Source organism: Hippopotamus amphibius, chromosome 15 (genome assembly GCF_030028045.1).
Source record: "Hippopotamus amphibius kiboko isolate mHipAmp2 chromosome 15, mHipAmp2.hap2, whole genome shotgun sequence".
Lineage (NCBI taxonomy): Eukaryota > Metazoa > Chordata > Mammalia > Artiodactyla > Hippopotamidae > Hippopotamus > Hippopotamus amphibius.
The window spans coordinates 525,181-790,008 of NC_080200.1; the positions used below are offsets into that span (position 1 = coordinate 525,181).

At 65.7% G+C, this 264,828-nt stretch overlaps 16 protein-coding genes and 2 long non-coding RNA genes across 70 annotated transcripts; 12 read left to right on the forward strand and 6 right to left on the reverse strand.

Moving 5' to 3' along the window:
• The first annotated feature begins 5,888 nt into the window (after positions 1 to 5,888).
• WDR18 (WD repeat domain 18) lies at positions 5,889 to 11,509 on the forward strand. 2 transcript variants are annotated; one of them, XM_057710362.1, is made up of 10 exons: positions 5,889 to 6,145; positions 7,248 to 7,358; positions 8,617 to 8,750; positions 8,888 to 9,029; positions 9,492 to 9,635; positions 9,724 to 9,788; positions 9,888 to 10,012; positions 10,171 to 10,337; positions 10,865 to 10,933; positions 11,168 to 11,509. In XM_057710362.1, the coding sequence occupies exons 1-10, from the start codon at positions 5,936 to 5,938 to the stop codon at positions 11,297 to 11,299; spliced, it is 1,299 nt and encodes a 432-aa protein (XP_057566345.1). In that variant the 5' UTR covers positions 5,889 to 5,935; the 3' UTR covers positions 11,300 to 11,509. The 2 variants fall into 2 exon arrangements, with proteins under 2 accessions (XP_057566345.1, XP_057566346.1); XM_057710363.1 differs by having other exon boundaries at positions 10,262 to 10,337; positions 11,168 to 11,305.
• Positions 11,510 to 15,711: 4,202 nt separating this feature from the next.
• GRIN3B (glutamate ionotropic receptor NMDA type subunit 3B) lies at positions 15,712 to 24,099 on the forward strand. Its single transcript, XM_057709302.1, is given in 11 exon segments — positions 15,712 to 16,137; positions 17,776 to 18,033; positions 18,035 to 18,369; positions 18,774 to 19,080; positions 19,082 to 19,795; positions 22,317 to 22,462; positions 22,570 to 22,646; positions 22,752 to 22,903; positions 23,171 to 23,335; positions 23,419 to 23,477; positions 23,645 to 24,099. Coding segments are annotated over 11 exon segments (2,997 nt in total). The 3' UTR covers positions 24,003 to 24,099.
• TMEM259 (transmembrane protein 259) lies at positions 24,090 to 32,317 on the reverse strand. 4 transcript variants are annotated; one of them, XM_057709308.1, is made up of 11 exons: positions 31,906 to 32,317; positions 27,475 to 27,597; positions 26,863 to 27,037; positions 26,638 to 26,748; positions 26,279 to 26,401; positions 26,095 to 26,195; positions 25,951 to 26,008; positions 25,779 to 25,862; positions 25,561 to 25,693; positions 25,386 to 25,485; positions 24,090 to 25,289 (listed from the first exon to the last, which is right to left on the reverse strand). In XM_057709308.1, the coding sequence occupies exons 1-11, from the start codon at positions 32,131 to 32,133 to the stop codon at positions 24,744 to 24,746; spliced, it is 1,782 nt and encodes a 593-aa protein (XP_057565291.1). In that variant the 5' UTR covers positions 32,134 to 32,317; the 3' UTR covers positions 24,090 to 24,743. The 4 variants fall into 4 exon arrangements, with proteins under 4 accessions (XP_057565291.1, XP_057565289.1, XP_057565288.1 ...); XM_057709306.1 differs by having other exon boundaries at positions 25,779 to 25,859; positions 27,475 to 27,753; XM_057709305.1 differs by having other exon boundaries at positions 27,475 to 27,753; positions 31,906 to 32,316.
• Positions 32,318 to 38,241: 5,924 nt separating this feature from the next.
• Positions 38,242 to 46,245, forward strand: CNN2 (calponin 2). The gene is made up of 7 exons (XM_057709508.1): positions 38,242 to 38,404; positions 42,155 to 42,276; positions 42,958 to 43,024; positions 43,126 to 43,263; positions 44,197 to 44,313; positions 44,443 to 44,589; positions 45,245 to 46,245. The coding sequence occupies exons 1-7, from the start codon at positions 38,342 to 38,344 to the stop codon at positions 45,518 to 45,520; spliced, it is 930 nt and encodes a 309-aa protein (XP_057565491.1). The 5' UTR covers positions 38,242 to 38,341; the 3' UTR covers positions 45,521 to 46,245.
• Positions 46,246 to 47,155: 910 nt separating this feature from the next.
• On the forward strand, positions 47,156 to 64,700 carry ABCA7 (ATP binding cassette subfamily A member 7). 14 transcript variants are annotated; one of them, XM_057708836.1, is made up of 47 exons: positions 47,156 to 47,250; positions 48,193 to 48,382; positions 48,469 to 48,562; positions 48,755 to 48,896; positions 48,996 to 49,114; positions 49,250 to 49,326; positions 49,629 to 49,709; positions 49,940 to 50,150; positions 50,233 to 50,372; positions 50,622 to 50,738; positions 50,925 to 51,092; positions 51,233 to 51,450; positions 51,741 to 51,917; positions 52,265 to 52,487; positions 52,575 to 52,796; positions 52,875 to 53,076; positions 53,427 to 53,537; positions 53,770 to 53,941; positions 54,303 to 54,434; positions 54,534 to 54,673; positions 54,880 to 55,017; positions 55,196 to 55,380; positions 55,470 to 55,542; positions 55,829 to 56,031; positions 56,276 to 56,324; positions 56,538 to 56,642; positions 56,719 to 56,873; positions 57,096 to 57,220; positions 57,303 to 57,401; positions 57,579 to 57,866; positions 58,043 to 58,141; positions 58,258 to 58,435; positions 58,523 to 58,692; positions 59,061 to 59,238; positions 59,448 to 59,563; positions 59,843 to 59,987; positions 60,078 to 60,201; positions 60,562 to 60,691; positions 60,763 to 60,883; positions 60,956 to 61,018; positions 61,856 to 62,127; positions 62,357 to 62,498; positions 63,017 to 63,151; positions 63,227 to 63,330; positions 63,650 to 63,742; positions 64,212 to 64,452; positions 64,554 to 64,700. In XM_057708836.1, the coding sequence occupies exons 2-47, from the start codon at positions 48,317 to 48,319 to the stop codon at positions 64,698 to 64,700; spliced, it is 6,690 nt and encodes a 2,229-aa protein (XP_057564819.1). In that variant the 5' UTR covers positions 47,156 to 47,250; positions 48,193 to 48,316. The 14 variants fall into 14 exon arrangements, with proteins under 14 accessions (XP_057564819.1, XP_057564830.1, XP_057564826.1 ...); XM_057708847.1 differs by having other exon boundaries at positions 62,021 to 62,127; XM_057708843.1 differs by having other exon boundaries at positions 58,109 to 58,141; positions 62,021 to 62,127.
• Positions 57,174 to 62,076, reverse strand: LOC130836577 (uncharacterized). 2 transcript variants are annotated; one of them, XR_009049180.1, is made up of 6 exons: positions 62,015 to 62,076; positions 60,560 to 60,662; positions 59,918 to 60,197; positions 58,666 to 58,936; positions 58,034 to 58,109; positions 57,174 to 57,241 (listed from the first exon to the last, which is right to left on the reverse strand). It is a non-coding gene; the product is annotated as an uncharacterized LOC130836577 (long non-coding RNA). The 2 variants fall into 2 exon arrangements; XR_009049179.1 differs by lacking the exons at positions 60,560 to 60,662; positions 62,015 to 62,076 and having other exon boundaries at positions 57,214 to 57,381; positions 59,918 to 60,519.
• Positions 63,709 to 66,157, reverse strand: LOC130836578 (uncharacterized). The gene is made up of 3 exons (XR_009049181.1): positions 65,587 to 66,157; positions 64,236 to 64,800; positions 63,709 to 63,836 (listed from the first exon to the last, which is right to left on the reverse strand). It is a non-coding gene; the product is annotated as an uncharacterized LOC130836578 (long non-coding RNA).
• Positions 66,158 to 66,284: 127 nt separating this feature from the next.
• Positions 66,285 to 79,100, forward strand: ARHGAP45 (Rho GTPase activating protein 45). Of its 6 annotated transcripts, none has more exons than XM_057708851.1 (23): positions 66,285 to 66,444; positions 67,337 to 67,667; positions 70,673 to 70,816; positions 71,014 to 71,098; positions 71,181 to 71,253; positions 71,436 to 71,502; positions 71,601 to 71,738; positions 71,821 to 71,885; positions 72,074 to 72,184; positions 72,255 to 72,335; positions 73,976 to 74,164; positions 74,391 to 74,528; positions 74,644 to 74,834; positions 74,941 to 75,065; positions 75,144 to 75,227; positions 75,380 to 75,484; positions 75,582 to 75,754; positions 76,037 to 76,225; positions 76,308 to 76,445; positions 76,709 to 76,935; positions 77,019 to 77,226; positions 77,939 to 78,035; positions 78,398 to 79,100. In XM_057708851.1, exons 1-23 carry the CDS (start codon positions 66,355 to 66,357, stop codon positions 78,712 to 78,714), a joined length of 3,366 nt encoding a protein of 1,121 aa, XP_057564834.1. In that variant the 5' UTR covers positions 66,285 to 66,354; the 3' UTR covers positions 78,715 to 79,100. The 6 variants fall into 6 exon arrangements, with proteins under 6 accessions (XP_057564834.1, XP_057564832.1, XP_057564833.1 ...); XM_057708850.1 differs by lacking the exon at positions 66,285 to 66,444 and adding an exon at positions 66,541 to 66,670; XM_057708849.1 differs by having other exon boundaries at positions 74,941 to 75,227.
• An 800-nt stretch (positions 79,101 to 79,900) lies between these two features.
• On the reverse strand, positions 79,901 to 91,003 carry POLR2E (RNA polymerase II, I and III subunit E). Its single transcript, XM_057709812.1, has 7 exons — positions 90,824 to 91,003; positions 89,107 to 89,281; positions 84,566 to 84,681; positions 84,182 to 84,262; positions 83,853 to 83,911; positions 83,679 to 83,757; positions 79,901 to 83,535 (listed from the first exon to the last, which is right to left on the reverse strand). The coding sequence occupies exons 1-7, from the start codon at positions 90,878 to 90,880 to the stop codon at positions 83,470 to 83,472; spliced, it is 633 nt and encodes a 210-aa protein (XP_057565795.1). The 5' UTR covers positions 90,881 to 91,003; the 3' UTR covers positions 79,901 to 83,469.
• A 5,141-nt stretch (positions 91,004 to 96,144) lies between these two features.
• Positions 96,145 to 98,520, forward strand: GPX4 (glutathione peroxidase 4). Of its 2 annotated transcripts, none has more exons than XM_057709131.1 (7): positions 96,145 to 96,266; positions 97,244 to 97,338; positions 97,414 to 97,558; positions 97,683 to 97,834; positions 97,933 to 97,997; positions 98,116 to 98,175; positions 98,267 to 98,520. In XM_057709131.1, the coding sequence occupies exons 1-7, from the start codon at positions 96,183 to 96,185 to the stop codon at positions 98,500 to 98,502; spliced, it is 837 nt and encodes a 278-aa protein (XP_057565114.1). In that variant the 5' UTR covers positions 96,145 to 96,182; the 3' UTR covers positions 98,503 to 98,520. The 2 variants fall into 2 exon arrangements, with proteins under 2 accessions (XP_057565114.1, XP_057565113.1); XM_057709130.1 differs by having other exon boundaries at positions 97,933 to 97,957.
• Positions 98,521 to 99,112: 592 nt separating this feature from the next.
• On the reverse strand, positions 99,113 to 144,116 carry SBNO2 (strawberry notch homolog 2). Of its 11 annotated transcripts, XM_057709018.1 has the most exons (34): positions 143,982 to 144,103; positions 142,293 to 142,398; positions 134,118 to 134,476; positions 129,013 to 129,204; positions 125,039 to 125,112; positions 124,292 to 124,400; positions 112,950 to 113,111; positions 111,656 to 111,739; positions 111,272 to 111,368; positions 110,760 to 110,914; positions 110,521 to 110,654; positions 110,351 to 110,441; positions 110,105 to 110,248; positions 108,471 to 108,588; positions 108,129 to 108,234; positions 107,548 to 107,701; positions 106,671 to 106,847; positions 106,084 to 106,181; positions 105,311 to 105,393; positions 104,333 to 104,524; positions 103,947 to 104,116; positions 103,339 to 103,470; positions 102,745 to 102,880; positions 102,560 to 102,672; positions 102,397 to 102,468; positions 102,184 to 102,292; positions 101,997 to 102,071; positions 101,764 to 101,907; positions 101,586 to 101,680; positions 101,426 to 101,518; positions 101,109 to 101,240; positions 100,834 to 100,910; positions 100,559 to 100,749; positions 99,113 to 100,316 (listed from the first exon to the last, which is right to left on the reverse strand). In XM_057709018.1, exons 4-34 carry the CDS (start codon positions 129,163 to 129,165, stop codon positions 99,835 to 99,837), a joined length of 4,152 nt encoding a protein of 1,383 aa, XP_057565001.1. In that variant the 5' UTR covers positions 129,166 to 129,204; positions 134,118 to 134,476; positions 142,293 to 142,398; positions 143,982 to 144,103; the 3' UTR covers positions 99,113 to 99,834. The 11 variants fall into 11 exon arrangements, with proteins under 11 accessions (XP_057565001.1, XP_057564999.1, XP_057565003.1 ...); XM_057709016.1 differs by lacking the exon at positions 134,118 to 134,476; XM_057709020.1 differs by lacking the exons at positions 142,293 to 142,398; positions 143,982 to 144,103 and adding an exon at positions 140,413 to 140,512.
• Positions 144,117 to 159,039: 14,923 nt separating this feature from the next.
• STK11 (serine/threonine kinase 11) lies at positions 159,040 to 176,642 on the forward strand. Of its 10 annotated transcripts, XR_009049291.1 has the most exons (12): positions 159,043 to 159,922; positions 167,758 to 167,841; positions 168,592 to 168,681; positions 169,053 to 169,185; positions 169,262 to 169,398; positions 170,002 to 170,034; positions 170,128 to 170,255; positions 172,182 to 172,239; positions 172,439 to 172,632; positions 174,578 to 174,791; positions 175,572 to 176,071; positions 176,362 to 176,642. XR_009049291.1 is itself a non-coding variant. In XM_057710479.1 (11 exons), exons 1-11 carry the CDS (start codon positions 159,633 to 159,635, stop codon positions 175,936 to 175,938), a joined length of 1,728 nt encoding a protein of 575 aa, XP_057566462.1. In that variant the 5' UTR covers positions 159,043 to 159,632; the 3' UTR covers positions 175,939 to 176,136. The 10 variants fall into 10 exon arrangements, 4 of the variants coding, with proteins under 4 accessions (XP_057566462.1, XP_057566465.1, XP_057566463.1 ...); XR_009049292.1 differs by lacking the exons at positions 175,572 to 176,071; positions 176,362 to 176,642 and adding an exon at positions 172,747 to 174,280 and having other exon boundaries at positions 159,042 to 159,922; positions 174,573 to 174,702; XM_057710479.1 differs by lacking the exon at positions 176,362 to 176,642 and having other exon boundaries at positions 175,572 to 176,136.
• Positions 176,643 to 177,371: 729 nt separating this feature from the next.
• CBARP (CACN subunit beta associated regulatory protein) lies at positions 177,372 to 186,612 on the reverse strand. 4 transcript variants are annotated; one of them, XM_057710474.1, is made up of 10 exons: positions 185,095 to 186,612; positions 183,243 to 183,356; positions 182,988 to 183,127; positions 182,681 to 182,745; positions 182,176 to 182,320; positions 181,829 to 182,000; positions 181,473 to 181,610; positions 180,883 to 181,093; positions 179,432 to 179,612; positions 177,372 to 178,466 (listed from the first exon to the last, which is right to left on the reverse strand). In XM_057710474.1, the coding sequence occupies exons 2-10, from the start codon at positions 183,333 to 183,335 to the stop codon at positions 177,413 to 177,415; spliced, it is 2,199 nt and encodes a 732-aa protein (XP_057566457.1). In that variant the 5' UTR covers positions 183,336 to 183,356; positions 185,095 to 186,612; the 3' UTR covers positions 177,372 to 177,412. The 4 variants fall into 4 exon arrangements, with proteins under 4 accessions (XP_057566457.1, XP_057566458.1, XP_057566460.1 ...); XM_057710475.1 differs by lacking the exon at positions 185,095 to 186,612 and adding an exon at positions 183,452 to 185,061; XM_057710477.1 differs by lacking the exon at positions 185,095 to 186,612 and having other exon boundaries at positions 181,473 to 181,569; positions 181,829 to 181,924; positions 183,243 to 185,066.
• Positions 186,613 to 187,866: 1,254 nt separating this feature from the next.
• ATP5F1D (ATP synthase F1 subunit delta) lies at positions 187,867 to 189,812 on the forward strand. Its single transcript, XM_057710488.1, has 4 exons — positions 187,867 to 188,214; positions 188,650 to 188,803; positions 189,252 to 189,340; positions 189,460 to 189,812. Exons 1-4 carry the CDS (start codon positions 188,074 to 188,076, stop codon positions 189,580 to 189,582), a joined length of 507 nt encoding a protein of 168 aa, XP_057566471.1. The 5' UTR covers positions 187,867 to 188,073; the 3' UTR covers positions 189,583 to 189,812.
• Positions 189,813 to 192,490: 2,678 nt separating this feature from the next.
• On the forward strand, positions 192,491 to 202,428 carry MIDN (midnolin). Of its 3 annotated transcripts, none has more exons than XM_057710486.1 (9): positions 192,491 to 192,629; positions 194,279 to 194,917; positions 195,951 to 196,038; positions 196,228 to 196,290; positions 198,336 to 198,464; positions 198,548 to 198,853; positions 199,028 to 199,172; positions 199,355 to 199,600; positions 200,328 to 202,428. In XM_057710486.1, exons 2-9 carry the CDS (start codon positions 194,685 to 194,687, stop codon positions 200,597 to 200,599), a joined length of 1,482 nt encoding a protein of 493 aa, XP_057566469.1. In that variant the 5' UTR covers positions 192,491 to 192,629; positions 194,279 to 194,684; the 3' UTR covers positions 200,600 to 202,428. The 3 variants fall into 3 exon arrangements, with proteins under 3 accessions (XP_057566469.1, XP_057566468.1, XP_057566470.1); XM_057710485.1 differs by lacking the exon at positions 192,491 to 192,629 and adding an exon at positions 192,982 to 193,122; XM_057710487.1 differs by lacking the exons at positions 192,491 to 192,629; positions 198,336 to 198,464 and adding an exon at positions 192,982 to 193,122.
• Positions 202,429 to 211,717: 9,289 nt separating this feature from the next.
• On the forward strand, positions 211,718 to 216,565 carry CIRBP (cold inducible RNA binding protein). 4 transcript variants are annotated; one of them, XM_057709938.1, is made up of 7 exons: positions 211,718 to 211,835; positions 212,907 to 213,014; positions 213,098 to 213,204; positions 213,307 to 213,445; positions 213,526 to 213,607; positions 213,723 to 213,793; positions 216,129 to 216,565. In XM_057709938.1, the coding sequence occupies exons 2-7, from the start codon at positions 212,912 to 212,914 to the stop codon at positions 216,131 to 216,133; spliced, it is 507 nt and encodes a 168-aa protein (XP_057565921.1). In that variant the 5' UTR covers positions 211,718 to 211,835; positions 212,907 to 212,911; the 3' UTR covers positions 216,134 to 216,565. The 4 variants fall into 4 exon arrangements, with proteins under 4 accessions (XP_057565921.1, XP_057565922.1, XP_057565919.1 ...); XM_057709939.1 differs by having other exon boundaries at positions 213,726 to 213,793; XM_057709936.1 differs by lacking the exon at positions 216,129 to 216,565 and adding an exon at positions 214,175 to 214,937.
• Positions 216,566 to 217,405: 840 nt separating this feature from the next.
• On the forward strand, positions 217,406 to 220,033 carry FAM174C (family with sequence similarity 174 member C). The gene is made up of 3 exons (XM_057709444.1): positions 217,406 to 217,669; positions 218,761 to 218,877; positions 219,664 to 220,033. Coding segments are annotated over exons 1-3 (375 nt in total). The 5' UTR covers positions 217,406 to 217,412; the 3' UTR covers positions 219,665 to 220,033.
• A 6,464-nt stretch (positions 220,034 to 226,497) lies between these two features.
• On the forward strand, positions 226,498 to 239,917 carry EFNA2 (ephrin A2). Of its 2 annotated transcripts, XM_057708058.1 has the most exons (4): positions 226,498 to 226,634; positions 235,367 to 235,680; positions 237,756 to 237,821; positions 238,485 to 239,917. In XM_057708058.1, the coding sequence occupies exons 1-4, from the start codon at positions 226,498 to 226,500 to the stop codon at positions 238,604 to 238,606; spliced, it is 639 nt and encodes a 212-aa protein (XP_057564041.1). In that variant the 3' UTR covers positions 238,607 to 239,917. The 2 variants fall into 2 exon arrangements, with proteins under 2 accessions (XP_057564041.1, XP_057564040.1); XM_057708057.1 differs by lacking the exon at positions 226,498 to 226,634 and having other exon boundaries at positions 234,577 to 235,680.
• Positions 239,918 to 264,828: the final 24,911 nt, after the last annotated feature.

Genomic DNA, 264,828 nt, shown 5'->3' on the forward strand with positions numbered 1-264,828 from the left:
ATGGTGGGGGGACAGGGGTGAGCCGGCCTTAGCTCAGGGTGAGGTTTCCGGGGCAGCGGGCACCCTGAAACACTCCCCCGTTCTCGTCTCAACGTTGTCCCTTCATACGTGCTGGGGGTCCTGCAGTAACTAAAGGATCTACATAGAGGCAGACAAGGCGCTGCGCCCTTGGCCCCCAGGTGGGAAGGCTGGCATCGGGGTGCAGCTGGCGGCGGGGGGGGGGGGGGGGTGCATTTAGTTTAGGGCTGGTGAAGGTCTCCGCCAGCCACGCGAGCTGCACATCCGTCCTAAGCCCAGGCGCGGTTTGGAGTCCCGGTTTGGGGACCAGGTGGTGTGGGGGTGGGGTTCGTGGCTCCCACAGGTAGAGCGTTCACGTTCCTCTGGGGGAGGGGCTGGGTGAACTCAGCTGTGCCCAGGGTGAGCCTGGAACCTCTAATTGGGCGCAGGGAGCCCGGCCTAACGAGCCCGGAGGGGGAGGGCCGGCAGCCTTCCCGCCTCCCCACCCAGGCGTCCTCTTGTTGTTGCCTTGGAGACCGTGGGGGTGGTCCTGGGCCCCCTCTCCCCGAATCCCTCTGGGTTTGGGCTTGCCTTCCTGTGGGGCGGAGGTGTGTCTTCGGGAGGGAGCCCCTTTCTTCGGTATATCTCAGGGTCGCTGCCGCCCCCCACTCTTCCAGAAGGGGGTGGCGCTGGGCGAGGGGCTTTCCTCCTGCTTTTCCTTCTAGAAGGTTCTCCCCTCCCGTCTCTGGCTGCAGAGGCACAATCATGGAGGGAGGGGGATCCTTCTGGCTCCAGACACACTCTGCCCCCCCTTGCTTGCGGTCCCCCTCCCCCACCCCCACCCCCCGCCTAACCGCGGGAACCGGGGCGGCTGCCCTCTGCGCCCCGCGCCCCGTTCCCCAGCCTTGGGGGGCGGCGCGGGGTGTGTGCTGCGAGTTTCTTTCTACCTCAGGTCTGACTCTTGATGCCAAAGCCCCCGTCCCCCGCTCAGGGTCGCCCCTCCCGTGCGTCCTGCTGCGCGCCCACGTTGGGGGGGGGGCCAGGTGCCCGCCACGTGCCCGCTGCCCGTCTGACTCCGGGTGAGCCTGCGGTGGTGCGCGGCGGCCCAGGAGGTGGGGAGCCCACCGGCCCTGGAAACGCCAGGGGGTCCCGGGGCCAGGCGGGGGCTCGGCCTCCGGGGGGCCCCGCCTCTGCCTGGGGCGCCCCTATCAGCCCCCCCCCACTCCCAACCCCGCCGCTGCCTGTCGGTGGGGGTTTCTGGGGTGCCGCTCAACACCCCTTATGCAAACCGGGATGGGGGGGCCGAGTCCTGTTCATTCCAGAGCAGGCGGGGCTTAGCAGCATGCCGAGGGTGGGGACCCCCAAACTCAGGGTGGAGAGGGGCTCCCTGGTCTGGAGATGCTTGTCGACGGGCTGCTTCTAGAACCTTCCTTGTGACCTCCCAACCGGCCGTAGGGCTATAGCTGTCCGGCTTGGGGGGGCGGGCGGGGGCGGGGCGGGCACGGGTGGCGCGGGGGTTTGTAATAGTCGTGCGTTTGTACAGTCACTTTTCTCACTGTTAGCATTTTTTGTCCACCACCATCCTTTTTTTTTTTTTCCCCTTGATTTTGCTTCTGCATTTTTTCTTGGCAAAGACGACTTCAGCCTTTCATTCCTGACATGTGAAATTTCAGTTGCTCTGGGGTTTGTCAGATGGCGTGGAGACCACGCCTGAACTCAGGTTAAAGGGAAAAAAAACAAAAACTTCCAATAAAAAGATGTAAAACTACTCTCTACCTCTGGCCGGGCCCAACCTGTCGCACACTGGCTGCGGCAGGGCAGCCTGTGACAATTTATTTCAGTTTTTGCAGTACATTCAGGTATTAAAAGGGAGGGAAAAAAAGACCAAAAAAATAAAAAAAAAAAAAGGTGTGATTTTGAAATTTAAAAGAACACTGAAAGTTTACATTTTATAACATTATTATGCAGATTGTATTTAAACTTCAGAAATATTTAAGACAATTGTAACCCTGTAAAGCTGATGAAATATTAAAACAAGACAAAACACTTCTGACTTCTAACGGAAAACGGCTCCTATGGTGGTTTTTTGGGTGTCGTCCCACCCCTACCCTGGGTCCTGGTGGGCGAAGGCACGGGGCCTGAGCCAGAGTCCATCCAGCAGGGACTGTGACCCCCGGGGGACACGAGGCCACGTCCAGGGACGTCTGTGCTCCTGGCACTGAGTGGGTGGAGAGGGGGGCCCCCCCAGAGGCCAACCCACCCCCATTTCAGCCGTGCTGGGCCCTGTCGCCCTGGCCGCCTGTGGGTGAAATGCAGGGAGCTCCTCCACACCCACTGGAAGCAGCCGGGCAGTCTGGGCTGTGACAGGGGTCCACTCCACCCCCGCCGCCTGCAGCCTTCCCGCCGTGGTTCAGTCCACATTTCTACACTTGACTTGCGGCCCCAAAGAAAGCAGACCAAGGGGTGGACTTAGGCTCAGCGCACATAGAGGCGAAACCCCATACAGAGGTGCCAGCACGGCAGGATTTCCTGGGCATCTGTTCCACATCCACCTCTCGCCCCCACCCCATGCCCAGGAGACATGCCGGGCTCAAGGTCAGTGTGACCCGATGGTGGGCAGGGCCGGCCTTCTGCCAGCTGGCTCCCCTGCCACCTGCTGCGGCCACGGCTGGCCTGGGCCGGTCCCTCCCGCCCAGGTCAGCCCCTAAGTCTGCGTGGTGTGAGGAAAAACAACTCACTTCTGTTGCAGACACCTCCCCGTGGCCCATCTACGTGGTCCCAGCCTCTGCGGGCCCGCCTGGGGGACCTGGAGAGGTCAGAGGACAGGGGTCAACCCACCTGCCTCTCAAAGCCCCCTGCCCCCCCAGGGAGGTAAGGGAAAAATGTTTTAAACATTTTTTTTAAAAAAGGCCCTTTTGGCAAACTGGATCTGCCAGTCTAGCATCTTCATTCCTCCTCTGAAGAGGCCCAGAGAGGGGGCAAGAGGCCCGGAGGTCATACAGCCCTGGGGGGGGGGGGGGAGTAGGGAAGGGCTCAGGCCCCACCACCTGCCCAGCCTCCGAGATCCCTGAGGAGCCTCTCACCTCCCCGGGCCTCCCGTGCTTGTGCGGAGGCCTAGGGAGCCTCCCAGGAGGTGAAACTCAAAACGACGTCTGCAGAGCAGCAGGAGCTGAAGGTTTGGAAGAAAAGAAGAGGGTTTTGGCTTGAGTCACCGCCTTCCCCACCACCATTAGTGCACTTAAGGGACGGCCCCTGAGTTTGTTCCTCTGCCCCCCTCCCCCCCCAGGTGGGCAGGATGTGAGATGCAGCAGTGTGTACCCTGGGCCTGCAAACAGGCGGCACTCAATATGTGTACGCAAAGAAGGCAGGGCTTAGACCCGGAGGGGATGTGCAGACCTCTGTGCCTCGGTTTCCCCGTCCTGCTCCCACTGCCACCCGCATGCCCTCCAGGCCTAGGATTTAGTGCATCTGGGACCAGGCGCCATGCTGGCACCAAGGAGGTCTGGTGACTGGGTGGTCCGAGAGGCCCCCAATGTGTGGCTTTTGTCCTGCCCTTCTGACACAACTGGTCTTTCCTCATTCCGGAACCAGGCTGGGGGTGGGGTGACCTCTGACCTCACAGCAGCCTGGCCCAGCTGGGTCCCCTGGGAGAGGAGGAGGGGAAAGGGAGGAGAGGAGGGAGGGGCCTGGGAGGGGGCCAGGCCTGCACTCCAGCTGCCCCACCTGCCAGCGGAGCCTGGGCCTGCCCCTGCCTGAGTGACCACAGCACAACTGGGCCCCCTGCAGCCTGCACCTGCAGGGCCCACCCCACATCCTGGAACCGGGGTGCTTGGCGCCTTCCAGGCCAGACCTCTCCAGATGAGGACGCACACCCAGGGCTCAAATCAGCATCCCCGATTTGCACGTGGGGAAACTGAGGCCCAGAGGTGTGCAGGGACCCGCCCCTGCTGCTCAGAAGGACCAGGTTCAAGCCCTGAGTTGGTCCACCTCCCCCCGGGGGCTACAGAGTGTGCCCATTCTCAAATGGGGTTCCCCAGAGGGCCCGGGATTCAGGATTCAAAGAAAGATGTGGTTTTGGGAAAACAATATCTGAAAAATGTACACTAGCATTCAAGGTGTTTCATTTTTTTTTTTAAGAACTTTCATTGAGATACAATTGACATACAATACAGTGCATATATTTGAAATGTACAATTTATTTTTTTCTTATTAGTAATGTATATATGGCAATCCCTAAGGTGTTTCATTTTTCTTATTCACACTAAGAAAAAAAAAAAAAGTTTGAGGAACCGAGGAGGGAGCATCAGCCCATTCTGGGGGTGGAGATCAGGAACAGTTGGTTCTAGCTCCAACCTGGCTTTGGACTGGGTAGTCCTTGTCTCAGTCTCCCCTTTTGGCAGCTTCTGGAGATTTGGACACTCAGCTCTCCCCGATTTACAAAAGTTCTTCAGTTTCACACACACCCCGCCCCCCCCCACCCGGGGCAATAAAATAAAACCCAGGTCCCCATGTCCAGCTCCTCCCTCCACGGTCGGCCTCAGGGCCTCGGCACGCACCTCTTCAGGTTGTTAGCTCCCGCTCTAAGGTCACCGGCTCTGGGGAGCCCCTCCTCCAGATCGGGCAGGTCTCCCCACCCACCCCGCGGCCCTCCCTCCGGGTTGCTGCTTCTGGCGGTGGCACCCCGCACCCCCGTCGGCGGCTCGAGCCCGCCCCCTGGCGGCCCCCCTCCCCGCTCCTGCCCAGCCTCCCCTCCCGCAAAGGTTGGCAACGGACGCCACACTTTGAAACGCCCTGCGCGGGGCTCGCGACTTGCTCCCCCTGCACCAAGATGCTGACACAAAGATGCGGGTGCTGCGGCCCCCGAGGAAGACAGGTCCGCGGGGCGGGGGGGCGGTGGATCCGCACCTGCCACGTTCTGCAGGCCAGCCACCTCCTGCTTTACGTGCCACGTGTCCTTCGGGCCTGTGAGGTCGGTACTCACTGTGTCTGCACGTTAGTAATAATAGTTAATAACAACAGGCTGAGTGCTGGCCCAAGCGCGCGCAGAGGAAACGGCCAGGCCAGACCTCCGGGCTCGGGAGCGGTTCGCTGCTCTCAGGAGACCCTGCGCCTCGGTTTCCCCATCTCTCTCTCTCTTTTTTTTTTTTTTTTAACTTCTTTCGGCCTGCAGCTTTACTGGGGTTTAACGGACAGATAACACTGTGTGAGCTTCAAGTGTACCACATGTTGCTTCCACGCATTTATATACTGCAAAATGATCACACCACGGCTGTAGCTAAAACCTCCAGACATCACACACCCAGCATGTCCCGTCTGCGGTGAGAACATTTAAGATGTACTCTCAGCAGCTTTCAAGTATATAAAACCGTATTACTGACGATAATCACCATGCTGTACACTAGATCCCCAGAACTTATTTTTTATTTATTTATTTATTTATTTATTGGGGGGTACACCAAGTTCAATCATGTTTTTTTTTTTTGGCACACGGGCTTAGCTGCTCCGCGGCATGTTGGATCTTCCTGGAGCAGGGATCGAACTCATGTCCTCCGCATTGGCGGGCAGACTCGCAACCACTGCGCCACCTAGGAAGCCCTCAATCATGTTTTTATACACATATCCCCAGAACTTATTTATCTTAAACCCGGAAATCTGTACTGTTTGACCCATATCTCCCCACGTCCCCCCACCACTTCTGGCAAGAAACCCCCTCGCAAGACCTTCACCGGGCGGCGCGCCCCTCCATCCTCCGGGCAGCGGGCGAGCGCCTGCCCGACTCGCGGGGCCGCCCCGCCCCGCCCCGAGGCCCGTGCGCATGCGCCCCCCCCCCCCCGCCCTCCCGCCGCCGAGCAACGCGGGCGCCGCTCTAGCCGGCACGGCGCAGTCGCTGGCGTCTCGCTGGCGAGGACGCACGCCCCGCGGCGGCGGACGAGGCAAGATGGCGGCGCCCACGGAGGTGGCCGTGTGTACGGACTCGGCCGCCCCGCTGTGGAGCTGCGTCGTGTGGGAGCTGCACTCGGGCGCCAATCTGCTCACGTACCGCGGCGGCCAGGCCGGGCCTCGCGGCCTGGCGCTGCTCAACGGCGAGTACCTGCTGGCGGCGCAGCTGGGCAAGAACTACATCAGCGCCTGGGAGCTGCAGAGGAAGGTCCGGCGGCGCGCGGGGGGCCCAGGCCTGTGCCCGGGCAGGCGGGGAGCGGGGGCCGCGGCGGCCCAGACCCCGGGTGGGAGTGGGGCGTCCCGTCGGGGGGCCTGGGGGCTCTGGGGGGCGGGAGGGCGCCGCGCGCCCCGCGTGGGTGGGCACGGTTGGGGCGCTGCGCGCACGCGCGGAGCCGAGGCTGCGGGGGGCGGGCCTCTGCGCAGCCCGCGCTGCGCACGCGCACCAGGAGGCTGGGGGTGGGGCCCTGCGCGGGAGCCCGCGCCGTGGGGCGGGAAGCGCGATTGATGGAGGTGTCCGCTGGCGCCTCGGTGGCTGCCGTGGGCTTGGAGGGCGAAGGTCCGGGGAGACTCGTGCATGTACACCCCCCCCCCGACCCCGAAAAGGCGCTTACGCTCTGCCATTAGTGCCCACGGTGTTTCTTACAGAAACTTAAACACGCAGCCCCCGAAGCTGCTCGCCTCTTGTTTTTCCCAGCTGGCGTCTCTCTGGGCAAGCTCCGGGTTCTGGCTCCGCCTGACGTGGTCCACACGCGAACTCGAGAAGCCGTTCCCTTTGAGAGATTTGGAAACTGACGCTCAGGGCCCTAGGCGAGACCTCAGGGGATGCAGGACTAGGGCAGAAGCCGAGTGGCCCCTGGGTCCTCCTGGATCCTCTGCGCCTTCCCCACCCCAGCACCCAGAGGGTGCCTCTGATCCCCAGTCCAGAGAGGCGCCGTCTTGCTTTTCTTTTCTTCTTTTAAATATGTATGTATTAGGCTGAGCCAGGTCTTCGTTTCAGCACGCAGGGTCTGGTTCTCTGGGGATGGAACCCGGGTGCCCTGCACTGCGAGTGCGGAGTCTTAGCCGCTGGACCGCGGGGAAGGCCCGGCACCGGCGCCGTCTTGCTGTGAAGGAGAATCCGCAGGCCTCCATCTCCGCCCCCCTGCAGCCTCAGCTGGAGAAAATGCCCCGGTGCCGAACCGTGGATTTGCTCAAATCACCTCCGTGCCCAGCTCTCTTTCTGATTCTCTGGGACTTACCAGCTGTCCAGGTGCCCCTCCCACTTGGCTCCCTCATCCCGGGTGAAACTCAGAGGCTTCTTCTGTCTCTAGGACCAGCTTCAACAGAAGATCATGTGTCCTGGGCCGGTCACCTGTCTCACCACATCGCCCACTGGTCTCTACGTCCTGGCAGGGATCGCAGAGAGCATATACCTGTGGGAGGTGAGTGTAGGAGCACAGAACCAGTGTGGTGGGGTCCAGCCTGCGGGCCACTGAGTTAGACCACCGACCAGGTTGTCACTGGCACTCTGTTATGTTTGGGGGGAAACTCACCTCACTCCCTACATAGAAAGCACAGGATCTGAGGCCACAGGAGGAAACCTTTCCTGACCTCAGCCACACCTCCAAAACAGCCTTCCTGGCTCCCCCAGAGGTCAGCAGAGAGAACCGGGTGTTCTCTGTCGACTGTCAGAGGCCCGCAGAGACGGGGGAGCTGGTAATCTCACCCCAGGGCTCTCAGACCTCAGTGTGTGATTCTGAAAGTAGGAGGCTCTGCGCGGGTGCAGGGAGAGAAACTGAGGCAGGTCGCCCTGGGGTAGAAGTCCCCCCCCCCCCCCAACCTGCGCTCAGGCTGGCCCAGGGGGTGTGGGCAGAAGTCCGTGGCCCGTCCACCGTCAGCAGATGTCGCAGGTGGTCGGCCCCCCTTGGTGTGGGACACCCAGCGGTCCGTCTCCTGGGGTGGGGGCCGCGGGGTCCTCCTCCCCAGCCCTTGGAGAATTCTTGGCCAGCCTGCGCGGTGACCACCAGGGGGCGCCCCGCGGGCGCGGAGGCTGCGGGCTTTCCGCCGGGCCTCCGGGTCCGCCTCTGTGCGTGGCCTCCGCCTCGTCCCTCTGCGGGGCGCGCGGCTGTGTGTCCGTGTCCAGGTGTCCGTCTCACAGGGGCAGCGGTCAGGACACTCCTGGGTCATTTCACCTGAATTGGTCACATCTTCAAAGAGTCTATTCAAATGAGGTCCCAGGTTGCAGAGGTTGGGGTGTGGAGACGTGTATCCGGGGACACAGTTCAACGCACGGCAGCATCTGTGCCCCCCAGCCCTTCCCTGGTGTCCCTGCCACCAAATGTCCCCCCTCCTGGAGCCCGAGGCCCCCTCCCCCGCGGTTCCCCGCCTGCCCCGCCCCCCCACCCGCTCGGAAGACGGTGACGGGCTGTGACCGAGCTGTCACAAGGAGCGGCCTGCGGGTCCTGGGTCCGGCCAGTCCTGGAGCGACCCCTCCCTCACCCGTCTCCCCCCGACCTCGTCCCCCTCGCCGCACCTTCCCGGGGGCTGCGTCACCGGACTGGGGACAAGGGGGGAGTAGGTGTGGGGAGGCCCGTAGGGGGCACAGCCCCCCTTCAGAGCCAGCAGCCCCAGCCCTGGTGCGGAGAGCGTGGGGCGGGCTGTCCCCCAGGGCTCCCCGACCGGTGCCCGTCCGCTCCCCAGGTGTCCACGGGGAACCTGCTGGTCATCCTGAGCCGCCACTACCAGGACGTGTCGTGCATACAGTTCACGGGGGACGGCAGCCACTTCGTCTCGGGGGGCAGGGACTGCCTGGCGCTGGCCTGGAGCCTCTGCAGGTAGAGCCCCGCCCCAGCGGCGCCCCGTCTGCCCGCGGCCTCTGGCTGGCCGAGGCCTGGACCCTGAGGGTGGGGAGCCTGCCCTGCGGAGAGGCCGGGCCGCCCTCTCTGCTGAGGGCTGGCTACTCCCCCTCAAGTGTGCTGCAGGCAGACCCCTCCCGGACACCCACCCCCCGGCACGTCTGGTCTCGCCACACTCTCCCCATCACAGACCTGCACTGCGGCTTTGGGGGGCCCCTGGCCCGGGTGGCCACCGCCTCGCTGGACCAGACAGTGAAGGTAGGACCCCACCCCGCGGGGGGTCTGTGAGCCGAGCCCGGGGCTGGGGGGGTCCTGGCCCACGGGAGCCAGAGCCTCAGCTCCCCCCCGGCTGGTGGCTGCAGACGGCTCTCAGTCCCCCTGACGCTTCTGGCGTCAAGGATGTCCAGAGGGTGGACGGTCCGGGCCTGCGTCGGCTTGGAAATGCGCACTTGGCCGCCACGCCCGGTGGCTGCCGGCCAAGCCGCAGGGGACTTGAGGGTGTCTTCAGGTCTTTGTCCCTGGCGGGGGGTGCCCAGGGCGGACCCGTGGTGGCCTGGGGGCTGACAGCACCTGCAGCCGGCGGTGGCGAGGGGTCCCAGCGTGAGAACCGGGTCCCTCAGCCCCTGAGACCCCCATGGCGGAGGCTCCATCTGAGGTTCCCACGGGGTCCGGAGCCTCCCAGCCGCTGGGCGCTCAGACCCGCGTGCGCCCCGCCCCCAGCTATGGGAGGTGTCTTCGGGCGAGCTGCTTCTGTCTGTGCTCTTTGACGTGGGCATCATGGCTGTGACCATGGACTTGGCTGAGCATCGCATGTTCTGCGGCGGCAGCGACGGCTCCATCTTCCAGGTCGACCTCTGCACTTGGGTGAGTGGCCGCGGTGGGGGCCCGGGGGTGCGGCTTGGGGCCAAGGCGCCGCCGAGCCCTCCGCTCACCCGCCCTCCCGCCTCCGCAGCCCGGGCAGAGAGAGGCGAGCTTCCAGCCGGAGCAGGACCACGGGAAGGTCTTCAGGGGGCACAGGTGCGGGGCCGGGTCCACGGGGCTGGGGGGAGGGGTCATCGTGCCGCCCTGCCCGCGGCCCACGCGTCCCCGGGAGCCAGGTGACCCATGTGTCCCCAGGAACCAGGTGACCTGCCTGTCGGTGTCCACGGACGGCAGCGTGCTGCTCTCGGGCTCGCACGACGAGACAGTGCGCCTGTGGGACGTGCAGAGCCAGCAGTGCCTGCGGACGGTGACCCTCAGAGGTGGGCGGGGCAGCCCCGGGGGCTGCAGGAAGGGCCAGGGCGCCCTCCCTCCTGGAGGGCGGGGGGGGCGGGGGGGGGGGCGCCGGGGCCACCGGCCGGGCCGTGGGCAGGAGCCTGGGCCGGCCAGGGTGGGTCCCGACGGCCGCCCGCCGCCCCAGGCCCCGTGACCAACGCGAGCATCGTGCTGGCGCCCGTGGGCATGCTGAGCTCGGACTTCAGGCCCAGCCTGCCCCTGCCGCGCTTCAACAGGCACCTGCTGGGCGCCGAGCTCGGGGACGAGCCGCAGCGCGGGGGCCTCACGCTGCGCCTGGGCCTCCACCAGCAGGTGCGTCGCAGCCCCGCGCCGGCCCTCGGCCGCGGCCCCCGCCCTGTGTTTCTCGGTGCCCTCGGGGGGGTCGGGGTCCTGGAGGGGACCCTCCGCGTCCTCGTTCGTTGAGGAGGTTTCTCTGCGCCTGCTGTGGGGGCCAGCGCGGTTCCCGGCCCCTGACCTTAGGGAACCCCGAAGGTCCCAGAGAGGGAGCGGGCGGGGCCCAGGGGCGGGCGCGTGCGGCCACCTTCTGCAGCGGGCGGCAGAGCGCCCCCGGCCCTGCGCCCACGGGGTCCCTCCGCAGTGGCCCGCCAGCGTCGGCGGGGCGGCCTGGTGGGCGGCGGGGCCGGACCCCCAGCTGCTGGCCCGGGCAGGGCGCCCGCACGGCCTCTAGCAGAAGAGGGAGGTCCTTTGGGCGGCAGCAGGCTCCGGCCTCGGGCTGGGCGGGTGGGCCCTCCGCACGGCCGTCTGCCCTGGAGGACGTGTCTGCACGTCCGGAGAGGCTTGCTGGGAGGGGCCGGCTGACCCCGCCCCTTCTGTTTCAGGGGTCTGAGCCCAGCTACCTGGAGCGGGCGGAGCAGCTGCACGGCGTGATGTGCAGCACGTTGGAGAAGGTGGGGGGGAGGGGCCCAGTGAGGGAGAGGGGCGGCCCCAAGGTGGGGGAGGGGAGGGGCGGCCCAAGATGGGGGTGGTCTCAGGAGGCCGCGGGGGGCTGGGCTGCTGGTTGGAGAGGACGTACCCCCCCGCTCTCCATCATGGAGCGGGCCCGTGGCCGGCAGTGCCAGCCTTGCTCCGCCTCCCGGCAGCGGGGTGTCCAGGGACCCGCTGAGCAACCCCCCCTCCCCCAGAGCGTGCTGGGCGGCCAGGACCAGCTGCGGGTCCGCGTGACGGAGCTGGAGGACGAGGTGCGCAACCTGCGCAAGATCAACCGCGACCTCTTCGACTTCTCCACGCGCATCATCACGCGGCCGGCGAAGTGAGCGCCGCCCGGCCCTGCCCGCCCGCCCCCGGCTCCCACCGCAGAGCCCGCAGCCCGGGCCGCGCCCCTCTTCTGCCGGGTCCTGTCCGCGGGGTGTGCATTCCCACCGGGCGTCGTGGACCCATGGGGACCTGCTGTCCTGCCGTGTCACGTGGGTGCTGTGCTGTTTCCAATAAGAGACCTGAAATCCTGCCTCTCGGCCTCCTTGTGCCCGCACCGGCCTCTGGCGGCGGGCCTTGCCTCAGGTCCCGCGCTGCAGCCATCGCGGGTCTGCATTTCAGACCTAGTGTCGGGAAGCCTGGGTTCTCCTGTTCTCCCCTCTGCAGCCCCAGTGTGTTGGCTCGACCCAGAGGCCAGGGCGCCCGTGGGAGGGGGCGGGGCAGCCTGGGAGCTGCAGGACGAGCCCCCCCCAACCCCGGCAGGAGTGACTCAGGGACAGCGGTGCAGGCACACCGGCCCTGTCCCCCGGGCAGCTGGCTCTGGGGTGGCTGCCAGCTCTGGGCCAGGGTTCTCTTGACCAGAACCTTCTTGGTGTCGAGGGCTGGAGAGAGGCCAGTGCTCCCACCCCCACGCCTCACTGCCTGCGGGAGTTGGGACACTGCTAGCGGCCAGCTGGAACCTGGAACTTGGCCCAGGTGGCCCTGAGGCTGCCCGTGGAACCTTCCAGAAAGCTGCTCCCAAATGACAGTCTGCTTAATGGTCCAGAAAATCCCCGTGACTTAGGTGCTGTAATGACCACCGCTGAGGGTCAGCGCCAAGTGCATGCCTTTAGCTGGTGGGCATTCCCCCGCCCCCTGGGGCTCTGCACCCACCCTCACGGCCCGCCTGGCCTGGGGAGCTGCTGGGTGAGGCGGCCTCCTTCGTGCCTCCCCCCGCAACACACACACACGGTGAGGTTGCAGCAGGCCCTGGGCCCCTGGTGGGTCTCTGGCAGTGGGGGGTGGGCGGCCAGGGCAGCTTGTCAGCAAAGAGCTGGGGCTCAGCGTCGCGCCATCCTCCCCAGAGCACTGCTTGTCTGCCGTCTGGGCCGTCTGTGCTCGCTCCTTGGTTTCCCAAGGGTCCATGAGATCAGGAAGGGTGTCGGGTCGCTGAGACTCCCCCAGGGCCAAGGGCCCCCTCAGCTGCCCTGCATCCCCAGGCCCCGCGCCTGGGGAGGGTCCCCGACAGCTCCGGTGTGCGCGGGGGGCCTGCTGCTCCCTGCCTGGCACACGGCTTCACAGCCCCAGCCCCGTGATGCGGCGGCTTGGAAGGAGATGCCCGTTCCGGAGGCCACGGTGCTACACGCTGCGTCTGGTTGAGTCCCAGCCAGGAGCTGGCAGGCGGCCAGGAGGCGGGCTGGGGGGGGGCCGATATCTGGCGGCCGCTTCCCGGGGCGGGGTGCTGTTCTCATCGTCCTAGGTCCTCAGCTGCTGCCTCAGGTCCTGGGGCTCCTCCTAGCTCTTCCAGCAAACCCATGGCTGGTGGTGAGGGTGGGATCCCCACCCCTGGGGCTGTCGCTGTGACGACTCAGGCCGGAGGGGTGGCCTGTGGTTGGGCCTGGGAAGAGCCTCCAATTGTTCAACAGTTCTTGCCCGTGCCGTCCCCAGCACCTGTCCGTGCAGGCCCGCAAGGTCTCCTGTCCCGACCCCACCGGCCACACCGAGAGTTCAGAGGTCGGTCAGTGGGAACTGGCTGCAGAGCGGGGTCTCTGGTGGGCCGGGAGGGCTAGAGCCTGCTGACGTTTCCCCCTAAAATCCCCACGTGGCCCCAGACAAGTGACACCTGGCCCCAAGACTCAGGGCCACCTATAAAAGGGGACACGCTTCCTGGTCCTGTGAGGAGCCTTCAGGAGCAGGTGTGCCTCGGAGCAAGCCCCTGGCACACCGCCGACAATGTTGTTGTTACTGTCCTGTCTGTAAGAGTCCATAGAAGTACAGTTTGACCTTGAATCCTGGGCCATCACTGCCAAAGGGGCAGCTGCAGAGCACACCCGTCATTCGCAGCTGACTCCTTGTGTGGAATGAGTGTAGGTAAAACCACGGTGAGATACTGCCTCCCACCCACCAGGGCAGCTGTCACCTTAAAAACAAAGCGTGTCCGGAGGCGGTGGAGAGAGACTTCCGGAGCCCTTGAGCGCTGTTGGCGGGAAGATGAAGTGGCACAGCCACTGTGGCAAGTAGTCTGGGGGGGTCATCAAAACAGTAAACCTGGAGTCCCCGTGTGCTCCAGCAATCCCACCCCTGGGTGCGTCCCCCAAAGAAATGAAAGCAAGAGACTCGAAGGGAGGCTTGCACGCCTGTGTTCACGGCAACGTGATTCACAACAGCCTTAAAGTGGAGACAACCCAGGTGTCCAGACAGGTGATGGATACACACGATGTGGTCCGTCCACACACTAAAATACTAGTCTTAAAAAGGAGACTGGGGCTTCCTAGGTGGCGCAGTGGTTAAGAATCCGCCTGCCAATGCAGAGGTCACGGGTTCGATCCCAGCTCTAGGAAGATCCCACATGCGGCGGTGCAACTAAGCCCGTGTGCCAAAAAATAAATACATAATGGTTAAAATGGTAACTGTTACATTATATCTAGTTTACCACAATTAAGGAAGAAACCTTGCCTGTGTCCACGTGTCTGACGTGCACAGTAGCTGGGAGATCAGAACTACTACTACCGTTGCCCTTGTAAAGATGGGCACAGAGGCCAGGCGCCCGGCCCAGGTCCCGCAGCTGGGGGCAGTTCCTTGGTCACTGGCCCGCATGATGGGGAGGTAGTGGCCCCGTGGGCCTCGGGGGAAAAGCGAGGTATAGCAGCAGAACTGGAACCGGAGGTGTGGTGGCTTCAGGGGGTCCCCCATGTGAGTCCAGGGAGGGCCCAGGGTGCCCACGGGTGCTCGCCCGCCTGGCAGCAATGTTTGTTGACTGCCTGCCAAGGACCCTATTAGCGATGAGTCTCTCTTTGTGAGGACTCTGCCCACCCTACCCCAGGATGGGGTGGAGGCCTGGGTGGTCCCTGAGGACACGTCTTACCTGGCGCCTCACCCAGGACAGTGGGGGTGGCGGCGGCTCCCTGGCATGACCCTTCCTGCGCAGGGATGCCTGGCCAGGTAGCTGTCACCTGGAAGCCAGCCACCCTAGCCCGCATGAGTCATCTCAAAATCCCCTGTATGCTGCTGGCCAGCACTTGGCATTTTTACTCATCTAATGGAGTTTGTTCCCTGCCTCTGTAACACTGGCTCCAAAAGGAGATGGGTTTTTCTGTGTGTGAAAAAAACCAACCGAGTGTAGACTCATCCATTACCTGCAGGGTCTCGGGGGGAGCCTGCCTTCCTCTGCTCCCCCACCTGGGATTGGAGAATTCCGTGCAGGGTGCCGCTGGGCCCTTACTTGACTGGTGTTTACTGAGTGCCTGCTGCATGTCAGCGCCGGAAGAAAGACCCATGGCGTCTGTCGTGGGGAGACCCAGAGAATGTAGGAGGAGGCTGGGGGATTGGTAGGTGGTGGGGAGCTATGGGAACGTTCTGGAGCAGTGGAGAGTGACATAACCAAGTGCCCTTGTCTGAGCAGTTGCTCCAGCAACAAGGAATTATAGAGTGCCTACTGTGTGCAAGCGCTGAAGACAGCAGTTAACAAGCCAGACCCACCCCTGAGTCCCAGATTTGGCCACTAAATGAAGCAAAGAAACAAAAAGATGACAGTGTGGGATGGAGTTAGTGTAGGCGGGGCAAGGGGGGTGTTCTGCATCTTCCTGGGTGAGAAGCCAGGGATGTTTTTCAAGCAGGGGCATTTGGCACTGGATCTTGAAAGGTGAAGAGGAGTTCTGCAGCTGAAGTTGCCTGTGCACAGCTGGAAGGCAAGAGATCTGCCCTATAGGTTCTCAGACAAGTCTGCTTCAGTTTCCCTGAGGTGCCCCCCATGGTAGAGCACACTCAGACGAGTTGGTCTGGGTAGACACTGCTTCCTGGCGGAGGAAGGTGCTGCTGTGTGACTGTGGAGGCCAACTGACCCCTTCTGGGCCTTAGTTTCCCTAACTGAGCAATGGGAAATGTTCCCCGGCTGGAGCGGGGATGAGGGATCCTGGGGTGAGCGTGGGGACTGATTTGGATGCAAACTCCCTGCCTGCCGCTAACCTCGCTTTTCTCATCTGTAGAGTGGGCACACAGCCAGGAAAAGCAGTGGTTCAATCCCACACCCCACCCAACCCCGTCTGCAGTGGCCACCTGAGCCTCAGGTTCCCGCCCTGTGCAGTGGGTCCCACTCCTCGCTAGTGGGTTGGCTGGCACGGGGGGACGGCGAGGGGCGAGGGCGGGCGCAGGTGGGCGGACTCGGGCAGGGAGGGAGGTGCCGGCCCGGCGGGGGCGGCCGAGGTCCCGCCTCCGCCTCCACCTCCCGCGGCGCCACCCGCGACTGCGCCCCGCGGCGCCCGCCCGCAACTCTGGGATGGAGTTTGTGCGGGCGCTGTGGCTCGGCCTGGCCCTGGCGCTGGGGCCTGGGCCCGCCGGCGGGCACCCGCACCCGTGCGGCGTCCCGGCGCGCCTGGGAGGCTCGGTGCGCCTGGGCGCCCTCCTGCCCCGCGCGCCCGCCGCCCGCGCCCGCGCCGCCCTGGCCCGGGCCGCCCTGGCGCCGCGGCTGCCGCACAACCTGAGCCTGGAGCTGGTGGCCGCCGCGCCCCCCGCCCGCGACCCCGCCTCGCTGGCCCGCGGCCTGTGCCGGGCGCTGGCGGCCCCGGGCGTGGCGGCCGTGCTCGCCTTCCCCGAGGCGCGGCCCGAGCGGCTGCAGCTGCACTTCCTGGCGGCCGCCACGGAGACCCCCGTGCTCAGCGTGCTGCGGCGGGGGGCGCGCGCGCCCCTCGGCTCCCCGGGACGCGCCGCGCCGGGGTCAGGACGCGCGGGGCCCCGGGCTCCGGATGGGGAAGGCCCCGGCACGCTCCCGGGGCGCGGGGTCCGGCTCCTTGAGGCCTTGGGGCCCACGGGACTGAGAGTTGCCGACTCTACCTGCACGAGTCCGGGTGCACGGAGGCTCCGAGTCCGGATGACAGAGGCCGGGGGACGGCCCTCGGGCTCGCGGCACCTGGACCCCCGGACCGCGGATGCTCAGGGATCCGGCATGGGAGGCGGGGAGCCCAGGGACCTAGAGCCACGAGCCCGCGGCCCGGGATCCCCGCCGGACGCCTCTGGACACCAAACAGCGAGTCCCACGGGACGCTTCCCTGGGCCTTGGCGGTGGAGTCCCCCCGTAGCGAGACCCCCTTCCCGGGTCCGAGGGCGCCTCCGGATTCCCACCGCGCCGGGCCGCGGGGCTGGCATGGGGAAGCCAGTCTCCCTGCTCGCTCTCCAGGGGCTGTAGTTTCAGGGGCTGCGGGCTCCAGACTTTCCTCCCGCCAGGACCCTCCCAGGGGCCCTCAGGGCCGAGGCGGCCCCCACCCCACAGCCTTCTGGACGGCCTTCCCAGGTCCCCAGGGCCACCCTGTCGCTACAAACCCCTCCATCCTCCTCCACCCCCTCCTCGTCCTTGGAGTTTACTCTCTCTTCTTAATTCCACCCCCGGGCTGGAATTTGGGTCTCAATAAGTAGAAAATGGGACAAGAAGGAGAGAAGGGTGACTGGCAGAGCTCTGGGGACCCTGTTGTGCCCCAGAGAAAGACCCCCCCCAGGGCCAGCAAGGAGGGGCCCAACGCCGGGACATGGGGTCTGGTAGGGGGCCTCCCTCCCTCCAAACCCACCTTGAAGCCCCCCTCAGGCCTTCCTTCTCCTGAGGCCAGGGAGACCCTGACCCTAGAGGAGGCCCCAGGTCTCATTAACCCCCGCTGTCCCTGACCCCTCCCGGTGGGAGAGATGCAGGACCCAAACCCAGGCCTGTGGCGCCCTCTGCAGCCGGATTCAGGAACTGCATCCTCTGCAGTTGGCCCTGCCAGGCGGGGGGGGGGGGGGGGGGGGGTACTAGCTTGTCCCGCCGCCCCACCCCCTTCTATGCCGGAGACAGAGCAGCGCCCCCGCCCTTCCCCCTGTGCTCAGCACGCTGTCCCCACCCGGACAACACCCTACCTACATTAGGTGTCTGGCAAAGCTCTCTCATCCTTCTCACGCTCAAAGCAAATTCACAAGAACTTCCTGGGTGCCCCGGGGCACGGGGTAGGGGGGCTCTCAGTCTCTAGCTTGCCTGGGAAGTCTGAATAGAGGCAGTGTAGTGGAGCTGGGTTTTGAAGGATGTGTAGGAGTTGGCTGACATAGATGGGAAAAGGTATTCCAGCTGGGGAATGGAAAGAGCCTCAGGGTGACTGGAGCCAAGACAGCAGGCCCTGAACGTCAGGGCACGGCCGACCTTTGTGCTGATGGCGACGGGGAGCCCCAGAAGGGGTTAGAGCAGGGGTGGGTCTGCAAAGAAGCAGGCACGGGGTCCAGTTATCAAGGTCATGTGCGTTGACTGAACGTGTACTGATGGGGTGGGAAGAGTGTGGTGGGACACTGAGGTCGCCAGCCCTAACTGTGACTACCCCCTTGCCAGAACCTCTTCCACCTGCAGCTGGACTGGGCCAGCCCCTTGGAGACGCTGCTGGAAGTGCTGGTGTCCGTGCTGCAGGCGCACACCTGGGAGGACGTCGGCTTGGTGCTCTGCCGCGTGCGGGACCCTGGCGGCCTGGTGGCCCTCTGGACAAGCCATGCAGGCCGGGCCCTGAAGCTCGTGTTGCACCTGAGCCGGCCGGACCCGGGCGATGCAGGGCTGCGGGCCTGCCTGGCCCCACTGGGGGCGCCCACGGAGGCGCACAGGCCCAGTGCCCGTGGCAGTCCTCCTGGGCTGTGACACGGCCCGTGCGCGGCAGGTGCTACAGGCTGCACCCCCCGGGCCCCACTGGCTGCTGGGCACACCGCTGCCCGCCGAGGCACTGCCCGCCGAGGGCCTGCCGCCCAGGCTGCTGGCGCTGGGCGAGGTCGCTCGGCCCCCGCTGGAGGCCGCCATCCATGACGCGGTGGAACTAGTGGCCCGCGCACTGGGCAGCGCAGCCCGCGTGCAGCTGGAGCGCGCCCTGCTCCCCTCGACGGTCGACTGCAATGACCTGCCGCCAACCAGGCCCAAGTCCTCGGGCCGCCTGTTGGCACGGTGAGCGGGGACCCCACTGCAGGAAGCCACCTCTGCCGGTGGGGCGTGAGAGGCGACGGTATCGGGCATTTGCTGCACGCCAAACCCTGTGTCCAGGGCCGAAGAAGGGGCTTCTGCTGGAGAGGGAGGGGGCTTTGGGAGAAACGGCAAAGGAGGGGAAGGGACGCATGAGGCTGCGGGAGTGCGTCTCCGCCGGACTGGGGGGGAGCTGGGGGTGGGGAGCACGCCGGCTGGGCCCTTGTCCTGGGTGCCCCGGCTGGGAAGGGGATCTGAGTGGGGGACCCACCAGCGCGCCCCGTGGCCCCCGGTGTGTCTGAGGCGAGGCGAGGGGGTCTCACCGCGGGCGGTGGCGGGATCCCTCCGCCGTCCTGATGCCGCCCGCCCCTTCCCCCTCCCCCAACCAGGTTCCTGGCCAACACGTCCTTCCAGGGCCGCACGGGGCCGGTGTGGGTGACGGGCTCCGCGCAGGTGCGCATCTCCCGGCGCTTCCGTGTGTGGAGCCTCCGCCGGGACCCGCGGGGCGCCCCGGCCTGGACCACGCTGGGCCGCTGGAGGGCCGGGTGGCTGGCGTCGGAGGCCTGGGGCGTGGCCGGGGGGCCCCCACCCCCGCCGGGTGCCCGCGCGCGGCCCAGGCTGCGCGTGGTGACGCTGGTGGAGCACCCGTTCGTGTTCTCCCGCGAGGCGGACGAGGACGGGCGGTGCCCGGCGGGGCGGCTGTGCCTGGCGGCTGTGCCTGGCGCCCGGCGCCAACGACTCGGCCGCCCTGGACGCGCTCTTCGCCGCCCTGGCCGACGGCTCGGCGCTGCGCGTGCTGCGCAGGTGCTGCTACGGCTACTGCATGGACCTGCTGGAGCGCCTGGCGGAGGACGTGCCCTTCGACTTCGAGCTGTACATCGTGGGCGACGGCAAGTACGGCGCGCTGCGCCACGGCCGCTGGACCGGCCTGGTGGGCGACCTGCTGACCGGCCGGGCGCACATGGCCGTCACCAGCTTCAGCATCAACTCGGCCCGCTCGCGGGTGGTGGACTTCACCAGCCCCTTCTTCTCCACCAGCCTGGGCATCCTGGTGCGCGCGCGGGACGCGGCGTCGCCCATCGGCGCCTTCACGTGGCCGCTGCACTGGTGCATGTGGCTGGGCGTCTTCGCGGCGCTGCACCTCACGGCGCTCTTCCTCACCGTCTCCGAGTGGCGCGGCCGCGACTGGGCCACGGTGTTCTCCTACTCCTCCGCCCTCAACCTCTGCTACGCCATGCTCTTCGGCCGCACGGTGTCCAGCAAGACGCCCAAGTGCCCCACGGGCCGCCTCCTTGTGAACCTGCGGACCATCTTCTGTCTGCTCGTCCTGTCCAGCTACACCGCCAACCTGGCTGCCGTCATGGTTGGCGACAAGACGTTTGAGGAGCTGTTGGGAATCCACGACCCCAAGGTGGGCAGCCGCGGGGGGATTCAGGGGTCAGAGCCCCGAGGCCCCCCCACCCCGACCCACATACACACACACCCGTCCACACCCAGTGGAGGGCAGCCGCCGGCTCTGGCAGACTCATGCTGCTCCCAGCTGGGACAGAACAGGCGCGGCTGCTGGTGAGAATCGAGAGAGAGAGAAGCAAAACAGATGGTGGGTGAAGTGCTGATAACGTCCTAGGAAGGAACGTTAGGTGGGTTGGAGATACAGGGAGCGCTAGGGAGGGGTGATTTCTCAAATGGGGGTCAGGCGTTCCTCTGGGAGGGGCGATTTTTATGTAGGTATCAGGGACGAATGTGGTAAGAAGAGGCAGCCTGTGCAAAGGCCCTGGGGCAGGACTGTGCTTGGCATGTTGGAGGAACAGCAAGGAGGCCTTGTGGCTGGAGCAGAGTGAGTGGGGGGGGGGAGAGGGAGGAGGGGAAGGGGGGCAGGGAGGGGACCGGGCAGGTTGTGCAGGGCCTGTGGGTGTGGGAAGACCTGGGCCTGGACAGCAGCTCCATTTAGACAGAACTTTCACCAGGAGTCCTGGAGGGCTGTGGGCAGGGTGGGGCATGCCCCAGCCTACACATTTTCCTCTTTTAATGAAAAATTTTAATATTCTGGAGTAGGAAGCAAGGACCACCATGAATGACCCCACTGCTCAGCTCCAGAATCCGCTCCTGGCCGCTTTCATCCACGCGCCAGACCAAGCCGCTGGGTTTTCCTGAAGCAGGTCCCAGGCCTCCTGTCATTTCATCATGAATATTCTGGGAACTTAAACATCAAGGATCCATTTTCTCAGTTGTCTTCCCTGTGCCGCCCCCCCCACCATTTGTTCAAATCTGGATCCCAAATGTGCAGACCTTGAGGATGGTAGAAACCTCTTTGTTACCAAACCAAAGTTGGGTCCCCTCACCTGCCAGCAGCACAGCTAATCTACCGACTTGGGTTGTGCTGAAGGAAAGCGCAGTGTTTATTGCAGGTGTTTAGCAAGGAGTCTGGACAGCTAGTGCTTAAGACCTGAACTCCTGGAGGGCTTTCAGGGAAAGTTGCTTTTGTATGTTGTTTTAATATTGGGGAAAGGTTTTTAGAGCCGGGGTGAGGGAGGGGGATTGTGGGGGTGTGACCGGCCTGTGGACACGCTCCTGGTTAGTTGGTGGTGAGGTAACTGGCAGTCACATCATCAACCTTCCGGTTCCAACTGGTTTAGGGCCTACATGCTTGCGGGCAGCAAGCAGTTAACTTCTTCCAGCTGATGGGCGGTTCAGTATCTGCAAACCAGCTCAAAGGGCAGGGCTCAGAATACTATCTATAGCCCTTGAGGAGGAACTAAAAGTCCTTGACTTTAATAGCTAAACTATTAGTATTTTGTCTTGCTTGACTGTTTTGTTTCTGCATTTTCTCACTTCTCTGATCACATTTATTCTTTGGAACTCAGGGAGGGCAGAGGATGGGGGTGAGTTGGGGGGTGGGGTCTGTTCTGGAAAGGCCCCATGGGGTCATCTTGCTATTAATCTTTCTCACTAGCGATTTGTTTGTTGGAGTTTTGTTTCTCCCCATAGCCTCTCCCCGTGTTTGGATCTAGGCGATCTAGTCCTGTGTGGTGTCCAGCCTCGTCTGCTACCCCACCTGTGTCCTCCGTAAACCAGTAATGAGACCTTGATGCTTGCGGTCCCTTGGGCCAGCCGCTCTCCACATGTGGCTACTTTTGAAATTGATTTAATTGAAAGCACTCAACAGCCCCTTGAGAACACAGGTGTAGAGCCTTTCCTTCCCCCAAAAGTTCTAGATGGCCCTGCTTGCCTCAAGTCTGGCTTTTTGGAGGTGCTGTAGCGCCACCAAGGAGGCCCTGCTCAGGGTGGTCTCAGCAGCCACTCACTCATGCTGTGCTTTAAGAGTTTGCACAGGTGGTGGGTGGCCCGAGAGCCCAGGGCTGAGGGGCCGGCGCTGGTGCAGGAGGAGTGGAGGATGTGGGCTCTGGGTGGTGGCTGCAGAGGGGCAAGCAGAGGGCAGGTGCAGGGTGCCTGCGGGATCTGCAGGTGGACGGGACGTGGGGATGAGATGCAGAGAGGGGCAGAGGAGAGAGAGTGACTGCCGTAGGACCGTGCAGGGTGCTGATCAGGATGGGGGCCTCGGACGGGACGTGGTGAGCCTGGGACTCACGTGGGACACCAAGGGGAGGTGCGGCGGGAGGAGGAGGTATAGCTTTCAGGGCCTGGAGATGGATGTGCGGTTTTCAGCTGGGTGGTCTGCTGCCAGGGGACACTGGGTCATGTCTTGGGACATCTGTGGTTGTCAGACCGGGGCAAGGGGGCTCTTGGCACCTAGGGGGTGGGGCCAGGTCTGCTGCTCTACACCCCACAGGGCCCAGGACGCCCCTCAGATGACGTGGCCCACATGAGCTGAGCGAGGGCAGCCGCTGGTCGAGAGCCCCAGGCCTGGGCGCACGGGGGTGGGGGAGAGCCGGGCGGGGGTCCCCGGGCGCTGACCGGGCGCTGGCCCGCAGCTGCACCACCCGTCCCAGAGCTTCCGCTTCGGCACCGTGTGGGAGAGCAGCGCCGAGGCCTACATCAAGACGAGCTTCCTGGAGATGGACGCGCCCATGCGGCGCCACAGCGCGCCCACCACGCCCCACGGCGTCGCCATGCTCACGTGAGGGGGGTGCGTGGGGCGGGGCGGGGCCAGGCGGGCGAGGACGCTCACTCTGCCCCCCCCCCGCAGAAGCGACCCCCTAAGCTCAACGCCTTCATCATGGACAAATCGCTCCTGGACGACGAGGTGTCCATCCACGCCGACTGCAGACTGCTCACCGTGGGCAAGCCTTTCGTCATCGAGGGTGAGGGGCCCCCGGGGCAGGTGATCTGCGGGCTCCACACGGAGGGGCACAGCTCCCCGGGTCTGCGTCCAGCCTGGTCCCAGCCCCGTGCCTGGCCTCCCCCAGGCTATGGCATCGGACTCCCCCGGAATTCGCCGCTCACCTCCAACCTGTCCGAGTTCATCAGCCGCTACAAGTCCTCCGGCTTCATCGACCTGCTGCACGACAAGTGGTACAAGATGGTGCCTTGCGGGAAGAGGGTCTTCGCCGTTACAGAGGTGACGCAGGGCGGGGGGCGGCCCTTCACCACGGTGACCAAGCCCTGCTCACTCCCAAGACCGTGTATTTGCCGGCTTCCCCGCACCCTGCGCAGCCTGCAAAGCCCCAGCTCCAGTGTCCTCTCTTCCGCGACACTTCCAGTCCAGCTGCGCAGCCCCGGGCCCTTCTCTCTGGCCCGACCTCTGTCCCCACTCCCGCCCGAGGCCAGGGCCCCCCAGGGGTCTTCCGTGATCAGGAGGAGTGTTGTGTCTGCATCCTGCCCGCAGACCCTCCAGATGGGCATCTACCACTTCTCGGGGCTCTTCGTGCTGCTGTGCCTGGGCCTGGGCAGTTCTCTGCTCAGCTCACTCGGGGAGCACGTCTTCTACCGCCTGGCGCTGCCGCGCATCCGAAGGGGCAACAAGCTGCAGTACTGGCTGCACACGAGTCAGGTGAGGAGACAGCCGCACCAGAGGGGACTTGGGGACGGGCTCCCGCTGATCCGACTCCACGAGGCTTCTGGCTTGGCTCCTAGAGGATCCACCGCGCCCTCAACACCGAGCCACCCGAGGAACAGGAAGAGCCCGAGCCAAGGTAAGGGGCCCCACCCGCGCTCCTCCCCAGCAAGTCCCGTCCCCGCTCTCCAGCCGGCCACTGGGTCCACACCTCCTGGCCCTCGCGGCCTCCTCAGGTACCCTGATCCTAAAGGGTATAGAGGGGCAGTGGGGAGGACGCGACTGCCCAAACCCACCCGCCCCCAGGAGTCCCGAAGAGCCGCCGCAGGACACGCCGGCCGCACCCGCGGGCCCACGGCGCTGGACACGGTTGCGCTGGGCAGCGGTGAGGGGGCGTCGCGTGCGCTTCCTGCTGGAGCCGGCCGTGGCTGCCGCCGCCCCGGACGCGGACGGGACGCGGCCCCGGCCGTCCGCCCACCGAGCCGCTCTCGGGTGCCCCGGGGAGCTGGAGGAGCTGGAGCGGCGCATCGCGGGTGTGTGCGCGCAGCTCCGGCGGGCGCTGGTGCGGCGCGCGGAGCTCCTGTTCCAGCTCGGGGACGGCGCCCGCGACCCGCCGCGCAGCGGGCTCCAGGCCCACGAGGAGGCCCCCAGGGCCGCCCGGTGACGCGGGACCAGGCCCTCCGCCCCCTGCTGCGCGGGCTCCGCCGGGCCACACGGCGGCCCCGGCCCTCCCCGCACACAGAGCCGGCCGGCCGCTGTCCACAGACAGTTTATTCTATATACAAACACCACTTTGTACACTGCAATTAAATAGTGGAATGAGCGCTCTCCTGCCTTCCTCACGGGAGTGACGGGGCTGGGCCGCCGGCCGTCGCCCCGCCCCGTGCAGGGTGGGACCCGGGCGCCCCGTGGCTGTCTTCGATGCGGGCGCCCCGAGCACCGTCCTGGGCCTCGCTCCACCTTCCTGGGACCCCAGCCCAGGTGCGTGGGGTGGCCGTGGAAAGGCACTGTGCACGGCAGAGCACCAGCTGAGCCGGCCCCACCTGTTTCACCTTGCTCAGGGACTTGCCTGCTTTGCCCTGGGGCAGCTTGCTCCAGACCTTTCACCAACCCCTTCCAGAACCTTCCATGGAGCCCCTGCCCCTTCTCCCACTCTGGCTCCTCGGCCATCTTGACTCACGGGCTGAGGACGGTCACCATAAGCAGGGACGGGTCGCAGGCAGGCCCCACACCCTGGGGAGAGAAGCCTGCCTCCAAGCGAACCTGATGGACCCGACACCGCCCACGGCAGGCTGGGCAGTCCCAGAGCCGCTGGGTCCAGCCTCCCTGACCTCGGAGGGCTCCAGCCAGGTCACCCCCGGCTGGCCTGGACGGCCAGGGACAGAGGCGGTCAGCGGCCCAGGGCTCAGGAGCCGCCCTCCGAGGGCGCACCCACTGGAGCTGGGGACGCCAGGCCGCGCCCGCTCTCCACGGCGGCCTGAGGGTCTGCGTCTGACCCCGGGGAGTCGCCTGGGGGGGTCCTGTCCCGGGGGGTCCGGGGAAGTGCCCCGCTGGGGCTCAGGGAGCTGGCCGGCCGCCGGTCCAGGAGAGAGGCACTCAGGCCCGACAGGAAGGAGGCGTCTGTGATGATGGCAGCCGTCTCCGCCATCCAGCCCAGGTCCCCACTGGCTGCTGCAGCCACCGAGGCCGCCGCGGCCACCAGGGAGCTGGGCGCCTCAGCCACAGGCCCGGGAACCCCGCCAGCACCCTGCAAGCCAGGGCCCAGGGCGGGGGGCTGGCCGGCAGCGTCGGGGCCGGCGGCCAGGGCGCCCCCGTTGTTGTTGAGGTCGTCGGGCAGGGCCGTGGGGGCGCCGGGGCCCAGCGGCGGGGCCTGCAGCAGCATCTCCTGGACGCGGATCTGCTGCAGGATGGCGGGCAGCTCGTAGTGGTGGAAGAAGTAGATCATGGAATGCTGGGGGGGGCAGGCAGCAGGTCAGGCGAGGCCGGGGCCAGAGCCCAGCCTCCGCAGTGCCGCCGCCAGGCTGGACCCCAGGGCAGCCCGCCTCACCTGGATGAAGAGCCAGGAGGTGACGAGGGCCAGACTGCTGTACTGCCCGTTGAAGCGGTAGTGGTAGGCGTAGAAGGCGAAGTGGTACAGGTAGAAGAACCTACGAGACCAACAGTGAGGCGCTGCCCCTGGCGCCCCCCCCCCCCACCCCCGACCACAGGCCCCCGGTGCCCACCGGAGCCAGTGCCGCTTGCTGGTGCCCGTGTGACAGCAGATGGCGTCATACTGGTCGGCCAGCCACACGATGAGGATGATGTAGAAGGCCGTGGTGGTGTCGTTGAAGAACTCGGACATGATGGCCTCCATCCCTACGGGGAGAAGGGAGCCGGCTGGTTGGGGTGGGCCGGCGATGGGCCGGGGAGGGGGGCGGGCGTGGGGGCGCGGCGTCCTCACCCACGAGGGCCAGGATGACGGTCAACAGAGGCGCTGCGGGGAAGGCGATGGCCATGTTCATCTCCAGCATCTGCAGCAGGTCCACTGCGGGCAGAGGGCAGCGGGCGGGCAGACCGGGTGAGGCGCCCGGCGGGGGGGAGGGGGGAGGGAGGTGGCCGGCGGGGACACTCACCAATGAAGACGAAGATCTGGTGGTGGGAGTAGCGCAGCAGCATGGACACGCTCAGGGTCTGAAAGCGGGGCGCGTGAGGGCTGGGGGCCGCCTCCCCCCCCCCCCCCGCCCCGCCCCGGCCCCCCGCCTCGCGGCGGCACTCACGAAGATGACCATGATGACGAAGGCGGCCAGGTAGGACGTGCGGGCCATCCACATGCTCACGAACCGGTAGTGCTCCCCGGACACCACGTTCCGCAGGAAGCCTGCGCGGGCGGCAGGGCGGGGCAGTGAGCACGCGCCCCGCCCCCGGCCCCGCCCCCTGGCCCCCGCCCCGCCCCGCCCGCACCCTTGTTCTCCTCGTTCTCCGCCAGGCCCTTCACGCTGGACATGAGGATGTCGTCGTAGCCCAGGAACTCGGCCAGCAGCAGGCGGCTGAAGCGATCCCCGAAGCACTGGTCCCGCGTGGGGTCTGTGGGTGGGACTGTGACAGGGAAGGGCGCCCACCAGCCCCAGGCCTGCCCGAGGCCCAGGGGAGCCCAGACCTCTTCTGGGAGTGGAGGAGCCCCGAGCAGTGCTGTGCCCGGAGGAACGCAAGGCTCCCGGCCCCAGGAAGCCTCCCACCGCTGCGGCGCAGGTGCTCTGGGCCACCCCTCCCCCAGTCCCCCAGTCCCTCTGCCAGAGCCTCGCTGTGCGGGTGACACTTACCCAGGGTGACCACCATGACGGGGATGCTGAGCCGCTGCCGCGTCGCCTGCGACAGCCGCAGGAAGCCGTACTCCAGCGAGTACTCCACGATGTACTCGTCCTGTGGCCACGCTGCGGGCGGGACAGCCCTGCTCAGCCCGCAGGCCCCTCTCCCCGGGGCCAGGCCGGAGTGACCGCAGGCCCACCCCGGGCACCGGACTTTTAGCCCCAGCGACCAGCGCGTACCTTTCGTGGGCGTCTCAGGGAAGGGGAACTCCTGGCTGTCGTTGAGGGCCTCGGGGCCACCTGGCGGCTTGAACACCTTGGGCTCGATGTCCAGCTCAAACTGTGGAGCGGGAGGCAGGGGTCGGCAGGCCCACCGTGCCGAAGGGTTGGGCCCGGAGGCCTCTTTCCCCACCGACTGGAAGGAGACCTGGCCCTGTCCTATCAAAGCCGCGACCCCAAAGCTGAGCTCCCCCAGAGCCTGTCTCCAGGCGAAGGTCTGGGAGGGACAGGATGGGGGGGAGGGGTCCCCTCCCGGGGTCCCCTCCCCACACTGACCCCTGTCCGCTGGGGCCCTCCCCCCAGGCTGTGGGCCGCACGCGTCCACAGGCACGTGTCCCGCGACAAGGCGCTCACCGCCCCCCAAAAACAGCCGCACCGCTGGGACGGCCGGGCCCCGCCTAGAGCGCTCGGCCCGGAGCCGCCTTCTCGGCTCTGCATGCCCTTGGCACCCCTAGAACTAGGCCAGTCCCTTTCAAGTGACAGCTGGGAAACAGCCGGGAGCCCCAGCGTGCCCCGCGGCCACAGCCGCAAGAGCAGCAGGGGGGCCTGTGGCCCCGCCCCGCCCCCACGCACCTTGACGGAGCTGTTCCCGAACATCTCCATGGTCAGCTCCTCCTCCTCCTCCTCCTCCTCCAGCTCCAGGGCGCCAGGCTCCACCGCCAGGCCGGGGAAGCCGCCGCGGCCGCCGTCACAGAACTGCAGGAAGACGGGCGCGCGGCTCGAGTTGTGCTGCACCTCCACGCGCAGGATGCCCTCTCGCGGCCACTTGTCTCGCACGTGCTCCAGGCAGTTGATGGGCGAGCGGGAGAAGGCGATGTGGATGTAGGCCAGGACGAAAAGCACGAACAGGGCCTGGGGGCGGGGGGCAGTCAGCGGGGAAGCCGCCCGCGACCCCACCCCCCAGCCCGCAGCACCCCCCACACACCCTGGGGCGCAGGCAGCGTGGCTGAGCTTCCTGCGGGAGGGATGGCTGCCGGACCCTCCGGGCAGCCCGCAGCCTGTGACCGCCTCAGTGAGCCAGGATGGGCCCCACCGGACGCCTGCAGGACCCCCACCCAGACGGGCTTAGGCCCACCTGACGGGGGCCCAAGCAGACCCTATGGCACTGTCCCCCAGCTGCCCGGCCCTGTCCTCACACACCTCCTGGCCCCGCCAGCCGAGAAGAGCCTCCCTCACCGGCCGCGTGCCCTCGGCACCCCTCGCGGGCCAGCCTGAGCCGCTGAACACAGCCAGCGGCCCCGCAGCAGGGCTGGCTCTGTCCCGAGGGGTTTCCCCAGCATTAGACGGCACAGCCCCGCTGCCCACGGGGGTCCTGCCCTCGCGGCCACAGGGACACGTGCTGCTATCACGGCCGGGGGGCTCCTGGCGTCGCGTGGGCGGGGCCAGGGAGGCTGCTCCACGCCCACCGCGCCCAGGACGGCCCCCCCAGAGGATGCCCCAGCCCTGATGTCCACAGAGCCGAGGAGAGACCCTGCTCGACGTCACCCCAACCCCTACCCCAGGAGCCCCCATCTGACCACCATGTTCCTCACAGGGTCCCAGGCGGCCAACTGTCACCCTCCGGCCTGCCTGCCCTGTCGAGGGCATCACTCCTGTGCGTCTCACCCGTGGCTCAGGGAAAGGGCCTGGTAGCCTGATGGAACGCCCCCGCCACCACAAGAAAGCTCGGAGCCAGTGAGCCCAGCAGCTGCGCAGCCTGAGACGGGGTGGGGCTCAGGCTCTCACTCGCCCCCACCACACGCGCTCCCACCCCAAACTCCTGCTCTGGGGGGGGGGGCTCCTTGTGTGGTACAAACCCACAGCGGGGAAAAGCAGAGCACAAGGCCACTCTGTCCTCTGCCAGAACGCGGAGGCTGGGGTGTGGTACCCTGCCCGTGGCCACGCAGCCACCAGCACCTCGTCCTTGCTGTGCCACGAGCGCCACAGGGTGCTGCCAGCACCGGCCACAGACCACCCGGCCTCCCCTCTGGAGCCTGCCCTGCAGACTGGGCACAGGCTGGGTCAGCAGAACCCCCCCGTCCAATCCTGGCCTGGGCACAGTGGCTGTGACCCCAGGGGCACCCGGGGAGGGCCCACTTCGGAGCGTGCCGCTGCCGTCCTGTCCAGCCATCCCCAAGACGCAGGCAGCCCACCCGAGGCTCTTCGGCTGCGTGAGTCCCCAGACCTCCTTCTTTTGGGCCCACGTGAACTGCGGGCAGCCACCGTGCTGCAGGGGGACAGGAATGGGAGCACCGCTGGGGTCCAAGCAGAGACGGCACACACCAAGCCCCGGGCACTCAGGTCCCGGCAGACGGACGCTGAGCTGAGAACAGAGCTGGGACCCTGCCTGGGACGGAGGGGCCGGGGAGGCACTGTGCAAGGCCGGCTGAGGGCCTCACGCCTGCAGAGCCTCCTACAGCCCAGCCTGCACCGCGGCCCTCAGACGGGGCCACAGGCTAAGCACCCCGAGCGACCCTCAGCGCCTCTCCCCAGCGCTGTGTCTGGGACCTGGGAGCTGGTGACGGCAGTCGTGACAGCGTGGGGCCCACGGCACAGCGGGATGCGGTCCGACGGCTGACCCACGGCCCCGGCTGCGTCCTCTGGGCCCAGATGCGCAGCAGCAGCTGTGTCTAGGACACCACCCGCCCCGGGCCATAAAGTCCACGCTGCGCAACGTGCCGAGACATCCCAGAGATCACGGGCCTGCAGGCGGCCCGGTGCCAGGGGCTACCCGAGCACTGCCCGCGGGGATGCGCGCGCCTGCCTTCACCCCCAGCTTGTGGACGAGGAAACCAAGGCACAGAGGCCACGCGGCCAGGAAGGGTCGAGCCAAGAGTTCAACGTGGAGGACACGGCAGGCAGGGACAGGTAGGTCCGGAGAAGAGGGGAGCTTGAAAGGATGGGGGCTGCTGGCACCAACGCCTCTGACTTTGCTGAGTGGCCCCCGAGCCCCAACTGTCTCCCTGGCGCCCCTCACAGGGGTGTGCCCCATGCCTGTCCTTCTCCCCGACCCGAAACCCCGGGGGGGTCCACTGCTCTTGACCGAGTGGGTGGGTCCCTGAGGTGAGCCAGGAGTCTCTCGCCCCACTTAACAAGGTCCGCCCCAGATCTGCACCGGTTTCCTCACCCTGTGAACAGGCTGGCCGAACAGGCTTCCGTCCGGTCCCCACAACCTATCATCAGACACGCAGGCAGCCCCGCCCATGCGTCCCTCTCAGGCTCTCAGGAGTCTGGTCCAGGGCCTTTGCCGCCCTCTGCCTGGCAGCTGGCCCGGCCACCTCACAGACTCTGGGTGCTCCAGCGCCTCACCCCTGGCACCCCATGCCCCCGTGCTTCCCCTGAGCAGCCATGCTGCCGCGCCAACCCACCCGCTCCAGGGCCCCTGCACAGGCCGTCCCTGCCACCCACCTCCCTCCTGGCAGCCTCAGGCTGCCTGACCTGACACAGACCCTGCCCCACCAGCTATGCCTCGCGCCCTTCCTCCTGGTCCACCCGCTCATCGCTGGGCCCGGACACTGGCACGAGGGGGGCCGGCTCCCACCAGCACTGAGTGGGGGGAACAGGTGCCACGGGAAGAGGCTGGGGAGCAGGGCCGGGAGAGGAACTCCATCTCTGCAGTAAGAGCCCAGAAGACGGGCGGCAAGGGAAGCAAAGGAGAGGACCTTTCTGGAACCTGAGGCGGCCTCAGAGACCAGCCAGACCAGCCCTCCCTTTGCAAAGGAGGGAAACCAAAGGCGCCAGGGGTCAGGCAGGCTCCGGGGGCATGAGGGGCCTCCTGGCCGCAGCCCCATGGAGAGACGAGGTGCAGGGGGCAGAGGGCGGCCCAGCCACCCGGCCCCTCACTCCAGGGACACGGCCCAGACGTGCAGCCGGCCTGCCTGGCTGGCCCAACCCTTGCCGACCAGGAAGCGGCGGGACAAAGCCAAGGTCCCGGGCCGGGCTCTCAGGGGAGGCTGGGTTCCGCCGGGGCCCACCTCACACAGGGCACCCCTCCCTCAAGGGACAGGGGCACCTCCTGAACGTGTCGGGAGGCCAGTCCTTCCTTCCTCGCCCAATCACACCCCCACTCAGCCTCCTGCACGCATCCAAGCCGCCCATGGGGCCCAGGAGCCGAGAAGAGGAAGCCCGACAGAGGACTCCTCCGGAGCCCGAGCCCCGCCCCGGGACTGGGGGGTCCGCCTGGGGCCCACACCCAGGTCTGCGGGACGGCCCCGCTCCCCACCCCGGCCGCACGACGCCGAAGAGCTGCCGGCGCCCGTGCAGGCGGGCCCGGCCTGACCCCCCCCCCCCCCCGCCCCCGGCCCGCCAGCTCCAGCCCCTTCCTGCAGACGAGGAGCCCAAGCTCCCCGGGACCTCAGGGCCCCCGCCCCCGCCAGGCCTTCCGGGCCAGCACGGGACACGACACGCGACAGCCACCCCTCCACTTCTCAGACCCGCCGGGCAGCCCCTTGGAGGGGCCCGCGCCCGCCGCACGGCGGAGAGCTGGGCCACCCGGGGCAGGACGGGGGGCCGCTAGCCCCGGCGACGGGACCTCAGCTAGGGCACCTTCCCCTCGGAGCTTCAGAGCGGGGAGGACCCGGGCGGGGGGAACACGGGGGCCCGAGGAGGCGGCGGGAAGCGGCGCGCAGCTTCCGGGGCAGGTGGGCGGGCCGGGGGTCTGTCCGGGGAGGCGGCGGCGGGGCCCGGGATCCCCCGAGTCTGGGGCTCGGGGCCAGGCCAGGCTCGGAGAGCGGGGAGGGGGTCATCCCGGGCTGAGGACCCCGGGCGGCAGGGCCGGGGGTCACGGGGCCGGGCTCCGACCTCCGAAGATGGGGGCCGCGGGGAGGCGGGAGGCGGGGAGGCTCGGGCCTGCCCGGGTGACGTTCCCGGGCGGGGGGCGGGGGCCGGCTTAAGGAAGGGGTCCCACAGGGTCGGGCCGGGGCCACGCCGCCGGGGGGAGGGGCGCGCTGCCCCGGGCGGGGTCAGAGGTCGCAGGTCCGGGGGAAAGGTCCGGCCGCCGGGGCGACGGGTCGGGGCCGCGGTCACCTTGAGCAACACGAAGAACTCGAAGAGACGGCGGAAGGCGGGAGGGAAGAGGCGCGAGTAGGTGACAGCCATCTTGAAGAAGAGCGCGTGGAAGAGCCGGTCGCGCACGTTGATGAGCGGGTTCGGGTTGAGGTTGGGGGTGCGCGGCCCGCGCGCGGGGGCCGGGCCGCCGCCGCCGCCGCCGTTGGGTCCGGGCCCCGGGGCCCCGGGCGCCGCGTGCTCCGACATGCCGCCCGGCGTCGCGCCCTAACGGCCCGCGGGTCCCCGAGGGCGCCCCCCGACCGCCATCGGCCGTCCTGGCCGCCGCCTCGCTCCTCAGGGCCGCCCGGCCGCCGCCGCCGCCATCTTCCGCCTCCGCGCCCCGGCTGACGCCAGCGAGTCGCCGCGCCGGCAAGAGCGGCCGCCCTGGGACCGCGGGGAACGCTGGGATGCCAGCGGCCGGCCCGCGGAGGCCCCGCCCTCTGGCCTGGCGCCCGGCTCGGGAACTCCGAGGGGCGGGGCTGCGTCGGGCCTGGGTGTTTTGCATGTCGCCCCCACAAGCCTCCGCGGCTGCAAGGGTTTGGGTGGGAGAACGGTAAAATTAGTCAACATCTGAGGATTTTAGAGGTGAAAAAATACGCTGAAAGGAATTGAGACTATTAGAGATGTTTTCTCCTTGGCGTTCTAGGAAATTATGCCGATGGTTACGCTTGCGTTAGGGTGGTCGAACTGAGAAGTGATTTAGTTTCTGGCCTTTAAATAGCGTCGCTAGAGAGGGTGCTGTGGAGAGCGTTTTGCCGGGAGCGCATGCGCAGCCAGGGCAGGCCGTGGAACGCCGGTAGGGTGTGGTTGACTAGATACCTGCATCTCCCGCTGTGCTCCTGTTTGGGTGTATGCAGGAAGAGGGAGTTTTCTTTAGCTCTCCTACGCCGCAGCTGCGGTCCCTGTCCCTTCCTCCCCCGAGCGCCAGCATCCCTATCGTGCGGGGACGACGGAGTGGCCCCGGAGCGACTGTACCTGGCCGTGCCCCCCTTTGAGCTGTCGGTGGTGTCTCGATTGCACACGCTCACAGACTCATCATTCTCTTTTTTGGGGGGGGGCCTCTTTTTAAAAATATATTTATTTATTTATTTATTTTAAAATTTTCTTTTTTGGTTGCGTTGGGTCTTCGTTGCGGCGCGTGGGGGCTACTCTTCCTTGCGGTGCACGGGCCTCTCAGTGCGGTGGCTTCCCTATTGCGGAGCACCGGCTTTAGGTGCGCGGGCTTCACTAGTTGTGGCGCACGGGCTCGTAGCTGTAGTTCGCGGGCTTAGTTGCTCCGCCGCCCGTAGAGTCTTCCCGGACCAGGGCTCGAACCACTGTGCCTCCTGGGAAGTCCCACTCACTAACCTTTGAAACGCCTCCGTGCCTCCTAGCAGCCACGGTAGTAATACGACCCAGCATTCATTGAGCACCTACTGTATGCCAGGTACTTCCTCCCCCTGCTGCAAAGTAAGGCTGGTGGGCTGCGGCAGGGAGGCGGAAGGGCAGGAGGAGCCGGAGATTGGGGGGCGGGGGGGGGGGGGGCGGTTCGGGGCAGGGAGAGGATGCCTGACCCCGGGGAAGGACACTCAAGGCCTGCAGCAAACCGGTTCCGGGGCAATGGTTTACAGCGCCCCAGGGCCTGCGCTGGGTGCTGGGGACCGCGGTGGCCACTGCAGTCCCACTCCTGCCCTTGTAGAGCTCAGGGCCCAGCAGGAGACAGGCAGAGTACCAAGTGGATATCTGGTCTTGTTCCAGATGGTGAGCTTCCCACAGTGAAGGGCACAATCGGGGCCTCTGAGAGAGACCAGGGCATGGGGGGGCAGGGGCGGGTCTGTTCTGAGTTGTGCTGGGTGGTCAGGGAGGGAGGAGACTTTTCAGCTGTGACCTGGAGCCTCAGAGAACCTTCCAGACCTACCTGCCGGGTTTCCTAATCCTGGGAGCCCCACTCCCTGGAGGTGGACAACCTACCACAACCAGGAAGCTGGAGTCATTCTCTTCCTTTTTCATAGAGTGCCCTGCACAGGGCCTGGCATACAGTAGGCGCTCAATCAATGCACTTTCTCCACACCGTTATGGATCACCCCCAGATCTCTTGTTAGCTGCAAAGGGAGAGCACAAACTCCTCTTTCCCAATGGAGTCCATGTCCCCTTGACCTGGGGAGTAAACCCAGCCACGCGGTGGGAGGGGTTGTGGGTCCCTGATATGTCCCGTGAGGTCCACATGCGGCTCCTGAGCTCTGGAAACGTGGCCAGTGCAGCTGAGGAAAGGGACTTTGAACTTTATTTTTATTGATGTAATTTGTGTTGAAATAGGCCCGTGTGGCAAGTGGCTGCTGTATTGTGCCCCAGGGTCTGGCCCTCACTCCCATGTCTAGGAAACACTTGGCCCAGGAGAGCCAGTGAAAGTCATTGTCACAAAAAGAGGAAAACGGTGGGGGCGGGGTGGTGGGTGGCAGTTCTAAATCTAAGCCAGTGGCGCAGGGCAGGACCAGATGCCGGCCCGCCCTTCTGGAGAATTTAGAAGATGGGCTGGATCTCGGAGGATGCCATGGGCATGGCTGTTACCTGTCTGGGGTGTGTGGGTGGCATTGGGCCAGGAGCCTGGGCTGGCGCTCCCTGCTGGAAGGTAGACAGTAAACAAGCCAGGTGGAAAGAATGTCTGATCATTTGGTCACTGGAGGCAGAGTGGGGAGAAACCCCGCGTGTCTGCAGCAAGGGAGAGCATGGGGCCTGGAGGACACCTTTGTTGAGAGGGTGATGGGGAGCCATGGCAGATTGCAAGCAAGAGAGGCTCCTGACCTGAGTTAACAGGCTTGGGATTTTATTGCTACTTTTTTTTTTTTTCTTTTTCTGTGCCGGGTCTTAGTTGTGGCATGCAGGAGCTTTAGTTGTGGCATGCATGCGGGGATCTAGTTCCCTGAGCAGGGATCGAACCCTGGCCCCCTGCATTGGAAGGGCAGAGTCTTACCCCGAGTCCCTATCGTTACCATGAATGTTCTGTTGTGGCCACATCGTTTGGCGGGAAGGGGCGAGGACGGCTGCAGAGGCCCCAGACCTCCCTGCCGGGTTCTGAGTCTGAGCCAAAATTCCTAAGATTTTGACACATATATTGACCCACATGCCCTTCCCTCAGCTGACCTGGGGATTTGAACCCAGGCCCAGATGGGGGCCACTGAGGTCACAGGATTATATAGAACCACGTCATTCTGTATGTCTTACGTCCTGGGGGGGAGTTTCTCAAATTAGGATATTCTAAGCTTTGGAACCCTAGTGTTTTGAATTCCAGGATGCCTGATCTGAATTTCTCAAGTTCCAGGAGGCTGAGAATCTAGACCATGGGTCAATAAGCTTTTTTCTTTCCCTGTTTTCTTTCTTTCTCTTTCTTTTTCTTCCTTCCTTCCTTTCTTTCTTTCTTTCTTTCTTTCTTTCTTTCTTTCTTTCTTTCTTTCTTTCTTTCTTTCTCTTTCTTTCTTTCTTTCCTTTCTTTCTCTCTCTCTTTCTTTCTTTCTTTCTTTCCTCCCTCCTTCCTTCCTTCCTTCTTCTTCCTTTCTTCCTTTCTTTCCTCCTTCCTTTCTTCCTTTTTCTCTTTCTTTCTTTCTTTTCTTTTTTAAGTTTTTTTCTGTAAAAGGTCAAAAAGCTAGTATTTTCAGCTTTGTAGCGCAGAGACTACTCAGCCACAAGTGGTCAGCACAGAAATATCTGGGTGCCCATAAAACTCTGTCCAAACATGGAAATTTGGATATTATATGATCTCCATGTGTTGTGGAATAGTATTCTTATTTTGATTCTTTAAAACCTCTTAAAAATGTAAAAACCATTCTTAGCTCAGGGACCATATCGGGAAAAAAAAGTGTCTGAATTTGGCCCAGTGGCCAAAACAGAGCTGGGCAGTAGAAAAATAAGACAAACCACACACACAATTGTAAACTTCAGGTCATGTTAAAAGAGAGTAGTTTTGATCATATTTCACTTCACTTGATATCTGGGAAATATGATCATTGCAACAGGTAATCGACATGAAAAACGATGAATGGGGTATTTCACACCTGTTTCTGTCCAGAGTCTTTAAAATCTGGCGTGTTTCCCACGCACCGCACATCTCAGCCCGACGCTGAGGTTTCCTCAGAGACACTCATCTGTAGTCGGACTGCATAAAACTAACACGCACGCCCAAGTCATTTCAAATATGCTAAGACATTTTCCAAAAACTGGATCCAGTGTTGGTTTGTACTTTTAAATTGGAATTAATTAAAATCAAGTAAAGCAAAGCCTTCCCTTCCTTGGCCCCGCCAGCCACACTCCAGGACACAGGAGCCGCGTAGCTGGCAGAACGGTGCCCAGGATGGCATTCTCGCCATCTTGGTCCCGTCCGTCAGCATTGGTCTGAATGCCGAGATTCGAGTCACCGAGCACTTCTGTGGTGCCTACAGTGTCCCAGGCATTTTTCTGGGCGCCTGGTGAATGTCAGTCCCTGGGAGGCAAACCCACTTCTCAGGTGGGAGACTGAAGCCTGGTTGTGCTGGGGGACTTGTCCAGTTCACCAGTGGGAAGGCAGGTGGTCCTAAAGTTTGGAACCATCTGGGTCGGTCGTCTGTGGTTTAGTTCCTGTCCTGCCCTGCGCAGGCCCCACAGCCTGCCTGGCGCCCCAGACACGGGCTGGCCACCATCCTCGGGTATGCCTGCTTGGGTGGCACTGGCAGGTGTCACATGCAACCTCTGTGTCCAGAGCCCCCCTGTTCAGGATGGTGTCCCTAGACAGTCACTGGCAGGCCCCTGGAGAAGCACAGGGGTTGGCGCATGACCGGAGGCCCATGGGCATGTTGCTGGCAGCCACTGACCACCCGGGGCTGGAGCAGGTGCTCGGGGAATGGCTCTGGCCTCCTTCCCACCACTGGTGCCAGTGGTGCCCTGGGTCCCACCCATCCCAGTGTCCTAGTGGGACCTGCAAGGGGTCCACCTGAACCACCCCCTGCTCCTACAGCTCCCCACCTAGACACTGACATTGAGACAGTGTCTCATTGTTGACCACAGGTTCCCATTTCACACATGAGGAAGCAGACCCAGAAGGGAAGGGACTTGCTCAAGACCACCTGGCTAGGACTTGAACCCTGGAGAAAGGAGCCTTCAGATAGATGGAATGGGAGACATACAGTCAGGGAAAGTCAGTAGATATCCAGGGAGTGGGACACTAGGGAGCAGAGCTCCCAAGGAAGGGCAGGGTGAATCATCTCAAAGCCTTCACAGAGCCCGACCAGGCACTTGTCAAATGTGTCAAACTCCTACTCATGCTTCAAAACCCTACGTCCTGTGTCCCCTCTTACATGCCTCTTTCCTTCACTCCTCCAGTGGAGCACCCACTCCCTCCCCAAGTTCCTCCACCCCACATCCCTCTTTCTGTTCTGTACCTGCTCACACGGGGCAGGGGTGTCTATGCCAGGGATGGGCAGGACCAGAGCCAAGGTCTCCAGAGAGCCAGGACTGCTAGCAAGGGACTGGCCCAGAGGTCCTGTCAGGGAGCTTTTGATGAATGAATGAATAGGTGTGTGAATAAATGAGTGAGTTACTGAAGAAGTGAACTTATTTATTCCATTATTAATTTATTGATGTATCTGTACAAGCAGGCAGCACCTATTGAGTGCCAAGTGTGTGTCTGGCCTTGTTTCCGTGGCAGCCTCAGCCCTACCCCCAAGGCATCTCCTGACTTCAACTCTCTGCTGTTTCACCCATCTCCCCATTCCCCACCATCCCTCAGCCCAGAATTGAAGGCCCCTTCTCTATTCCCCCTCTCCCCAACCTATCCAAATGATCTCTACAACGCTTTCAACCACGGTCGGTCTCTCCAGGTCTTTCCATCTTCTGCCCTTTTTGACTGGCGAACTCCTACTCATCCACCAAAGCCCCAGCACTCATGGCCCCTCCTCTGAAGAGCCTGCCCTAGTTCCCTCCCTTACCACCCAGATAGGCGGGTTCCCAGAAGGGGACCTAGGCTGGGAGGCGCCTCTAAGTGGCGGAAAGGGTGGGGGGGTTCCTCAGTGTCCCAAGAGAATTGGGGTCCCACGCAACCATCGCCCCCCTCCCACCATCGTGCGAAAGCGTGACCTGAGACCCGGACAGGGTGAGAGAGCGGCCTGGGGGCTCCCAGCGCGGGGAGGGCAGGCTGCGGGGTCTCGGCGGCGCGGGGCCGCGGGCTCAGAGGGGACGGGGCGCCGCGCCGGGGCGGGGGGCGGGCGGCCGCGGGGCTCCGGAAGCCGACGGCCGCAGGAATCCGGCGCCGCGCGGCCTTATAAGGACACGGGCGCCGGGCGCCAATCAGCGGCGGGGGCGGGGCGCCCGGCCCGCCTCCCCCGCCAGCCCCGCCGTCCGTGCGTCCGTCCGTCCATCCGTCCGTCCGTCCGTCCGTCCGTCCCGGCCCGCGGCGCCGCGCCCGCCGGCCATGAGCTCCACGCAGTTCAACAAGGGACCCTCGTACGGGCTCTCGGCCGAGGTCAAGAACCGGGTGAGTGAGGGGCGCGCCCCCGCCCCGCCAGCCCAGCCCGCCGCACCCTGCGCGGCTGCAGGGCGGGCGGCCCTCCTCCTCCCCGGCTTCTGGGGGTGCCCCCGACGCCCCCCCGGCGCGGCGGGAGCGGGGAGGCCTGTGCTCTGGCATCCCCCCCCCCCCCCCGACACCTGGGAGCGGTCGGGTCTCATCCCTGCCCCAGCCGCGCTCCCCCAGCCCTCCCCGTCTGAAGCCCCCCGCCCGCCGCTCTCAGCCCCCCAGCCCCGGGCCCCTCCGGCACTTCAAGGCCTGAGACGGCCCGAGGGGACCCCAGCAGCCCCCTTCCCACCCCCTCCCCCACTTCTGCTTTTGGGGCCCCTTAAGCTCCGGGAGGGGCGGGGGAGGGGCGGGGGTTTTTGAGAAGGGTGTGGCCCCCCCACAGGAATTTCCCGACCTCTTACACCTGGGCGGTGCGGCCCCCCCGGGGAAGTCGGACTTGAAGGGGCTCCCCCCACGCTGTTCCCCTCCACGTTCTCTTTGTCCCCATCTGACGAAGGGATAGCAGAGGCGTCCACGGGGCCCGTGGGTTCTCCTGAGTGTGGCCCTAAGATATCGGTTTGGTAACTTGGAAACGCGGACTGGGACCGGGGGACGCACGTTTAAAGAAAGCACTTGTGGCTCTGGCCCAGAGAGGGCAGACCCCTCTGCAAGGCCAGACGGCAGGGTTCGTGCATGGAGGGAAAGAGAAGCAGAGGGTGAGCGCAGCCCCGAGAGAGGTCCTCAGCCTGACCCGCCAGCGTGGGTCTTCCCTGTCCACCCCCCGCGCACACGCTGCCCCAGGCCCCTGGGAACGCGGCCCCACAGTGGCAGCCGCCCCGCCGGGAGCCTGCCCGGGCACGCTGGGGACACGCCCCTGCCAGCCCCCGGGCCCCTGCCAGGTCGGCACTCCGAGACCTGCAGACACGTTGGACGGTTTCCGCATCCCCTCTGAGAGCCCGCAGGAGCCTCCCTCCGGCCCGTGGGGGAAGCCAGGGGACTGAGCATGGTCCCTGCGCAACCTCCTCAGCATACAATCCCCACTCCAGCCATAATGCCACGGGCGGGCAGGGGCGTTGGTGGGCCCCACCCAGCACCACGACGCTTTCAGAGCCCTGGTTTGCACGTGGGGCTCAGAGGCATCGCTCACACTGCCCAGGACCCCACCGCTGGCGAGGGGCAGAGTCCGGACTCCATCCCAGACCTGCCGCGGGCAGTGCCCGATGGCCACCGGTGCTCCTGGCAGCCCCGGCTCCTCCCCTGGGGCAGCAGGAAGTGGGTGAGGGCGCAGCACCCCAGTGGGGCGGGGAGGGCTTCCCGCGAAGTTAATACCTGCCCCGTCAGGGATGAGGCCAGGAGGCTCCCTGTGACCAGCCCTCCGTCTGCAGGGCTGGAGCGTGGGCAGGGGCACCCACCGGCTCGCCAGGGTCACCCCGGGGCCACGCCCGAATTGGAAACCAGGTTCCTGTGGCTTCGAGGCCACGCCCCGCCCCCTCTACCAGCTGCTTGAGGGGGGGAGACCTGGGACCCTCTCTGCCCCGCCCCCCCCCAGCCCTGTGCCTCAGTGCCCCCGCTGGATGGCCTGGAGGCAGGCTGAGGTCCCCTGTATCCCTCGGAGACCTCCGGCTGGCTGGGGACCCTGGACCGCTGGGAACAGCTGGTCCGCATTTAGTAGGGAGGCAGCGGCTGCATTCCAGGCAGTTTGCGGTGGGGAGGAATGTGCTGAAGGCCGGCTGGGCAGTGGGGAGGGAGGCGGGCTGTGGGGAGGGAGGCGGCCGCTGGGGCGGGGCCGAGTCAGGCGCCTCTGCTGGGACCCCGGCCCCCTGGCCCCTGCGAGCCGTCGGGGATGGGGCCCAGCTGGGCGGACGGGACAGGCGTCCGGACCAGCCTGCCTGCTTCAAGCTTGGCTCTCCTGACAACACACCATCCCTGTCTCCCCCAACCCTGCTGCTCCCCGGGGCGTGGGAACCAGAGGCCCAGGAGGCCGAGGGATGGGCCAGGCAGGTCGGGTTAGCGGGCCAGCCTCCGGCCTTTGTCTCCCCTGTGCTCTGGGCTGCTCAGCCCCCCTGATCCTGTGTCTGGGGGTTTGTATGCGGGAACCAGGAAGCAGGAAGTGGGGCCCAGGTTTGGAAAGCCTTATGAAAACTGTAAAGACATAGATGGGGAAACGGAAGCAGGCGGTGAAGACTGTCCATGGTCCTCAGGGAGTTGGGGACAGAGCTGGGAGGAGGACTTGGGGCTGCTAGGGCAGCTCTGGGTCCTGGTTCCCCTGCGGGGGGGGGGGGGCGTGTGGAGGAGAGGGAGAGGGAGGGGCGGGGATGGCGTGAGTAAAGGTGGCCAGGGGTCTGGGGCAGAAGCCCACCCAGCTGGGCAGCCAGGTCCTCAGCTTCTTACTGCCCCTTCAGGGAGCCATCCTGGGGCTGCCCACACACCTGTCCTGGGTCTCCCTGGTGCTGGGAGATGCTGCCGTGGGGAGCGGGGAGTGTTGGGTCTGTGGGCAGCAGTGAGCGCTGGTCTGGGGCCGTGAGCATCTTTTTCCAGAGACAGGCTGAGCTGGACGGTGCAGCTTGTAGTGAGGATGGACCATGAGCTAGGAGACAGATCATGTTGCAGAAGGTAGAGAAAAGCTAGAAAGAAAATAAAGCAGGGCTGGCGGTGGGGATGAGGATGGCCGTCATAGCCAGGTGGTCAGGGAAGTCCTCTCCAGGCTACAACTGGATTGAAGAGAGGGATCCAGCTGTGCAGACATCTGAGTCCGAAGTGACAGCATGTGCAAAGGTCCTGAGGCAGTAACTAGTGTGGCCAGTTCAAGGAGCACAGAAAGTTTTGGTGGTTCCTTAGTAAGTTACACATAGGAGTATCGTGTGATCCAGCAATTCTGTTCTCTGATACATACCTGACAGAGTTGAAAACAGGTGTTCAAATAAAACATGTAAATAGATGTCTGTAGCAGCTTGATTCACAAAAGCCAAAAGGTGGAAGCAACCCAAATACCCATCAGTAGGTTAATGGATAAACACAACGTGGTCCCTCCGCACCCGGGAGCATCCCTCAGCCATGAAAAGGGGAGAAGCCCTGACGCACGCTACCACGTGGAGGGACCCTGAGGACACGAGGCTCAGGGAGAGACGCAGACACAGGAGGACACACAGGGTGTGACTCCACTGATGGGAAACGTCCAGAACAGGCAGATCCCCAGACGCAGAGAGTGGGTTCCTGGTTGTCAGGGGCTGGGGAGGGGATGGGGGGGGGGTGACTGCTCACGGGGGCGGGCTTCCTTTTGAGGTGATGGAATGTTTTGGAACTAGACAGAGGTGATGGTTGCACAACCTTGTGAATGTACAAAATGCCACTGATTTATGAGCTTTACAGTGGTACATGTTATGTATTTCTCAACACAATTGAAAAACAACAGAGAAAGGCCAGGGTTTCTAGTGCCGGGAGCCCAGGGAGGTGGCGGGTGGGCACGGGGGCAGATCCTTGGGGGCTCTGTTGGCTGCCCTGGGGTGTTTGACATTCTTGAAAGCAGATTGGCCCCGATGTGTATCAGTGAGAGATGCAGATGGTTTATCTGTGCTGATGGGAAAAGGGGAGGGTCTGCTCCGGTGGTGTGGGGACCTCCAGGCCCCTCTGTCTCTTCTTCCCCTGGAGCCCTGGGCCCTGCCCCAGCAGGAGCTTCCCTGGGCTCCTGCTGGGTGTGTGCTCACCGCCACCCTCTGCCCTCTGCCCCTCCAGCTCCTGTCCAAATATGACCCTCAGAAGGAGGCGGAGCTACGGAGCTGGATCGAGGGGCTCACTGGCCTCTCCATCGGCCCCGACTTTCAGAAGGGCCTGAAGGACGGGGTCATCCTGTGCACGTGAGTGTGTGTGTCCGCGTGCGCTCATCACCCGGACTGTTCTGGACGAGGCGGTCACGCTCCACGCGCTGGGTGGCGGCTGCAGGCTTTGCCTTGATGAGTCCCTGGGCTTTCTCTCACTCGTCTTCCTCTTTCTTGCGTTACTGCTTTGTCTGGGATCTCTCATGGGGTCACTTCCCTGGCGACCCAGCGGTTAGGACTCTGCACGTTCACTGCCTCGGGCGCAGGTTCAGTCCCTGATTGGGGAACGAAGATCCCTCAAGCTGTGTGGTATGGGCAAAAAAATAAACAAATACTTAAAAATTTAAAAAACATAGGCTCTCTGATGGGGAACATCCTCTCGAAGAGCCTCTAAGGTTTCTGGAGACCTTTCTTTGCTGCACCCTGTCCAGCTGTGGCTCAAACATTGCATGGTTTGCGCCTTAAAAATGTGAATGGAAATTCCCAGATGCACCCCCGAAACTCGGTGCTTCTGGGTTAGACTCCTAGCGCTGCTTATCGTCACTCTTTGGCACCTTTGCTTCTTTGGTGGGTGAAGACAGGGTTGCAAGAGGGACACTGAGGCCCGGAGAGAGGCAGTGAGGTCGGCCAGGAAGGCATGGGATAGCCTCTCGGGTCTCTGAGGTTCCGCCACGCTAACGGAGGTTCCCGCGTCCCCGCCGCCCCACGTGCCCCCCGCAGGCTCATGAATAAGCTGCAGCCGGGCTCGGTCCCCAAGATCAACCGCTCCATGCAGAACTGGCACCAGGTGAGGGACTGGGGGGAGGAACGAGGATGGGGCGGGGGGGGCCCCATCTGACGGGCGGGGAGACCGAGACCCCTCACCATCCTTTTCCTGCCTCCTCCCAGCTCGAAAACCTCTCCAACTTCATCAAGGCCATGGTCAGCTACGGCATGAACCCCGTGGACCTGTTTGAGGCCAATGACCTGTTTGAGAGTGGGAACTTGACGCAGGTGCAGGTGTCTCTTCTCGCCCTGGCCGGGAAGGTGAGGCCCAGAGAGGGGCGGCAGCCTGCCCAGAGTCACACAGCGAGCCAGGCGGAGATGTTCAGATGCTGCCCGTTCATTGCTTGGCAAAGGTTTCTGAGCACCCATGAGGCACCGGGCACTGTGGATTCAAGGGTGACTGAGGCAGACACAGTCAGCCCCTTTACGGGCAGACAACGAACGCATCTTTTTTTTGATTAAAACCAGTTTATACGTTAGAGCATTTTTCACTTCACAGCAGCGGAGCGGAAGGTACGGGCGCCTCCCATCTACCCCCGCCCCCACTCACGCGCAGCCCGTCCACATTTCGTGCAGTTGCTGAGTCTGCATGGACACCCTTATCACCCAGGGTTCACGTTCGGGTCTGCTCTTCACATCGCTGTTTTACAAATTATAAATTGTGAGACGTGCCTTGAAGGAGCAGGAAGCGTTAGGCTGACGTCTAGGGGGTAATGCTGCGACCAGGGCGGGCTGGGCCACTGTCTCGGGAGGAGGAGGTCTTCTTGTCAGGGAATTGTGTTCCGGACGGCATCTTCAGGGACCCCCTGTGGCTTCCACGGGGGCAGTGAGGGGGCAACAGCAGGGAGGAGTGGGGGGACGGGCGTCCAGGGGGGAGACTGTGGCCGTGGCCTGGCCGGGTAGCTAGTGCTGGGCGGAAGGAGGTGATTGAAGGTGGGAAAGATGGGAGGTGATGACCTCCCACCCCCGCAGTATCCTTGGCCTGCACCCCTGGAAGGCTAGGGCCGCTGTTGCCTCGGGAGGGAAGGCTGGGGGCCGCAGGGCTGCTGAGTCCGAGGTGCTGGGCGGCTGGCGCCGGGGGCAGGTTGCAGCTGGATCCCCGGGCCTCCCCTGGGCTCACGTCCCCCCGGGCCTGGCTGGAGGGACCCGGCGCGTCTCCCTGATACACCCCCCCCGCCCCCCCCCCCCCCCCAGGCCAAGACGAAGGGGCTGCAGAGCGGCGTGGACATCGGCGTCAAGTACTCGGAGAGGCAGGAGCGGAACTTCGATGACGCCACCATGAAGGCGGGCCAGTGCGTCATCGGGCTCCAGGTGGGCGCCCCGGGGGGCGGGCTCCTGATGCGACCCGGGCCCTGTCCAGCCCGGTGGCCCCTCAAGCTTGGGGCATGGTCCGGAGGCCAGGCGGGGGCAGCCTGACCTCTCCCACCTGCCTCTCTGCAGATGGGCACCAACAAATGTGCTAGCCAGTCGGGCATGACCGCTTACGGCACCAGAAGGCATCTGTACGACCCCAAGAACCATATCCTGCCCCCCATGGACCACTCAACCATCAGCCTGCAGATGGGCACAAACAAGTGTGCCAGCCAGGTGGGTCCGCCCCCCAGACCCCCAGACTCCCGCCAGATGGGTCCCCGCCCTCCAGCTCCCACCAGGTGGGCCCCCAGACACCCACCAGGTGGGCCCCTTGCCCCCCAGCTCCTGCCAGGTGGGCCCCTGCCCCCCCCAGTCCCCCTGCCCCCAGACCCCCGCCTGCCCCGCCAGTCCCAGGGGTCATCTCTGTGGCCAAGGACACTCCTGCGGGAAAGGCCGCTCTGCCTCAGTCTCAGTGTGCTGTGTGTCCCTGGGGAACTTAACTACCCAGTTCTGGGCCTCAACTGCCCTCAAAGTTTTGCCCAGAAGCCCATCCAACTCTGATATTTTTAGATCCCACAACTGGCACTTTTCCTGCTGCGTGGGTGTATCAGGGTGATGCTTTTGGAGTATTTGGGTCCCGGCAGGCCTGAGCCCCAGCCTGGGGAGCTTCCTGGTGGGCAGGGAGAGCTGGACCCAGACACCAGCTCGACGCAGCACAGAGTCAAAAAAGAGAAGGTTCTGAGCAGGGCTTGGAAGGATCTGTAGGAGTTTGCACTGTGAGCGCAAAGATAGGGAGACGGGAAGAGGTGTGGGAACCTGGGGCCGGTTCTCCTCTGGGACCTCTGTTTCCTCTCTTCTTCCCTCCCTGACGCCTCTCCTCTCTCTCCAGGTGGGCATGACAGCTCCCGGGACCCGGCGGCACATCTACGACACCAAACTGGGGACGGACAAGTGTGACAATTCCTCCATGTCCCTGCAGATGGGCTACACGCAGGGCGCCAACCAGAGTGGCCAGGTCTTTGGCCTGGGCCGGCAGATATACGACCCCAAGTACTGCCCGCAAGGCCCAGCGGCCGATGGGGCTCAAGTGGCTGCCGGAGACAGCCCAGGCCCGGGGGAGGCCCCAGAGTACCCCCCCTACTACCAGGAGGAGGCAGGCTACTGAGACGCCCGTGCGGGCTGTCTCCCCAGCGCCCCATCTGGGTTTTCGGGGTTTTCTGTGTTTTTGTCTTGTCTTTCTTCATGTCTGAGTGCTGCCAGCTGAGGGTCTGGGGGAAGGGGTGAAGGCCATATCCAGATGCATGTGGGGTGGGGGGGTGTCCGCCAGGGCACCTCCAGGCATCCCATCACGTTCCCCAGCAGGCCAGACTGCAGCAGGAGAGGGAGAAACCTGGGCAGGGAGAGGGACCAGCCCCAAGTGGTTTCCGGTTGCTTCTTTCCCTCTTCTCTTTTTTCTGCCGCTCACTCTGTGGTTTCTGTACCCACAGAAGTTTCAGGCAGTTTCAGTGAAATGAAAATACTTTTTTTTCAGGGGAGTGGTGGGCGGACGGTGGCGGGGGGTTGCTGGGAGACGGTCAGGCCACAGTCCCAAAATATTTTAGGCATCATGAGGTACTGGATTTCCCTGGGATCCTCAGACCACCACCCCTGGCCTCTCCCAGGGGCCCAGTGGGGACACTGAGGCCCAGGCAGGACAGTGGAGTTCTGAGTGGTTGAGGCAAAGCCAGACCCCTGCATCCCTGTCCCGACACCCCCACCAAGTGCTGCACAGGGACCCCCACCCAGAGGCCGTCCTGGGGACCAGCCCCTGCCCAGGAGCCATGGGACCAAGAAATAATGTGAAATAACCAACTGTGGACCAAAGAAAATAAAAACTTTTTTGGAAACGAAGGTGCTTGACTTGGTGTCCACGGCAGCCTGGCGGGGGCGTTGCCTGGCGTGGATCCCTTTCGGGGCCCTGGGATCTGGGGGTGGGGGGGCCAGGAGGTGGGGCAAAGAGCAAACCTTTAAGTAGGTCTTCAGGACTGCAGTTTCATCCAGCCTCCAGGCCCTCGTGCACTTACACCTCCTGGAGTTCCCTGCTGGCAAACTCTCCTGTTCATCCTCAAAACCCCAACAGCAGCAGCAAGAAACTCCCCTTGCATGGAACCCTTCCCACACTTCGCAGCCTTCCCAGCACCTCCGCAGGCTTGTTTCATGTCTTGTGAAATATACCCAATTTTCTGGAGCGGGGGAACATCCGGAAGTTTTCTTCAAAATCGGGGTGACCATTATGACCCAAGATTCTAATCTTAGAATGCTCCCCCTGCCCCTTCTGCCACCGCCCGGCCCACCGTAGGGACCAAGGAATGTTTGTGGAATGAATGACCGAATGAAGCCTAGTCGAACCCCTGTTTTCTGGATGGACAGATGGAGTCCCAGGGCGAGTTTGGCTAGGACTGGCGTCCCCCTGGGGAGCGTGGGGAGAAAGGGGCCTCCTGAGACCGGGAACTGCGGTATTGCAGGCGGCTATGCAACGTGGGAAGACAGCCTGGCCGGTGTGTCCGGAGGCCAACCCGCCTGGGGTGACCCGGGCGCCCCTCCTCCTCGCGGTGATGCAGCAAGAGGCGAGCGATCCCTTTAAGAAACCCGGCTCGGCACCTCCCGGCTGCGACCCCGCCTCCTCCGTCGGCGCGCGCGGCTCCGGATGGCCCGGTCTCTGAGTGGCGGGCATGGAAGCCAATGGGAACGGACGGGGCGGGGCTGGGCAGGGCCTGGGCGCGGTCGCCGGCGCCGGACGCCAGGTACGGTTCGCTGCGGGGGCGCCGCGCCCGCTGCGAGGGCTCCCCTTAAAGGAGCCGCTCTCCCGGCCGCTGTGGGCCGGAGGGAAGGCGGCAAGAGCTGGGGGCTGCAACGGTGAGAGGGTCCCAGAGAGAGAGGAAGGCCCTGAGACTCGAGGATGTGGGGGTGCGGATGGGTGGCGCGGCAAATTCAGTAGGAATTAAGGGGTGCGGCCCAAGTCCAGACTTGCACGCACCTTCACTCCCTGCCGGGGGTCGTTGGGGGCGGCAGAATTGACCGCTAATTCTCCGCGGGGGGGTGGGGGTGGGCATGCAGCCGCTCTCCCCGTTACGTCGCCGCTAAGCTCTCTGCCCCGTTTTCCCAATGGAGACATTGAGGCTGCTCCCCGCAGGTCCCGCTTGTAAAGGAGAGTCCTGGAGTGGGGGTGAGCGGTCCTGGGTCCGCTCCCTGCCCCTCTGGCGGCCTCAGTTTCCCCATCTGTACAATGATGAAGCAGGCCAGGCTGGACAGTTCCAAGCATGGACCGGATCAGGAATCGCTGGTTCCAGGAGCCTCCCTCGCCGCCCCTGCTCCTTACTCATTTTCTGGATCTTGTGGTTCTTCTGAGTGATAAATGCTACGGGGGGTGGGTAGGCGTGTGAGCAGAGCTGGGGCCCCGCCTCCAGCTGGGTGACTTGCCGGTCTCCCTGGGGGCCTGGGGTCGCCCCTCTTCCAGCCAGTCGTGTAAAATACTCGTTCTTTTCATTGGAGAAGAGCGGGGCGGCGGGGGGAAGGGAATGCTTCCCCGGGTTAGGGAAGAGGCCGGGGACAGGACCTGGAGGCCCCCCAGGGAAGCTTAGGGTGGAGCCTGGCGAGGAAAGAGTTAAGCTTAGGCTCCGCCCCCCGCAGGATTAATTGATCACCTTTGGGAACCCCCAGCTGCAGCCCTGGCCCCCGCAACCAATCAGATGCTAGGACGGCTTCGGGCAGGGCTCCCATTGGCTTACTTACTCCGCCCCTCCGAGGAGACAAGAGCCCCTTTTAATAAGCGCCTACTGTTTTCTTGGCTCTAAGCAGAGCTTCCAGGAACTCTGCGCAATGGAATAGACGATGAGGTTCAGAGAGGGACAGGGAGTCGCCCGCAGCCACACAGGGCGTCCTCAGCCTGACCCCTCCGTCCTGTCTCCTGTCCGTTCCCACCATGGCCTTCGGGACGCAGCTGCTGCTGCTGCTTTGGAAGAATTTCCTGTATCGCAGGAGGCAGCCGGTAATGTCCGGTCAGGTGGGCCAGGGCGGGGCAGCCCGGGCGCCCCCCGCAGCCCCCCACTCCCTCCGCCTGTTCTGCCTCCGCAGATCCAGCTCTTGGTGGAGTTGATGTGGCCGCTCTTTCTCTTCTGCATCCTGGTGGCCGTACGCCATTCCCACCCCCCACTCGAGCAGCATGAATGTAAGCCCGCAGCGTCCAGCACTTTGGGGTTAAGCTTAGGGTCAGCAATGGCCACCCGATGCACCGGGGCCCAGACCGGGCACCCGAATCACGGCTGAGAGGGGGCACTCTGCTGTCGCCGGGGGTGTGATCGCGGTGGGGACTCAGGCAAGAACCCCACGCCCGGCGTCCACCCCTCCCCCGCTCCCGCAGGCCATTTCCCCAACAAGCCGCTGCCGTCAGCGGGCACCGTCCCCTGGCTGCAGGGCCTCATCTGCAATGCGAACAACACCTGCTTCCCGCGGCCCACGCCCGCAGAGGAGCCCGGCGTCCTCAGCAACTTCAAGGACTCCCTGTAAGCCTGCAGCCGCGGCGGGAGCGGCCGGGTGCGGGGGGGCCCCGCCCAGCTCCGCCGCCCCGCCCAGCTCCGCCGCCCCGCCCTCTCTGTCCCCAGGGTCTCCCGGCTCCTGGCAGATGCCCGCACTGTGCTGGGGGGCCCCAGGGCCCGCAGGCTGCTGGCCAGCCTGAGGAAGCTGATGCCCGCGCTCAGTACTGCCGGCGGAGCGGGGGCAGGTGAGAAGGCCGGGCGCGGGCAGGCGGGGCTGGGCTCTGCGCCCCCACCTGCTGGGCGCTGAAAGCAGCACGGGGTGGGGCGTGTCTCCGGTTAAGGTTTGCCTGATCCTGGGCTTCCGTGCTTTACTCCCTCAGCCTGGCCTCGGCTGAATCACCAGCCCAAGGAGGGATCGTCCCTGGCCACTGAGCTGCTGGGGACACTGCTGCAAGGGGTGAGGTGGGGGCGGGGCAAGACCAGGCGGAGCCCGGGACGCTGGTCTCACGGAGTCCCGCCCTGTCCCTCGTGGGCCAGCCGCCAGGCCTTTGCCTGGACCGTCCCTAGTGCCCCGAGTCAGATTCCTCAGATGCCAACCCTGAGACCTTGAACAAGCCCACGTGCTTCTGGGAGCCTCAGTTTCCCCGTTTGTGAAATGGGGCCTGTGATAGTATGGACCCCCTGGGAACTTGGCCAAGTGCTAGACCCCCAGCGAGACATCACTGAACGTCAGTGTCACCTTGTCATCTTTCTGGCCAGGAATCCCTCGGGTCTGTGCTGGGCCAGACCCAGGAGTCCGTGGTCAGCCTTGTGGAGGCAGCAGAGGACCTGGCCCAGGAGGTAAGAGGCTTGTGCAGCCTCCGCCCCAGCCTGGACACTAGAAGGGTGGGCTTCCTGGAGGGGGAGGTGACGGGGCAGCCCCAGGCACCTATCCTCGTAAGTTTCGGGGGGCACTGGGGCAGAAAGAGGGAGAGGGTGCTGCTGGCGGAGTCCCCTGCCCTGGTTAAGGCTGGGGGCGGGGGGCACGTGGAAGGGAAGCCTGCCCGGACCCTCTGGTGACCCCTCTGCAGCTCCTGGAGCTGCCCAGCCTGGCGGAGCTGTGGGCGCTGCTGCGGAGGCCCCCGGGGCCAGGCGGCCCCCTGGAGGCCCTGGCAGAAGCCCTCTGCAGTACCAGGGGGCCCAGGAAGCCCGGTGGGCCCTCCCTCAACTGGTATGAGGCCAGTGACCTGAAGGAGCTGGTGGGGCCGGAGCCGGCGCGGGCCCTGCCGAACGACAGCCTGAGTGAGTGACTGGTGTCCCAGCCCGGGACGTGGGCCCGCGACGTGGCACAGGCCCTCATGGCGCGCCTCTCCCCTGACTCTAGGCCCCACCTGCGCTGAGCTTATGGGGGCCCTGGACACCCAGCCCCTGTCCCGCCTGCTCTGGAGGCGCCTGAAGCCACTGGTCTTGGGGAAGATACTCTTCGCCCCGGACACGCCCTTCACCCAGCAGCTCATGGCCCAGGTGATGGTGGACGGGGTCCTGGGTCTCAGCCTCAGCCCCGGGGGAGAGAGCCCGGCCAGAGTGGGAGGGCCCTGGCCAGGAGACCGGCTGCCTCTGGGCTGGGTCGGGAAGCGGTGGCTAGAGGAAGTAGCAGTTTGCCAGGTGGCCGGCAGCACTCAGAGGCTCGGGAAGGAGCAGAGCGGAGGCGGCAGGAGGGGAGGGTGGTGAACAGGCAAGGCTGGCATAGACCTGGGTGCCCACCTCCTGCAGGTGAACCGAACCTTCCAGCAGCTGGCCCTGTTGAAGGACATCCAGGAGGTGTGGGGGCTGCTGGGACCCCGGCTCTTCAGCTTCGTGAACGACAGCGCAGATGTCGCCATGCTGCAGGTGAGCCCAGCACGCGGGGCAGCAGGGTCACCCCCTGCTGAGGATTTGGGCAAAGGGCAGGGCCTTCTGGGCCAGCCTGTGGAGGTGGGAGGTGGTATCCATGGTGAGCTCTGGCCGCAGGGAGGGGAGGAGGGGTGACGGGCCCTGCATGCTGATGTAGACCCCGCCTTCCCCGACCCCCTGCAGAGGCTCCTGCAGATCCAGCACAAAGGAAGGAGGCAGCCGGGAGCCGGGAGCCGGGCCCAGGGGGACGCCCTCCTTGCCTTCCTGAACCCCCGCAGTGGTGGCTACAGCTGGCGGGAGGCGCACGCTGATGTGGGGCACCTGGTGGGCACGCTGGGCCGCGTGATGGAGGTGAGGGGCCGTCCCCCCGGGGAAACCTCTCTGAGGGGAGAGGCAGCCCTGCGGTGGGACTCCTAGGAGGTAGCACGGCTCGGCCCTCAGTCCAGGGGAGGACCCTGGGACCTCGGACCCACGCCCAGGCCCCTCCGCAGTGCGTGACCCTGGACAAGCTGGAGGCGGCGCCCTCGGAGGCCGCCCTGGTGGAGCGGGCCCTGCAGCTGCTCCCTGAGCACCGCTTCTGGGCCGGCATCGTCTTCCTGGGGCCCGAGGACTCCCCGGAGGCCGCGCAGTCCCCAGGCCCTGGCCACGTGCGCATCAAGATCCGCATGGACATCGATGACGTCACAAGAACCAATAAGATCAGGGACAGGTGGGGGCCTTGTGGGTCGGGGCCAAGAGAACGGGGAGGCCAGGGAGCCTCCCACCTGCCGGAGACCTTGGCAGCTGGAGCGCAAGACTCCTGAGACCAATTGGGGCCCTGTGGGCGTGGCCGATGGCGTGAGGGGCGTGGCCGATGGCTTGGTGGGCGGGGTCTACGCCTTCTGCGAGGAGATTAGAGCGCTCGGCAGGTGGGGCTAGGTCGGCGTAATTGAGGAGCCAGGTGAGGACGGAGCTAAAATTGTGATGGGCAGGCCCCAGCCACGCCCACCCTCCCCTCAGGTTTTGGGACCCCGGTCCGGCCGCTGACCCGCTGATGGACCTGCGCTATGTGTGGGGCGGCTTCGTGTACCTGCAGGACCTGCTGGAGCGCGCGGCCGTGCGCGTGCTCACCGGCGCCGCCCCCCGCGCCGGCCTCTACCTGCAGCAGATGCCCTACCCGTGCTACGTGGACGACGCGTGAGCGCCCCTCGCCCGTCCACCCCGATGCTAGGTCCCGGGTCTCGGGTGGGGCCTGGGTTCCGCTGGGAATACTCATGCAGTCAAGGCCGAGAGCTCCGGTTTAGAGGGACCGCTCCGCGTGACTCGTGGCGGGGGAAGCAGGGATTCCTAAGGGTCCGCGGTCTCCGGGAGCAGGGAGAACGTGGCCTGACAGCCGGAGCCCCAGGCGCCATCGGGGGTCCGAGGACAAGGGAGGGCGAATGTCCTGGTCTTGGCCGCACCTTGGGATCCCAGGGCGCGGAGCGTCGTGCCCGGTGGGGGCGGCGCGGGGTCTCGGCCTCCACCTCAGCTGCCCACTGCCCCAGGTTCCTGCGCGTGCTGGGCCGCTCCCTGCCGCTCTTCCTGACCCTGGCCTGGATCTACTCGGTGGCGCTGACCGTGAAGGCTGTGGTGCGGGAGAAGGAGACGCGGCTGCGCTCCACGATGCGCGCCATGGGGCTCAGCGGCGCGGTGCTGTGGCTGGGCTGGTTCCTCAGCTGCCTCGGGCCCTTCCTGCTCAGCGCCGCGCTGCTGGTCCTGCTGCTCAAGGTGGGCGCCCTCCCCGCTCCAGATGGGTGCGCGGGGCGTCCCTGGGCGAACCCGCGCGCCACCTCCAGCGGCCTCTGCCTCCCGCAGGTCGGGGACATCCTCCCCTACAGCCACCCGGCGGTGCTCTTCCTGTTCTTGGCGGCTTTCGCCGTGGCCACGGTGGTCCAGGGCTTCTTGCTGAGCGCCTTTTTCTCCCGCGCCAACCTGGCGGCCGCCTGCGGGGGCCTCGCCTACTTCGTGCTCTATCTGCCCTACGTGCTGTGCGTCGCCTGGCGGGACCAGCTGCCTGTGGGCGGCCGCCTGGCCGCGGTGAGAGCCGGGCCTCCTGGGGGGCGGGAGTGGCGGGGGTTGGGGGGCTCGCTGACCCACCCGCCCACCCACCCGCAGAGCCTTCTGTCGCCCGTGGCCTTCGGCTTCGGCTGCGAGAGCCTGGCCCTGTTGGAGGAGCAGGGCGAGGGCGCGCAGTGGCACAATGTGGGCACCGGGCCTACAGCCGATGTCTTCAGCCTGGCCCAGGTCTCGGGCCTTCTGCTGCTCGATGCCTTGCTCTACGGCCTCGCCACTTGGTACCTGGAGGCCGTGTGCCCAGGTGGGCCCTAAGAGGCGCGCAGGCGCAAGGGAGGCTGGGCTGAGGGGCGGGGCCCGGGATGGGGCGGGGCCCGGGATGGGGCGGGGCCCGGGATGGGGCGGGGCCCGGGATGGGGCGGGGCCCGGGATGGGGCGGGGCCCGGGATGGGGCGGGGCCCGGGATGGGGCGGGGCCCGGGATGGGGCGGGGCCCGGGATGGGGCGGGGCTGAGGGGCCTGGAAGCCTCGGTGAGAGGGTGGGGATTCTTGGCACCTGCGCACAAGCGCACAGGTGGCTGCGATTAAGGGACGGCCTGGGGCGGGCGGGGCCTCCTGGTGGGTTCAAGGGGTAACTGAGCACCGCTCCCCACAGGCCAGTACGGGATCCCCGAACCGTGGACCTTTCCCTTTCGGAGGAGCTACTGGTTTGGGCCTGGAACCCCCAAGGGTCCCGCCCCGCCCCCTGCCCCACAGGACCCCAAGGGTGAGGCCCGAGAAAGCTCAGCACCCACTTGCTGTCTGGATCCCCAGGCCCCGCCCCAAACCCAGATTCCCGCGGATCCTGTCCTCTGGACCCCACTGTGTTCCCCAAGCCCCCTGCGGCTCCCCTAACCCCTACAGACCCCAGCCCCGCAAGTCCCTCACTCCACAGACCAGCTTGAACGGTCCCCAGGCCCCCGAGGGCCCCCGTGGCTGAGTGCGCCCTCCTTCCCCAGTGTTGGTGGAAGACGCGCCCCCTGGCCTGATACCGGGGGTCTCCATACGGGGCCTGGAAAAGCGCTTTCCTGGCAAACCGCAGCCGGCCCTGCGCGGGCTCAGCCTGGACTTCTACCAGGGCCACATCACTGCCTTCCTGGGCCACAATGGGGCTGGCAAGACGACCACGCTGTGAGCACCCATTGGTCCCCTGCTCCCCCGCTCCTCCCCCCAGCTCCTCCCCTGCCGGCTCCCCTCCCCAGGCCTCAGCTTGCACACCTGTTCAAGGGGAAAGACATCTGGGGCCGGAAGGTGCCTGTCTGTTCAGTGACAGTAGGACACCCCCACCCCCACAAGTGCACTTTGGACACACAATAGGCAGGTGATAAGAATTTTCTCTGAGCCTCGTTTTCCCTCCCCTGTAAAATGGGAACATAATACCCCTTCAGTCTGGGCATGCAGTAGGTGCTCTATACCTGCTGGTGCCTCTTCTCCGGGAGCCTCCGTCTCCCACGCTGAAGAAACAGCTGCTCTGAGACCCCCGCACCCCCAGGTCCATCCTGAGTGGCCTCTTTCCACCCACTGCTGGCTCCGCCTGTGTCCTGGGCCACGATGTCCGGTCCAGCATGGCAGCCATCCGGCCTCACCTGGGCGTCTGCCCGCAGTACAACGTGCTGTTTGACATGTGCGTCTCCGTGGGCCTGGGACATCGCAGTGGGGGCTGGGTGTGCTCTGGGACTCTGCCCGCCATGGTAGCCACCCTGTCTTTCGCCCGTGGCCACAGGCTGACTGTGGATGAGCACGTCTGGTTCTACGGGCGGTTAAAGGGTCTGAGTGCAGCTGCCGTGGGCTCCGAGCAGAAGCGTCTGCTGCAGGACGTGGGGCTGGTCCCCAAGCGGCAGGCACAGGCCCGCCACCTCTCCGGTGAGCCCAGCCGGGGACAGCCTCTGGATCTGCGGAGATGAGGCTGGGGAGGGGGCCAGGGCTTTATCCGAGGATGGTGGGATACCAGAGGAGACGGGCACTGAGGTGCAGATGGCTAGGGAAAGGCACAGGGAGAAGGTGGGCAGCCCTGCCCACGTGTGGGGGCTGGGGGTCCTGCTGAGATCCCAACCCCTGTCCCAACCCAGGCGGTATGCAGCGGAAGCTTTCAGTGGCCATTGCCTTTGTGGGTGGCTCCCAAGTGGTCATCCTGGACGAGCCCACAGCTGGTGTGGACCCCGCTTCCCGTCGAGGCATTTGGGAACTGCTGCTCAAATACCGTGAAGGTAAGAATTGGGGGTAGCCTGAGGTTCCCCTGGATGCTGCTGGAGGGGCCAGAAGATTTTTCTGATGAAGAGGTTTTGAGGGGTGGGGTTTTGAGGGATGAGTAGGAGTTCAACGCATGGGGCAGAGACCACAGCTTGGGCAGCCTGATGGCACGTGTGGGTTGGGTCCCACATCCAGGTCGCACACTGATCCTCTCCACCCACCACCTGGACGAGGCGGAGCTCCTGGGAGACCGGGTAGCAGTGGTGGCGGGCGGTCGCTTGTGCTGCTGTGGCTCCCCGCTCTTCCTTAGGCGTCACTTGGGCTCCGGATACTACCTGACGCTCGTGAAGGGTCCCCAGGCCCTGGCTGCCAGCAAAACGGTGAGGGCTGGAGCTGACCTCTGACCCCTGGCCCTCAAGGCTCTGTCCAGCCCTGATGGCCATGGCTGTTGGTGCCCCTCTGCTCGCAGGGCGACACTGACTTGAAGGACAGCGTGGATGGAGGACAGAAAAGGGAGGCGGGCAGCCAGGCCAGCACCGCCGGTGAGGGCGGGGGTGGGAGAGCCAGGGGCCGGTGGATGTTCAGGGCAACACGGCTTCACAGCCCTGGGCTGGACCCCGACCCCGACCTCTGGTCCTGAGCGGACTCTGGCTCTGACCCCAGGTCAAGTCCTGCCCTTGGGTACTTAATCCTGACCTCCTCTGCCCTCAGGGACAGGTCCCCCATGGGGTACCCAAGCCCCTTCCCCAGGGGGGCCGGGAGGGGTGCGGCAGGAGCCAGGGCTGCCCACGCGTCCAGGGCCCCTGACGTGCTTGGCTGCTCACTCAGGTGCGGCCCGGCTGCTGGCCCTGGTGCAGAGCCACGTGCCCGGGGCCCGGCTGGTCGAGGAGCTGCCACACGAGCTGGCGCTGGCGCTGCCCTACAAGGGCGCCGTGGACGGCAGCTTCGCCAAGCTCTTCTGCGAGCTGGACCAGCGGCTGGGGGAGCTGGGGCTGGCCAGCTACGGGATCTCAGACACCAGCCTGGAGGAGGTGTGGCTGCTGGGTGGGGTGGGAGGAGGGCTGCCTGGAGGAGGGGGTGCCTGGAAGGATGAGGGGGCGGCTGCCTGTGGACAGCTGGGCGGCCCAGGCCGGAGGCAGCGCACACGCAGGGGCCTTGGGGCTCTGAGGCCCTCGGGGAGGTCTGGGGACCCCCAGTATACGCGGGTGGTGGCTCTCGAGTCCCCCTCACTCCTGTGTGTCCCCAGGCTCTGAGCCCCCTCCTTTGTCTCCCCAGATCTTCCTGAAGGTGGTGGAGGACTGTGCTGTGGACACAGGCCCAGAGGGTGCGGCCGCAGGTCCCTGTCCTGACCCCTCACCCTGGTCCAGAGTCGGACCTGACTTGAGATCCGGTCCCCATCCCTGGCTGCTGTGGCCCAAGGCATAGCCCTGACCTCCATCCCTGGTTCCCGACCCCTCCGTCGCGAGCCCTGACGTCCGCCCAGACCCCAGGCTGAACACTGACCCTGCCCCTGACCCCGACGCCGGTGACTCTGCAGGTGGTGCGCCTAGACAGCACCCGTGCGCGGGCACGGCTCACCCGAACAGGATGACGCAGCTCCAGATCCTGCCCGAGGAGTCAGCCCTGGAGAATGGGGGGCTGGGTGAGTTGTCCCCACCTGGCCCTGCGGCCCCTCCTGGTCCCCAGGGCATGAGCACTGACCCCCCCACCCCCCACAGCTGGGTCTGCCCCCGAGACACAGGCCCTGCAGGGCTCCGGGCCAGACGCCGTAGGCCGCGTGCAGGGCTGGGCACTGACCCGCCAGCAGCTCCGGGCCCTGCTTCTCAAGCGCTTCCTGCTTGCCCGCCGCAGCCGCCGTGGCCTGTTCGCACAGGTGAGGGGGGCTAGGCGGCAGGGAGGCGTGGGGGGGACCCTGGGTTCCTGAGCTCCATTCTGTGACCTAATTCCAACGCCTGACCCCAGGAGTGTCTCCCATCCTGAACACTTTTATTGAGAACGCTGGGGAGCCATGGATGGTTCTAGAGTGGGAGCGGGGAAGGGTGCAGGCAAACTTGAAGCGCAGACCAGCAGAGCAGCTGATGGGCGGGTCCTTCAGATCCTGCTGCCTGCCCTCTTCGTGGGCCTGGCGCTAGTCTTCAGCCTCATTGTGCCTCCTTTCGGATACTACCCGGCTCTGCGGCTCAGTCCCAGCATGTACGGTGCCCAAGTGTCCTTCTTCAGGTGGGTGCAGAGGAGAGGGGCCTGGCGGTGGGAGGGCCAGGGGCCTGTGAGTACAGCTCTGATCCTGCGCCCCTACATGCAGCGAGGATGCCCCGGGGGACCCTGAACGTGCCCGCCTGCTCGAGGCGCTGCTAGAGGAGGCCGGACTGGAGGAGCCTTACCTGAAAAATAACGCCAGCAGGTGAGGGCCCGCCAGCCTGGACCTCGCTCCTCTCTGGCCTCGGTTTCCCTGTCTGGGCTCTGGCCAGTGGACCTCAGGGTCCCTGGGGCATCCCCCGTGCTGACGTGGGAGCTGGGCACCTCCATGTTCTGGGGGCCTTGAGAGCAGGGTGCCCTAGCCCCTGCATCCACCCTGCAGGGCACCTGCGCGGGCACAGCCTGCCACCTGCCAGTTCTCGGTGCCTGAGGTTCCTGCAGACGTGGCTGAGGTCTTGGCCAGCGGCAACTGGACCCCGGAGTCTCCATCCCCCGCCTGCCAGTGCAGCCGGCCTGGTGCCCGCCGCCTGCTGCCCAACTGTCCCGCTGCGGCCGGAGGCCCCCCGCCGCCCCAGGCAGCAACCAGCTCTGGTGAAGTGGTCCAGAACCTAACAGGCCGGAACTTGTCTGACTTCCTGGTCAAGACCTACCCGCGCCTGGTGCGCCAGGGGTGAGCACGGCCCTGGACTCGGCGTGCCTGGCCGCAGCGTGGCTCCTCGGGGGGTGGGGGACGTGGTCCGCTCCTGGCGGAGGGCGGGGAGGGGCGATGCGCAGCCTGGGGCCCCTGACTGGGACCTGCTGGGGGCCCCCACGCCTCACCCTGTTTACATATCTCACCCGGCACAGCTCCCCAGCATCCCTCGCCGTCTCTGTCCGCTCACCTCTCAGGCTGTGTGTCTGTCTCTCCCACAGCCTGAAGACCAAGAAATGGGTGAACGAGGTCAGGTGAGGAGCGCCGCCCGCCTGGGTTCCTTTCCTGTGCCCTCTGCCTGCCCGCTAGGGGACCCGCCGGCCCATCCGCCCTGCCCCTCAGCCGCCCCCCTGCCTCCACTGCCCCGCAGGTACGGGGGCTTCTCCCTGGGGGGCCGAGACCCGGGCCTGCCCTCGGGGCTTGAGGTGGCCCGCTCCGTGCAGGAGCTGAGGGCACTGCTGAGCCCTCAGCCGGGCGGGGCCCTCGACCGCGTCCTGAACAACCTCACAGCGTGGGCTCTCGGTCTGGACACGCGGGACGGCCTCAAGGTGGGAACGGGGAGGGTGGCGGGCTGGCGCCGCTGGGGGCAGGTCCGACCCCCGCACGCTGACCCCTCGGCCCTGACCCCACCCCAGATCTGGTTCAACAACAAGGGCTGGCACGCCATGGTGGCCTTTGTCAACCGAGCCAACAACGCACTCGTCCGCGCCCGCCTGCCGCCGGGCCCCGCCCGCCGTGCCCACAGCATCACCACGCTCAATCACCCCCTGAACCTCACCAAGGAGCAGCTGTCCGAGGCCGCGCTGTGAGTCCCCTGGCCCCCGTCCCCGTGCCTCCGTGGGTTTCCCCGTCGTCTGGGGTGGGGGGCGCTGGCCTTATGCTCCGCCGTGCTCTCGCTGTGTGAGCGGAGAACGGGAACCGCCCCTCTCCGCGCCCCACGCCAGGGTGAGGGGGCGTCGTCAGGCTCCGCAGGCTCCAGTCTCCCCCAGCTGCCCGCACCTCCTCGTCACATCCGCTGTCCTCCTACTAGAGATCAGGACCACCTCTCCCTGCGGAAGGACCCGCGGTGGCTCAGGCCATCTCCCGCATCCGTGCCCAGCCCCGGGGACGTCCCCCATCGGCGGGGTGTGTGCGCGTCTCCGCCCTGAGCAGCTCCCGTGCCCTCGCCCCCAGGATGGCCTCCTCGGTGGACGTGCTCGTCTCCATCTGCGTGGTCTTCGCCATGTCCTTCGTCCCGGCCAGCTTCATCCTCGTGCTCATTGACGAGCGTGTCACCCGAGCCAAACACCTGCAGTGCGTGGGGGGCCTGCCTCCGACTCTCTACTGGCTCGGCAACTTTCTCTGGGACATGGTGCGGGGGCTGCCTGGAGGGGTGGGGGCCCCGCCCCCACCGGCCGCGGCCCCTCCCGGCCCTTTCTGGCCGGCGTGACGTCTCGGGGATCGTGGGAGACCTCACGTCCCGCTCCCCGAAGCACAGGGAGGTCAGGGTGGGGCACGGTGCTGAGGCTGCCAGTTCCTGCTCCTGCACCCTGAGGGGGGTCCCTGCTGCCTCCGATGCAGTGTAACTACTTGGTGGCGGCGTGCATCGTGGCGCTCATCTTTCTGGCCTTCCAGCAGAGGGCGTACGTGGCGCCCGCCAACCTGCCTGCCCTGCTGCTGTTGCTACTGCTGTACGGGTGAGGCCCCCAGCCCCGCAGCGCTCGTTCCCACTGACCCCCAAGACGGCTGAGGGAGATGGGGCTCTGTAGTGGCTGCTGAGGAGAGGGTACGGAAGCCTTGGGTGACCCCACGTGGGATCTGATTCCGCGGTGTGCCGAGGCGGCCTTAAAAGCTCATCTTGGCCTGCCCCTCGTTACAGAGGCCTGCAGCACAGACTCTGGGAGGGGAGCTCTGCGTTCCTCTCAGGGCTGCTCAGCCCCTGCCTGGCAGTCACCACAGCCCCTGTCACCCCTCAGCTGGTCCGTCACGCCGCTCATGTACCCAGCCTCCTTCGTCTTCTCCGTGCCCAGCACGGCCTACGTGGTGCTCACCTGCGTCAACCTCTTCATCGGCATCAACGGCAGCATGGCCACCTTCGTGCTCGAGCTCTTCTCTGATCAGGTGGGCCCCACGGGGCTGGGCCTCGGGCTGGGGCTGCACTGGGGGTCCGCCTCGGCCGCTGACCCGCCTCCTCCTCCTGCCCCTGAGCAGAAGCTGCAGGAGGTGAGCCGCATCCTGAAACGGGTGTTCCTTGTCTTCCCTCACTTCTGCCTGGGCCGGGGGCTCATCGACATGGTGCGCAACCAGGCCATGGCCGACGCCTTTGAGCGCCTAGGTGAGAACGTCCCTCCAGATGGGGAAGTGCCAGGCGAGAGTCAATTCTATAGAGTAGGGACACACAGCAGCCCCCAAGAAGAGAACTGGGGGTCTTAGGTGGCCCCCAAGGGCTGGTAGGCCAAGCTAGAGGGGTAGCAAAGCAGCCATGAAAGCCAATTCCATTTGGTCACATTGCAAGAGGTCTAAGCCCCTAAATAAGGGAGGTGGTGATGCCACTGTTTTCCATGCCAATTAGATCCCAGCTGAGTGGTGTATTCAGCTTGGTGCTTTCCCTTAAGGACCCAAGCTGATCTAAATGGGGAGAGGCCCAGAAACCAAGCCCCCCAAATGACCCAGTCCCTCCTTCGTGCCCTCACAGGAGATGGGCAGTTCCAGTCACCCCTGCGCTGGGAGGTGGTCGGCAAGAACCTCTTGGCCATGTTGATACAGGGGCCCGTCTTCCTCCTCTTTACGCTCCTGCTGCAACACCGCAACCGCCTTCTGCCACAGTCAGTGGGGACCGGGTGGGGGGGCAGGGGCTGGGGTCTGGCTTTGGGCCCACTCACGTCTCTGTCCTCAGACCCAAACTGAGGCCACTGCCCCCCCCGGGAGAGGAAGATGAGGACGTGGCACGTGAGCGGGAACGGGTGTTGCGAGGAGCCACCCAGGGGGACGTGCTGGTGTTGAGGGACCTGACCAAGGTGGGTGCAGAGCGCTGGGTGGTGGGCTCCCCTGGCCCACCCGCCTTTCTCATGGACCCGCATCCCTCCCAGGTGTACCCTGGGCAGAGGACGCCGGCTGTTGACCACCTGTGCCTGGGGATCCCCCCTGGCGAGGTAAGTCCAGGGTGGAAGTGCTGGGGCAGGGGTGAGAGGCTGCCCTACTGTGTGCCTGTTGCCCTTTACCGAGCACCTACTGTGCATTGGCTGACTTTTATTGAGCACCTACTGGCTGCCAATATTTGAGCTCCTATTTTGAGCCAACAAATCTCATTAAGCACCTACTGCGTGCTTACATTTATTAACCCTACTGTGTGCAATAAGGTATTAATAATAAGACCCCAGGGAGGACAGATGTATCACTGAGCTCCTGTCGGGCTCCCATACATGTGCAGTTACCTTAATCAAGCACCTACTATGTGGCAGCACTTATCGAGTACCAGTTATATACACTGAAGTGTTGTCGAGCCCTCTGTGTACTAAAACATGTTGGCCATCACCTTTGTGAGGATCAACTTTTATCAAGCACCAATGGCATTTATGGAGCCTCTACTGTATACATACTGTATACATATCAAGCACTTGCTAACAACCAAAATTAAGTGGACACCTGCTTTGTACCAATTCACATTCAAGCAATTACTTCCTGCAAACTTGTCTGCTGTGGGCCACCTACCCAGGGCTGGCACACGCCTGTGGACACACGTGTGTGTTAGTGTCAGTTGCAGTCAGTCTTTAGCAAGTGCCCACTGTGTGCAGCCGGCCTCTGCACCGTGGGCTGACTGTGCACGCAGCATGAATTTCACCGGGTGCCGTTGCCATCGGGTACCCACCGCATGGCAGGAGACGTTCAGAAATCTGCCCCAGTATTTACAGAGCACTGGCTGCGTGTGACCCTTATAGGACACCTACTGAGTACCGGGGTTGATTAAACCCATGCTGTGTGCCCACCAGCACTCCCGCTACCTGACAGCTTCACGCCTGCCCACACACCCTAGTATCTGCCCCAGGGGTCCCCTCGCCCACAGCCTTCCAAGTGGAAACAGAGAAACCCACCCCAGAAATCAGAAATGCTGGGACAAGGGTCCGGGCCTCTGTGGGTGCTGTCTGTACCTGCAGTGTTTCGGGCTGCTGGGCGTGAACGGAGCGGGGAAAACGTCCACGTTCCGCATGGTGACCGGGGACACGCTGCCCAGCGGGGGCGAGGCGGTGCTGTCAGGCCACAGGTGAGGGGCTCCAGAGCCCTGTCCCTCCCATCCTCCCGCTCTCGCGGGCATGGACCGGGTCTGGCTGGCCTGGAGTCCCTGACGCCCACACCCCGCATGGTGAACCTGGCCCGGGGACACCTCCTCTCCCTTACCAGGGAGGGTGAGCCCTGAGACCCCTGCTTGCCCCCAGCGTGGCCGCGGCCCAGCCAGTTCCCTGAGCTTCCCGTCCCCCACCCGCCATCCCCAGCGTGGCCCGGGAACCGGCCGAAGCTCACCGCCGCATGGGCTACTGCCCTCAGTCCGACGCCATCTTCGAGCTGCTGACCGGCCGCGAGCACCTGGAGCTGTTCGCACGCCTGAGAGGCGTCCCCGAGGCCCAGGTTGCCCAGGTGACCCCTCTCCCACCAAACCCTCCGGTCCCCGTCTGCAGCCTCTGCAGCCTCACCCCTGGACCACAGCCTGCCCTGCTTCTCCCCGGACCCGGCCTGACTCCGGGGCCCCCACGCCTGGTCCTCCGGCCCCGCCCCCGCCCGCCCCCGGCTCCTGCACACTCCCTTGGGTCCGCCTCCCCTCCCCAGTGTCCTCCCTGCTTCGGGACCCGCCCCTCCCCTCCTTGACCCGCCCGTGGCCCCGCCCACTCTCATGTCCAGCTTGGGCTTCCCTGTGGCCCCCGGCCAGGTCCAGCCTCTTCCTTACCCTGGCCCCGCCCCCAGGTAGCGGCCCCGCCCAGCCCTCGCCCCGCCTCCTCCTCTTCAGTTAGCTTCTACCTCCACCCTCGCCCCCCCACTCACCTCCCCCGTGCTCACCCTGCCCCCCCCACTCCGGCCCTCCTGCTCACTCTGGTCCCCCCACTCGCACCCTGCCCTCCCCATCCTCGCTCCGCCCCTCCCACCCGGTCCGGCCCCAGACGGCGAGCTCGGGCCTGGGGCGCCTGGGCCTCCCTCAGTATGCGGACCGGCCCGCGGGCACCTACAGCGGTGGCAACAAGCGGAAGCTGGCGACAGCCGTGGCTCTGGTGGGGGACCCAGCCGTGGTCTTTCTGGTGTGTGTGCTGGGGATGGGGGGGTGGAGCGGGGGCGAGGGGTGGGGCCGCGTTTGAGCATCTCCGCGCTCCCAGGACGAGCCGACCACCGGCATGGACCCCAGCGCCCGGCGCTTCCTCTGGAACAGCCTTCTGTCCGTGGTGCGGGAGGGCCGCTCCGTGGTGCTCACCTCGCACAGGTGCGCCCCGAACCGGACGCCCGGGCCTGCGGGCCCAGGTGCTCCAGCCTGGGGAGAAAGGTGGACCGGGCCCGAGCGAGAGGCTGTCGGAGCCCGGGGTCACACGGGATGGGGTGGTCCGGCCTTTGGGGGAGGATGCCAGGCCCCAGTGGGAGAACACACGGAGGTGGTGGTGGTGGCACCCGGCCCGGGGAACAGAGCAGCCTGGGCCCGACAGGGAGTGTCCAGAGCCGGAGGGTGAGGGTCCCCAGCAGGGGCAGCCCCGCACCGGCCGCGCTGGTCCAGGCCTGGCCTGAGCTCGCGGTGCTGCGCTCCACAGCATGGAAGAGTGCGAGGCGCTCTGCACGCGTCTGGCCGTCATGGTGAACGGGCGGTTCCGCTGCCTGGGCAGCGCGCAGCACCTCAAGGGCAGGTGAGCGGGGTGAGGCCTCGCGGCCTGGGTGCAGGCAGCTCGCGGTGGGCTGTGGGTGGGGCCGGAGGGGAGATCAAGCGCCGCCGCGTTGGCTCTAAGCGGGGAGGAGACAGGCTCATGGACCGTCGGGGTTGCGGGGGATGAGGGCTGATGGGGGAGAGTGGGTCCATGGGCGGAGACACAAGAGGGTCCGGCAAGTGGGCGTGGCCCGGAGATTAGACTGGGGCGTGGCGTTGCGTGGGCGGGGCCTGGGAGACGCAGGGTTAGAGCAGGGGTGCGCCTGTAGGCGGGGCGAGGGCCAGCGGCGGTTGGGGACAGCTGTAGTGGGTAGGGGGTCAAGAGGAGCCAGGTGAAAGGGTGAGGCTAGAGGGGAGCTGGAGGGTGGTGTGGGCGGGCGGTAGGGACAGGCGGGCCCCGTGCAGGTGCAGTAGCTCTGGCCCCGCCCACCCACCCACCCACCCACCCCCAGATTCGGGGCTGGCCACACGCTGACCCTGCGGGTGCCCTTGTCGCGGTCCAAGTCTGCGGCAGCCTTCGTGGCAGCGGCGTTCCCGGGGGCCGAGCTGCGGGAGGCGCACGGTGGCCGCCTGCGCTTCCAGCTGCCACCGGGAGGGTGCTGTGCCCTGGCACTCGTCTTTGGAGAGCTGGCGGCGCGAGGCCCGGAGCACGGCGTGGAGGACTTCTCTGTGAGCCAGACCACGCTGGAGGAGGTGACTGCAGCCCCAGGATGGGGCTGGGGGTAAAGGTGGGGCTGGGGGCCAAGCCCTCAAGCTGACCTCCCCTCCTGCTTCCTTGGGCCGCCCACCGCTAGGTATTCCTGTACTTCTCCAAGGATCAGGGGGAGGAGGAAGACGAGCCGGTGGGAGAAGCGGGTGCGGACCCTGTGCCAGGCCCGCAGTCCCCCAGACTCATCACCCAGTTCCTGGACGACCACAGCGTGGCCGAGACGGTGCTCTGAGCCTCCTCCTTCTCCGGGGAGCTGTTGGGAGGCCCCGGGAGTGACCAAGGCAGGGCAGAGGGGCTGGAGCTGGACCCAGACTTCCCGAGGGGTCGCTGCCCTGGAGGAAATAAAGAGAAGCCGTGGTGTGAAGCTCTGTGCACATGTGTCCGTGCTCCAGGCTGCATGCTTGTCCAAAAATGGTTCTCTGTGTACGAGTCTGGATACCGGGCCTGGCCTGGGGTGTGTGCACGAGTGGGTTTGTGGACACAGATGCCACCTGTAGGGTGCAGGTGAGAAGCCGGCTACAGCCGACTGGACTCCCAGCTGTGAAGGTCTCTGGGGGGCTGGGGCGTGTCTCCCATGCAGGCTTGCCTTTCCTGAGAGCCTGGACGCTGGTCCTTGGGCCCCCAAGTGCCCACGTGGTTCTGGTCCCTGAGGGCGGTACCTGGGAGTACATGGCCATGAAGTGGACGTGAGATCAGGGCTCAGGAATGTCTGGGGCAGGTGCAGGAGCCCAGCAGGGGTGGCCCAGACCTCAGGCTGCCTGACCAGGCCAGAAGACTACCACCCCGCCCCCGCCCCCTGATCCCGGCCTCCAGGGCAATGAGTGGTGGGCAGACAACCCTCAAGGGGCTTCTGGGCTGGGTTTGTGGATGGACCCGGGTCTGGAGAGCCGGGTTTGCCGTGAAGGGCTGTGGCCTGCGTGCCTTGTGCCCTGGGGATCCTCCCATCCCTGCTGAGGTCAGTGGGGGCCCGTGTTGGGGGGGGGTGGAGGGGCTGGGGTTTGGGGGTGGGGGGTGGGGCTCCGGAAGGGGAGGGGAGGAAGATCCGGGGAGGGGAGAGGGCTCCGACTGGGGGGCTCAAAGAGAAGATGTGGTCGGCGGGCGGGGGGAGCTGTACCCACCACTGACGCCCCAGATCTGGGGGCCACGCCACCGAAGGGGGGAGGCGGTGTGGTGGCCTCGGAAGTGTTAGCAGTCCGGCTGCGGGCCAGCTATCCCGCCGTCGTGGTCGTGTTGTGGTCCGTGCGTGTCCCTGGAATGTGGAATGGGGGGGAGGACACCCGCTATGCCCTGCGCCGCCCAGGCCCTGGGGTCTGCAGGCGGGTCGCCACAGGACGTAGGGTGGGAGGACTGGAGGGCAGGTGTCTGCATCCGGGGTATCTGTTGCATCTGCGGAGCTGGGTGGCTCCTGAGCACGTGTCCAGGTCTGCGTCCCCGCGTGTCATCGAGCTCCGCGTCTGCACTCCTGGGGGCATCTGGGTGCGGCCGAGTGGGGTTCAGGGTCCCTGCAGTCGCCGTGTGCCTGCCGGGGGCTTGCCCGGGGCGCCAGGACCCGGTGGGGGCACCTCCGGCAACGTGCGCGCGCGCAGAGCTCCTGCAGGCGGAAGCGGGGGGCGGGGCCCGGGACCCCACCTTCAAGCCCACTGTGCGGAGGGGCAGGCTGAGGCTGGGGCTGGGAGGGTCCGGGGCGGGCCCGAGCCACCGCCTCCGGAGGCCTTTTCCTGTGGGGGGAAGCGCCCGCCAATGAGGGCTGGGCCTGTCACGTGGGCCTGGCCGCCGGGGAGGGGAGCGGCAATGTGGCCCCGAGGACACCGACGCCCGGAGCTGCGGTGCTGAGACCCCCGGCCCGCCCCCCTCGGGCCCCTCCGGCCGCTCGGCCCGGCCCCACCATGTTCTCCAGGAAGAAGCGAGAGCTCATGAAAACCCCTTCCATCTCAAAAAAGAACCGGGCGGGAAGCCCCTGCCCGCAGCCCGCGGGGGTGAGTGAGCCTCTACCGGGAGCTCGGAGCGGGCGGGGACCTTGGGGCGACACCCGGGCCGCAGGGGGACAGGGGCACACCCCGTGCTCGGGCCCGGCGGGGCAGGGCAGGGCCGGGCAAGGCCATGCTGGGCCGCCGGCTGGGGGCTCGAGCCGCCTACAGCCCCCACCGGGTTGGACGGCGGGGGCCGCGCAGGACGGGCTCGGAGCCCCGCGTTCAGCTCACGGTAGGAGCCCTCGGGACGGCTGCCGCACCCCCCAGCCCGTCCAGGGCCGGCTCGGGGGTCCAGGGAGTGGGTGGGCGGGTGTGTGGGGGTGCAGGTGCATTGGGTCCGGGACTCCCTGGGGGGGGGTCTCCGGGACCTTGGGGCCTCCAGGCCCCGTGAGATGTGCGAGCTACCGCCTGGCCCCTGGGCGGAAGGTTTATAGGAGCAGAGTGTGGAACGAGATCTGTGGGGGTGGGCCTGCCACAAAGTCAGGGTCACCTGCACAGCCTGCCCTGTCCGCGGGCCGCAGGGGCCTGCCGGACCCTCCCAGTGTAGGAATCCGGGTGGCGTCTTTACCGATGAGCAGGTGTGTCTGCGGTGGCCTCCCCTGAGGGGAGCTAAGGAGACCCCGGCCCTCCCTGCTCCACCCCAGGAAGTGGGGTGCCCCTCCCCCACACCCCAGCTGTGGTTTCAGCAGAGACCGTTGTTTGTGAAAGCTCCGGGGAAGAGGATGTTGGGTAACAGGTATGGGAGGGGCGCGACACCAAATCTCAGCCCCCTGACCTGTGGCTTTTGACCCCTGTGGGGTCAGCTGAAGACCCTCCAGAGCCCCTCTTCACTTCTGGGGAAACCGAGGCAGGGCCCCAGTGGGAGCACCCGCCTTACCAGCTGCCCCCACCCGCCCAGGAACTGCCCAGGAGAGATGGGGCTGACACAGTGTCCCTGGGGCCCAGCCTAGAACCACCGGGTGTGGCCTCGAACGCCAAGGCCATGGGCACCCTGAAGAGGCCCACCAGCCTGAGCCGCCACGCCAGCGCCGCTGGCTTCCCGCTGTCTGGAGCCAGCACCTGGACACTGGGCCGCGGCCACCGCAGCCCCCTGTCCACGGCCAGCCCGGCCGACGGGCCCATCCAGGGGCCCTGCCCTGACACCGTGGAGGACATCTCCCACCTGCTGGCTGATGTGGCCCGCTTTGCCGAGGGCCTTGAGAAGCTGAAGGAGTGTGTTCTGCGTGAGGGTGAGAAGTGGCAGGGACACCGTGGCCTGGGTGGAAGGCAGAGTTGGACACAGATATCCCAAACCCTGTGGGGTCAAGGCAGGGTGGAGGAGGGACTTGGGGAGTCTCCGACGGGGGATGTAGGGAGAGCTTGGAAAAAGCCATTGCACCTAGGGTTCTGAGGGATGCATAGGAGTTTGGTGGCAACTAACAAGCCAAGGCATTGAGGCAGAGGGACTGTCATGTGCACGGGCTCAGAAACATGGAGTGGAGGTGCATTTGGGGAACAAGGTCCAGGTGTAGGAAGTGTGCGAGACTGGAGGCATTGAGAATGGCAAGCAGAGGGACCCTGGACGTTATCCTGAGGGCAGTGGGGAGCCATAGACGGTGTTAGAGCAGAGGTGGAGCAAGGTCAGATCGACATGTTGGACTGAAACGGACTGGAGGCAGGCTTAAGTCTGGACACAGAGACGTCTGGGAAGGATGAGGGGCAGGACTGGCACGTAAGCTGCAGGAGTCAGTGGCCTGTGGGATGGCAGTTCCGTTTTCTCCACGCGTCCGCTGACAGCCCAGCTTCCTGCCGAGTTATTTTCATCTGCTTCCTGTTTGTCCCTGGCAGCCGAGGAGGGCACTATGATCCCTCCTGCCGGAAACTGCAGTGCCAGGGCCATGCTAAACACTCTGGCCTGCGTCCCGCAGGTGCCCATTTTACAGGTGAGGAAAGTGAGGCCCAGAGTGGGGCCCTGACTCCTGGCTCACCCCGCCAAGGAGGGGCCAGAGCCCAGATTCACCGTCAGCCTGGAGAGACGTTAGTTTTGCAGGCTCTCATGGGGGGCGGTGCTGGCCGAGCCTCTGCTGGGTGGGGGGTGTCAGCCCCTGGGGTTATCTGGTCCTGGGGTGCGGCTGGAGTTGTTTCCTGGGGAAACCCTCTAATCTCAGTTCCTTTCCGATCCTGGTGCTTCCTTGGAGGCCAGGCCTGGGCGGGGCTGAGCCAGGAGGCGTCCTGCAGGAGGATGGGCCAGGGCAGGGGCACCCTTCTTTGCACCTTGGGGCAGCCCTGGGCCGAGAAAGGGCCTGGAGCCCAGAGGATGTGGGTCCACATCCCCGTGCTGCCCCTGCTGGCCTGTGAGACTGGGAGAGCTGTCCCTTCTCTAAGCCTCTGGCATCTCATCTGTGACATGGGGCCGTGATACACCCTGAGGGGGCTGCTGACTGTAACCAGATGTCCTCAGCGCACAGTGGTTGCCGTGGGGACAGTGGGACGGCTCGGGGACTCCTGTACTGTCAGCCTAGGAGGCAGTGGGCGCTGGGATCCCCGGGGGCGGCGTCTCCCCGAACCTCCCCACGCCCTGTACCTGGGCCGCTTTCCCTGCCCGCCCTTGGCCTGGCCGCATCCCGGGCAGAGTCGCGCCCTCTGATCCTAGACTCCAGCTCCTCGAGTCCCGGGTGCTGAGAATCCCGGAGGGCTGGCCAGACGCCGGGGGCGGGGCGGGACGTGGGGCGGAGCTTTCCTCGGAGGGGGCGGGGCCTTTGGACCGGCCAGAGCCGGTTTGGTAGCTGAGGACCGACCCGAAGACCCCCACGCCACCCAGTCGCCTGGTCCGTCCCGCGCACTCACGGTCCCCACGCGCTGACGGCCGCGCCATGTGTATCTGCGGGACGGTGCATCCCGCGCTGGACCAGGGGCCGCTGCGCTGCCAGGCGGGGCCCCGAGGTGAGGGGACCGTGCGGGGTGCGGGCTGCGGGCTGCAGCGTCTGGCCAGGAGCACGTGGCCCTCGGGGCGTTTGCGGCCGGCGCCCTGGGGACGCAGGGCTGCCGGGAGCTTGCCTGGGCTGGTGCCGGGCTGGGCACGGCCACGCTTCGCCAGAGTCCCACCTGCGCAGGCGGGCGTGCCGCGGGGACCCAGGTAGCCGAGGCCCAGGCGACACGACGGGCGGGGTGACGGGCGGGGTGCGAGGGAGGACGGTCCTGGGAAGGGGCGTGGCCCGGCCTCCCCGGATTCCTGAAGCTCCTTCCGGCCTCCTTGAGGTGGCCTCGGATTCAGGCAGCAAATCGAGCCTGGGTTTGAGGGACGGGGGTGCACTTGGAGGAATTTGAGGCCAGGGACTCCGTGGGGGTCTCCCCGTCCGTGGCATTCAGTGGGGGTCCTGCATGCTGAAGAGGGGTCAGACACCTATTTTCAGATTCCTTTGTATTTTGTGTTATTTTGAGCACCACCTACCCAGCACAGAGCCAGAGGCACACGGGGGCCGCAGCTGTCCTCCCACCCCGCGGCCAGGCTCCTCCTGGGTCTTAGGGTCTGCTCATTCCTTCCCCATCCACAAGTCCCTTCAGTTTTGCTTCCACTAGATGGTGTGTGTTCTGCCTGCACACACCACTGTTTTCCAATTAAGAACATCTGAGGAGGGCATGTAAAGCCACCTTCGAAAATGCGGATCTGACCTTGACTCTCCTTTGCTCTAACACCTTCTATGGCTCCCCATTGCCCACGCAGTAGAGCCAGGCAGGGTCTTTCTGCCATGAGAAATGACCTCTGTGTGCCTCAGTTTCCTCGTCTGCAAAATGGGGGTGATGACAGCGCCTGCCTCAAGCGGTGGCTGTCGGGAGACAGTGAGATAACAGGGCGTTTAAGCCCCAGTGCCCAGGCAGGCAGGGCTGGGAGAGAGCTGGACAGAGCGCTGAGGGTTTGGGGCAGGGAAGGGGACAGGTGGGCTGCCTGGAGGAGGAGGCACCAGGACTGCAACCTGAAGGTCGGTGGCAGATTGTTTTCTGCAGGGACGAGGAAAGGGTGTTCTGAGCAGGACTGTCTGGACTGACACCTGGCCTTTGTCAACCTGGCCAGAGAGGGACAGCCACCCCCCACCCGCCGCCCGCCAAGGTCACACACTGAGCCTCAGGCAGTCACCCTCTTCCACCTCAGCCTCCATTTTCCCACCTGGGGCCTGGAGCTCTGAGGAGAGCTAGGGTTAGGGTTAGGTGGGCAGGCTTTCCCTGCCTCCCTGCTCATACCCACTCTGCCTGGCAGACCTCCTCGAGGCCCGCCGGCCACTGGCCAATGAATTCCTGGGTGAGGCCCTCCGTGTGATGCACCAGGTCATCTCCAAGTACCCACTGCTGAACACTGTGGAGTCGCTCACGGCTGCCGGCACCCTCATTGCCAAGGTCAAAGGTCAGCTGGCCAGGACAGGGCAGCAAGGGCTTTCTGTCTGGGAGGGCATCCTGAAGGAGGGGATGTTCGAAGTGGGTTTTGAAGGATGCATAGGAGTTTGATGGACACAACAACTCCCGTGCTCCCCCCTTCAGTTAGTTGCATGGGTGGTCACCACACAGACTGGGCCAACCCCTCTCGTCTTTGTCTGCCTCCAGCCTTCCATTACGAGTGCAGCAATGAGTCGGACAAGCAGGAGTTTGAGAAGGCCTTGGAGACCATTGCTGTCTCCTTCAGCAGCACGTGAGCATGGGGGTGGGGGATGGGGTGGGGGATGGGGGGTGGGGAGCCATGTACCCCCTGACACTTGGCCCCTGCCCTGCAGTGTGTCTGAGTTCCTCATGGGCGAAGTGGACAGCAGCATCCTCCTGTCTGTGCCCCCCACGGACCCGGGCCAGGTGAGCAGGGGTGGCCTGGGCGCTGCAGGGGGTCAGGATGGCAGAGCGGGTGAGTCCCCCCCTGCTCCCTCTGCGGACCGTGGTCTCGCGCTCTGTCCAGGGTGGTGGTGACCGTCTCCTGCAGGGTGGGCACTACACGGGGCCCAGCCCACGCTGGACTCACCTGTCTGCCTCTGGTACAGTCCATGGAGAACCTGTACGGACAGGGGAGCGAGGGCGCCCCCGGCAGCGGCGAGGACTGTGATCCCGGTGAGTCTCAGAGCCCAGCGGCTGGGGGCTGGGGGGTGGGGGGCGGAAGCAAGGGGGGGCCGGGGGGGAGCCCGGGCTGAGGGGTGTCTCCCCCACAGGCTGCCTGTCCCCGGAGGCGGTGGACACGCTGCTGCAGCGCTGCGAGGGGGGCGTGGACGCGGCGCTACAGTACGCCAAGAGCATGGCCAAGTACATGAAGGACCTCATCGGCTACCTGGAGAAGCGGAGCGCGCTGGGTGCGGGCTGGGTCCTGCGGGATGGGGTCTGGCGGGAGGGCCCCTCTCCTCCCCCTGCACTCACAGCGCTCCCCGCCTGCAGAGATGGACTTCGCCAAAGGCCTGCAGAAGATCGTGCAGAACTGCAGACAGAGCGTCACGCAGGAGGTGGGCGACTCCCGGGAACCGGGGTGGGGGGGCCCCTCAGGCCTGGGTGCGAGTCTCGGCGCCTCCAGGATGGGCTGAGGGCGAGCGCTGTCCCGTCTCGACCAGGGCAGCGGAGGGAACTGGGGAGGCGGCAGGGCCACCACGAGGGCGCCCGTCCCACCCCGTGACTGCCCGCCCCACCCCCACAGCCGCACATGCCCCTCCTGTCCATCTACGCGCTGGCCATGGAGCAGGACCTGGAGTTCGGCCACGGCCTGGTGCAGGCGGTGGGCACCCTGCAAACGCAGACCTTCATGCAGGTGGGCTGCGCCCCGGAGGGCGGGCGGGTGGAGGGTGCCCGGGTCCCCACTCACGCCCGTCTCCCCCCAGCCCCTGAGCCTGCGGCGGCTCGAGCATGAGAAGCGCAGGAAGGAGATCAAGGAGTCCTGGCACCGGGCCCAGAGGAAGCTGGTACCGTGGGGGGGGGGGGGCCGGGAGGGGGCGAGGCGGGCCGGCTCGCGCATGCGCCGTTCCTGGTGCGCGCCGGGGTGGTCCTTTCCCGAGTTGTGCGGACAGCTGGCAGAATGCCCTGTGCCCGCGTGGGGCTGGCTCTGGTGTCACAGGTTGGCGCAGGCCCGGCCTCCAAGCTGCTCCAGCCCCGTTACCCCCAGCTGCTGCAGGAGAGGCCCTGGCCCAGGGCACCCCCATCACTGTCATGGCTCAGACGCCTGGAGGAACGGGTCACCCGTGGCTGCCAGGGGCATGTCTGGGCTGGAGGGAAACTGAGGCTCTCTCAGGTCTGGCGGATGCTCCAGGTTCCTGGGATGTTGTTCTTTTCCCACCTCTCTTTTGGGCTGTTCCAAAGGCACTGGTATCTTTTGCGTTGCTTTTTAGGCCTGTTAACAGGGCCTGTGGTGAAAAGAGCCCCCACGGCCCCAGCTCCAGCTAGTGGTGTCCCGTGGCACGTCTGGCACATCGCCTCTCCACCCTTTTCTGCACCTGATGACAGCTTGCCGGGTACCCCGTTCTGCTTCTGGCCTTTTGCACTCACATCCAGGCAATCGCCCCATCTCGGTCCACGTGAAACTCCACCTCCCTCTTCCTCCGCTACCAGCGCTTAGCTACGGAGCCACAGGGCTTATTGTACTAAATCCCTGTTGGTGGACAGTGTGGTGGTCGTTGAGCTGTTGTTATTGCAAACACCACTGCTGTGGTGAGCTTGTACCCCTGTGGCTCTGACGTGTGACCCAGCACTGATCTCAGATCCGTGCCTGCAAGGTAACGGCCGGGTCACAGGTGGCAGGAGTGTAGGAGCTGACCTCCCGAGCCACCGCCATGCTTTTCCTCTCCTGTGGGCTCCCGCTTCATTCCCTTTGCTCACCTTGGATTGGAGAGTACCGTTTCTTATTGACTTGCCAGAGCTCTTTACATAGTAGAGAACCCAGCGCTTGATGACGTGTCACAGTGTATTCTTGTGACTCTTAATATCGTGTCTGTCTTCCCAGTTGAAACCCATGACTGTTAGTAGCGGTCTTGTCTTTTGTGGGCTCTGGGCTCTGTGTCACGCATGGAAAGGCCTTCTCTGCGCTATGTTTACTTTAAAAACTTCTCCCGTGGTTTCTGTGAGTCCTCCTGTGAGTTCCTTTCTTTATGTTTAAGCTTCTGGTGGTGTAGGCTGTGAGGTGTGGCCCCCAGAAGCCCTCCTGGGTTTTGACTAAGTGCTCTTCCTGCCAACCGCAAGGGTGCCTGACTTCCTGTCTGAGCGGCCTCACTGTTCTCATCTGTAAGGAGGGAAGTGAAAGAGACAGAAGCGCAAGTCGCTCTGGCGGGCGTGGGCGGATCTGTGAAGAGGATGATGCAGTTGGTGTCTCCTTCAGAGCTTAGCTGGGTCTCAGCTTCCCCAGCTGTAAAATGGGCATGCCAGATGCAGGCTCCACCCCCAGGGTCCCACTGTAGGTTGTCACCTCCTGTTCTTCTGCCATTGGTTCTTGGGCGGGGGCCTCTGTTTGCTTGAGTGGCCGTGGGATTTGGGGACAAAAGATGTGGGTGGCAGAGGTCCCTAACACGGTCTCTGGCTGACGGGGCTGGTCTGCTCCCTCCCACGCCCGCAGCAAGAGGCAGAGTCCAATCTGCGCAAGGCCAGGCAGGCCTATGTGCAGCGCTGCGAGGACCACGACAAGGCCCGCTTCCTGGCGGCCAGAGCGGAGGAGGAGCAGGCGGGCGCTGGGCCCGGTGCGGGGGGCACGGCCTCCAAAACCCTGGACAAGCGGCGGCGCCTGGAGGAGGAGGCCAAGAACAAGGTGAGGGCCGCCCGGGGGGCAGGCGGTGGGGAGCAAGACACCCGCTGGCAGGCCCCGGCCCCCGTGTGCAAGTGCCCACCTCCAGGCCGCCGTCCGGGCTGTGCCTCCTGCCAGGGGTGCCTCCCCAGCCTCTTGTGCCTGCTTGATTTCCCCCTTGGGCCTGAAGCTGTCCTGAGGGCTGCACCCCGGGCTGAGGCCTCTCTGGGCACCCTCGCCCCCACCCCAGGCGGAGGAAGCCATGGCCACGTACCGCACGTGCGTGGCGGATGCGAAGACCCAGAAGCAGGAGCTGGAGGACACCAAGGTGACAGCCCTCCGGCAGATCCAGGAGGTCATCCGGCAGAGCGACCAGACCATCAAGTCGGTGCGCCGGGGCGCCCGCGCCTGCGGGGTGGGGGGGGGGGGCGGGGGGGGGCGGAAGCAGGGCGGCTGCGGGCGCAGCTCCGGGAGCTCTGTGCTTACGGCCCGCCTGCCCGCAGGCCACCATCGCCTACTACCAGGGGATGCACATGCAGACGGCCCCGCTGCCCGTGCACTTCCACATGCTGTGCGAGAGCAGCAAGCTGTACGACCCGGGCCAGCAGTACGCCTCCCACGTGCGCCAGCTGCAGCGTGGGGAGGAGCCCGACGTGCACTACGACTTCGAGCCCCACGTCTCTGCCAACGCCTGGTGCGCCGCTGTCTGCGCATGCCCGGGGGCGGGGGCGGGGGCGGGGCGGGGGCGTGTCTCTGGGACCCCCATCACGGCCCCTCCTCGTGGCTCTTGGTCCCACCAGGTCCCCGGTCTTGCGTGCCCGGAAAAGCAGCTTCAACGTCAGCGATGCCACGCTGGCAGAGGCCACGGGCAGCCCCCCGGAGGAACGTGGGCCCAGCGAGGGGGAGCTTGCCAAGGAGCGCAGGGGTGAGGGTCTGGCAGGAGCGGGCGGGGGTCCCTCTGCAGCCCCCCTGCAGCCCTTCACGGGGGACACCTCTTTCCCAGGTGGGCGCGGACACCAGGTGCACAAGTCGTGGCCCATCGCCATCTCCGACGCCGAGGCCGGTCTGGATCCCAGCCCGGGCTCAGGTGAGGCGCCTGCGTGGCGGGCGGTGGGTCGGGGAGGGTGGAGAGCCGCCGCCCCTCCCAGGCTTCCGTGGGGTCATCGTGCAGCCGGGGTGCTGGAGGGGTGCCTGCCAGGGCCCTTGGGAGAGTGTCTGACACCCCGGTTTCCTGCTCAGGGGACTTTAAGAAGTTCGAGCGCACGTCTTCCAGCGGCACCATGTCGTCCAGCGAGGAGCTGGCTGACCAGGAGGGTGGCACAGGGGCGTCAGCCTTTGACCAGGGTGAGGGGGCCCCTGGCAGGGCAGTGGGGGGAGGGGGGGTTGGACTCCCTCTGTGCACCTGGCCCTGACCTGCCTCCGTGACACTGACTCCCCCCAGCTGACCTCAACGGCATGGCCCCGGAGCTACCTGTGGCCATGCCCAGCGGGCCCTTCCGCCACGTGGGGCTGTCCAAGGCGGCCCGTACCCACCGGCTCAGGAAGCTCCGCACGCCGGCCAAGTGCCGAGAGTGCAACAGCTACGTGTACTTCCAGGGCGCGGAGTGCGAGGAGGTGAGCGGTGGTCCTGGGAGAGCCCGGCGTCCACACGTGCGTCCTCAGGGCCGGCCGGGAGCCAGGAGCACGTATAGGCTCTTGGGGGAAGGGCATCCCAGGCCCCGGGTTCAGCCTGTGCCGCAGCCTGGAGGCGGGGCCCGAGGGCCGTGGGAGGAGCCCAGGCCCGCACTGCAGGCAGGGGCGGGTCTCCCAGCCAGGAGGCGTGATGAGGGCGGGGGAGGCGGGGGATGGGGGTGGGGTGGTGGCCGGGAAGGGCTGCTCACTCCGGGCCTGCCCCAGTGCTGCCTGGCCTGCCACAAGAAGTGCCTGGAGACCTTGGCCATCCAGTGCGGCCACAAGAAGCTGCAGGGCCGCCTGCAGCTCTTCGGCCAGGACTTCGGCCAGGCCGCCCGCAGCACCCCCGACGGCGTGCCTTTCATCATCAAGAAGTGCGTCTTCGAGATTGAGCAGCGGGCCCTGCGCACCAAGGTGACCCCCGCAGGGGATCCGGCCGAGGGGCCGCGCAGGGTGGGGAGGGGTGTGGGCCCGGGCTGACGGCGGGCTCCCGCAGGGCATCTACCGGGTCAATGGGGTGAAGACGCGTGTGGAGAAGCTGTGCCAGGCCTTCGAGAACGGCAAGGAGCTGGTGGAGCTGTCGCAGGCCTCACCCCACGACATCAGCAACGTCCTGAAACTCTACCTGCGCCAGGTGAGACGGAGGGACCTGAGCCTGGTGGAGGCGGGGCTGCTAGGGCGGGGCGTGGTCAGCACAGGGTGGGGCGTGGTCAGCACAGAGTGGGTGGGGCCGGTGCCTGGTGGGGGCGGGGCTGCTAGGGCGGGGCGTGGTCAGCACAGGGTGGGTGGGGCCGGTGCCTGGTGGGGGCGGGGCTGCTGTCCAGGGCGGGGGCGGCGCAGGACGCGCAGCATCCGCGCCAGGCCCACGGAGCCCACACCTCCGCCGTCACCCTGCAGCTGCCCGAGCCGCTCATCTCCTTCCGCTTCTACCACGAGCTCGTGGGGCTGGCCAAGGACAGTCTGAAGGCGGAGGCCGAGGCCAAGGCGGCGTCCCGGGGCCGGCTGGACGCCACCGAGAAGGAGGCTGTGGCCGTGGCCATGGCGGGCCGGCTGCGCGAGCTGCTGCGGGACCTGCCGCGGGAGAACTGCGCCACGCTGCGGTACCTGGTGCGGCACCTGCGCAGGTGAGCGCTGGCCAGGCCGGGACGAGGGCGGCGGGTGTCCTGGGAGCCGCTCACACCTGCCCCCGCACGCCCCGGCCCCCCAGGATCGTGGAGGTGGAGCAGGACAACAAGATGACGCCGGGAAACCTGGGCATCGTGTTCGGGCCCACGCTGCTGCGGCCGCGGCCCACGGAGGCCACCGTGTCCCTCTCCTCCCTGGTGGACTACCCCCACCAGGCCTGCGTCGTCGAGACCCTCATCACCCACTACGGCCTGGTCTTTGAGGAGGAGCCCGAGGCGCCTGGGGGCCAGGTGAGGGCTCTCCACCCTGGGCAGGGGCTGCCGGGCCCCGGGAGCGCCGTGGGGCCCGGAATCTCGCTCACCCTTGGGGGGATCAGCTGGGAGTAACAGCTAGGAGATGCGGGGCTCGGCGGCAGCCGTTGGGGGCACCCAAGGCGCCTTTTAAGCAAAGAACCGGGTGAAGGGTGGGCTCGGATCTGCCGACGGGGCGCCGGGGGTGCAGAGGCCCTGCGGCCTTCCCCCGCCTTCCCTGGGGCTCACGTCAGGCTGCACTCTGGCGTGGTCCCGGGCCGCCTCCTGTTTCCCACCTCTGCGCCGCCCACCGCACGTCCTCGGGTCCCGCCTGCTGCTCTCTCCTCGGCCGCAGGGTCTCGTTTCTTCACGTCTGCTCATTTTGTTTCCGGGCGGCTTCAGCTTCCGGACGCAGTCCTCTGTGCGTCTTTAAGCCCTTGTCCGGCGTCTCCGTGTTTAGGGGAGGCAGGCTGAGGAGGCGACATCCCTGGCTGTGGCCTTGGGACGGTGGCTCCGGTACCGACGTCCATGCGGGGCCTCGGCCTTCCTGGTCAGGGCGTCTCCTCCCTTCGGACAAGCTCAGCCTGCTCATGACGTGAGGTCGGGGGCCTCACGTGCTCAGCTGCAGCCCGTGTGAACAGTTTTCCGGGTTTTTAGACAGAAAATGGAATGTGGGATGGCCAGCGCCTCCCTGACCTCCGTTCCTCTGCAGGATGGGATGTCCAGCCAGCGGGCCGAGGAGCCGTACCCGGAGGCCAGCGGGGGTGCAGCCTGCCCCCTGCCGGAGGAGGCTGAGGATGGCGGCCTGGGTGAGTGGTGTGGCCCTGGGGGCGCGCGCAGGCGGTGGGTGGCAGATGGGTCCACGTCAAGGGCGGCCCCCCGAGAACACGACAGTCTGTTCACTGTCAGTGTGTTACCAGCTCTTGCTGAGCTACACCTTTTCAAAGGGTTTTGCCAACGTGGAGAAATGGGCACCTTGAAGTGGAAACGACCCCAAGTGTCTGAGACCCTGCCCCTCGCCTGAGCTGGGAGGGTTCTGAGCGGGTAGCCGGGCCTGCTGGGAGGGCGCCGCCGGATGTCACGGGAGGCGGACGCCCGGCGCCCCCCACGGCTCACAGCCTGTCCATCTGTTCCTCTCTCTGTGTCTGTGCCTCTCCCTTGGAATTCCCAGAACCCCACGTCGCCTCTAACGACTCTGACTCAGAACTGGAGGAGGCCTCGGACCTGCCGTCCCCGGCGGGCGCGGAGGGCCACCGGGACAGCCGCAGCGGCAGCGAGGAGCGGCTGGGCGGCGCCGCTGGGGAGGGGGAGGACGGGCCTGGGCCGGGGGTCTGGGAGGACCTCGGGGAGGAGCCGGCCCGGCGGCTCTCCGAGTACAACACCAACCAGTGCAACAACACGGCCCTGGCGCGGCTGCCGGCCGTGAGGCTTCGCGGTGGGCGGCTCGCGCGGGATGCGGGCCAGGAGAGGAGGCCAGAGTTCGTGTAGCTGGGGTGGCGGGCAGGCCCGCTCTGGGCCCCTATCCCTGCGGACGTGTCCCCGAGAGGCCTCACCTTCCGCCCACAGCAGCGAGGGCGTCACTGGCCACGTATTCCAGAAGCTTCTGCCTGCGCTGCGCTCCCGCCAGGCCCCACTGCCCAGAGCTGGGGATTCTGCTGGGAGTTGCCCTGGGCTGTGATGGAGGGCCCTGCCGCCCTGGCGCCGCATGGCGGCCACGGGGAGGGCCGGACGCCTCTGTGGATGGCGGGCCGAGTGGCCTCGGGATGCCCCAGCTCTTTCGGACAAGTGGGTCTGGATGCCCAGGGCGGAGGGTGCAGGGAGGCCCCGTGATGGAGCCCGCAGACAGGCACATTCCTTTTGCATAAAATAAAGTCTTTCCCCTGAGCCCGCCTCCTCTGCCAGCAGCGGCCTAGCGACCGGGACACACAGGCCCTGAGCGCCGTCCGCAGCTCCGTGCTGGGCTTGGGGGTGGGGAGCTGGGAAGAAGAGAGACTGCACCACCAGGCAGCCCCGGCAGGCTCGCGAGCCCAGGTGGCCGTGGAGACCCCCTCGCATCCACTCCTGACGCAGGCCACCCCCCGCCCCGCCCGCCCGCCCTCCGGGGCTGCGAGCACTGACGTGCGGCTCGTGTGCCCCCGGAGCTGGAGCTGGACTCTCCTTGGGCTGAAGAGCCTCAAGAAGACCGTGGCCACCGCCTGGGACAGCGCAGCGAGGAGGAGGCCAGGACCGCTCCGCTAGCTCAGGGGCCGCAGTCGGGTTTATGCCTGCGGGCTGGGGCCGGCTCTGCAGAGACCAACGGGTCGTGTAATGAATTAGAATTCACCCTCAGCCATGGTGAAAGCTGCTAGGCTCCCTTCCTGATACAGAACAGCCCCCCAGACTGAGAAACCCCCCACCCCCAACCAAGCTTAGACACGACCCGGCTGTGGCAGTCAGGACCCTTTGGCCCCACAGACGCTTCCTAAGATTGAAGAGTGAGCCGGACTATTTACAACAGCCAGGACATGGAAGCAACCCAAATGTCCGTCAACAGATGAATGGATAAAGATGTGGTGTGTATATATATATATAAAATGGAATATTACTCAGCTTGTAAAGAGGGACGAAATTGGGGCATTTGTAGAGACATGGACGGACCTAAAGACTGTCACACAGTGAAGTGAGTCAGAAAAACAAATATCATGTATTAACACATATGTGGACTATAGAAAAATGGTGCCAATCCACAGGTCTGCAAGGCAGAAGTAGAGACAGATGCAGAGAACAAACATGGACACCCAGTGGGGAAAGCGGGGGGGGGGGGTGAACTGGGAGACTGGGGTTGCCATATACACATGACTAATAAGAAAAAATATCAAATTGTACACTTTAAATATACACAGTTTCTTGTATGTCAAAAAGTAATTTAAAGAGCGTGAGCCGGAAAGGCGGCCAGCACACTACCAATGTGTCTGCAAACAGAGATAGCGGCCTGGGGCCACGGCCCCTCTTACGGGCAGCCTCTGGCCGCTTCTGCCCTGCCGTCCGGGGCAGCAGAGCGGACCAGCTATGGCTGGGCCACCTGCCAGCAACACCAGCGCACTGACTGGGGGGCCCTTTACGGGAAAAGTCTGCTGAGCCGACCTACACGTCTCCAGACGGTCAGAAGAATGAGCAAATGCAACTATTAACACTCCAGTGCGCTCGGCAGGACGGCAGCCTTCTCCACGTCAGACGGTAAAGGCGAGAAGAGCGCCCACTCCCAGGTGCCAGTGAGTCTCTGAGGAGCCTGGCCAGGCCCGCAGACACAGGGCTCTGAACGCCGCTCACGCCACAGGACCTCACCGGCTGCGCCACCTTCAGGCACAGTCTCACCCAGGCTCACAGCATGTCCCGGTGGCTGGGGGTGCTGCGGGGAAGCCAGCCCTGCCCCCAGCCCCAGGAGACGGGGCCCCACTTCCTGAAGCCCCAAGACAGGTGTCAGGACCCATCTCGGGGACTCGGAACAGGCTGTGCGTGGTGGTGCAGGCAGGCAGGACCCGTCCCCAAGCAGCAGGCGTGTCGGTGCCTCACACCCGAGACCCCGCCCCCGGGGACAGGGCTGCGCCCAGGCTGGAGACCAGGCACCCCAGCCAGAAGCAAAAGGAATTTTCAGGGAATCCATGAGTGGCTTCATTTGCAAGGGGAAATACTCAAGAACAGCCAAGACAATTTTTTTAAACTGTACATCACACACCTTTACCATTTTCGCCACTTTGAACAGCACACGTCACAGGCACGAATCGCACTCACTGTCCTGCCACCACCCCCAGCCTCCACCTGCAGGACGTTCGCATCTTCCCAAAGGGCCACTCTGTCCCCCCGAGACACTGACCTCCCTCCCCCAGCGCCGCCGTCCTGTCTCTGTGGGTCTGCTCCTCTAGGGACCTCCTGGGAGTGGAGGCAGGCAGGGTCTGCCCTTCTGTGTCTGGCTCCTTTGGGCCAAGACGGTTTTATAAAATGATGTATGTCTGTCTGGGGGAAAGGGGAGACCCATTTTCCCGGCAGATGTACTGTAAACCTACATTTATCCATGGAGGGACTTCCCTGGTGGCACAGTGGTTAAGAATCCGCCTGCAATGCAGGGGACACGGGTTTGGGAAGATCCCTGGTCCGGGAAGATTCCACATGCCACGGAGCAATGAAGCCCGTGAGCCACACCTTGAGCCTGTGTGCTGCAACGACTGAAGCCCTCGAGCCTAGAGCCCGTGCTCTTTGACAAGAGAAGCCACCACCATGAGAAGCCTGCGCACCGCAACAAAGAGTAGCCCCCGCCGCAGGTAGAGAATGCCCGCACTCAGCAGCAAAGACCCAACAGCCAAAAAAAAAACCTTTATCAATGGAAAAGGACCTCCCCACAGGCCCCCACGGGCCTGTGCACTCACTACGAGAGCGTGACCCACGGCAGCGAGGAACGCACCTCTGCTTCTTCACTGAACAGCGTCACGACCACCGTCTGGGGGCAAGTGACAGCCCCCGGTCACATGATGCCCAAAAGTAAACCCCAGGATCTGAGTCCTGTGTATAAAGGCTGCAGGAGAATAGCTGAGAAAGACAAAAAGTGGGAGAACGTTTTTGTAATTTGTATAAGCAAAGAGGAACTTGTGCCTAGAACATATAAAGAATTCCTGAAACTCAGTCACAGAGACAAATAACCCACTTCAACGCGGGCGAAGGACCTGTGTGAGGACGCGTCTCCGAGACGACCTGCAGGCGGCGGGCGAGCGCGGGCAAGGTGCTCGCCGGCTCAGCAGCAGCTCAGCGCCTGCAGGCGCAGCCCAACCACAGCGACAGCCCTCGCCCCTCCCCCGGCCGCAGGAACCGGTGCCGGCGAGGAGGTGGGAGACAGCGGACAGGAAACAGGGCAGGCGTGGGGGAGACAGTGTGACCCTTTCTCCAAAGGGCAACAAGAGCTTCTGCGGGACCCCGCGATTCTACTGCAGGTCCACACCCACAAGCAGAGACACGACCGCAGCTACACCAACCTCTACCAGGACGCGCACAGCAACGTTACCATCGCCAAGTGCAAACAATGTGCCCATCCACCGAAGGACACAGCGCCCTCCACACACGGGAACACCCTCAGCCACAAACGGGGGAAGCCCGGACACGCACCACCACATGGAGAGACCCTGAGAACACGAGGCTCAGGGAGAGACGCAGACACAGGACACACAGGGTGTGACTCCAAGGATGGGAAACGTCCAGAACAGGCAGGTGCACAGACACAGAGCGTGGGCTCCTGGCTGTCGGGGGCTGGGGAGACTGCTGATGGGGACGGGGCTTCTTTTCGGGGGGTGAATGTTCCAAGACGGACTGTGGTGCGCGGTGCACGACTGTGCGACGTACTGAAGCTCCTGGAACCGTGCACTTTTAATGGACACGCTGTAAGGTACGTAAGGCCTATCTCAATGAAGCTATTAAACAAAACACAACAGCCGTGCTCAGCCTGGATCGGGAGTCCCCCGAAGTCAGCAAAGGAAGGGAGGTAGGTGGTTTGATCCAAAACATCTACGCAAGAAAAGCACCGAGAGGCACGGCTGAAGGCAGCGCTGCAGCCCCACCCCCGCTGCGGGGGGCAGCGGGCAGAGACCCCACGAGGGGCCGAGCAAGGCTGCTCACAGCACACCCGCGGGATCGCCCGCCTTGGCCTTTCAGACGCGTGAACTTATTTACTCAAAACATCTTTAATTTTTTAAGACATCCAGCATTCCACAGCAATCAAAATCCATTTCAGTCTCCATGTCCGCTGCCCTCCAAGCAGGCAGGCAGCACCAGGGCCACCGTGGGGGTGACACGGGGACGGGAGGCTGGAGGAACGGGGGGCTGCCCTGGGTATCCTGTCCCTTCCTGAGGCACCCTCAGGTGGGATCCAGGGTGGGGCTCAGCGTCCGGGAGACCAGGAGAGACCACGGGGACCCTCAGCCCAGGAGAGGCAGGCCCGAGGCGGGCCGCCCTGGGGTCCCAGGAGGAGCTGAGTCCCCCAGAACAGCCAGCGCCTGCACTCCTGGCCTGGGGGGCGGTCACAGCCCACCATTCCATCCCCCGGGGGACACGCGCGAGAGAAGGGGGCAGACAGTCGCGTGATCCATCTGCCCGGGAGCCAGGCACACGCAGACTGGATGTGGGGCGGTCTCCAGAGCGGGGAACGGGCGGGGCTCACTCACAGGACGCGCGCGCCGTCCTGCCCGGCCCCTCCGCTCGGCGCCCTCTCCTGTCCGGCGGCTACTGCACCAGCCGGTAGGTGATGTACCTGCCCGCGGTCTCGCTGGGCCGGATGATCTTGACCACCTGCAGGGGCCGGAAAGCAGGGGCTGGGGGCAGGGCAGGCGGGCCGGCTCCCGCGACGCGGGGCTCCCTCCTCCCTGGCCCAGAAGCCCTGGCTCTGAGGAGGGCTGGAGGCGGCCAGCTCCGCCCTGGGAAAGACTCCTCACCTGTCCTCGCTTTATCCCAAAGTAACGCGCCACGGGGTCCCCCGCCTGTATCCTGGGCAGCTGATTCTCTCGCAGTTTACTGGGCAGCAGGTCAGGGAAAAGGCCAAGCGGACGGACCGGGGCGCCGGGGGGAGGGGAGGGGAGGGGAGGCGGGCCCGGGGCCAGCAAGGATACTATCGCGCCAGGAGCTCCGTCACCTCCTCCTTGGTCATGACGACGTGCTCCGGGACAAGCTGCGAGGAGACAACCCGTCTCTACGGGGCCCCCAGAGGAGGGGTGCGGCAGGGGCCCCGGCGTCTGCGCGCGTCCTGACTCCACGGTGGGACGGGGGCCCCGGGGCTCCTGGGGAGACGCGGACCCCACCCACCCCGAGCTCCTCACTCTGCAGGCCGGGTGGGCCTGGGACCCCGCCCCACCCTCTCCCCACGCCGGAGGGGCCCCGGCGCGTCTCCCGCGGCCCGCCCCCCAGGAGAGAGCTTGGGGGGCAGGAGGCGGGTCCCCACCTCGTGCTCCGTGATGTTGATGAGCAGCTCCTGCTGCAGGAACTGCTCCAGGATGTACTTGGGGGCCATGTCGACCAGCGACTGCAAGGGACGACGCCCGCCCTGAGGCTCGGCCCCCCGCGCGGGCCCGGCCTCGTCCTGGCTGGCAGCGGGCGCCCAGGCAGCGGCGCGGTCCCGGCGGGCAGGGTTTCCCTGCGGGGAGGAGCCCACCCCGCGGCGCCCGGGCCCTCCGCACGTCACCGAGGCCTCGGTCTCGGGGCAGGAAGGGTGAGAGCCCGTCTGTCGAAAGGCTCCCAGGGTCGCCAGTGGGCAGCCCCGCCCCGGACCCCACAGCCGGGGCGCCCCGGGTCCCCCCGTCCCGACAGCAGCGCGCGGAGGGCCCACCTGCTTGGCGGAGGGCGTCATGCCCTGCTGCACCACGATGAGGGCGCGCGTGATGTTCTCCTCCTGCATGCGCTGGCAGTACACCTTGATGGTCTTGATGCCCACCTTGGGCTCCTCTGCAGACAGAGGGCGCGCTGCTTCAGGCGGCAGGGGCCCGCCCACCCGGGCTCGAGCCCGGCTCTGCCGGGGCCCACGTCCCCGCCAGCGAAGCGAGAAGCGGGCTGCGGGCTCCCAGGACGCGCGGCTGGCTGCCTGCACGTCACATGGGAGCTGAAAGGGGCCCCGGGGCCCCGGACCCAAGGGACCTCTTTCTGGAAGTGGGGTCTGGGCGTGCGCGGTGCCTTGGCGGGGCTGAGGTTCGGGAAGCCCCAGACGAGGCGGTGCGTTCCGCCTGGTGGGCCCACGAGACGTGGGCTGGGGTGCGGGGAGGTGAGCGGAGAGCGCCGGCCTGCCACGGAGACAGCCCAGCCGCCTCTGCGCGGCCGGCACTGGGGGTGCTCACGGGCCAGGCAGCGCAGGGCCTGGGGCCTGGCTCCTGAGGACGGCTGGACTCCGGGAGCCCAGCAGGTTGGCGGCTGGAGCAGCCCCGGGTCCTCGCACACGTCTCACACCCCACTGCACTGACGGGCAGGCGCCTGCCTCCAAAGTCCCTCCGCTGGAGTCCTGAACCCCAGAACCTCAGAATGAGACTCTGCTTGGAAACAGGGTCTTTAAAAAAGTAATTACAGCAACACAAGACCATGAGGCTGGGGTCCTTAAGAAGAGAGATCGGGTCACAGACACACAGGGAGGGACACACACGCAAGGACACGCACGCGAGGACACGGAGAAGACGGCTGTCTACACAGCGAGACAGCAGCCCTGGCTGTTTATGCCCCTGGTCTGTGCGGCTCTGTTACAGCAGCCCCTGCAAACGGACACAGGCAGGCACCTCCACCCTGTGCCGGGGCCCGTCTGAGAGCGCAGGGACACCCCCGCTGTCACGGAAGACCAGGAAGTGCAGTGAGACCGCCAGCACCAGGGATGGCCCCGACCCCGGGCCGCTGCTGGCGAGGCCAGGACAGCTCCGCGGGGGGGCCTGCGCTCAGGCACCAAAGTCGCCAATAAATGTGGTCCACACGCGGGGGACACGTTTCTTAAAAGTGCCACCTGGATTCACCCCAGGGTCACAAGGGTGCTTCAACACACGCGAAGCTATCGATGTGATTCACCACGTCACCAAAAGACAAAGCCACAAGGTCACCTCAACAGACGCAGAAAAAGCGTCTGATAAAACTCAACATCCGTTCATGATAAAAATTCTTATGAAAGTGGATATAGAAGGAATAGATCTCAACATAAAAAGGCAATTTATGGGACTTCCCTGGTGCTCCAGTGGTCAGGACTCTGATTCCACTGCAGAGGGCCCAGGTTCAACCCCTGGTCAGCAAAATAAGATCCCACAAGCCGTGCGATGCAGCCAAAAACAAACACCTATTTATGACAAACCCACAGCCAACTTAACACTCCACAGTGAAAACCTGAGAGCCTTCCGCTAAAATCTGGAGCAAGACAAGGATGCCCACTCTCACCACCTCTACTCAACACAGCACTGGGAGTCCTCGCCACACAATCAGACAAGAAAAAGAAATAAAAGGTATTCACATTGGAAGGGATGAGGTAAAACTGTCCTTATATGCATATGACATGATACTATACATATAGAAAACCCTAGACTCCACACAAAATCTACTAGAACTAATAAATTCAGCAAGGTAGCAAGATACACGACTAATATGCAGAAATCAACTGTATTTCTTTACACTAACAATGAAATCTCAGAAAAGGAAAGTAAACAAACAACACCTTTTAAAATCACGTCAAAAAATAAAATACTTAGGAATAAACCTCACCAAGGAGGCGAAACACTGATTTGCTGAGAATTACAGAACGTTAATAAAAAAAATGGAAGATGATTCAAAGAAATGGAAAGATCTCTCACACTCCTGGACTGGAAGAATTATTACTGTGAAAATGGCCACACTGTGCAAAGCAATCTACAGATTCAATGCGATCCCTACCTGACCCATGACACCTTCCACAGAACTGGAACAAGTCACCCTGAACCTTACACGGAGCCATAGAAGATCCAGAATTGTCAAAGCAATCCTGAGGAAAACGAACAAAGCTGGAGGCACAGCCCTCCCAGACTTCCGACAACACTGCAAAGCTACAGTGATCAAAACAGCCTGGTGTTGGCACAAAAACAGACACATGGACCAATGGAACAGAACAGGGAGCCCAGGAACAAACCTGCACACCCACAGTCAATTAACCTTCATAAAGGAGGCAAGAACACACAATGGGGAAAAGACAGTCTCTTCAGCAAGTGGGGCTGGGAAACTGGACAGCTGCCCTGTAAATCAGTGAAGTTAGAACACTCCCTCACACCATACACAAAAATCAACTCAAAATGGCTCAGAGGCTTAAATATAAGACATGACACCATAAAACTTCCAAAGGAGAACATATGGAAAACATCCTGTGACATAAATCTCACCAACGTTTCCTGACATCAGTCTCCAAAGGCAATAGAAGTAAAAGCAAAAGTAAACAAATGGGACGTAATCAAACACATAAGCTTTTGCACAGCAAAGGAAACCATAAACAAAACGAAAAACCCACAGAATGGGAAAAATTATTTACAAGTGACACAACCAACAGCAGCTTAATTTCTGAAATATACAAACAGTTCATACAACTCAATAACAAAAAACACAACCCAATCAAAAAACGGGCACAAGACCCAAACAGACATTTCTCCAAAGACAATACAGATGGCCAACGGGCACGTGAAAAGATGCTCAACGTCGCTGATTATTAAAGAAGCGCAAGTCACAACTACGATGAGGTACCACCTCACACCAGTCAGCAAGGCCATCATCAAAACGTCTACGTGGACCTCCCTGGGGGCGCACTGGTGGAGAATCCGCCTGCCAATGCAGGGGACACAGGTTCCATCCCTGATCTGGGAAGATCTCACATGCCACGGAGCAACGAAGCCCATGTGCCACAAGCACCGAGCCTGCGCTCTAGAGCCTGTGAGCCACAGCTACGGAAGCCTGCGCGCTCTAGGGCCCGTGCTCTGCAACAAGAGAAGCCACCACAATGAGAACCCTGTGCACCACCACAAAGAGTAGCCCCTGCTCGTAGCAACTAGAGAAAGGCTGCCCAAAAAAAAGCAGGGGCTTTCCCTGGCGGCCCAGTGGTTACAACTGCACGTTCCCATCGCAGGCTGCGCAGCTTTCATCCCTGGCTGGGAAACTAAGATCCTGCAAGCCACGCAGTGCCAGTGAAGCCAGAAGCAGAAAAAAAAAACACAGCCCCCAATGTTCACACCAGCACTATTTACAACAGCCGAAACATGCAAACAACCTAAACGCCTATGACAGATGAACAGATAAAGATGTGGTACATACACACAGTGGGATATGACTCAGCCATAAAAAAAATGAAACGATGCCGTCTGTAGCAGCATGGATGGACCTGGAGATTATCGTACTAAGTCAGACACAGGAAGACAAATATCGTGTATCACTTGCATGTGAAGTCTAAAAAAACGACAAAATGAACTTATTTACAAACAGAAACAGACTCACAGATTCAGAGAACAGACCTGTGGTTACCAAGGGGGCGGGGGGTGGGGGAAGGAAGGACTGGGAGTTTGGGATTATATTGGGTTGGCCAAAAAGTTTGTTGGTGGGATGTGACAGGAAATCCCGAACGAACTTTTTGGCCAACCCAATACACAGGAAGGATACACAAGGCCCTCCTGTAGAGCGCAGGGAACCACAGCCAATATCCTGTGATAAAGCACAGTGGGAAAGAATATGAAAAAGGATGTATATACAGCTGAGTCACTTTGCTGCATACCAGAAATTAACACGGCATTGTGAATCAACTATACTGTAATAAAAAAAAAAAAAAGTGCCACCTGGGTCTCTTGAGCAAGCATTTGCAGCCCACCCCCTTGCTTCAAGGCACTGGGGTGGGTGGCCCCCTAACCTTTGGGGTTTTAGAGCCAAGCCTCCTCAGTGTTGGAGGTTCAAAGCCAGAGGAACACAGGGGTCCTGGGACACCACTGCGGGGGTGGGGGTAGGGTATTCCCTCAGCCCAGGGCTCAGAGGGTGTCCTAGAAGAGGAGGCACTTGAGCCCAGCCACCAGGGCGGATGCACAGACACTGACCAGGCGGGCAAGGGGGCACCGGCAGGGACGAGACAGGGCAGGAGTCCTGCAGCAGCACAGGAAGGGCCCGTGCTGGGAGCAGAAGCTGGGCTGACACTGGGGACAGGGAGGATGCAGGGGCCCAGCTGGGAGGCCTGGGCAGAGGACAGGGCTGAGGAACAGAGAACTGGGGGTGGGGGTGGGGGGGCGACCGAGGAGGGAATCTGGAAAAGGCAACCCCACAGCAAGGAGGGCAAGGAGGCAGGAGGCAAGGGCGGGCGCAGGCCCTGGGTGGCGCAGCAGGGGGCCGCCTGAGCTGGCCCTGAGCGGCCCGCACCTGGGAAGAAGACGAACATCTGGTCGGTGGGGTCGTCGTTGTGGGCCACCAGCACCGTGAGGTCCGTGCGCCGCGGCCGCCCTTCACTGGGCTTGTCCCCGAACTGGGCCTTGAACTCCTCCAGCGTCTGGTCCAGCTCGTCCTGGGTCACCAGGTAGCCACGGTCGTGGCACAGCTGCAGAGAGAACAGGCCAGGTGACCGCAGGGTGGAGGGGGAAGGGCAGCAGGCGTGCACGTCGGGCCAGGCCACTGCGGAGGAGGCCGGGGCAGAGCTGGGACGTGAGGAGGGCTGTCACGTCCCAGGCCAGGCCCCGGGCTCTGGGGCAGACAGGGACGGCTGGCTGGGAGGGGTGCGGCTGGACAGATGCTGGCTGGAAAAGCACGCAGAGGCCGAGCGACAGCAGTTCCAGATCCTGTCACAGACACTGGGGCTCTGTGAGAGCAGGGACTAGATGAGGACCCAGACAAGAAGGCTGCAACCGCTACCCAGCCCTGCCTGCACCCCCTTTCCTCCACCAAGTGTTCCCCACCCCGGAGTCCTGGGTCTCCTCTCCCAGGGGCCCCACCACTGTCAGCCAGAAGCACAGCTGCTCCAGCCCTGTATCTAGGTAGCCCTGCAAAGCGGGGGAGGGGTGTGGCGTGGGGGAGGCGGCAGGATGGCCCAGAGGGTGGCTGCTCAGCTGAGGCCCCAGGCCTTCGTGGCAGCACAGTGGTCCCCTCCCACGGGGTGGCTTAAAGCAGGTGGCACACAGAGAACGCTGGTAGGACTCGGAGCTGGCCCGACTAACGCAAAGGCGGTGACACCTAGGCAGCCACCAGACAGCGCTCAGACCCGCTGACCAGAGCTCCTTTCACTCCCACGATCCTGAGATTCTCCATCAGGCCCTGGAGGCGCTGCCGTTTTGCACAGGCTGGGACCTGGGACCCTTTGCTGTAGTGCCAGCACCTGGACAGACGTGTCGTCCTGCAACAGGACACCCAGAAACTACGGCACTATAAATACCTGCACACACGCGCAGCTGGGTCAAACTACGAACAAGATACAAAAAGGCTAAAAACCCGGCTGCCACTTCTTAGGGACCGGGGACAAAAGCCGGGTGGTGGGCGTGACCCCTGCACACAGCACCACCAAGGGGGTGGACAGGCCACCCAAGCCACCCCTCCGGCCTGACCCCCGGGCCCTCACCCTCACCCCATTTACGGGGCGAGCAAAAGCATTGGTGCTGGCTTTCCCTCCCTCGTGCTCGGCACAAGCGTCTACGGAGCCTCACCTGGCCTGTTACCCATTTCTATCGATAAAGCAGTTCAAGGACCGGGATAGGTAACGCCAGCAACCTCCAGGGACGCAAAACACGCGGCGGCCCAGCGTCTGACTCCTCCCTCCCGCCAGCTCCAGCGAGACGCTGACCCCCGCCCCGGGAGCTCCCGGACCCGCGACCCCGTCCCCGCGGACCCCCGCCAGGGAGACTCCCGGACTCGCGACCCCGTCCCCGCGGACCCCCGCCCGTGGGACTCCCGGACTCGCGACCCCGTCCCCGTCGGGCCCGACCCTCCGCTCCCGCCGCGCGGCCGGGGGTGGGGAGGCGCGTTCCCACCTCCGGGCCTCGCGCCCACCGTCCGCGCGCCGGCCGCTGCGTGCCCGGCTGGCCCGGCGCAGCGAGGCCCGGCCTCACCGAGCAGCGCGTCTGCCAAGAAGGGAGGCCCGCGCGCTGCTCACCTGCATGATGGTCTTGCGAATCTTCCACAGCCGGTACGTCTCCTCCTCGTCGTCCATGGCTGCCGCCGCTCGCACGCACTGCGCCTGCGCCGGGCAGGACCCGCGCCCTCTGCGCCTGCGCCGAGACCCGGTCAGGCCCCCTCCCCGCGCCCTCCCCGCGCAGGGCTGCCGCCGGCGAACGCCTGAACGCAGCGACCTTCGCGAACGGCAGCGCCCAGGGCCGCCCGAGCCTTACTAAAGCGGCGGTTGGCTGCGCGAGGAGCGTGCCAACAGCACCGCCCACCCGCGCCTGGGAAGTTCTCGCGTGGCTTGGCCGCAAGGCATCTCGGGAGTTGTAGTTTCCTCTCAACGCCCGCCTGGGGTGGCCGTTTAGAATCCAGAGAGACAGAGGCGAGGTGTGGGCGGGGAAACTGAGGCCCTGGCCGGGTTAGGGGGTCTGCTCAGCTCCCGGGGACCCTCGGGCGGCCTAAGAGGCGCCCCATAAGTATTTGTGCATCGCACTGTACGGCGTTCTCTCCGTTGGCTCTGGGCCACTCCCCTCTGTAAAATGGAAATAATAAAGTGTCTCCATTTTATTATTATTATATTTTTGTTGGCCGTGCTGCTTGGCATGGGGGAGCTTAGTTCCCCGAGCAGGGATTGAATCCGCGCCCCCTGCAATGGGAGCGCCGAGGGACCACTGAACCAGTAGGGAAGTCCCTAAAATGTCCCCAGTTTAGAGGGTGAGCTGAGGATCTGAAAAGATGCTCGTACTTGGGAGGACCTTGGCATAGTTCCTGGTGCTTATGGAACGCTCCCACCGCTGTCTTCCCCCTTTCCTGTCCCCTGAGCCCCAGCCCAGCCCCTGCCTGGATACCCCACAGCCCCCAAAACTGTGCATGTCTTTGCAACCTCTGCCCGAGCTCACAGACGAGGTTTGCTCTGCCCAGCCCAGCGGCCCTGCGTCAGTAACTTTTCATTCAGCAAGGCCTTCATTCAACTCAATATTTAATGCGCAACCAGAGGGACAGTGAACAAAACAGGCCAAGCGTCCTCACAAGCCAGGGAGAGACAGGACAGAAGCAGTGAACATCATAGGTAAATGATAAAGTATGTCAGAAGGTGACAATGCTATGGAAGACCTAGAGCAGGCTGAGAGAGCTGGGAGGTTTGCCGTCTCCAGTGTGGTCAGGGAAGGGAATTCCCTGGCGGTCCAGTGGTTAGGACTCCGTGCTTTCAGTGCCGAGGGACCAGGTTCAATCCCTGGTCGGGAACTAAGATCCCACGAGCCACTTGGACAGAGATAAAAAAAAATGTAGTCAAGGGAGGTTCCAGCAAAAACCCAAAGGGCGAGAGGGTAGGAGCCATGGAGATGTCTGGAGGAAGGTGTATCAGGCAGACGGTGCAGCGTGTGCAAAGGCCGTACGGCAGGACTATGTCTGGTGTGTTGGCGGCAAGGAGGCCTGTGTGGGGGAGGGGTAGGAGAGGAGGTCAGGGGGCAGGTGGGGCAGATGGGGCAGATCCTGGGAAGCCTTGCTGGTTGGGTTGAAAAGTTCAGGTCTGCAGCCATTTTCAGCATCTCTGCAGGGCAGAAGCTGGGATACCAGGGAGAGGGCTGGGGAGGACCGTCCAGGCCAGAGATAGGTGTGGCTCCAAGGGAGGGGCGAGCAGTGGGCAGGTCCAGGGTGTCCGCAGGGCAGCACCCACAGGATCTGCAGGTGGTTGGGATGTAGAGATGAGAGACAGAGAGGAGCAGAGGAGAGAGAGTGACTGCGGTGGGACGGTAGGGGGCCAATTGGGAGAAGGTCTTGGATGTGGTGAGCTTGGGGCCCCTGGGAGACCCTAAGGGGAAACATCCAGGGGGCAGTGGCATACGAGTCTGGAACCCAGGGTGAGCTTGATGTGGAGAAAACAGCAGAAGGCAGAGAGGTGTGGCCACCTGGACTCTACTCCTGACGGTGTGACCAGGGCACATTACTTACTCTCTCTGTGCCTCTAAGCCCCCCTGCCCCTTGTAGAACAGGGCTCTGGTGCTACCTAAGTGCTCCTTAAGTAGAATAGAGGGTGGGCGGAAGCCAGGTGTCCCAGAGCCAGGTGAAGGAGCTGTCAGGAGGAGGAGGGACAGAGCAACCGTCCAAGCAGGTCTGAGGACTGAACAGGGGATTGGCCAGGGGAAGGGACATTGTGACCACAGAGGGCAGATCCAAGGAAGGGGCCTGGCTGGGGGGTGGTGTTTATGGGAGGAAAGGAATTGGAGATGTGGATGTAGCAGGGGGGAGAAACAGAGAGTCTGGAGTGGGCTTTTTTTTTGTAAAGAACACTTTTCTTTTTATTTTAAAATACCTATTAATTTGGCTGTGCCACGTCTGAGCTGCAGCAGGCGGGATCTTTTAATTGCGGCATGCATGTGGGATCTAGTTCCCTGACCAGGTATTGAACCATGCGTTGGGAGCGCGGAGTTTTAGCTACTGGACCACCAGTACTGTGCTACCAGGGAAGTCCCCAGAGGGGGCTTTAAGACAGGAGTAAGGGTGTCTGTCTAGGTGACGGGCAAATCTGGGTGGAGGAGGAGGCAGAACTGCTGGAGGCTCCCGAGGGCGCCCTGGACAGTAAGGGGGAGGGGCCCAGGTGTGGGTGACAGGAGAAGTTAGGTAGCCTTGCGGTTCCTGGGGGCAGGGGAGAGGAGAAAGGGCTCACAGGAGCAGGTGGGCCCAACGCCCATGACTCAGAATCCTGCCTGTGACTGTGTGGGCTCAGCAACGGCACACAGAGTGGCAACTTTCTCCCTGGAAGCTCACCACCTTGCCGCGCCAACTGGCAGAGCCCAAAGTTCAGAAATCAGGCCACCACCCTCACACTCCTGGGTGGGGGTGTGAAACGGGGCAGAGGTTGTGGGAAAGTCTGGCCGCTGCTTAAACAGTTACACAGAGTTGCCATGTAACCCAGCAGTTGCACTCTGAGGTGCCTACCCAGGAGAAATGAAAACATACGCCCACACAAAAACTTGTACAGCCTAAAACCAAAAGGTGGAACAACCCAAATGCCCATCCATGGATAAATGGATAAACACAATATGGTCCATTCAGATAATAGGATATAGGGGCTTCCCTGGTGGCACAGTACTTAAGAATCTGCCTGCCAATACAGGGGACACGGGTTCGATCCCTGGTCTGGGAAGATCCCACATGCCGTGGAGCAAATAAGCCCATGTGCCACAACTACTGAGCCTGCGCTCTGGAGCCCACGTGCCACAACTACTGAAGTCTAGAGCCCATGCTCTGCAACGAGAGAAGCTACCACACTGAGAAGCCCATGCACCACAACAAAGTAGCCCCTGCTCTCTGCAACTACAGAAAGCCCATAAGCAGCAAAGAAGACCCAACACAGCCAATAAATATAAATAAATAAATTTATTAAAAAAAAGATAATAGGATATTATGCTGCCACAAAAAGTAGAGAAACACTGACACACACTACAACGTGGATGAACCCCCAGAACACGATGCTTGAGAGACGCCAGACACCAGAGGCCACAAGGTATAAGACTCCATTGATGTGAAACTTCCAGAACGGGTAAATGCACAGAAACAAACAGTGGATTCATGACCGTCAGGGGCTGGGGGAGGGGAGTGGAAGAGGCTGGGGATGGGGACACGGGGTGTCTGTTTCGGGGGGCTGAGTGACATAAGCCAGACACAGAAAGCAAAGTACTGTTTGATTCCACTCACAGGAGGTCCCTAGAGGAGTCAAATTCATAGAGACAGAGAATAGGCGGTGGGGGCCAGGGGCTGGGGGAGGGGGAGGGGGTGACTGCACATGGGGACAGGGCTTCTTTCTCGGGTGATCAGAATGTTCTGGAATTAGATAGCTGTGATGGTTCCACAACATTGTGAATATACTGAAAATCACTTCATTGTACATTTTGGTTAAAACGGTGAATTTTACCTCAATTAAAAACATTGGGGGGCGGGCCTCCCTGGCGGTCCAGTGGTTAAGACTTCGCCTTCCGCAGGGGGTGCAGGTTCCATCCCTGGTCAGGGAGCTAAGATAGCCTGACACCCAGTGCTGCCAGGCAGGGGGCGGAGGGGGCGGTCCTGAGAAGCGAGGCGCCCGGTTGAGACAATGGGGGCTCCGCGCCAAGACGCGACTTCAGACCTCGCCAGTCCCTCGCGACCAGGCGGAGGGGAAGATGCACGTGAAGACTGCTGTGGGAGGCAGGAAGGTGGCCACCTGGCCTGGGGGGTCCTGTCCCCGCTGCCACCACATGTGGCCGTCTAAGCCCCGGGTTGGCCTGCTGGGGCCGAGGGAGGGGGCTCCCTGGCGTTCCCAAATGAGCCCAGGGCAGAACGTGCTGCCCCCGAGGCCTCCGCAGAAAGCTTGGCGGGGAGGGTCCGCGGGGGAGGAGAGAGAAGTTCCCGGGCAGCACAGCAAGCTGTGAAAGCGCCCTCCTGGCCGCAGGTCAACGTCCAGGCGCGGCTGGGGGGGTGGGCAGCCAGGCGGGCTGTGCCATTCCGTGACTCAGGTCCCGAGAATGGGGCGGGCCTGCTCTCCGGGCGGTGGCCGAGCGCCGGAGCCTTCAGGGGAAAGGCGCCTGCAGCCAGGCCAGCGGGGGCCCCGCCGCGGGCACGCGCGCCGGGTCACGTGCGCAGTGACAAGGGGTCCCTCCGGGCTTGCGTCCTCCCTCCCGATGACACACCTGCGCGTCCTCTGGGAGGAGGGGGGCGGGCCCCCAGGGTACCTGCTCAGGGCCCGCCCCCCCCCCCCCGGGCTCACGGGTCACCTACATCAGCAGCTAAGGTGGCCGAGGGCAAGGGCGGCGACACTCGGCCCCGCGCTGATGGTGCACCCTGCGGCAGGGAGGCCGCCGTCGGGGCTGTCGCCGCAGGTGACCCCGGGCCCTCGCAGCCCGAGTGGGGGGACCCCGACCTCCAGCGTGCTTTTATTTACATTCAAAACGACAACAACAGTTTTCGATGAGCCGGGGCGAGTTTTCTGACAGTTCGACTCACGCCCCAACCCCCCGACCTCCCGCCACGAGTTTCCCGCAGTATCTCAAGCTGTCGGGCATCCTTCAGCGCGGATAACTGTCGGCAATCCAGCCCCGCGCCGCCTGCCGGGACACGGCCGCCTGGCCGCCGATGAGCATGCGCAGTCACAGCTAGCGGCAACACCGCAGCCAGGCCCCGGCCCCGCCCCACCAGCCCCTCACCCCTGCCTCCCATTGGCGGGCGCAGGCACGCGTCTGCAGCTCCGACAATCCGACCAATGAGGGCCATGGGGGGCGTGGCCTAGGGCGGGGAGGCGAGGCGCTCCCGCGCGCGTCCATTGGTCCGCTGGGCGAGGGGAGGAGCACTGCCTCTCTGGCGCCCCCGCCGCCGCGATGAGCTTCAGCCGCCTGTGTCGTGTGCTGAAGCCGGCGCTGCTCTGCGGGGCCCTGGCCGCGCCCGGCCTGGCCGGCACCATGGTGAGCGCGGCGCCGCCGGCCGGCCAACGGGCCGTTGGGCGGGCGGTTGCCGGCCTCGGGCGCGCGGGCAGCGCCCGGCCGCCCCCTCCGCGGCCGTCGGGGCCGTGGCCAGCGCGCGGGCCGGGGTCACGGTCCGAGTCTGGGTCGGGGACGGGGGGCGGCGTCCGGGGCGCCAGGAACAGGGTTGGGCGGTCGGGGCCCCCGGGTGGGCGCCCCTGACGCGCAGAGGCTGCTGCGTCGGGGCAGCCGGGGCTGGCGCCGTGGGCCCCTGGCACGCCGCCTGCGGCCCGGAGAGCCGGGGCCTCCGACGGGGCGGTAATCCGGGATCACGCGCCGCGGGGCGTCACTGCCCCTCCCCCGCCCTGCGCGCCCCGGGGCCCCGCGCGGTGGCGTCACAGACGAGCGGCCCGGCGCCCTTGGCTACCAGCCCTCTGTGCCCCGGGCGCGGCGCTCGGTGGGCGCAGGTGCGGCCGGAGACGGGCGGGCATGGGCCGCGCAGCCGCCGGCTCCCCGGGTCGTCGGGGGCAGCGGCGCCGGTTGCCGGCCGGGCGGCGGCGCCGGGCCCCCCGGAGGCGGAGGGCGAGGGCCGGGCGGGTGTGCCGTCGCAGGAGGACGCGCCCCCGGCGGAAGAGGCGGACTCCGGAGAGCCCTGGGCAGGCGGGGCCCACTGCCGGGGGCAGCGGCTGCAGCGCCGAGTCCCAAGAGCCGGTGCGCGCGGAGCCCGCACACCAGCCGGCGGCGTCCCCCCCCGCCCCCCGCTGGGATACCTGGCGGGCTCCCGCGCCCTCCCTGGGTCTCAGTGTCTCCAGCCTAATGAGCCCTGCTGTGCAGGGAAGCGTGCGCCCTCGCGGAGGAAAAGCAGCCGCACCTTCTACTTGCCCCAGGGCCCCGTTTCCTCCCTCGGCACCCCGGGCTGTGCGAGTGGGCCGGGCGGCCGCGGGATCCTGGCTCCCGTTCAGCGTGCCCTTGCTTTGCAGTGCGCTTCCCGCGACGACTGGCGCAGTGCTCACTCCATGTACGACTTCTCAGCCAAGGACATCGACGGGCACATGGTGAACCTGGACAAGTACCGGTGGGTACCTGCCCACTTGGTGGGGGTAGGCGGGGGAAGGTCGGCCCTGACCTGACCGCCTCATCCCGCCTCCAGGGGCTACGTGTGCATCGTCACCAACGTGGCCTCGCAATGAGGCAAGACGGATGTAAACTACACTCAGCTGGTCGACCTGCACGCGCGATACGCCGAGTGTGGTTTACGGATCCTGGCCTTCCCTTGCAACCAGTTCGGAAAGCAGGTGCGTTGTGTCTGGCCGGCCCCGGATGTCCCTGTGTGCGGGCGTGGGGAGAGGGTCTGTCTGTGGAAGCGGGGACCAAGGGGGGTCCAGCCCTCCGCACTCAGCCCCGCCCCCATCTGCACAGGAGCCAGGGAGTAACGCAGAGATCAAAGAGTTCGCCGCTGGCTACAACGTCAAGTTCGACATGTTCAGCAAGATCTGTGTGAACGGGGACGATGCCCACCCGCTGTGGAAGTGGATGAAAGCCCAGCCCAAGGGGAGGGGCATGCTGGGAAAGTGAGCTGGGGGGCTGAGGGGGGCAAGATGGCTCCCCCGGGGCCGTGGGGGCTCAGCAGCCGACACGGGTTCCTCACGGCCTCTCGCTTCTCTCGTAGCGCCATCAAATGGAACTTCACCAAGGTAAGGGGGCTGGGGGGCTGGGGGGCAGACCCGAGCACCGGCCGCAGCTGTGCCGCTTCGAGGGTCCGTGGCCCGGACCTGCGTGGGGCGGCGGGTGGGGGCTGCCGGCTCGTCCCACCCCACGGCGGCCTCCTGGCCCTGACACGGCCTCCCTGCAGTTCCTCATCGACAAGAACGGCTGTGTGGTGAAGCGGTACGGTCCCATGGAAGAGCCCGTGGTAGGTGCCGGTCCGCGGAACCCAGGAACCCACGGGGGGTGGGGGTGGGGAGGGGCTGGGAAGAGGCGCCCCTGACCCCTCTCCCCCACAGACCATAGAGAAGGACCTGCCGTGCTACCTCTAGCTCCACAAGTGTGCTCCCCCGACCCGAGCCTGTCGCCCGTGCCCCTCGGAGCCTTCCACCCGGCGCCCATGACGGTCTGCCTGAAAACCAGCCCCTGGTGGGGCAGGCCCGAGAACCCGCGTGCACCCCTGCCGGAGGAAGGCCCCTCGGCGCGGCCCGCAGCTCGGCGCCCCCACCCACCCCTGGCTGCCTTGTGGGAATAAAACATACAGTACAAGCTGGCTTGCTGTTGCTTTTGCTTACGGGGGGTGGGGGGGGTGGGGGTCCCAGGCCCCTCCTGGCTCAGCTCCCCAGACTGCTGGGAGGCCGTGTGGCTGCCCCGGGCAGGCGGGCTGCTGGCTGATCTCCTCGCTGATCTCCTCAGCGCGGCCGGGCAGAGCGGGCAGAGCTGATCCGGGCAGAGATGCTGCCTCCTGACTGGCTCCTGCTCCAGGCAGGTGGCCGCCTGGGGCCCGGGTCTCCGCCAGCGCGCCCAGTGGGGAGGCTCCAGCGACCTGGGCCTCGTGGCCGGGCCTGCTGGAGGCCCGCTGCACCCCAGCTGGGCGTTGGGCCAAGCCGGTCTGGGCACCAAGCCACGCCGCGCAGGGCCTGCTCACCAAGCCAGCCATGCGGGGAGGACGTGGAGCCCGGGTGCCAGGCCTGCCCACGGGCATCACCTGGCAGAGGCAGGCCCCCAGCATGCAGAAGGCCAGGCGCTGAGGGTGGGCCAACAGCCCCCCCCCCCGACCTCACCCCCCACCTGGAAGCAAAATGCAGGGCACCGCTCCACCCCCACCCCCGCCGTCCCTGCAGACCACAGCCGCAGACAGCCTGGAAAGTAGTGAAAAGGCACATATATTTAAAAAAGATCTCTTTACATATATACACTTGAATTCATTATAAATACATGTAGAAACTGGGGGGCCAACCACCAGCGCCACAGGAGGTCCTGGCCCCAGGGAGGGGTGGCTGGACAATAACTTAGGGCACAGAGAGCAGGGAGGGGGTTGCATATATTAATAAGGGATCTGCCCCACGGAGCCCCCCAGAGGCGGTGGGGCCCTGAGCACCTGGGGTTTCCTGAGTTTCCAGCTCTCGGGGCCACCCAGTTTTGTGGATTTCAGGGATCCAGGCTTGACCAGGCCCTGTAAGGTGTGTGTGTGTGTGTGTGTGCGTGTGTGTGTGTGTCTGTGGTGGGTGGGAGCCCCAACCCAGGTCTGGAGACGGGCAGTAGACAGAGGCACAGAGAAGGCAGGCCCCCCATCCCCAGGCCCTGCCTGGGCCCTGGCTAGTCTCCTGAGTGGGGCCTGTGCACGGCCACTGCCCACCAGGCAGGGCCTTGAAGGGCCCCCAGGGCCGGCAGTATCTCGGGGGTCTGCCCAGGCACCAGCGGGAAGGCACTGCAGTGGAGGCCTCGGGAGGCCTGACGAGGGGCCCCTGCCTCGCCCCTCTCAGTAGTCGGCAGGGGTCTTGGCCCTGCTCACCACCCAGCTTCCCCGGTGTAGACGGGCACCTATTACAGATAAATAACTTTCATCCAGGAAGGATACCCGGACCTAGGAGTTGGGGAAGGGGGGGCTGAATTGGATGACGCTCTGCCGCTCGGGGCCCCCGCCGCCCCCCGGAGCGCCCGCCGGCCCCGCGCCCAGCGGGCCAGGGGGCTCGGGGGGCGGCGCAGCGTTGAGGGAGCGCAGCATATCCTCCAGCACCTCCTTGAAGTTGATGTCGCAGCCCTGGTGCAAGAGCGCCGCGGGGTCAGCCGGCGCGTCGGGGACGTCGGGGGCGCCCAGCAGCAGGCTGCCGGGGCCGGGGACCGGGGCCGGGAAGGAGAAGGGCGAGGGCGGCGGGAAGGCCTGGGCCGGCGGGCTGTACGTGAGGTCCAGGACCTCGCCGGGACCGCAGGGCAGCGCGAGCGGGCGCGGGGCGGGCGGCAGCGCGGGCAAACCCCGGGCGCGCGCCTGCTTGCGCTTCACGTCGGCGTCCATGAGCTGCAGTTCCTGCAGAACGCGGCGCACGCAGGCCTCGGGGATCTTGATGCCTGCCGGGGGGGCGGGGGGCTGTCAGGGCTGGCGGGGCGGGGCCAGGGCCGGGGCGGGGCCAGCGGGCGAGGCGGGGCCCGGGCCGGGGGCGGGGCGGGACGAGGGGCCGAGGCGGGGCACGGTGGGGGCGGTCAGGGCGGGGCGGGGCGCTCAGGGCCGGGGGGCGGGGCGGAGAGGGTGGTCAAGGGCGGCGGGGCGCGCGGAGAGGGGGGCCCACCTCCCCCTCCCCGCCCGCGCTCACCAACTTGCTTCTTCTTGTCCTTGGTCTTGAGCCGCACGATCTGCAGGTAGCTGCTGCTGGTGACGTCGGCCATGACGGCGGCGATGCGGCCCCACACGCGCAGCAGCGCCCCGCACAGCATGTAGTGGTGTCGCAGCCGCAGGCCCTGCGCGCAGTCCTTGCCCTCCTGCACCAGCCGGCAGTGGCGGTTCCTGCGCGGGGGCGCGGCTCAGCCTGCTGCTGCGCGTGCCCCCAGCCCCCGCCCCGTCCCCTCGCCCGGGCCGCCCGGGCCTCACCACGTGGTGTGGCTGCAGTGCGTCAGCGAGAAGGTGTAGCTGCTCTCCCAGTGCTCCCGGGCCTCCTCCGCCGACACCTGCGGACACAGCCGGTTGAGCCCCCGGACGGGCGGCCTGGGGGCGCTCCCCAGCGCGCGGGCGGGAGACGGGAGGCCCGGAGGCCTGCTCACCCCGCACCCGGCGGCCAGGGCTGCGGAGCATGCAGGCGGAGGGCCGGCCTGGGGCTGCTGGGGAGGGGAGCGCGAGGGGCGCAGTGCGGGGCCTCCGGGGCCTACCGGATGGAACCTCCGGCACAGGCTGTCCAAGGTCTCCAGCTGGCTCTGCCGCCCGATGTTGGGCTTGTACACGGTGAAGAGCTTGCCTCGGTTCTGCTGCGCCAGCAGGCAGCTCGGCTTGTTGCCGCGGACCTGGGCGGGGGCGCGCGTGAGGGCGGGGGTGCACACACGTCCCACGTGGGGGTCCCCACGCCGTGCACACCCGAGAGGCTGCGAAGGTGGCCGCTGGTCGCTGGCTGCCGCCCTCCCCCTCCCAGGCCACCAGCCGGGGTCGACCCCGTGGGGGCGGGCGCTGGGGGCTCGCGGGCGGGGCCCACCTTATAGGAGAGGTAGAAGCCGTCGTGGGTGCCTGTCAGCTCCAGCGACCGCGCGTAGGCCTCCTCCCACTTCAGCCCGCGGTCCACGCTGATCTGCGGGCACGGGGTGTTAGGGGGGTCGGGGCAGGGGCGGGGCGGGGGCAGGGCACGGGCCGCTCACCTTGTAGAAGACCACCTGCCCGGCCTGCGGGTGCCCGGGGGCCAGAAACACCTGCTGGCTCTCCTCGTAGATCTCATCGATGCCGGGGGCCAGGTCTGTGGAGGGCGAGCGCGCTCAGCCAGGAGAGCGGCTGGCATGGGGGCCCAGGCCGGAGGGAGGGCGTCCCCGGGGGACTCACCCAGGATGCCCATGTCGTATTTGCCCTCCTTCTTGTCGGCGGCGATGAGGTGGTCGAAGGTCTCGGAGAAGTACTGGAAGAGCGCGTTCTGCTTGTGCACCTCCAGCCCCAGGATGCGGTTGAGGAACTTGCTGATGGAGCAATCTGCGGGCGGCAGGGGGCCTCAGCTGCGTCCGGCCAGCCCGCCCTGTCTGCCTACCGGGGAGGCGCGGGGCCAGGGCCTGGGGACTCACCCTTCTCCACATCCAGGCAGCCAGACCGGGACTCGCGCCCGCCGATGCCAACCGACAGCAGCCCCTGCTTCATGTCTGCGGGGAGGGAGAGCCTCACATGCCTGCCCGCTGGCCAGGCTCTCGACTTGGCCCACCAGGGCTCCCCGCGCCCCCCCAACATGTGCGTGGGGAGGGTCCGCCAGCTCACCACGGAAGAAGGCGGCATCCCCTCCGGGGTAGCCCCGGGGCAGGGGCACCTTGCTCTCCGTCTGGCTGAGGATGGTGGTGAGGACGCAGCCGAGCGCCCGGGCGCCATACTGCGGGGAGAGGCCAGAGCCGCGTCAGAGGCCGGGGCGCCCCAGGTCCCGGGGGTCTAGGCATCCGGGGGCCCCTCCTCTCCTGGGCCCGACCCCTCGGCTACCTTGTTCTCAAAGTTGTACTTGCTCAGGTCGCGGGACTCGGTGGCGCGGCGGTCTCCGTGGGTCAGAGCCCCCTGCCCGGGACAGGGGAGGCTGTCACACGTGGCCCAGGTGTTGCCCCGCCGCCCCGCCCCGCCCCGCCCCGCCCCCCGCCCGCAAGCTCACCAGGCTCTCCAGCCGCTTGGCCACGATGGAGGCAAACCTGCGCTCCCCGGCCAGCTCCGAGATGAGGAAGATGTACTCGGGCGCGGACACCTGGTTGGAGCGGTGGGTCCGGCCTGGAGGCAGAGGGGGCTTTTAGGGACCAGGCAGGCCCCTGGGGGGAGGCCTGGGGTGGGGGCGGGGCTCACCAAACTGCTGGATGGCCCGGTCTGCGCTCCACGGCAGCTCCAGCGTCATGTGCACCCGGCGCCGCTGGTTCTGGACCCGGCGGTCGGCTTGGAGGGAGACGCCCGAGCTGGAGGCCTCTGAGATGATGGCCACAAGCTGGGGGGGTGGGTGGAGGGGGACAGGTCAGCAGGGCGGGCAGCCTGCTCCTCCTCGCCCGGCATCCCGTGTGCCCTGGGTCACCCGGACACATTTAGGGACCCACACAGGCAGTGCAGGTGCATGTCTGTGAAGATGCCTCCAAGGGCGCAGGGAGGATGGGGTCTGGACCACCCCGGGCACCCCTGGAGGGCCTGCCTGCCCTGCGGACACCAGCTCCCCCAGGGCAGCTCAGAGCAGCCGCGGGCCAGGCACTGACACAGGCACGCGAGACTCAGACTGAAGGTGGGGCCGGCCGGGGTGGGGCTGTGGGGACCCCCTCAGGCACACACACCTGCACGTGGCAGGTGGCCCCCCAGCCAGCCCCTCGGGGACCCCCACACCTCCCGGCCCACGCCCGGGCCGCACACGGCATGCCCTGCAGGCAGCCCTGCAGCACCCACGCGCCACGGCCCCACCTTCTCCCCACTCATGAAGCGCTCCTTCTCCCTGAGGTTCACGTGGTCGATGGAGAGACCCTGTTCCGCCCGGGACTCGAAGGCCACCGTCCCATCGGGCCTGGACACCACACGGCCCTTCCTGCCGGTCATCTGTGGCCATGTGGGGGTGAGGGGACAGGCCATCAGCCGGTGTGGCCACCAGGGGGCTGGTCCCCGTGAGCTTCAGTTTCCCTGTCTCCCCACCCGGGACCCTGGGGCTCCTGGGAGTGTGTGGCGGGGGGCTGCCAAGACCCAGCCTCTCCCCAGGCTTGGGTGCCCACGGGGCCACCAGCAGGAACATTCGCTACATCGTCCTAAGTCTTTTTACGGTAACCCAGCCACCTGGGGCCAGGACACATCTGAGGTGGCACGAAAGTGGCATCCCAGGAAACAGCACAGGAGCCCAGGGGAAGAGGGACAGGGTGGGGAACGGCCAGGGGGCACATGGAGGCATGCAGGGGAGGAGAGTGCAGGGCGGGGCCAGGGCTGGGTGGCCGTGGATGGGGGGAAGGGTGGATGGACATTGAACCTGGACCCGGCAGCTGCCCCACCCGCTGCGCCGGCCACCAGGGGGCAGCAGAGCTCACCTCGGCCACGCGCTCCGGGCCCCCCAGCTGGTCGATGAGCTCGTCCAGGGTGTTGACCGGCAGCTCGCGGCCCAGCGCCCGCACCTTGGCCAGCAAGTCCTGCTTCAGCCGCTCGACCCGCTCCAGGATGCCGGGGCCGTGCAGGTCCCGCTGTGGGGGGCACAGGGGGCCTGTGGGGCCAGAGGGTCAGGGGGCACCGGCCAGGCCGCCTGCCCACAGCCCCGCTCCCAGCCCTGGACCCTCGAGGGTGACGGGGTCCATGGAGAGTGGGGTGGGCCAGGTGCCCGGAACCCCCAGCTGCCCCTGCCCAGCCGCGTACCCCCCGCCGCCCCGAGCCTGAGAAGCGGCACCGTGGGGGGAGGGGTGGGGGCAGCCGCGGGCCTCACCGCGGTCGTCGGCCAGGAGCCCGACCGCGTCCACGATGACCACGTCGTCGTCCATCAGGGACTCGGGGGAGGAGTGGAAGTCGCTGTCCAGGCCGCCGTCCGACTCGGTGCTGCTGTCGTCGCTGATGCGTATCACGCCTGCCGCCTCGCACGCCAGCCTGGGCGCCTTGGCGCCGCGGCCCCGCAGCCGCCCTGCGGGGCAGCAGCAGGGTCACCGTGCTGGCCCCGCGCCTCTGCCCTTGGGGCCTCCAGCGGTGCGGGTGCAGGTCCTCGTGCCAGGACCATCAGGGCTCAGGCCCCAGGCCCTTGCTCCACCCAGCTCTGGTGGGGCTGGGTCCTGCTAGGGATCAGGTGTGGCATAAAAGGGACGTTCTAACGCCCCACCCCGCACGGCAGTGTGTCCTTGGCTGGTGCCTGGGGAGGCCACACGCCCAACCCTACGAGGCTGCCCAAGGGGTGTGCCCAGGCCCTGAGGGGGTGGCGGTCTGGCAGGACACCCTGAAGGTCGGTCCCAGGAAGCGGGAGGGGCAGGACTGGGTCCCGGCTGGCTATGCGCCCTCAGGAGAGTGGCTTGGCCTCCCTGAACCTCACTTTCCCCCAGGAGCAGACGCTCAACCTTTGCCTAGAAGAACGGGGGCGGTGCGGGCCAGCGGGTGCTACGAGGCCACTCCCCCACCCCCAGGTGCTTTCTAAGGGCTCCATCCTGGTCCCTGGACCAGTGTGGTTTTGGCATCAGGCTCACTTTCACCAGGGGGGCCCCAGGCCCCGCCTTCTGGGGGAGAGGCTGGAGGCCCTGGGATGGAGCTAGCCACACCCCATGCTGCAGCGCTGGGGTTTTCTGTCCTGGAGGGTTGGGGCTGTGCAGCCAGCAGCAGAGAAGGCAGCAGGGAGTGACGGTGACCCGGCCAAGGCTCCGGAAGGAGGGCGGCCGGAGGGAGGCGGCCACAGGGTCCCACGGGGCAGGCGGCAGGAGCTTACGTTTTCGCTTACTGCCAGGTCCTCTCTCGCGCTTTCTCTTGGTGGAAGGAAAGTGCTTCTGAATGAGTGACAGAAAGACACCTCTGAAAGTGAGACGCAGGATTTGTTTTCAGCAGGAGGCCTGGAGGGGTTGGGTCCCACGTATGGGTTTGCTCAGGGGGACACCCAGCGCCAGGGGGCCCCGCGGGTGGGGCTGGGCGCTGGGGCTCAGAGAAGACCGGTGGGGGGAATGGGGTGCAGGCACGGGGGAGGGGGCCCCACCTGCACCTGGTGGGCGATGGGCAGAGTGCGGGTGGGGGGCTGGGTGGGGATCCCGCCATCAGAGGGCCCACAGCTCTGGGCGCGTGCGTGGACAGCCCCTGTGGGCCAGGGGGTGGCTCCCAGGATGGGGCACCCAAGGGAAGGGGAGCCGGGCAGGGGGCCTCGTGCTGGGACCCTCGTGCAGGGTGGGAAGGGAGACCAGAGGCTTCGGGGACCACCAAAGCCAGTCCCTCAAATCAGCACAGTCCTTGAAACGGCACGCTTCCCTCGTGGTGCTGGGCGCTGGGACATCTCATTCCGAAGTCCCGGGACCCCCGGCCAGTGCCTTGAGCCTGGGGTCCCCGCGGTTACCCTTGCTCGCTCTAGGGCGCAAGCTGGGCCGAAGGTCTCTGAGGGTCAGGGCCAGCTCCCTCGGGTGGGGTCACAGGCAGAGTCAGGCCCCAGGGAGGGATCCCCAAGGCACCACCCCTACCCACCCCCACCCACCCCCGCGACCCGCGGGCATCACTCACTCGGCGGCGGACACGAAGCCATCGAGCTGTCCCTCCTTCTCGCCCAGCACCTCCCGGGTCCGCGCCTCCCCCGTGGACTGCAGCCCGATGACCACACACTGCGGGGATGGGTGGGGGTGAGTGGAGCCTTGGCCGCCAGCCCCGCGGCATGGCCCCACGGCAGCCCCGCCCCGGCAGCTGGAAACCTGGGGTGGCCTCAGGTCCTCCCGCACCCCTCCCGTGTCCCTCAGGCTGCGGGGCCCCGACGAGGCCAGGTCCCCCCGGCAGCCCAGAGCCGCCTCAGCTCCTGGGCCCCCCATGCTCCGCCCCGGCCCCTGCCCCGCTCTTTCCGGAGACTGGCCAGCCCAGCCTGGACGCGCGGAGCCTGCGCCAAGGCCCTGCCTGCCACCCGCAGCAGGGAGCTGGGGCTGGGCAGGACCAGAACCCTCCAGGCCTCAGCATCGCGGTTCCCAGCCCCACCCTCTTGGGTCCACTGCCCCCCCGCCACCACGCTAGGGCTCCTTTGCGATCGTGGGACGGACATCGGGTGCCCGGTTCTGCCCACCTGCCTGACAGACACGCAGGGGTCCTGGCGTAGCCCGGCTCACCTTGTCCCGGGCCAGCTCCTCCCGGGCCAACTCCACCAGCCGGCGCACCTTGGCGGCGACACACAGGTACTTGAAGAAGCGCTGGTGGGCCGACCAGAACTGGCCCCACAGAGACTTGCGGGACTCCAGGCCGATCCAGTCGGCTGCCTGCTGGAACGCGCCCAGGGCCTCGGCCCACTGCAACGACAGGCCCGCCCGCTCAGCGGCCGCGGCCCCCGCCCCCGCCCACGCCCGCGGACGTGGGGGGCCTGGGCCAGGGCCGCGGGGTCGTGTGCAGAGCAACACGGAGGCCCTGGCGATCGCTGCACAGTGGGGAACGTCAAAAACCCAAACGTGATGCCGGCCAGGTCGCCCGAGGGTGAGTGGACGACCCGCCCGGAGGGGAGGGGACGCCGCCCTGCTGCCTCCTGCCAGCGGCCACTCGACCCCCACGTTTTAGCCCAGGGCTTCCCGTCAGGGCGGTCGTGCGCCCAGGAGACGCAAGGCCATGTCTGGGGCATCTGTGCTGCTCCCGCTGGGGGGCTCCTGGCACCGGGCGAGTGGGGCCCAGGAGGCCGCTCACACCTCCCAGCGCCCAGGACAGCCCTGCAGGGAGAGACTGAAACCAGCCACCGGCTCTGGGTCACGTCCCGGGGCGACGTGCTCGCGACGTCGTGGGGAGGGGTGGCGGGGACGCCCTCGGACAGTCTGTACAGCGTCCCCGACTAGAAAAGGAGGCAGACGCTGGGCTCCTGCCGAAGCCGAGGCAGGCAGGGCCGGCTGCCCCCTCCCGTCCACAGTCTGACTGATCCCTGTGGCGTCCTCGAGGGCAGATGCTGCAGGTGACAAGGGTGTGACTCCAGGCGAAACGAGGCTGTGCCCTCGGTCAGAGGCTCACCAGCAGGGCCGCCCGGTTGTAGACGTGCTCGAAGGCCGGGGGCAGCGGGATCTCCTCGATGTGGAAGGTGACGCCGGAGAAGCTGAGCTGGCGCGCGATGTACATGCCGCTGACCTTCATGTCCATGGCGACGATCTCCATGGCACCCACGCCCCTGCGGGCGAACACAGGCTGCCTGGGCCCGGGCCGGGGACGGGGCGACCCAGGGAGGGGCTCTCACCCGGCACCAAGCCTGGAGAGAGAGGAAGGGCCAGGTGCGGGGAGCACCTGCAAAGGCCCTGTGGCCACGAGGGGTCTGCTGGGCCTTGGAAACAGACAGAAGGTGGAGGTGGTCTGCCTGGGCCAAGGGGGGGCCCGCACAGGAGCAGGAAAAGCAGGGGGCGGGGGGAGCTCTCCCCTAAGACACGAGAGGTGTCACAGTAGGCGCAGAAAGCACGGGTCTGTTTCCGGGCTCCTCTAGCAGCCACAGGAGCATAAGTGGGGGTGGGGGTGGTCCCACCTGACACCAGGCCTCCGCATAGGACACGTGGGGCCCTCTGTGGTCCCCGCTCGCTCCCACCACGCGGGGGTAAAGAGCGCACCTCTTCTCGATGGCGTGCAGAAACTCCTCGAAGGTCCGGAAGGGCGTGCCCTCGCCCCAGATGCCCAGGCGGCTCATGTAGATCATGTTCCGGGGTTCGGAGGCACCTGGCGGGGGGAGCCGCGGTCAGCTCCCCTGGGCTGGCAAGGCTGGCGGCCTCGGATGTGGCCCCAGGAAGGGCACAAGGGCCTGGCTCCCAGGGGGAAAGCACCCACGACCAGCTGGCAGAGGCGAGGCCCCCGACGGGGCCTGGTGTCTGAGCACAGACTGTGAGGTGCCTGCCAGGAGCTGGGCTGCAGACGGGACCCCCCACCCCCGCGCTCACGGATGCCCGGGCCCTCACCCGTGGCGCTGGCATAGACCACCCTGGCCAGGGGCAGCTTGTTCTGCAGGTCCAGCACGGCCTTGCCCATCTTGGTGGAGCTGGCGTTCTTGGCTTTGTGGCACTCGTCAAACACGATCTGGGGTGGGCGTGCGTTAAGGACTGTGCTGGAAGGCGGGTCTGACCCCAGGAGGGGCGCCTCGGGGTGTGCGAGGCCACCCGGGAAAGTGGGAAACAGCCTCGAGGCCCCCAGCGATGTGGACACAAATCGGAAGACACAAACAGTTCTTAACGTTTTTGGGAAAAAGAGCAAGATACAGACAAGCGTGTCTGTCACGAACCTATCTGAAAGGCAACATGTGAGTGCCGCACGCGTGCGCACACGTGTCCACACGTATGTACAGGGGGTTGCCGGAGGATGTGTGAAACGGAACGTGAGCCTGATGCCCACAGGCGGCCCCTGGCTGTGGGGTCACCCTCGCTGTTTCCTCTGTGGCTGCCGCTGCACTGAGGCGCCACCTGACGCGGGCGCCCAGGAGCGTCGGGATGCCCGCTGCTGCTGGCGGCGGGCGCTCTCAGCAGACCACGCCTCGTCAGCAGAGGACCCTCGGGGACAGCGCAGTCACCCCCCGTCTGGGGATAAGGGCAACCCCCTGCAGAAGTCCCCGGGGAAGCTGTGGCCGCTCACCCGGTGTGTGGGGGGGAGCGGCTGGGGGGAGGCCGAGGGGGGCTGGCCTGAGGCTGCTACCGGGAAGAGGGGAGTGTGAAACAAGGGGATGCTGACACCACGCACGCATCAGACTCTGCCTCAGAGTCCCCTGCACTCTTTCCTGCAGTTTGATGGACTTTTTCTTTTTTTTTTTTCCCCAGCCTCACCAGGCAGCTTGCGGGATCTTAGTTCCCTGGCCAGGTACTAAACCCACGCCCCCTGCATTGGAAGTGGGGAGTCCTAAGCCCTGCACGGCCAGGGAAGTCCCTGCTGGACTTTCCTATACGTCGCTTCCTACAATTTGCTGGGAGCAAATAGAAAGTGATCTCAGCCTTAAGGGCGAAGGAGGAAGAGGCCTGGGGCTTCGGCCCAGGCAGGAAGGGCCCGGGACCCACGGCCCGCGGAGCTGCAGCAGCGGGGCTCCGGGGTCCAGCTGTGCTCTCCCTCTCCTGGCCTGGCCGGCCCGCCCCGCCCCACGGAGGCTGGGACCAACTTGGGAGCCAGACAAGGAGGAAGCGCTCACGCCCCCAGGCCTCCGGCCCTGCCACCCGCGGTGTCACAGCAAACACCACCCCGACCCTGTGGTCACGGGTCCCGCCCGGACCCGCTGGAGCCAGGAGGCCAAGCCAGACCGCCAGGAACGGGTACAGAGGTCCCTGCGGGAGAGCCTGCGCCACCAGGCCCTCCCTGCCGGGAATCCCCCCCCCCCCCCCGCGCTCCCGCGCCCCCCCCCCGCCCCCGCCCCATGCTCGGCCTGCCATCCTCAGCTCTCCCCGCCCCCGGCCCCGCCCATCCGAGCTCGGCCCGCCCCTGCCCCACTGAGCTCGCCCTGCCCCCGCCCCTCTGAGCTCTCCCCGCCCCCGGCCCCGCCCCTCTGAGCTCGGCCCGGCCCCGCCCACTGAGCTCGCCTCGCCCCCGGCCCGCCCCAACGCCCGCGCCAGGATACCACGCCGTCGAAGCGCTCGCCGCACCACTCCAGGATCTGCCGGATGCGCGTGCGGTGCTGCCCGCCCGCCTGGCTCTCCCCGATCAAGGCGGAGTAGGTGGCGAAGAGGACGCCCTCTGAGGTAGTGTTGTCGCCGTACTTGGTCTGGGGAGAGCGGCGGGCACCGGCTGTGGCACCCGCACAGCCACACCCGGGCTCCGGGACCCGCCCCCCCCCCCCCCCCCAGGCGAGGGGCCGCCTACCCACCTTGCTCAGCGCGTGCACCGCGATGCCAGGGGCGGCGATGTCCCGCAGGTCACGCTCCGCGTCGTACTTGAGATCGTTGGAAACGCTGAACCTGGGGGTGCGGGCCAGCAGGCTTCAGCAGCCCCCTCCCCCGCTGCCGCCCGCCCCGCGCCCAGGGAGGGACCGCTCACCACAGGGCCTTCTTCCTGCCCCGCAGGTAGTTCTCCAGGATGATGCCGGCCACCGTGCGGCCCTTGCCCACGCCGGCGCCGTCGCCGATGAGGAAGCCCGCGCGCTGCCCGCCGGGGAGCAGGACCTCGTGTTGCTGCGGGGGTGCGCGATCAGGCGGGGGTCAGCATGCGTACGGGGGCGGGGCACGGAGACCCCTCCCGCGCCGGACGCAGACCTGCTGGGAGACCCCTGGGATCACCTGGCAGGCGTAGGTGATGGCCTCCAGCTGCAGCGCAGAGAGGGCCCCGCTGTCCGAGGAGGGCAGGGCGAGGGTGTAGGTGATGTCCGGCGGCGGGACGCTGGAGAGCGTGCTGGTCTCCACCACGCGGTCCGGATGCTGCTTTCCGATCCTGGCTGCAGGGGCGTGGCGAGGGGCGGGTCAGGGGGCGTGGCCGGGGCCAGGAGAAGGGGAGGCGCCCCTCTGCGGCCAAGGCGGCGGATCCCCCCGCCCGGGCCGGGAGGAAGGCCGCCGGCCTCAACACCGCACCTTCCGCCTGTCCCCGGTTTTGTGCCAAGGGAGAATCACACCCCCGGTTACAGAACGGCCCCTCCGGAGCCCGCCCACAGCTCCCACACCTGCCTCAGCAGTTTAAGGGACCCTGGGACCTGCAGGGACCCCGGCAACGGGCGCCCCTGGCTGGAGGACGCAGGCCCTGTGGGGCCGTCCAGCCCGGTGGTCGCTGCTGCGGCCTCCTGGGACAGGACACTCACACTTGGACGGCACGTAGTCGGCGTAGGTCTCCGCGTGGCCCAGCTCCTCCGCCTCATCCTCCTCCGCCTCGTCGTCCTCCTCGGGCTGACTCTGAGACTGAGGGCCGGGCGCTGTCAGGCTGGGGACGGTCCTGTCCCCTGCAGCACGCCAGCCTTCCCGCCGGGGGCAGGAGCCTGGTCCACCAGCCAGCCCCGTGGCCCGGGGTGATGGGGAGAGGACCCCCCAGCATGGCGCCTCCCTGGGACCTCAGTTTTCCCGTCTGTATAATGGTCAGACCGTGCTTCTAAGCCGGCCCAGGGCCCCGCACACAGCAGGTGCCTGAGTGAGTGGCCCTCCCTGGTCCCCAGGAGGCGGGGCAGGGGTAGGGAAGGGGCCTGGCTCACCTGGTAGCTGACAAGAAGTGGGGTGCTGGGGAGGGAGGACACGGGGTCCTCAAGGCCTGTAAATGGCCTGCTGGGCAGGAACAGCTGGAGGGGAGAGGCAGGGAGAGTGGACATGAGCCTGCAGGCCGGAGCTGGGGAGGGAGTGCCCCGATGGGCCCCCCGCTGCCAGGGGGCTCACTTGGCTGTCCTCACGCCTTTCAGCTGGCCACTGACCTCCTTCCTGCTGCCTGGCCCCCTCGATCTGGTGGATAAATGAGTACTAGGGATATGTAAAGTACTAGATAAGTAAGTACTAGGAATGCAACGTACAACATGAGTAGAATTAACACTGCTGTACATTATATATGAAAGGTGCTGAGAGTGAATCCTAGGAGTTCTTGGCACAAGTTAAAAAATACGTGTTTCTACTTCTTTAATTTTTTTTTTTGGCTGCGCCACACAGCTTGTGGGATCTTAGTTCCCCGACCAGGGATGGAACCCGGGCCCGCGGCAGTGAAAGCGCGGAGTCCTAACCACTGGGCCACCAGGGAAGTCCCTCTCTTTTTTAACGTTGTGTCTGTGAGATGATGGCTGTCCACTGACATATGTGGTCCTCACGTCATGATGTCCGCACGTCAAGTTATCACGTGTACACCTTACACCAGGTGCCACGTGTCACTTACATCTCGATAAAAGTGGAAGAAAAAAAAAACACAAAGTTTTTTTAAAACAAAAATAAAATGGAAGTGAGGTACAGGGAAGTCAGAAACCTACTCTCAATTCCCTCTCCCTTTTTTTTTTTGGATTAACAAAAACAAACAAACAGCCGCGGGCACAGGTTCCTGGAAGGCTGAGTCAGGTTCCCGCAAGCCGGGCTGGCCACAGGGGCAGTGGGCGTGGGGTTTCAGCTGCCTGCCTGGGCCTCAGGCTCCCCGAGAGGCGGGGAGCTGGCGGGAGGGCCCAGCCGGGTGAGCCCCTGCCCTCAGAGGCGGGGACGGGCCTGCGTCACCTGCTGCACCTGCTCTGGGCTCTTCGCATCCCCCCTGCCAGCCCCACACGGGGCCTTAGACCCTTCCCGAGGGTCTGGGGGTTTCATGGGCACTGGACCCACCAGAGCAGCTGGACACACACCCACCAGCATCCACAGGCGGGTGCTGGGCTCCCCGGGGCCCCCTTTCCAACTGGGGAGCCCCTATATCTTCTGGCCAGCATGGGAGACCTGAGCACCCCTGAGCGACACCACCCTCCTCCATGTCTGAACGGCCAAAGACAGGCCCCGGCGCGGCTGCCAGCTCGGAGGCCGGGGCGCGCTGACCTTGTCATGGGCGGAGGGACCGGTGCTCACGTCCCAGATGGTGGGCACCTGGCTGAGGCTGTCAGCGGGCAGGAAGTCAGGCGTGTCTGCGATGTCCGAGAGGGAGTCCACGGACGAGGAGAAGATGGAGGCGTTGGAGAGGTCATCGAGGTACGAGGAGTCCTGCAAGACAGGCCGGGTGAGCGCAGCCATGAGGCCATGCAGACGGAGCCACGGGCCCAGCCACACAGGGGACGCCACTCAGCCACAGAAAGGGGTGAAGCCCTGACGCGTGCGACCACGTGGAGGGGCCCTGAGGACACGAGGCTCAGGGAGAGACGCAGACACAGGAGGACACACAGGGTGTGACTCCACGGATGGGAAACGACCAGAACGGGTAGATCCACAGGGACAGAGTGGGTTCCTGATTGTCAGGGGCTGGGGGGGGGGGGGTGACTGCTGATGGCGGCGGGCTTCTTTTGGGGGCCATGAGAATGTTCTGGAACTAAACAGGGGTGATGGTTGGCCGACTGTAAATGCAATGGAAACACTGAATTATGCATTTCAAATAGGCCAATTTTGCACTATGAATTATATCAATAAAGCTGTTAAAAAAAAAAAGGAGCAAAGCAAGTGGAGGCGAGAGAAACCAGACTCCACAGTCCCTGTGCTAGACTGCACTTAGGAGGTCACGAACACCCCGTGCCTTCCCTGCCCGTCCCCATGGAAGAGGCTACACCAGTGCAGGAACACTACGCCTTCGGCAGACGTCTGCTGCGCAGGTTACAGCTTCTAAACCTAAATTTAAAGGGAGTCGGGTGCAGTGCCAGGGCCTCCTGTGCCGGCCTCCCTCCCTCCCAGCCCTGGTCACGGGCACAGAACCCCTGAGCGTGCCTGGCCTGTGCTGGACGTGGCGACACGTGGAGCCAGCCCCTTGGGGCTCCTGGACCCGAGACCCCCGCAGCGCCCTGCTGGGTCACGGTGCCCACGCCACATGCCAGCTGGGACGGGAAGTGCAGCAAGGATCTCCCAACCTCTCTGAGCCCCTCCAGACCCAGACGCAGGGCAGCCCTCTGCTGACCTCCCCCCCGCCAGGGAGGGAGCCCCCCAGCCTGCCTGCCATGGGTGGAGTCAGGTGGGTTGTGGCCGCAGAAGGCCCTTCAGTGGGAGGATTTCCGGAGCAGGGCAGGGCCGAGGAGGAGGGAGAGTGGCCCCCTGGGAGCCCCCAGCCCTGTGCACTATTCAGGCGTCTCTGCCCACCGGGACGGTCGGAAGGCCGCGGCGGCCGGGCTGGGACAGAGGGTGTGTGTGTCCCGCTAACCAGCGGGGGAAGGCGAGGAGGCTGGGGGGGGGGGGGGGGGGCTGACTGCTGGGGGCCTGGGGGCCCTGGGGGCTCAGATCAGTGGACTCTGGGGAAGAAGGGTGGGCCTCGGCCTGGGGCCCACGGATGCGCCCGACGCGGGCCTGGAGGTCACAGGTGAGCTGGCTTCTGGGGGTGGAGGCAGGTCCCCGCAGCCCCAGGTCACCGAGAACAGGTCCCTGGTCTCAGCCAGCGCCCAGCCCTGCCCCACACCCGCTGCGAGAGCCCTGTTTCTGGGGCTCCCCTCCCACTGATCTGCATGAGAATCAGCCCCCCACGGCCTGGGATGTGGGGACCTCCAGGCAACGCTGTCTGGCTTCCCCGGACCCCGTGCTTAGGGGCTGGCTCACAGGCAACCCCCAGACAGGCAGGCTAGAGCCCACTGTGCCCCGAAGATAGTGGGCCTGGCAGGAAGGGGTGGGGCCGGGTCAGCTGGTAGGAGGCTGGGGGCCTGTGTGGGCGCCCTGGCTCCCGCGGTGCGCAAGGAGAGCACGCTGCCCGCCAGGCCCCTCCTGGCCCCTGCCCCCTGGCCATGCGCAGCCTGGCCCCACAAGGGGGGAGGCAGACTCCAGCCTCCCCCGACCCCCTGCGGCGGCGGGACCCAGTGGCCTGGGCAAGTCCAGGCGAGGCGATGGGGCCGTGGCAGACAGTGTCTAGCAGGACCAGCTCAAGCCCGGGCAGCGGCCTGGGAAGGCTGGTAAAATCCCCGAGCTTGGGGCAGAAGCAGGAAGGGAACGCCAACCCCAGAGCGGGAACAGGTGCTCCCCGGCGCTCCCTGCGGCGCCCCGCACCCCCCCAGAGAGAGAGCCCAGAGACTCAACAGGCCAGAGCACCCAGCTGGGGGCACCGAGGAGGCGGCGGTGGGTGTGGCTGCGCGGAGGCGAGGCCTGCTCCCCGCCCCACCCCCGTCAGCTGGGGCCACAGGTGGTCCATCCTGAGTCTGGCACACGAGGCCAGGGAAGGCGGGGCTCCCGACGCTGGCCACCCGGACCCCGTGAAGCGACAGGGGGCAGAGACCCCCGGAGACTCCGCAGGCTGGCTGCGGTGCGGTCTGGGTACAAGTGGGGACGGCTGCCTTTTCTAAAAATCCCTCTGGGACCACATCTGAGTGTGGCCCTCCCAGCAAGCACCAACGAGCCTGGTCAGGTGACGACGGCACCCTCGGAGCCCTGAGAGGTGGCCCTGCTTCCGGAACGCAGAGGAATCACTGAGCAGGGACCTCCCTGCTGGCCCAGGGGTTAAGACTTTGCCTTCCCACACAGGGGGTGTGCGTTCCATCCCTGGGGACCTAGGATCCCACATGCCTCGGGGCCAAAAAAGAAAAACAGCATAACCGAGCAGCGGGCAGGGAGCTGGCGGGGAGGACCCTGGGGGCTCGCCCCAATGTGGGCAGAGGCACTGGGATGAAGGGGGGCGCTGAGGAGACCCCCACGCTGTGTGGGGGCTGCACACACGGTGCCCCTTCCCAGGAGGACAGCATGCAAAGGAGGAAGCCCCACCGTGCAGGAGCCAGGAGGTCAGGTCAAGGTCGGCCGCAGGGACCCCTGGGGTGACGGGTGAGAAGGGCACGTCCCCTCTGTGGTCTCCCCCTGGGAACCCATGGCCCCAGTGTGACCACGAAAATACACGGGACACACCGACACTGGGGACGTCCTGCAGGACTCCCAGCCTGGGCAGCCCGTGAATACCCAGGGCCCCCCCACCAGCAGAGCCGGGGAGACCGGCACAGCCCGGGGGTCCTGGGGCAGGGAGGACGTGCGGAGGCGTGGCGTCTGGCTGTGGACAATGTACCAACACCAGCCCCTCAGCAGAGAGGCGCGGCCGGGAGGTGAGGTGTGACCGGCGGGGAACCTCTGAACGGCTTCACGGCCACTCTGTCACTAAAACTGTTCTTAAAGATGTAATTCATGAAAAAAGTGGGCGCGCTCTCCCCCGTCTGTGGACGCTGTCTCCACCAGACGCCCTGAAGGGCAGCCAGCGTGGTCTGGGGGCTCCTGGATGCTTTGGGGGGAGGGAGGTGGGGGTGGGGCTCCTAGGGTCCCTCCCCCACCTCCTTGTGCAGGGCGGGTGCCGGGTGGGAGAGAGCGTGGACCCCCGGCTGGGCGGCCCGCCTGGGTCGGGACCTGACGCCCAGCAGCCACAGCATTTGTCCAAGACGACCCAAACCCAGAATCATTCTCCCCGGCTCCCAGGGACAGCCCAGGCCAGGGCCGCGGCGCCCAGGCCCTCACCAGAGCCCCCAGCCCAGCAGCCTGTGTCCACCCCTCCCCGGACGCATCTCCCGACCTGCATCCCCACCGGGAGTTCCTCCCGGACCCCAGGAGCCTGCCCTGCGCCTGCCACTGCAGCCACCGGGGTGGGGAGCTGGCCGGCTCCCCCCTCAGCTCCGGGGGAACAGGGAGGGCACCGGGTCGCCTGCTGTGCTTCCTGGCTCTCGGCATGTCGGGGACCCTGGACCAGCGAGGGGCTCCCCACGCAGTGCCACCCCCACCTCACCTCTGCCACCACCCAGCGGGCCGGGACGGGACGGCCCCCACGCTGGACCCGGCTCTGGGTCCGCTCAGCACCCCCTCCCGGCCGAGGAAGCGACCCCCAGGAACGCCCTTCAGACAGAAATCATCTCACCGGCCCTGGACAGGGGCCCCGGTGAGGGACAGAGGGACAGAGAGACGGCGGGATGAACAGACAGGGACCGATCCTACCTGCCCAATCAGAGCCCGTCTCAAGCCGTGCCCCACCCCGGCCCGCGGAGCCACCGTCCCGGGACACCGAGCCCCCACGAGACTCCGGGTGGGACGGCTCTGGCCCCCCGTGGCCCCCCAGCCCCCCGCCTGCCCTCCCTGGCGGTCCCCGCATCCCACGTGGCTCTGCTCGGAAGCCTCCAGCAGATCCACCCTCGGTGCCAGAAAAAGCCGGACGCGCGCCCCCCCCCCCCCCCCCCCCGCCCCAGCCCGGCTGTTCCCGGCGGTTCCCACGGGCCAGTCCCGCCGCGCCCCGCGCCCCCGCCGGCTGGGCGCCCAGGGTTACCTTGCCGAGGGCTGCAAACTGCAGCCAGAAGCGCAGCTGGGACATGGTGGCCGCCGGGTCCCGGGAAGACGGCGGGAGCCGCTGCCTCATGACCGCGGGCGCCGCAGCCCGGCCGGCCCTCGGCCCTCAGCCCTCGCCCGCCCGCCCGGCCGGCCGCATTTGCATGTTGGTTTAGTCACCGCCGGCGCCCACTTCCCCGAAGGCCGGCTGACTTTCAGGAAATGATGCCTGCCTGCTAAGTCAGGACGATTACTGGCAGCGCAGAGAATTACTGAGCGGGGCGGAATCTACCGCAGCCGGCTGTCAACAAGGCCCGCCCGCCACCGCCCCGCCGGCCCCGGGCGCCCTCCCGGCCCCGGCCTCAGCTCCCCCCAACCGCCGACCCCCCAGAGCCCCCGCCCTGCTGGGCCGGGGAGGGGCCACGGCGGCCCCCGGGCTGCCCACAGCAGGGTCCCCATGGCCACAGGTCCCCGCGCGCAGGGAGGAAACCGAGGCCGCCCGGCCCCTCCACGCCCCCCCCACCTGCCCCGGGCCCCTCCGCGTGGACCCTCACTGCCCCAGAGCCCGTCGTGTCCGGCGCCCCACCAGCTCGCGCCAGGGCCCCACCTCTGAAGGGCCACACCCTCCCCACCCCGGGGTCCCGGGCCCGCCCTGCTCCTCCTCCTCCAGCCTTGGCGGGGTCCGGCTCTCCCTGAAACCCCGCTCTTCCCGCCTCCATCCCCCCCGCAACCCGCAGCCCAGCAGAGGCCAGGACACAGACAGGGCCGGCTGGTGGTGGGACACAGCCCCGAGGCCGGGCGCCCTGTGCCGCTGCTTCTGTTCCGTCACCCTCGTCCCTGGACGGTTCTGTGCCGACCCACGGCCACGAGGAGCCAGCGGGCTGCGGGCCTCCCTGCAGCCGCCCCCCACCCCAGAGCTCCGACGGGGAGCGTCCCTGGGCTCAGGGGGACCTCCGCCCAAGGCTACAGCCCTGCCCACCTCCAGCCCACAGCCTGGATGGCCACTGCTGCAGGTGAGGGACGCGTACAAGCGGCAGACAGGGGAGGTCGGACGTGCACGTGGTCACGCAACAGGGAGATGCAAACCCAAACCAGCGGGCACAGGTTACACCCGCCTGGACGGCTGGCCCCACGAAGCCGGCAGGGACCAGTGTGGGGAGCAGGCGGAGAAATCGGAGCCCCACACGGCCGGTGGGGCTGTGAAAGGGGACGGCGTCCTCGGAAAACAGCCACCGTCACCCCACCACCCTGCGATTCCATAGCCGGGCGCCCACCAGGGGCAATGCAGACACAGGCCCACACGGAACCCGCACGTGCACGTCCACAGCAGCCAAAAGTGGACACGACCCAAGTGATCCCCAGGGGATGAGAGATAAACACCACACGGTCCCGCCACACACAGGAGCATCCCTCAGCCATGACGAGAAGCAAAGCCCTGACGGGCTACCACGTGGACGGACCCTGAGGACACGAGGCTCAGGGAGAGACGCAGACACAGGAGGACACACAGGGGGTGACTCCACGGATGGGAAACGTCCAGAACAGGCAGATCCACAGACACAGAGAGTGGGCTCCTGGCTGTCAGGGGCTGGGGAGGGGGTGGGGTGACTGCTGATGGGGACGGGCTTCCTGCTGGAGGGATGGAGTGTTGTGGAATTACATAAAGCTTGCGATTGTACAACTCTGTGAATATACTTTACAAGGACAAAATTTAAGCTGTGTGAATTTTGTCTCAATTTTAAAAAGAACCACCAGGAAACTGACGTGAAAAGAAGACCCACGAAAGGCAAGCACAAACTTTAGCGACTAGACTCAAGCGGCAAAAACCTGGTCAGGCTGCCAGCGGTTTCTAAACCTGCCCTCTCCGCCCCCTGAATCTCGTCACCAGATGGCTAGTCATCCCCACCCGGCCAGTGTGTCCGAGCCGTGGGGCTGCCCGGCCGGCAGGACGCTCCCGGGTCCCCAGGCTGCCCCAAGCGGGGCGTAGAGGGGCGGGTGCCTGCGGCCCATGTAGGGCCTCCCTTGGGAACGGGGTCGCTGCGGATGTCGTCCACTAAGATGTGGCCGCACTGGAGCAGGGCGGGCCCTAAGCCGATGGCCAGCGCCCCTACGAGAGGGAGGTCTGGATGTGGACAGGGACGAGGACACGGTGTGAGGACAGAGGCAGAGGTGGGGTGACGCGGCCACAAGCCCGGACGCCTGGGGCTCCAGGAGCTGCGCGAGGCAGGACGGAGCCTCCCCGGCACCTCCGGAGGGGGCACAGCCCCGCCCCGCCGGGACCTCGGCGCGGACCCGGGGCGGGGGGCTTCGGCCAAGGCCCCCCCCCGCCCCCGCCCCGTCACCCAAGCGCTTCCTGTAGGCAGCAGCCCCGGCCGCGCCCACCAGCGCCAGGAAAGGGGAGCCTGCCGGCGGGGCGGGCCGAGGCCTCCGACCCCCCGAACCCCACTCACGGAGCCGTCGATACCGCCCGCCCGCCCCTCTCCCCGCGGGCCGCTGCCGAGAGTCCGCGAAGCACTTTTCCGAGCTGTGACCTCATCCCGCTTCCCAGAAGCCTGGGCCGCCAGACGGAACGTGTGCTGACCGGGTGGACGCAGGGCCCACCGGAGACGCCCACCCCGCCAACTGCGGGAGGGGGTCAGCCCGCGGGACGTGAGGGTCCAGGGGGCCGTGGGAGGAGGGGTCAGGACAGCACCTGCTCCCGGGGGTGCGGGCGGCTGGGCACTGGGGGCAGCAGAGGCGGGCAGGGCGGCCTCCCCTGCGGCCCGGACCCCAGGGAGACGCGGGCGGGGAGAGCCCGCGGCGGGCCTGGGGGGGCAGGGGTGGCGAGAGCCCGCGGCACAGGCCGTGTGGGGGGGGGGTCTAGAAGGCTGAGCACCTCCCACCCCCCCCACACGGCCCCAACGATCCCCCCAGCGAGGCTCCGCCACGTCTGGGACACGCGCTCACATCTACCGACGGGCAAACACGCCCGCTGGGTCCCTGCACACCCGGGGACGTCCCGCAGCCACGCAACGGGGCGACGCCCCGACGCACTGCCGCGTGGACGGGCCCTGAGCACACGCGGCTCGGGGAGAGACGCAGACACGGGAGGACACGCGGGGGGTGACTCCACGGACGGGAAACGTCCAGGACAGGCAGCGCCCCAGGCACGGAGAGCGGGCTCCTGGTTGTCAGGGGCTGGGGAGGGAGGGGGTGACTGCTGACGGGGACGGGGCTTCTTTTCAGGAATGGTCTCGGCTTGGACAGAGGTGACGGCTGCACGACACTGCGAACGCACTACAAGTGCGGGATTGTGTGAAACGCAAATATTTCAATTAAAAAATAAAGTGACACATCCACACCCCCGACACACAGGACACTCTGGGGTGGGAGACCCCAGGCGCGGCCCCTCGAGGGGTAAGGGGTGCAGGGGCCTGACCGGCTCTAGGCCAACCTGAAGGCAGAAGGGGCGCTGGGCAGTGGGGGGGCCGGCGGACGCCGCCCTGCCGGGGGTCAAGGTCAACCCGTCAGCAACAAGACACATCCACGTGCGGCCTTGGGAGACGACGTGACGTGTTTGTGGGCCTCCCGCCAGGGACGCAGACCCCCTCCCGGCGTGAGGCCCCCTACAGACGCTCGGCCGGCTCTCTTCGGGGCCTCAGCGCACCCGCGGGAGCACCCGCGCGTGGTCACCCCGTCGCACCAGGGCTGCTTTCTGCCGTGATGCTGGCCTCGGCCACGTAAGATGCCGTGCGGAGCAGCTGGGGAGGAGCGCCAGGCCTGCCGTTTCCAGGGAACCCCTGCGTACACGTCCCCTCCCACGACGGAAGCCGGGCCCCGGCCCTGGGGGCTCAGGGCTGCCCGGACTGACGGCCAGCGCTGTCCAGAGAGCCAGAGCCGCCTCAGAGCGCGGACCGGACGGGCCTCCCGCCCTCCCCAGGGCAGAGTCCCTCCGGCCGGAGACCCTTCCCAGGCACCTGGGAAGTGGGGACCTCCCGCGGCGGCAGGCTCACCAAAGGGCCTGGCCCGGGCCGGCGTGTGTGCGGCCCCCACGGAACTGCTCCCGGCCCCAAACGGAAGTCGGGCAGAAGCTTTCTCCTCGGCGGCAGCAGGAACCACGCAACCCGTTTCCTTGCTCTGCTCGCTTCGGCTGCCAGGACACCCAGGGCGCAGATGTTGTCACCAGGAGGCGTGTTACGGCCTGCGGGTTTATACCCACTCCCTGCCCCAGCCCAGCCCTGGATCCCCCATTGCAGCTCCTCTCACGTACGAACAGGAGCGAACGCTTCCAGGCTGTGCCGTAGACCTCACACGGGCTTCACCCGGGGAGCAGCTGTAATAAGACTACCCCAAACTTCACGGCTTAAGACAACACGCATTGACTACTTTATGTTTCTAGAGGTCAGGAGTCCAAGATGGGCTGACAGAGCTGGTCCCTCCGGAGGCCCCAGGGGAGCATCGGCTCCCGCCTTTTCCAGCGTCTCGAGGCTCCGCATCCCTGGCTCGCGGCCCCTTCTTCCCTCCTCCCAGCCAGCCGCGCAGCCTCTCCTGTCTCTCTCTGCCTCGGACCCTCCCGCCTCCCTCTTCTAAGGACCCTGGGATGACCCTGGGCCCCCCGGGGAATCTAGGGTCATCCCCGTCTCAGCGGCCTCAACTTAGTCCCAGCTGCAAAGTCTCCTCCGCCCCATGACACGCCCACAGGTCCCGGGACCAGGATCGGACGTCTTCAGGGCTGTCCCCATGCTGGCCACCGTGCGATGCCACTTACTCTGAACCAGGAACAGAGGCGTCTGTGGTGGACCCGCTGGGCCGGGGCTGGGCTGGAAGAGCCTTGAATGCCAGGCTTGCTTTGGACTCCGTGCTGGCTTGGCCCACAGGCCAGGGGTGGGCCAGGGGCCCTGGGGGCAGTGGAGGAGACCGACCAGGGGCCTCGGACCCTCAGCCTGGCTGAACTGTGGTCTCACGTCTGTCTGACCCCATGGTTGGCACTGGGGTGAGATTTCATTTGAAGAAAGTTGCGCTGCTTTAAGGGGAGATCTGGGTCCAAGTGGCCCCAGCAAGGGTGGCTGGAGGGCAGGTGGCCGCAGCCACACTCGGCAAACATCTGTGGGGCAGGTGAGCGACCTCCAGCGCGTGGCCACGGGGGCACGGCCCACCTGCGGCAAGAAGCTGACGCGGCACCCCAGGGGAGTCCTGGCTCGGAAGCCGCGTGGATTCTCGGCAGAGCCAGGGAGGCGGTGGAAGAGGGTGAACGGGGCAGGGGGCGAGGCCCAGGGGCGGCTGCGGCGGCTGCGACAGCCCACAGAGGCCTCTGCTGGCCCTGGACCCGGCACGGCCCAGGCCTCGCCTGCCCAGCAAGGGACACCCCAGCGGGGGAGCAAGTCTGGACGCGGAGTCGAGCCTGGGGCACGGCGGGCAGGAGGCCCATCAGCCACTGGTCCGTGGGTGAGCCCACGCCCCGGGACGAGGGGCTGCGGTGGGCGGGGAGAGGGTCCCGGGGCGCGTGGCCGACGGAGGCTGAACCCCACCAGGGCTTCCCCTCCTGGAGGTCAAGGACCGGCTGCAGGCAAAGAAAACCGCGCGCAGAGGCTGGGATGTCGTGTGCAGGGGCCTCCTGTCCTGCCCCACCGCCCTCACCCTGGGGGACTCGGGGGTCCCCAGGGGCAGGCTCTGCTCCCATAGCCACGAGCCCCAGCCACGTCGCTTCCTGGGCGGCCTCAAAGGGTCACTGACGGGGCACCTCAAACGACAGATGTGTCTGGCCTTCAGGGCACACGTCCACGGCATGGCGTGGCAGGGCTGCACCCCCCAGGCTCCGGGGGTCCCCCTGCTGCCCCAGCACCCAGGCTCCACCTCCCTCACCACACGCCTGCCCCGCGGCTGTGTCTCCACAGGGACCCCCAGCGGGTTCAGGCCCACCCTAACCCGGGACGACCTAGGCTCCGTCTTTACCTAAGCACACCCGCAAAGACCCAACTGCCAAGCAGGGTCTCGTCCTGAGGTCCCAGGAGGGCCTGGATCTGGAGGAAGGCTGGCACCACAGCACACACGCCGCGGCTGGTTCTCTGCCCAGTCCTGCGGCGGCCCTGGTGGGTGTGGGCCGGTCTCCACGGCCCTGGCCTTGGTCCACGTGAGTCCAGGGGTCTGCACAGGCCCGTGTCGGCCGTGGCCTCGCTCGGCCTGTCACCTGGCAGGACCCACGAGCCCCACTTTACGGAAGGAAACCGAGGCTCAGGGGAGCTGAGCGCCTGACACCCCCACCGCTGGCGGGTCCACCTGGACGGTTCCCAAACTGCGCCGAGGCCGCCCAGGCACACAAGCCACTCGGGCGCCGAGATCGCACATGTCAGAGGGAAACCCAGCGCCACTCAGCCCGTCGCCCTCACGTCCCGCCCCGGGTCGGGGTCACCCTGGAGCTGAGGCACCCGCCCCCGTGACATCGCTGGGCTCCTGCCCACACATCCCCCCGCGGCTCCCGGGTTCGGGGGCTGCCGTGCGGGCTGGAGGCGCCGGCACCACCTGCGAACCCCGCGGACAAGGCCGCAAGCGGGAGTCTGCCTGAGTCCTGGGGGGCGCGGCCACGCGGCATCCCCCAGGGGTCGAGGTCACGTGTTCTCCCTTCCTCCCACCTGCGTGGCTCACGTCTGTCAAGCGGCTGTTGTCCTGGGGACACACAGGCTCCCTGTGCTGTCCCGACCCAAGGGGCTCCGCTCGGCCCGGGGGTGCGGGCACGTGGCTCCCGCCAAGGCGCTAGGGCGCCCGGGTGGGGCAAGTGCGGGTCTGGGCGACGCGGTCAGGTGCTCGAGACGCAGCCCCGTGACCCGCACGTGGGCAGGAGCGACGGCACGACGCGGATGGGCCCCCGGCCTCGGTCACGTGACCTCCGACCCGGCGCCCCCACCTGCTGCGGGGAAGCCGCACCGGCCGTCCCCCAGACAAGCCCCATCCCCCGGCGCCGACACCCCCACGTGGCGCGGGGCCCAGCCGAGGTCTCCTACCTGAGGAAAGTCGCTGCTCTTTGGCGGGAAGCTGGGGGTGGTGGCCGTGGGGCCGTAGCTGGTGTCCGCGCAGGGCTGGCCCACGAGGAAGGTGGAGTTCATGAACTGGCTGGAGACGGAGGAGGAAGCGGAGCTGGTGGGCGTGGCCAGGGCTCTGCCCGCCCACCCCACCTGCAGGACAGGTGCGGGGGTCGCCCGCCCACAGGAACAACGCTGGTGCCTCAGAAACTCAGCTCAGGAGGGGCCCACACGCCATGTCCCAGGACACGGTGCCCCAGAAAAACACGGAGGCTCCAGCTCCACGTGCTTCCATGCCCTTTGCATGGGCCATCCTTGGCCTGGTTCCAGGCTGCTCTCCTGGCAAACTTCTATTTACCCTTCAAAACCCCGCTCACCCCACCCTCCATGGGGAGGTTGCCCTCCCAACTCCTTTCACCCCTGAAGTTTCTCACCGCCACCTGATGCCCCCCCCACCGTGGAGCCCTCCCTGGCCCTCGTCCCCACGACCCCTGCCCTTTTCTCTGGAGGGCTCTCGCTAAGGCAGATCACAGCAGGTCAGCCTCGGCTGGCCCCGCGCAGCCAGGGCCGGGCCCACAGCTCCCCTGGACTGAGGCTGAAGCCCCCCGCGCCCCGACCCGACGGACAGCTCCAGTCTTGTTTCGCTCATGACTGCGGGGTAGGGAGGCAACGTGAAGCCCCTGCGGGGGGCGGGCCCCCTGGCAGGACGTGGTGGGGCTGGGCACTTACTGGCTGTCACTGGAGAAGGCTGGGTACGGCGTGGGCGAGAAGCTGCTCCACCAGGGGTAGTGCAGCATGGCGTCCTGCGGGCGACAGAGCAGCGGGCGTCAGGGCAGAGGACAGCAGGGCAGGGGCCCCGGGGCACCGCCCCCCCATGCCGCCCTGGGGCAGCGTCCAGACAGCAGTGAGCCTGCCCACCCGGGGGCGTCCCCGCTGGGTCGCCTGTACCTCGGTTTCCCCACCTGCAGAGCAGAACCCAGCCCGAGGGCTGCGTGAAGAGGGAGGCTCTGGTCAGCGCACAGGTGGGGTGGGGACCGGTCGGGGAGGGGTGGCCTCCACTCCGGACTGGCAGGGCCCCCAGAATCCCGGTAGCGCCTGGGGAGCCCAGACTGGAGGCCCGTGTTCCAGAAAGTGGAGGAGGGGACCCCGCGTAAAGCAAGACGGCGAGAGGCCCTCGTGGGGGCAGAGCCCAGGACGGTCAGCCTGCCAGGCAGCGGGGGGCAGGACTTCTCAGAGGGGCAAGGGGCTGAGGCCGGGTTGAGGGGCTCCACCGGCACCGTGGACGGCCCTGCCCCAGCTTTTCAGAGCTCCCAGGGCTCAAGCCCGTGTGGCCCAAGCGTGAGGCACAGGCCGGGCTTCTGGGCACCCGCTTTAGGAAACACTGGGGCGGCCAGAAGCTGAGCCTGGGGCCCGCATGTGACAGGACCGGCTTGAGGGCGTGGGCCATGGACACCCACACCTCCTGTGGCATCGGGTGCTGGGTCCCCTTCCCTAAACGGGCCGCTGGCCCTATGAGACTCCATGAGGGAGGCCCGCCGGCCGCGGCCACATGCCGGCTGTGCCGGCCCCGCTGCCACAAGGCCTGCCCCTCCGGACTCACTGACCTCGTGCCGGCCCAGGACCAGCCCGGGGGCCACACTGGCCGTCACTGTGCGTGTCCAGCTCAGAGACGCAGCGTGAAGGAGACGCCGTGAGACGGTGTCGACAGGCGGAGGCCCGCCGGCCTCCAGAAAAATGACAGGCCGTCCCGGGAGCGGGCCTGTGCTGTGGGCCCAGAGGGGGCGGCCGGGGGGCAGGACTGAGGGGCCCCTTGCTCACCAACCTGCGCCGCCTGCGCCCAGACTAGGCCTGGGGAGGCCCCCGGGGAGCTTCCAGGTCGGGACTCCCGGGTCCTTGAGGAGCTTGAGGCTGGGGAGGCGGGTGGCGGGGGTCCCCCGTGGCTTTGTCTACCCCACAGCACGACCTCCTCCCCCAGTGTGCGGCTCTGCTGAGGGTGCCGATCAAGGATGTCCAGCCCCGCCCCACAGAGTGGTACAGCACAGCCAGCCAATCAGAACCTTCCTTGGGATGTTCCACTTGCAGCCAGAGTGGGTGGCTCCGCCTTCAGAGGGCAGGCCTGTGGGATCTGATTGGTCCAGAGATGGGCCCCTACCCTGGCTCGCCAATCAGAGCTTGCCTGGAGGCAGAGAGGCTGGCCCTGTCCTGGGGTGAAGCAGGCCCTGGGAGATTAGCCAGGAGCTTCCTAGCCCAGCAGGAAGGTGACACTCCCACCCGGGTGGCAGATAACACAGGGCTGCCAGATAAAGCACAGGAAGTGAAGACAGAATTTCCAATAAATAAAAGACAACTTCTTGTGTAAACACCGTGTACATGCTAACTTAAATTTCACGGGGCTCTGCACTTTTATTTGCTAAATCTGGCTGCCTTAGGGACACTGACAGTCCTGGGGGCGTGTCCCTCCCAGGCAGCCCTGGGGCCGGCTCCACTCCCCGCCACTGCTCCCCCCGGGCGCCTCCTCCAGGACCGGGAGAGACATAAGGAGTGCGGTGCGGCCCGCACGGGCTGCCCGACTGCCAGTCACTCCTGAGCCAGACCCGGTGTGGCCTGAGGGGCGAGCCCCACATTCGGTGGCCCGAGAGGAGCAGGCTCCGTGCACAAGCTGGGCCCGGAGAGCACCGGGGAGCCGGTCCTCCTGGCTCGGACAGCCCGCAGCAGGGCTCAGAGCCAAGGTCGCGCTCCACGCGGCACCTCCCTCACACCAGGGTCCCCATCTCGTTCCAAATACCCCACCCCCAATTCCAGCGCCGGAGCCCCTCTGGGCCCCGTGGTCAGTTCCCGGGTCACCAGCACAGGACGTGGCGGGAGCCCATTCCCCGCGGAGCCCCCCTGTCCTCCGCACACCCACCCCAGCGGGGCTCGCTCTGGCCTAGGAAGTCTATTCCAGAAACACAGCCCCGGGGACTCATCCAGGACGGGGAGGAAAACGCAGCAGCGCTATTTATAGCGGCAGAAAACTGGAGTCGCCCCAAGGGCCCAACAATAGGGAAATAACGAAGCAAACGACGGGGCGCCGAGGAGGAGGAATGCTGAGGTGTTACGAAGCAAGACACGTGTGTGCAGCGAGCCCGGGACACGGGGCGCCGTAGCACCGAGGAAGCAGCGCGCGCTGAGCCGCGGGTGGGATGCACAGGGCGTCCGCGAGCACCAGCGGGGGTACGGGCGGGCGGAGGCTCAGAGGGAGGCGGGGACCCAGGAGGGCAGGGGTGCTGCGGGCACGGCTGGACGGGCACACGAGCTGCCCAGGCCCCAGCCGGAGGCGCTGGCCGTCGGCCAGGGCTCGGGAGCTGCGGGCGGCTCTTCAGCTGTGACCTGCTTTTGCTCCCTGCACGCTGACTGGCAAGGCCCACTCGGTGTGACTCGGTACCGTGCTCTGCCACGCGAGGGTGCCTCGAGGGCACAGCTGGGCACGGAGCGAATCCCGGGGTTGAGCGCGCCTCCCAGCCCCGTCTGAGGCTGCACGCTGGGGTCTGGGGTGCCCCCGACGGCCCTGGGCCCTCGACCCGGAGCTCCGCTCGGCCCTGGAGGCCCAGTGCCCAGCTCCTCGAACCCCGCGCCGGATGCCCACTCTCTCCCCCCGTCCAGCGTGTGCGTCACTGACGCGGCCCAGGCGCTCCCCCCCACCCAGCGCCCACACCCCAGCTGCTCTCCTGGCCCAGCGGCTCAAGCCTCCCCACCCAGAAACCCGGCTTCTTTGCCTCCTGCAGGGAAAGAGCCCGTGCTGCCCCCCAGGCCTGACGCAGAGGCCTCTGCACGCTTCCCCTCGTGAGGCCTCTCGTACCCTCTGTGACAGGAGGAGGCCCGGCCCCCACGGCCGTTTTACCACGCGTGGTACTTTACGGCAGCTGTCAGAGCTCGGACGCGAGCCTTCCCTCAGCAGGTGGAAGCGTAAACCAGCCGTGGTGGGACGCGCAGATGATGGAAAGTTATCTGGTGCTAAAAGGAAATGGACTACAAAGCCAGAAAGGCTCGGAGGAGACGTCGATGCACATCACTAAGTGGAAGAAGACCGTCTGAAGAGGCTACACGCTGTGATTCCAACCCTGGGACATTCTGGAAAAGGCAGGGCTCTGGAGACGGAGAAGGACCGGTGGTGCGGGGATTGGAGGGCTGGACAGGCAGGGCCCACGGGGGGTTCAGGGCAGTGAAACCACGCTGTGTGACGCTGTGATGGTGCCTACGGGGCACCCGGCATCCGTCACAACCCAGAGAACAGCCAACGCCAAGAGGGAGCCGCACGTCACCGTGGCCCTTGGCGACGGTGCCGGCTCAGCACCGGCCCTGGCGGGAGGCGGCACGCCCGTTCACGTGCGATGTCAACAGCGGGAACGTGCGGAGGGGGTGGCGCACGGGAACCTTCCGCGCCGTTTTCCTGTAAACCTAGACGTGCTTAAGGGATAAACTCTCATGAACGAAGAAGAAAGCAGCGCTGAAGCAGAGTGGACGAGAGCTACTGGCCCCCGCGGTCCCATCCTCCACGGCCTGCAGCTGAGGGCGGCCAGCCGGGCCGCGCGTCCCGAGGCCCAGGCAGAACCCTCGTGGCTCACGTGTGGGGGACTCAGGGGCGACGGGAGCCCCCGGAGAGTCCGCCCTGCAAACCCGGGGGCTCGGGGGGGGGGGGAGACCACCCCGGGGGCAGGGCTCACCTGGACGCCGGGCCCGCACAGCGGGGTCTGCAGGGGCGGCGGGCTGTACAGGACGCTGCCCGCTGGCGGGCGCTCGTGCGGAGGGAGCTGCCCGTCCATGGCGGGCCCCACTGCCAGCATCGGGGGGCTCCACGAGCCGGGCCGCAGGGGCATCTATCTGGGCTTCTTGCTCCGTGGGGGCGGCATCACGACCTGGGCAGAGACACACACGTCCCACGCTTGCCTGCCGAGCCCCGGTGGGGGAGGGCGCCCTCCGGGGACAGGGCGCCGCGGGCCGAGGGGCAGCGGGGCCCCCGGGGGACCCCACGGACGTCCCCCCCAACCCGTCCGACCGCCCCGGCCACGCAGGGGGCGCGCGGAGGCTCCCCGCTCTGCGGTGCCGCCTGGGCGGCCCTCCTGCTGCCCGGCCACCCCTCCTGGGCACCCGGGCCAGCGCCTCCAGGGTGAGGGCAGCCCCTTCCGGGGGACAGGGCCCCGCCGCACTCCACCGTTGCCCTCAGGCCCCTGAACAACGTGCTCCGGGGGGCTGCTCCCGCCCCCCGGCAAGAGCCACGGGGCGCGTCCCCGGCCGGTGAGCAGAGGGGAGGCGTCTGGCAGAGAGGGGGCCCAGCCCCGGGCGGCTCCGAGCTGGGGGGCCTGCCAGGGCCACGGAGCCCCACCCCCTGCCCCCGGGTCAGGCTTGCCAAGGGTCCCTGGGGGGCGGGGGCCACGCTGAGGGCGGAAGAGGCCCGAGACCGGGGTCGGGCTAAGGTCACACAGGGTCCCCGCCGGGCAGGAGCTCAGACGCCCAGCCGGCCGCGCGCGATCCCCCCCGCTCCCCCCCGCCCGCGGCCCGGGACCGAGGTCCCCCAGGCCCCCTGCCCCGCCGCGGGCCGCGGGGACCCCAGGCTGGCCCAGCGCCCCTCGGGCGGCGGCCCCGAGACACCAATCACCCGAGGAGGCAGGAAGGGGAGGCGGCCGCCACTCCCGGCCAAGCCCCGAGTGAAGAAATCCTCAGGACTTCCAGTAACCAGCGCCGCACGCGGGCAGCTTGTGCAATCCCGTGGGGGCGGGGAGGGCCGGCCGCCCGCCCGTGCGCGCCTGTGCCCGCGGCCCCCGAGAGCGAGGGGCCCGGGGGGCCGGGCCGCAGCCCGCGGCCGGCTGCGGCCCCGCGGGAAGGCCGTGGGGGCCGCGCCGCCCCGCGCCGCCCGGGCCCTGGGCTGGCAGGACGCCAGCGCCCCGGCTCCCGGCTGCCCGCAGGCCGCACCCGGCGGGACGGGGAGGGACGCCCGGCTGCCCGGGGACCGCGGTCTCAGCTGGGGGACGGTCGAACCCCACTCCGCGTCCACGGGTGGGAGAACCCCCGACGACCCGATGGGGGCGCCTGAGGCCCCCGGAGCCCCGCCGTGCCTGTCGGGAGGACCGGCTGCTCGGGTCGGGCAGGAGGCTCGCGCGGCGGAGCCCAGGACGCACGAGGGACGGCGGCCTCCGCGGGGGCCCCGGAAGCGCCTCGATTCCAGGGACCCCCCCCCCCGACGGGTCCACCTGGGACAGAAGGCCGGACGGCGCGCTGTGCCCCTGGGCCCCGGTCCACAGCACCCGCAGGGGACGCGCCCCCCCCACCCGAGACCCCCTACCCCATCGACACCCCTGCAGCCTCACCGCCGAGCGCGGCCGGCCCGTCCCGCGCGCGGGCGCTTCCCGGCCCTGCGCCCCAGGGGCCGCGGCCGCTGTCCCACCCAGAGCCCCCAGCCAGACGGCACGGGAGGGGACCCTCAGCCCCCTCGGGGTGCTCCGTGCCCGAGGGACGCCCAGCGGCGGCAGGCCAGGCCCGCGGGGCCCCCGTGGCCCCGGGTTTGAGTGGCAGCCCCCACAGGCTCGCGCCCCACGCCGTCCCCCGCCGTCCGGGGCACGACCTTCCTCCAGAGACAGAGGTCTGTTCCCACGGGGAGGCCCCGGCTCGGGGGGCGGGGGGCACGCCTGGGGGGGCCTGTAGGCCTGTCCTCTCAAGGACACCGGGGGGCAATGCCTGGGGACCCCGGGAGGTTTCTCTGACCAAGCAGGGCGTTCAGACCTGGGCCTGGAGGGGCTGCGGGGAGGGCGGCGACGCGGCTGCGCGTCAAGGTGGCCGCCTGGACGGGGCGGAGGGGACGCGGCCAGCGGGCGGCCGTGAACGCGGGGCCCCGCGGGGGTCCGTGGCTCCTCACACGGCTCCACAGTCACCCCAGAGCGGCAACGCTGCTCCCGGGCCGAGGGCACGGAGCACGTGCCCACACAGAGACCGGAACACGCGTGTGTTCACACGCCTGGCAAAGGGTGGCCACAGCCCGCGTGTCCATCGGCGGACAGCGGGTAAACACACGCAGTCCCTCCACCCACGGGAACGTCCCTCAGCCAGAGGGGTGAGGCCCGGACGCGCGCTCCCGCGTGGACGGACCCGGAGGACACGAGGCTCAGGCAGAGACGCAGACACGGGAGGACACGCAGGGGGTGACTCCACGGACGGGAAACGTCCGGAACAGACAGGTCCACGCCGAGCAGCTGTCAGGGCCCGGGGGGGCCGACACGGTGCCCGTGCCCCCAGGGCCACCCCTACGGCGTCCCCGTCCTCCGATGCCCAGGCCCAGGGTCTCCCAGCCCCCACCTCCACAGGCTCAGCTTCCTGCCCGCCCCCAACGCTGGCACCTGGCCCCGGCGCAGCCCCCACACACGGCTCCTGCACACCCTCACCTGCCCGCCTCTGCGGGGCAGCCCGCCCGCCCGCCCCACCCGGCCCCGGGCTCAGGACCCCGTCCAGCCCTGGGGCTTCAGAGGGCGACCTCGCCACGGCCCCGAGGCGCTTCCAGCTGCCGGGGCCCCACCCCCCGGGGGGGGGCCTCGGGGCGGAGGCCGGGTCCGACCGCGGGTTCAGACGTGAGCCCCACAACACGTGCCGCGTGGGCGCCCACAAGGTGCTCGCGGGGAGGGGCCCGCACGTCACCGGGCTTTGAGTGGCAGGATTTCCTTTTGAGATCAGGTTTCAAATGAGTCATTATAGAACAAAAAGATCAAGGAACTGGTGGCCGAGACCTGAGGGGGGCGGGGGCGGGGACGTGGGAAGGGGCAAGCCCTGGGACAGCCTGACCCCGGGGTGACTGCGGCCCGGAGAGCCTCCTCCGCGCCTAGATGGAGGTGCCCAGCCGAGGCGGGCTGTGCTGGCTGGAGGGACGGAGGGGCAGGGTCGCTCGGGCGAGGGGACTGAGCCCTATCCTGGGGGCGCTGGCCACGCACTGAGGTTCTGCCCGGGCTGGCTGGCACAGCGGGGCTCTGTCAGGACCCCAGGGGACACGTGCCCCTGGACAGTCACCTCCATGGGGGGGCCGAAAAGGGGGGGAGCGCAGCAGGGTCCCAAGGGAAGCCTCAGGGGCCCTCCTCACCCACCGAGTGGGCCAGGAACACGGGTGCGACGCAAAGGGTACAGGGCCAGCTGGTGAGCGATGGGGGTACAGGGACCTGGCAGGGAGGGCCCGGGGTGCAGGGGGACGTGGCAGGACAGAGACGGCGTGGTGGAGAGACTGCTGTCCCTCACGTCCACGTGCACCGGGCACCTGGGCACGGGTCATCGTTTAGAAATCAGATCTTCACAGACGAGATCAGGTAAGGTGCAGTGGGATCGTACTGCAGTAGGGCGGCCCTAGTGCAAAGACTGGGTCTCTGTGAGAGGGAAACCCGGACACAGAGACACAGGCAGAGGCCACGCGAAGATGCAGGCAGAGGCTGGGCTGAGGCAGCCACGGGCCCAGGACGCCCGGGCCCCCAGGAGCTGGAAGGGCAGGAAGGACCCTCCCCGGAGCCTCTGGATCTCCGACGGCTGGCCTCCAGACCCGGGAGAGGATCCATCTCTGTGGTTCAGGCCGCCCAGCGCGTGGGCATCCGTCACGGCCGCCCCCGGGCGCTCGGACAGGAGGGGGAGGCACACCGCCGCAGGAGCCCCCCTGACGCGGGGCTCGCGCACCTGCAGCCCCGGAGCCGGGCGCACCGCTGAGCAGAGCAAGGCTGGCACCAGGCGTGCAACCTGGGACGCCAGAGACGGCGAGGGCCCAGTCCCTGGGCGCGTGGCCGGCGGGAGGCATGGCACAAGAAGGACGGGGGCCTGCGTAGAAGGGCAGGGCTCCGCCTTCCAGTGCTGCCGTCAGTGGGGGGACAGGACCCGCGGGACCCCGGCCCCCACGCTCACCGCCACAGGCGTCTGAAGTGACACGTCGCCTCTTGCAAAACCTCCCGCCCGGCCTGCTGGGACGCGAACCACCCCCTCCCCCGGCGTGGGGCCACGGCATCGGAGCCGGGGCCTGCTCAGCGGCCGCCTCGGCCCCCGCCTGGCACAGCCAACCCCAGGACGGACGGAAGAGGCCCTGGTCGGACGGCAGCCGCACAGCCGGTCATCCCACCTGCCCCGAGAGCGACCGCAGCAGAGCCAGGCCACGCGGTGGCCGGCCACGGGGCACACGCAGGGTGACCCTGGATGCCAGCCCAGGGATGGCGCCCCTCCCCTGGGAGCCACCCCGGGGGCAGGCATGTGCGCCCGAGGACAGGCCCCGGCCGGCAAAGCAGGCGGCGGGCGTCAGGGCGGCCCCCCCCTCACTCCCCCGCGCACCTCGGACGGGCCAGCGGCCAGAAGACACTGCACCCGGGGACGCAGCAAGGACCCCAGACCCGGGCGACCAAGCAATACCTGCTGAGATGAATGTTTATGCAGAAAAGGAACCCCTCGGACGGAGTCCCAGAGGCACCGATTCGGGGTCCCAGGCGCTGGCTGTGTCCTCGCCCACAGACCCGTCCACGTGTGGGCACAGAATAGCCGGCCCGGGATGCTTTACTGGCCCACGGCGGGGCCGGTGCCGCTCACGGCAGCTCACACACCCGAGCGGCCAACCTGAATCTACAAGGACCTGTCAGAGTCTCGCAGCCCTTGGCGGGCCGGTCAGAGCCCCCGCCAGCCCTGAGGTGCACAGCTTGGAGACAGATGGCCCCTCGTACCCACCTGAGGGTCCAGTGGGGGAGCTTCCTCAGTCACAGACAGGGACACTGAGCCTGGGTCTCGGGGCCCCGATCCCTGGTCCCCACTCGCAGGTGTGGTCCAGCCTTACCAGGGGAGAGTCCACGGGATGGAGCTCCAGCTGCAGTGTCTGTTGGCCCACCTTCGCGCTGGCAGACCTTCCAACCTGTGCCCACGTGGACAGGTGTGGAGTAGCCGCACACGGCGGCAGGGCATCTTCACGCAGGTTTCCTCCTCTGGGAAGTGCCTGCTCAGGGCTTGTGCTTATCTGTGGTCTTTAAAAGGCTTTAGATACACTGAGCTTGTGATCTCCTCTGACCCCCAGATCTTCTTCGGAGTGGACGTTAAGCCAAATCTGTAAGCAGGCCTGACTTCCTAGTCCTTTGACACTGATGTGCTCCAGCCTGTCCAGGGTCTGTGGGGAGCAGGGTCTGTCCCTCCTGGTGCTTCCTGCGTGATGACAGGAGTGTCTCAGGCCAGCCGGCACGCCAGGTCTCCACCCAGCTCCTCAGAGAGCCTGGAGGAAGACAGTGGCTGGTGCTGCCCACGGCCGGGTTGCACGCGTCCCAGGTGAGTGGTCAGACCAGTCAGCACCCTCCTTGGGCTCCTGAGGCGCAGTCTCGTGCCAAGAACATTGTAAGAGACCTTTGCCCAAGCCAAAGGGCACCCGCTGTGCCGAGGGACAGAGGTGCGGGCGCTGGGAAGAGGGCACGTGCCCCCAGGTCACGGCAGCGGGAGCCCCAAGACCCAGCGACGGAGCCTGCCTCTGCTTCTCCTGTGGAGATGAGTCACCGCGGACTCGGAACCTGTCCCAGGCCCACAGGTCAGAAGTCCAGGCGAGCCTGGCGGCCCTCAGCTCTGGGTGTCCCGAGGCCCAGCTCGGTGAGACAGGCCGGCAGGGCCGGGGCTGTGGCCCAGCTTCAGCAGCAGCGCACGGAGACCCCTTGAGCTCCAACTCTCAGTCCCCTTCAGCCTCCGAGAACGTCCTCTGCTTATAAGGACCCTGTGATGACCCTGGGCCCCCCAGGGAACCCAGGGTGGTCCCCATCTCAGGGGCCCTAATTTAATCCCACCTGCAAAGTCCCTCTGCACGTGAGGGGACGCGTCGGCAGGTCCCGGGACCGGGCCGGGGCATCTCTGGGCCCGTTGCTGAGCCGACCCCAGGACCCAGCTAGGCACAGCCCGTGAGCGGACAGGCGGGCCGCAGGACTGGCCCAAGCCTGTGCACGGTGACACCCACAGGTGCCCGGAGGCGCTGAAGCCCCTGTGCCCCCACTCGCGCCCGGGGGGCGCTGCGGGGCTGGTGGGGGGCCGCCTCCACGCGGGAACGCGGCCGGGGCTTCCAGAGGGGCTGCTTCTGCAGGGGGCGTGGCAGGTCTGGGTTTGCAGGCGGCAGCCCAGCCAGGTTTCTCAGAGCTGCCATCCAGCTGTGTCCCAGCGCGGGGCGCCTTCCTGCAGGCGCCCACGGTGCCCGGGCCCGGGGCAGAGCTGCCGGGCCCTCCTGTTACAGCCCAGCCCCCTCCCACCCCCAGGCCGTCCCGACGGCCCCCGTGCCCACCTGGGGGCTCGCCCACCCCAGCCCCGCCCCCAAGACAGCGGGCTGGGCTCCCGGAGGGTCTGAATCTCATAAACCTGCCCCCGATGCTCCGGCCAGCTGACACACCCCAGGCAACTTCAGGAAGGGCCCACGCCCTGCGGCACCCCGGCCGGGGGTGGGGGGCGGGGAGGGCTCCCACGCCCCCGCGCTGCAGCTTCCAGGGGCCGAGCCCAAGCCGTGCGGGAGGACGTAGCACACAGTCTGGGCGGCCCTGATCGCGGCCCCTGCTGAGTTCCGAGGACCCCCCCCCCCCTCGCCGCATCGCTCAGGCTCACCCCGCCCCCCCCCCCACGGTCCCTACGCAGCTCCCGGGCCCACCTTTCCTCACTCTACCTCCCGAGCTGGGGCCCCCCGCTCCTGGCGCCTCGGGGCCACCTCTGAGCGGGACTCTCACCCCATCCCGGGACTCTCACCCCATCCCGTCTGGTCCCCGCGGTCGGTGAGTCACGGGTACACGGGCTCCCTCCCCTCCCCCTGCTCCGTCAGCTTCCTGTGGCGGCCTCTGACCCCGGGGCTGCTGCTCCCGCCTGGAGTCCCGGGAGATGCCAGGCGCCGGCCTTCCGGAACGTGGCCTGGCTCCCGCGCCAGCTGTGGGCCTGGCAGCCGGGCCAGCAAGGCCTCTTTCGGTTTCACTTGGGGACGCGCTCCACTGGGGACAGAGGCCAACCCGGAGGCACCTGCCGGGAGGGAGAGGGCGCAGCCCCGCGGCGAGACCCGCAGCGCAGGCCCAGCACACAGCAGGGCCGTGTTCAACGCCTTCCCGGTGGCGTCCGCGGCTGTGTGGTGGATGCCCTTCCTGTCCCGCGGGCAGCATGGGGGGAGGGGACCGCTGCAGGAGGAGGAGCCACCGTAACGGGAGGATGTCCCGGCCAAGCGGGGGGGACCTCCAGGAGAGCCAGGGCACTGCCAGCCCGGCCTGCCAGCTCCCACGGGGGCCGGGCTCCAGGGAGGGGCTCCCAGGCCGCCCACCCCCGGGGCCTCCCGCTGCCCGCACGCGGCCCAGGCACCCCTGCAGCAGGAGCCCGCATCCCCTCGAGACCACTTCCTGCCAGCGGCAGTCAGGGCACAGCTGAGACGTGGGGGGCTCCCAGGGGAGCCTGGTTCGCCCTCCATGCGAAGGGGAGACAGTACCTCTCCTGCCCTCTTTGTGGGGCCAGGAGAGAGACGGCCACGCGCGGGGCGGGTGGGGGGGCAGCCGACGCCCGCTCACCCCAGGCCACGGCACGGCTCACCTGAGCGCCCTGGCCAAGCCCTACCGTCTCTTCTTTTCAAACACTTCTTTGTTTCACGGAGACGCAATTCACATGCCACACGCCTCACCCGTTTAAAGTGAACAATTCCGTGGCCTTTCATGCATCACCAACTTGTGCAACCACCACCTCCATCTAATTCCAGAACACTCCATCACCCCAAGAAGAAACCTCACTCCCATCCGCAGTCACCCCCCCCCAGCCCCTGACAACCAGGAGCCCCCTCTCCGTGCCTGTGGAGCTGCCTGTCCTGGACGTTCCCCATCCGTGGAGTCACCCCCTGCGTGTCCTCCTGTGTCTGCGCCTCTCCGCCAGCATCCTGTCCTCGGCGTGTGTTTGTCCAGGCAGCGGCGCACACAGGACCGAGCTCTGCACCCCGCCCCGAGGTCGCCCTCACCTGGGTCACCTGCCTGAGGACAGGGCGGCCCCAGCTTCCAGGGAGGGGGGCGGGCGGCTGGCACCATCGCAGGGAGATGCAGGAAGTCTGCCTTCCGTCCCAGCCCCGCGCGGGTCACGCGTGTGGCACTGACCTGCCCGCAGCGGCAGAGAGCGCAGTCCAGAGAGGGGACAGGGGGTGCGATCAGGGAAGGGGGGGCCCGCGGACACCAGGCCGCATCCGGGCCGCGCACATGGGGAGACGGCACACAAGCAGGGCCGGCCAGGCCTGGACCGGGCCTCAGCGACCTCGCTCTCGGCTACTCCGGGCGGCCTGCTGCACCCGGCCCTCCCCGCGTCCGACCACATGGCCCTTCGCTGCGGAAACGGGGCTGGAGACGCTCCAGGCCTGCCCACTGCCGGAGCGCACGTACGCAACACACACACACGTGCAATGCACACACGCAAGACACACACACACACACACACACACACACACACACGCAGGGGCCCACGTGCGCTCTCACATGTATGCGCACGCAGCACTCACACACGACGCAGGGACGCTCGGGCATGTACGCGCGCGCACAGGCAGACACACGCACCCCCAGAGGAGTGCTGACACCCCGCGGGCCCGTCTCCCCACTCTGTCAGCCTCCAGGCGTCTCCAGCCTCCACTTTTCGATGACGTGACCCCCACACAGGGAACAAGCAGATCCCCGCCCCCGCCCGCGGCGGTGAAAGCTTCGTGGGGCGGAGGCCGTCCTGGGAGGGAGGCAGCCTCTGGGGACTGGACACAGTCGCCTCTTTATTCCCGGCCCGGCTCGCTCACGCGGCCAGAGCCCTGTGCTAGGTCAGCGTTTCCGGCCCGGCCCCTGCTGGACGGCTGTCTGAGACGTCACTAGAACCGAACTGGGCCAGCTGGGCTGGTCAGGCTCCCGGGGGGGGGGGGGGGCCAGGCCTGCGGGCCGAGAGGGTCCAGCCTCCCTTCCCAGCCCCCTCCAGGTCAGGGTGGTCAGGCAGCTGGAGCGCGCGGGCCCTGGGCTGCACACCTGAGGCCCACCCGCCTCGACTTCAAAGCCAACTGCCCCTCTGCGCTCGGCCTCAGGGCTCCCCTGGAAATCAGGCCCCTCGTCCGGGCCCCAGGCCTCCCCCCACCCCCGCCAAAGCGTAGACATCTCCCCCAGTGCAAGTACACACACACACACACACACACACACACACACACACACACACACACACACACACACACACACACACACACACACACACACACACACACACACACACACACACACACACACACACACACGGGTCCGGCTCCAGGCAGGTGGGAGCAGACGTCTGCTCAGAGGCGCAGCGTTAAACAAAGCGCCCTCTCGCCCTCCAAACTCCCAGAGCCTCCACAGTGGCCATCCCTGGGGATGGCGTCTCACACGTGCCAGGCTCCCCAGGGTCCATCAGGCGCCTGCCTGCATCTCCCCAGCCATGGGGTGTCCTGGGACCACCCTTCCCCAGCCCACCCACCTGGGGCCCAAGCAGACAGCCCTGAGCTGCCATGACCCATCTCTGGGGCCTCCCCTGGGAAAATCCAGGGCACTTGGAAGAAAAAGTGTAGCTGAGCTGGGCTGGCTTCTCCAGGCCACCCGACAGCCCCAGCTCAGCCTCAGGGACAGGGCCTGCGGGCAGTCCTCAGCTCACAAGGGTCCCTGCGGCCGGGCACGCAGGGCCGAGGGCGGAGACGTGACATGCAGGGCTGGGTCCAGCCCTGGTCGTCCAGCCTGGAAGAAGGGCAGGCCTCACTTCTACTGACTTGTCTGGAGTCTCACATCTCTGACAGGTGGCCTTTCTTCCCTCTGGGCCCTGCGGCCCCCAGGGCACAGCCCCGGTTTCCCTGAACCTTCCCTAGGGGGACAGACCCACCACACTGGGCTCGGGGGACCTGGCCCGGCAGCAGGTAGGAGTCCACCTAAAGTCCTTCCGACACCAGCCCCCTCCCCACACATGGAACAGTCAGCACACCCCAACGGCCAGCAAGCTTCACCCTGGCCGCTTCCAGGCCTGCCCTGGGTGCAAATAGATGGCACCAAACCCGGCCGGGCCAGGCGGTGGACAGGCAGAAAGGACGTTCAGGGCAGGCGGGACCGAGGCGCATTCCGGGAAGCAGAGCCGCGGCGGGGAGGAGAGGGGGGAGGTGGCAGACACACTTCACACGCTGAGTTCTTTTCCCCTTTCCAGGACGTTAACACGATGCGAGGAGACAGACCTGCCTGGCTGTCCACGCCTCTGCTCCCCCACCCCAGCCCCTCGCGGCCAGGGCTCCGGGCGCTGGGAAGGGGCCTCACCTGCCCTGCACACCCACCCAGGCTGCTCCTGCAGCCACTCCAGCCTTCGGCAGCCCACCACCTCCCCAGCCCGATTCCAGCACCAGCCGGGGGAGACACTCCCACCCGACCTGCTCTGCCTGGGCAGCTAATACCAGCAAGGCCCCCAGCCCGAAGCCACGGGATCCCCTGTTAACACAGGGAACAGCGGCCCCAGGGCGGAGAAGCCAGGACAGGAGGAGCCCTGGGAGAGGGGACACTGAGGAGGAAGGGCAGGGATCTGCAAGGCGCCTGAGGTCAGGGGGCGCCCGGAAAGGAAGGGGCTGAGGTCACGGAGCTGGAGAGTCACAGGAAGAGAGGGGCCAGGGAATGACGGAGAAGCAGTCAGGAGGGGGTCCCCAAGTGCAGGAGCGTCAGAGAAGTGCGGGGTCAAGGGTCACCAAGTAAAGTCCGGGGACCACCGAGGAGCGCGGGCTGGGGGGTCGCCAGGAAGGGTCAGGGAATCACCGAGCAGGGCGAAAGGAAAAGGCGGGGGAGTCGCCGTGGTTCGGGGTTCACGCCAAGGCGGGGGTCGGCCGGGGGTCACGGAGCAGCGCGAGGTCGGGGGTCGCCGGCGAGGTCGGGGGTCGCCGAGGAGGCCGGGGTGAGAGTTCACGGCGGAGGCCGGGGACACACCGCCGCACGCCCCCCGCCCGCGGCCCCGGAACCCCGGAACCCCGAAAGCCCCGGGCCGGGGCGCGGGCGGCCGCGGCGTGTCAGGGCCCGCGCGGGCCGGGGAGCGCGGCTCGGCCGGGCGGCGGCGGCGGCGGCGGGCCAGGGGTGGGGCCGGGCGCGCCTCACCTCGGACCCGGGTCCGGCCGGGCGCGGAGCCCGCGGCGCCTCCGTTTCTCCGAGCTTCGCGGCGGCCGCGCTCACTTCCGGGTTTCGGGCGCCATCTTGGGGGCCCCGCGCACTTCCGGTCACGCCGTGGGGGCGGGGCCTCTGTGGGCGGGGCCGTGGGCGGGGCCGTCTCTCGGAGGCCCCGGCGGCGCTCCTGCCTGCGGGCGGGGCTCGGCCTCCGGGAGCGCTGGGCTCCAGGCCCGGCCCGCGCGCTGCCGGCCGAGCCCGCGCGCCTCAGTTTCCTCCCCTGCAGCGTGAGGAGCCGCTCCCACCCGCAGGCCTCTGCGCGGCTGTGCCCTCCCCGGGTGCGCTCCGACCCTGACCTTTCAGCCTTTGCGCTTCTCGTACAGCCCAGATCTTCGCCCCGCAACCCTCTGAAAGGGCCCTGGGTCCCGCAGTCGCGCGCCCCACCCCCCCTTCTTGCCTCCCCATCAATGGTAGTTTGCTCGTTAACCTGTCTCCACCCCCGAACAAGAGCCCTGGGACCACCCCCACCCCTGGCAGGGGGCCTGGCACGTGGGGGGGGGGCCCACCGGGAGAAAAGGCAGCCTCCCCTCAGGCAGGGCCATGAGAGCTGGGTGGCTCTGGTGCTGGTTCCCTCCAGGGTGGGGCTTCCAGGGACCTGATGCACACGACGCCGGGATCTGCTTCCCCACCGGCAACAGGGTGGCACCGACAAGCCGTGTTCCTGCCACCGGAGCCCACTGGACCCACCACGGGGTGGGCCTGGTGGTCCAGGCAGGGCTGGTGCAGGAGGCACCCCTCTCCCCCTGCCACCATCTCCCTAGACCCACCTCACCACCAGCCAGGGACCTCCTGTACCCGCTCCAACCCCTCGCGCTCAGCGATCGCCTCTCCTCTTGCCTGTCTATTCAGTGAACTCTTCTGGATGCTGTTGTGTGCCTGGCCTTGAGCTGGACAGATCCGGGGTCCCAGAGAGGACGCATCCCTGCCCTCAGGAAACCCCCAGGAGGGGAAACAGAGTCAAGACCAGACACTCCCATCTGCAAGATCAGGCCTAGGGCCCAGGGAGGAGTAAGGTCTCTGCCTAGGGCATCCTGGAGAGCAGGGTTGGGGGAGATGTTGTAGCTGGCGCTTTGAAGTTCAAGTAGGAGTTTGCCAGATAGCTGAACTTAGGAAGGGCAGACTAAAAAGCTGTTCAAAGACCTGATCTGTTTAAAATCTGTTTGCACTAAAAATTCAGGCCAAGGACCCCCATACCCAAACCCACAAGGACAAGGGAGCAGGTGGGGACGCTGAGACCCAGAGAGAAGTGATTTATCCAGAGTGAGCTTCACTTAGGCATGCTTACTTTTTGGCAGTTGGGGTGTAACCTTGACTTTGGAACTTTTTTCTTTCTTTCTTTCTTTTTTGGCCACACTGCGTGGCAGGTGGGATCTTGGCATGCGGGATTTTGGTTTCCCGACCAGGGATCAAACCCATGCTCCCTGCAGGGGAGGTGCAGAGTCTTAACCACTGGACTGTCAGGGAAGTCCCTGGAACTATTTTTTGTAGCTAATGAGAAGACATCAAATTGAGTAACAGACACTTAAGCTTTGAAAGGTGAGTAAGCCGATTTGCGGAGAGAGTGTCCAGTGGCGTCTTCCCGTTTCCACTCACACGGGGCCAACCACACAACTCGCGGGGCCGGTAAAACATGAAAACGCAGGGCCCCTTGTTCAAAAAGCATTAAGAACTTCAAGACGGGACTGCAGGTCATTAAACTCAGCACATCCCCCACCCCCGCCCTGAGCGCCAGGCCTGGGCAAGGTCCCAAGTCACACGCCCACAAAACCATCCCTGTTCCCACCGCAGCCCTCTGGGGTCAGGACCCGTATTACCTGCATGTTGCTGGTGGGGAAACCGAGGCACAGAACAGTTCCGCAGCTGGCCCGAGTCAGGGAGCGAGCCCAGGGGAGGCGTGGACTCGACTTCCACCACGTTCACCTCGGGAAAGCACGAGGTCCCTGTGGGTAACTCTGCCTGAAATGGGGGCAGTTTGCCCAGGCCGGGGTGGGTCCAGCCATCTCAGCATGGAGGAAACTACTAAGTCTGGGGATGCCTAGGGAATTAGTCAGATTTGGGGATTTCCAGGGAATCGCAAGAGGCGGCCTGGGAGAGCAGAAGGGATACAGCTCTGGACAGCTGGAGGCCTGGTCCTGGGTGCTGTGTGACCTCTGGCAAGTGACTCAACCTCTCTGTGCCTCCGTTTCCCACGGATAATAGCAGCTATCTCCAAGGCTGTTCAGGCAGCTAAATGAACAGTGCCTAGTATTAAGCCATTATGAATACTTCCAGGTGAACATCTAGATCATGGGGTCACCTAAGTAAACAGTCAATGGTCAGAAATGCCTAAGGCCCCTCGTCCTGTGGGGACAGGGCTCATGGAAGGCCACAGGTCTGTCTGGCGAAGCTATATTTAAAGTCAAAGAGCCTCCCCTTCAAGTCCTCCCCTGCCCCCGCCCCATGCAAGTGCCCCCTAACTGTCTCCCAGGAGCTTTGACCAGGCTCGAGGAAGTAGTGCCAGATAAAATGCAGGGCACCCAGTTAAATGTGAATTTCAGGTGCACAAAGAATAATTTTTTAGGGCAAGTATATTCCAGGCAATATTTGGGATATACTTATGCTGAAGAAGTAGCCTCCACGTATCTGGAATGCACATCTACCAGGTTTGAGAGTCCTGTATTTTTATGGGTGAAACTAAGGGACCTGACATGGGGAGACCACCGAGAGAAATGGGGCCCCAGAACGGAGTCAGGAGGGGGCTGGGCGAGCAGCTCCCTCTCTCCAAACCTTGGTGTTCTGGCCTGCTAAATGGGCGAGCTGCTAGCACCAAACCCACAGGCGACCTCAAGGTGCAGGTCACTATTCCAAAGAGCAGAAAACTTGAGACGGACGGAGGTCAGGCCGCTGGGGGCTTGCTCGTGAGCCAGCAGATTCTTGGGCTAACCCTCAGTGAGCAGACCCCCACCCCAGCTTTGGTGTCCCTCCTGGGAGGGACCCTAGGGCTCGGCCCGCCCAGGGAGGTGGAGCCCCGGCCAGCGGGCAGGTGAGGCGGGGCAGGTGGGCCCAGCCTGGCCTGGCCAGCGGGGGCAGGGACGAACCACTTCCTGTTTCTCCACATTCTGGAAAGCCCCGGCGTTCCCGGCCACGGAGCGCCTCCTCCCTGCCGGAGCCTCTGGGCCTGGGTCCCTCACCACTTCTCCTTTCCACACCCACTTCCCCCCTGCCCAGTGGGCAGGTTCCCGCCTCCCCCACCCCTCCCCGCTCTCCCTCCTCCCCTTCTCTTCCCATCCCTTCTCCCGCTCCCCTCTTTGCTCTCCTTCTCCGGCCCCAATCAGCCCCCGCCCCCAGGGCGCAGAAGAGGAAACTGAGGCAGAGGCAGCGACGTCCCACAAGCCATGTCTGTGCCCCCGACCCCTGTCTCAAGTCACTTTCCTTCTTTCCTGCCGTCTCTCTGTGTCTCTGTCTCTGTCCCCACTTCCATCTCCGGCTCCCAGCCACCACACCCTGCCTGTCCCCGGGCCCACCTGCCACTTGCCCGGAGGTGTCCTCAGGCTGCGCTGGCTGGCGGGTTCCTGGGCCCTACAGCTCCCTCCTGCCCGGCCTGAGCCCAGAGCAGGATCCGGCTGGGCCTGGCCAGGGCTGCCTCTCAGCCAGGGCCACTTCAGGGAGCAGCAAACCCGTCCAACTGGTTTGAGATCCGCCCCAGACAGGCCTTCCCGCCTCTGCGCTGAGCCTGGGACACCAGGGCTGCAGGGGTTAAATGTGACACCTGACTAGGCACCCCCCAGGCCGGGTCAGGCTAGGCCCTGAGCTTGGGGAGCAGGTGGGAGGGGAAGGAAGATCAGCAGTCCGCCCACCAAGCCCAGAGGGAAAGAACTGCTGGAGGAGGGCCCAGCACGCGTCAAGGCCCGGAGGAACATGTGGGGGCCGCGGAAAGCTAGGGCGAGGCCTTTATCCTGGGGGCACTAGGGAGCCATTGAAGCTTATGGAGCAATGGTGGTCTGGTCATGGTGGCGCTTGTGCTGGTTTTGGGGGTGCAGAGGGGCCACCTCTCCAAAGCTCATCTGTTGGCGAGACAGAGGCTGGAGGAGGCAGAGCTGCTGCCCCAAAGCTGAAGGAGCCAAACTTTGAATTTCTTTCTACCAAAGGCCAATAGTGAGCCAGGCTGGAGCTGGAGAAGAGCTGGGGGAGGGGTCAGGACCCTCAGGACGCGCCCTCACCCCCAGCCCCACGTCAGAGGGGCACTCAGCCTGGCTTTGTCCCCGGGGCAGTGGGGAGCCAGGGAGGATTTAGGGCACCAGGAGAGAGGCAGCGAGGGCAGGGGTGGGCGTGGGGGAGGAGAGGGCACTGGGAGGGCTGGGGGCCAGCTGCTGGGGGGCGGGAGAGGAGGCTGACGGCAAGTTTGGGGTCACACAGGCACCCATTAAACACTTATCATGCTGGGGCCAGGCCCGAGTTGTGTAACAGAGAGCAGGGCGCGCCCGTTAGGCTCCCGGGTCCCAGGAGCTGGCCCTTCCGGGCAGGTTCCTGCAACCCAAGTGCCAGAGGAGGGTCCGAGCAGGTGGACTGAGCCCCGCCTTGCCCCGGCCTGGCCTCCCGGGTGTAGACCATGGCCAACCCTGAGCACTGATGTCACCTGTGCTGGGGCTTCCTGAACCTTCACCTTGGATCTGCCTGGACCCACGGGGAAATTCCAAGCCAGCCAGGGCCGGGCTGACTCACGTCCAGGCCCCAGTGGCACGTGAGCAGCCAGGCTCCAGAGGGGCACCAGGGGCATTTGCACAATTGTGGAGCCTCACCCCACCCCGTCCCCAGCCTCAGGGAGAAGCCAGACTCCCCAGCCCGGGCCAGGCGTCCCCTTCACAATCTGCAGAGTGAGGCCAGGAATCTGGGTTCCAATGGGTGAGAATTGGGGGATGGGTACTGAGGCTGGTCTGGGGTGTTTTTCCTCCCCTGATGGTCATCTCACGTCCCCAGGGCCGCAAAAATGACCAGCTCAGCAGAGTGGAGCTCCGGGAGCAGAGCATGAGGTTGATACTTCCTGGGTTCAAGTCCCAGCTCTGCCACTGCCCGTGTGACCCCACCAGGCAGCTTGCTTAATCTCTCTGTGCCTCAGTCTCCCCATGTATAAAATGGGAAAAATCATAGTACCTCCCTTGGAGGGATTTTGTGAGACTTTGTCAAGAACCATGGGACTTCCCTGGTGGCACAGTGATTAAGAATCTGCCTGCCAATGCAGGGCACATGGTTCGATCCCTGGTCCAGGGAGATTCCCACGTGCTCTGGAGCAACTAAGCCCGTGCGCCACAACTGCTAACCTTGCGCTCTAGAGCCCATGAGCCACAACTATTGAGCCCTCGTGCCACAACTACCGAAGTCCACGCATCTAGAGCCTGTGCTCTGCAACAAGAGAAGCCACCGCAATGAATAGCCCCCTCTCACTGCAACTAGAGAAAGCCCACGCGCAGCAATGGACACCAATGCAGCCAAGAAAGAAAAGAAAAGGAAGGACGGAAGGAAGGCGGGAAGGAAGGTGAACGAACCAGTATGAACTTGGGGACCTTATGGTAAAAATGTTTAAAAAAGCAAATTCACAGCAGCAGAATTCATAATAGCCAAGAAGTGCAAACAACCCCAGTGAACTTCGGCTGATGAATGGATACACACGTGGTCCCTCCACACACGGGAACGTCACGCAGCCATGAAAAGGGGTGAAGCCCTGACACGCGCTACCCCGTGGAGGGACCCTGAGGACAGGATGCTGAGGGAGAGACGCAGACACAGGAGGACACACAGGGGTGTGACTCCACGGATGGGAAACGTCCAGAACCGGCAGCTGCACAGACACGGAGAGTGGGTTGAGTGGGTCCATGGTTGTGGGGCTGGGAAGCACGATGAGGTTGAGTGCTGTTGGGGACTTGACGTTTTTAGGGGGTGATGACGGTATTTTGAAACTAGAGAGAGGTGCTGGCTGTACGAGGTGAATGTGCTAAAAGCCACCGGACTGTACACTTTAAAATTGTTCATTTCATGCCATGTGAATTTCACTGAAATTACAAAAGAAGACGCAAAAGGCAATTAACCCAGCGATCAGAAGGGCGATAGATGGCACAGCAGGCTGTCATCAAACCCTAAACTCAAGTTGCATTCGAATCCCAGTGAGGCCAAAAAAAAAAAAAAAAAAAAAAGTTGTAAACACACTCAAGAAGTTTCTGGCGGTGGATGTGGACAGCAGGGCCCCCTGGTCTGGTGGATCAGAAGCCCCCCCCCCGCCTCTGTGGCCTTCCTCCCCAAGCCCATCTCCCGGTCTAACCCTGAGAGCAACACCAGACAAACCCAATCAAGTGACAGTCTCCAAAATACCCCTTCAAAGCTGTCCAGTCATCAAAGACAAGGAAGGTCTGAAAAACTGTCACAGCCCAAAGGGGCCGTAAGGAGATGTGACGGCTAAATGTCATGTGGGATCCTGACGGAGTCTTGGGGCAGAAAAGGGACATTAGGGAGAACTAAAGAAAATCTGAAAAAAAAAAAAAAAAAATGAGGACTTTAGTTGGTAAGGTATCAATGACAAACGTCCTACACTCACGGAAGATGTTGACGGCAGGACAAAGTGGGTGACAGGATGCAGGAATTCTCTGTACCATCTTTGCAACTTTTCTATCAATCTAAAACCACGCCTGTTACAAAATAATCACAGTGTAAGGCCTGACCCATCCTCCCACCCCGCCCCAGTGGAATGAAGCCCACCCACGCTGGCAACCTGCAGCTTCCATACCCAAAACCCCCGGCAGGAGTCTTAACTCCCAGTTTGATGAGAATTTTTTGGTTGCAAGGGACAGAAACCGCAACTGAAACTGCCATATTATTCTTTCAGATGGGAAATTTTGCGCATGGAACTGAAAGGTCCAGGGATAGATTTAACGCAGAGTGCTCCCCCTCAGCCCTGCTGACATTTCGGACCAGCTGGCTCTGTGTTTTGCAGCCGTCCCGGGCACTGCGGGGCGTGGAGCAGCACCCCTGCCCCCCACCCACTCGATGCCAGGAGCCCCACCGTCTTGACAACCACGGATGCCCCAGTTGTTGCTCAGTGTCCCCTGGGCGCAGGACTGCCCCTGGTCCAGGCAGTTTCAGGCTCAGCTGGACCCAGGAGCCTCAAACAGTGTCACAAAGATGAGTCCACCTCTCCGACTCTCTGTTCTGCCATCCTCTTTCTTGGCTTTTTTCCTCAACAGTCTCCCCCCTGGTGGGAACAAAGATGGTGCCAGCAGCCCCAGACCAACCCCCCCATCAGCTTAGCCTCAGCAGGAGGTCAGTACCTCTTCCCCAAGAAAAGCAGCAAAAGTCCCAGGGGAAGGTTTTGATGGGCCCAGCTTTAGTCCCATGTCTTTGTGGAACCAATCTCTGTGGCCAGGTAAGGGAAAGCCCTGATTGGCTGAGCTGGGATCACATGGTTGTATGGAGTCAGCCAATGGGGTAAGAACTCCATGATGTCAGCCAAAGGGGTGTACGGAATCAACCAGTGGGGTGAGGACCCCCTGGACTGGATTGGAAGCAGGGGGAGTAGCCCTGGGCAGTAGAGACGCCTGCGGGGGGATGCTGGCTGGTCTTCCCACTGTGAGCTTTGGGAGGGCAGCATCAATAAATGAATGAGGGGTATACAGTAGTGCTCAGTAAATAGATGCTGGATGTAAAGTAATGAATGGATGGACAAATGGCAGAAGCCGGGGTGGTCCCCACGTACAGCTTGTATTAGTCAGCTGCTACTGCATAACAAATTTCCCCAAACACAGAGGCTTAAGACAACACGTGCATTGATTATCTCACAGTTTCCAAGGGCCAGTGGAGCTGGGTCCTCTGCTCAGGCTGCATCACTGTTGTTGGCCAGGGCTGGGGGCTCATCGGGAGGCTCAACCAGAGAGGGGGCTGCTTTCCAGCCCCCTTACATTGTGGCAGGATTCATTTCCTTGCTGCTGTAAGACTGAGGGTCCTGTTTCTTGCTAGCTGTTGGCTGGAGGCTGCCCTCAGCTGCTGGGCTTCTCCAACTCAGCTGCTCACATTGTCAAACCCACAGGGAGGGGCTGTAGATCTGGTCATGTATGATGTCACCTCAGCCACAGCCTATTGGTCCTTCCCCCCTCAAGGGGAGTGGATGACACCAAGGCGTGACCACAGGAGGTGAGATCACAGGCCACTTTAGGGTCTGTCCTCCTCCAGCCTCCAGTCTCAGCAGAGGAAGCACCTCTGTTTTGCAGCTTAGCGCTTGAGGGCAATAGAGTGAGGTCGCCTGGAGGGGTCGGCAGACTCCAGCTCAAAGGCCTGGCCCATCTGTGTGAGAACTGCAGCATCCTAAGAGTGATGTTTACATTTTGAAGTGGGTGAAAAAAATCAGAAGACTTCTCTCTCTCTCATTTTAATATTTATTTATTTATTTTGGCTGCACTGGGTCTTAGTTGTGGCAGGCGGGATCTTTTAGTTGCAGCATGCGGACTCCTAGTTATGGCATGAGAACTCTTAGTTGCGGCACGTGGGATCGAGTTACCCAGTCAGGGGTTGAACCCCGGGCCCCTGCATTGGGAGCACAGAGTCTTACCCACTGGACCACCCGGGGAGTCCCAGAAGACCTCTTTTGTGACACATGAAAATGACATGAAATTCACACTTCAGTGTCCAGGAATAACGTTTCACTGGCTCAGACACACACCTTCCGCTAAGCATCATCCGTGGCCAGTTTCTGACACAATGGACAGAGTTGAGCAGCTGCGAGAGTCCATGGGGCTGCAAAGCTGAAAATGCTTGTTCTCTGACTCTTGACACAAAGCATTGGCTGAGCCCTGCTCTACACAGACGTGCATCCCTGGGCAAGGATGCGGGGACCCCTCTGAGCCCGGGAGTCCCCTCCGTTGAATGGGGGATGGTGAGAGGGCGGAAGGACCCTAGGTTCCAGGCCAGCAAGAGGCGAACTTCAGGTCAGCACATGCCAACTATGAGGGTCTCTGTCACTCCTCAGGTGGCCTGGGGCAGGGGGCCTCCCGCTTCCCCCGGCAGCAGCCACACCTGCGTACTGCACACCTACACGTGCCTGTGCCTTAGAACCACGGCACAAATTGTGAGATCATCTCGAACAGGGCAACAGGGTCCTGCAGCCTGGGTTGGCGGGGGCAGCGTGGGTGGGTGGGGGGGGGCGGGGTGTAGGGGCTTAGCCAGGAGGGTCAGGGGACCTGAGGTCACAACCTGAATGAGTGAAGGAGGGAGCTGTGTGGACCCTTGGAGGAAGAGCAAGCACAAAGCTCCTGGGGTGAGACAGAAGCACAAAGGGACCCCTAGCCGTGGCCACACGCTCCAGACCACCAGGCACACGGGGCTGGTGGGTCCCTCATCCAGCCCCAGTCCAGCCCTCAAGCCTCGCTTTCCCCAACTGTAGAATGGGGGCGGGTACCCGATGATGTCCCGGAATTTCAGGTCTGTGCCGGCTCGGCCGTGTGCCAAGCCGGCCGCCATATCTCCGGCTCCCGGAGCCCAGCTGGTCCCAGGGTGGGGTGGAGGGGCTGCTGACCGACGGTCCCCCTCCAGGTGTCAGATTCTGGTAAGGGCTGCCCCAAAGCCCCCACCCTGCCATCCACGCCAAGAGGGGGCATGGTGAGGCTGCAGGTGTCAGGCAGGGGAGAGCCCCGGGCATGGCAGAGATGGCACCCTAAGCGTTCCCACCTGCCAAGACTCTGCTCCCACGGGGCGGGCCTCCTGCCTTACCCCTCCTGGCCCTTTCCCTGGCCACCAGGGACCCTGTGTCCGATCCCGCGGCCCATCGCACAGGGGGCCCCGCCGAAGCCCAAGGCAGGGCGGGGACCCCAGGGTCCTGAGCCACCCAGAGTGGCCGTGGGCAGCACTGCAGGCTTCCTCCCCCTGCACGGCCCGCTCACCCACTCACTTACCCCCTCCTCCCTCATCCACTCATTCTTTCACTCGAGGTTTTTGGGGCCACAGCGTCCCGGCAGATGCCGGCCCTGGCGACCCAGTCCAAGCAGGCCGCCACGTGTCCATCAAGGGGTAAAGGAATAAACAAAACGTAGCTGACACCACTCGCGTCTTAACGTATAGCTTCACCTCCCCCCTTATTTTTTTTTTTTTCTGTGGTTTGGTGGGTTTTTTTGTTCTTTGTGTTTTTATGCACGACACCCGGTTGTTTTTCCTGTTAAGTTTCCCACAGTCTAGAACTTGCTGATTTGCTTGCCTGCGATGATTTACGTTTTCGCACAGGCAGTTCACTCCCTTGCTTCAAAACTCAGGCGTCGAAAGGACACCGAGAGGGCAGCTGCCACGGCAGAGTCTGGCAGCTCCTTGAAACGGTGGACAGGGTCGTGCCCTGACCCAGCAGCTCTTCTCCCAGGTGTGAACCCCGAGACCTGCGCGCAGAGACCCGACAGGGTACCCGCCTGTGCGTGAATGTTCCTGATGGCGGATTCACCACGGCCCAAGTGTCCCTCGACAGATGAGGGATAAACAAACGTGGTGCCTCCACACAGTGGAATAGTGCTCGGCCTTCAAAAGGAAGGAGGTCCTGACACCTGCTGCATCGGGGACGGACCCTGAGGACGGGATGCTCCGGGAGGGAAGCCAGACACAGAAGGACAGACACTGTGTGACTCCACTCCCAGGACGGCCCTAGAGGAGTAGATCCACAGAGACAGGGAGTCGATGGTGGGGCCGGGGGCGGGGGGCGGGGGTGGGGAGTCCATGTCTCAGAGGGACAGAGTTCGGGGAGATGAGAAAGTCCTGGAGACGCAGGGCGGGGACGGTTGCCCAGCAACGAGAATGTGCTCAATGCCCCTGAGCTGTGCCCTTAAAGATGGGGAAGACGGTGAATTTTTACCACAAAAAGTTGTGCCCAGATGAACACGCCCTCCCACGCTGCCATGGGTGTCCTTCCAGAGGAATCTCTGCCAGACAATACCCAGGCCTAGCCACCCCAGGGGCGGCCTCATGGTCCCGGCCCCTCCACATGGGCGCGTGAACTGGGGAGGGTGCCCGGGCAGCCAACCATCACTTCGGAAGACGTGGCCACACTGCCCGTGGGGGACGGACCATGCGATCCCACCAGCGAAGACCAGAGACTGTTTCCTGGACCTCCTAATTCTTAGAGGAATTCTGGGGTCACATAACATACAATGACATACCACAGAACATAAAATTCAGCATCTTAACCATAGGGACCTCCTATGAGTGGAGTCACACCCTGTGTGTCCTGTGTCTGCATCTCTCACGGAGCTCCGTGTCCTCGGGGTCCCTCCACGTGGTAGCGTGTGTCAGGGCGTCTCTCCCTTTCATGGCTGAGGATGACCACGGACGCACCACGGGGTGTGGATGGACCACATCGTGTTTATCCATCATTCGTCCATGGAGACTCGCGTTGCTTTCACCTTTCGGCTGCTGTAAATCACGCTGCTGTGAACACAGGCGGGCAAATATTTCTTTGAGCCCCTGCTTTAAATTCTTTTGGGTATGTACCCAGGAGTGGGATTGCTGGGTCACATGGTGATTCTACGTTTAATTTTTTGAGGAACCTTCAGACGATTTTCCACAGCAGCTGCATCCTCTTACATTCCCAACAGCCATGCACAAGGCGTCCAAAAAAATTCCTCCACGTTCTCCCCAATGTCTGTTATTTCTGTTTTTCTTTTTCCTTCGTGGCCCTCCTAAGCGGCATGAGGTATGAGCCTCCCAGCTCTTTGTCACGGAGTATTTCACATACGCGGGAGGGGAGAAGGCGGACGGACCCCTCCAGCCCCTCCCCCCATCCAGCCTCAATCAGTCTCCACTCCCAGCCCGTCTTGTTTTTTCTTAAGTCCACCCTTGAATTATTTTTTCCAACTTTTTATTATGAATATTTTCAAGTGTGGAGAAGAGTTGAGAGGATTTTGTGGTTAAAAACTCAAAACCTAGTTCCTGGAATTAACATTTTACCGTATTTATTTAGCACATAACTGAGCACCCATCCTTTCCTCTCTGCAGCCACAGTTTCACGCACGTGTGTGTGTTAACGTGCCACCTAATTGAATGGCGAAACCAAAACCAAAAAAACTGGACGAAAGCAAGTGCTGGCGAGGATGCAGAACCTCCAGAACCCTCAGATGTTGCCAGCGGGGATGCAGCCACCTTGGAAGACAGCTCGGCGGTTCTTCAAAACGTGAAATGCAGAATTGCCAGGTGATCAGCTGTTCCACTCCTGGGTGTTAACCCGAGAGCCCTGAAGTCTGTCCACCGAGAAAGCTGCACACACGTGTTCACGGCATGACTTGCAATCACCAACAACTGAAGACAGCCCAAGTGGTCCTCAACGGGTGAGTGGATGAAAACAGCCACAGAATGTCCGTGTGAAGGTGCCTCGTTCAGACCTAACAAGGAGCCAGTGCTCGCAAGCACACTGATGGATCACAGACGAATTATGTGGGGTGAAGGCAACCAGGCTCCTACCGTGTGATTCCACTGCATGGCATCCCAGAGCACGGCCAGCTATGAGGCCGACACTTGACCCGCGCTGGGGGAGGGCTGGGGGAGGGAGGTGACTACGGGGGGGACCCGGGGCCTTTTGGGGTGATGAAAATATTTTATTTCCTGATTATGGTGGTGATTACACAACTATATCCTTTTGCCAAAGTTCATAGAACTGTACACTTCAAAAGGGTGAATTTTTCTGCAATAAGTAATTCTAAGAACCTTACGTATGAGTTTCCTGGCGCTGCTATAACACATGGCACACATCGGGTGGCTTAAAACAACAGAAATGTATTCTGTTACATGCCGGAGGCCAGACATCTGAGATCAAGGTGTCGGCAGGACTGGAGGCTCCAGGGAAGGTCCTTCCTGCCTCTTCCAGCTTCTGGGGGCTCCAGGCGGCTTGGGCTCGTGGCCGCATCCACCCAGTCTCTGCCTCCATCTTCACATGGCTTCTCTCTGGCTGTCAGATTTCCCCCATGTGCCTTTTACGAGGACAGTTGTCAGTGGATTCCGGGCCACCTAAGTAACCCAGGGTGATCTCACGGCCCTTATCTTGATTAACCGCTGTGAGGACACTACTTCCAACTGAGGGCACATTCACAGGTCCTGGGGATTTGGGCACGAACATTTCTTTGCAGGGGCCGCCACTCAACCTGCTACATCTGATGTAAAAATAGAAACAGTAGTGGCTACATCAGAACACTTTCTCCCGAAAACGTCATCCAAAGAGTACGCCCAGGAATGTTTGGAAACAAAATGCTGGATGTCACATCCTTTCATCTATAGATACTTCGGTGTCTATCTCTAAAGCAATGATTCCCAACTGGGGGGTAGTCTTGCCCCCCAGGGGACACTGGCACATCTCCAGGGGCATCTGTGGTTGTCACCCCTGGGGGTGCTCCTGGCATCCAGTGGATGTTGGCACGCGTGCACACACACACACACACACACACACGCACGTGCTCCTGCCGACACCCGGCCAGCCTCGGCCACGATCCCCACCCGCCCCCTGGCGGCCACCCTGGCCCGCACAGACCCAACCCCTAATCTAACCACGGCTGGATTCCTGGCGACGGCTGACCTTGGTTTTGGAAGGAACCCTCTGGCTCCTGGTGGGGGGGGGGTCCCCCTCTGCAGGTGGGGGCTGAGCTGGGCCCCTGGAGAAGGGTGGTCCTGGGGCCAAGAGCCCAACACTTTTTAAAATATATTTATTTATTAATTTGGCTGTGCCAGGTCTTAGTTGCAGCATTCGGGATCTTTTTTTCCAGAGGCGGCATGTAAACTCTTCGGTGCGGCATGTGGGATCTAGTGCCCTGACCAGGGATCGAACCTGGTCCCCCTGCATTCGGAGCGCGGAGTCTCAGCCACTGGACCGCCAGGGAAGCCCAAGAGCCAGACATTTAAAAGACCGCCAAGTGGGAGGAGCTTCAGGGTGGGGCCAGGAGAGGGGCCAGGAGGACTTTGTCCTCCTCAGTTCTCGGGAGGGGGGGAAGGGGGTCTTGACGTCAGAGCTGGAGGAAGCAGGCGAGGTCAGCGAGGGGGCTGCGAGGGAGCGCGCGAGTCTGGGGGCTGCCGGGCATGGGGGTCTGTGTGTGTGACCTGTGGCGGAGGCGGGAGAAACGATGGGTGTGCGCGATGGGGTATGGAGCAGACGGAGGCAAGGCCTGAGCCTGGAGGGCTCCGCGGACAGCCTGGGGCCCCCACCTGTAACCTAGAGCCCTCTATGTATAATCTGGGGCCACCCATCTACAATGTGGGGCCCCCGACTTGTAACCGGGGGCCCCCCGCTGTTACCTGGTGCTCCTACTTATAACCCGGGGTCCTCACCTCAAACGTGGGGCCCCTCACATGTACCATGAGCCCCCTACCCATAACCTTGGGTTCCCCACTATAACCTGGGGCCCCTATGTATAACCTGAGGCCTCCCATTTGCAACCTGGGCCCCCGCCTATAACCCAGAGCCTCCACATATCACCTGGGGACCCCACATAGAAACTGGGGCCCCTCACGGGTAACCTGAGACCCCACCCTGGGGCCTCCAACCTGTGTAAGCTGGGCCCCACCTGTAACCTTAACAGAAGCTGCAGGATGGTGAGGGTGACAGCCTACCAGCAAAGCATCCTCCCAGGGCTGCCGTAAAGATTCCTAAGCATCCCCGATGCCTGTTTCTAATCCCACCTGTCACGGTTTACCGTCCCAGAGGTCAGGCTGCCCCTCTCCATCCAGGGTGTCATCCCTGGCTGCTAAGTCTTCTCTTTTTGTGGTGATGCATAAAGTCATAGCGCGTGTGACTCCCAAGGGCCTCTTACACTGGATAACATAGGGTATCGTTAGTCCCCACTCAGAGACGTGGGGAGACCCCTCCTCATGGGCACTCATCCTCCCACCCCCCACCCCCAGCCCCTGACCACCAGGAACTCACCTGCCGTGCCTGTGGATCTGCCTGTTCTGGTCGTTGCCCAGCGATCGACTTACGCCCCGTGTGGCCTTTGTGTCTGTGTGTCTGCCTCTCTCACTGAGCATCGTGTTTTCAGGTTCACCTATGACACCAGGTGTCAATGCCTCCTTCCTTTTCATGGCGGAATGATATTCCAGCCGCATATTCTATTTATCCTTCATCTGTTGATGGAGATTTGGGTTGTTTCCACGTATTAACTATTGTGAATCATGCAGCAGAATTTATATATGAATATATAGATGAGACAATTTCTCCGGTCTCTGGAACTGCACTGGGAGCTCCTTGGGGCCGAGTCTGGGTATGTCTTGGCCACTGCTGCATCCTCGGCAATTTGAGCCGTGCCGTCCGGGACGGCAGCCACTGGCCACGTGTGTCTGCTAAGCCCCTGTACGGTGGCTGCTGGAATGGACATGTGCTGTGAGGGTGACTACACACTGGATTTTGAGACAATTCTGCTGGTGACAAGTGTTAAGAAGAATATCAAACTGGAAAGGGCCTGCATTCAAGGGAATGACCAGGAGGACTTCTCGGAGAAGGTGGCACCTGAACCGAGATTTCACCTTTGTGGACTCTTTCTGAAATGGTCACCAAACATTTCCCGAGTCCCTTCCATGTGTCCTGCACATCAGGAGAGGGGTGGAGTGAAGGAGAGTGGGGCCTAGAGATGCCAAGATTATCAAATACCCCCAGATTCCAAGAAATGTGGGCATAGGCCAGACGTCAGAAACATAGAAAATACCAAAAAGAATTTGAGCTGGACAGTGTTCCCTTCTCTTCTGTTTTCTGGAAGAGATCGTTTAAATCTAATGTTATTTCTTCTTGAAATGTTTGATGGAAATTCACAAATGAAACCATCTGGGCCTTGATTATCTTTGTTGAAAGGATTTTTTAAAAAATTATGTAATTAATTAATGTATTGGCTGCGGGGGAGGGGTGCTGCGCGTGGGGCTCTCTCTAGATGCCGCAAGCAGTGGCTTCTCTTGTTGCAGAGCACAGGCTCTAGGTGTGGTGGCTTCAGTAGTTGTGGCGCACAGACTTTGTTGCTCCACTGGCATGTGGGATCTTCCTGGCCCAGGGATTGAACTCTGTCCCCTGCACTGGCAGGTGGATTCTTAACCATTGCACCACCAGGGAAGTCCCTGTTGAAAGGTTTTTCCCTACAGATTTAACTTCTCTAATAGATATAAGACTATGCAGATTATCTGTTTCTTCTTGAGTGAGCTTTCATTTTAGTGCCTTTTCAGGGGTCAGTCCATTTCATGCTGAATTTATGGGCATAGTGTTGTTCCTATATCTCATCCTTTTAATATCTATAGGGTCTGTAGCAACTTCCTTCTTTCATTCCTGATGTTGGTCATCATTTTTTGTTTGTTTAATTTCTTTAAGAGAACTTTATTATTTTTTGACTGTGTTGGGTCTTTGTTGCTGCATATGAATTTTCTCTAGTTGCAGCAAGCAGGGGTTACCCATTGTGGTGGCTTCTCTTATTGTGGAGCAGGGGCTCTAGGTGCGCAGGCTTCAGTAGTTGCAGCCTGTGGGCTCAGTAGTTGTGGCGCACGGGCTTAGTTGCTCCATGGCCTGTGGGATCTTCCCGGAACAGGGATTGAAGCTGTGTCCCCAAACCTGTGTCCCTGGCATTGGCAGGTGAATTCTTAACCACTGCACCACCAGGGAAGCCCCTTTCATCTTTTTTTCTTGGTCAGTCTAGCTAGAGTTTTAATCGTTTTGATCTTTTCAAAGGCCCATCTTTTGGCTTCACTGACGTTCACTGTTCTTCTTCTGTCCTGTTTCGTTGGCTTCTGCTCTGAGATTTATGACTTTGCACTTTGGAGCTAATCCACAAGTTCTGATCAGCGCGTGCTGGTGTGTGGGTGTCACCTGTGGCCGCCACCCCAAAAGCCACAGCGATCGCTCTTTTGTCATTCGATAATCTGATGAAACTCAAGGATGTCACCAAGAACATGTTACACGGGCACAGCCAATTTTGCCTATAGGTTTAGGGAGTTCACAGGCGTCAGGCAACCCAACCGTAGGATCTGGGCTCTCCAACCCGGAGCCCAAATCCTACGGTGTCAGCTCCCAACGTTTCACTCAAGAAAAGCAAGTTTGTTCTGGCAAAGTAAGAATCAAGTGATAGGGGCTTCCCTGGTGGCCCAGTGGTTAAGAACCCGCCTGCCAATGCAGGGGACACGGGTTCGACCACTGGTCCAAGAAGATCCTACATGCCGCGGAGCAACTGAGCCCGTGAGCCACAACGACTGAGCCCACGTGCCACAACCACTGAGCCCATGCACCCGGAGCCCCGCGCTCTGCAGCGACAGCACCTGAAGGAAGAGCAGCCCCCGCTCCTAGCACCTAGAGAAAGCCCGCACGCAGCAACCAAGACCCAAAGCAGCCAATAAATAAATAAATGTATAAGAGAAAAAAAAAGGAATCAAGTGATAAAAAACAGAAAGGTTAAAAAAACCCCACAGGCCTGGAGGTATTTTCAACTTCCTCAAGCCACAGTAATTTGCTCACTCTGGTTTGTGTTTCATCCAAAGCGCTTTGCTGGCACCATCCCAGCGGGGTTCTGAGCTTCAACCTGTGAGTTTCTTTGGGGCAGAAACAGTCCAGCGCACTTCTCTCCCCATCCGGCCCGAGAGATGCTTTTTGCCTCGAACGGGCCACTTTCGGCTACTTTTCGACCCTCGACCTCTCCTCGAACGGGGTTTCGGGGGAGGGGCCCTGGCGGGCGCCCACCAGGGCCCCAGAGCCGCGTTCCGGCCCGCGCGGGCTGCCCTCGGGCCCCAGAGGGTCCGAGGAGGCGGTCCGCGCTCGCGACCTCGGACCCCCGCCCACCACCACTCCCGCATCAGCGCAGCGGCCTCACCTCCCCGCGCCTGCTTCCCGCCCCCTCCCCTTGACGGGCGCCTCGGAGGACCAATGAGCGATCAGTATCCACCCCTGGGGCGGGGCCGGGCGCCCACCAATCCCCGCTCGGGCGCCCGCCCAGGTCCAAACGGCCCAATGGGCGGTGGCGGCGGCGGGGCTCGTCGCGGGGGCGGGGCCGGCACGCTCGGCCAACGGGCGTGCACGCCGGCGCCGCGAGGGGCGGGCCCGCGGCGGGCGTGCGGCGGCGCGGCGGCGCGGGGAGGGGGGGGAGGAGGTAAACAAGATGGCGGCGGCGTGTCGGGCGCGGAAGGGGGAGGCGGCCCGGGGCGCCCGCGAGTGAGGCGGGGCGCGGCGGCAGCGGCGGCGGGCGCCGGCCGGCAGCGCGGCCGCCTTGCATGGGCTGGGCCCCCGCGCCGCCCCGCCTGCTCCACGCGCGCGGCGGCCGCGGCGGGGGACGTGCCGCCCGGGCCCCGGCGGCCTCGGGAAGCCCGGCCCGGGGCTTGCGGCCTGCGCCGCCTCGGCCGCCGGGAGTCCCGCGCGCCCCGCGGCCGACGGCGTTCGGGCGGAGAGCGAGCGCGGGCTGCCGTTTGCGGAGGGGTGCCCGCCGGGCCCGCGCGGCCGCTCGGGGTCCCGGGCCGGTGTGCGGGCGCCCGGGCGGCGGCCGGCTCGGACGGGGCTTGCTCTCTGCGGCCGGCGGCCCCCGGGCCGCCCCGGCGCTGGCGGGAGCCGGCCGGGCCGGACGGAGGTGCCCCGCGCGCTCCGGACGCGCACCTGCCGGCGTCCCGGGCGCCCCGGACGGCGCGGACGGCGGGCGACGCCCCCGAGCGGCGCGCCCGGCCCCCGGCGAAGCCCGCCCGCCCAGCTCTGGGGGCCCCGGGGCCGGCCTGCGCGGGGCCCCGGGCGCGCGCCATGGGCCGCTGGTAATGGACGGCGCGGGGAAGCCTCGGCCCGGCCTCGTCGGCGATCGTTCGAGGGTCTGAAGTCCCTGGAGGATGACCTAGCACTTCCCGGCCCCGCCGGCCTTCCCGAGGGCCCCCGTGGACGCGTCGGCCCGCCCCGGAGCTGCGAGGCCGGGCGGCCCCCGAAGTCGGGACGCTGCGCACGCCCGGGCGCCCGGGCTCCGGACCAGGCGCGCCCCCTGAACTCACGTTCAGTACAATCGTTTCTTTTTCAAGGAGGGTTTTCCTTTCCTTCGCTTTTCTTCGTCTGTTGTTTTTTTGCCGTTTTGTTGACTTTGACTTTGGGAGAAGGGAATTTGGGGTGGGGGGGACTTCAAGGGAGAGCCGCTCGCCGCGAAGTTGGCAGAGGGGCCGCGGGGCCGCCGGCGGGCGTCGCGGGCCTGGGGTCCAGGATGGAGGTGGCGGAGCCGCAGCAGCTGGGCGTGTTCACCGAGGGCGAGCTGCTGTCGGTGGGGATGGACACGTTCATCCACCGCATCGACTCCACCGAGGTCATCTACCAGCCCCGCCGCAAGCGCGCCAAGCTCATTGGCAAGTACCTGATGGGGGACCTGCTGGGGGAGGGCTCGTACGGCAAAGTGAAGGAGGTGCTGGACTCGGAGACGCTGTGCAGGAGGGCCGTCAAGATCCTCAAGAAGAAGAAGCTGCGGCGCATCCCCAACGGCGAGGCCAACGTGAAGAAGTAAGTGCGGGCTTCCTGGCTGGGGGCGCGACCCGCCGGGCGCCCCCTGCTCCCCTCCCTCGCTCCCCCCCTCGCTCCCCTCCCTTCAGCGCCGGAGCCGAGCGGCCGCGGAGGTGGGGGGCACCCGCTGGGGCGCTCGGGGGTGGGGGGGGGGAGGCCGGCCGGCGCGGCGCGGCCGGGTGTCCTGTGCGCTCGGGCCCCTCCGCCCTCGCCGCTGCCGGGAGGGCTGCGGTGCCCGGAAGCGGCCGGCTTTGGTCGGGCTGTGAGCAGCTGGGCTCCGAAAGGGCCCTGCCCGCCGCCGGCGGCTTTGCGCGCAGCGTGGGGCTGTTGCGAGGGCCGGGACACGCGATTTGTGTATCCCGTTGGAGGGGCACCCTGCGGTTGCCAAAAATAATTGTTTGCGCCGGCTTCTCAGTCAGCGGTGGGGGGGGGGGGGGGCGGGGGCTTCGGCCTGTCTCTGTCGCCTGGGGTGTCACACAGGACACATCCGTGACTCGCAGGCGCGGTGACTCCTGAGAAGGGGCTGGGTTTGTGTCCCCGAAAACTTTATACGGCTTTCTTCAGGTGCCTGTCGGCCCCGCGACATCCCAGACACGCTGGGGTCTGTGTGCAGGACCCCCGCCCCCCGCCAGGACGGTGGCAGCCTTGTCTGCAGGCCTGCTGCTGGGCTCAGGAGGGGGCACCCCTCCTTATCGCCCCTGCCGGGGCTGACCCCGCCCTGCCCGAGCCGAGGGGTTTATCTGTGGGGCCAGGCGGCAGGACCGGCGGGTGACCTTGGCCGGTCCTGGGAGTGCTGCTCCCGGATTCACGTGCCCCGCTCCTCCCGGCCCCCCCTCCTCCCGCCGTTTGACCGCGCGCTGCCCGGCTGTGTGGACGTGCTCTGGGACCCCTGGGGTGGTGACCTCGGGGCGCAAGGCGCTCAGCCCCCACGACTGCAGTCGGTGCCCCCGCTGTGGATCCCCGGCGGAGGCCCGCCTCGCACCTGCCAGGTGGCTGTTGGGCGGAGGCCACCGGTGTCCTGCGGGAGACAGGCCAGGGGGCAGCCTGTGCCCTCCCGTGGGCCAAGCGAGGCCACACCTCTGATCAGGTCCCCACCCCTTGCTTCTGAGTCACGTTCTGTCGTTGAGCCAGACGTACGTGGGGGAGGTGGGGCCCTCGGGCTGCTCGCTGGTTGCTGCTCCAGCGGGGGGGGGGGGGGGGGGGGGGGCGGTGGGCTCCTGCGCCCTGCAGGCTGCGCCCGGGAAGGGCCCCACCCGCGCCTGCTCTCCAGGGCTGGTCCTCGTCCTCCTGGCTCCTCTTCGGCCTCGTCCGCAGATCCGTCCCGGGAACGGGGAGCTGGGCTCTGGCCTGGACCAGCCCTCCCGGATGGACCTGGCTCAGCTCCGTGGAGGTGTCCAGCTGCTGGCGCTCTGTGCGTGCTGCCGCGGCGCCCAGCCCCAGCCTCCTGGGAGTAGCACCCCGAGGTAGGAGGGGTTCCAGAGTCCGTCCAAGGGGCCAGGCTGGCTTCCAGCACCAATTGGTCTGTCTGGCTAGAGCCGCCCAAGGCCACCCTGCTGGCCATCCCGGGGACTTTAGGGAGTGCACGCGTCCAGGGGTGTGGGCTGGGGGCCACAGAGCCGAGTGGCTTCCAGAACATCTGCAGATGCCCCAGCCTGCGACGGAGGAGAGGTGTGTGTGGGGGGGCAGGTGCCCTCCTCTACCAAGAGACAGTGTACACGTGATAAAGCCCCTCCCCACACGCAAATGCATACGTCCAAGGTCAAGTTAGAGGACGTTCACTGCCCAGAGGGTTCACTTGTGCTCTGCTACCCCACTGGAGGACCGCAGCGTGCTGGCTCCCCGTCCTGGCTCCCTGAGCGGTCAGCCATGGACCCAGACGCTGTGGAGACAGTGTCCATCAGAAGAACTGGAGAGGAAACTGAGGCCCAGGAGGCAGAGTAGTTGGTCCAGAGCGGGCCTGGCCGTCAGCACGGGATGTCACAGCTACAGGGCAGGGGGCGGAGGTCCTGCGGCGCACCTGCCGTTGGCAGCGTGTGCGGCTGTGGGCTAGAGCCCACTGCGCCGCTTTCCTTGGGCGCCGTGAGGGGGTGCACCCAGCTCGGATGCACCCCGTCCCCTCGTCCTGAGTCCTAACAAAGCGCTGTGGGTTGGAGGTTGGAGAAGATGCGGCACTGGGCTCCAGTGAGGGCCTGGGTGTCCACTCCCAGGCCCAGAGATCCAGGCTTCTGGGTCAGCCTTGCTGCCAGGCAGCTGCAGGGAAAAAAGGCTCCTTTGTCTTGGGCAGACTTAATAAACTCAATTCCAGACTCTTCTCTTGGAGTGAAGTGTCCGGAACTTTGCAAACAAGCCTCAGGAGTCCTCCAGCTCCAGTTGGGATGGAAGGTTTCTCCTCAAGTGTCCAGTTTGTGATGAAGGCCGTCCTCCCCTCCTGCGGCTCCTCCCACGAGGGCTGCTGTGGGTCTGTGTGTGTCCCCCTTTTGCTCTCAAAGACTAATTTGTTTTTATTGTAAAACAGGAAAGTTCTGAAAAGGATCAAGAGATAAAAAAGAAAGTACTCATCGTTTTACTACTAACGCTTCTGCCGCACTCCCTTTGAGCCTCTCGGTGGTGTGCTCTCTTTATCTGAATGCTGTTTACTGAAAAATTACACTCCCCAGAGGATCACTTTCAACAGTTAGTTGCAGCTGCTTGTTTTCCTGGTCGGCAGCAGAGGCCACCCTGGTGCCTCCTTGGCCGGGGGCAGCCGCAGTGTTGCATGCCTGTGCAGACGCGGGCATAGTCCTTTGACGTGACGCCCCGGGAGGGCAGGTGGCAGATGGGCCTAGCTCACGGGATTCTCTCCTGTCACAAGATACTGTGCGTCGTGGGCTTTTGCACCAGCCGTTTGACAGTGTACGTCGGCCGGGGCAATACGCTTGCTCCCACCCCACCGCGGCCCCTCCGTGAGCCTGGGTGGGGTCTGTGCCCTCGGTGCGCTGTGCAGAGCCGTCGCCGGGCGGCCCAGGGCCCTGCCAGCCTCCTTCCTCATGTGCGTTCCTGGTGTGCCTGCTTGGGTGGCTGGGGCCCGGCAGGCCGGCGCCAGTCCCTTGGCCAGGGCAGGCCGGGCTGGGCCCGCTCCGCGGTGACTGGCGGGCACTGGGACCTGGGGGTGAGTGGTTGGGGCTTTAGCGCGTCCAGCAGCAGAGCCTGGAATTTGCTGGCCTTCGTTGCTGTCCCAAGTGGCCTCTGCCGGGTCCGGACACCTGCTGGGGCACCTGCCCCCCAGCTCCCTTAATGGGAAGGATTCTGCCGTGAGGCTAGACGGGCGGCTGACAAGGCATGGCTGCTCCACCGGGGCGCCCCGCACTGAACGTCCTGGCAGCCTCGCTGTCTGGTCCTTCCCTGGCCGGGGGGTGACTCTGAGACGCGGTGGGAGCTCAGGGGCCTTTGGGGCGCCCCCCGGGCCGGGCCCTGCCTCCTCACCCAAGAGCGTGTCGGGAATCCCAGCCAGAGCTGCGCTTTGTCGCGTGTCCCTGGCGATTTGTTCTTTTAATGGCTGGTGTCTTTCTTTTTTGGCTGTGTCGGGTCTTCGTTGTGGCATGTGAGCTCTTCGCTGCAGCGTGTGGGCTCTCTCTAGTTGTGGCCTGCGGGTTTTTCTCTTCTCTGGTTGAAGCGCATGGGCTCAGTAGTTGTGGCGCATGGGCTCAGTAGTTGTGGCGTGTGGGCTTAGTTGCTCCGTGGCACGTGGGATCTTAGTTGCCTGACCAGGGATCCAACCCGAGTCCCCTGGATTGCAGGACAGATTCTTTACCCCTGGACCACCAGAGACGCCCCTTTTTAACAGCTTCAATGAGATATAATTTACATGACATAAAATTCAAGTATTAACAGGTAGCAGTGGCATTTCGTACTTTCACAGAGTGTGCAACCATCACCTCTAATTCCAGAACATTCCATCACCCCAGTAGGAACCCTGTCCCCATCAGCAGTCACCCCCAGCTCCTGACAGCCAGGAACCCCCTCTCTGTGTCTGTGGCTCTGCCTGTTCTGGACGTTTCCCATCCGTGGAGTCACCCCCCGTGTGTCCTCCTGTGTCTGCGTCTCTCCCTGAGCCTCGTGTCCTCAGGGTCCCTCCATGTGGTAGCGCGCGTCAGGGCTTCACCCGTTTTCGTGGCTGAGGGATGCTCCTGTGTGTAGATGGGCAAGGTAGGTGTATGCCGCCCACCCGTCAGTGGACATTCGGGTTGTCCCCGCTTGGTGCCCATCAGGAATCGTGCTGCTGGGAAGTGGCGTGAGCGAGTGTCTGTGTTGAAGTGCACTTCTCGTGAATTTCTCCTCCTCTTCGTCTCTCCTGGGTCCCCGAGGGTCTCTTGCCGTGTGATTAGAAGCATCAGCAGAGGGGCCCAGGGGTGAGGGGGTCTTGCTCAGGGTCCCTCGGCCGAAGCGGCCGTCGCCCCTCCCCTGCTCTCTGGACCGGCCCCCGTGCTGTGCCCGTCGGGAGGGCGTGAGGTGGCCGTGCCCACAGGGGCAGCTCCCTGCCAGTCCTCCGAGAGCCCCAGCGGCCCTAGGACCCGGGCTCTCCCGTGCCCCTCGCGGGTGGCCAGCGCGTCTGCCCAGCAGGGCACTCTGCTTGGGTGGCACCGCGGGCGGGTCCCTGCGCCTCCCGCCCTGAGCCGCTGCGGCCGGGCCGGAAGCTCGGCTTCCTCTCCCTTCACTTCCTGCATCCTGGCTGAGCGCCTGGCTTTTCCTTTCTTTAAACACTGTTTTCTCTTTCTCTGGTCAGTGGTGGGACTTGGAGGAGGCGGAGAACACAGAGGAGGTGTTAGGAGGTCCTCCGTCTCCCAGTCTCTGCGGTGCCTGTCTCGGGGGTCCCCCCGCGTGCCCCCTTTTACCAGTTCGGAGCGCACGTCTCCGTGCTGCCTGTGGGCGTGTGACTGTCCTCTCAGCGTTTGACGTGTGGCCACTTCCCCGGTGTCGAGAACGGGACTCACACGTCTCCCCAGGCGGCTCTGATCACAGTTAATCGAACACACGCGCGCTCCGACGCACCCCCGGCGGGTCAGCCCAGGTGGCTGCGGCGTGGGGACCTCCTTTCAGAGCTGGCTTGACTGACGTCCGTAGTAGGAGGGTGAGCCGTTTGATCGTGGAGGGAGGGGTGCGGGGGTGCCGTCTGCCTGGGGCTGAGGTCCTCCGCATTAACTGAGGAGACGTTTGGCCCCAGAGGCAGTGGGCAGAGGGGAGGCCCGCCCTGGGAGGTGGCTCCAGGCCCCGGGTGTCTGCACAGCATGCTGGGCCCCGCCTCAGAAGGCCTGGGTGAGCTCCCCGGTGGCCCTGGACCTGCCGCGGGGTCCCCGCTCCCGGAGCCACCACGCGTGTTGTTGGCGGTGTCCGAGTTTGGAGGCTGTGTCCACGCTCTGGCAGACGCTGCTGGAAGCCCAGCTGTCAGCCCTCCGGCCTGCCTCCCTGCCCCCAGGTGGCCTCCTGGTGGCCCCAGGCAGGAGGGGCCTGCTGGTCTGCACACGTGTCCTTAGTCACACTGAAAGCCCCTGTAGTGTCTCTTCGGACGGAGAAGAGAGGAGAGGTGCCCGGGGCAGGCTTCCTGGGGCGGCAAGGAGTAGGGGTCTGCACGGGGCCCTCCCTCCGTCCCCACCCCCACCCCCACCCCCGGCCGGCCTGCGAGCTCTCGGCCAAGCTCGCCCCCACGTAATGCCCTTCCCCGCTGGGCTGCAGGCCACGCGGCAGGCACCCTTGCTGGCCAGGTAGCTTAGCAGGTACGTGGCTGGCTGGGTGGATGCGGATGCCACCCTGGCCTCTGAGGGGCGCCGGACCCGCCCTGCCCCTGGAACCCCTGCGGGGAGTGACTCTGTGCTCCGTCCAGGCAGGGACCCCAAAGGCTGCTGGCCTGGTCACCACTGTCACGACAGAGGCGTCTGTTTGGGGCGGCCCAGGGTGGAGAGAAGCGGGTGGAGAGAAGCGGGGCTCCCCGGCAGGCGGGGGTCCCTGAGCCGCCGCGCTGAGCTCTGGCCGCGGGAGTCGGCGCTGCGGGGCGACCCAGGCGGGCGGGGGTGGGTGCTGGAGGGGACGGGCGCCTGCGGGCACAGTGCCACTCCCGACAGGTCTGAGGGGCGCCTGAGCCCCCACGGGCGGCACCCCCGCCCGGGGCCTGACGTGTCCGATGTCGCAGTGGGCGAGCGAGTGGGATCCGGGAGGCCGGCCTGGGCCCTGAGCTGGGGAGGCTCAGGGAGGACCTGCCAGAGGCCAGCAGGACTCTCCTCGGGCCGTCTCGCCCCCGGGGACACCTGGGCACACCTGGGGACGTCTGTGGTGGTCACGACGGGTGTGCGCGGGGTGGGGGGCGTCAGGACACCCCGACGTCACCGGGCCCGGGCAGAGCTGCTGTCTGTGATTTCTCTGGGGGAACATTGAGTGTGATCCCTGCTCACACTGGACCCCAGGATAAATCCCAACGGTCAGGTGGTGTAAACCTGGGTGACCCAGCGTCTGTGCGTCTCCTCCCCTCCCTCCCACGGAGGTGCGTACTGAAATGTGTGCCGTGTCCCAGACCTCAGGTCACGAGGTCAGGGAGCACGGGGGAGACGCGGGCCGGGACCCTCTGGCGGCCGCGGAGCTGTCCGCGAGCTCGCGGGAAGCAGCTGTGACGCTGTGTTTCGTCCTGCACGTTGGTGGCCTCCCGTGGTCTGGGGAGGAGGGCTACACACAAACGCTGTTTCCGGGGCCTCCTCCCCTCAGAGGCTGTGTGGGTGCGGAGCCGGGGGTGGGGGGGGGGGGTCTGCATGGCAGGAGGACCTGCCCTAGGGAGGCCACGTGGTCTGCAGGACAATGGCTCGCACTCATGTGCGAGGCGGGGGTGTGGTCAGGAAAGGCTTCCTGGAATAGGCAACCTTCTCACGGGACGTGGACGGTGGGAGGGATGGGACGCGAGTCTTACGCGGTCAGGGGCCCTCACCTGCCCAGCTGCTCTTGTGTTTCATTCTTGGGCTTCCTGGTGAGGACTTTTAAAATATCTTTATTGATGTATTACTCCCATAGCCTGCAGTCTGGTGGGATTTACTGTCTTGATAGCAACCGTCATCTTTGTCTATTTCCAGGACATTCCATCACCCCAAAAAGAAGCGCGTTCCCATCAGCTGTCACCCCCCCCCCCGTCCCCTCCTCAGTCCCTGACAGCCAGGAACCCACTCCCCGTGCCTGTGGAGCTGCCTGTTCTGGACGTTTCCCGTCCGTGGAGTCACCCCGTGTGTCCTCCTGTGTCTGCGTCTCTCCCTGGGCCTCGTGTCCTCGGGGTCCCTCCACGTGGTGGCGCGCGTCAGGGCTTCTGTCTTTCGCACAGCTGAGTGGTGCTGCCGTGTGTGGAAGGACACTAGCGTTGTGTCCACCCTTGGGCTCCTCTGGACGTGTCGCTGTGAGCACGCGTGTGCGGGTTGCTGTGTTCTCGGTCCCCCCGGGTACGTGTCCTGAGTGGAGGTGCTGGGTCAGTGAGTGACCGTTCAGCCTCCTGCGGAGCGGCCGACGGCCCCCCGGCTCCTGTATGGGGTCCTCCTGAAGCCACCTGGGCTTCAGTCCCAGAGGAGGCTGCAGGGGGTGTGGAGACCTGGCCGGAGCCCCAGCTCCCGCCCGCACTCCTGCCGTCCCTGCGCCGTCCTCGCTGTGGTCTCTGTGCAGCTTCAGCTGCAACGTGGGGGTGGCGCCTGGTAGCCTCGCCCCGTGGAAGCCCCCGGGGCTCGGGGACGCGCCTGGGCCCGCCTGTCGCTGTGCGGAGCTGCTGGCTCCGGTGGCGCCCTCCCCACGGTGCCCGGGGGCCGGGGCGTCGGTTGATGCCCGTCCTCTCTGTTCAGGGAAATCCAGCTGCTGAGGAGGCTGCGGCACAGAAACGTCATCCAGCTGGTGGACGTGCTGTATAACGAGGAGAAGCAGAAGATATATCCTCTCCGGGCTCGGGGTGCTGAGGGCTCCCTGGGGGCCCCCGACCTGGGGGCCCGCGCACGGGTCTCTGCTTCGACCTCCCGCTGGCGTGTGGAGCTGGGGCCCTGCGGTCGGCCCGGTCCCTGGAGCGAGGACACGTGCCTGGCTTCTGTTCGGGGGGTCGTGTGCCCCAGCCGTCGTGTCACAAGGCGGTCTGGCCTGTGGCAGGCGCACGGCGGGTGGGGTGGGAGGTGTGTCACCGCAGGAAGGTGCCCTGGGAGTCCCCCGGCCTTCGCCCTCCCCCCCGGGCTGCGGCTCTGAGCAGCGGCGTGGAGGGGCCCGAGGTCCTGCTGCGGGGCCCGTGTCACAGAGCGGCCTGTCGCCGACGCACTGGGCACAGGGTGACGGGCTCCTCGGTACCCCAGTCTCGGGGCTGCCCCTCCGTGTGGACGTGCAGCTGGGGCGTCAGCCTGGCCCTGGGCCCCTGGCCCCTGCTCTGCAGCCTTGCCCCTGCCGCCGCACCCCCCCTCGCGCCGTCTCCCCGCAGGGCCCGCACGCCCCTCCCTGGCTCCCTTGGGGGCTGGGCCGGTCCTTGAGCTCCTGCTTGGGGTGTGGAACAACCCCCGGAGCTTCTGCAGCGCCTGTGATCCCTCCGGGATCTCCGGCGCGTGGCACTAGGGCAGCCTTCAGCCCCAGCACCTGTCTGCTCCCCGGGCCCGTCTGGGGCGGGGTCTCTGCCGCGTGTGCTTTCCTTAGCGCAGCCGCACGTACATGGTGATGGAGTATTGCGTGTGCGGCATGCAGGAGATGCTGGACAGCGTGCCCGAGAAGCGCTTCCCCGTGTGCCAGGCCCACGGGTAGGCGCCCCGCCCCGCCCCCGGCTCGGCGTCTGCCGCCTCCCTGCCCTGCGAGGCTTGGGGCCTCCCGTGCTGGGGGAGCCCCTGCCCGCGGCCCGGGCGGCCCCTGCTGCCTAGTTCTCCTGGGGAGTCAACCCCCAACGCCCAGTAGGTGCTGTAGGACCGGCTGGCCTGCGGTGTGAGGGGAGTGGGGTCAGTGGGTGGGCCTGGGCCCTGGCCCCAGGGGGGACTCGGGTGCGCAGCGGGGCTGTGTCCAGGCCACAGAGGCTGGGGTGACAGCATGGCCCCTGGGTTGCCCAGGCTGGGGGGCGGGGGGCAGGCGGCCCAGGTGCCCAGCCCTGGGTGGGGGGTCACGGAGGCGTCGCCCGCAGGTACTTCCGCCAGCTGGTGGACGGCTTGGAGTACCTGCACAGCCAGGGCATCGTGCACAAGGACATCAAGCCTGGCAACCTGCTGCTCACCACGGGCGGCACGCTCAAGATCTCTGACCTGGGCGTGGCCGAGGTAGGTGCCCCCGCGCCCCCGGGTGGGGTCCTGGCCCCCGTCGCCGCGCCCTGAGGGCCACCTGGCACCGCCGCAGGCCCTGCACCCATTTGCCGAGGACGACACGTGCCGGACCAGCCAGGGCTCCCCTGCGTTCCAGCCACCTGAGATCGCCAACGGCCTGGACACCTTCTCCGGCTTCAAGGTGGACATCTGGTCCGCTGGGGTCACGCTGTAAGTGCCCTGGGGGTCCTCCCTCACCCGCCCCGGCCCCAGGCACCCCATCTGGGCTCCGGGCTGCCTCCCTCTGCCCCTCCTGGCGGGTCCCCCAGCTGCTGACACCCCCTGAGGCTGGGGAGGTACGGAGCCGGGGTCAGGAGCCCCTGCGAGTGGGGGGACGCGCCCTGGGACCGGCCCTCGGCCCCCCCCCCCCGCCCCCCTCAGGCTTGTGCTGGTCTCTCGCACTGCTTCCCACAGTCGGCACAGTCGCTGGCGGGGCCCGTGTTTCTGTCCTGACCCCTCGGGCTGAGAATTCTCAGACACTGCAGGGCGCCAGGGGTGCGCGGCCGCAGCCGTCCCCGTCCCCTGCCCCCCGGACACCGCCGCCCGGCCCTCTGTCCCTCCGTGGGTGCAGGCAGCCCTGAGTAGGCCTGTGTTCTCTGGAAGCCTCTCCCGCCCGAGGCGCGTTCACGCTGTAGCCCCCTGTGCGCACAGCTGCGGGCGTGCGCTTCTCGTTGTTTTACTGGGAGCTGACTCCCGTGCCCTGACGCCTGTCGGAGTGCACGGTCTGGTGGCTCTCTGTCTCTCCCTGGTGAGCCACCCCACCATCTGTTCCAGAGCCTTCCCCGCGCCAAGTACCAGTCCCTGCAGGTGGGGGTGGTCGAGGCTTCCGGGCCGGGCGGGCCGCAGGCTGGGGCTGCGAGGCAGGCCCTCCTGACTGCTCTGTCCTCCCCGGGGCCGCAGGTACAACATCACGACCGGCCTGTACCCGTTCGAGGGGGACAACATCTACAAGCTCTTTGAGAACATCGGGAAGGGGGATTACACCATCCCAGGGGACTGTGGGCCCCCACTCTCAGACCTGCTCAAAGGTGAGGCCCTCGAGGCAGGCAGGTGTGGGGGGGCGGGGGGCGCGGGTGGGCTGGCGGCGGCCGCCGCTGGGCCTTCTCTGCGCAGCCTGCCGCCCATGCCGGGGTGGGCAGGGCCTGGTTGGGCGTGGAACGCCGTGGGGGTAGGGCCTGGGAGGGGCTGCTGGCTCCTTGGAGCTCCACCACCTGTCTTGGGCCTTCGTGCCACCCGGTGCTGATCCTCCATCCCACAGTGAAGTAACAGTGGGGCCCCCCGGCCGGCTGCGGAGCGGGGATCTCCTGCGGGGCCGCTTCCTGCTGCGGTTCCCGGGCTGCACAGCAGGTGGCACTGTGGGTGCACGGCGGGCGGTCCGCAGTCCAGGTGTGGGCGTCCCGGGGCTTGGCTGGAGTTAGTTTTGATGACACAGCTCGTCCAGGGTGCCGCCCTCTGTGCCAGCGCTGTCCTGGGTGCCTGCGCACAGCGCCCGGCTCTGTGCACCTGCCGTGAGCCTTGGCTGAGCGGTGCCGGGCCGGCGCCCGGCCTTGCTGTGCTGCACGGCTGAGAGGCATGTCCGTCCTGCATGGCTCCCGGGCCTCCTGAGAGCTGGGACCCGCGGTTCTGTGGTTTGTTAGAGGAGGTGAGACAGAGCTGGGCCACCGCGTTTCCAGTGCCCTGCGGCCCGAGCCCCGTCCCTGTGCGGGCCAGCACGGCCAGCCGCCCCAGGATGCTCCCAGGCAGCCGGGCCCTGGGCGCGCTACCCGCCCGGGGTGGTCTTGGACAGTGGGAGGAGCCAGCAGGCAGGAGGCGATGGGCCGGCCAGCTCAGACCCAGCCCTGCCGGCCTGCGCGCCCCACGGAGACGCGTGGGCCCCCTCCTCGGGGTCGTCCAGAGCATGTCCCCCGCACCTCCCCCAGTTCCATCAAGGACCGTTGCAGACAGTGAGCCAGTGTTTTGGACTCCCCTTCACTTGCTGGGGGCTGACGGGGCGAAGTTCTGTCTGTGCGGAGCTGTCTCTGCTCTAGTGATGCAGACAGTGACCCGCTGCGGCCCTCCCCCCCGTAAACGCTCGGGACAGCCCCACGTTGGGCCTGCAAGATGGCAGAGGGCACCCGTGTCCCTGTCCCCAGATCCAGGCAGAGCATCCCGTCCTCACGTCCTCCGCCCAGCCTGCCTCAGGGCCTTTGCACCACCGAGCGCTCCTCCTGGAGGCTCCTCCTGCCCACTGGGCAGGCAGGCCGCCGCCCCCGTGAGCCTCTGGAGCACAAGCTGGCCCTGGCCTCCTGCAGCGAGGCCATGACCGTGAGCTCTCCTCCTCTCCCGCTCTGCTCAGACGCTCAGCTCTCTGAGCTCTGGGAACAAAGCCACCTCCAAGAGGTGCTGCACGAGGCCTTGCCGCCCGTCACCTCCTGAGTCTCAGTCAGTCCTCCCGCGGGAAGAGGGTGGGAACTGCGTGCTCTGGGCCCCCTGCGGCCTTGGGGGTGGGGGCGCCGCCCTGGGCCAGCCCGAGGTGTGTGGCCTGCAGGTTGGCCTTGCCCGTTCTCAGTGTCTACGTGCCGGGCAGAAGGCCTTCGCACGCATGTCCGTGGTGTCAGCCTCGAGGCTTCCGTTTCTCCTGCTGCTGCCTCAGGAGGCTTTGGGGTCCTGGCTAGGATGGCCGGTCAGCGGCTTCACTGGCCAGAGCCGGGTGGGCACTGTGACCTGTGTGTTGTCTTCCTGGGATGTCTGGACAGGTTCAAGGTCACTGGGGTGGGCTCTCTGTCCTGCGTCCAGCCTGCTCTGGTCTCCGTCTTGGCGACCTCGCGTCACAGTGTCCGGCCGGCAGCCCCCGTGCTGGGCCAGGCCCGCGGGGGAGGGGCTCTGCTCACACACGCGCGTCCCCACCTCTCCCAGGCAGGGGCGGGGCCTCTGCCCACGCTGAGCCCCGCACCCGCTGCTGGTCTCCCCGGCAGGGATGCTGGAATACGAGCCGGCCAAGCGCTTTTCCATACAGCAGATCCGGCAGCACAGGTGAGGCCCGCGGGGGGCCGCTGCGGGTCCACGTGGCGGGAGCTAGTGCAGGGGGCGGGGTCTTGCTGGCTCAGCCTCTCCCCTTGGTGCTCTCCTCCCTCCCCTGCCCCACGTGGTTCTCAGAGGGAATTAATTGGGGCAGGGCCCGCGTGGGGAGCCGGCAAGCCCCCGGCCCCCGTTGACCCTCCAGCTTCCGCAGCTGGTTCCGGAAGAAGCACCCGCCGGCCGAGGCGCCGGTGCCCATCCCCCCGAGCGCGGACTGCAAGGACCGCTGGCGTGGCATGACGGTGGTGCCCTACCTGGAGGACCTGCACGGCTGTGCCGATGACCCGGACGACGAGCTCTTCGATATCGAGGACGACATCATCTACACTCAGGACTTCACGGTGCCCGGTGAGGCCCCGGCGGCCGGCGGGCGGGACGTCAGGGAGGCCCTGCCCCTGGCCCGAGGGTCCGGTGGCCCTCCTGGCGCCGGCCGCCCTGCTGACGCGTGGCCTTCTTCCCCAGGTGGCGAGGAGGCGTCTGAGGCAGGGCTTAGAGAGAGAGGCCTGCAGGAGAGCCAGTGCTCAGCCCTTTCTGGAGAGGACGCTGAGGCCAGGGCTGCCGAGGGGCTGTGGGCAGAGCCCAGGCCCTCCTGTAGTGCGGCCCCCCTGCCCCTGCCGCCCCCGCCCGGGGTCTGAGGGAGGCCGGGTCGGGGTCTGTGCGGTCCCGGGGCTGGTCCTGCAGGCCCCGGCATAAAGGTCTGCCCCGCTGAGCGCGTGCGGTCGTGTTTCTTCTTCCCGGTCTGCCAGCCAGGGCCTAGGTGTCTGTTGTGGAAAGAAGCGTGTGCAGGGCGGCCGGTGCACCCACGCTGCTGGGGGCGCCCTCAGGCCTCTGGGGCCCCCGGCGTCTGGCTGCCGCTGTTCCCCGAGGGGCCCTGGGGTCAGGGGTGGTACCCCTGCCCTGGGAACCGTGGCCACAGTCCAGTCCAGAGTCAGGCCTCCTGGAGCCTCCACCCCCCCCACAGGATAGGAATGAGGTGTCTTGCCTCTCGGGCACTGGGGCCCTGGGACGGGTGCCTGGGTGTGACCCTCGCTGGCAGGCCGAGCGCGGACCCTGCTGGGCTCTGACCACACGCCATCCCTTCAGGCTTGGCGCTGCTCTTCCGGGGTGGGGGAGGGCTCGTCCAAGGGCGGCTCTCTGGGCCTGAGCCACATCCCTGAGCCGGGAACGTCCCCACACCCGACGTGGGGACCGTCGCGTCCGGGGGTGGGGCAGCTGCGTCTCGCTGACCTGCTTGTGGGCCGTGCTGGGGCTGGAGCTGGCCCGTCGTGTGGGTGCGTTTAGAGGCTCGCAGCTGCCCACCTGGGTCCCTGGTCTGTCCCGGGTCCTGCCGCCCACCCTGTGGGCCGGTGCTGGGCCTCGGGCCAGGTGTTGGTGGGTTGGGGCCCGGGGCCCCAGTATCTTGAGGGCAGGTGGGGCAGAGCCCATGCCCGCCAGCCACCCTCCGACCGTGGTCCCTGTGCCAGAGGCTGGGCCCCGGGTGGTCTGTGCAGGGGGTCCGTGCTTGGCCCCTCAGGGGTCCCCTCCCCCAGCAGAGCAGGCACCTGCCACGCCCCCCACCCCCCGTGCGCACTCCTGACCTGAGGTGCTTTCTGTGCGGGTTCCCGGCAAGGTCCAGAGGCTGAGTCAGACACCAGATGCTGTTGGCGGAGACAGGGCTCCGTGTGCAGAGGAGATGGGCTCGAGGCAGCCGGGGGCCGTTTCCCAGCGACAGCCATGGGAGCAGGGGGCGCCACGCGCTGCGTGGGCTGCCCACACCCCGGTCCCCGCCCACGCCTCAGCGGGCGCACGGCGGGGCAGGTGGCCCCTGGGAGCCAGTGCGGGCTGGCAGCCCACGCAGCAGGGGACGGGGCGCGGCCAGGGTGTGTGCCGGCCTCTCTGTGCCGGACGTGGAGGGCCTGGGCGGGCTGCTGTGGCAGAGGTGTCGAGTCCGGACGCCTGATCCGAGCCTAGCCCCTCCCAGTCCCACGGGGCCCTGCGAGGTCTGGGCTTTGCACAGGTGAGAGAGCTGAGGCTCGGGCCCCAGGCCCCTGGACCTCCACTGAGTTCCCGCCCACCTGGGTGTAGGGCCGCGCTCACACCTAAATGGGCAGGTGCGCGGGGGCTGGGCCCCGCCCCGGGCCAGCTGGAAGGCCAGCCCTCCCGCTCCCTGGGTGAGGGCCCTGTGGGCAGGACCGGGCAGGTCAGGTGGGACAGGTGGTGGAGGGGCCCTGGACCCGGGCAGGCAGGGGCGCTGGGGGTGTGTTGGTCTGGGACCCCCAGGCAGCACACGCTTGCGCTCTCCCTCCTAGGACAGGTCCCGGAGGAGGAGGCCGGGCGGAGCGTGCCGAGCCGAGGCCCACCCAAGGCCGTGTGTGTGAATGGCACCGAGTCAGCCCAGCTGAGCGCCAGGTTGAGGGCGGAGCGCCGGGCCAGTGCCGCCTCGAACCCTGCCCGCAAGGCCTGCTCGGCCAGCAGCAAGATCCGCCGGCTGTCGGCCTGCAAGCAGCAGTGAGCGTGGCCGTCCGCAGGTGGGACGCAGCAGGGACCGGAGGCGTGCGGGGGGGTGTGCCGTGGGGGTTGCCCTGCGGGGCTGTGTCACCGTCACGGCCTGTGCTGACCAACACTGGGGTCTGGGTTGGAGGAGGAAGAGGTCACGTCCGGTAGGACACTGGTCACTCACGGCGGGGGGGGGGGGGCATGTGTGCAGGAGGAGGGCCCTTCAAGCTGGCAGCCTGTCTTGCAAAACTGAGGCTGCTGGGTACAAGGGGAGGCTGGTGTCAGAGGCGGCTGGGTGGGGGGAGGTTGGGTGGGCCGCGAGGGGCTGGGCTCTGATGCAGCCTGTCATCTCCCCCACTGCTTCTTCCTCCCTGACTGCCCTGGTCCACAAAGGGTGACTGGGCCCCAGAGGCGCTGGAGACGCCATCCCCTGCTCAGAATGTGAGCAGTCAGGTGGGGGTCTCAGGCTGCAATCCCTCTTCAGCCACGTCCTCTCCCAGGGAGCTGCCTCTGGAAACGGCCCCCAAAATTTATCTGCCAGCATCAGAACCAGCCAGGCAGGGTAGGACTCTCTGGAGGGAGGCCCGGTTCTGTGGCAGATGGGTGGTGTTTAATCCCACCAGGCAGCCAGCGATTCCCGGGGTGGCCCCCTGAGACAGAGCAGCCCTCCCTGGCCTCCTGAGGCGTCCGGCAGCCCTGCGGGACCAGGCCTCAGTTTCCCCACCCTCTGGGGGCCCTAAGGCGGGCCCACTTCCTGGGAGGCAGGGCCTTGTGTTGGCCCAAAAGTGACCCACCTTCTGCCCTGGTCTCAGCCCATCTCCAGGAGCCCCGGCCAGGTCCTGCTCCGTCTTCCTGCCGACTGCTGGCCCGCCGCCCAGCGCCCAGGAAGGCCACCGCCGCACCCTTCATGCTGACTGCCCCTCTGGAAGCCAGGGGGTTCTGGAGGGCTGTGGCGGGGGGACAGCACAGACTGGGGTCCGGCCCCCCCCTCGTGGCTGGTGGCCACCGCCTCCTGCGGACTGCAATCCTGTGCTGAGCCCCTCCCCCGGCCAGGGGAGGCGGGAGAGGGCCCGGCGCGGCCCCGTGCCAGCCTTCGTGCCAGCCTTCGCCATGCACTTTACCTTGAGACTACTGGTTCTCGCCTGCCCCGACTCCTCTTTTTACTCTGCCACTTGTTAGCGCCTCCCACACCTGGTGACGTGTTCACACCAACCACAGCCGCAGCGAGCCAGGCGTGACGAGCAGGCTTGCCGAGCAAGACGCAGGCCCCGTGCCCAGGGGAGCTGGGCGGCTGCCTTGTTTTTGTTGTTGGGTTGGTTCCCTTTTTTTTTCTTTTTTTTCTTTTTTTTTAAGAAAAAATAAAACAGGTGGATTTGAGCTGTGGTTGTGAGGGGTGTTTGGGAACTGTGGGTGGCAGGACGTGCTGGCAGGTGGGAGGTCTGAGCCTGAGTCGGGGACCTTTGCGGACCCCACAGTGGAGGGGCTGGCCCGGGTCTGCAGGTCTTGCTGGGGGTGCGGGTGGAGCCCTGCGCCTCCCGGGCCTCTGGCCATGCGGGATATCTGTGCTCTCGGTGGTGACCTGGCCTCCCCAAAACTCCGCAGGCCCTTCTCTGCTCGGCCCGGGGACCCCGGCTCCAGAGTGCAGTGCCAGGGTGGCCTGATCCCCTCCCCCCCGAAAGGCCTCTGTGCACCTGGGTCCCCAGAGAAAACTCGGAGCAACCCAGAGTATGCAGTAAATATTTATAATCAACCAGAAAACAAAACACAGACTCCAGCACTGGATGGTACACAGACGGCACGAAGCTTCGAGGGGAGGGGAGGGGCGGGGCAGGCGACTCGGCCGCGGGCGAGGGCTGCCCCATCTTTTGGCAATAAATAAAGCTTGGGAAACTTGAACCCTTGACCACTTGGGTTTTGTGTCTGGAACACCGGTGAGTCCTGGCGGCCCTGGACGGGCTACGCTCAACATGCGGAGGGCGGGTGGGGGCGCAGACACCGGGAGGGAGCGGGGCGGGAGGCGGGTGCGGGCCCGGGCCGGCGGCGGCGGGTGCAGTTATTGCTCGGAGGGGGCGCGGGCTGCCGCGAGCACTCGCCGAAGTGAGGTAACCGGCTTCCGGTGGGGGGCTGGCGGCCGCGGCCTCGAGCTAACCGCCCCACCCCGGCCGCGCGCACGCGCGGAGCCTCGGCACCCCGCGGGCCCCGCGCATGCGCCTTGGCGCGCGCTCCGGCGCGTGCGAAGCGGCCGCGTCTCGAGGCGCCGCAGGTCTCGGAAGGGCGCTCTGCGCATGCGCTCCCGCCGGCGGCCCCCTTCGCCCCGCCTGGCCGCAAGCCCCCGCGCGTGCGCTTCCCGCCGTCAGGCGCCCGAGGCGCGGCGCGCTCGACGGCCCTGGTCACCACCCCGAGGGCGCCACCGGAGGCCGAGGGCCGTTGATTGCGGTCCTCGGGGCCCTGCAGGTACGAGGCCGCCGCGCTCCCCTTAGTCGCCCGGCGGGGTGCCCGGCGGGGACTGCGCGTGCACCGCGGGGCGGCTGCGGCCCCGTGCGCGTGCTCGAGGCCCGCGGCCCCAGCGGCCGGCCGGCGCGCCCCCGGTGCGCCCGGCGCCGAGGACCCGCCGGCGCCGACTCAGCTGTCGCGGTGGGCGCGGGGCGCAGGCCTAGGCCGGACTGTGGTCGGGGGACGTGGGCGCGGCCGCGGCCAGCGCGGGGGCCGCGGCGCCGGGCTGGGCCGGGTGCGGCGGGAAGAGCCTGTCGTCGAGGCTGGCCGCCAGCTTGTCCAGCAGCGCGCCCGGGGGCCCGGCGCACAGGCCGGAGCTGGGGCAGCCGCCGCCGCCGCCGCCGCCGGGCTCCTCCTCGATGACGGGGATGGCGGGCGCGGCCGGCTCGTCGCCCGCGCGGCCGTCGGGCGGGCAGTCGACGCTGTCTCCGCGACGCAGGGGCGCGCGCGCGGGGCGGGGGGCGCCGGGCGGGGCCGCGGGGGGCGCCGCGCGCGCGCCGGGGTCGCTGTGCTGCCGGCCGCGCTGCTGCCACTGCTTGCGCGCGTGTGGGTGCGCGCGCGCGCGGTGGCGGGCGGCGGCGGGCGGGGCGTCGTCGAAGTGCGGGTCGTGGCGCAGGAACTCGTGGAACAGCGCGTCCGTCTTCTCGTCGATGCTGTAGTCGCGGCGCGGGGCGCGGCGAGGCCAGGCGCGCGGGCTGCGGGGCCGGGCGGGCGCCTCCGGCGCGGGCCCCTCGAAGCTGACGCCCACGGTGGCCTCGCGGCCCGCGCTCGTGAAGGAGGAGCGCTTCTCGGGCGCGCTGGGGGGCCCGTCGTCGCCCGCGCCGCGGCCCTCGATGCTGGCGTAGCCGCTGTCCATCTGCAGCAGCTTGCGCGGCCCGCCCGCCTCGCCGTCCGCCGTCCGCGGTGTGGGTGGCGGCGAGGGCGGCGGGAAGGCAGGTGCGGCGCCCCCGGAGCCCGAGCCCGAGCTGTCGCCGCTGCGCACCGAGTCGCGGTCGTTGCCGCTGCTGCTGTGGTCCGAGGCGGTGGCCGCGTGCAACTCGAGCGAGGCGCGCAGGCTCCAGATGTCGCGGTAGGTGGTCTGGGCCTGCTCCGGCCCCACGTCTCGCTCACCGTCCGAGTCTGGCTGCTGCTCAGGCCCCGCGTTGACGCCGTGCTCCGGGGGGGACTCGGGGCTCGCTCCTCCCGCGGCGCCCACCTCCTCGGCTGCGTCTAGCCTGCAAACCAGGCCGCAGACGTCAGGAGGCTGCACGGCCCCCCGCCTCCCCTCCCCGGCCACCTTGCCTCTGGGTCCGGGAGGGTGGGCACGGGTGGGAACCCCCCCAGGCTTGGCCAGGCCCCGTGGAGGGTGGTGTTCTGAATGCTGCCGGTCAGCTCTGCACTGGATGCTTTTTGGGTAAACCTGGAGCCGCCCTGTCAGCGGCCGTTCAACCAGGGCCTCTCTTACAAAATGTGAGGAGAGCATCCGCTGGCACTGCAGGGAGCTGGTCCCTCGCACAGAAAGAGTTAAGACTCTTTTTGAGAGATGCCTTCTTCCTAAGAGCTTCGTGTACCAAGGGGTGGCTGGGGATGAACTGGACCAAGTGAGGTCCAGCTCAGCCCCTATGCCTGGGTGACTCTGGGAGTGCCGCTTCAGCCCCCCAGAACAAAGACACACAAAGGAAGTGCTAACTGTGCAGCCCAGGAAGTGCCGAGTGTAGGAAGCCTGCCCTGCTCCCTGGATCCAGTTTCCTATTCCTCAGACTTGGGCCCAGAGCTCCTGCAGCGCCGCCCGTGGGCCGAGGAAGGGGGTGCCGCTGGCAGAAGTGGTCCTGGCCGTTAGCAGTCATCCAGCCCCCAGGAGCAAGGGCAGGGGGGAGGGACCCTGGGGCCACAGCGGAACCCCTCAGGCTCCACGCGGAAGCAGCGACACACACCCACAGTAGCCCTGCCTGAGCAGGCATCCTGTCTCGGGGACCCCGGGGCCTTTGTCCGGGGCCCTGCCTGCCGCTCTGCCCTTACCCAGTCTCCCCGCTTCCCTCCTTCGGTCCGTGCTGGAGAGGTGGCCCCAGCGAGGCAGCCGCCAGGAGGGATGCTGGAGCCAGAGGGCCACGGCCGCCTGTCCGGAGGGCCACCTATGGGGGATGGGGTGGGGCAGGGGCCCGCGGGTCCACCCCTAGCACCTCTATCTACTGAAAAATACCTGCCGAGAGTGGGGGGCGGGCTGGCGGGGCTGGCCAGAAAGGGGCGGGGGCTCGGGAAGGCCACGGCGTCACCAGTGCTGGCGATGTACTGGATGAAGTCCACGTGGGGGGCGTCCCCCTCCTGCTCCATGCTCTCGCTGGCTGCCCGCTGCCGCTGGAAGTGGTGTCGCTTGGGGGAGCCTGCACAGTGGGAGGCATGGCAGCCTGCCTGGGCCCCACCCAGCCCCAGGCCCCCCTTCTCACCCCCCGCCCCGCGCCAGCAGACACCGGCCTGGGACAGGTATACACATGGGGAAACCAAGGCACCAAGGGCAGAAAGGCCAGGACCAAACGCCCGGCAGCCACGGCAGGAGGGAGTGGAGGTGCAGAGGCCCCGACACTGGCCCTGGACGGCACTGACCCTGGCAGGCAGGTGTGGTCAGAGCAAGGACGTGCCCCGGACACCGGTAACAGACGCGGCCCGGCTGGAGCCCAGAGGGCCAGAGGTGGGGGAGAGTGAGGGACAGGTGATGGGGGAGAGGTGACACCCTCTCCTGTCAGCTCCAGCCCCGCCAGTGGGCCTGCTGGTTCTGGGCCAGGACCCTCCCACGAGGGAGGCCTCGGTGGGAACGCCTCAAGGGTGGAGATGACAGTCACCCACAAACAGGTTCTGGGCACTCCTGTGCCTGCGTCTGCCTGAAGTCACCTCCAGAATCACAGGCTCTGTCTGGGCTCCCGCTGGGGCAGCAGGATGAGCCCTCCCGTCCCGTCCCCTCCAGGGTTAGGAGCACTTCAGCCAGAACTCACCGCCCGTCCCATGGCAGCCAGAGCCAGGCCCCCGCAAGGGGACTCGCACTGTCACTGGCCACGCACCTTCCCTGGTCTCCCAGCCCGGAGACAGGCTTGTCCGTGCGCCCCGCCTCTCTGGCGCAGGGCACCAGGCGCCCCAGCAGCCCGGCCCCGCTGAGCTCCCGTGAGCAGGGACGGTCGCAGCAGGTGGCGCTGCCGCCCCACCCCCCACGCACGGTCCTCAAGTTGAGGTTTGGAAGCTCTATATCCAGGGCCCCACGACCAGGGGTCTGCAAGATGGAAGGCCCACCCCCTGTGTTTGTACATAAAGTTTTATTGGTGCACAGCCGTACTCTTTTACACACCAGCTAGGGCTGCTTTCACATCACCACAGCAGACAGCCTGACCACACAGCCAGAAGCATGCCGCCTGGCGACTCACAGGGAAAGCTCATCGACGTCCACGCTAGCCTGACAACCCCTGGCTTTACTGGAGCACCGCTTGCAGCCCTGGGTCCTTCTCCTTACCAGCTCTGACCTTGGGTGGGAGGCCCGCTGGCAAGCAGGTGATGCCTGCCCACACAGGGCGGGCACTAGGGACCCTCCAAGGGGGCAGAGCCGCCCCCTCCACATCCTCCTGGGGCTGCCCGGGGCCTCGCTCCCCACCAGGGGCCGCAGCTCACCTCGCGTGTCCAGACTGGATGCCCGCTGGCTGGGCTCCAGCTTCCATTTCTTGACCTTGAAGTAGGGGCTGGCCCCGTCCAGGCTGGCGTGGCGCCTCAGGCGGGTGAAGAACTGCAGGACGGGACCTGCCCCAGAGCCTGGGCCAGCCTCCCCAGGCCCTGCTGTGGCCCCCGGCCCACCCGGCTTGGAGCTCCTTGCCCCCGCGTCCAACTGTGAGGAAAGAGGAATGCTCTCAGACCTGTAGACCCCTCCCCGCTGCCCGAAGGCCCCATGTCACTCACGCAGAGGGCAGAGGACGAGCAGGGGGCTGGGGGTGGGTGGGGGCCACGCGAAGCCTGGGGGCTGGGCCCTCCTCCCCGCTGAGACCCGGCCTGACAGGCTCCCCAGGGCTCAGCCAGGTGTGGCCAGCTCTGTCCCCCCGGCCCTGGACACGGAGGGAGGGGGTCTGTCCCACAGCCTGGGGTGGGTCCTGACCACACTCTCTGCAGCTGCCGGACTGCGCCCGGCGGGGCGAGCCCGCCATGTGTGTGCCCTGTGCGCCCCCTGCCCCTCTTCCTCCCGAGCTCGTGGGAGTGCAGCGGGGCCTCACCGAGGTGCCTTCCCCGGAGTCGCTGGATGCTGAGGGGCTGATCTCGAAGTCTGCAGGGCCCACAGCCGAGTTGTAGGGGTCACCTGGCAGGGCGGAGCTGGGGCCCACGGAGCGGCCGGTGAGGGCCTTCCCCGGGGGCTGTGGGACAGAGCCGGGTTGGGGGAGGAAGCAGTGACAGGTCAAAGAGCACGGGTGGGGGGTGGGGCGTGCTGGACCCACCACCCGCTGGACCCGGCCAGGCCCCACTTCCCACCCCAAGGTGAGGGGCGCGGCCAGAGGGCAGGAAAGGTGGTGCCTGCTGGGTGCCGGTGGAGCCCCGCCCCCGGGCTCCGGGCCGGCTGCAACTCCAGGCTCACCTGGAATATGGCGAGGCTGGCCTTGGGGGCGGCCGTGGGGTGGGGTGTGGCGGTCGCACTGGCCTCGCCTGAGTCACACTCGTGGATGGTGACGATCTTGAGGGGTGGCAGGTGCAGGTGGGTGAGGCGGGCATTCTTCAGGTGGTGGAAGTCCCCCTCCGTCAGGGTGTACCTGCGCCCAGCGCGCCTGCCCGTCACCTTGGGCGAGCCGGGTCCCCCTGCCCACACCCCACTGTCCTCTCCGGACCCCCTGTCACCCTGCCCGCCGGGTGTGGGGGAGAGCCCGGCGGGGGCCGGCCGTGTGTGCGGTGACCTCCCAGGTGACCCCCGCACCGGGCCCTCCTTACCTGCGACCCTTGTCCTGGGCCTTCCGGCTCTGCTCAAACAGGGCCGCCTCATTGAAGGACACCCGGCGACCGGTGGAGCTGGTGGACAGGAAGCGCTCGGTCTCGGTGTCCTGGCCCTCGGGGTCCTCCCCCCTGAACTCGGGGTCTGCGAGGAGAGCCAAGAGAGGGTGGGCCCGGGGTGGGCCGCGCCTGGCGCCGGCGGGCAGCGGGGGGCCGGATGGGAAGGGAAGGGAGCGAGGAGGGCCCGACTGAGTCCCGGGACGGGGCGGGTGGGGCGGGGTGGCCGAGCACTCGCTCATCCGCTCACACGCGCACTCACGCAGCACGCGCCTGGGAGCACCTACGCGTGGGCTTAAGGAAACAGAGATGAGTCGGACTCGAGCTGCGCCCAGTCTGGTGGGGGAGACAGACAGACACAGACGGTCAGGCGGCCCGAGGGGGCGTCCGAGGGGCGCACGGGAGGGAGGGCGGACGGGTGGGGCCGAGGGCCGGCAGGGCGCCTCACCTTGGGCGGGGTGGGCGCCGTTGTCCAGGTAGGAGGTGGTGGTCTTCTCTGCTTCCTCCGTGGCTCTGGGGAGGGGCAGCAGGAGAGCAGAATGGGCCAGGGGTCCCCGCAGGGCTTATGACCACCGGCGGCATCCGGAGCTCACAGGAGCCCACTCCGTCGGACCCACCCCCTTCCCCTAGGCTCCTGCCCGGACACGTGGGCACTGTCACTCAGAAGCAGGCCCAGCGCGCCTGCACCTGCTCCGGGCGCGGGCTCGCACGCGGCCCTGCCCCGGCTCCCCTGCGGGGTTGGGGGGGCTGCCCACCTGTGGAGGCGCCGGTGGACCTCCCAGCAGCGCCTGCAGAGCAGCAGCGCGCCGGACAGCACCACGAGGGTGCCCCCGACGAAGAGTGCCATCACCACCACCAGCAGAACGTAGTTGTCCAGAACCGGGTCGGGCTCCTCCTGAGGGGCGGCGTCAGTCGGTGGGGGGCGGGGGGGGGGGGTCAGGGCCGCTGGGGCTGGACCCTCGCGGCCCCGCCCCACCCGTCCTCCCCGCCCCCACAACCCCCTCACTCACGGTGGGGCGGCCCGTGGCGTTGTCCCACGTCGTGGTCAGGGCGACAGTGGCGGCGGTGGTGGCAGCCGTGGCCATGGTGGCCGTGGGCTGCATGTTGAGGCTAGGAGGAGGGGCCTGGGGGGGCAGGGCCTGCTCAGCTCCGGCTCTTCTGTCCCTTCTCCCGCCCTCCCGGGAGCGGGAGCAGGGGCCCACACAGGGCGGTGACTCACGGAGAGATCGGGGGGAGCCCGGAGCCAGCCCCTACCCGGCTCAGATCAGACTTCCCTATCCCCATCTCTCAAAAGGGGGAGGCGCGAACGTATCTACAGCTTCCCCAGCCGGTGGGGCCGGCCCGGCAAGGTGGCGCGGGGCGGGAGCCCTGCCCAGGAAAGGGGAAGCGCCTCTGGGAGGAATGGGCAAACTGAGGCCATCCGCTCACTGCCGCCAGACCCCAGGGGCCCTGCCCGCCCCATCAGCAGAGCGGGAGGGGCCGCCTCGGTTCCGGAATAGCGGGGACTCGGGCCATCCCTGGGGCTGTGCAGCCCGGGGAGGGGGCAGAGGGGCTGAGCAGCGGGACCCCCAGGTCACGCCTCCTGAAGGTACAGGTCCCCCCTCCGCCCAGTGCCAGTGGGAGCGAAAAGGCCAAAGGCGGCGCATCTGTTCCCAACCCTCAAGAATCTGGTTCCCATGGCGACTTAGCGAGCAGGCCGAGCTGGGGGGGGGGGCGGGTTGCCAGGGAGCACTGGGGAGGGGAGGGGGCGCGGGGGAGGGAGGCCTCCTGCAGGGGCGGCTGGAGCCAGCCCCGGGCGGCAAGATGGCTGCTGCCGCCGCCGCCCGCCGGTGCCCGGCCGCCCGCGCGCCCCCGCCGCAGCCCGTCCCCGCCCGAGCCGGCCGGGCTCCACGTCTGCCTGGCGCCGGGGGCACTGAGGCCGGGAGGGTCTCAGCTCTCGGGAGAGCGACGGCCTGAACACTGCACCTGACCGCCCGCCCCAGCGCGCGGCTCCTCCCTGCGGGAAGGAGCGGTGGCCGCACTCTGGCGTCTCAGGGACCCGGGTCTGGGGCCGGGATGACCAGCTGCCCTGAGTGGGCACGGCGCGCGGCCCTTCCCCGATGGAAAGGGGAAGCCTGTGCACAGGGTCTAGCGCCCCCAACCCTTTAGGACTTTCACCCTTCTGGACAGCGGGGGAAACTGAGGCCCATAGCAGAGGAGGGTCATGACAAAAGCCAGGTGTCCTCGGCACTTGGGATCAGAGGCTGGCCGCGGCTCCTCTGCATCCTCGGGGGGAGGGGACGCTTCTATGTAGGTCGGGAAATGAGTTCAGGCTAGAGGGGGAGGGGGCAGAGGCACAGGGACGATGACAGGAGACCGGGAGAAACGGCAGGAGGCCGAGAGGGAAGAGAGATGGACACCCAGGGGGCAGGCGGGGACAGGAGCCTAGGGCGGAGGTTGCACGGGCCACCGCTAAAGTCCCGCCGGGCCCCGGCTCCCGATCGGGCTCGCCACCGCGCCCACCCCCGCGTCCCCTACGGGCCCCGGGGACGGGGACGGCAAGCGGTGAGGTGCAGAGACGCGACTTCGGGCACATCTCCAGCCCAGGCTAAGCCAGGGGGCGGACACCCCGTGGCCCTCGCCGAATCTCTCAGGGGGAAACTGAGGCTGGAGGACGGCGTGGGCGAGGGTCCCTCTTCCGGCCGCCGAAGCGGGGTGCAGAGCCCCGCAGGCTGGCCCCCACGGCGGCCCCAGCTCCTCCGCTCCCCGCCTCCGGCCTCGGCGCCTCGCGGCAGGGGGCCGATGGTCTCCAGCCAGAGCGGGCCGTGCGGCCTCGGCCTGCCCCCCGCCCGCCCCGCTGCAGCCCCAGGCCCGCGCGCCTACCTCAGCGCCGGGGCGCGCGGCCCATGGGCGGCGGGCGGGCGGGCGGCGGCGCGACGCTCCCGTCTGGCTCCAGCGCCCGGTAGCCGCGGAGCAGGCGGAGAATTTATGAATGGAGAGCTCGGCGCGCGGGGGAGGCAGGCGCGAGAGGAGGGGCCGTACACGTGACCGCGTTGGCGGCGAGCCCGCTCCGACCCGCTCGGTGCCGCCCGGTGCCGCCCGGTCCCCGGCCGGCCGGCCGCCCCCACCGCGCTCGCCGCCGCGTCTCGCTCGCTCCGCGCTGCCCTTCCGGCGGGGGCGGGGGGCGGAGCCTGCGCTCCTGGGCGCCCCCTCCCCACGCGGAGCCGCCCTCTCCCGACGCAGCTGAATCTCCGCCCCCGGCCCCTGCCGCACGATTCCCCGACCCTTCCCTGGACCCCGAGGGTACGGGGGAACCAAAGGGGTGTTGGTCCCGGGGCGCACGACTCCCCGCAGCCCGGAGTCGTGGGGCGCACAGACTCCCTATTCATCGCGTCCCCAGTTTGGGAGTCTCTGGGGCACATGTCCCGTCTTTCTTCCCCTACGTGGGTGACACGGTCAGGGTTGTCTTGTTAGGGCGAGCAAAGATAATGGAACACAATATTCTGAGTGCCACCAGGGCTTGCCTAGCGTCCGGTGACAACAGGCCTACCCTCGCAGGAAGCCCATGCCTGGTCAGCCCCGAAGCTCCTATTTCTCAGACAGTTGTGCACCATCCTTCTAGATGCTGAGGCCACCAACCTGCCACCAGCCTGGTCGGGGTCCCATCCCAGCCTGCCTGGCCTTGTGTTCAGCCCAGCACAAAGGCACCCCCTTCTTCCGCAGTGAAAGTGGAAAGCCCAGCCAACCTCAGGGCCTTTGCACATGAAGGTGCCAGGCCTGGGCAGCTCATTCTCTCCGGCGCTTCCTTAACTCTTTCCCAGTGGAAGAGCCTCCATCTCCTCTTGGCTCCCTTTCCTAACAAAGCAACTCCCACCCCCACGTCCCCAACCGCTGCTGCACTTAGTTTTTCTCCGAGGCCCGGCACGTCCACGTCTTGCCTGTTACTTGTTCCTGCGTGGTGTGTCCCTGCTTACCCCTGCCCCCACTGCGGTGACCTCCAAGGGCAGTTCATTCACCGCTGGGTCGCCGAGCACAGCACAAGGGCAGCACACAGGAGGGAAGGTGCGTGTCCGGTGGGTGAAAGGGTGACTGCCAAAGGAGAAAAAGGGGCGGTCGAGTGGACAATTCCCCGGGAAGGCTGGCTCCAGGCATGGGGCAACTGCATGGGCAAAGTCCCTGAGGTCCCCAAGTGTGCGGGCTGAAGGTGGACGTGTTGGAGGAGCCGGGGGAGCCAGCCTGCGTTCCCAGCAGGGGAATGAGATGGTCCGTGTGGCTGTGTGCGGACAAGGCAGCGTGGTGAGGGCCGGGGAGGCCAGTAACGGGAGCTGCAAGGGGCCAAGCCGGGTGGAGGAAGCTTGTCGATGGAGAGCTCCAGGAGAAGCCCAGGTTTGGAAGCTGAGTAACAGGTGGTGCCCCGACCCCTTGGCTACCCTGCGGTGGGCAGTAGAGACCAGCCCAACAGATGGGCTTGAGGAGCGGATTAGAATAGTCCTTTCCAGTAGGACCCAGGGCTCCGGGACGGGCCGTGCACAGGGCGCACCCCTGAGGAATGGGAGTGGAGCCTTCCTCTGCACACACCTGACTGGGGCCAGGATGCCCGGCGCATAGGACCGACTCTCACAGCGCCGGCCTAGAGAGCGGGCGGGGGTCTGGGCGCCAGGCCCGGGGCCTCCCTGGTGTGGGAGCCTTGCTCGGCCACGGCACCTGCCCAGGCACGGGCCCAGGTGTGACACCCCTCCCCTGCGCCCTGCACCCGTCCGCTCCTCAGCCAAGGCCTTTCCCGAAGTTGGCCCCAGCCCGCTCTCCGCGTTTCCCCGGAGCCCAACGTGGGGGCTGGGGCCTAACCAGGGGTGCCGACCTGCCCGAGCGCGGGGGCGGGGCGGTGACGTCAGCGCCGCGAGCGAGGCTGCGCGGGCCGCGGTGACGTCAGCGGAGCCTCGAGCCGCCCGCGCACGCGCCCCTGCGTCAGCAGCGCGCGGGGGCGGGGGCCGGGCGGGGCTGCGGGGAGCCCATCTCCGGGCGCGGCGCGCCCTCTGCCGGCGCCCTTGGGGTTGCAGCCAAGAGAGTCCCACATCGCCCGGCGGTTGCGGCAGCTCGACACTCTGCCTGGGATGCCTGCACCTCCTACAGTTACAGCCTGCCCCATCAGGCCCCCCCTACCCTGCTTTTTTACTTTAAAAAACATTTACGTATTTGTTTCTTTCTTTCTTTCTTTTGGCTGCACTGGGTCTTAGTTACGGCATGCGGGGTTTTCATTGTGGCAAGCAGACTCAGTTGCAGCATGCAGACTCTTAGTTGCGGCTTGCACGCAGGATCTAGTTCCCCCACCAGAGATGGAACCCCAGGCCCCCTGCTTGGGAGCACTGCGTCTTACCCACTGGACCACCAGGGAAGTCCCTGCTTTTTTAAGTGTTTGTCATCTCCTAACATCCTGTGTAACTTATTACGTTGAGTGTCTGTTCAACGCCCCCATCACCCCAAACCACAGCCGGAATCTTGATATTTCCCTGATGTCTCCCCAACGCCTGACTTCCAACGAGCGCCCCCAAAAGCTTGAATTAAGTGTCTCTCTCTCCGCTCAGGCTTCTGGCCCTCCCGGTGCAGAGCAGTGTCACCGACCCCTGCACCTGATCCGGGGCTGGGCGGTCTCGCCGGAAAGAAACTACAACCCCCAGCAAACCGCGCGCCCAGGCGGGGCAGCGTCCTCAACGTCGCGCGCAGTGCGCCGGGAGTCGTAGTTCGCGCCTGCGCCTGCGTCGGCATCCTTCTCCCAGAAGCGCCCGCGCGTCGTCCTGCTCGCCCTCCAGGCCGCTCGCGTCCCGCCGGGGTCCGCCCGCCGCCGCTCCGCGTCCGCCCGCCGTCATGCTGCCCGCCGCGCTGCTCCGCCGCTCGGGGCTGGGCCGCCTCGCGCGCCAGGCCCGCGCCTACGCCGAGGCCGCCGCCGCGCCGGCCCCCGCCGCGGGCCCGGGACAGATGTCCTTCACCTTCGCCTCACCCACGCAGGTCCGGCCGTCCGCCGGGCGCGGGACCCCCCTCCGGACCCCGGCCCCGCGTGGTCCAGGACCCGAGCCCCCAAGCCTCTGGTCGCCGCCCGTCAGCCCCCCCCCCCCCCCCCCGTTTCGACGTGCGCCCTTCCTCGCGTGGCTTAGATCCTGAGCCCCGGGCACCTCTCTTCGCTCCCCCGCAGGCGGCTCGCTGCTTGTGTCTCAACTGTGTCTCGTTACGCGAGGGCTGGGGTGCTGGCGTCCATCGTCAAGTACAGGCAGGCGCCGCAGCGCTGCACGAGGACCCCCCCGAAGCCTCCGCCGCAGCGGCGTTGCCTCTGCGTGCCGCATCCGCTCTCAGTCCCGCGCTGGCTGTTTAACTGCAGGGGAGACGGACTCTTTGGGTCTCAAAGGACTGGCCTGAAGCGACTCTTTCTTCACCTGTTTTCCCTAGGTGTTCTTCAACGGCGCCAACGTCCGGCAGGTGGACGTTCCTACGCAGACGGGCGCCTTCGGTATCCTGGCAGCCCACGTACCGACACTGCAGGTCCTGCGTCCGGGGCTGGTTGTGGTCCACGCTGAGGACGGCACCACCTCCAAATACTTTGGTCAGTCGAGTGGAAGGGCAGAGGGAAGGGGCTGGGGACGGGATGCACGTCTCGCAGGCTGGTCCTCGAGTTAGTGGGCAGCGTGAGGAAGGGCGCTGGGGACGTAGAGGCCCCCTCACAGCGGGTTAACTGTGGTTCCGGATGTAACCGTCGGAGGGTGGGCTTGGTGGGGACCCGTTGGAGGAGGAAGGATCCTGGATTCTAACAACACCTTTCACAGCGTTGGGTCACACACTGGGACCCAGCTTCGGGTCACCCCTAACCCTGGTTCGGCTGCTGCGCGAAGGGAGGGGGCTCTGTCCCCACGTCCAGTCCGCAGTGGATGCACTTGGGTGGCCCCCTGTCGTCTTGTGTGCTGGGGCCTTTGGTGCCACGCTGCGGGGTTGCCCTCCTGGCCTGGCAGGGACTCTGGGGCTGAAGTGGAGCTCTCACCCCGCCTCCTCCGCAGTGAGCAGCGGGTCCGTCACGGTGAACGCGGACTCCTCGGTGCAGTTACTGGCTGAGGAAGCTGTCACGCTGGACATGCTGGACCTGGGGGTGAGTGTCCCAGGGGAAGCTCGGGCTGGGAGCGGCCAGCGATGCCTCGGCTGCAGGGAGGGAACAGGTGCCCGGCTGGGGTCCCCACTTAGCCCTCACCTGCCACCCACCCCCTGCAGGTGGCCAAGGCGAACCTGGAGAAGGCACAGTCGGAGCTGTCGGGGGCAGCGGACGAGGCCACGAGGGCCGAGATCCAAATCCGCATCGAGGCCAACGAGGCCTTGGTGAAGGCCCTGGAGTAGGCGGGTGTGTGCCTCCCGCTGGCTCCCACAGGGAGATGGGGCCTGGAGCCGGGCGGGGGACAGCCTGGAGTGAGGACCCAGCTCCCGTGGGTGCAGGCTGCCTGGGAGGCTGGGGAGTGAGCCTGGGGGGGCTGTCCTCGCTGGGAAGCCTCCAGGGGGCAGCACAGTGTCACTGTCTGCACAGAGCACAGGGCTGTTGCAACTTTGTGCTAAATAAACCGAGGAAACGAGTCCGCTCCGGCAGGCCTGGTGGCTGGGGACAAGCTCTGGTACTTGTCCTGTCCGTGGGGAGCACTCTCACGCTGGGGGGCTCTCCCCCCATTTCTCAAGACCCCCCCCAAGCTGCTGTGCTGCCCACCATCCCCTGCCTTTGCAGGGTCTGCTGCAGACACCTCTGTTCCAAGTCACCGCCAGTGGACAGCCTACTCCCTGCTCGAGCCCCCTATTAAAAGCCTGGGACCCAGTGTGTGTACGCGGGCTTTAACCTGCTGGTGATGGGCTTGGGCCCCAGCCTGGCCTCGCCCCCAGCTTCCCGTGTGTGTCCAGTGGGGCAGGATGGTAATCGCCAGCCTCAGCGTTCCTGGGTCCGCAGGCTGTGGCCTAAAGCGTCTTGGCGATTGCCGTAAACGGGGGTGTTGGCGGGAGCACAGCCTGCAGAACCAGGCTGGGTGGCGGGCAGGGTGCTGGCCTTCACCCCAGGAGGGTGGGCACAGGCAGAGGTCAGCAGCCAGCGCTGGGGGACGGCAGGCAGGGGCGTGGCTGCTACCTCTGGGCTGGACCTGGGTTTCTGGACAGACATCAGGGCTTTGCCGGGTTCCGGGCTGTGACGTCTGCCCTGTGGGCTCCCCGGCCCCGCCCAGCTGCACTGGGAAGGGGTGGGTCCTGCCTGCTCCCACGGAGGCCCCGCCCTGTGCTTGCCTGGCCTGTGGGTGGCCCCAGCTGGCCAGGCGCCCGATCCCCGGTGGTGTTGGCACCTCCGTGGCACCCAGGCCCCTGGACCGGTCCCAGATGGGTGGAGTGGCCGGGCGGGGGCAGTCCTGGCACCTCGAAGCTTCAGTGCTGTCCCATCTCCCTCGGCCAGTAACTCCCTTTTGCAGCCACGGGGTAGCCCAGGTGCTGGTTCTACGTGGCGGGCAGGGGTCTCCTCACCTGCCTCCCTGCTCCTGCGTCAGAGCAGAGCTAGTGGGACATTCCAGGAGGGTGAGTGTGTGGGAGAGTTTGGGCCTCCCTGTGTGTCACTGGTGGCTAGAAGGTGACTAGAGGCCACTCCAGGGCTTGTCATCGGCACGGATGGGCTGTGCAGTCTTATGTCACAGTCCCGTGCGAGTGACTGTCTCACGGTCACTTCAGAAGCTCAGTGTCGGGGGAGCCTCCAGGCAGGCTTATGGTTCTGGGGGCGTGTGTCCGGGGCTTGCCGGCCTCCACGCTGCCAGGGACCCCCAGCTCAGGTAAGGCTGGGACAGCTGGGGGTCCCGGGTGCAGCCTCACCCCTTCCCTCCCTGTGTGCTGGCTTAGAGCCCAGGTCCTCGGGTTCCTTGCCCGGGTCCTTGTCTGCTCTGTAAATAACAGCAAGGACACGGCTGGGGGCTGGCCTGTGGGAGGAGACCCTCACCCAGCCACTGAAACAGGGGCCCCCACGCCAGGGAACCTGCCTGCTCCCTCACACCCTGAGGCTGCAGCTGGTGCCTGTGGGACCCAGCCAGACGCAGCTAGGATCCCCAGCAAGATGCAGGCCCCCGGGGGATGTGTGAGCCTCGGGATGCTTGCGCCTGAGTGGCTGCAGGAACAGTCTGTGCTGGCGGGTCCGTGTCCTGGGGTGGGGGGCACCCAGGGTGGGATCGTCACAGGGCCAGGAATGAGGGGGCACGACCCCTTCTAAGAGTGACAGGCAGGGCGTAGGAGCTCATCTGCCTTCCAGGAAGGGGTCCCCTTGTGCCTCAAGTGTGCTGTGGCCTGGGACCAGTTGCCACAGCACAGGATGCTGAGCGGGAGAGAACGGGAAGCAGGCTGACCTGGGACGTTTATCAGCTTGGACATGCAAAGCCAGGCGGGGGCCCCGTGCCAGGAGACAGCCCACTTCCCTGCAAGCAGAAGCACCGGGCTGGTGAGATCACAGTCCCGCCGGAGGTCTCAGCAACACGCCCACCAGGTGCCGCCTGCCCACCTGAGGGTCCCACCTGGCCTGCCTCTCCGGGAGCCCCCCAGCATTCAGATGCCCCCACTTCAGAGCCCACGGCTGCCTGTGTCTGGAGGCAGAGCCCACCTGGCCCCGTCGCCTCGTCTCGGGGCACTCACTCATTCGAGCCCCTGGTGGTCTGCACGGACTTGCTCCTCCCTGGAGCACTGTTCTTTTTCTCTGGCAAACTCCTATCCATCCCTAAATCCCAGCCTCCTGACACCCTCCCAAGGGCCCTGCCAATCCCTCCCTCAGGCCCAGCCCTGACTCTGTGGGGCTGGGAGTGTCTGGGTGTGCCTGTGACAGGGTGGGGGGCCAGAGGCTGCAGGAGCTTTGGGTGGGAACAGGATGGAGACCTGGAAAGGAGCACAGCCCTGGGAGGGGCCCCCAGGGCAAGGGTGGGGGTAGAGGTGGTCAGGTCAGATAAAGGGAGACACCAGATAAGTGGACAGGGGTGGCCTGGGATTCCCCCTCCTCTGGACAGACAGGGCAGGAGAACCGAGACGGCCCTATCCTCAGCTAGCGTCATCCTTAAAAAGCCCCCTACACAGGGCGACCAGCATTGGCAAACCTGAGGACGTGCCAGGCTTCTGTCTGTTGATGGCTGTGTGTCTCAGTTTCCTCACCTGTAAAATGGGTAGGGAGATTAAGCTGTGTTCTCTCACTTCATTCCACTGTCACCCTGCAGAGACTGAGGCTCACAAAGGTCAGTGCCCTCTGGGGTCACAGAGCCCAGCGGGTGGCGACTGGACGCAGCAAGCAGGCCTGGCGCTGGTGAATCGCTCCATGAATGCCCTCTGAGGTCACCGTTAAAGGATGCAGGAGGCCGGGCTGCCGGGGCAGCTGGCTGGGGCACCCCCGCTGCGGGCAGGTGACTCCGGCCTGTCTTCCTGGACCGAGGCCGCTGACTCAGGCCCCCTCCCCGCTCCCCCGCGCGGGCGCCCCCAGGCGGAAGCGCCGGGCCTGGGGCGGCAGGAAAGGGGGCGGGGCAGGGGGTCCGGCCGTGCACCCCGAAATCCCATAGCGCGGGCCGAGTCGTCGACGCGGCTGACCGTGACCCCAGGTCCAGATCGTTCAAGGAGCGCCACCCCCTCCCCGTTTAGCAGGGCGAGGCTCGGGGGGCGGGGGGCCCGGGCCCGACGGCGCCCCAGGGCCCTGGCCGGCAGGCAGGGGCGGGGGCCGGACTGCGTCACCGCCCGCCCGGCCCCCCGCCCCCTGGCCGCCCAAACTCCACCCCGAGGGAAGGCGGCGCGGATAAAGGCTTGGGGGCCGCTCGTTCGGCCCCAGACCGGCTCCGCCACCGCGCCCTCGGCCCGGACGTGGGTACACTCAGGACAGTCGGGGCCTCGGACGTGCCGCTCCCGGTGAGTGGGGGGCGGGACCTCGCGGGCCGGGGGGCGGGTTCCCACTCTAGGCTCTCGAGGGTGCCCCACTTCTCTTTGTTCTTTGAACAGTCAGGGTTCAAGGTGTCCCCAGTCCTGGGAAGCCCCCCCGGAACGTGGAGTGGGAGGGACGAGGGGCGGCCAGCACGGCCCGGGTGGGACCTCTGCCGCCGCCCCGCCCCCCCGGGCACTCCCCCTCCCCGCGAGTGACCTTGAGCTGGTCGCCTTTCCGGCCTTCGTCTCCCCGACTGTGCGGCCCCAGCCTCCTGACTGGGAGGACCCGCGCTCCTAGCGCCGCTCCCCCGCACCGCCCGCGGCCGCGTGGGGCTGCCCCCCGTCCCGGGCGGCCCCGGCGCCCCCTCCCCGGGTCCCTGGGACGCGCTCCCGGGCGGGGCCGGCAGGGGGCGCGCCGGCGCTGCTGACTCACCGCGGCCCCGAGCGGCGCGCGCGGGCGCAGCCGGGGACGCCGCGTCACGTCACGGCCCGGGCGGGCGCCACTCGGGGAGCGGGCCCGGCCCGCGGGACGGGGGTGGGACGCGAGGTGGCACCGGCGCGGGAGGGGCCCTCCGGCACCCGCCACGTCACCGGGGTGCAGGCCCCGCCCGCAGCGCCCCCCCTCGCCCGGGCTTCACGCCTCGCGGGTGGGGGGCGCCCCGGACCGACTCTCCCGCGAGCCCCCAAGCCGCGGCCCGGCCGCGAGGCGCGGGGATCGCGTCCCGTTTCCGCCCGCGGCGGCCCCGGCTTCCTGCTCCTGCGGTGCCGCGCTGCCCCACGCCGGGGTCCCGCGCCCCCCGGGCCGCGCCGCCCGCCCTTTGTTGAGGACCCGGGCCTTATGAATGGCCGCGGCGGGGCGGGGGGCGGGGGCGGGGGCGGGCCGGAGCGGCGCCAGCCCCGCCCCCGCCGCGCTCCGCTTGGCCGCCGGGCCGGGGGCGGGGCAAGGGGCGGGTCCGCTCGGCCACGTGGGGCGGTGTCGCGGCGGCTCCCATTGGCCGGCCTGTGTGGCCGACCGGGCGTTCGGCGCGCGCTGATTGGTCGGTGCGCGCCGGCGGAGTAAGTAGTGAATGGGAGGGGGCGGCGGCCCCGCCCCTCGGAACGTTGATACATTATAACTTTTTTTTCCTGTTACTTTCACCCCCAGATCCTCCGGCGGCGGCGGCGGCGGCGGCGGCGGCGGCTGTTGCTAAGGGAGGGGACGCGCGGGGAAGCGCGCCCCGAGCGGCAGACGGCCCAGAGCGCGACCGGCTGAGCGGCACCCCCTCCTCCGGGACCCTTCCCCGAGCCCGCCACCCTTGAAAGGAGCCGAGAGTGCAGTCTGCATCCAGGAAGGCGCCCCGACGAGCCGACGCGACCCCGGAGAGCCACTCGGATTTTTGATTCCTGCTTCGCCTTTCGCTCCTGGGACCTTCTCGAAGGGGACGCGCGCTGCCCCCCAGCCCCCAGGAACCCCGAGGACCCCTGTTTGGGGAGCCACCCCGCCCTGCCTGGAGGCGCGGCGAGAATTGGCGGCGCCCCGCGGACCCCAGCCCCCCCAGCGCGGGCCGGGGATGGAGCCGCAGCCCGGCGGCGCCCGGAGCTGCCGGCGCGGGGCCCCCGGCGGTGCCTGCGAGCTGGGCCCGGCGGCCGAGACGGTGCCCATGAGCCTGGCTATCCACAGCACGACAGGCACCCGCTACGAGCTGTCGGTGCCCCCCGACGAGACGGTGGAGGGGCTGCGCAAGCGGCTGTCCCAACGCCTCAAAGTGCCCAAGGAGCGCCTGGCACTGCTCCACAAAGACACGTAGGTACCGCGCGCCCCCCGGCCCGCCGCCCCCTCGGGCCCCGGCCCCGGGGCGGGAACAAAGAGCGCGCCGCTCGGGGAAGGAAGGGGGCGGCCAGACGGGGGGCGGGGGCGCGCGGCGCGCTCTCGGGCGCCCTCTGCTCGGCCCTGGCTGTCTCGGCCCCCTCCCCCGCCCGGGGTCTTTGCACAAAGGCGGCTGCGAGGGCGCCTCGGGTCGGGCTGAGGCGGCGTCCCCCATGGGAAGGCAGGAGTCCCGGGCGGCGCGGGGGTCCCAGCTGCGGGGGTGGGGGCGCGCCGGCAGCCTCCTCGGCCTGCGACCCGCTGGCTTCCGCATCTGCTCGGCGGCCCCCTCTGCGTCTGGTTGTCTCTCCCCCCACTTGCGTCTCTCTGCCCCCCTTTGTTCTCGCCACCGAGCGCTCCCTGCAGTCTCCCCCTCCCCCTTGCCATTTAAATCGCCTCCAGGCCGGGGAGCCCTCCCTCCGCGGGCCTCCAGGGACACACCGTGTCCATCCCCAGCGGAGGGGCCCCGGTGGGGGAGGGGCGGGAGGGGGAGGGTCTCCTTTGTCTGAGCGGCGGCCGCGGCGTCGGCCTGCGCCAGGAAGGGAGGGAGGGAGGAGAGGGGCCCGCCCGGCAAAGCCCCGAAAGGCTAAGCGCTTGGCCCGCGGGGACAGCCCAGGCCCGGGTGGTTGAATTACAGGGGGGTGGCCCCAGGATGGGGGGAGGGTGCCAAGAGGCGCGCTGGGTCTAGATGGTGGAAAAGTGCCTTGCTGAGGCGCAGAGGGAGTGCCCAGTCCCGAGTTGGGGTTCCTTGGGAGAAGGAATCTGAACTGCCGGCATGGGGGTCCCAGGGTCTGATCGCCATCCCCATACGGACTCCGGGCCCTGGATCCAGAGGCCGGGAAGAGGTGGGGGGGGGGGGGGACGGACGCCTGCCTCTACCCCAGGAGCACAGCCCTCCCCCGCGGACTCCGCTTCCGAGTCCCTGCCTGCCTCGTCTCGTGTCGCCTCACCCTCTTCCTTCCTCCCCCCTCAGCCGGCTCAGTTCGGGGAAGCTGCAGGAGCTCGGCGTGCGGGACGGCAGCAAGCTGACGCTCGTGCCCACCGTGGAGGCGGGCCTCATGGTAAATGGCGGGGCAGCACGCCCCCAGGCCCCTCTCTGGCAGACGGCCCCCTGCTTTGCGAGCAGAGTCCCCGTCCACAGGCTAGACCCCTTCCCCGCGGGGCCGCCCGTCCCACCCATCAAGCAGGGCCCTCCCATCTGCGCTGCTGGGGCAGACCCTCAGGGTCTCCTCTCTTTTCTCTCTCTGTAGTCTCAGGCCTCCAGGCCAGAACAGTCTGTCATGCAGGCCCTGGAGAGCTTGACCGAGACACAGGTAAGACCCGCGCCGGCCTCCTCCTGGCCCCTGGGGGGCAGCAGGCCCCGTGCCCGGCCACTTTGGAGAGCCTGGGGGTTGTTTGTGCTCCCAGGAGGCCTGTGGGGAGGGGAGGGGACGCGCCGCTCCGCCTTCGTGCCAGCTTGGCCTGGTCACCCAGCTTCCTCTTCCTCCTCCCCGCCCCCCAGCGCTCACCACCTGACCTTGAGAGCCTTCTCTCCCACGGTGGCCGCCATGGGGGAGGGGGCCTAGCTTTCACAAGCCTGCCTGCGGGGTGACCTTGGCCCACGCTCCCACACCACGCCCACACCCCCAGGCGCTGCGTCCCCAGCCCCACTGACTTTGCCGAGGACCCCCCCCCCCCCCCCCCCCCCCCCGCCGACCGCCACTGCGGTTTCCCTGGAGCAACCTTGTTAGCATTTGTGATGGGGGGAGGGACAGGTCTGGGTGACACTGCTTCCGCCTTTCGTGACCCTATTGTGAGCGGTGGGGAGTCATCCCTCCTCCTCTCTCTGGCCTTTGTTCTCTGCCCCAAAAGGGGGAGGGGGTGGGGGCGCCAGCCCCAGGGGCCCGTACATCCCAGACAGGATGTTAGGAAAATATTTAGTAAGCGCCCGGGAGGGCGATGAGGAGGAAGGCTGGGGTTGGTCTGCACTGGGTTCCCGGTTTTGTTGCAGCTTTTTTTTTTCCTTTTCCCCTCCTTTCCTCATTTTTCTGGCAGTGGGGCCCTCCTCCCAGAAGGGTGACACAGGCCTTAGCTATCCACCCGCTGCCAGGGTGGGGGTGGCAGGTCCCCAGCCTCCCCGGCTGGGCTGGGCTGGCCCCCCGGCCTCAGGAACCTGCTCAGCGGCTTCCCTTCCTCCTGCCCTGAGGCCCTCGCCCCCTCCCCGGCGCGTAGCGCCCTGCCGTCAGCAGCCTCAGCAGCCGGCTCTTGTGGAGGAGGAGGGGGCCGGGAGCTGGGTGGTCTGTGTCAGGAGGGGCAGTGGGGTGGGGGGAGAGCCGGGGTCCCTGGAGCTGGGTGGGGGTGGCATGTGCTTTCCTGGGACAGACCTGAACTGAGTTCTCGGCTCCTGGGGGGGCTGTGGTTGGCAGGGGGCCCCAGGGGCGGGTTTGGTTCACATCCGCCCCAGGGTGTCTGCGTCAGGAGGGAGATGGGGCGGCGCTGGGCGGAGCGGCTGGGCTCCCAGAGCTACTTCCCCGCCTGGCACCGAGTCCTGCCTGCCAGCTCACCCTCCCCTGGAAGGAAGTTGCAGGGTGGAGTGGGGGGGACACCCCAGCTGCTCTTGGGAAGCCACCCCAGGCCCTTCTTCCTGCAAAGGGCACCTCCGGGGCTTGGGGAGGGCGTCTGCAGAAGGGGCTGCGCGGTGGGGGCCGCGCTCTGTTCGCCTCCTTCGCCTCCTCCCCACGGCCCTCGAGCAGAGAAGGTTACGCCAGCCGCTGCCAGCAGAGAGCAGGGAGGAGGTGGTTCTGAGTCATCCCGGCCTGTGTCACTTCTCAGAAACCTCCGCCCCCCGCACCCCCCCAATGCCGGCCCCTGGGGAGGGCGCAGCGCTAGCCGGGCCCCAGAGGAGGGGTCCCATGCAGACTGGGGTCATGTGCACCGCTCGCCTGCTGCAGAGGGGCTGCCAGACTGGAGGGTCACGTTTGCGTGGGCTGCGTCGAGGCCCCCGGAGACTCGGGCCCCAGGGAACCGACGGGTCAGGGCCCCCCCATCGCCGGCAGAGGCGACGCCTCCCCCTCAGCCTCGGCCCCGCCCAGGACAGATAAATATTTATCTTGAGAAAGCAAAGGTTAGGACAAGAATTTGTCCAGGAATTCCACCCACTCGCTGCCCGAGTGGCTAAGCTGGGAAGGGGGCCTGAGCCAGGCCCCTGCAACACTCGCAGACACGGAGAGGGTGGGGAAGAGGCGTGAGCTGAGGGTTATTTGAGAGCAGTGACCCGCTGGCTGGGCCCCGCCCCCTCTGGCCTCGGTTTCCCCTTGAAAGAAGCAAGCTGGCCGGGGCAGGCCAGGCCCCCGTCTCACCCGCCTCTGTCCCCCCACAGCCCCCAGCGGCGCCCAGCCCGGGTCGGGCTGGCGGAGGCGGCTTCCGGAAATACCGATTCATTTTATTTAAGCGTCCGTGGCACCGACAGGGACCCCAGAGCCCAGAGAGGGGCGGCGAGAGGCCCCAGGTCACGCAGCGCGGGGGGCCGGGCCGGGCCGGGCCGGGGGCACCGCAGGCCGGGGCCCTGGGCTGACGGGCCGCTCTCTGCAGGTCAGTGACTTCTTGTCGGGCCGCTCGCCGCTGACGCTGGCGCTGCGCGTGGGGGACCACATGATGTTCGTGCAGCTGCAGCTCGCCGCCCAGCAGGCCCCGCTGCAGCACCGCCACGTGCTGGCCGCCGCCGCCGCCGCCGCCCGCGGGGACCCCGGCGTGACCAGCGCCCCCGTGTCCTCTCCCTGCCGGCCCGTGTCCGGCGCCGCCCGCGTGCCCCCGGTGCCCACCGGCCCTGCCCCTGCGTCCTCACCTGTCACCGCCGGCTCCTTCCGCTCCCACTCGGCCTCCACCACCTGCCCCGAGGTGAGTCTGGGGAAGGACGCGGCAGGGGAACGTCGGACCCCGGGTACGCCTTTTGTTTCAAGTGTTGTCCCCAGCCCCTGGGGCTGGTGCTCGTCTGGTGGGTGATCCCCTGAGCCTGGACCCCAAGGGCTACCCTTGCACCCCAAGCTCATGTGTCCCCTCCCCCGTCCGCAGATGGACTGCTCCCCTCCTGCCAGCGCTGGTGCCAGCCCCACGTCCCCCGCTGGGGGCAGCCCCACCTCCCGCTCCCGCAAACCTGGCGCGGTCATCGAGAGCTTTGTGAACCACGCCCCAGGGGTCTTCTCAGGGACCTTCTCTGGTAGGTGTCCCGACGTGTCCCCAGGAACACACGCTCACACTCCGGGGAAGAGACACGTGTCCCCTGGGTGGGTGCAAGCACCCAGGGGTGCCGCTTGCACACGTGGGACCGGGGCACCGCCAAGGTCAAGGCCACGCGTCACCGCTGGGGTCCTCACCCACCCCCCCACCTCACCCCCACAGGCACGCTGCACCCCAACTGTCAGGACAGCAGCGGGCGGCCGAGGCGGGACATCGGCACCATCCTGCAGATCCTCAACGACCTCCTGAGCGCCACGCGGCACTACCAGGGCATGCCCCCGTCGCTGAGCCAGCTGCGCTGTCACGCGCAGTGCGCCCCCGACCTCGCCCCCAGAGCTACCTCCTGCGAGAAGCTGGCGGCCGCGGCCCCGGCCTCCCTGAGCCAGGCCCGCCTGTGCAAGCCCCCGGGTGAGCGTCCGCCTCGCCCGCCCGCCCCCCCACCCGTGGTCGCTCAAGGCCCTTCTGTGCACCTCTCAGAGCAGCTGAGCCCCCGGCGGAGGGGAGGGGGCCGCCAGCTGCCCCTCGCCCTGCTCTGCAGGCGCCCGTAGAGAAGGGAGTGTGTGTGTCGGGGGCACACAGGGTCTTTGTGCCCGTCCCGAGGGGGGTCCGTCCTCACTTCCTCCTCGCCCCCCTCGGGCACTTTCTCCAGATGGTGCCTGCAGTCTCTGTGAATGGCCCAGTCAGGCGAGGAGGGGGTCCGCTTCCTGTCCTGCTCGAGGGCAACCTGTGCCGCCCCCGCCCCCCCCAGCAGTCTGGTTATTCCAGACACATCCCGAGTCCTTCAGAACCCTGATGGGGGCTCCTAGGCGCGGGTCTCAAAGGGGAAACTGAGACCCAGCCTCATTCCTACCCCGGGTCACGGAAACAGCCTAAAGAGCTTGAGCTCCAGTTAATTTTCGTTTCCACGACAGCCGGCTCCCCAGGGCCTGGCTCGGGCCAGCCCTGCCCTCATGGAGTTCACAGCCCACTGGGCAGTAGACACGCAGCTGACGAGCTGAGGGTTCAGGAGGCGCCCTTGACTGGCTCCCTCACTGGCGGGAGCGTCCTCGGGGGCAGCTGCTGGGGGTCCTCGCGTTCGGTTGGGGGTCTGGCCTCCAGGGGGCCCTCAGGCTCACGGTCCCGGCCTCCTTTGCAGGGGACCGGCTGCGGCAGACGGAAAACCGTGCCACCCGCTGTAAGGTGGAGCGCCTGCAGCTGCTGCTCCAGCAGAAACGGCTCCGCAGGAAGGCGCGGCGCGACGCCCGGGGCCCCTACCACTGGCCGCCCAGCCGCAAGGCCGGCCGCAGCGACGGCGGCGGCGGCGGCGGCGGCCCCAGCGAGGCGGCCGGCCTGGGTCTCGACTTCGAGGACTCCGTCTGGAAGCCAGAAGTGAACCCCGACATCAAGTCAGAGTTCGTGGTGGCCTAGGAACCCTGTCCCTCGCCCCAGCCCAGGGTGGCCGTGAGCAAGGTCCCGCGCGGGAGGGCCGGCGGTCAGTTGGTGCAGCGGGAGGCTCCCCGCTCCTGGTTCCAGGTCCTTACGGTGTTTTTTTGTTTTTTTGGTTTTTTTTTTAAATTTCATTTCCTACCATGGTTTTCCGAACTCTCCACGGACTTGGGCTCCTGCCTCCCCGGTTCGCCTCACACTCCCCGCCCCTTCCTCCATCTCCCATCCTCATCCCCTACCCGCCGGGTCCCTCCCGCCCACCTTCCCAAGCTCCAAATATGTAGCAGTCTCTCCAGATGGTTGAGAGCGGGGACAAGGAAGTCGGCCCCCCTCCCCTTCTGCCGCCCTCCCCACCCTTTTCAGGTTTAAGTCAAAAATGTAGATGCGTCATAATGCACTTTACAGACAGGGGAGGGGGCCGCAGAGAGGAGAGCCCCCCCCCCCCCCCGCAAACCCTGGCTCTAAAACAACATGGCGAGGAGCCACGCTCAGGTGACCCTGACCGTGACCGCCAGGGACCGCTTCTTTTCCACATCCGTACTCTTTTCTCTTCCTGGTTTCCTTTTCCATGTTCCTTTTTCCTGGAAAAGAAAAGAAAAGCCGTTTCAGGGGAGAGGCTGGCCAGAGCCTGCCTTGGGGTGTGGGCTGGGGTGCGGGACCCTTTCCTGCCAGGAAAGGAAAGGGAGGGAGGAGAGGTGCCCGCCGCCAGCCTTCGCCCCGTCCACGCACTGTGCGACTTCCTCCAGCGCCACGCTGACGCCCCACCCGGCTTTTCTGAGCTTGGGGTATTTATAGACTATTAATTTTCTGACTGAGCCAATAGTGGTTGGGTATCTCTTGAAAAATAGGGAGAGAAACGGCTGGGGGGGGCGGGGTTGACGCCCCCAGCCCCCCTCCTCCGCCCAACCGGAGGGATCTGGGCCTGTGGACTGTGTCTGGGGGGGCCCTCCGGCAGCCAGGAGGGGAGGGGTGCTGAGCTGTGAAGCCCCCAGTAGGGGCAGCGCTGTGTAGCATTAATCCCCTTGGGGGGGGTCGCTGCTGGTCTACTTTGGACCCTCCGCACTCATGCCCGTGCCCCAGGGGTGTCCCCCAGGGCGGAGGGACAGACCCCCCCCCGGGGGCTCCTTCAGTGGGGGTGGAGTTTTTGTTTTTGTTTTTGTTTTCATTCACTTTTATTTTTTACTGATAATAGCGATGTTTGGGCCCTGCCCCCCCGCCTGTCAGTCTCGTCCTGGCCCCGCCCCTGTGTGCTGCGCAACAGCCCTCACCTGCCTGCCCCTCCCTCCTAGATGCACCCCAGTTCCTCACCCTGCCCCCGGGTATGTGTTTCAAGGTAATGGTTTCAGATGTGAACATCTTGTGTTAACTGTAGCTCTGTAAATTTTTTGTGGGGGGGGGGTGGGCAGGGAGGGGGTCAGAGGGGAGGGGGTCAAGGCTTTTTGTTTTCGTTTTCGTTTTTCCAAAAAAAAGAAAAAAGACAAAAAAGGGGCGGGTTTGTTTTTGAAGCGCTGTCTTGGATATCTATTTAATGTGTGTTCTGATGGGGTTTTTTTTTTTTTTTTAACGATTTTTAAATAACGTCTGTGCCTCCGCTGGTCTGAGGGTGGAGGCCCCAGGCAGGACCCGCCCACCCCTCTCTGCCCTCGCCAGGGCCCCCCCCCCCCAGAAAGCATTACCCACCGTCGGGGAGGGGGGGTTCGGGCCGTGGGGTGTCCCAGCACCTTGCGGGAGTTTCCTGTATGAAAACATGAAATTGGAAAAGAAAAAAGCCTACACAAACACCGTGATTTCAAGGAATAAACACGAAATGAAACACGAGTGAACGTCCGGCCTGTTTGTCTGGGGTGGGGGGAGGGGCGGTTGGCTGTCACAGAGGGGACTCGGCACGATGCGGTCTTTCCCAGGAGGGCCAGGTGGGGCGCTGGAAGTAGCCCACCAGCCCAGGGAGTGGGAGGGGGAAAGTCCTCCCTGGGCGCCGGAGTGGGGAGGGGCGCGTCCCGGAACCGTTCCCACGCCCCCTCCCCGCCCTGGGGTGAGGGTGGGCAGGAAGCCGCCAGGCGGGGAGGGAGGGGCCGGCCACTTCCCGGTACCCAAGGCCGGAAGTCCTGCAGGGTGTGGGCACGGGGCTGCCCGCCTGTGTGCCCTGGGTGGGGCCTCTCGGTTCTAGGCTCTAAAGTGGGCTGCAGGCGAGCCCAGGGACTCAGTCTCCAGGGAGACCAGGCCGCAGGCTCTGGGCGACGGTTTCCCCAGCCACAGAAAGGGGGAAGCAGCTCCATCCGCCCACCCACGCGTGCGGGGGCCAGCCTGAGGACCCCTGACCCGAGCCCCGCCGCTGGGGGATGCCGCCAGGCCTCCAGAGCAACCCCCCTCCCGCCCAGAGTCAAGCCAGGGTCTGGGGCTGGCGCTCAAGGCCTCCGGGTTTGGCTCCACCCCGGCCCTGGATGGACTCCTTGCATTCCAGCGCTCCCTAGCCCTGACCATTGGGATTAAACCTCCAGGCCTTTGCCCGGGCCGTGCCCTACCCGGGAACACCCCTAGCCAGCGCCCCAGCTCTCCGTGGGAACTTCGCCCTTCTGCATCTCCCACCCGGGCCCACCTGGAGCTCCCCGAGGGCCTGGCCAGGTGGTGAGTCCCACCTTCACCAACTTTGGGACTGGGCAGAGACCCGCAGTCAAAATAACACTGAAGGTCATTTTACATGTGTTTCCTTGCTGGACGCAGCCACCTCAGAGAACTAATTATCCTCCCATTTGGTAGATGAGAAAACCGAGGTCTAAAGAAAAATACCATTTGCTACAGAGGATTGGGGGTGTTTGTTAAATTAGTGACCACCATGCCCCTGCCCTCCAAAGCCCCAGTTCCAGGAGCCCTACCAAGGGGGAAGGGAAACAGGTGCAGTCCCAGGCGTGTCCTGGGAGCAGCTTGCTAAGGCCCTTCTGCCCCTCCTGCCACCCAGTCACCCCCAAATCATCGCATGCCCACGTCAGGAAGGTAGGATGCCCAGGTCAGGCTGATCCCTTCAGACCTTCAGGTCAAACGCACAAACGTCCCCGCGGGGCCGGAGTGGACATGTGGCTGGCACAGCTCAGGTCGAACCCCCTGCCCACGCAGCTGGGCCCCCGGAGTTCAGGGCTCTGACCCAGGTGGCCGCTGCAGCCTCGGGTGGGGGATGCGGAAGCAGGGTGTAGACCGAGGCACCCGTTGAATCACAGGGGCTGTGTCTGCACGCTGCAGGGCGGGGGGCACTCGGTCTACTGCCGGGGAACGAACTCCTCAGGGCGCTGCCTGGCGCCCAGCCCTGGGGTCCGAGGGTCACAGCCCTGCCCGGGAGCCCTAGGAGAACCCCACCCTGGGTGAGGGATGCAGCCATTGGCCCCTTCTCCCTGCGCGGGCCTGCAACGCACACACCTGAGGGGGGGCTGGGGGGGGGAGAGGTGCGCAGCCAAAGGGGTGCAGCGACCGGAGAGGCGGCAGGCCAGGCCACGTGGGCGTGGGCAGCACCGAAAGGTAAACTGAGGCCCAGAGTAGGCTGGGGCTGCGGAATCACAGGAGGCGGGGACGGCCCTGCACCCCCCCTCCCCCATTGAGGAAAAAGTTGAATGGGAGGGGGCGGCCCCCGGAAGACCGCAGGGATGGAAACGCGGCTTCCATGGTAACGCGCCGCGAACCGGGCCTGACGTCACCGTGGGGAGGGCGCCTCGCCCGCCCCGCCCGCCCCCGTCCCCGCGTCGAGCGGCCAGGGCCCCGCCCACCTCTGGGACGCCTCATTGGTGGGCACTTCGTTCGCTCCTCCCCACGCACCAATAGCCGCGCGGGGTTGCCGCCCAGAGGCGGGACTGCGGCGTGGCCGGCCGAGCGCGCAGGCGCGGCGCGGAGGCGTGCGGGGGGGGCCCCCCTTCCTATGGCCGCACGTCCGCAGCTTGGGGGCGGGAGGCGCGCCAAGGGGTCTGACGGCCGCGGCAGCTCCGGGACGGAAGAGGGGGCGTACCGGGGGGGGGCCGCACGTGCACCCCCTTCTAAGCCCAGCCATTGCCTGTTGCCCCCTCCCCACGACCCCGTGTGCGCGGGCCCGGAGCTGGGGAGGGGGGGGTACTTGGGTAGAGGCTCTGCCAAAGGAGTAGGAGAGTTTGCCAAGTATAGGAAGAAGGAAATGGTGCCCCGGGTGGGGGGCATGGCGTGTACAAATGATTGGAGACGTGAAAGCGAGTGCATTTGGGGAACATTTAGGAAGTCCATTTGGGGGACCTGAAACGAGAGGCGAAGGCAAGGACCCGAAAGGCGTGATTCCTCAAGTCTGGCCTGGGGGGGATGAGATGAGGACCCCGGGGAGGAAGAGCAGGTGGAGGGAGGCGAGGCCAGAACGTCCCAGGAGGTGTCTGGACGCTCTGCTCGAGCTGCGGAGAGAGGCCTGGGAAGGGACAGAGGGGGCACTGTCTGAAGGTGGCCTCTGGTTTACAATGCGGTGGGTGGCACGGGGGCTGCAGAGAGCTCGGAGGTTGGGGAAAGGGGCGACGGAGACGCCCCTGTGCACCTGGGAGCGTACGAGCCAGGAGCAGGGAGAGTCGGGGACCCGGGCGGGGGCTGGGGGTGGTTATGGCGGCAGGAAGTCCTCGTCGCTGCCTGGCTGTGGCTCAGTTTCGCTGTGGCCAGGAGTGCACTCGGAGAAGGCAGCAGGCAGCCGTCGGCGTGGACAGGGCGGCCTTCGCCAGGTGGGGAGCATGTGAGAGCAAACCTTTGGTCCGACCGAGGTTACCCCTGGGGCTGGCTGGGCGCGGGCAGAGAGCCCCGAGACCGAGGTTGGGGGTAGGGCTGGCGGTGTGGACAGGTGTGGCTGCCAAGGTGTGGAGTCTCGGCGGAGGCCTGGATCCAGGTACTGCCTCACAGGTGGGCCGTGCTTCTGGGGTGATGAGGCAGCTGTGGGCGGGCAAGAGAAGGTCACTGGGGTCACGGCTTTGTGCTGGAGGCCAGAGTCCCCTGGGGGCGGCCAAAGGGGTAACTGGGGCTTGCTGCACGGTTTTGAAATGCCAAAGGACGCGGTGAAGGGTGGCCTGGGATGAAGGCAGGGAGGAGCCAGGCCTCTGGGGAGGTGAGAGTTACTAGTGCCCCGTTGGCGCCAGCTCGGGCACCCCCAGCACAGCCACCCCCACCAGGCCGGGCGGGAACGCCTTCCTCTCCAGGCACCTTGGGAATGGGAGTTGCCAAGCTACGGCCGAGGGTGCTGCGGCCCCACCCGAGAGGCTCCGCTCCAGCCCCACCCGCGGCCGCCCAGACCCGGGAGGGTAGAGGACGGGCAGCCTCCGGTGTCACTCGGGACAGGTGTGCCGCCCAGCCTGCAGGTGGGGGCGGGGCCGCCGTCACCTGGGGCCCCTCCCCGACTGGAGACTGCCCTTCGCAGGGGCCTCAGTCCTTGGCCTGCCGCCTCCGGTCCCCCCACCCACGTGTGCCCCTCCCCCTCCTCCCTCCGACTTCTCTTTTCCTGTGTCTTTGTGTTTCCCCTTCTTTCCGCCTTCCTCCCGCTCTGGGCCTGCCTGTGTTTCTGTTCGGGCCTCCATCTCTCCGTGGCGGCCTCCCTCTATTTTCGTCCCGTCTGGGTCTCACTGGCTCCTCCTCCCGGCCCCTCCCCCGCTTCCGCCCCCTCTCGGGGGCCCCCTCCCTCACCCCCGGCACACATTCCAGCCTCCACCCCCGCCTCGCCGCTCCTCCCTGGAGACAGCTGCCGGGGCGTTGGGTGCCCGGGATGCAGGGAGTGGGCTTGAGCCGGGGTCAGAGGTCGGGAGCGGCGGGGGGGGGGGGGGAGGGGGCTGGGGAGGGCACCCCCAGCTCCTCTGGAATGTGGGCGGGCCGGCCCCCGGTCTGGGGGAGGCGGTCGCCCGCCGGCAGGCGGAGCTGGGGGCCCGAGACGGCTGGCCACATCTGCCCTGCACGCGGCCCGCACCCCAGACGCCCACGCAGGGCCCCTCGCCGCCCCCAGACCCAGACCAGCCCGTCTCCCGGTCCCACACGCGCGCTGCACACCCTCCGCAGCCAAAGGGTACGTGCTGAGCCCGCCCCAGTGACAGGCACCGCCTCTGCAACGCAGGGACCCCAATAGGCACCGCCCCCGCACCCCCAAACCCGCCCCAGCTTACACTTCGGGACCACAACCTCCATCAACTGTGTGACCCTCTAAACCCCCTGTCACCCCGGGCCAAGACCTCCCTGAAAAAAACCGCAAAATTGAAGGTCACACCGGGCAGACCCTCAGAGACGCTGCTCGACCGAGGCGGCGCCCAGGCCCGCGGGCGCTGCAGCCACAGACACTGCCCACGCACCTCCTCGCCTGCAGGCCCAGCCGAGCAGAGCCGGCCACGGGGCCGGGGCAGGTGCCGGGGCCTCTGTGCGCCCTCGGAAGAAGCGAGGCTTCCTCCTGCAAAGCGGACAATTCCCTGAGTGTCCTGACACAGGGAGAAAGAGAAAAGCAGAGACCTGGGCCCCCTCTGCGGGGTGCTCTTGTCACTGGCTGCCCTCCTGTCACCCCCGCTGAGCCCCGGAGGTGGTACTGCTGTGCCCACGTCCCAGATGATGTGCCCCAGGCCCAGACACCTCCTGCCTGCACAGCTGGGCACCTGGGTGGGCCATCGCTGACCCTGGAGGGCAGGATGGTGACAGATGGCTGGAAGACTTCCCTGTGCACCTGTGTCTGCCTGCTTAGGGTGTGGGGGCCAGGAGCTGGGGCTGCGCTGGCAGGCTCCCCTGGCAGCCGCCCCAGGACGGCATACTCTCCATAGGTGTCACTCCACTGTTGCCATGGGGATGCCAGAGCCCAGTTAGGGGTTCTTCGGCCCCACTGAGTGCCTGCAGGGAGCCTGTATGGGGGGGCCAAGGTCAAGGGAGTGGACAGGGCAGCCCGTAGGGATGAGCTCCTCCTGCCCCTGGGGCAGGGCTGTGGACGGCAGCCCTTCCCCAGTCTCAGAAACTAGGGGATTGCATCCCCAGCCCCCTCCGAGGGAAGCCTTGGGGTTTCCATGAGCATGCAGGGGTCTCCGTGTGTGCACAGGCCCTGGCAGTTCACACGCGCGCACACACATACACACACATTCCTCCCTGCTCTGTGTCCTGTGCGTGGATGCATGTTGTTAGTGTGGACCTCAGAGAGTCCCTCCGGGTCCCGTTCCACAGTCGGTGGGGACTGCAGTCACCCGCAGGGCCCATGCACTGCCTGGCCTTTGTGCTTCTGGGATGGGGGCCCAGGCAGGAGCAGAAGAGCGGCAGCCTCCACATTCCTGGGCCATGAGTCACAGGAAGCTCCGCCCAGGTGCCCCCCACCCACGTCGCCCTCCACTAGGCAGACCCGTCCTAGGAATGGGCGGGAAACTGAGGCCAGGGCGCAGGTGGCTGAATCTCCTGTGTTCACAGTCGGCAGACCGGGAGCCTCCTAGGAACCTCAGGTGTCCCACCTACTCGTGCAGGTGGGGACTGGGCGGTGGGGGGTGGCAGCTAAACCGTTCCTCCCGGCTCTGGCCTCCTGCAGCTCTCCTCTGCCCAAGAGGCCCGGGCTGGCGCCGCCACAGCACGTGGCATGTGCCCACCCCAGGGGCATGAGTCACGCCGCCAGCCACGGGCACACATGATCTGTGAGCCCTGGGCGCCCAGAGTCACGCACACCCAGCCCTGTCCCAGTGGTCCCACGTTCCGGTGACGCACCTGCCCTGGGGTCCTTGTGTTCGTGCATGTAAGGCACAATCCTGCAAATGTTTCCATGTGTGCACGCGCACACACGTGTGAGTTCCACGCACACACTTCCACACGCATGCGCCCAGGCACACAGCCCCACGTCCATGTTCCCACAGGCATGGTCCCCAGAATCCTCGTTTCTCCATCTCTGTACCCACGAGTCCCCTGCCCACGGGCACACATGTGCACCACACCTGGCAACGTACACACACATGCAGTCCCCGCCTCCCCCTCCCTGGCTCTGGGCCCCGGGGATCTGGGCCAGGCGGGCGGGCTGGAGTCTCCGCCAGGACGGTTCCACTTCCGCGCCCCCGCCGGGCGGCCGCCAGGTGCACCGTCCCGGCCCCCGCCTGGCCGGCCGGGAGGGGGCGATAATTACGCGGCCCCGGGGTCGCCCCCCCACGCGCCTTTCATCCCGGCCACGCCCGGCCCGAGCCCAGACGCTCATTACCGCCTCCCGCCCGGTCATTAGCCGGGGTCGGAGGAGGACCCGGCGTCCGGCGGGCCCGACCTCGCCGGGAGGACAGAAGGAGGCGGAGCGGGAGCCAGGCGGCCCCGCCCCCGTCTCCGTGGCAACGCCGGCGCGGGAGGGCGGGGTGCCCGGCCCCGGGGGTGGTCTTCCGCGGGCGCCTGGGGAGGGCCGACTTGTGAGTGTGCCGACGGGGCCCTCCGGCCCCATCCCCGTCCCGCCGGGCAGGCGGCGAACCCCGCGCGTCCCGGCCGCGAATAGCAGCCTCGCCCCCGCCCGCGGCTATTTTAAGCTCCCCGCTTCCCCGACCACCCCCGGCGCCCAGGCGGAGGCGCGGGGGCGGGCCCGAGGGCGGGACGGGAACCCCCTCCCACGCGGGCGCTCGCGGCCGGCGGCAGGACGGCGGGGCGGGGCGGGGCGGGGCGGGACCGGGAGCCCCCGGCCGGGCGGACAGCGAGGCCGCAGCGCCCCCTGGTGTCCGCGGGGAGAGCGTGGACGCGCGGCCGAGGCCGGGAGGGAGGTGGTCCTAGCAGCCCCCTGAGAGCACCACCGTCCCAGCCCCCCGCCGCCCCTCCCGGGACACGCCGTCCTGGTTACACACCGAGTCGCAGGGACGCAGGTGCGAAGACAGGTAACACACCTGAGGTGCAAGCACAGCCCCCACACAATGCCCGGTGCGGGCGCACCTGGGGACACGTATCCCTAGGTGAAGGTCCGCACCGTGATGGGAGCCCAGGACAGGCGTGGGTACGCAGGGAGCGCGGGACCGAGCCACAGGCGCGTAGTAAGTACACGCTTAATAACTGTGCTGGCGGAATGAATGAATGAACCGGGGCGCCACACAGAACCGGGAGGAGGCAGGCGAGGAACCCCAGGACGGGGCGGGCGGGGCGGGGCGGGGGGCCCCGGTGACTGCGGGGGCCCCTTCGCCGGGGCTGGGGTCAGGAGCCGCCGACCTGACTTTGCTGGGGGAGCAGATCCGAGGTGGGAGGGGGGTGAATGACTCCTGGGCGGGGCATGCCTGGCCCCAGGCCCCCTCCCTGGGCGCCGGCGGGAGGGGCAGCTTTGTGCTGATTCTTTCTGCTGCTTTTAGCAACCGCCCTGCGTGAGTGGCTGACGTAGCAGCCGGCTGCTGACGGAGAGTGGTATGGGGGGGGCTGGGGCGTGGGGGCACGAGGTGCGGAGCCGGCTGCCGTGAGTCGTGCGCTGCTGCCTGGGGCAGGGGGTCCTGAGCTGAGGAGGGGTCCCAGCGACCTTGTCACAGGGGACACTGTCCGTGCTGTCGTCCCTACTGCGTCAGCAAGACCCACCTGAGTGTGGGACTGCGTCTGGGGCCTGGAGTGGAGCTGGAACTTTCCTGGGCTGGGCAGCAAAGCGGGGGTCTCTGGGAGTTCTCAGTTCCCCATTTTGGGCCGCGCCTAGTGGCATGCGGGATCCTAGTTCCCCGACCGGGGGTCGAACCTGCGCCCCCTGTATTGGAAGGGCTGAGTCTTTGAGCTTTTTTTTTTTTCTTTTTTTCTTTTTTTTTTTTGTTGTGGTACACGGGCTTAGTTGCTCCATGGCATGTGGACTTTTCCCAGGGCAGGGCTCGAACCCGTGTTCCCTGCATTGGCAGGCGGATTCTTTACCACTGCGCCACCTAGGAAGTCCGAGGGCTGAGTCTTAACCACTGGACCACCGGGGGAGTACCTCAAATCCCCCTAACTTTTAATGCAGAGGGTCGGCCCTTTGAAGACTTTCTGGGGCAGGGGTATAGCTTGGGCCTCTGGTCTGGGCAGGCAGGGGTCTGCACTAGCTTTTTCCACCCCATGAAAGGGTCCAGGGTCACAGAAGTTAGCGTGAGCCAAGGCTTGGGCAGGGGGAAGGGGGTGACCACAAGAGGGGCCCCCAGGAACAGTCTTGCCGGTGAAGACCTCTGCAAAGCTGGGTCTTCCAATAGCAGAGGTCTCACGACCCCCAGACAGAAAAAAGGTGCAGGGGAAGGAGCAGTGGGTTCTGGGTGTGCAGAGCAGTGTGCTGGTGGGGGGCTGGAGCAGGCGGGAAGGGGAGACTGGGGGCTGAGCTGAATTTTGGGGTGCAGCGGAGACTCCAGAACTGGGCACGGTGGTGGGTTTGAAAGCCCAAGCCGAGGTCAGCCTGCGGTCTAGAGCTGAGATGCAAAACATCTCTGGCCAGGTATGGTGGGGGGTGGGCGCTGCACCCGACCAGGTGAAGTCAGGGTTGGGGTGGCAGTTAGGTGTGGGTGCGGCTTGGGATTTGTAGGCAAACTGGGTTGAATGAAGTTGGGGGTGCCCCAAAGTTGGGAAGCAGGAAGAACTGGGGCCGCGAAGAATATTGGGGTCCGCGTAAATGGAGTTGCCTCAGCGTTAGGGTTTGGGCGGACTCTGGGGCCAATCACATCAAGTGGGGTATTCGGGAGCGTTGGGATTCGGGGAGGTCTGGGCTGTTGGTTATGCTGCCAAGTACATAAGGACTGATGTGGGGGTTCAGGTGAAGTTGGGGTGCCTGAGACCTGAATCTCGGGTGGGTGTGGGGACCTGGGTGAGGTCGGTAAGTCGGCAATTGCTGGAGCACGGCAAAAGCCGAGCTTCCAGCGACCCCCAGTAGATTCCCAGGAGGCTCGAGCCACTGGCAGCAGCCACCAGAGCCCCTTTGTTCTCCGCAACAGGCCGGGGGCGGACGCGCGGAAGTGGGTCAGCTCCGCCCCGCCGCGCGCCGGCCCCGCCCCCCGCGCACGGGCGGGGGACTGCGGACCGAGCGCGTCCCCGCCGGCCACTGTGCCACGCGCCCGCGCGCGGGCAGGGGCGGGGCCGGCGCAGGCCCGGCCCCCAGCTCATGAATATGAGGCACAGCCGCGGCCCTCAGGGACTTTGATTGGCCGACGCGGTGCGGGGGGCGGGCCCGGGGGGCGGGGCATGGCGAGGACGTACATAAGGCGGGCGCAGCGCGCCCCCCCCAGCACTCGCGCGTTAGGAGGCTCGGGTCGTTGTGCTGTGCCGTCTTCCCGCCTGCGCCAGGGACCTGCCCGACTCAGTGGTGAGGGCCCTGGCGGCACCGGCTCCACGGGCCCGGGGCGGCGGGCGGCCTGCGGCCGGCCGGACGAGACGGGGCGGCAGCGGCACGCCCCTGGGCGGGGGCGGTGCCGGGGCGGGCCCGGGGTGGAGTCCGCCCCGCCGGCGGCGCGGGGCAGCGGAAACCGGGCCGAGCCGCGGTCGGAGGGCATCCCCCTTGGGCCAGGCTCGCCGCGAGCGGGACACCGCCGCAAAATGGCGGCCGCGAGCGCGGAGCTGCGCCCAGCGAAATGGCGGGAGCCCCGAGTGCCCGGATGGAGTGGCGCAGGGTGCGCGCGGGGCGCATGCGCGCGTGGGCGGGGCCGGGCTGGGGCTCCGCCCCGGTTTCCCGTGGAGTCGTGCGAGGGCCACACAGTCCCGGTGCCATACTTCCCCCCTCCCCCGCCCCTCCCGCCCAAGTTTGGGTCCCAGCTGCGTGGCTGCAGGTCGCTTTCTGGCCTGTGTTTCGGAGCCATTTAGCGGAGGCCCCCGGCCCCTAAAGGGTGGGTCTAAGCAGCGCCCCACAAGCCCGCCCCGCGTTGCCGTCCCGGCGCAGAGCCCCCGATCCCCCTGCACAGCGACCTGCAGTGGACCAAGCACTTTGCCACCCCGCGCCCCCGATGGTCGGGTTAGGAGTTAGCGCCACGCTGTTTGCAAAGGGCAGAAACCAAGGTGTACTCAGCCCGTGGCGATGGTGGCCTATGCTTTCCTGCAGGGTCCAGCCCTAAGTGTCCCGGGAGGCCGTCCCCTCGTAGCCAGGCAGCACTGAGGAGTACTGCAGAACCACCGTGTGTCCCTAGCGTTCAGAGAGACCCTGGTCTGGGCGGGGGGCGGAGGTGGCCCCGGCACAAAGAAGGGGCAAGAGGCCTGAAGTGATGAGGGAATTAAGGATTTGTTTAAATTCAGTCCTGGGTGTGGGTTGGGGATGGTTAACGGGCAGAAAAATAATTTCCCAAGCCCCCCCCCAGCATGTGTTACTTGTAGAAAGTAAAATAGGGAGGGGTGAGTCTCAGGGCCCCTGCAGGACCTCTGAGGATTTCGATGGTGTCTGCCACAGGCACCATGGCATCAGATGAGGGCAAGCTTTTCGTTGGAGGGCTGAGTTTTGACACCAACGAGCAGTCATTGGAGCAGGTCTTCTCAAAATACGGACAGATCTCGGAAGGTGAGGCTGGTGCCAGGCGGGCGGCTGCGCGGGGCTGCTCACGGGGAGGGCCGGTGCTGACCGAGGATCTCTGCCCTGCACAGTGGTGGTCGTGAAAGACAGGGAGACCCAGCGATCCAGGGGCTTTGGATTTGTCACCTTCGAGAACATCGACGACGCCAAGGACGCCATGATGGCCATGAACGGGAAGGTGAGGGGCGGCTGCTCTGGGGTCCAGGGGGTCCAGAGGGTCCGGGCTGCGGACCGAGGGTGGGAGCTGCAGAGGCTGACCGTGTCCCTTTCTGGTCTCCAGTCCGTGGATGGACGGCAGATCCGGGTTGACCAAGCTGGCAAGTCGTCTGATAACCGGTCCCGTGGGTACCGCGGTGGCTCTGCTGGGGGCCGGGGCTTTTTCCGCGGGGGCCGAGGCCGGGGCCGTGGGTTCTCCAGAGGTGAGTGCCACTCTGAGGGACGAGCTGGGGACGCTGTGGCAGGAGCCGACGCTCATTTCTCTTTCCTCTTCCTCCCATAGGAGGAGGGGAGCGCGGCTACGGGGGGAGCCGGTTCGACTCCAGGAGTGGGGGCTACGGCGGCTCCAGAGACTACTACAGCAGGTGCGGGAGGGGGTCCCTGCGCGGCGGGCCTGGGAGGCTCAGTTGGACGGTGGCACGGGGGCTGGTGGGAGTCCCCTGAGGTGTCCTCCAGCACCCACCTGTGTGTTTCCTGCAGCAGGAGTCAGGGGGGCGGCTACAGCGACCGGAGCTCGGGCGGGTCCTACAGAGACAGCTACGACAGCTATGGTAAGTGGCGCTCCGAGGGCCTGTGGTGGGAGCGCAGTGAGCCTCGGCCCTCTTTGCGGGCAGCGCTCAGGCCTGGTCACTGTGCTCGCCCCGTAAGGGACGAGCCTGCCCTCTTGGGTTTCAGTGCGAGCAACCACTTCCACCACAAAATGTAAAGGCCGAAGCAGCCTGACCGAGGAGGAAAGGGAGAGCGAGGGCCCGCAGAGCAGAGCAGAGCAGGCAGCATCCGTGCATGTGGGCCGCGCCCGCCACCCTCAGCTGTGGGAGGGGTGGTTCTCCCGAGCCCCCAGGGCCGAGCCCCCAGGGCCAGGCCGGGCGTGGAATGCTGCCTCTCGTCGTGTGCTTCAGCGCCTTTACACTGTGCCTGCTTCTTGTTCTCAGCTACACACAACGAGTAAAAATTCTTCCTGCTCGAGATCGTCCTTCCAATGGCCGTATATTTAAAGAGTTTGGGAGCTCCGCTGAGTCGTTAGTGTGCAGTGACCACACCTCCTGCACCCCCTTTTCTAGTCTTACTGGTTCTGATCTCGTCAAACACAGCCTGACTGCTTCCGGCCCCCTGATGGCCTCGTGACTACACTTTGCTTTTTAAGGACGCGCTGTACGTTTTTGAGGGTTTTAAAAACCTTGTGAAAGGCACTTCCGGTTTTACTTTTACCTTTTTATCGTGAGCCAAGAGTTTTTTTAGAAAATCACCACGGGTTGTGAGGGTTTTGTTTTCGATTTTGGTCGTGTTGCCCTTTTTGTTTCTCTTTTTAGTGGGGTCGGCCCCACGGAGTTGGGTGTCCTGAGTCACTTCTCTTTGAGATTGAACAGACTCTGAATCTGCTCTTTGTCGGAAGCTGAGCAAGCTGTGGCTTTTTTCCAACTCTGTGTAACGTTTCTGAGTGTAGCCTGGTAGGACCATGAGGGTGGCAGCAAAGGCACCCAAGCTGCCCCGGCCCGGGCACCCACCCGTCCTGTGTGACCCACAGTAGACGTGCAGACGTCCTCGAGAGGTTCTTGGAAACGTGTATTTATATTGTCCTTTTTTACTGGAAGACGTATGCATATCCCATCGATGTTGTATTTGAAATGGTGAAGGAATTCTTGTACGCAGTTTTCTTTGGCTTCACGAAGCCGATTAAAAGACCGTCTGAATGAACTTCGCTCTGACCATCTCCCTTTGATCGCACCACACGTGCCCTGCAGGGCTGGAGGCAGGCAGATGTGAGCAGAGGGCAGCTAGAGGACTAGCCCGCCAGGCCCGCCCGAGGTTGCCGGGAGCTAGAGCAGGAAGGCAGGGTCCGGGATGCTCGCCGGGCCCCGTGCCAGCCGAATGCCACTGGCCCCAGTTAGGTGAGCAGGTGGGTGTCGGGAGCGGGTTCTCAGAGTGCAGGGCCGCCCTGGGAGGCTCCTGGCAGTGGCAGCCGGAGGGCTCAACGGGAACGGGCAGCCTAGCAGGGACAGTGGACACGCGGGCACCCGGCGCGGACCTGGAGCACCTTAGTCTGAAAGCAGGCCGGAGAGCGGACGCAGACAGTGTCCCCGGGTGACCCCAGAATGACCGGCTCGTTAGATAGCGCTGCTGTTGCTTTACAAGTTCTGAGCGTTCTCTGCTAGCCTATGGAAGCTGCAGCCCCTCGGAGGACAGAAGTGTTGTGCGCCCAACAGAACCCTCTGAGACGCAAGCTGCTCCCTGGGCTAGCTCATATGTGGAGATAGTCCTGTAATTCGAGGTAACTCCTTTTCCTCGTCCGCATCCCTTCTCTTGTCGAGAGCTCATTTGAGAGTAAAGTCATGTACCCGGGGAGTGTTCCTTTGACGTTTTCGCTTTTCTATTTTTCTTTTTTTTTTTTTAAATCAAGTTAGAGCGAAAGGCAGACCCCGGCCGTTTGCCCTTCCTGCCTGCAGCCAGGCGAGCGGCCCGGGCAGTTGAGCCTCACCCGCAGGTTCCATCTGCAAGCAGGACTGCAGAGCACCAAACGCCCTGCCTTTTGGAATTTTTTGTTCATCAATTGACTGTCTTTTCTAGACCTCTTTGAGTCACACTCCTAAGTGGCTCTCTCTGATGTCTACTGCTGCCATGGCTTTTTTTCCCAGAGCCCGCGCCCATTTCTAAGCAGCTCCTTCCCAAGTGCGTAGCTGGCTCTGCTTAAGAGTGGAAGGTGGCCTGGCCCATCTGAAAGGCGCAGGCCCGCCCTGGGCACGCGGGTCCGTGATGGGGCCTCTTGGGTTGGCCCCGATGACTAGTTTGAGACCCTCCTAGGTGCTGTGGATGGTGTCGGGGGAGGCGGGAAGGAGCGGCTGTGAGCTCAGCCAGGATGTCAGGGTTAACACTCCTTTGCTTTGGCAGGTTGAATGGAAGCCAGTGCGACCCGGAAGGGTGACCTGAGAGCAGCAGTGACCTGGGGTCACTGTCCCAGGAGGGACTTCACCGGGGAGCGAGAGCCAGAGGCACAGCTGCCTGCCCTCGCGGCCCGTCCCCTGTAAGTGTGTCCCGGGGTGGGAGACACGTGGCCCTTTGGCCCTGGCAGTGCCTGGCCCTTGCGGTGGGTTCTCTCCTGGCTGAGAGACCCGTCGGGGGCAGCGTCTTCGCCTCCTGCTGGAGCAGCCCTCCTGCCACCCCCTCACCCCTCCTGTCTTCCCAGCAGGTGCTTCCCTGGCAGGGCCGGGGTGCGGGGCTTCAAGGTGCCCCCGGAGGACGGGCGTGTGGCGCTGGCTGGGCGGCCAGTCCTCACCCGCGATGTGACGAGACAGATGTGCAAGGCGTGTTTGAATAAAGGGATGGTGTGTCCACCCACAAATCTGAGTCTGGTGTGGGGTGCGTCGTGGAGGCCGGGTGGGAAGGGGTGGGGTCGGAGTCCGCTAGAGAAAGCCTCTGCGGGCCTTGGTTCCGGGCACGAGCTGGACCCAGACCAGGAAGGCCCGGACGGCAGTTCGTGGCCCGCCTGAGGAAGGAAGAGGTGGTCCCTCGGGTCCCCCAGCCGAGGTGGGAGCGGGCGTCCCCAGGGCCCGGGCTGAGGTCTCGGCGGAGTGACCCCGGGCACCTCCATCTTTGCCGCCCGCAGAGCCGGCCTTGCTTCCCAGGCGGGTTGTCCCCTGCCCTGGTCTTGGGGCGCAGGACGTTGGGCTTGAGCCCCGTTCCAGCTGCCTTGGGGCCGATTCCCTCAACTCCCAGGAGGGTGCGGCCGTGCGAGGCCCGGGTCCCCGCTCCCCTCTCCCGCAGGCTGAGTCTGGTCCCCTACGGGACTGCCGGAGACAGCAGCCGCCTCGCCGGTCGTCCGCGAGGGGGGCGGGCCCGGGGGCCCCGGGGCCGGGCGGGAGGAAGCCCGCGGGGCACGGCGGCGCCTGATCTCGCAGCCTCCGACGCCGCCGGGCGTCCCTGTGACCCGCCCGCCGCGGGGCGCACGCGCTGGGCGAGAGGCGCAGACCCGCGCGCCGAGCCCTCGGGGGCGGGGCGAGCGCGGGGGGCGGGGGAACTCCCGGGCCGGGGGAGGGGAGGCGAGGGGAGCGGTCGGGGGCGGGCGTTTCCGGGCGCCAGGCCCCGCCCCCGCGGGCCATTGGCTGGCCTCGCCCCCGCGCCCGTGAGTGACAGCCCCTCGCGGGGGCGGGGGGCAGCCGCCGCTTCCGCTGGGCTATGGGGCCGCGCGTGCTGCCGCCGCGGCTCCTGCTGCTGCTGCCGGCGCTACTGCTACCGGCGCTGCTGCGCGGGGCCGAGGAGACCACGCTCTCGCTGCTGCCCGCCGCGACGAACGGGAGCCAGCCGGGCGCGCCGCACAACAGCACACACGCGAGGCCGCCGGGCGCGCCGGGCTCGCCGCTGCTGCGCTCCCTCTACGTGGTCTTGGGCTTCACGGTCCTGGCCGTGCTCTACTTCCTCATCCGGACGTTCAGGTGCGTCGGCCGCACGCCGCCGCCGCCCCGGCGCGGCCAATCCACGCTCGCCCCACGCCCCACGTGCTGCGGCGCCAGCGCCCCGCCTCTCCGGCGCCGCCGTCATGTGGCTGGCGGGGCGGGGCGGGGCGGGGCGGGGCGGGGCGGGCCGTCACGTGACGCGTCGCTCGGTCGTGTCGGGGGCGCTGCCGCCAGGTTCGCAGCCGCAGCCGCGGAGGCGGAGGGCAGCGGGGCTCCCGGGGCGCCTCTGCGGCCCCGCCGGCCGGGCCACGGCGAGCGCAGCGCGCACCCGCCCAGCCTGCGTCCGCCGCCCCGGCTCGGCCGCACCCGTCCCCATGGTTACTGCCCGCAGCCCGCTCAGGGCCGGACGGGAGCCCGCCCGCGCGCCTGGCGCCTCCTGCCTTTGCAGCCCCGAGCTGGCCGTGATCATCAGTGTCTAGGTTCTGCCCCCGCTTCTCCCAGGAGTTGAGGACCCTCTTGCCTTCCCCGCGGCACGCGCCCTGCCTGGTGCAGGCCCGGGGCCCCCTCCTCAGGCCCCTGACATCCCCGTTTGGCTTCCTCTCGGGGGTCCTTTGTCACACAGAGCTGGCCGTGTCCAGACGCTCGCAAGGGGCCCTCTCTGCTCCGTTGGCACTGCTGTGGCTGCGTGGTGCTCGTCTCCCAGCTCAGTACGTGCTGCGTCCGTCCCAGAGGCTCCCGTGCTCTCCTTGGTGGCAGTTAGGAGCAGGGGCTTCTGTCCGGGACCGCCGTTCCCTTGCCTCTGGCAAACCGTCACTCTCTCCCTGACACTCAGTCTTCTCCTCCGTGAAATGTAATTCCAGGGCTCCCCTCGCCCCTGGACTCCTAGCCCAGGGGTCTCCGCGCTGGGGGTCTGCCGAGGGCAATGTCCACCTCCCGTTATTGACATAAGAGCAACTGATCACCCTCGTGACCATCATGGGAAGAAACGCAGTGAGAGTGGGACGGTTCCCAGCAAATCTCGGGGGGTCGAGCAGAAGAAGATTATTGCAGAAGGTGGGAAGCGGGGCAGGCTGTCAGCTGCGCAGAAGGGCCATGAAAGGGCCGCTGAGCGAGCCTGGGCCTGCTTCCAGGTTGAAAAAGTCGCAGCGGAGGAGGTACGGGCTCCTGGCCAACACCGAGGACCCCACCGAGATGGCCTCTCTGGACAGCGACGAGGAGACCGTCTTTGAAACAAGGAACCTGAGATGGTAGGGCAGCCCTCCGCCCACCTTCAGGGGCTCCTTGGGTGGGGGCGGGGTCAGCATGACAGAGTCAGGAAGGCTGCTGGCGGGTAAGGTCCTCCGCGCTCTCGGCACCCAGCAGCGCTGGGGCCTGGAGTGGGCACTGGCTTTGCCGTCACAGGCTGTGTGGCCTCGTTCGAGACTCGTCTGTCTCCCAGTCTCAGTTTCCCATTTCTTAAAGATGGGAACGAGCTACAGCGGTTGAGTCGGTAGGCACGTTCCATGGGCCTGACCTAGAAGGCCAAGATCAATGTCAGAGATGGAAAATGAACTGCGGGGTGCTACCACAGATCGGGGTGAGGCTCAGAGACAGCCTTTCCATGGCCTCAGACCTGGGAAGAGCATCCTAGGCAAAGGGAAGGGCAGAGACAAAGAAACAGGGCTGACAACGGAGGTGACCCAGGGACCAGTGGGCGCAGGGCCAGTGACGGAGCCTGAGTGGGGGAGCGATGGCCTTTTTCTTAAGCCCAGCGTGTTGGGGCCTCAGGCACAGAAGTCAGGAGACCACAGGATGATTCTGACTTTGCAGGTCTCCCGAGGGAGGTGTGGGTATAGTCTAGGAATCTCTCTGGTTTCTTCATCGCCTCCCCCCTTTTCTCCCAGGCAGGGAGTTAGGGCTGGCAGGCTGGGGGTGGAGGCTGGGCAGGTTAGAGGGCTCCTGTCCAGCGCCGGAGCCTCAGGCACAGCGGAGTGGGAGTGGGGCAGGGCGGGCTCCCTGCCACACACTTCTCATCTCTTACTCCTCGTTTCCAGATGTTCAGGTCGGGAAGGCAGCACTTCCAGTGGCCCTGGGGGAAGGACCAGAGACAGGGCCTCTCCCATTGCTTGGAAAGCCCCACCGATTCCCCTGCCTGACCAGAGAGCTTGTGTGGGGCCTCGCACGCCCGCTGGAAGCCATCTCAGCCCTCCACCCTGGACAAGACTGCCCAGGATCCCCAGTGGAAGCCAGAGGGGCCCAGCAGCCCCACGCAGGACTCTGAGGTCCCCTGGCCACAGTGTAACTTGTGCCGCTGGCCCTTCCCGATGGGGACATGACAGCCCCAGGCTGAGGCCTGGCAGGTGGGTGGGCTGGGGGCCTGGCTGGGAGCACCCTACTCCTGGGCTGGGGACAATAAAGGCAGCAGTGGTTCTGTAGCTGGTACCCAGCTCCACGGCTCACAGGTGGGGGATGGGCAGCAGACCCCGACTCCACGTGGGTCTTAGTCCTCCGACTTATGACCATTTGGCCCTTCCGCAGCTCTCCAGAGGGTCCTGTGAGGAATCCCGCAAAGGAGACGAATAGTTGGGGGAGACCTACCCCCGCCTCCCTGAAAAAAGACCCTGCCGGTCATTGTCTCTGAGCCTAGAGAGGACTCCTATTCATCTGTCAAAGCCCCTGCTCAAGGGCTCCCCCTTCTATGTCATCTTCAGCCTGGGGCCTCTGGCCATGCTGTCTGCCTCCCACACTCACACCACTACTTCGGGGACGTTTCCCATGGCACACCAGGCTGCAGTGTATGGGTCTGGAGCTTTCTGCAGCCGCAGGCTCCCTGTGCCCGCCCTGCTTCTGTCCCATCAGTGTCTTGTGGAATCACTGATGAACCTGATCCCCTATCCCAGGTAACTGAGACTTACCTGGCACTCAGGCCTCCCTCCCAGCCACCTGAGACCCATCCTGGCTACCTGAGTCCCACTGGGGCACCTGAGCCTCATCTCGGGCACCTGAGTTTCTCGTGGGGTACCTCAGCCCCCATCCTGGCCACCTCAGCCCCATCCCCGGAGCTTGAACCCCTTTCAGGCACCTGATTCCCCTTGGGGCAACTGAGCCCCATCCTGGGCACCTGACTGCTACTGGGGTGCCTCAGTCCTGGCCATCTGCAATCCATACCGGGCACGTGAGTCCCGTCAGGGGTACCTCAGTCTCCATCCCCGGTGAGGGCTTGATGAGTTCCTCTGTGGGCCTTGTTTCTAGGTGGAGTTCAGCTCTGGCCTGTCCCTCTACACCTTGTCAGTGTGGTCCTGGGGAGTGGGTGGGGTGGCACTGGCCTGTGGCTGCCCACAGCCTCAGGTCTCCCCCTGGCCGCTGGCTGCAGGCACCAAGGCCACGTCGTTAGGAGGAGCCGCCACCAGATGGCAGCCTTGTGCTGCCCGGCTTCTGCCCTGCAGGCCTGTGGGCCCAGGTGGGGAAGGAGGTCCAGCTGGGGGCCCTGTTTCTCACACCTTCTCAACCCCGCCGTGTTGCCGTGTCCGCCGTGGGATGGCGCCAGCCTGTTGCCCACTCAAGGCCCATCAGCCCCCGGGGCCCGTCTGCCTCCCACTCCTGCTGACGCTCCGGGCCCAGCCTGAGCCTGGGTTCCTGCAGAAGAGCGGTCGTGGTCAGCTGGTCACCACGCTCTCCAGCCAGAGGCCTCTGCGAAGGCCCGCAGTTGGCTTCCTTGGGCATCTCTGTTGGCAGCTCCCTCCCTGCCCTCGCTTCCTCTTCTGCCTCCGTGCCCAGCTGTCGCCTCCAGGAAGTCCTCGCTGAGGGCCCCCCTGCCCCCTTTGGGAGGGTCCTGTGCCCAGTGGCCAGCAGTTCCCCAGCAGCTAGGGAAGGCTGAGGCAGTGAGGCCAGAGCCCCGAGGCCGGGAGACGTCCTGGCCCCCGCCCGCCCTTCCCCACCTGCTCCCCCTGTGGGTCTCTCTCCAGGCGTCTCTTTTGTCTCTGCATCTCGGTCTTTGACTCTGAACCCCTGCTCGCCTCCCTGTTGGTGTCTCCATCTGCACTGCCTCTCGCTCAGCCTCCCTGGGTTTCCGTCTGTCCCTCTCTGTCCCTGCGTCTCTCTCCGTGTCTGACCCACTGGGACACGCTTTTAACAGGCGCGCAGACACGGTCCGCGGCCTCCCCCCACCCTGTGATCTGCGCCCCTTTCCCACAGCTCTGAGCGATGTCTCCAGCTTCAAAAGGCACATTAATTACTCTAATGAGGTCAGGAGAGACCCCGCGCTCTGCCATGCGGAGCCGGGGAACACGCCGCCTGCCCGCCCCCTGGCCGGGTGGGGGCCCCGCGCCTGTCGGCGCCGCGCGCGCGCGCACCGCACCCTGGCGCCCGTGTCCAGTAACTGGCAGCCCGCGCCACGGTTAACGCACGGGTAGCAGGAAGAGCTCGGCGGCTGAAAGCCGGGAGAGGGGCCCGGCGGGCTGCAGGGCCGCGTGTGCGTGTCGGCTCGGGAGGCCTTCCAGCACCTTCCTCCGCCTCGCGCACTCCCGCGCGGGCACAGGCGTGACACGCGGCCGCGAGGACAGGCGACACGGCAGCCACGCGTGCGGGACGGACCCAGGGTACAAGCCCAGGCGCGCGCACACGGGTGTCACCTGCAGGGGCTCCCAAGCCCGTGCCGGGTGGGGGTGCGCAGCCCGGCGCCCTCGAGGACCCTCCGGCCACCTCCGCCTCCGGCCGCACCCCGGGAGTGCCCGCTGGACACGCTCGCCTCGCCGGGGGCCACGCTGGGGTCGCTGGCTCGCGGGGGGGTCGCTGTGCGGCGAGACAGCCCCGTCCCCAAGCTCGGTTCTCCACCTGGGGAACGGGGGCGGGGGGAGGCTGGTGGCAGCGCTGCCTTGGGCCGCAGCCTCGGTCAAGGCCAGGCGTCTTCCCTGGAGGTGGGGGCTCCTCTGCCGGTTCTGATATGCGTCTCCCTTGAACGTGGCACCAGCGTCCAGAAGGTCCACCCCCCTCACCTGGGGTCAGCAGGCGAGTGACGGTGCCCTCCCCGGGGTTCCCGGGACCCCTCCCGGATCCCCCATCCTACCCGGGGGCTCAGCGCCCCCACCCCGCCCCCGCCGGCCGCCCCATCTCCTCCTCTCTGGGCCGTCCGAACCACCACCTCCCTCCTCCCCACGGCCCTCCATGTCCTGGTCCTGGACACGTGTGGCTGTCCAGGTGCCCCCCCAGTGGCGGCTGCATCCAGTGCGGTGCCGCTGGTACGGTGACCATGACTAGCTATGTACACCGACGCTAACTGAACGTAAGTGAAGTCCAAAATCCCATTCCACGTCGCACTGGCCACATTTCACGTGCCCGGCAGCCATGCTGTGTTGCACCCAGCCGGTCTGGAATTGTCCAGCTTCCCGGGAAGTTCTTTTGGACAGCGGCGGTCTAGCTCCCAGGCAGGCAGGTGACCATTGGGAGGAGATGGTCTGTGTCCGGGGCCCTGGGGCTGGGAAGGTGGAAAGGGGGGAGGGAGGGAGGGGAGAGGAGGGGGGAGGGGGCTGGCAGGGGTGGCACCTGGTGGGTCCGGCTCTGGCCTGGCTGCAGTAATCTTAGCTCTGGGCTGTCTCAACGGCCTGGTGGACACTGGACAAGGTGGGAATTTTAATTTATCAGCGAGGGGAAGGGGCAGCGTGGTGTTTGTTCTCAGTCACAGCCTGGGGAGCTTGCCTTGAGACCCCCCCCCCACCACCACCCCATGCGTGCCAGCCAGGTGGGTGCAGACACCTGCTCCCCGATCCCTGCGGCGGGGAACCACCCCACGCCCCGCTCCGGCCTGGGTCAGTGGACCTGTCGAGCACCCACCCACCCTCCCCGGCAATCCCTTCCCCGGTGACCCCTCCCCAGCTCCGCTCCCCCCACCGCAACCGCTTCCCGCCTCCTGCAAAACGCTTGAGCCGGAACAGGCGGCGGATTGGGTCCAATTTTTCCTGTAATGAGAAATTTCTGCCCGCGTATTTTTAGCTTCCTCCAAGGTGCGGTGGCCTTTGAAGGTTGAGGGGGCGCTAGACGTTGATTCTGAGCCCTGGGGATTCACCCTGGGCTGGGGCAACAGGTGATGGGTGGTGGGCACTGGGCTGGGGGTCAGTGGGCAAAGGGCAGTGGGTGGTGGGTGATGTGTTGAGGCCCGTGGACAGGGAGTGACCAGCGGTGGGTGGTGTGTCAGGAGCCCGTACGGGTGGGCAGGGGGTAGTAGGTGCTCGGTCACGGTTGGTGGGGGGCGGTGCTGGGCACAGGCTCGGGGCAGGTCTGGGCCTGGCTCACACGAGACCCTCCCTGAGTCTGGGACGGACCTCCGAGCCCAGGAGCGCAGACTTTGGTGGACGGGGAGCGACCCCATCAAAGACCCTGTCCTGGATCTGGGCCTGGGGCTGACGGTCAGAGTGACCCATGTCCCCAAAGTGAGCCTGACCTCTGACCCTTGATTCCAGCAGACGCTTACGCCAGAATGACCCCGATCTCAGCTGACACCCTGCTGGCAGAGCCTGGAGGCTGGGACGGCCACCCACTCTGGGAGGCGACAGAGCCTCTTGGGGGCCCACAGCAGTCCCCAAGGGGCAGGGGTCCCCAAGGGCAGCTGTTCTGGCGCCCCCACCTTGCCTGGGGCCAGGCCGTGCAGCTGCCCTGCCCTCCCCTCCCTGGGGCCCCTCCTCCGGGAGCGGCCGGCGGGCGCAGGGAGGTTGAATGGGGGACGTGCGCCTTTGTTCCTGTCCCTGCTCGGGCTCTGACCTTGAGAGAGACAAGAACAGAAGGAAAACGGAGCTTCTGCTCAAATCCGCTCGGTGGCGGCGGGCGGCTCTCGCCTTGGTGGCCCCTGCATGCAAATGAGCCAACCCGTCCAGGCCTCTGCTGGGGCGCCCCCGCGCCTGCTGTGTCCTTCCGGCTCCCACACCCCTGCGGGTCCAAGTCCTGCTGGGCGTGACGAAAGAGACCCCCGCCCACCCGTGAGGTCCCATGCCGTGGAGGGGGCTCTCGTCCTGGACAGCCCCCTTTGGCGGCCAGGCCCGGCACCCCTGGGCTCGTGGCCCCTCTTCCCGGGCTCGGGCCCCATCGCTCCCCAAAGAGCCAGACCAGCCATCCCGGGCCAAGCCTGGCCTGTATGGCTGGAGCCCCAGGCTCTCACCCCCGCGCTGTTCATATGGTGGGTTTGGAGGCCTTGCCAGGTGACCCTGGGCTGGTTCTGGTCCTCTCGGGGCCTCCTGGGCCTGCCCCAGCCCCCACCTAGGGGCAGGTGTCCACCTTCCCCTGTGGAGCACCCCGGCCAGCGCTGCGACGTCACACTTGGGCACCTGCAGCCAATGGATAAGACCCAGAAAGCCAGAACACCCCCAGACAGGTGAGCGGAATTCCCTGGAGGGCAGAGGACAGAGAACCCTGAAGGGGTGTGTGGGGAGGGTTGGCTGAAGTACAGGGAGCAGAGGCCTTGAAGGAGGAGCCAGACTTTACCAGGAAGAGCGGGAAGGCTTCCCAGGCACAGCACAGCCCAAGCAAAGGGGGGTAAGTACAGCAGGAGGAGGCTCAGGGCACACGTGGCACATGCCCACAGCATATTGGAAACGTGTGGCTGGGGTGGGCGCGTTTACCATCCCCGCCTGGTGGGGGCGAAGCTTAGTTTGCCCGTCTCTGGGCTTTCAAAGTTCTCGCGACGAGTTTCGAAAATCCCTCCCTTGGGGATCTTCCAGCTCTTGGCCCCCAGACCCTGCGCCAGACCCAGGAGAGGGAAACAAAGCCAGAGACTCTAGCTGGGCACCACTGGCACTTTCCAGCCAGCACTTGGTGACAGCGTACCTCCCCACACTCAGAGTCTGGTGAGGGAGACTGTGGCATGAATGAGGACGGACGTGAAGGACAGGCCCCCAATTCCTTATGCAGTCAGCAGCCCGCCCTCCTGCTCCAGGCGTGGTCAGTCCGAGTGCCCTGAACAGGTCAGGCACTGTGGCCCTTTGCTGGAGCCGCGCCCTCTGCCGGACGCCGGCCCTTCCTGTCCTCTGCTGGGATCAGACCCCCTGCGCTCCCACCCGCCGCGGGCCTGGACCCCACTCTGGGCTGCTGGGAGTACTGGGCGCCTCCGATGCCGGGCACCCCTGAGGGGCTGAGGTCAGGATTCCTGTTTCGTCTGCTAGACGAGGAAACGGAGACTCGGAGAGGAGACGTGCCTGCCCTGCGGTCCCCCCGGGGGCGGCAGCAGGGGACACTGGCTTTGGACTTTTGTCAGCCCGACCGTACCGCTTCACCAGGCTGGACAGGGTGGCACGGCGCTGCCGGGGCCCGGTGCAGGATGCGGGGGTCTGGGTTCGAATGAGGGAGGGGAGATGTGGGGTGAGCCGTCTCTGTGCCGTCCGCTCCTGGCTCGGTGGCTTGAATGGAGGCGACGGCGAGCACCTCGGCCAGCCCGGCCCGGCCCGGCGATGAGGGGGGCGCAGGCAGGGCTGGGGTGGGGGGGGGCGAGGGTGCAGGCGGCTCGGCCGGGGGGGGGGGCGGGGCGGGGGCGCCGTGGGGGCTGGAGCCTCCCCCGCGCGGCCGGGGCGCGGCAGGAGGGGGCGCCCGCGGCCCTCGCGGCGCTCGCGCGGGACAAAGGCCGAAGCGCCGGCCCCTCCCCGGCGGGTGCGGCGGCGGCGGCGGCGGCCCGCGCTCTCAGCGTCCGCGCGGCCGGGCCGGCGCCCGGGGCCCCCCGCCTCCTCCGCCGCCGCCCGACGTCTCGGCGCCCGAGGTCGCGCGCGCCCGGGCGGGGGCGGCCGCGGATCTCCAAGCGCCGGCGCGCCCGCCCCGCGCCCGCCCGCTCGGCGGCGGCGGCGGCGGAGGAGGAGGAGGCGGGGACGGCCGGCAGGCGGCGGCCCGGCGAGCGCGGCGGCCGGACCGGGGCCATGGCGCCCGCGCAGCGCCCGCTGCTGCTCCTGCTGCTCCTGCTGCCGCCGCCGCCGCCGCCCTTCGCGCGCGCCGAGGACGCCGCCCGCGCCGGCTCGGACCGCCACGCCGTCTACTGGAACCGCAGCAACCCCGGGTGAGCGCGGCCGCGGGACCCCGGGCGCCTCCCCGCGCAGCCGGGCCTCGCGCCCCGCGCCCCGGGGTTGGGGGACGCGGGGGACCCCCGCCGGCTGCCGCCGCCGCTCCTGGAGCGTGGGGGTCCCCTCCGGCGCGCTCCGAAGCCGTGCGGCCCCGCGGCCCCTCCGCGGACTTGGGGCGCCCCATCCCGGGGCCTCTCCAGGGTGCCCCGCGGGCTTGAGAGTGGGCGGGGGTCCCCGGGAACGCTGTCACTGCGCGGCACCGGAGGCGGGGGACGGGGGCCCCGCGGGGGAGGCGTCCACGGTCGCGCTCTGCCGATGGGTCCCCAGATGAACTTGAGGAAGTTGCCGCGTCGCTCCCCGTGGACCGCTGTCCACATGCACTCCAGGGGGTGCCAGGTCCCGGCTCTGTGGGGACTGAGAGACAGAGGCACCGGCGGCGCTGGGGGTCTGTCCCAGGAGTCCTGATCGGGGGGCGTCCTCGCCTGTCCTCCTGGGGCGCGTGGGGAAACTGAGGCGCAGAGGGGCCGAGCGGCTGGCTCAAGGTCACGGTGAGGGGAGCCGAGCTGGGGCCGGGACTCAGGTGGCCTCGTGCCCAGCCGGCCACGCCTGGCCGAGGTGCCCCGCCCGCCTGCAGCCCTCCTCCGTGTCGCGCGCTGAGTGCAGTCTGGGGGGCAGCGGGAGCCCCTGTGCGTCGGGTGAGAAAAGTTTGTGGGTGGCTGACCACGTCCTGGACAGCAGCAGCCGCCTCCGGCCATCCAGGGTCTGGGAGGCTGGAGGGGGCTGGGGGTCCCGTGGGAGACGGGGCTCCGGGCTCCTGCAGCTCCCGGTCCGCTCCGCAGTCAGGGTCACCGTCGTGTGGAGGCCGGGCAGGCTGCACGTGGGGACAGAGACACCGGCCTCCCTGCCCCTGACTCTCTGCCTCCAGTCACTTTCTCTGGGTTTTCAAGGGCCAGCTGCACTGCCTTCCACAGCCCGCTGTTCCCCCGCTGTCCCCTCACTGTCCCCTGCCGTCCTCCATCCTCCAGTGGAAAGTTGCATAAAGAGCCGTCTTTGAAGCAGGCCTGGGACCAGGGTGGCCAGTGTCCTGGGTGGGGGCAGGGAGAGCACCCAGACAGCCCCCTCTGTGGCCTGGCGGTGGGGTTGGGCCCCGGGGCCGAGGGCAGAGAGCCCGGGCCCAGGAGGGGTGGCCGGGCCGCCACAGGCCGGTCTCCCGCGCCGCCCGCCCCGCTGGTCACATGTGGGTTTGATTAAGGCTCTACCCTGCGGCCGAGCAGGGAGCCCAGCGGGCAGTGCTTCCGCGGCCCAAGTTTTCGGTTTCAGCTCCGGAATCCCCGTCCCCGGCGTGGCCTGTCCTTTGTTCTAGCAAACGCCAGACACGCGAGGAGCCTCGAACGGGACGGAAGGGGGTCGTTGGGGCCGCCTGCCTCCGGGCTGCAGGCGGCACTCCGGGCGGAAAGGAGGCAGCCCCGGGGGCTGGGCTGCGGCCGGCCGCTTGGCCGCCTCCTGTTGCTGACCCGACAGCCCTGCTCCCACCAGCCGCCCGAGGGGACGGCCTTGTTGTCCAGCGCAGACCCTGGCAGTCAGGGTCTTTCTCCCCCTCCTCTCTTTCCCCTTCTCCTGCCTGGGGCATCCTGGGTGGGACGTGATCTCCCTGACTTCTTGTGATGGGATTTCTGGGGCCCTGGGGAGCCCCTCGCCTAGGAAGCCCGGTTGTCTCCAGAATCAGGGCTCCATTCATTGCTGAAGTTGGGGGGCTCTGCCAAAGGGGGCCTCGGTGGCCCGGGGACCCCTCAGGAGGTTTGGTGTCCAGGGTTGTCTGGACCAGAATCTGCGTCCGGTGACAGGCTGTGTGCCAGGCACGGGAGAAGGGGTGCTGTCCGGCCTCAGGGTCTGAGGGCACCCGGAATGGAGATTTCCTGAGGACACCTAGTCCTGGGGGCAGCTGCCAGGGTGCGGGGAGGGGGCAGGTCTGATGCGGGAGGCAGTCCCAAGGGCAGAGACGAGAGGCAGGGCTGAGCGGGGAGAGACGAGGATGGGGTCGGAACGGAGAGATGGGTGGCGGCAGGTAGAGGAGCCGGGAAACGCAGGGACAGGGGCCGGGCCTGAGAGCGGGGCGCACACAAAAGGCCTCGTGGGGACGGGGACGCAGGCGGCCAGGGCTGTGCAGGTTCGGGCGGGGGCGGCTGGGCACCGGAGGAGCCGCGGGTTGGGGGGGGTGGTGCCGGGCCCAGGCGACGCCGTGCTGCGGCCAGCCCCCGCTGCCCGGCCGGGCCTGGTACCTGCACCGAGGTAACGAGGGTGTGTGTTTCCCCAGTTGCGTTCCCCTGCTGTGCCGTGCGTCTCCTGCGCACACGGGGCTCCCTGCGGACGTTGCCAGGGAGCCCCGCACCCACCTCCGCCGCCGCCGAAGGGTGGAGCCCGGTCCAGCCACCCGGCCCCGGCACCCCCACCGGCCGGCTGTCCGGCCGGCTGTCCAGCCGGCCCCTGCCTGGGCTGGGCACTCCCGGGCTGGCTGCCGGCGTCTCTGGGCCTGTCCGCAGCCGGGTTGGACTGGGCCGGGGGTCCTGGCCGGCTGCTCACGGGCCGAGTGTGGGGCTGCGGGTGCATCCGTGTACGTGGGGGCCGCGGGGGTGCCTCGGGGTCTCCTTGGGCTGCAGGGTGTGTCTGCACGTGTCACTGCGTGTAGCCGCGTGTCCTCACCCATGATGTTCGGGGGTCCTGGGGCCCCCAGAGGTGCACGTCTGTGTGTGGAGCACAGACGTCACCCTGCCACACAGATGCTCGCGTGCCTGCGTGTGCACGGCGGCCGTGGCCCTGGGCGTTGCACGCGCCTCTGCATGCTTGTGCCTGGAGCCCACGCGTGTGCAGGGCGCATGCCTGATTGCAGCAGTGTGTCTGGGTGTGTGATGTGCGTGGTGTCTGGGGTGCGTGTGTGTATCTGTGCGTGCAGACTGGCACCCGGGGAGAAGGTGTGTCTGTATGTGAGGTGCGTGCATGTCTTTAGAGCGTCTGCGTGGAGCACACATGTGTGTCCGCGTGTGCTGCCCGGCTTTGGCTGTCCTGGGGGCTGCAGTGAGGGGTACAGTCCACACCATGGGGGGCACAGCGTGCCCTCCCTGCCCCCCGACCCTGGACGCTGCTCCAGCCCAGTGGGTCCCTGCTGGGGGGACGTGGCTGGGTCCCATGGGCGTCGTGCTGCCCGTGGTGCAGAGCTGGCAGCGGCAGGGCGCCCGCCGTCCCCGAGCCCCCTGCCTGGTTGGAAGCCTCAGCCCGGGTGGACCCAGGGGTGCGGACCCAGATCGGGGCTCTGGTCGCCTTCGGGTGTGGGCAGCGGTCCCGTTCGGCTCTGAGACAGCCCGGTGGGAAGATGGCGACTGGGGCAGCCTCTTCCCCGTGGGGGCATCAGGCACCTCCGGTCCCTGCCGGCCTCGCCCAGGCCTCGGGGAGCCGGCTTTGAAGGGGGGCGATCCCATATTGTGCCGTGTGAGGCTTTTTTCTTTTCTTTGAAAGAGGCTCATCCACCCGGCGTTGGGGGAGGGCTTGGAGCGTGAGGACCCGTGGGCCTGGGCGTCTGGGGGCCAGAGGGTGTGGCCCGGGCAGCCCTAGGGGGCCGGGGCTGGGTCTCGGGGATGCGGGACACCCGGCTGTGCCCTCGGGCAGGCGGCCGGGATGCTCCAAGCGCCCGCGCCTCCTCCAGGAAGTGGGGCGGCGGGTCGCGGTGCCCTGCGGGTGGCAGCAGGGCGCGGTGTGGCTGGGCGAGGCCTGGGTGTGACCCCAGGAGATCAGAGGTCCCGACGGGGAGGGAAAACCGAGGCAGCTCCTGCGGGCCAGCGGGGGAGCCTCTGGGACCAGCAGCATCCCTGTATCTGCAGCAGTAGTGACGTCCCAGCTGTGGTGCAGGGTGGGGAGCCGCGGGGCCGGGGCGGGGGGGCGGTTCTGAGATGCCCCCCCCGCCGGGGGCCTGGGCTCTGAAGCTGGGGGCCACAGGCTCCCCGTCTCCGGCCTCGGTCTTTCTCCATAGCGGACCGCCCCCTCCCTGGGCGGCTCCGCGTGCAGAGAAAGAAACTGAGGCTGGGGGCGCTCTGAGGACTCAGGGCGGGGGTGGCCTCCAGCCTGCCTGGGAGCTGGGCCGGGGAGGGGCCGGCCATCTCTGACCTCGGGGCCCCCCCGCAGACGTCCCGTGAGGTTCACGGGTCCCTCGAGGTCGTGGGTGCAGAGGTGGCTGTGCTCGGGACCAGGTGCGAGCGTGGGGGCCTGGGAGGCAGGGTTCTTGCAGGGCTGAGGGCTGGTCCCCCAGCCCCTGGCCAGGCCCGTGGCGGGGTCGCGCCTCCGCAGCAGGGTTCCTCTGGGACACCCGCTTCCCCTTTCCCCTCCTCAGGACCCGGCGCTCGGCCAGCCTTGCCGCTGCCTTCGGCGCTGCTTTGGGGAAATTGTCTCTTTGGAAGATGGGTCCGGGGGGGGGGGGGCCCGCAGGGAAGGGGCAGAGCCACCTCTGTGCCGCCGCCTGGCAGACGCGCAGCTGAAAGCTTGGAGCACAGAAGGCAGACTCTGACCCCTGCGGCCGGCCGGCCCCGGCAGGGGCTCACCCCGCCCCCACTCCCACGCGGGCCCCTTGGCTTCAAGGGGCTCCGCTCACCCCCCCGGGCCACGGCGCCCCTCGCCCGCCCCACCCCGGCCATGCACCCCCCCCCCCCCGTCTGCCCACCCCGTGGGCCGTGCACCTGGGCCTCCTCCCGCCCGAGAGCGAGGCCTGGGGCGTGGGGCTGCCCTGTGGCCCTTCCCCCGCCTTCCCTGCCCCCCCCCGCCCGCCCCGTTTCTTTACTTCTTGCTTCCGCGTTGGGGCCCGTGCCTCCGTTTACCCACAGGGCCACAGTCGTCCTTTCTCAGCTTCTCCTGCACCACTTGGGGCCCTAATTTTCTATGAGGTCCTCCCCACTTCCCGCCGGCAGGAGGGGAGCAGCCAGGCCTCGGAGCGGGGGGGACACGTCTTCCTGGCTCCTCGGAAAGCTGGGGGAGGGCGACGCGGTCGCAGGAGCCTCGCTGGGAGTGGCAGGCGGCGGGCGGGCTCTGCACATGCCGGGCCCTGGGGCCCTGTTGCCCACTCGGGCGGGCCTGGGCGTGCTTTTTGCCGGGGCCTCTATGGGCATCTCTGAGACCCTTTAGTAGAAGATGTGAACGGGCTCAGGCCAGGGAGACAGAGGCAGAGACACAGGGAGTGAGGGGGACACAGACTCCCCTGCCCGCCCCACCCGTGCCTCAGTTTCCAGTCTGGAAAGGCAGCACAGCCCCCCCCCACCCCATTTTGGGTGAGACTCCTAATTAGTTGCTTTGGAATTAGCATCTAATGACTCGACCGTTGCCCGGTTGGCGCTAATTATCTGCAGGCCGGGTGGTTGCCAGGGAAGGGGTGGTGGGTGGGATCCGGGTGGCCGGTTAGGGTCACCTGGATTTTTGGGGGGCGGCCCGCAGGGTGGACGTTGGTAGGGGTGGGGGTGGGGGTCTGAATGCCTCGGGGAGCCCTCTGTCTGGGAACCATCCCAAGTCAGTCATTAACCCCTTAGTGAGAATGTTGATCTCTGTCCGCAGCTCCCAGGGAGCATTTGCAGATCAGGCTGCCGCAGGAGTGGAGGAAACGAAGGCTTTGTCTTCTCTCACCAGGCTCAGTTGGGGGGGGGCCCTCCGGGGGGGCCCTCCCTCCCCTTCATAGGTGCCACCCTGAGCAGGGGCGAGGCGCCAACTTGGAACCGGGAATGCCAACACAGCAAGGCTGGCGCTATTTTAGGGCAGGGAAGGGAGAAAAATGGTCCGTGTAGGCGACGAGAGTACAGGTACGGGCCGGGGGGATGGGGGCGGCGGGGCGGGGCTTCTCCTGGGACCCGCTTTCTGCTCCCAGTGACCCTAGCACCTCAGGGACCTCGAGTCTTTGGCCTTTGTTCAGTTAGCAAACGTATTGAGCATCACTGTATACGGGGCCTGTGCTGGCTACAGGGAAAGGGGCAGAGAAGAAGGCCCACCCCCAGGATCTAGGGAAGGCAGATAGCAGACTGTGTATAAATACGATGATGTCCAAACGAGATGAGTTGGGAAAAATAGGGACAAGCATGCCAGGCAGAGGGAACAGCATGTGCAAAGGCCCTGGGGTGGGAACAGGAGCAGCCCGGTGGCTGGTGTGACTGGAAGGGAGTGAGCTGGGGGAGTCAGAGGGCGATGAGGTTGGGGGTGGGAGCCACACGGGGCCTCGTGGGCCTGGGGGAGTGTGGCTTTTGTTCTGAGCCGGGGGCGGGGAGTCAGTGGAGGGCTTTGAGCCAGCGGATCCCAGGGTCTGATTTACACTCAGAAAAGGGAGCCCTGGACTTTGGGAGGCCAGGAGCTGCCCTCGTGGGGCCTGGGCGTCCAGCCTCTGAGCCAGCAAAGCAGCTTTGGTCTCTGATGTTTTTCTGAAGGTGCGCTGGGGGGTCTGGGTGGTGCTGGTGTCACGGGGGGAGGAAGGCAGGCCTGATGGAGGGGAGTCAGGGGTACTGCAGCCCACCCTCCGACTCCGGTCTCTCCAGAAAGAGCCTGCATGGAGGCAAGCTCTCTTTCAGGCTGAGTGTACATCCTCTGGCATCGTGCCAGGGACAAGAGGGGAAACTGAGGCCTGGAGGCCAGGACACCCCCCTCCCACCGCCTGTGGTTTCCCCATCACAGCCTCCCCTGCAGGGCCCGCCCGGGCGAGGCTGGGTCCCTAGGCGGCTGCTGGGACGTGGCTGGCATCGACCCGCTGATCAATGGGGCTTTCAGTGGGGCCAGGAAGGAGCGAAAATGACTTTTCAAAAAGCCTGGAGCAGCTTCTGCTTTGATCGAGCCCAAGGGGCCGGAGGATGCGGCCCGTCAGTGAGACGCCCGGGCCCAGCCAGCCGTGGGGCGGTCCGAGGGATGGGCAGGGTTTCAGCCTGATCCAGGGCCGGCCCTCCATCGATGTGGCCCCTGCTGAGTACACAGCTGGAGTTCTCCCAGCAGCCTCGAGGACCATCTCCGCAGCACAGAGTTGGAAACTGAGGCTTTGAGAAGAGGGGCTGAGACCCGGCTGTGCTCCAACCTGGGACCCAACCGGATACGAGGCTCCTTCCTCCGCCCCCCTGGACCCCTGCGGCCACACACGTTTATTCTGCAAATGCCTGAACCCAGCGGAGCAGGGAAGGGGCTGGGGGGGATTCGACCCCCTGCTCCCCGACCTGATGTTCCGCGAGCCCTGACCTCAGCCACAGCCTTGAGTCATCACGCCGGGTCCCTCCTGATGGATGAGGAGACCGAGGCACCGCGAGCTGGTCCCCTGCCTCCGTCGTCCCAGCTCTGGGGTCCCGGAGCCCTCGCCCCTGTCTGGCGCAGTCTCGGGGGTGGCGGGCCAGCGGATGCCATCTGATAATCCAGCCGCCCCCTTGCGTGCCAGCTGAGGCAATTAGCGCACCCGGCATGGGGGCGGCCTGGCTCCCTCCCACGGGCCGGGGCGGCGGGCACGGCGGGCACAGAGGCGGCCATGGGGCTGCAACCCTTGCAGCGCTCCCTGCCTCCGACCCTCCCTGGGCCTCAGTTTCCCGGCTGGTGTGGGGAGGGAGGAGGCAGGGGAGCCTGCCCCCAGCCCTCCGCTGCTCACACTTTTTATGTGCTAATAAGGCCCTCTTGGGAGGCCCCCTTTCCCCCCTCGGTCCAGGCCGCATTTACATGACAGGGACCCAGGGGACCACGTCCAGGAGATCTAAGGGCTCCTGGCACTGTAGCCCGAGGCAGTGGTGGAAGGGGAGCTGCCGGTCCCTTGCTCAGCTGACCTCCATCCTTGCCAGACGAGCCTGGGTCGGGGCCCCCCCGGAGAAGGGCGCAGGCTGTGTGACTGTCTGGGGAGACCTCCAGGGCAAAGCCTGGGAGGCAGGGCTGGGGGGCAGAGGTGTCAGGGGTGGGGAACCAGGAGGTTGGGGACTGGTGCCAAATTTTGGAGGCTCTGGAGGGAGGACAAAGAATGTCCCTGGGACGTCCCTGGTGGTCCAGTGGTTAAGACGCTGAGCTTCCACCGCAGGGGGTGTGGGTTTCATCCCTGGTCAGGGATCCAAGATCCCACATGCCGTGCAGCATGGCAAAAAAAAAAAAAGAATGTCTGGGGGGCTGGGGGTGTTGAACCCAGGGCACTCCTGTGTTGGATTGAGGGAGGGAAGGTCTGAGCATCCTGTATGCCAAGCCCTGGCCCCTCTGGGAAATCTGAGGCTAGGGGAGAGGCAGAGCTTGCCCCAGAGAGGGCGGGAACACCTGGCCTGTGCCGCACACTGCCCTTGGCCTTCTCGGCAGGCAAATCTGCAAAAGGAAAGCTAAGGAGGCTGCATCTGGGGATGGCGTGGGGGTCTGCCTGGAGGAGGGGGCGTCAAAGTCAAGCAAGAAGGTTTTTAGAGAAGGACTTCCTGGTGGTGGGCGGGTACATCTTGTGCCAGCTCTGTTGCCGCTGAGGGGCCCAGATGCGGGTTCTGCAGGGGGTGGGGGACTGGGGGGCTCCGAGCACGTGGCGCCCGCCTGAGTGCCCGGCGGCCTCTTTGTGGGCCCGGGGCTGGTCCCAGTCTCAAGGCGCCTGCTGTGGCCTTGGCGGGGCAAGCTTGTGCCAGGCAGGGGACCGCCGGCTGGGACCCTGGCACCTGTCTGTGGGCAGGGGGTCCGCCCGCCGTCCCCTAACCCCGCCCCCCGCGCTGACCGCCGGCCCCGCCCCCAGGTTCCACGCGGACGCGGCGGACGACGGCGGCGGCTACACGGTGGAGGTGAGCATCAACGACTACCTGGACATCTACTGCCCGCACTACGGGGCGCCGCTGCCGCCGGCCGAGCGCATGGAGCACTACGTGCTGTACATGGTCAACGGCGAGGGCCACGCCTCCTGCGACCACCGGCAGCGCGGCTTCAAGCGCTGGGAGTGCAACCGGCCCGCGGCGCCCGGGGGGCCGCTCAAGTTCTCCGAGAAGTTCCAGCTCTTCACGCCCTTCTCGCTGGGCTTCGAGTTCCGCCCGGGCCACGAGTACTACTACATCTGTGAGTGGGCGCGCGGCGGGCCCTCCCCCTCCCCTCCCCCTTCCTCCTCCCCTTCCCCCTTCCTCCTCCCCCTCCCTCCTCCCCCTCCCCCCTCCCCCTCCCCCTTCTGCCCGCCCGCCCGTGACCTCGGCCTCTGGGCCTCCGGCCTGAGCAGCCAGTGGCCCCACGGTCAGCCCGTCCCGCGATGAGACTGGGGGTGCCCTCCCCCATGGCACTGAGGGGGGAAACTGAGGCTGCGCAGTCTGGCGGGGGAGGGGGTGAGGACGGACCCACGCTGGACCCTGCAGGGTCTCCCGAGCCCGCCCCGCCATCTCCCACCAGCCCACCTGCACCCCGTTTCCCTGAGGAGCATGGAGGCTTTTCAAGGTCGGTTGGTGGCAGCCTTGGGACACTGGACGTGCGTGCCCCGCTGTGGGCCTGGGGGGCCCGGGTGGGCTGCGCCCGCCTCTGTCTGGCATCAGGGGCTCCTAAGGGGCCCCTTCTTCCTCCCCATCCAGTGCCAAGGTCAGGGTCTGGGGAGGCGGCAGAGTCGAGCCTGGGTTCAAGTTCCCGCCCAGTGGGGCCTCAGCTGCCCAGTCTGAGAACCTGAACCAGGAATACAGGGGTCTGGGCATCACCCCAGCCGAGATGGGGTATCAGGGAGCCCCCCTTGGCATCAGACGCATGCCTCCCCCTGGGCGCCGAGACTCCGACAGACTGCGGGGTCCCATCTCTCGCATCCTGGGGGCTGGTGGGGAGCAGGTCAGGGGGTCAGCCCCCCGGGGCTTCGGAGAGGGACCTGGCGCCTCGCCACCCCAGTTCCCGCGGAGTCAAATTAAACTCTACAAGGCTCCATTTCCTCCTTGTTTTGCTCTACTTGGATTTCTTCCTTTTAATTCAGGGAAGAAGGGGGAGTGGGGGAGGGGAAGAAGGTGTTTAAATTAAGTCTCCGTAATATAAGAAAAATTACATTTTTCTTTCCAGGACGGGAGTTTCATAAAGATAATTATTGTAATTATTCGTCCTATCTTTGTGACGAATGTTATTTTTATTACGTGCTTTTTATCTCATCTCCCAGTGTCTGAGGGGCTTCTGGGGGGGGGGGGGAGGGCAGAGGGGACGGACACAGAGGGGACCGGCCGAGAACACAGGCGGGTGCGGGCCCAGCCGCAGCCGTGTGGGGGCCCGTGCCTGTTCACGTGTTCACGTGTGTGGACCCCGCGGGCGGTGGGGCCGCAGGCCTCCCTCCCCGCCCCTGTCCTGGTCCCGGAGCCCCTTCCTCCTGACTCATGGCTGATGCTCTGGTATCTCGCTCCCCCCACAAGTGGGTCAAGTAGCAGGGAGCCCTAGGGTGGCATTTTAGGCGCGAGGACCTGGTGCACTTTGGCCTCCCTGGGCAGGGTGGGCACCTGACCCCCGGGTGAGGCCGGAAGCTGCCTCCTTCCCAGGGGTAACTGGGCTCCCGGCATCCCCCAGATGGAGAGAATCCTTTCCAAGAGCACCTGTCATGGGCCAGATGAGGCCCAGATAGGGGCAACTTGCCAGCAGCCGCCCCAAGAGCAGGGATCTGATCCTGGGTCAATCATTCAGTCACACTGATTTTTTTTTGCTGTTAGATTTTTTTTTTGGTATTGTTTTGTTTTTGGCCATGCTGCCCAGCATTTGGGATCTTAGTGCCCCAACCAAGGATCGAACCCGTGCCTCCTGCAGTGAAAGCGTGGAGTCCTAACCACTGGACCGCCAGGGAATTCCCTTATTTTGCTGATTAAAAACACACCTATTTTTATTATTTCACCTTTGGCCCTTGCCCTGTGCTGCCCTGGGGTGAGAGGGAGCCACATGTAGACCTCCCCCCCGACCCCGTCTCTGGGGTTAGGATTCAGCAAAGTGAGGAGTGGGGGGAGTGTGCAAGAGGACTTATGGGAAATCATGGGCATTGTGTCTGGGGCTTTGATGTATGATGAGGAGTTTTATGGGTGGATTCCCCAACCTGGGATCAGGATTGGGTCATGGGCACGGGGAAGGGGATACAGCCCCAAGAGGTCTCAGGCACTAAGAGTCTCCTGCCCTACTAATCCCCAACCCCTCTCTTCCAGCTGCCACACCGCCCAATGCCGTGGACCGACCCTGCCTGCGGTTGAAGGTTTATGTGCGGCCGACCAGTAAGTGCTTGGGGGGGGCGGTGGTCATGTAGGGTCCTCAACTCAGTACCCAGTGAGTGGTCAGCAGAATCAGGAGGTGGTCACAGCGTAGCCTGGGGTGTCCCACAACCTCAGCAGTGGCTGGGACAGGTCCCACCAGAGCCTCTGGTTTTCCATTTGCAAGTGGGGCCATTTCACACCTTCAAGAATGAAGGCTGAAGTCCACAGCGGCCTGGGCCCCCTTTGCTCAGAGAGCGGGCGTCAGGGAAGTTCTCCGAGATGGACCACAGGGCCCGTGTTCCGAGCTCTTGGAGCACAGGGAAGGCGGGCTCCGCAGCCTCGCCACTTCACCCGGCGCCAGGCACACGTTTATTGGGCACCTGCTGTTTGCCACGCTCTGCGCTGGAGGCACAGCCCCAGCCAAGGTGGACAGGAATCACTGTGGCCCCGGAGGGGCCGTGAGATTGAGATTTTTTTTTTTTTGGCCGCACCATGTGGCATGTAGGATCTTATTTCCCTGACCAGGGGTCGAACCCGTGCCCCCTGCTTCGGGAGCTCCGAGTCTTAACCCCCGGACCGCCAGGGACGTCCCGAAATTGAGATGTTTAACAGTGTCAGGCTGTGGCGCGCGCTGGCGGCGGGGGGGAGCCTGCCACTGACCAGCTCGTCTCCGTGTCCCCCCAGACGAGACCCTGTATGAGGCCCCCGAGCCCATCTTCACCAGCAATAACTCGTGCAGCGGCCTGCGCGGCTGCCAGCTCTTCCTCAGCACCGTCCCCGTGCTGTGGACTCTCCTGGGCTCCTAGGCCCCCACGGGACGCCGGCCCCGCCCTGATGGCCCTCCTCCGAGACCAAATAGAGACGCCGCTTCTCCCACGACTGGTGCTGCTCCGCCGGGCAGGGGGCCGGCCACCCACCCCGGGGCTGGCCGGGGATGGCGGCAGCCGAGGCCCCCCCACCCCATGCCCGAGGGACGGGGTGTCCGTGCAGCTCCTGGCCACGCCGTGTTGTCCGGGGACCCTGGTTGAACCCAGGGACCTCTTGGCGATGTTGGTTTTTTATTTTTTGTTTTTGGTTTTTTTTTAAGTGTATTTTTCATGGTTGGATCAGAAAGACTTGAGTTTTTAATTTAATTTATTCCTTGCTGTTGCCTGTGACTTTGGGAAGGAAACAGAATGGACATATGGGGCGGGGTCCCTGACCCCCTGGGAGGAGGGAGGAGGGGGATCCCTGGCCTGGTCACTCTATTTGTTGGGTCCTGGTTAGAGGCGACCGTGGAGTGGACCGCCAGGTGCCCTGGGAAGGCTGGCCCGAGGCAGAGGGGTGGGTGGTGAGGCCCCCAGATTCTGGTCCAGGACCCTCAGACCCTCGTCCCCCCGCTCTACCCCTCTCTCTCCTGGTGATTGTCTCCCAGTGCGGAAACCACGGGGTTTCACCAGCGGCCCCCGTGCAGCCCGCCCCTCGGAATCATAGCATCCCAATGTCTTCGAGGTGACGTAGGCCGCACCTGTCCCCCAGCCTCGCACAATCGCCCCCGAGGCCGAGAAGACGTTGCATTTCTGTAAATAGAGCCAGCAAGTATATACTGTGATTTATTTTTACTGTATTCCTGAGGATGGACTGGAATGTTTCTTTTTTTCTCACCCCTTCACGGTGGGGGGGCTTTTATTTTGGTGGGGGGGTGGGTGGACTTTTTAGCGTAGAAGCCGCACTTCGCAATAAGCTCCTTTGTCTGTCAGACTCCCTCCCTCTGCTCTATGACTAATAATGTTTGTAAGAAAAGGGAAAACAGGACAAAACAAAACTGGGGGTGGGGAACATTACCACCAAAAAAAAGAAACCCCCTCCCAAAGACACTGTAATGAAGTAAACAGCGCATTTATACGGATTTCATATTTCTACCCGCCTTTCCTGATCTGTGTTTTATATATATTATATATAAATATATATGGTGCGCAGCCGCCCGGAGATGGCTCAGGCACGCCGGTGGGGGGCTTTTGTAGGGGTCGTGGGTGGGCGGCGTTGCCAGGCCTGGAGCTGGCGACGGGGCCTCCCCTCCTCCATCACAATCAACTTTGGATTCTGTATTTTTTTATAATAAAACGAGCGTAAGCGTCCTGGCTGCGTGTCTGTGTGTGGGGCCACCGGTCCTGGCGGGAGGGGCGCTTTGAGCTCATAGGTTGGAGTCGGGTCCGGAGGCTGCCAGGAAGAGGTATCTTTAAGGAATGTCGGGAGACCCCAGGGTCCACAGTGATGCTTTGGCTCTGTGCATCGCCGGGCCCTGACGTGAGCATTTTATGGGGCGCTGGACCTTTCACACCACCCCTGGGAGACGGGAACAAGCCCCTGCCCCCTAGGGCAGCTGAGAGGATGCAGGGAAGAGACGGGGCTGGCTTTGACTGTACGGCAGGGGCCTGTTAAGCGCCCACCACCCTACGCACCTGAGCGGGGCTGAATCCCTGGACCCCAGGGCCAGTCAAAGCCTCCTGTACCCTCGTCCACGCCTGGGGACCGTCCTTGGGTTCTATGACAGGTCTCGTAGGACCCAACCAGATTCGTTGCCATCTTGGTCATCAAGCGCTGCCAAGGTGTGACTCAGTTTCCCCCACTGCTCCAGGCCCGGGTGGGGGTTTGTCTGTCATCTCGAATCCCCTCCTGGCTTTCCAAAAGGCATGTGTCAGGTGGTTCTGGGGTCCCGGGGGCTGCTTCTCGCTGCGGTGCCGTCCGCCGGGACTGCGATGTCCCGGGCACAGTGCGCCGAGAGGGAAGGCTCTCCGCTAATTAATTCAGCCGCGCTGGGTCCGGCGATGGGGGCTGCCTCTTAATGAGGCCAGCAAGCCGCACAAAGACCCCTGTGTGCGCCCCGCCCTCCCGCCCGCCCTGCCCGAGCGGCCGCTGCAGGGAGAGCCGAGGGACGCCCCCTCCGCAGCCAGGACCCCGAGGCTCGGAGGTGGGGGAGCCTCCAAGACCCCTCGCCCAGACACCCCAACTTGGCCACGGGGACGGACGGGGCTGAAGGGAGAGGATCAAATGCGGGGATCGTCGGGCAGAATCGCAGCAGCTAACTTTGATTTTGTTATTTAAAAAAATTGACTGAGGTAGAATTCACATACCCCACCATCCATCTGTTTAAAAGTACAATTCCACAATTTGTATCCATTCCCAGGGCTGTGAAACCAGTACCCCTATCTAGTTCCAGCACGTTCCATCACCCCAGAAAGAAGCCCCACCCCCTCCCCAGCCCCTGACAACCGGGAACCCACTCTCCGTGTCTGTGGATCTGCCTGTTCTGGACGTTTCCCATCCGTGGAGTCACCCCCTGTGTGTCCTCCTGTGTCTGTGTCTCTCCCTGAGCATCGTGTCCTCAGGGTCCGTCCACGTGGTAGCGCGTCAGGGCTTCTCTCCTCTTCATGGCCGGATAATATTTCAACATGTGGAAGGGTGACATTCTGTCTGCTCACCAGTTTATGGAATTTGGGTTGTTTCCTTTTAGCTGTTACGAAGACTTTGTTATTTTTGAGACAAAACTGACACAAAAAGTGACCTTGGATGGGTAAGTATAAAAAGAGCTCTGTTCCCACCTCGGGGCCTTTGCACGTGCACTTCCTGCAGACCCCTGCTTGGCTCTTTCCTCAGGCCCCTTCAAGGGGGTTCCATGTCCCCTCTTGACCTCCCTGGCCAAGTGGCCTTCACCCCACGCCCCCTGCTGTCAAATCTCTGATTCTTTCCTTGTCCGTCTTCCCCAGGGCTGGGAGTCCCCCGGGCGGGGGAGGGGGGACTAGCCCACAGTCGGGAGTCTCTCCTGGGACTTGTCGTCTGCCCCACGCACAGACACGTGTGCACACGTGTGAAGGAACCACACGGCCGCGCCCACCCGTGCACAGCCCTGTACTCACAGATGCTTGCATTTGGGGGCGTGGTCTCTCAGGAACCACCCCATCCATCACTGGCCACTGGTCACAGCCTTGGGGGCCACCACCAAGGTGCAGAGGGGCCCCTCACTACTGGGGCTGCACTGGGCACAGGGGGGTACCCCCAGGGCGGTCATTGGTAGGCAGGTCCCGTTGGTACCCAGAGGTTCCCCATGGGCAGGGGTTGGGGAGGTGGGGCGGGAGAGTCCCAAGGGTCCCTCCACACCCTGATGGCCGCTCTGGTGGCGCTGACCTCCTGGTCAGGCACCCCTCAGGTTTGTGGCTGTCTTGGTTTGGGGGGTCCATGCCCATAGTCAGAGGAGGGCACCTCACAGCCCTTCCCCTCTGCCCCCCAACCCCATCCCCATCTAGCCTATGGTTCTGTCGCAGGGGAAGCCCCAGGCTGCCCTGGGTCCCCAACTCCAGGACCACGACGGAGGGGGCTCCCACCTCACCCCCCACGTTTCCCATGGGGTTTCCCAAGGTCAGCGGCCCAGCGAGCATACAGGGAGCACCTACTGTGTGCAGTCAGAGCTGGGCCCTCCGTCTGTGGCAGCAGGGCGAGGACGGTGGGGCCTGCCCCAGGGGCCCCCGCACCCGCTACTTGCGGGGCTTATGGGTCACAGGAAGAGGCCACGGTGATGGGGACCGTGGACCAGGTTGCAGGTGGCTGGGCGGCCACTGACAGACACATAAAAAGCGAATTCATAGCCCAGGCCCCGAGGAGCCATGAACCACCACGAGATGACACACACGCGGGAAATGAAGCGGTTGCAGCCGGGCTGCGGGGCTGGTGTGACCGGTGGGGCTGAGATAACTGGGGATTGGAGGAGCCGGGAGCCCCTCCCACCCTCCCTCAGTTTCCCCTCCAGGGCTGCTGGCGGTGATGACCATTAGGGCTCCGGCTGGGTGTGGCCCGGGAAGAAGGGGCCCAAAACGCCTGGCACGGGGCAGGTGCAGGACGGAGACACTGCTGGGTGATGCAGGTGTTTCTTTGCCCGATCTTGTTGGGGGCTGGGAGGGAGGGGGCGGGGCAAAGGACCCGGGAAGGGAGAGCCGCAGGAGGCTCTGGGGCAGGACTGGAGGAGGAGTGGACTCTGGGCGGGGGACGGCCGAGGACCCCGGCTTCCCCGCAGGGAGGCAGCGGGGAGGCCGCTGACCCTTCGGTGCCTCCTCTGCGGGAGAGGAACCCCACCCTGTCCATCTTCTCCAGCTTATGGGCTCACTTATAGGAGCCAGGAGCCTTGGGGCGGAGGCAGGGATGTCGGGGGCGGGACCCCTCCCTCTGAGGCCGCCCACCCGACAGCCCCTGACCCGCCCCATTGATCTGGACACGGAGGCGGAGGCCCAGAGGCGATCGATGGGCGCTAATGGACAATGCAGTCCCTGGGGAAGGGGGGGGGCACCGAGTGGTGGAGGAGACCCCTCTCCTGTGCAGAGCAGGAAACTGAGCCCCCACCAGGCCCCACAGGTCGATGGGGCGAATCCGGGGTAAGCCCCAGGCCGCTGTGGGGTCAGGAGTTGGGTCTGGGCTGGGCCTAGGGCAGGGGAGGATGGAAGAGACCTGGGTCGCCCCAGGGCAGCCGGGGCGGGGGCCGCCCTGCAAGCCTGTCCTCCAGGAAACACCAGGCTGTGCGGCCTCCCTCCCTGGGCTGGACCCCACAGCTCCCGCCTTCCTGGGGGCCGGAGACTCAACCAGGTCACCCCACCCCCACCCCCCAGCCACCCCCCACCCCACCTCTGTGCATGGATGGTGGGCAGAGAGGCGGAAGGAGCCCTCCACTCGCCGGGCCTCCCTCCTCGGTGGCCTCCAGCGTTTGTTTGAACGATCTACTGACCCCTCCCTGGCAGCCTCGGTTGATGCAGGGGAAACTGAGGCAGGCCTCAGGGGCGTTGTCCCAGCCCCAGCAGGGTCCTGGGGGAGGAAGAGGAGGCGAGAGGTGGTGCTGGGTCCCGGGGACCCGCGGTCGGGGCAGGGGCGAGCGGGAGGACCAGCTGCTTCCCTCGCACCAGTTTGAGGCTCTAAGTGCTTAAAAGCCTCTAGTGGCCGCTGGGACCCGTGGCGGGGGGGGTGGGGGGAAGCGCAGCGGGGGCTGAGGCTGGGAGCGCCCCCTCCCAGAAAAGGCCCTGACCCTGAGATAGGCGGCGCATCCCGGCACGTCTGCGCCCCCCACCCCACAGCGCGCAAGCCACGGTCCGGGATCCCGCGCTCCTGCCCCGGCTCCAAGCCCTGAAGGCCCACCCCTCCCATGAGGGTTCCGGGACCGGCACGCCACAGCTCCACGGGTGCCCGCGCGCCCCGCCCCGCCCTAGCCCCGCCCCAGCCCCGCCCCCTCTCGTGCTTCCCCGCCCCCCCCAGCGCCTCGGCCCGGATCGGTTCCCCCACCCGCGCGTGGTTCCCTGCGCGCCTTACCTTGTGAAAGGGCGTCATCTCACCCTTAAGGGACCCGCTCTGGGCCTCGGTTTCCCCGTTTACAAAGTGGGGGCGTGAGGTCCAGTCCGGGGGGGGGGGAGGGAGCGGGGCGGGGGGCGGACAGGCCCAGCTTGACAGCTTTGGCGAAGCAGCCCCCTCCCCCGGGACTCAGTTTCCCCAGCTGTGCGGCGTGCTGCAAGGTCTGGGTCCCAGCCTCCACTCGGCCTCCGTCTCCACGGAGACGCCCCCCCAAGGGAGGGGGCGTTTTCCCTTCTGGGCCTCAGCTGACCTCTCCGGGAGCGGATGAGACCCCCCTGGGCCCCATTTCACGGACAGCTGGGACCCCGCCGACAGCGCGGGGTGGATGGGAGGGAGGCGGCCTGACCGCCCGGCCAGCGGCGCAGGCGGGTCCGGAGTCTTTATTCTGGGCAGAAGCTGGGGGGGTGGGGGGAGGAGGAGGAGCCGGCAGGCCTGGCGGTGGGGGGGTTGGGGGGGGCGCGGCCAGCCTTGGGGGTCCTCCTTAAGCGGCAGAAATTCAAGGCTGCAATTACCTTGCCGCGGGGGGCACCCCAAAAGGGCCCTGTCTCCGCGCCCCCGCCTCCCCGCCGCCCGCCAGGCGCGCCAGAGTTATGGTTTCCAATATCTCGCTCCCCTCCGGGCCGGAGTGTTCATGACTAAGGCGCCGGCCCGGCCCCAGGCACCCCGGGATTGGGGGGCTTTATTAGCCTCATTCATCATGCCTGCAGCCCGGGCTGCCGGTATAGACGCCCCGTGGCCAGGAGGGGAAACTGAGGCACAGAGCGGTTAGTTGCCCCCCTGGCTGAGGGCACAGCTGCAGGCATCGGACAGACTGGGGTTCCAGCACGGCCTCCGCCACCCACCACGGATGAGTCACCACTGGTCTCAGAGCCTCCGTTTTCTCATCTGGAAAATGGAGCTATAGTGCCAAGAGGCGGCGGGGGGGAGGCTGGGGGCTCTGTCTGGGGTTCTTTCTTCTTTTAAAGATTTGTTTTTGATGTGGACCATTGTTAAAGTCTCTATTGAATGTGGTACAATATTGCTTCTGTTTTATGTTTTGGTGTTTTGGCCACAAGGCATGTGGGATCTTTGCTCTCCCACCAGGGATCAAACCCACGCCCCCTGAATTAGAAGGCGAAGTCTTAACCGCTGGACCGCCGGGGGCGTCCCTGCCGGCGGTTCTTGACCTGAATGGTGGGCGCCACAGGGACAGGACCTTTGGTCCTCCCCTCCCCCCATGGCCCCAGCATCTGACACAGTGTCCGCCCTCAGTGACTGTTTGTTGAATGACTCACTGAGTGTGTTTTGTGCATGGACGCGCGATCAAGGGCTGCTGCTCACCAGCGGGGCTGGAGGCGCTGGCCTCCTTCTCCAGCGTTGATCCTTCGGGTGTGGGAGGTGGTGGGGAACAGCCTCTCACAGATGAGGGGGGCAGAGGGGGCGCCACAGGAGTCCGCCGTGCGAGCTGGCAGATCTTGAAATTAAAATACATATATACACCGATAAATACCCCGGCCCACGTCCTGGTGACAGGCGGAATTAAGTGGCCCGGTTGGGGACCCGGCAGCGGTGGCTGGGGTGAGGGGGTGGGGACCAGTCACCGGCTCTTGTGCCTCCATCGCCCCCCGCATTCTATTGGCGAACATTCCGGCACCTCTGGAACCTGCTGGGGACCTGGGAGGGAGCATCCTGCGGACCTCAGGGACTCAGGGAGCGAGATCTGGGTCCAAGACCTGAATTCTGAGCCCCAGGGTGGGCGCCCAGGACCTGGGCCTAGCTCTGAGTGAGACCCCCATCGGCGTGAGGAGGCTCCCCCCAGGCTCTGGTAGCGCTGGGACAGAACAGCTTTGAATCGTGGCTCTGCCCCTGGCAGGCGGGGGTGGCAGCCGCCACCAACTCGGATGCCGGGGGACCCCATTTGAGCACGGGGGAGGCTCCTGGGGGGCCCGCGCGGCGGTGGGGCACTCCTGGGCCCCATCCCTCTGCCTGAGCTCGGCCCAGAGGGGCAGAGGCGGTGGGAAGGGAGTTTTCAATTAAGGAGCAGCTAATCGCCCGTTGAGGGCCGTTCTGAGGCCCAGTAAATCTATTATGAAAAGCCTTTCAATGTATGTAAAACCGGCCTCCGACAATCCCAGGATTAGGCTGCCGGGAGGGGAAACCGAGGCGCAGGCTGGCTGGTGGATGAGCGGAGCGAGGCCCCCGGAGGGTTGGGGGGAGCCATCCCCGGAGGGTGGGCAAAGGTAGAGAGGTCTTTCTCTGCAGAAGCCAGGACCCATTCTCAGCGAGGGAAACTGAGGCCCGGACAGACCCGGAGCCAGAGTGAAGGGGTTCTCCCAGGGCACCTGCCGGAGCGTGCGCCCAAGGGCACCACCCGTGGGCCGGCCCAAGCGTGCGTGGCCCACCGCTCCTCCCCTCTGCACGCGGAGGTGGGTTTTCCCACGGGGGCGAGGTGGCCTCGAGGGCTGTCAGACCGCAGGGACAAGAGGCGTGGTCTCTGCCCTGATCGAGCCCTCCAGACCCTGGCCTGCACCTCGGGGTCCCTGGAACCTAGGCCTTTTCAAGCGACTCCTATTCCTTTGTGCTCGCAGAACGTCTTTATCGAGCACCTACTGTTTGCCAAGCCCAGTGCTGAGGCCAAAGAGTAAACAAGAGGGAGGGAGCCCAGGGCCCGTGAAGCTGGGGTTCTGGTGGGAGAGAAACAGCAGCTGCGGAGCGGCTCTGAGGACCAGAACGGGGAGGCGTCAGTGTGGAGGGCACTCCAGGTGGAGGCAGCAAAGGCCGGAGGCCTGGGAGGCCCGAGGCTGGCGCGGGAGGAGGTTGGCAGGAAGCGGTTTTGTCTCTTCTGAGGGCAACAGGGAGCCCCGTGAGGGTTTTTAGCACAACTGACCCCTGGCCCCCTGGCAGCATCCTCTGCAGAACACTGACCCCAAAAGCCACCTCCTCTGGGGCTCAGTTTCCCCAGCGTGGTCCGCGCGTAGCCTCAGACCCCATCCCACCTTCCGGCCCCCGGGCCTTGGCTCCGGCTACTTCCTCCTCCCAGGACCCGCCCCCTCCTGCAGAAACCCTTCCAGGCACCCAGGCGGAGGAGGGGGCGGAGGAGGAGGCGGAGGAGGAGGCGGAGGAGGAGGCGGAGGAGGGCGGCCCTGCGGACCGGCCTGAGCCGGGGAGGTGGAGGCACGGGGCGGTGGCTGTTTCCACGGGGCGTCCCTGGGCCCCAGGCCTGGCTCCAGTCCAGCCCAGGTGTGCACCTGCCGCCCAGGTGCTGGGCAGTGAGCAGGAGGTGAGTGGTTCCCGTGACTCAGCAGGGCCCAGGCCCCCAAATCCCCCCAGGTCACAGGCGCGGCTGCGTGGCGGGTGGGGGTGGGGAGGCCCCGGCGGGGCTGTGTGCTGTGAGAGGTCGTGCGCACCTCCCTGTGACTCAGTTTCCCCCCGCCATCACCGGCGCCGGCGCGATGCTGTTCCCAGCACTGGGGGGTGTTGGGGGGCTCCGGGCGCCCCCCCACCGGCCTGGCCGTCAGTCAGGCCCGCGGGGCCCCTTCAAGTCGTCACGGCCCAGCAGCGGTCGCGGGAGGGATTATTCCGGCCTGTCCAGGGTGGACTGAAGTGGAACCGGCGCTGACGAGCGGAACGCGCCCCCGCGGGCCCGGCCCGCCCGCCTTTGTCCGCCGCCGCCGCCCCGCCCGCGCGCTGGCTTGGACACCGCCTCCCTCGCCCACCGCGCGGCCCCCCAGCCCGGCGCTCAGCCGTGACCCCCGCCGGGCGAGGCCGGCACGAAACCCCACTGGACCCTCAGCAGAGCGGCTTCCGGCCCGGCAGCCCGGCTGAGTCCCTCCCCGGCCTCAGTTTCCCCATCTGTAGCATGGGCGTGCCCGCTGGGGGCTGCCCACGGGTTGTCTGGGGATGGACGGGGCCGTGCGGGCAGAGGCGGCCGGGGGGCGGACACCCTCCCCGGGCTGCGGCAGTTTTCCCAGGGGTGCTCGGCCGGCCCTCCAGCCTCTCCCTCCGCCGAGCCTTTGTCCAGGAAATTCGACGTGGCAGGGAGAACGGATCTGCTCGAGGCCTGAAAGGCGCGAGGCAAATGCTGTTGACCCATGACCCCGGCCCCCTAATCCCAGGGTTGAAGCCCTCGCTGGGAGGGGTCCTGAGAGATGGGTCGGGGTGTGACCCCAGCCCCGGGCACCCAGGGGGGGCTTCCGGGTCAGGGTCACAGGGGCTTCGGGGAACACGACTGCCCCCTTGGCCACGTGTCCGGTCACCACCCCGCGGAGGCCCGCGGGAGAAACTGAGGGCAGGCAGAGCCCTTGGAAGCCCCAGGCCCTGCCACCTCCAGACTGGTGACCGGAGGCCAGCAGCTGCCCTCCCTGAGCCTGAACACAGGGCGGTCACGGGCAGCCGGGGGTCTTGGGAGGAAGGCAGCCCACAGCCACACTGGGCGTCGGGTCCTAGCTGGCTCTGTGCCTCCGTGTACCCCTCTGGGCTGTGGGGTGGCTGAGGAGGGCCCCGGGGTCCCCTCTGGGAGGGCCCCAGGAGACCCTGGCCTGGAGTGTGGGAGGGGCTTTCCCACGGGACTGCGCTTCCCTGCTCTAGACTCCCCCAGAGCTCCCGCAGTCTTCCAGACAGTTTTCTCCAGCTGGGCAAGGGCCACAGAGACAGTGGCAAAAGCTTTGGCCATCAAGCTCTGTGGCCTGGGCTCAAATCTCAGCTCCCCCTCCCTGGGTGTGAGCCCGTGGGTGTGGGCGAGCGGTCTTCCTTTCTGGGCCTCCCCGGTGGTCACAGGGCAGGGGATGTTAACACCAGGGCTGTTGGGAAGAGAAAATGAGGAGCCGCGTTAATCAGGCTGAGGCCAGGGCTAGGCATACAGCAGGAGCTCAATCGATGCAGCTCAGGATGGTGCGGACTTCAGCCCTGGCTCTGATCCTGACCTTGGGCCACCGTGGAGGAGCCTTTCGCCTCTTTCTGCTTCTCCCGACCAGGCAGGGCTGGCTGCGGAGAAACGGAGACAATTAATAACCAGACGCTTGTTAAATGCTCGAGGAAGAACGGGGTGAAGGCACGAGGAGGCGGGGGGTGTCCCTGCTTCTGGCAGCTGCAGCGACGTAGCCTTCCGGCTCCTTGGAGGCCACCGCTAGGAGCCTTCACTGCAGATTAAACGATTCTCCACCGCTGGCCGGGATGCGTTTGCACGCTCGGGCGCCCCTGTGCTCCCCGGCGGCCGTGTGTCTGTTCCACCCTGCCGAGCTGTTCCCCACGATCCATTTCAATTTGGCCTGGTCTCTGCCTCTGCAGCCTGGCCCTCCTCGGGGGCTGGGGCTGGGGAGGGAGAGGTGGGGGCTTCCTCAGGCTGCCCCACCAGGTCCCGGGCACCTGCGTCTGGTGCTGAGAGGGCCCTGAAGTTGCTGCCCCTCCTGGGGCCTCCGTTTCCCCGGGGATAATGGAATGCCGGGAGGGAGGCGGAAGGACAGTCGGGAGTCAGACCTGTTTCATGTAACCTGCATGTCTTGAGTGCCAACTGTGTGCCTGATCCCATGTGGAACGTGGGGACACAGTGGGAACCAAAGGAGACAAAACCGAGCTGGAGTTAATCAGGGTGAGCGGACTCTCAGGCATTGGAGGGTGGGGAGCACGTGCAAAGGCCCTGAGGCAGCAGGAGCACAGGGTCCTGGAGGGACACAGGGAGGCCCGTGTGGCAGGAGCAGGTCAGGACAGGGCAGCAGAGGGATGAGGCTGGGGACAATATGACTCCATGTTAATCAACAGCCAACACTTATTTAGTGCCTACGGTATGCCTAATCTCCCTGCAGCACAACTACCCTGTGATCACACCCATTTTGCACATGAGGAAACTGAGGCCACAGAAGAGGGCTGCTGCACACGGTTCCTGATGGGGCAGACTGGGGGGTGGTCCCAGCTCAGATCTGTCCTGGAGTCCCAGGCAGGGTGGTGGTGGGGACCGTCCCTCCTTCTGCAGTGGACCCTCAGCCGCCTCCCCTCCCCTGCCCCCGCTATCGGGGACGCCAGGCCCCCCTCCATTTCTGGAGTGAGGAAGGACATAAATGGGGTCCGGGGTCCGTGGAGTCTGGTTTGAACTCACCTGCCTGTCTGGGTGACCTTGGGGCATGCCCGTGCCTTTTGTGCCTCGGTTTCCCCACCTTGTAACAAGACACTGCGGGAGACGCTCCTCTCAGACTGGGGTGAGTGGGAAGGGACGAAGCTCCGCCGCCCGTGGCTGGGCGCGCCGCGCCCCTGCAGCCCCGCGCAGGCCTGCACCCGCGCGGGGCGCCCGGCACGGGGAGAGCCCGGGGACCCCCGCGCGCCCGCCCTGCGCCCCGCGCGGCTCCGGCTCCGGCTCTGGCCGCCGCTAGGTGGAGCGAGGAGGCCGGTGGAGACGCGGCGCGGGCGGCCGCGCGGGCCGGAGCTGCGAGACCCGGAGCCGATGCGTGGCGGGGACGCGGCCGGCTGGGCGCCGCGACCGCTCGCCGCTCGAGCGCCCCGGCCCGCCGCCCGGGGGCCGGACAGCCGGCCAGGGGTGCGCACGGGCGGCAGGCGGGCGCGGTCCGGAGCCCGCGCGGTGAGGTCCCACAGCCCGCCGACCTTGACCCCCGAGCCCTGACCCGGCCTGGCAGCGGCGCAGCTGGGCAGCTGGGCAAGCTGAGGCTGGATGCCGGCCCGCGGGCCGGGGCTGCGAGGGTCCTTCTGAGATACGGCTCTGCTGAGGCTGGTGGGTCTCCTCGGGTGCTCAGGACCCCTCCCCAGCCCCAGGCAAGGACCCGGTGACACGGTAGACAGGTGGGCTTCTTTGAGGAGGTGGCATTGCAGCCGCAGCCTGGAACATGAGGGTACCGGGCAGGCCCAGTCCTGCACCGAGAGGACAGCTCCTCTCCTCCCCGAGTGGACTGCAGGCGGGGGCAGAGGTGGAGCAGGGCCGCCCCCACCCCAGGCTTTTCGGGGAGGTGGGCTGGAGTTTTGTGCGGAGGGCACTGGGGAGCCATGGCGGGTGAGGGCAGGAGAGTGATGCAGTCTAAGTTACTTTGTTTCCCAGCTCCCTGCGGTTGCCTGGGCACAGGCAGGACTGGGGGCCCAGGAGGGCCGGAGGGAGGCTGGGTTGGGGTCCAGGTGGGCCTGGGCAGGGACGGAGCCAGAGAACTCAAACTGTGGACAGCTCGACCGGGCTCAGGTGTCCCCTGCCTCCCAGAGCCTCAGGGTTGGATCTGACCCCTGACTGGAGCCCCAAGCCTGCCTCATGCCCCTCCTGCCTCGGCCAGCTCCACCTGCCGCCTGAGCAGGACTTCTGGCTTCATCTTTTTTTTTTTTTAAATCTTTTAAAATTTTTATTGGAGTATAGCTGTGTTCGTTTCTGCTGTACGGCTTCATCCTCTGGGAAGACCCATCTCTCAGAAAAGGAAACTGAGGCACAGAGGGTTTGGTCACTCACAGCACATCTGGGGCCCCCCTTTTGTGCAGTTAGCACATGTGGGTCCCCTTCTGTGGAATGAGCACACCTGGGTCCCCTCTTGGTGTGATTAGCTCACCTGGTGGCCATTTCCCGTGTCCAGGGCCACAGAAAGGCCATCCTGCCCTGGCACCCATCCTTGTTTCCACTGTGGGGAGGTGTCCCCCAGAGCACCGGCTCCCGTCCTCCCCCAGCGCGCCATCTGCTGCAGAGTGATGCTGGGATTCCAGCATCTTTGGGGTGCCCTGCTCTGTCCCTGAACCATGTCCCTGGCCGCTTCTCCCCATGGGCTTGCAGCACCCAGAGTCAGGAATCTGGCCCCACCCTCACCATAGGCTGCCCCTCCTCCTTGACCCCCCCCCCCACCGTTCTTCTTGGGAACAAATGAATCTTGTCCCTGCCCCAGGGCCTTTGCACAGGCTGTTCCCTTCCTGTGGGTGACCACCCATGGCCAGCCAGGCAAAAGCAGCCCCACTGGGCACAGCCTCCCCCACGTGCCGACCCCATCCTCACGTTCAGTTCAACACTACTTATTACAGATGGGTTGGGGGATTGTGTCCCACTGCCTCCAGAAAGTCACGGTCAAGTACAGGCGACAAATGTGTCTGAAAAAGGACTGCTTCACCCACTGATGGAGTGGGGTTCATTCTTACCCGGAAGAGCTCGTAATTCTCCTGTTTCTAATTGAGGTATAATTCACATACCACACAGTTCACCCGTTCACAGTATGCCGTGCAGTTTCTAGTGCATTCACAGAGCATGTACCCGTAACTTCTGTCTATTCCAGAACATCCCACCACCCCCAAAAGAAGCCCGCCCCCATTAGCACTCACCCCACCCCCTCCCCAGCCCCTGACAACCAGGAACCCACTCTCTGTGTCTGCGGCTCTGCCTGTTCTGGACGTTTCCCATCCGTGGAGTCACACCCTGTGTGTCCTTCTGTGTCTGCTTCTCTCCCTGAGCATCATGTCCTCAGGGTCCGTCCACGTGGTAGCGCGTCAGGGCTTCATTCCTTTTTGTGGCTGAGGGATGTACCCAGGTGTGGAGGGACCACATTTTTCCCGTCCTTTTCTCCGCGTTGGCCAGGGTCCTGATGAGATTCATGTCTGAATATCGTACACAGGCAGCCGGATTCGGCCCTTCCTCCCTGTGGGCCAGCACCCTCAGGCCGGGGTCCCACAGGGATCGCCTCCTCCTTGACTCCCCACCTGCCCCATCTTGTGTGACACACATGGCCGTCTCTCCCCTTCCGTCATCTGGGACTCTGCTCCGGGCCAGGCTGGTTAACTACCCCACGCTACCTGCTTCCTGGGGCAACCAGGGCACTTTTCAAAACCCCAAATCAAACCGTGACCCTCCCCTGCCTAAACCATGGCTCCCACTGCCGTCGGGGTTAATCCGGATTCCGGGGCATGGCCGGACATCCCCGTTGCCACGCGGCAGGGCCGGATGGTCGCCAGGAGGGTCCTGGCTCGGATAGGATGGGTAGGGCGGGTGACAGCAGGGGACGTGGGATTGGCCCTATTTTCCGGGTAGGGAGGTGGAGGCTCGGGGGTTATGGTGTAAGTCAGAGCTTCAGAGAGCCGGGTCTCAGCTACCCAAAGTGATGTCAGCTGAACCCCTAAATGCCCAGACCCCACTGCCTGCTGGCATTTCTGCCCAGAAGGAATGGCCCTGGTGGGCGGCTCAGCGTCCGGTCGCTGCTTCCGGGGCTGGTGAGGTGGGGAGGGTGGTTGTCAGAGACCCTCAGACCTGCGGGAACACCAGCGGCCTAATGAGGGTCCCCAGGGCCCCCGGCCGGCCCGCTGTCCCTCTGCCCTCACCGTGATGGGATTGAGACTTTTGAAGTTAATAGGAAACGCAGAGGCTCCCACGTAGAGAATAGAGGAGAGGGCTCAGAGGGGCCTTTGTGAGCTGGGCCAGCGGTGATGAAAGCACCGTGAAATCCACGGTGTCACCAATGCCCTGTGACCGTGACAGGCTCCTTTACTTGAAGAAAAGAAGGGAAAAATCCCCAAACAGTTATATGTGTGCCTGTGAACGTACATGCGTGTATCTGCAATGGCTGCGGCCCCTAGGTGTCATCTCAGCAGGGGGCTCCCCCATGGGGCCCCTACACCAGGCACAGGGTCCGAGATACCGGGTAGTTTTAGCAGCCGGGAGTTCCCGGATTTTCAATGCTGGGCCTGAGTCGGACACCAATCATCACCCAGGGCAGGGAGTCTGGACCGCAGCTTGCTGCTCTTTGCTTGCTTGCCTCTGGAGACGGGAAGCTCACTACCTTGCAAGGCTTCCAGACAAGGCCTCCTTGCACAAGGCCCCAGGCGAAGGTGACGTTGCGCCTTACCTGGAGGTGGACTTCCAAAGTGAGGGAGGAAAGGAACGCAGAGAAGGAAGGAATGTCGTGGTTTTAACAACATTATCGTGATACTCACATACCTTATAGTTCATTCATTCAAAGGGTACGATTCATTTGTTTTACTGTATTCACAAGGTTACGCGTCCATCCACACAGTCGATTCTAGAACATTCCATCCTTCCCAAAAGAAGCCCCTTCCCCATCAGCAGTCACCCCCCCACCCCCTCCCCCAGCCCCTGACAACCAGGAACCCACTCTCCGTGTCTGGGGATCTGTCTGTTATGGACGTTTCCCATCAGTGGAGTCACACCCTGTGTGTCCTCCTGTGTCTGCGTCTCTCCCTGAGCATCATGTCCTCAGGGTCCCTCCACGTGGTAGCACGTGTCAGGGCTTGTCTCCTTTGCATGGCTGAGGGATGCTCCCAGGTGTGGAGGGACACGTGTGCTTATCTGTTCACCATTGATAGACACGTGGGCTGTTTCTCCCTCTGATGGAGTTTATGATGGGAATGCAGGTTTTTGTGGGTTTTTAAAATTTATTTGGCTGTATCAGGTCTTAGTTGTGGTACACGGGCTCTTCGCTGTGGCGCGTGGGCTTCTCTCTAGTTGTGGCGCACAGGCTCAGGAGCTGAGGCATGCGGGCTTAGTTGCCCCTCAGCATGTGGGAGCTTAGTTCCCTGACGAGGGACTGAACCTGCATCCCCTGCGCTGGGAGGCGGATTCTTAACCACTGGACCACCAGGGAATGCTGTTCTTGAAATCCCTTTCATCATCCCTTGCCTTGTGCATCGAAACCTCACACAAGGTCAGGGCACACCGATGCCAAGAGCATAGCATCCCCGCCCAGCGACGGAAGAGCATCGTGCAGGCTTGGGGTGTGGACCCCGAGTCCCTCTGGGTGGCCCTGCCCTGCCACGTGGCCAGTGTCTGCATCGGCCGAAGGGCTCTAACAGCACCTCATGTGTTCCTGTCGCCCTGGGACAGTGCCTGGGCCTGGACCTGCTTTTCACTTAGACAGTTGTGCAGGGGGTCCTGGCTTGCATGCTCCCGCAGATGGGGGTCTCACCACCGCTGTAGTTGGAGGGCAAGCTGGGCATACGGAGGGGGTGTCCCTGTGTCCACAACCACTCAGTTTTCTGTCCAGACCTCCCGGAAGGCAGCTTTCCTCCTGAGGTCCCCGACCTTGGAGGGATGGTCCCAGAGGAGTGAGTTTGTACCTGCTGTGCAGACATGGGGAACCGTGGGAAGGGCAGGGGCTGGGGGTCCCTGAGCCCGGCCTGGGGGTGGGCAGCCCCTGCCTGATGCCTGCAGCCCCCTGTCCATCAGGCGGGCAGCTGGCAGATTCCGGCCCCTCCCTGGAAGCCGCCCAGCTCTGCCCAGAGCACTGACTGTGCTCCAGGTGTGCACATCAGCAGCTCAGAGGGCCCCTGTTTTTCATCTTTCTGCTGGCTGCGCCGTGCTGGGTCTCAGTTCCCCGACCAAGGATTGAACCCAGGCCCTCGGCAGTGAAAGTGCGGAGTCCTCACCACTGGACCGCTGGGGAAGTCCCTAGGAGGGGCCCTGCTTAATGTCAGGTCCCAGTGTTTCAGTTGGGGGAGCCCCAGGCGCTGCCCTGGGTGGGTTCACAGCATCTCCCCAGACCCTGCAGGAGAGGGTGAGAGGCTGAGGGTCCAGGTGCAGGGGGCCTCGGGGGTGGGCCCAGACCCACTGATGTGCTTTTATGGGTGGAATTGTGTCTCCAGAAAGCTGTGTCCAAGTCCCAACTCCTGGAATGGGATGGTGTTTGGAACTAGGGTCCTTGAAGATGTCATCAAGTTAGGACGAGGTCATTAAGGGGACTTCCCTGGCGGTCCAGTGGTTGGGACTGGCGCTTTCCCTGCCAAAGGCCCGCCTGTGATTCCTGGTTGGGAAACTAAGATTCTACAAGCCGTGTGGCCAAAAAAGAAAAAAAAAGAAAAGATGAGGTCATTAGCATTGAACCCTCATGCAATGACTGGTATCAGAGCACATAATACGTGTGCATTCACTAAGTGCCAACTGTGTGCTCCGGGTGTGCAGCTCAGCAGGAGAAGAGACACCTGTTCCCTTGGCCTCCGCTTCCACCTTCAGATATCAGGGTAGCTGGGTGGTCGTGGGTCCAATGAGTCTCTATTTGTGGAGCGCCTGGAACACTGCGTGGCACAGAATCCGTGTGCAGTAAGTGTCTGAAAGTGAAATGAAATTGTAAAAGGTAATAAAATAAAAATGAAGACAGAGCCAGTGCCCGTTCTCAGGGAGCCTGCAGTCTGTGAGTTTCAAAAGCTGCCAAGACCTCTCTCTGCCTCCTTCTCTCCTTGTCTGTCTTGACAAGATCTAAGGGAAGGGATTGGAGGCCTTCTCGGAGGAGGTGTCATTTGAGCTGAGACCTGGAAGGAGAGGAGTGTCTTGAGGTGACTTTACGCAGAAGCCATGGCAAGTGCAAAGGCCCTGAGGTGGGAGCAGCCTGGTGTGTTTGCAGGTCCTCTGGACGGCTGCTGTGGCTGGAGCCGGGGGGGAGGGGGGAGGCTGGGGGGGCAGGGCTGGTGCAGGGAGGCCAGTGAGAGCTTAGGGGGCCGCAGGCAGGAGTTTGGTTCCCCTCTACCCGAGGTCCCTGGAGAACCACGACAGAGTTTGGAACAGGGGAGAGACAAGACGGATGGTGCGCTCATCAGGAGGGCCAGGCTCGGAGGGCTGCCTGGAGGCGGGGCAAGGAGCCCAGGGCAGAGATCCTGCGAAAAGGAACTTGGAGGGGAATTCCTCCTCCTGTTCTCTTGTTTCCCTCACTGCTTGAGGAATCGGAGGGGAGGGCCTGAGGGTGGGTGCCTGTGCCTGGTGGCGAGGTTGCTGGTGCCCGAAGCCACTCTCTGCTGGGAGGCAGCTGAGTCAGCGGCCCCTTCCCGCCCTCGGCCCTTGCCTGACCCCTGAGGGAGCGCCAGGCCGAGCAATGACCCTGGGCCTTGACGGGCGGCAGCCTGGGTGGCTCCTCCCCATCCTGGGCGGGTGAGGGGGGTCTGGTCTGCACACGGACCGGCACGTCCGTGTGCCTGGCGTGGCGGTGGCTTCGGTCGGGGAACGGACCCCTATGGGCCCCGGCACAGTCACCGCCGCCCGCTGGGTCCTGCGGCGTCCATTGTACAGATGGGGAACCTGAGGCTGGGGCGCCGATCTTGGCCCGACAGCGTCTCTGGCCGTCCTGGGGGCTCCTGCTGGTTCCCAGGCCCGCCCTGCCCCAGACTGAATGTCTAACACCTTCTCCCAGGATGCTGTTCCCGCCTCAAGTTTAGCAAACGCCCAGCACCGAGATTGAAATTCTCGGGCCGTGCGCGCCAGCAGAGAAACCCATGATGCATTGTTTAGACAGATGCCTTTAAACCGCTCCGCGGCGGGGTGGGGAGGGGGGCTGCATTGGGAGGGTCACCCTTTTTTCCTGCTCAAAGGTCAGCCGCAGACTGTTGCCAAGGCAACGGCCGGCTTAAAGATGGAGGCTTAAGGAGAACGGACGATTCCCCTCCCCGAGGTGCCCCGTGCGTGCGAGGGGCCTGGCCTCGGGCTCTGGGGGCTGGGGCCTCGGGAGGCTGGGGGGACTGGAGCCCCGTGAGGTGGGGAGTGGGGCCCTGGGGGGAACGCGGGGACCCGGGGGTGGATCTCAGCCCTGCCCCGGCTGGGTCGGGGGCCTGCTGAGACCCCCGTGAGCCTCGGTGTGCTCGGCTGTGAAGTGGGAGCAGTAGGACGCCCCCCTGGCCTGGGCTGCTGGTGGAGTCACCTGCAGGGTCCTCTGCCCTCCAGCAGCTCAGAGACAGCGGGCGGCGCCGGGGGCTTGGCTGGCGGCATCCCGGTCTCCCGCAAACGAGCGCATCAGGTCTGGGCCGTGCAGGGAGGATGAGCGGGGGCCTGGGAGTGGCCTGGGGTCTCCGGCCCCTCTTCCCGAGCCCAGGGCAGGGGGCCCCCGCAGCCCCTGTGGGTCTGAAGCAGCCCCGAGGCTCAGGTTTGCAAACCCGAGGGCAGCAGTCCCCGTGGAGGAGCCCCCGGAGGGATGGGTGGGCCTGGGACCCTCAGCAGCCGCCTCTGACCCTGTGGGCTCCGAGGTCCCTCGCAGCCCGCGGGGGCGGACGTGCGCGGCCCTCAGCATGGGGGCCGCAGCCGTGGCTGATGTTACTTTCAGGCCATTACATAAAAACAGCACCATCTGCACAGACCTCTCTCCCAGGAGGGAACTTTGAACGCAGGTGTGAGCTGCCTGCCGGGCTGCACACTTTTATGACGGCGTCAGTGAGCAGTGAGCACGCCTGACTCCTGTGATTCAAAGAACAGAATTAGGAAGGTAACCTTTTCATTGAGATGAAATTCACACAATATAAAATTAATCACTTTAAGGCAAATAATCCAGTAATTATGTTACTGGATCTAATTCCAGAACATTCCATCACCCCAAAAGGAAGGCTGTCCTCTTGAGCAGTCACCCCCCCCCAACACGTCCCCAGGCCCCTGACAACCGGGAGCCCCCTCTCTGTCCCTGTGGAGCTGCCTGTTCTGGACGTTCCCCATCCGTGGAGTCACCCCCCGTGTGTCCTCCTGTGTCTGCGTCTCTCCCTGAGCCTCGTGTCCTCGGGGTCCCTCCAGGCGGGAGCGCGTGTCAGGGCGTCACCCCTTTGCATGGCTGAGGGATGCTCCCGGGCGTGGACGTACAAAGTCACCTTTATGAAAACCTGTGTTGGAACAGGCTCTGCAGGCTGACGGCACCACATCCGGGTGAAGCGGGGGTGCCCCGGGGAAGTGTTCACAGCACAGGTGCCAGGATGCCCACCTGGGGTGCTGGCCCTGCTAGGGCTTGGGGGGGTCGCGAGTGGATTCAGGGGAACCCCCGCAGGTTCTCAGCTGTTTCCCGAACCCCTGCTACCTACGTGCTAGGCCTTGCTCTGGGCGCGGGGAAGGCGGCGCTCCGCTCCCTCCAGAGGCTCCAGGGCAGGGTTCGTCCCTCTTCCAGGTTCTGGGGGCTCCAGGCGTCCTGGGCTTCTGGCCACGTCCCTCTGGCGTCTGCCTCCACCTTCACCTGGCCTCTCTCTGTGTGTGCATCTCTCCTCTTCTGTCTCAGAAGGAAGCTCGTGGGTGGGTCTGATCACCCCAGTCAGAGGTGATCTCTCCAGATCTTTGACTTCATAACATCGGCAAAGGCCCTTTTCCTACATAAGGTTGCACTTACAAGGTTCTGGGGTGTACACACAGAGCTATCTTTGGGGGGGTCACCAGACAGAGCAGGGAGAGGCTGGGCATGCAGCCAGGTCCCTCAGGGAGGGGCAGCCTGTGGCCACCTCTCCGTCCTCTAAACTCTTAGCTGTTGGGGACAGATTCCTGGGAGGCCCGATGCCTGAGCTGTCATCCCAGTGGTGCTGGGATGGCATGGGACACGCATGGTAACTGGGGTTTTCTGCGGTGGTGGTGGGGTTTCCGTAGCTCCTGGAAGTCTCTGCAAGGCCCGTATGGACCAGAGAGTCAGGTCGGCAGGCATATACCTCTTGTTCTAGAGTCAGTCGGCCGCCTGCGTGGGGGGGGACACCAGGAGGCCTCGGTCCCCTGGTAGAGCAGCTGGACCTCCCGCCTTGGACCTGCAGGTCAAGTACCGGCAGCTTCTTCTTTTTTATATTTTTAAAAATTGTGATAAAATACACATCACAGTAAATCTATAATTTCAACCTATTTTTAAGGGCACAGCCCAGTGGCATGAAGCACATTCACAGTGTCGTGCCAGCATCCCCCCCTCCATCTCCAGAACTTTCCCACCTTCCCAAACGGAAACTCTGTCCCATGAAACACGGACTCCCCTCCCCCTCCCCCAGCCCCGGCCCCACCGTCTACTCCCTGTCTCTGTGGATCTACTCCTCTAGGGACCTCCTGGGAGTGGAGTCAGGCAGTGTCTGTCCTTCCGTGTCTGGCTTCTCTCACGGAGCATCACGTCCTCAAGGGTCATCCAGGTTGTAGCAGGTGTCAGGACCTCCTTCCTTTCTAAGGCTGAGTCATGTTCCGGTGTGTGGCTGGCCCACATACGGTGGGGTTTTGTTTTGTTTTGTTTTTCATATTTATGTATTTATTTGGCTGTGCCGGGTCTTAGTTGTGGCAGGCGGGATTTTTTTTTTTTTTCTGTACTCACCAGCCGCACACCCGCACCCAGCCAGCCGGACTGCCCTGCATCGTGGCAGAGAGGCTTTTACCTGCTGTTTTCATAATAAATGCAGACGTGGGGCACTGGCCGCTACAGCACCTCCCTCTGTAGGAGAGCCGTTTGGAGAGATGCCTGCGTGGGGGCTCCATGTCGGCGGGAGCGCCAAGGCAGCGTTTTGGAGGGTGTCCCCACATGTGGCAGCCACTCAGCGTCCCCTGGCCTGGTGGCCCTCCCACACTGTGCACCCGGAGCTCTGTGGGGTGACTGGGTACGCGGTTTTCTGGGGTAGCCATGGCAAATGATCACAAACTGGGTGGCTTCAAACAAGAGGATTTATTCCCTCCTGGTTCTGCAGGCCAGAAGGCAAAGATCCAGGTGTCCCAGGGCCGTGCCCCCTCTGGAGGCTCCAGGGGAGGGTCCTTTCAGCCTCTACCCACTGCTGGTGGTTTCCTGATAATCCTTGCGGCCCCTCGGTTTGAGGCCGCATCACCCTGATCTCTGCCTCTGGTCATGCGGCCTCTCCCCGTGCGTCTGTGTCCAAACCTCCCTCTTCTTACGAGGACATCAGCCATTGCATCAGGACCACCCTCCTCCAGAGCGATCTCATCTTCACTTGATTATGCCTGCAAAGCCCCGATTTCCAAATAAGGGCCCGTTCACAGGTTCCGAGGGTTGGGAGGTGGACCTATCCTTCGGGGGAAGACAAGGCAACACACAACACTGAGGATGAGAAAACCCACCTTTAAAAATTAGAACTGGCTCTACATTTGTGTACATTTCTTGTAAATGCCACTGGGGGGGAAATATCAAGCTGATCCTCATATGACGATACGTTCTGGCCAGAGGAACCTGGAGAGATGTGAGAACGAAATGGAAGGTGAAATCCTAGATGGGGGTCCAGGAGCAGAAAGAAGACATCAGTGGAGAAAACGGGTGAAACCAAAGAAAGGCTGGTCTCCTTGTTAGGGGTGCGCCCCTGCCCCCGTCAGAGGTTCCCACAGGGAGCTGGGTGTCAGGAACCCAGTGCGCTGCCTTTGCAACTCCTCTGAGAATCTCAAATTATCCCACAATAGAAAGTTCACTTGGAAAAGACATCCTTGAGTCGTTCATAGACCCTTAGAGTCCCAGAAGCAATTTCAGATACATTTCTTTTTTGTCCTGGGATGAGGGAATCCTTTCCAAATCTGCTCTTGACGCCAGAAACCATCAAGAAAAAACCTTCAGCAATCGGACCACTGGAAAGTTTACAACAAATTGCATATGTGTAACCTTGGGATGCACAAGTAATGTCCTTAATATGAAAACCTCTGCTGCAAAGCCACAAAAACCAACAACCCAGGAGAAAAATGGGCAAAGGCCTTGAAAATGCACTTCTCGGTGGGAGTAATGTTCAGCCCAACGGCCAAAGAAGTCACCCAAAAGGAGATGCCTTTTTTGTTTTTGTTTTCATGTGTGCGTGTGTTTTGGACAGGGCCGCATGACGGATAGAGATTTAAACTGGCTACACTGTATATATCCTTCATATATTATATATATGATATATATTAGTAAAAACACTTATTTTTTCCCAATGTGAATCATCTATTTTAAAATTTATTTATTCATTCCTTTATTTATTTATTTTTAAATTTTTTATTGGCGTATAGTTGATTTACGGTGTTGTGTTAGTTTCAGGTGTACAGCACAGTGAATCAATTGTACATATACACACGTCCACTCTTTTCTAGATTCTTTTCCTGTGCAGGTTATTACAGAGTATTGGGTAGAGTTCTCTGTGCTATCCAGTAGGTACTTATTAGTTATCTATTTTATATATAGTCTGAATTACCTATTTTTAAAGGTTTGACACATGCTCAGCGAAATAAGTCAGAGAAAGACAAATGCTGTTCGATCTCACTTCCAGTGTGAAATCTGAAACAAAAACCAAGCTCATAGATGCAGAGAACCGATGCGTGGGTGTCGGAGGAGTTAGGAAGGGAATTGAATGAAGCGGGTCAGAGAGTACACACTGGCAGTTAACAAGATAGGTAACTTCCAGCTTGGTGATTGTAATTGACACCGTACCCTGTATTTTAAAGTTGCTAATAGACATCTTTAAAGTTCTCATCACAGGAAAAAATAATTGAGGGCTTCCCTGGAGGTCCAGTGGTTAAGACTGGGCTTTCACTGCAAGGGGCCCGGGTTCAGTCCTCAGCTGGGGGGAACTAAGGTCCCACCTGCCTTGCGGTGCGACCAAAAAGGAAAAAAAAAAAGCGTGAAAAAACAATCTGTAACTAAGTGTGGAAGGCTGTGAACCAGACTTACAGTGGTGAACATTTCGTAATATACACAAGTATGGAATCATTAGGTTGTACACCTGAAATGAGCACAATGTTATATGTCAATTATGTCTCAATTTACCAAAAAAAAAAAAAAAAAAGGAGGCGGCAACATAAAAAAAGTTTAAAGGCACGGGAGGGCAAGTGGCCACACTTATCAATACAAGCACGGGTCCTGGGCCCAAGGATTCTGCTTCTAGAAAAGCATGGTCTGAGAGCCAGAGCCGTCGGGGGCACTGTGTGTCCAGGGCTGCGTCCCCGCCAGCAACCTGCACGTCCATCTCCAGGGAACCCAGGGACTCGCTTCCGTGAAAAGGGACACCGAGCAGCCGCTGTAAACAAGAGAGTCCTGCAGCGAGGGACACCGTCCTTGATAGGCTGGTGTGAAGCTCACCACACAGCATGTAAAACACTTAGGACGCGCCCCAGAAATTGCTGTGTTTATCCCTGGCGTTCATCCCAGAGAAAGGAACGTTCACGTCCTGCACACAATGTGTGTGCGAACGTACAGGGCAGCTTATTTTCAAAAGCCCGAAATGGGAACCAACCCAGATGCCCTCGAGAGGTGACTGGCCACGCTGCGGGGCGTGGGGGAGGCACGGATCTTGACTGGGGTGGTGGTTACAGGGACCTGCACAGGCGATACAGTGATACAACCGGTGCCGACAACCTCCGTACAACCGATACAAAGAAGTCTGCACGCACCCGACATTACGTAGCATCTAAGCGTCAGATTCCTGGCTTTGACCCTGGAGGGAGGCTGGCCCATGGGCCTCTCCGTGCTGTCTCTGCATGTTCACGTGATTCTGTCATTAGCGCCAAATAAACAGTAGAAAAAAAAAAAATAAAGCAGCGTTTAAAAAACATATGATCCCGTTCGGGTAGAAACACGCAGACGCCCTGACGGGATATTCCTGGGATGGTGACACCCACCTAGTCTGGGGACGTGTCTCCTTTCTCTTTTTTCTGAATGTCTAAAAAGTTTTGCCACAAGGAGGTATTTTTACCATACCGAAAAAAATAAATAAAGGAGTTTTTAATGTTTGGAAAATACACGCCCATGTTGCGGGCGGTCTCCGCGTGTGTGTCGTGTCTTTCGGCGCCCAAAGGGATGGATGCAAGCCGTCGCCATGCGTGGTCCCCGCAGTCCCGACAGTCCGTGATTTTACAGCTGTCACCGTTTCCCACAGGAGGGTCACGCAAGGGCAGCGATCACCCCTGCTCTGACAGGGAATTAGTGTCGGCGCCGGGCCGGGCTGCGCGGCCGGCTCCTGGACGCCTGCCCTCTCGCCCCCGGGCCACCCGACCCCGGGGCTCCGTGTGCGTCCCTGCCCGTCGCAGACGCTTCTTGTCTTCTTACTGCTGTGACAGGGGGACGCCAGCATCGTAGAAGGCGTGAAAAGCACAGAAAAGCACTCCAAACCGAGCCGCGAACTCCCGCCCGAAGGTGTCGTCCCAGGACCCCCACGGGCACCGAGGGGTGGGCGCCCGGCCCCGCCGCGTCCGTGCGTCCGTGTGTCCGTGTGTGTGTCCGAGCGCCTGTGTGCACACACTCATCCACTTTTCTCCTCCCCGATCAGACGTGTCTTCCCTGCTGATTTCTAACTCTTTTAACACTTAACCATCGTGGCCCTTTCCCCACGTGGACTGTTCTCCTGGGACAGGGTTTTGGGGGGCGGCACCGTCCTCCTTCCGGTCAGGGCTGTGGCTGGACGCTGGCCGGGCCTTCTCCCAGGGGGCAGCCCCCGCCCCGCCCCCAGCCCTGGGGCTCTGGACAGACGTCGCCTAATCGCCCTGAAGGAGGGCGGCTCAGGTCCACGCGCCCGCTGACCGTGGGAGGACGGGAGGGCCCTGGCCGCGCGAGGCCGGGGTGGACCTCCTTTTTCACCTTGGCCGACTTCAGCAGCCGCAGAGGTAGGTGATTACTCTCCCTCGGGTGGGATCCCAGGCGGCGCTGCTCCCTTTTCCTCCCCGCGGGTGTTTCTAGGGGTTGCGCGTCTTCTGACACCTGCTGCCTCGTCTCTGCTCCGTTTTTTCCCTCCGGGTCTTTGTCTCCTTCCTTCCGGCCGGGGCTGAGAGAGGAAGGTGGGGCGGCGTTGAGCCGTGCGGTTCGGGGGTGGGGGGACGTGGTCTGCTCCACGGCCCCCGGGATGGCCCTGGACCTGCGGGCGGAGATGGCCCGTCCTCGGACGTGGGGGGACGCGTGGGGAGGGGTACGGGGTGGCCGCCCAGGAAGCCCCACGTGCCGGCCGGAGGGCGGCCTGCCTCCCCCACCCCGGCCCTGCCCGCTGCTTCAGGCAGGAAACGCGTGTCGTGTTCTGAGTTTCTTCCCCTTTGGCTCCAAGCAGAATGCTGCTTCGTTTCCCCTTGCGGGCGTTTTCCTGC

Bases quoted from the DNA above. Each gene is read 5' to 3' on its own strand.
- WDR18 (XM_057710362.1), top strand. From the start codon at position 5,936: ATGGCGGCGCCCACGGAGGTGGCCGTGTGTACGGACTCGGCCGCCCCG. The intron at 9,789-9,887 runs GTGCGGGGCCGG...ATGTGTCCCCAG, and splicing joins AAGGTCTTCAGGGGGCACAG to GAACCAGGTGACCTGCCTGT. The intron at 10,013-10,170 runs GTGGGCGGGGCA...CCGCCGCCCCAG, and splicing joins GCGGACGGTGACCCTCAGAG to GCCCCGTGACCAACGCGAGC.
- TMEM259 (XM_057709305.1), bottom strand. From the start codon at position 32,133: ATGTCGGAGCACGCGGCGCCCGGGGCCCCGGGGCCCGGACCCAACGGC. The intron at 27,754-31,905 runs GTGACCGCGGCC...CCCCGCCCCCAG, and splicing joins AGTTCTTCGTGTTGCTCAAG to GCCCTGTTCGTGCTTTTCGT. The intron at 25,863-25,950 runs GTGAGTGTCCCC...CTCTGCCCGCAG, and splicing joins CCAGATCTTCGTCTTCATTG to TGGACCTGCTGCAGATGCTG.
- CNN2 (XM_057709508.1), top strand. From the start codon at position 38,342: ATGAGCTCCACGCAGTTCAACAAGGGACCCTCGTACGGGCTCTCGGCC. The intron at 38,405-42,154 runs GTGAGTGAGGGG...CTGCCCCTCCAG, and splicing joins CGGCCGAGGTCAAGAACCGG to CTCCTGTCCAAATATGACCC. The intron at 44,590-45,244 runs GTGGGTCCGCCC...CTCTCTCTCCAG, and splicing joins CAAACAAGTGTGCCAGCCAG to GTGGGCATGACAGCTCCCGG.
- ABCA7 (XM_057708834.1), top strand. From the start codon at position 48,317: ATGGCCTTCGGGACGCAGCTGCTGCTGCTGCTTTGGAAGAATTTCCTG. The intron at 49,115-49,249 runs GTGAGAAGGCCG...TTACTCCCTCAG, and splicing joins TGCCGGCGGAGCGGGGGCAG to CCTGGCCTCGGCTGAATCAC. The intron at 57,221-57,302 runs GTGGGTGCAGAG...CCCTACATGCAG, and splicing joins GCCCAAGTGTCCTTCTTCAG to CGAGGATGCCCCGGGGGACC.
- ARHGAP45 (XM_057708848.1), top strand. From the start codon at position 66,569: ATGCTGGGCCGCCGGCTGGGGGCTCGAGCCGCCTACAGCCCCCACCGG. The intron at 71,099-71,180 runs GTGAGCATGGGG...CCTGCCCTGCAG, and splicing joins GCTGTCTCCTTCAGCAGCAC to TGTGTCTGAGTTCCTCATGG. The intron at 71,739-71,820 runs GTGCGGGCTGGG...CCCCGCCTGCAG, and splicing joins GGAGAAGCGGAGCGCGCTGG to AGATGGACTTCGCCAAAGGC.
- POLR2E (XM_057709812.1), bottom strand. From the start codon at position 90,880: ATGGACGACGAGGAGGAGACGTACCGGCTGTGGAAGATTCGCAAGACC. The intron at 83,912-84,181 runs GTGGGGACCCGC...GTCTCCTCGCAG, and splicing joins TCAACATCACGGAGCACGAG to CTTGTCCCGGAGCACGTCGT. The intron at 83,536-83,678 runs GTGAGGAGTCTT...CGGCCCCTGCAG, and splicing joins TTGGGATAAAGCGAGGACAG to GTGGTCAAGATCATCCGGCC.
- SBNO2 (XM_057709021.1), bottom strand. From the start codon at position 129,165: ATGCCCCTGCGGCCCGGCTCGTGGAGCCCCCCGATGCTGGCAGTGGGG. The intron at 108,235-108,470 runs GTGAGGGCCCGG...TCCCCCCGCCAG, and splicing joins GGTCTATGCCAGCGCCACGG to GTGCCTCCGAACCCCGGAAC. The intron at 103,471-103,946 runs GTGAGCTCTGCT...ACATGGCCACAG, and splicing joins GCCCGGAGCGCGTGGCCGAG to ATGACCGGCAGGAAGGGCCG.
- STK11 (XM_057710479.1), top strand. From the start codon at position 159,633: ATGGAGGTGGCGGAGCCGCAGCAGCTGGGCGTGTTCACCGAGGGCGAG. The intron at 169,399-170,001 runs GTAAGTGCCCTG...CATCTGTTCCAG, and splicing joins TGGTCCGCTGGGGTCACGCT to AGCCTTCCCCGCGCCAAGTA. The intron at 174,792-175,571 runs GTGGGACGCAGC...CCCTGGTCTCAG, and splicing joins GTGAGCGTGGCCGTCCGCAG to CCCATCTCCAGGAGCCCCGG.
- CBARP (XM_057710474.1), bottom strand. From the start codon at position 183,335: ATGCAGCCCACGGCCACCATGGCCACGGCTGCCACCACCGCCGCCACT. The intron at 183,128-183,242 runs GTGAGTGAGGGG...GCCGCCCCTCAG, and splicing joins ACGCCACGGGCCGCCCCACC to GAGGAGCCCGACCCGGTTCT. The intron at 181,094-181,472 runs GTGAGGCCCCGC...CTTTCCTCACAG, and splicing joins ACTCCGGGGAAGGCACCTCG to TTGGACGCGGGGGCAAGGAG.
- ATP5F1D (XM_057710488.1), top strand. From the start codon at position 188,074: ATGCTGCCCGCCGCGCTGCTCCGCCGCTCGGGGCTGGGCCGCCTCGCG. The intron at 188,215-188,649 runs GTCCGGCCGTCC...TGTTTTCCCTAG, and splicing joins CCTTCGCCTCACCCACGCAG to GTGTTCTTCAACGGCGCCAA. The intron at 189,341-189,459 runs GTGAGTGTCCCA...CACCCCCTGCAG, and splicing joins TGGACATGCTGGACCTGGGG to GTGGCCAAGGCGAACCTGGA.
- MIDN (XM_057710486.1), top strand. From the start codon at position 194,685: ATGGAGCCGCAGCCCGGCGGCGCCCGGAGCTGCCGGCGCGGGGCCCCC. The intron at 196,291-198,335 runs GTAAGACCCGCG...GTCCCCCCACAG, and splicing joins AGAGCTTGACCGAGACACAG to CCCCCAGCGGCGCCCAGCCC. The intron at 198,465-198,547 runs GTCACGCAGCGC...CGCTCTCTGCAG, and splicing joins GGGGCGGCGAGAGGCCCCAG to GTCAGTGACTTCTTGTCGGG.
- CIRBP (XM_057709936.1), top strand. From the start codon at position 212,912: ATGGCATCAGATGAGGGCAAGCTTTTCGTTGGAGGGCTGAGTTTTGAC. The intron at 213,205-213,306 runs GTGAGGGGCGGC...TCTGGTCTCCAG, and splicing joins TGATGGCCATGAACGGGAAG to TCCGTGGATGGACGGCAGAT. The intron at 213,446-213,525 runs GTGAGTGCCACT...TTCCTCCCATAG, and splicing joins GGGCCGTGGGTTCTCCAGAG to GAGGAGGGGAGCGCGGCTAC.
- FAM174C (XM_057709444.1), top strand. From the start codon at position 217,413: ATGGGGCCGCGCGTGCTGCCGCCGCGGCTCCTGCTGCTGCTGCCGGCG. The intron at 217,670-218,760 runs GTGCGTCGGCCG...GCCTGCTTCCAG, and splicing joins TTCCTCATCCGGACGTTCAG to GTTGAAAAAGTCGCAGCGGA.
- EFNA2 (XM_057708057.1), top strand. From the start codon at position 235,119: ATGCGGGTTCTGCAGGGGGTGGGGGACTGGGGGGCTCCGAGCACGTGG. The intron at 235,681-237,755 runs GTGAGTGGGCGC...CCTCTCTTCCAG, and splicing joins CCACGAGTACTACTACATCT to CTGCCACACCGCCCAATGCC. The intron at 237,822-238,484 runs GTAAGTGCTTGG...GTGTCCCCCCAG, and splicing joins GGTTTATGTGCGGCCGACCA to ACGAGACCCTGTATGAGGCC.